Source organism: Melanotaenia boesemani, chromosome 24 (assembly GCF_017639745.1).
Source record: "Melanotaenia boesemani isolate fMelBoe1 chromosome 24, fMelBoe1.pri, whole genome shotgun sequence".
Taxonomy (NCBI): domain Eukaryota; kingdom Metazoa; phylum Chordata; class Actinopteri; order Atheriniformes; family Melanotaeniidae; genus Melanotaenia; species Melanotaenia boesemani.
Window position 1 is genome coordinate 21,348,305 of NC_055705.1, and position 257,710 is coordinate 21,606,014.

At 39.3% G+C, this 257,710-nt stretch overlaps 12 protein-coding genes and 1 long non-coding RNA gene across 24 annotated transcripts; 6 read left to right on the forward strand and 7 right to left on the reverse strand.

Moving 5' to 3' along the window:
• Positions 1 to 30,702: 30,702 nt before the first annotated feature.
• Positions 30,703 to 36,939, forward strand: mmadhca (metabolism of cobalamin associated Da). Of its 2 annotated transcripts, none has more exons than XM_041978512.1 (8): positions 30,703 to 30,744; positions 31,261 to 31,310; positions 33,807 to 33,948; positions 34,321 to 34,538; positions 34,618 to 34,723; positions 34,812 to 34,933; positions 36,136 to 36,222; positions 36,312 to 36,939. In XM_041978512.1, the coding sequence occupies exons 2-8, from the start codon at positions 31,299 to 31,301 to the stop codon at positions 36,537 to 36,539; spliced, it is 915 nt and encodes a 304-aa protein (XP_041834446.1). In that variant the 5' UTR covers positions 30,703 to 30,744; positions 31,261 to 31,298; the 3' UTR covers positions 36,540 to 36,939. The 2 variants fall into 2 exon arrangements, with proteins under 2 accessions (XP_041834446.1, XP_041834447.1); XM_041978513.1 differs by lacking the exon at positions 30,703 to 30,744 and adding an exon at positions 30,762 to 30,934.
• A 1,066-nt stretch (positions 36,940 to 38,005) lies between these two features.
• On the reverse strand, positions 38,006 to 50,562 carry lypd6 (LY6/PLAUR domain containing 6). 3 transcript variants are annotated; one of them, XM_041978524.1, is made up of 5 exons: positions 50,505 to 50,562; positions 42,331 to 42,492; positions 38,732 to 38,830; positions 38,467 to 38,597; positions 38,006 to 38,390 (listed from the first exon to the last, which is right to left on the reverse strand). In XM_041978524.1, exons 2-5 carry the CDS (start codon positions 42,446 to 42,448, stop codon positions 38,220 to 38,222), a joined length of 519 nt encoding a protein of 172 aa, XP_041834458.1. In that variant the 5' UTR covers positions 42,449 to 42,492; positions 50,505 to 50,562; the 3' UTR covers positions 38,006 to 38,219. The 3 variants fall into 3 exon arrangements, with proteins under 3 accessions (XP_041834458.1, XP_041834457.1, XP_041834459.1); XM_041978523.1 differs by having other exon boundaries at positions 38,006 to 38,393; XM_041978525.1 differs by lacking the exon at positions 38,732 to 38,830 and having other exon boundaries at positions 38,006 to 38,393.
• A 2,877-nt stretch (positions 50,563 to 53,439) lies between these two features.
• On the forward strand, positions 53,440 to 70,933 carry pspc1 (paraspeckle component 1). Its single transcript, XM_041978504.1, has 10 exons — positions 53,440 to 53,934; positions 54,426 to 54,575; positions 54,668 to 54,819; positions 57,142 to 57,237; positions 57,365 to 57,561; positions 57,655 to 57,739; positions 58,029 to 58,134; positions 65,660 to 65,717; positions 68,688 to 68,824; positions 69,291 to 70,933. The coding sequence occupies exons 1-10, from the start codon at positions 53,554 to 53,556 to the stop codon at positions 69,462 to 69,464; spliced, it is 1,536 nt and encodes a 511-aa protein (XP_041834438.1). The 5' UTR covers positions 53,440 to 53,553; the 3' UTR covers positions 69,465 to 70,933.
• A 12,836-nt stretch (positions 70,934 to 83,769) lies between these two features.
• On the forward strand, positions 83,770 to 106,467 carry LOC121635859 (rho GTPase-activating protein 20-like). The gene is made up of 16 exons (XM_041979222.1): positions 83,770 to 84,012; positions 88,070 to 88,155; positions 92,494 to 92,667; positions 92,779 to 92,928; positions 95,776 to 95,817; positions 95,908 to 95,992; positions 96,114 to 96,191; positions 98,504 to 98,570; positions 98,792 to 98,989; positions 99,061 to 99,233; positions 99,903 to 100,067; positions 101,829 to 101,941; positions 102,026 to 102,218; positions 103,801 to 103,915; positions 104,758 to 105,614; positions 105,685 to 106,467. The coding sequence occupies exons 1-16, from the start codon at positions 83,941 to 83,943 to the stop codon at positions 106,369 to 106,371; spliced, it is 3,255 nt and encodes a 1,084-aa protein (XP_041835156.1). The 5' UTR covers positions 83,770 to 83,940; the 3' UTR covers positions 106,372 to 106,467.
• On the reverse strand, positions 97,550 to 108,934 carry LOC121635861. Its single transcript, XR_006009550.1, has 3 exons — positions 108,821 to 108,934; positions 97,727 to 97,736; positions 97,550 to 97,562 (listed from the first exon to the last, which is right to left on the reverse strand). It is a non-coding gene; the product is annotated as an uncharacterized LOC121635861 (long non-coding RNA).
• Positions 108,935 to 108,992: 58 nt separating this feature from the next.
• On the reverse strand, positions 108,993 to 118,751 carry LOC121635860 (adrenodoxin-like). The gene is made up of 4 exons (XM_041979223.1): positions 118,239 to 118,751; positions 114,850 to 114,974; positions 114,623 to 114,752; positions 108,993 to 109,670 (listed from the first exon to the last, which is right to left on the reverse strand). Exons 1-4 carry the CDS (start codon positions 118,370 to 118,372, stop codon positions 109,562 to 109,564), a joined length of 498 nt encoding a protein of 165 aa, XP_041835157.1. The 5' UTR covers positions 118,373 to 118,751; the 3' UTR covers positions 108,993 to 109,561.
• Positions 118,752 to 119,761: 1,010 nt separating this feature from the next.
• On the forward strand, positions 119,762 to 124,700 carry LOC121635514 (RNA-binding protein 12B-like). The gene is made up of 7 exons (XM_041978718.1): positions 119,762 to 120,155; positions 120,236 to 120,273; positions 122,090 to 122,278; positions 122,511 to 123,433; positions 123,533 to 123,670; positions 124,187 to 124,298; positions 124,556 to 124,700. Exons 2-7 carry the CDS (start codon positions 120,237 to 120,239, stop codon positions 124,627 to 124,629), a joined length of 1,473 nt encoding a protein of 490 aa, XP_041834652.1. The 5' UTR covers positions 119,762 to 120,155; position 120,236; the 3' UTR covers positions 124,630 to 124,700.
• Positions 124,701 to 125,677: 977 nt separating this feature from the next.
• On the reverse strand, positions 125,678 to 181,425 carry nbeal1 (neurobeachin-like 1). 5 transcript variants are annotated; one of them, XM_041979219.1, is made up of 55 exons: positions 180,949 to 181,054; positions 180,539 to 180,866; positions 172,901 to 172,992; positions 168,594 to 168,755; positions 168,398 to 168,479; positions 168,183 to 168,310; positions 166,251 to 166,333; positions 164,466 to 164,551; positions 163,287 to 163,653; positions 163,079 to 163,185; positions 160,374 to 160,460; positions 158,144 to 158,227; positions 157,042 to 157,140; positions 156,357 to 156,928; positions 156,138 to 156,270; positions 155,102 to 155,221; positions 154,697 to 155,006; positions 154,517 to 154,602; positions 154,344 to 154,433; positions 153,280 to 153,457; positions 153,021 to 153,154; positions 151,718 to 151,877; positions 151,517 to 151,619; positions 151,272 to 151,431; positions 148,754 to 148,912; positions 148,438 to 148,597; positions 146,913 to 147,001; positions 146,021 to 146,614; positions 143,917 to 144,092; positions 141,780 to 142,068; positions 141,395 to 141,703; positions 141,156 to 141,305; positions 140,915 to 141,072; positions 139,267 to 139,391; positions 138,329 to 138,455; positions 138,084 to 138,232; positions 137,874 to 138,007; positions 137,693 to 137,794; positions 135,638 to 135,733; positions 135,417 to 135,541; positions 135,201 to 135,341; positions 134,994 to 135,124; positions 134,795 to 134,904; positions 132,551 to 132,668; positions 132,362 to 132,459; positions 132,142 to 132,258; positions 131,961 to 132,050; positions 131,191 to 131,300; positions 130,924 to 131,096; positions 130,739 to 130,833; positions 130,505 to 130,621; positions 129,483 to 129,644; positions 128,714 to 128,862; positions 128,492 to 128,627; positions 125,678 to 127,607 (listed from the first exon to the last, which is right to left on the reverse strand). In XM_041979219.1, the coding sequence occupies exons 2-55, from the start codon at positions 180,587 to 180,589 to the stop codon at positions 127,485 to 127,487; spliced, it is 8,286 nt and encodes a 2,761-aa protein (XP_041835153.1). In that variant the 5' UTR covers positions 180,590 to 180,866; positions 180,949 to 181,054; the 3' UTR covers positions 125,678 to 127,484. The 5 variants fall into 5 exon arrangements, with proteins under 5 accessions (XP_041835153.1, XP_041835152.1, XP_041835151.1 ...); XM_041979218.1 differs by lacking the exon at positions 180,949 to 181,054 and adding an exon at positions 181,349 to 181,425 and having other exon boundaries at positions 125,678 to 128,627; XM_041979217.1 differs by having other exon boundaries at positions 125,678 to 128,627.
• A 3,399-nt stretch (positions 181,426 to 184,824) lies between these two features.
• stradb (STE20 related adaptor beta) lies at positions 184,825 to 195,913 on the reverse strand. 4 transcript variants are annotated; one of them, XM_041978559.1, is made up of 13 exons: positions 195,699 to 195,913; positions 195,201 to 195,305; positions 194,987 to 195,054; positions 193,052 to 193,132; positions 189,688 to 189,790; positions 189,473 to 189,594; positions 189,291 to 189,399; positions 188,783 to 188,906; positions 188,520 to 188,691; positions 188,332 to 188,436; positions 187,998 to 188,254; positions 187,867 to 187,909; positions 184,825 to 185,138 (listed from the first exon to the last, which is right to left on the reverse strand). In XM_041978559.1, the coding sequence occupies exons 3-13, from the start codon at positions 194,996 to 194,998 to the stop codon at positions 184,968 to 184,970; spliced, it is 1,299 nt and encodes a 432-aa protein (XP_041834493.1). In that variant the 5' UTR covers positions 194,999 to 195,054; positions 195,201 to 195,305; positions 195,699 to 195,913; the 3' UTR covers positions 184,825 to 184,967. The 4 variants fall into 4 exon arrangements, with proteins under 4 accessions (XP_041834493.1, XP_041834495.1, XP_041834494.1 ...); XM_041978561.1 differs by lacking the exon at positions 193,052 to 193,132; XM_041978560.1 differs by having other exon boundaries at positions 194,987 to 195,305.
• A 40-nt stretch (positions 195,914 to 195,953) lies between these two features.
• Positions 195,954 to 214,743, forward strand: trak2 (trafficking protein, kinesin binding 2). 2 transcript variants are annotated; one of them, XM_041978556.1, is made up of 17 exons: positions 195,954 to 196,061; positions 200,559 to 200,749; positions 202,600 to 202,791; positions 205,856 to 205,915; positions 206,550 to 206,626; positions 206,729 to 206,845; positions 207,698 to 207,913; positions 208,005 to 208,083; positions 208,159 to 208,289; positions 208,375 to 208,449; positions 208,952 to 209,089; positions 209,158 to 209,237; positions 209,325 to 209,465; positions 209,550 to 209,848; positions 211,206 to 211,706; positions 211,798 to 211,897; positions 212,384 to 214,743. In XM_041978556.1, exons 2-17 carry the CDS (start codon positions 200,695 to 200,697, stop codon positions 213,183 to 213,185), a joined length of 3,063 nt encoding a protein of 1,020 aa, XP_041834490.1. In that variant the 5' UTR covers positions 195,954 to 196,061; positions 200,559 to 200,694; the 3' UTR covers positions 213,186 to 214,743. The 2 variants fall into 2 exon arrangements, with proteins under 2 accessions (XP_041834490.1, XP_041834491.1); XM_041978557.1 differs by lacking the exon at positions 205,856 to 205,915 and having other exon boundaries at positions 195,955 to 196,061.
• A 4-nt stretch (positions 214,744 to 214,747) lies between these two features.
• Positions 214,748 to 224,055, reverse strand: trim25l (tripartite motif containing 25, like). Its single transcript, XM_041978558.1, has 16 exons — positions 223,141 to 224,055; positions 222,161 to 222,256; positions 221,825 to 222,058; positions 221,596 to 221,755; positions 221,481 to 221,513; positions 221,336 to 221,374; positions 221,210 to 221,254; positions 221,050 to 221,097; positions 220,886 to 220,933; positions 220,730 to 220,792; positions 218,475 to 218,654; positions 218,267 to 218,371; positions 217,416 to 217,451; positions 215,979 to 216,047; positions 215,744 to 215,809; positions 214,748 to 215,666 (listed from the first exon to the last, which is right to left on the reverse strand). Exons 1-16 carry the CDS (start codon positions 223,765 to 223,767, stop codon positions 215,092 to 215,094), a joined length of 2,424 nt encoding a protein of 807 aa, XP_041834492.1. The 5' UTR covers positions 223,768 to 224,055; the 3' UTR covers positions 214,748 to 215,091.
• A 2,190-nt stretch (positions 224,056 to 226,245) lies between these two features.
• Positions 226,246 to 227,653, forward strand: nudt15 (nudix (nucleoside diphosphate linked moiety X)-type motif 15). Its single transcript, XM_041979036.1, has 3 exons — positions 226,246 to 226,697; positions 227,040 to 227,236; positions 227,339 to 227,653. The coding sequence occupies exons 1-3, from the start codon at positions 226,552 to 226,554 to the stop codon at positions 227,446 to 227,448; spliced, it is 453 nt and encodes a 150-aa protein (XP_041834970.1). The 5' UTR covers positions 226,246 to 226,551; the 3' UTR covers positions 227,449 to 227,653.
• A 1,498-nt stretch (positions 227,654 to 229,151) lies between these two features.
• On the reverse strand, positions 229,152 to 237,766 carry cpo (carboxypeptidase O). Its single transcript, XM_041979088.1, has 9 exons — positions 237,702 to 237,766; positions 236,024 to 236,063; positions 235,827 to 235,928; positions 235,638 to 235,742; positions 233,897 to 234,013; positions 233,534 to 233,624; positions 232,815 to 233,017; positions 229,573 to 229,657; positions 229,152 to 229,497 (listed from the first exon to the last, which is right to left on the reverse strand). Exons 1-9 carry the CDS (start codon positions 237,764 to 237,766, stop codon positions 229,232 to 229,234), a joined length of 1,074 nt encoding a protein of 357 aa, XP_041835022.1. The 3' UTR covers positions 229,152 to 229,231.
• Between the last annotated feature and the right edge of the window lie 19,944 nt (positions 237,767 to 257,710).

Sequence of the window (257,710 nt, forward strand, 5' to 3'; positions counted from 1 at the left end):
CCTCGCTTGTCGCATAAGTGCATCAGCTTGGAAATGAATTCATGTTATTTTCCCGTTACCTGAAGGCACAGAACTGCTGATGGCAGGGCTTTCTATATTAGTGGAGCCTTTCTATCCCATCAGTACCATGTCACAGCCAATCCAGCTGCTTCTTCTGATAGCTTTCTTTCACCCTTTTTCTCCGCATCTGGGTTTGTTTTTGAAAGGCCATCGGCTCTCGACAATGTCTCATTGGTCCCACATGTCCTTGACCCTCATCTTCGGATGTCAGTGTGTGTGCGTTGGCTTATTTGTGTGTGAATAAGCGATGGGGGGGTGACATTGTGTGTTGAGAAATGAAGGGCAGAAGTTGTTTTCTTACCGTTGCAGAGGAGCTGAAGAAAGCCGCTGAATTCTGGTTGGCTCAGAGTGACTCTATGCAGCATGTAGCGCCGCTGCATTTACGCCAACAATCGTTCAAGGTTCCTCAGATAATTACACAGATTCCACACATGCCTGCACATCCAGACGGTAGACTTAATTTGCTCTCTGAAGCAGAGCTTCTTGATGCTTCCTCCATAAAGGGATTACCTCAGGAGGAAAGAAATAGAATGACTGATTTCTAAGTTGTTGTATTTTAGCTTTGGAGGAATTCATTGATTTCCACGTATTTTAATCAGAATAATTTGACTTGTTGCTAAAAAAGAAAACTATTGTTGCCATTTTTATTTAATTTCTCTTTTTATTGTATAGCACTTTGGTCAGCCACATTGTTGTTTTTAAAGTACTTTATAAATAAAGATGGTATTTTCATCTGCATACTAATGTGTGTTAAGCTAGAAGCAGCAGATAGTTAGCATGACTTGGCTAACATACAAACAGGAAAATGGCATGTTTGAAATAAAATATGCAAGGTCTAAGGTTATTGGTTATTATCCACACTGGTAGTAATGTGTACTTATTTACTTATTAGTTTGAGATTAGTGGGTGTAGAGGATGTGAAGAATTGTCCATCATGTTCCACATTCTTCTCTGGACAGTCGGCTCCAGCTTTGCCAACACAGAGCCAGGCTTCTTGATCAGTTTCTTTAGGTCTCTGGTGCTGATGCTGCTGCCCCAGCAGATGGCTATGAAGCAAATTCACATATTCCACAACAGACTTAGAGAATCACAAGGGCGTTGGTTTGATTTTGACATTTGTAGGGACATAAAAGTGGCCCATTGTTACTGCTGGTCAACGGACAAAAACACCCAAGAGCAGATGCTGCAACAACAGAGGTCAAGTAAAGACAAGGTTTATTAAACGATAAGTGCTGTGATGGTGACAGAGAGATGATCCAGGTGAAGGAGAATCCTGAACCAGGTGGGTGTCCGAGCAGAGAGGGAGGTAGCTTGCTGTGGGTAGAGATCCTGAGCCTGCAGAGAGCAGGCCGGTAGGCAGTGAGGTTATATCTGTGCCGAGTAATCCCGGAAATATTTTGAGACAATGGCGTGTGAAGCCTCGCTGGCAGAACGTATCTCATGACCGTTCCACGAAGTGGATCACAACTCGGCGCCCAGTTCGTAACATAATGAGCAGTGAGATGCAATGGAGGTCCTCTGCATTTTAAGCTTTCTCATCATCTATTGGAACTTTGATTAGTAGATAATTATTTAAATCTCTACTCTGAGATCATAGAAGTATATAGATGTCGTAACATACTAACAACATGCTAACTAGATTTGATTTATTTAGCAAATTACTGATACCACTGCATTAGCTTGGCCTCTTCTTTATCCACTAGGTGTCTTCATAAAGCAAATAAACCCTCGAGAAGCTTTGCCTTTCATAGAAACCGTCAATGCTTCTTATGATTATTCACAGTGTTCCTCATGGAATATTAGTGGGGTTTTTGCACCGATAATGGATGTTTTGCAATATTTTAGTGAGCAGATAAGAAATCTGAACAAGCATAAGTTTATCATGCAAAATATTCTATTCAGGAACAAGAAATCTACAACTTAAATTCAACATAATGAAACCTTGAAGGAAAATATGCCCATTAAAAGACATATTCAATGTCTAAAGAATCATTTTGAGACCTTCTAGAAGTTTGGAGAACTGTTGCTAAAGCTAAACGTTTAAAAAAAAATAGAAATCACTGAAGACTTTTGCATAGTAATGTACTTTTACTCCATTTTTTTTATTAAATAATTATTCCTATTGGCTGCTGTATTACACCACTGTCTTTGTATCGAACTGCAGCATTATTTCAGAGACAAGTAAAAGATGACTAAGCCAACTGGCTCCTGGCCTGAATTCAGCTTACATACACCTTACTATTACATTCATCCCAGGGTTTTCATCCTCTTAGCAGATTACAAGGCTTTTATCGCAGAAAACATCTTTTAGAGTGGACCTGAATGTCAAGGTGTTTGAGCCTCTGCCTTGCGTGTCCTTCACCCTCCTTCAGCACACGGTGCTGCAGCCCAGCTCCGCCTCCAGGCTTTCTAATGTGCTGTCAAAGCCTATTCATCTCCGTCATCAGGGCCCTGCTGCAGCGCCCAGAGAGCACAGAAAAGATGGAGGGCTTCGTGGTTCTGTTACTGACTCTGTGTGGGGTACGCCACAGCTTCATCCTTTAAATATGGTTTTGCTTTGCAGATTGGTTTTACAATCTGTGTGTGGTCTTTCTGGTTTTACTCCATCACTGATGGAGGGCAGGAAAATCTTAGAAGGTTTTAACAAAAGAAGCTTGTGAGTCTGTTTTTAATGTAATAAAAAATCTATCTATTCTTAAAGAAAATCTTTTTTATGCTTGTGATGTGGTGGCTTTTGTTATTGTCTCATTTAAAATAAACAAGTATTTTCAGGGTCTTGTGTTTTTACTCCAATATTCTTTAAAAAAATTGAATTGAAGAAAAAGAATAGAACAAATAGAAAACAATTAAATATTAAATAAATTAATAATAATATATAAATGATAATTACTATAAAATAAACATATAAATGTGAGTGTATGAATCAGTTTGATAAAAAAAATAAATTAAATGAAAGAAAGGGTTTGTCACAAATGTGCTTTAATTTATTTTTTAATTTAATTTAATTTAATTGATTTTAATTTAATTTAATTTAATTTAATTTAATTTAATTTAATTTTATTTTATTTATTATTTATTATTTTTTTGTGGGATTTGGGTGGGATTAATGAAGCATTCAGTTTATTTAAGCTCAGGTCTATTGGGAGAGTGAGGAAAACAGAAGGAAAAAAAATTCTGATTTATTTATTTATTTTAAGAGTCAAAGGATCAATAAAATTATTTCTAGGTTATTTTTATTAGCAGCAGGTAGCGAAATTATTAAATTAAATATTAAGCTTTGAACTTAAGGTCTTATAAATTGTTAGAATGCCCTCTAAATAAACAAAGGGTAGTTTTACCATTTTTCTAGTTTTACCGGTCTGAGCGTTCACACGGCTCCAAACAGACGGGACTATTTCTAGAAGCGGGCCAGGGTTGTTTAAAGCAGAACAAACAGCACCAGCCTGTGATTTGAATCAGAGTTCAGTTGTGCATTCACACCTCCCCAAACTGACCTGAATATTCCGAACAAACTGGAGTCACAGGGGTTGGTGTGACCCCACCCTTAGAGGAGTTACAGCTCCACTCGATGTCACAAATGGTTTCCAAATCTCCGAACTGAGCGTCGGACTTCATTCTACTGCAGACAAACCACTGACTGCTCAGAGATACTTCACCCAACCCCAGTATGAAGAAAGGAGAAACAAAACAACAGATTATTTCCATTTTCAAACCCAAAATGTTTCTGTTGTGATTCAGTTTATCGTCTGTCATCATCATTTTACCAGATGCAGCAGATTAAGGTAAAAAACGAAGGTGTATGCTAAAGAAAGCTCTGTAAGTTAAAGAATTAAATATTTATTCTAAACATGTATATGTGATAATGCTCCTGTGTTAGTTAGTTCATGCTTGCTAGTGGCTAAAAACAGGGAAAATAAAAAAGAACTGTATGCTGTGGCTGTAAGTTCTTAGTGAGAGCGGGGTTTTTTTTACCTCCCCCATCCTCCAAGGATTGGAGGAAACGTTGTTCTCCCATACAGGCTTATCTAACCTCGAGGTTACTGTGGCTCACTGGCCTCACCATTGTGTTTATTTACTTACTGCTTAAGTGGTTTGATCATCTTGGAGACAGAAGACATTGGAGGTCCTTTCAATAAATGGTTACAACTCAAATTAAACACATTCATCCATCTTTCTAGCTTGAAATGAGACATTTTTTACAACCATCTTGTCTACAGCAGCTATAAGATCACCTTTCACCCTCTTTTTGCTTCTTGAGCTTCATCCTCATGACATATTCTCCAGTTTGGGCTCAGATATGAGTTTTTCCAGAGGATTCATACCTGACATGTTTGGAAGGATATGTGGAAAGATTAAAGTAGGTGAGCCTATTGATTGGCAGAAAGACGCAGTAAGGTGGACATTGATTAGGCAAACAGCCAATTTTTGACCTCTAAGTGCACTGGATAAATCAATAACTTTAATCCAGTGGGAGATGTAAACAATGAGGAGGCTACTCCCAAAATGTCCTCTTCAGTCTTTTTCTGAATTAAGTCTTTCTGTACCTAATCAGTCTGTTCTTTCATTTTATCATTTATAAACACAAATTCTTATTACTTTATTTATTTATTGGAAATGGAAACAAGCCTTTTAAAATAACTCTAAGGTCTGTTTTCACACATAGAACATCAGTAAACCAACATTTTTATTTTGTATATGTTTCAGAGGCCTTAGACTCTCACATATCAATATATTTCTCATCATAGGACTAAAAAACATTTTTTATTATTGAAGTCAGGTTCATTAAGTGTGGCTTGTGGTCCAGATGGATTATTTTGACCTTATACGATGGCTGGTCAATCAATACAACAAAGGATGCAGTGCATCTCCTTTCATATTCATGAGTCTTATAGGTATGGAGCTGTATTAGTGCCTTGAAGAATTCCTATTTAAGAGCAGACTTGATCCTTTTCATGCTCAAACGTAACAATACACTTGTTCAAAATCTATTTACAAACATAAAAAATCCCTGTTTGTAGACAAATATGTTGTGTTTCAATTCAAAACTCTGCTTCTAGTGATGTGTCGTTCACCAACGAGTCCCTGTCGTCAACGAGAAGAGCCGACTCCAGTCTGGGAGAACTGAATCTTCAGAAGAGACGGGACTTTATTTGACGGGCACAACATGCAGCCAATTATGTGCAAGGAAAAACTAGGATACCATTACGTAAAAGGAAGGGGGAGAAATGCGTAGTGGTACAAACCAGGTACACAGAGATTCATAGAGATGGGGATTTAAATACAAGTGTGTCAGGAAAAAGTGGAGAAATAAATTCAGTATTTCATTTAAATGTTTGATTAAAATAAATAAATGCATAAATACATACATTTTTTACAAAAACTCTGAATAAGAAATTTCTTACCAACATACAAGCCATTTACAATTTCTAAATTAAGTAAATACAGATGCTTCAAGTGAAGCGCAGGAGCCGGTGTTTTGTCAAGAAACGCTACCGTGCTAAAACGTCCTAGCACAGGCTGCATCTGTTTATCTGTGCAGACCCATCATGAAAGAAAGACAAGCGTATTTTCATGCAGTTCATTTTTGTGCTGAGGAAACAGTTTAAAGATCATTAATTCACACAGGTATGGTTTAAAAAAATGTGTCAACAGTGTAAATGAATGTATGAAATTAATATAATTAAATGTATTGATTTATTATATTAAAACTCAAAATATTTTAAATAAGGACTCTTATAAAATACATAAAAATAAGTAATATAAATCCTCTTTTTAAAATGATATAAAATGAAAGTTATTAATAAGTTTATTTTACAACATGAGGATACAGCTGTTCTCTACTTTAGTATTGATATTATTAATATTTGGATGGAATCACCCTCCACTTGTCCACTCTTGTCCGCTGGGCGGATTGATCCAAATATCGATAGTATCGATACTGAAGCTAGTATCAGTGTTGTTCGATACCAGCATGATGAGCTGGATATTTTTGGGCTTTTAGAGCAAAAAGCTAAAGTAAGTTTTGCTTTTGTTTTGCTAATTTGCACTGTTAATTTATTTTTCTCTATTAATTGTGAGTGATAAATGGGGATAACAAAATTATTTTGTTTTTATACATTTCATTAGATTTCGTTATTTTATAGTTTGTGCAAAAAAAAAAAAAAATTAAATTTCTCATTTCTGCCATTTGGTTTGTCATTAAAAATGTTTTATTTGCCAAAAATCTTTGTACTGTGTTTGGTTATGATCATAACCATGATCAATAATTAAATCACCATAGCAAAAAGCATTAAATGATTGTGAAATTTCAAGCAAAAAGTATCAGTTTCGTGTCTATCAGTATTTACTTGGTATCAAGTCGATAACAAAATTTGCAGTATCACACAGCGCTAGTCCACAGTGCTTCCCAGCTGGTGGTGTGTGTGCTGGTGCTGGTTTACCTACATAATCACATGACAACACAACATAAAAACACAAGAGACAGGACAACTGTTGTATCAATACTGATACCACCTTTGGTATTGATAGTATTGATATTAAGATTGACACACTAGCTTTGGATGCTGCTGGAATGGTTGCGTTGAATTTCCCCATGACAAGCCACTCGAAAAATATACTTTAAGTAATACAAATCTACCCTTTGCTCCAGAAAGTTTGAAATAGTCATCTTTTGGATAGTTTTACAAATGATAATATTTATTTGCTTAGTAGCTCGCCATGTTTGGATTTTACCAAAAGTCTCTTAGTTCTCGCAGTACTAAGGCATCATTTTCTGATCCCCATGACTTACCTGACACCTCCTTTGTTGTGTCAGCAATAAAAATTTGTATTTTTTCCTTAACAAATCTGCTGTTACATTTATAAAAATATACCTGATGAAGTGCGGAGGTTGGATGAGAGCTGAAGTGTAAACTAAGTTGTAAAGGAAAAGTATTGCTTGCTAAACTCCTACATCCTCCGTGACGTGTTTCATGCAAAAATGTGGCAAAAACTGATGTGCAATAATTTTTGTGTCTAACATTTGGAGAAAATGTTACCTGTAAAGCATAAAAAAACAGCACATCACAGACCGGGATCACCTAACACACCATAATCATCTCCCCACCTGTCACACCAAACAGTTGCAGGGATTTTAAACACCAGCGTGAGTTGCTAACGATAACATGACCAGATCAGAGATACCGCACCAAATTAGGTCAGTGCTGGTCGGATCATCGCCCCTGTCTGACTGAAAGAGGGCAACACTTTCACCTTGTCTGGCAAATGTGGGGAAAACACATTCCTGCTCTGCTCGCTGACACAGAGCCAGAAGACACAATCTGGCAACACCTGAGTGGACTGGTCACGCTTCAGCACTCCACGCCTGCAGAAAACACCAAAACTAGTGAAGTGTGGCGGCATTCTGGTTTACAGAGTGAGTCATTAAATGGAGGAAATGACATGGGCCACTTTGAAATGTCATGGCTTCTTTAAAAATGATTCTGTAGAGCAGGGTTGGCCAACGTCGGTCCTAAAGAGCCACAATCCTGCAGGTTTTCCATGCATCCCTGCACCAACACACCTGACTCAAATTAAATGGATCCAACAGCCTATAAGGATCTGCACAATGGCTCATTAGTTTAAGTCAAGTGTTGTAACATCAGTCATCTGCCTCTCTGGTGAAGTGTTTCAAGCACATCCCACTGAGAGGAGACATCTTGGAAGACCCAGGATACACTGGAGGGAATATGTCTTTAAGCTGGCCTGGAAATGCATCTGGATCCAGAAGTCTGGGCTTCCCTGCTGCTATCCTCGGAATGGATAAGCAGAAAGGAATGGATTACTTTAAATACTAGTCGATGCAAATTTAATCAATACTAGATATGTAAAAGAGACATTAAACTTTCTTTGGTGATGAAATGTCAGCTTTGTCCTTATTGGTTGATTATTCTGCTTTTAATTCAGTTTTAAATAATAGCTTGTTCACATTTTTAATACTATTTTAATATATGATAAATGTTGCCCAATTCAGTCTTTCTTTTGCTTATATTCCTGTATAGTGCATGTTCGATAGTCAGATTTTCATCTAAATCTTTTAAAATGTTTAACATTCATATTCGAAATTTATTCAGTTATCCACAATATATAGCAAAATAATAAAATCCTTGAATAAGGAAAAACAGAATTCTAATTATTGCTAACAATCCTACAGTGCAGCACAATTTAAAAAAAAGTATTAAAAGAAAATACAAGACAATCTCTCTGTACAGCCCTAAGGGAAGTAATAAAACCGTAATTTATGCACATTCTTTTAGATTTTTTTTTAACCTGAAATGGCACAGATGACTCAAAAACAGTTTGGTTCCAGCAGCTTTTGCCCTTTAAGAGATATTTCTTTCAAAGGTGCATTTCCCTCTGGTGCAGTATCATGTTGGTGTGTGTAATCCAACCATGAAATCAGCCCAAGGCTGCTTGATGTGTGAGGAAGTCACTGGAACACCTCCACATGTCTGCTAATATCACCTCCCTTCCTGTTTAACCACAGTGTCCTTTTTCTGGAGGGTCATTCATCCCTTTAATTGTTCTAACACTACCTGTTTGGTATGAGTGCACATGTGAGCAGAAAGACCTTACAGACCTTTCTATGATGAAAATGACTATCAAAGCTGGTTTAGTGTTAGAAACAGTCTTCTCTAAACCACATGTGCATTGTCTTCATTGCATAAATTGTCTCAGATTGTGATTTCGGCTGCATTAATGATTTTCATGTTGGAAGCCAATCATCAGAATCAGTGACAAACCTGAAAAGACACCTACATGAAGACATCAATACAGACAGGACTTCCTGCTATCAGCTTGTTTAGCTCATTGCTTGAATCTGCATTACAACTGCCTCTCTTCTCCTGGGTTGTACTCCAGCTGCTTTTAAACATGCTGCTGTGAGACCTCTTCTTAAAAATACTACTGTGGATCCTAACGTTCTCTCAAACTTTAGGCCAATTTCTAAGCTGCCTTTTCTTTCGAAGATTTTAGAGAAGGTGTTTCATCTTCAGTTACAATATTATCTAGAACTACATGACCTCCATGGGAAGTGTCAGCTGGTTTTAAGTCATGTCACAGCCATAGATTGTATAGAAAAGATGGACAGAGCCTCCATGACATTACCCGTAGATTTCTGAAGAGCTGAATTGAAACTCATTGGGCAGTTACCACCATCACCATCTTGGTAGCGTCACACATGTCGTCATTCCCGGAAAATCCAAAAATGGTAAAGGGGTGGAGTTGAGAGGGGGACTGTGAAGGTGGGGGTGGATGATTGACATCCATCAAAATCCAGGCTGCCTGTAGCTAAGAGCTAACCGAGCTAACCTGGAGCTAACGTTAGCTAACCAGCTAACGAAGGTAGGTGGGCTTAAGCTAAGGCGTGCTGTTAGCTGGCTACAAACCACAGTTGTGCTGCGCTGTCTCTTCTTGCTGTGGATATTGGGTACCTGTCAATCAAAAGGACACGCCCCTAATTATGCCAAATTTCAAGATTAAATAACATCCAAACGGATGAGTTAGAAAAAAATTCACCCCCCTCACAGTTGTCATGAAGGTAAACTTGACCTATTAATCCTAAAATGGATTTTTGTGCCAGGCTTTAAACATGTTTATTTCTGCTGTGAAGCTGGTCTTTTTAACATGGGAGTCTATGGGGATTGACTGTTTTGGAGTCAGCCCCTAGTGGATGAGGGGTGAACTGCACTTTTTTGCACTTCCGCATAGACTTCACATTTTAGCGGCCGAGGTTGCCGCTTGGTCACAGCACTGAACTTCTCAGGGTTTGCAATAATTACCTTTTAACTGTTGATTCTGGAGCCTCTGCTGTTTTAATTCTTCTTGATTTCGCTGCTGCTTTCGATACGGTGGATCATGATATTTTATTACAACGTTTGCAACAGTTGTAATGGCAACGGTGTGAATGGCACAGTACTCAAATAGTTCAAGTCCTATTTAAGAAATAGGAGTTTTTTCTGTACATCTTGGGCAGTTCTCTCCCTCAGAGGCCTCACTTAAAAACGGTTTTACCTCAAGGCTCCTCCTTAGGCCCATTTTATTTTCACTTTATTTAATTCCTCTGGGATCCATTTTTAGAAAACATAATGTGTCATTTTAGTGATATGCAGACAACATCCAGATTTATTTGCCTTTAAAATCTGCTTGAGATTAATGCATAAGAACCAAAAGAATTGTTTGTGGGACATTAAGACATGAATGGAGATGAATTTCCTCTGCATAAATGAAAATAAAATAGAGGTCATTACTATTGACTGACCTGCATGCAGGATGCAGCACTGCTGTTGGCTCTCTGGACTCATTTAACTGCCTTTTTTTAAAAAATCTTGGGGTTGTTTTTTATTTTAACCTTACATTTCACAGGCAGGTCAGTGCAGTAGTCTAGTTTTTATCATCTGAGACTTATTAGTAAAGCCAAGCCTGCTCCGGATGCCCTAGAAAGATTCATTTACGTTTTATCCTTTCTATACTGGACTACTGCAACTCCCTTTATTTTTGGATTGACCAGTCTGTTTATTTTACCTTTGCAGCACTTTGGGTACGTCTTGGTATGTGAAAGTGTTATATAAATAAAGCTTGATTTAATTTGATGTGTATGCACCAGCTGAAGCTTTCAAGGTTCTGTAAAACCTCCAGCTCGTTGTTCTTTCAGCAGTTTTGTGAAAACTGTTCTGTTACATTTGTGTTTCATTCAAGCAGCCATTCTGCACACTGAGAAAAGCTAATGCAACACCTTTAGGCACCCATTGTAAAAACACATCTGCTCTGTCAGAGCTGCAGGATATTCGCCTTTTACCACCCTCCAAGATCTGACAAGCACTATTATCTTCTGTTGTTTCGAATAGATACTGAAAGCACAGTTTGGCTAAATGTTATGAGCCATGGCATCACAGAGCTCCACAGTGCTCAGTCATCACAATGTTGTCTCATGCCATTCAGCTGGTTTCTTGCAGTGCCAGAGTGGAGAAGATGGGGGCGGTTAATGTGGCTGACACAACGGTGGGCAGTTTTCTCTTTCCAGACAGGTTCATCTATATCCAGCCTTCTTTTATAAATCATAATTTAGGAGGGGAGATTCCAGGCTTTTTTAGATTCAGTTATATTTCTTCACTCCCACGAAATGCTTTTATGCAAATACATGTTAATTACACTGGTCCTCTCCTTTGTATATTTTCCAATGTCCCCACCTTCCATTTACTTCATTCTGCACATCCCCTTAAAGCTTGGATAATTACAATAACACATGGAAATGCGCTCTATTAGTAAAATATGATAGAATACAGTTTGCATAGGCAGTATATTAAGTCTTAAAACTATGAGACCTATTTTGAACTATTTTTGCCCTCCTTGTTTTCATGTAGACTCTGAACCCTTTTAATCCCAGTCAGCATGTAAACATGATGTTTCCAGGATAGCCTCAATTGTCAGATTATGAGGCTTAAATGATGTAAAATGAATCTATCAATAGATATAGCAGCATAAAAGAATTTATTACTACCAGAACTTTGTAGAAATAACACGCAGATCAACAGTGACCAAACCTTTTCTCATCTGCACATCATTTTCTCAAGTCTTGGCTTTCAGGAGAAAAAATATTGGCATTGAAACAAACACACAACAGAAACTATTTCCATGTTTCCACTTTTTCCTCATTTCCAGTTATTTCTGCTACTATTTACCTGCTATCCTCACTAAACCAACTCCAGCTCAGCTGCTTTTTGGCGCCATCGTGCATCAGAAACGTCTTCTTGGCTTTATTCCAGCCATAGAGGAGCATTATTTTTCTTCTTTTCACACACACATAGGTGGAAACGAGGCTTTTAGTTGTTTAGCCTCTTTTCCACCAATGGGTGTGGGTCAGGTCGGGATGGTTAGAGTGTGGATATGATTTGTAAACTGTAATCTCATTGCGTTTCCACAGCCAGCAGTGGTTTTTCGAGAATTTGTGACACTTGGTGTCAAAGAGTTAATACTGGATCTCACTTGGGGACAAAAGAATGGGGATAGTAAGGAAAAAAGAAAAAGAGAGTGAAAAGAATTAAAAGACAGATTCAAAAGATAGAGAGCAACCGTATAAGCAAAATCTGAAAAGAGAAACAAGACAACTAGCTGCTAAAAAAACCTTACAGGAAACATCTTACAGCCTCTGTAAGAAGACAAAGCAGAGAATCATCAGGAGCACCTGTAAGTATCAATGTGAGCATAAAATAAGATTATTATTGTAAATTCAAAGTAAAAAGATAAAGTTAATAGTATGTGAAGAGCATGACAATAGTTTCATAAGTACCTGTTATATTTTAGAATAATGTTTAGTATAATAACATTTTATTATGGCTGTTTCCATATGATGTTATAACATTCCTTGGGTTGTGATGAACTGATATTCATAATATTTTTTTAAATACCAGTTTTTGCTCATGTGCTTCTCAAAACATTGCAGATTCAGTTTCAGAACACTTTATTTATCCCCAAGGGGCAATTCAGTTTGCAGACGTGAGTCACAGTAAAGAAGAGGGCAAATCCACACATTCCACATTACACATGGATCAGTCAGTATTCAGGATAGAACATCAACAGTCATAAAGTGCAGCAGTTTCACCATCAGTAACACAGTGCACCAGTAGAAATAAATAAATAAAAATAGATTAAAAACTTAAAAACAACACATGTAACACCTCATTTTAAGCTCTGTCACTGGCATTTCAAAGCCTGATGACAAGAGGAATAAAAGAATTAGCTGATCTGTTCTCCTTCTGGGAGTGAAATAGCGCCTCCCAGAGGGCATCAAGGCAAACCTCTCTTTGAGGACATGATCCAAGTGACCAGTAAATCTTTGCTTTCTGGAGCACTTGCCTGCTCCACAGAGAGTGTAAATCTGGGATCTGCGCACCCATGACCCTGGCACAAGTGTTAACAATGGCGGACAAACTGTGTTTGTTCTTCACTGATAACATATAAAACCAACATGTAAAAGACTTAATAAAAGAATGATAAAAGACACATAAAAAGAATTGAGATACACTAGAAGAAATCAGTTTCTGCAGCAGGTAGAAACACTGTTGGCATTAGTGTTTTATTGAATTTGAGATTGGAATCAAATATTGTGCCCAAGTATCTGTAGGTGTCCACAATTTTGATCTTTTCTCTGTTAATGATACTAACATCCTGCTTTGAAGGTTAGTTTCTTGAAGTCAATTATCTTTTCTTTTGTTTTTGTCACATTGAGATCCAGATAATTGTCTCCACACCATGTGAAAAAATCAGACAGAGCTCTGCCATGCCCTGGCATGGATGCTCATACATTTTGTCCAAGATAAAAATCTTGGCATTATCCACTCCTTGTCCTGCCTGGTATGCAAACTGCAATGGATCAAACTTGCCATCAATTAGGCCAGGGATAATTTCTTTGAAGATTTTCTCAAAGTTTTTTATTACAAGGGATGTGAGAGCTATGGCCTTTCTTCAGTTCTTTTGGCCGTTTAGATTTAGGCAAGAGAAAAATGTTGGGGGTCTTCCACAATTTTGGAATAAATCCTCTGTTCGGGCACAAATGAAACAGTTTTGTGAAGACCCCACTGAGCCGTTCAGCACAGTGGTGCAGTGTTGTCCCAAAGATTACATCAGGGCCTGCAGCTTTATGGACATTTAACTTCCTAAGCTGTTTGGTGACACTTTCCTGAGTAATTACAAGATAATTTTTCTTTTTATGTTCAAGAACTTTTTGAGGTTTGAACAATATTCATATTGGTCTGTCCTTTCAAAAAGTCATTGTCATTTATACCATTAACACTGATAGACTGTTTGGGCTTACAATGGTTAAGCAATGCCATGGATTTAATGCCCTTCATGTCTGCTTTAAAATCACCCTTAGAAAACTAATTTTCAGGCTTCTTTTAATAATTTAATTTTGCTTTCTTTATTTCATTCTTCACTCTTCCCTTTCCCTTTTAGACAGTCTTTCAATCTGAAAGATTACCAGAGAAGAAAATTCTTTTCTTTTAGTTAATGGCAGTTTTAAGTTCTAAATAAGATTTGTTGTTAGGGTACATGATCACATTTTTTAGAGTGAATTTCAGAGTCTGTAGAAATAGAAAGAGACTCAGTTCATCCATGCTGGCACACGCATTGAAGAAACAGTCCCAGTCGGTGCACGCCAAAGAGGTCTGAAGTCAGGCTACACAGAATAATATATAAGATAATTCTGAATTATTGAAAATATCTGAAAAAAATGTTTAAAAAAGACAAAAATTACTTGAAGAAAGATAGTAATGTTATAAGTTTGTCATTAAGTTTATTTTTTTTTTTCAAGTTTTGTAAAATAACTATCTTCTTCTTCTTCTTTAGCTAATCCAGCAGTGTCACAGTTATACTCTATGAAACTGAGGATAATCACTTCATTAGTATTCAAGCTGTTTTCTGCACCTATGGTCATAAAATACACATTCAGTTAAACATAAGCTTATACTAAGCACATCCTTTAAATATGCACTAAATCATGTTGTCTGAATCCCTTTTCTGGGCATCAGAGATGAGAGAAGCAAGATATTTTCACACAAATTCAGAGAATTTTCCCTGTCGACACAGCACATAATGCTGCTGTAATCCAAACAGACAGCGCTGAGAGACAGTGGCAAGGTTTTACGTGCCTTCAGAAATGTCACCCTAACTCGCCTCCAGTCTCTGAAAAATGGCTCGCATGAACACATACTTCCATGGATGTTGTGTAAATGTAAAAGAGAAAAGACATTTTGGTTACACAAACTTCTTTTTTAGGTTTAGCATAAACAATTTCATAGGTTGAATTAAATGTCAGTGGGTAGGACAGAGTCAGTTTTTAAATGTTAGGCTGAAGCCTGGTTAAAAGGTGAAAGATCAGGGAGGATACACAATAATGAATTCCAGTGCTGTAGCTAAAAAAAAACACAAAAATAGTTTTATAAATAATGCTTCTTTTTTCCACTTGGTCGACCTTCAAAAATTCATCTGGTTGCAATATTAAACACCATCAATACTTTGCTCATTACTAAATGAAAAAATGAAGTCATTGCATTTATATTTTTATTCTTATTTTGATTAAAGTGTTCAAAAAGCTGACAAGCTCTGTGTATATGGGATTCCAGCCATTATTCCTATTTTTTAAATATGTGAATGTATATTTTTCCCTCTGTTATAAAATGCAGCTTATTGTTATAATTTATAAAACTGACCTCTACATCAGTCAACATGGACTACAGCATATGGGCACATTTTTGAGGATTGTCTTTGTCCTCAACCTTTTCCAAAAAAAAGACAAAAATGTAAAGATATAACTTTGTTCTTGTCTGCTGATGTAAGAATAATGTTAGCATACCTAGCTTAACACTGTTTTTCTGCAATAACATGCGTTAACTTAGCTCTAATGTGAAGATAATGTAAAGATAATGTTAGCATGCCTAGCTTAACACCGTCTTACCAGTTGAAATAACATTTATTAGTTTAGCTCTAATGTAAAGATATTACAGCTAATCTAAAGTTAATGTTAGCATGCCTAGCTTAACACCGTCTTACCAGTTGTAATAACATTTATTAGTTTAGCTCTAATGTAAAGATATTACAGCTAATCTAAAGTTAATGTTAGCATGGCTAGCTTAACACTATTTTACCATTTGTAATATGTGTTGGCTTGGTAAGAGTTTAAACTTAAACAAGAGTTAAAGCTAACACTAAGATCTACCAGCTTCTCTAACATGTCATTATTGATGTGGGAACGTTAATATGGTGTGTATTTAAACCAACCAAAACAGTGAAAATAACTGATAAATTTTAGATTTCTTGCTACTATGCTAACTAGCCATCCTACAAAACGAGAAAACATTCATCAACTGGTGTAAATGTTTTACCATATGAAACTTTAGCTTACATTTTTAAAAATATCAAAAACAAAAGTTCTTTTTACCCTAAACCCACAAAATATGAAAGGACATGGTTAATTGTTTTCTTATATTCTGTAGCTTTTATCAGAGATTTATATGTTGCAGTTCTTTTCTGTGCCTGCCCACAGCCATTGGAAATAGAAAATTAACTGAAAATCTTGAATTTATTCACATTTACTTATTTGCCAGATGATACCATATTAAATGAGCACTTGTTTTTAAGTATATCCACTTCAGGCTGTTTAAACTAAATGGTGGCACTAATGTTAGCTGAATTAGGTAGTTCAGCTAACAGCATGTATCAGGTCAGCTCACCAAACATTCAGCTATCATGAATATTCTACAATATTTAGGGCCCATTTTTCTCTTGCCTTGTGCTTAAAAAATATGGCTAACATTTCTCTGAATTTTGAAAGATAAATCTTTGTAAAGTTTTAAGAAAACCACCAAAAGAAACTGTTAAAAATTTTAGGAGCACATGAAGATATGAATTTTGCTCCTGCAAATTGCATTGTGTGAAACCTTAATTAGATTTTATTTCATCTGAATCTGAATCCATTTGAAGAAGGATAAACTTTCATGAGTTTTTATTCTTGTCAAATTTATAAAGATTGGAAAATTAGCCACTTTCTAGTTATGCATTTCTTGTCTAAAAGCTTATTGAGCTTCATTCTCAGTTGGATAGAGTTTTCAGAAGAGAGCTGGAGGAAAGGGGAAGAGACATATTGCTCAATTTAAAAAAAAAAACATGCTGCATCTCAGCATTTTAATCTCTTTATAGTATGCCCAGAAATAGATATGTATTATTCATAGCTGCTTTCCCAGGAGAAATTTATTGGGAATATTTTTTTTTTAAAAAACAGAGCTATTAGAGCATATTGTGAGCCTGGAAGAGCAAACAGGTTTGCACCCATTATATGTGAAGATATATGAAAAGGTATAACATTCAGGTTGCAACATGCATAGTAGTGTTACTGTATGCTAGCTATGTAGTAGTTATTGCCATGATTATTGCTCCTGTGAATTTAAGTTTTTGCTGAGTAATGTATCTGTTTTTCCCCCTGGGACATTGCTGATACTATATATATATATATATATATATATATATATAGTAGTATTAGAACATACTACTGTATGGCGCTCTAGCTCACACCTATCTTCTATACAGAATTTAATGCATGCATTGTAACTGAACACACACTCACAGGAACATCAACTGCTACCTCATTACTGACTACAACCCTGAGGCTCACAACTGGGAAAAATCCTAATTGCAGAGTTCAGCAGCACTGACAAGCGCTCAGAGCGTTTTGGAAAAGACATCAACAAATGAGCATCAGGTGCAAGCACCTACAGCGACAGCCTGTCGTTTCTGACCCTCCCTGTCACTGTTGCTGCCTAGTTTGGCTCATTGCAAGTCAGTATAACTTCTGAAATACAGAGGGATAAATAAAATTAGTGGAGACCTCAAAGAAAGTGTTATGGCATTGTTTCCTTTGGGTGTCCAAATGTCTGAACACCACCTCCCAATTTTTCAACAGACTGGACATTTTTTTTATGAATGAATGATTTATTGTCATTGCACAACAATTACATCAGCAATCATTGGCAGGCTCTCCTAAATATGCTAAAAAGAATATAAACCACAATAAAAATAGTCAAACACAAAAAGCAAGAATACTACAAATAAGTTATACAGTAAAAAATATAATAAGCAATAAGAAAATGCTATTATTTAAAGATGGCGTTGCTGCTGACAGCATTTAGAAGTTTTATGGCATGCGGTATGAAGCTGTCCCTGAGCCTGGCGGTACGGACTTGATTGCTGAATGCCATGGAGATTCCCAGTTGTAAGCGGGTGGCGGTGGTGGTGGCGATGAAAAGTTTTTTCCACCACCGACCTGATCCATAGTAATTTATCTCTATTGTATGATATTATTGTATGATAGGGTTCACTATAGCAGGTTGCATAACTAAGAAAAAAATAAAATAAAAGACTAGATAGAGACTAAATAATCTTATTATTATTATTATTATTATTATTATTATTATTATTATTATTATTATTATTATTATCATTTTATTTATTTTGGTTATTTTTAATTTTGGTCAAGTTTATGGGTATAGATGTAATCTAAAGATTACTCAAACCTGAAATGATAATACAGTTAAATGTATTTTTAAAAGAAAATGGTGGAGCTAGAATTCTACACATGGGGAAGGGGCCAGAGTGTGGACAAGACTATGAAATTTGCTATATGCTAATGGAGGAAATGATTGTGTTCCTTTCACTATCATACTTATATCCACTGCTGTGGTAACTGTGGTCACATTAGAGAGACATGAGAAATAAAACATCTTTAGAATAATGATCTGGATCAGCAAGTGGAAATATCTGGAACAAGTTAAAAAAGGTCCATAGAATGGTAAGTTAGTTGTTTAGGGGTGTAGTATCAAATGATCTAGTAGTGGGGGATCAGTGGCTTCTCCCCCTAGCAGTTCTGGTTAGTGGTGGTAGACTGGATCCTTGTATCTGACCACAATGACTTGTGTGGCTAGCTCCACCTTTGGCTTTTGGAGTTTTCTGGCTGCTGAAATTGGGGTGGGGGTTGTCTAAGCCTGATATGTGTTCTTCTTCTTCTTCTTCATAAAAAAAAGTCAGAAATATCTCCCTTATATCTTCCCTTCTTACATCTATCCCTTCTTATATCTTCCTCTACAAAATCTATCTGGTTACAGTATATTTTTCCCCACATTTTCATGCTGTAATCTTACTTTAAAATAAACTAGCAGCCTTGCTAACCTCCTGTTTAAATTTAGCTAGATCATGAAGCGCTAGCTTAGTCAGTGCTAAGTAATGTTGAAGTACTAGGAGCATCTTTACAGTTTATTTTAGGTCAAATGTGAACATCCTGGTTAACTTTAATTATTTGTTGTGTAGTCCCTGAAGACACTTGCTGAAAACTAAATATGGCATTGTTTTTTCCACCTAATAAACAAGTGCCACCCTAGCCACCCCTCTAGCCCCGCCCCAGCTAAAGATAGCCACATGACCAAACCAAAAATCATTTCCACTCTTTGTTTGCCTCTGTGTTACTCTCTCCTAATAAAATGCATCGCCCTTCATATGTGCACCTGGTGCTGATTCACTAAAACTGATTCCAAATTGCTCAGCTTTAGCTGTTGTGCTAAATTTTTCAGTTATTTCCCAAATGGAAGCCTGGGAAAGGGTTTTTTCAAACACTAATAACGTAGCAGTGTGAATGTTTATTCTGTATTTGTATAGTTGTGTATATTTCAGGTCAGGTTCACACGTTTGGAGCAGTGCTGACTGTAAAAATGCTCACAAAGTGAAGTCAATCAAGGAAGACATCACAAGCAGGAAAATTGACGTTGGTTTTAACATCTATAATCTTAATCCCATCACAGGAATTGGTTAATTGGGGGTAGAACCAGATAAACTCCAGTTGTTTAATAGATCCACTCCTGTGAAGCTGTAGATGAGGTTTTAACAGTGATAGCACAGAAGAGCTACTACAATGACAACAGATGCACATTATGTACAGCAGTATGAATGTCATTGATGGGAAAGCCACACAGCCCTCTGAGTCTACTGGAATATAGCAGAGAGCTGGAGACCTGCAGAGATAAGCTAATTAGAACGATAATTGTCATGCTGCTTGTGAAGGTTAAATGTATTTGAATGTTAATGGATATATTCCATCATGAAGTTGGTGAAATCAAATTACCCAAATGTAGCCTCAAAGCAGTTTTCTGTAACTGGAAAGATATTAGTTTACTAAGTTACACTGAATTTTACACTAAATTTGACTATTCTGGTTCTAGTAACTAATCAACATGCTTGTCTACCTAACAACAAATTTAGGTTTATTTATTTATTTTACCCTCATCTCTTCTCAGAGATATTTGCTAAGTGTAGCATCAAGGGGTAAAACACTGGCCAGCTTGGTGGATTTTATATGATTTAATGATAGTTGCCCTGTATATTTAGATAGATACTCGTTCTTAGGTAGGTCTGTGCTCTTGATATGAAGCATCAGGCGATGATTGATTGGATTAGGATTAAACGAGAAACTGTAAAAAGGCTAGCCTGATTCTGCAAATAATACTACCCAGCACAATATGTCTGCAAACATTATTCTTTTATAGTGGCTTTTATACAAGTTAAACAAAAATCTTAGCTTTTTAACAATGCATTCAGGTGTGGAACTGGTTCTGGTTAAAGCTTTGCATACTTACTTGTGTACCACGCTTGTTACTGGAGGACTCCATAAGGTGGCACATTAGAGAACTCAGACTGGACAGAGCTGCCAAATTTGTAGGGTGTAAATAAGACTATAAACACAGTAACAATAGAGGACATTAGTATTTAGTGCCTTTTGATATCATGGTGGACAAAACCCCTTAAAACAAGCACCCTTTGTCTTATCTTCAAAACTTTCCGTTATCTTCACTACTGTCAATCCTGTGACCTTACTTGGGTGGCGGTAATTCACCAAAATGGTGTGCCAACCACCAACAAAAGCAAACCTGAGTGGGATGAAAGAATTTTTAAAAATCTGATGGTCTTCTAGCTGGGAGGTTTGAGTATTAATTAATGACACAACTGCCATTGTGTCATTAATAATGATTATAATAGCAGCCACTAAGCCAGAAACTAGTTTCCTTATCATGAATCAATGTGTTTGTTTATCAAGTGATAAAATCAAAGCTGCAAATAGTTCAGAAATTCTTGAATGGACTTTTTATTTTCTCTCTGAAATCATGGCAAAGAAAGGGCAAAGAAGAGGAATTTTCTCCAACACCGAAATTGTAGGAGAAGTAGAAAGAACCAGAAAATATGGCTTGGGAGACCATAACGGCTGCAGTTACCTCTGTTGGATCACAGGAAAGAACTGTCTCAGAAATAAAAAAGAAATGGTTTGACATCAAAGTCAAAGTCTGCTCCTGCGGGGTCCTCGGGTTGGCTACGGGGTCGTGGAAATTCAGTAACAAACCATATGAAGCACAGAAATTAATCCTGAAATGCTGTAACACTCACCAATCAGCCAGCCATCCTCAACAGCTCCTGCTTGGAGGCGAGCTGTTGTGCATAATAAATGAGGCGTGCATTCCTCCTGGCCAACGGGAAACAACATTTAACAGAGACATATGTGGATTACTTTTAGAGGAATAAACATTCCCAGACCCCCTCCTGTCCATATATATACACAGAGCAAGCAAAAACTATTATTGCCAGATAAATTATTAAATATTATACAGAAAATGTATTTACCGCTGTATATTTCAGGATGCAATGTAGGTATGAATCGGTGATCTGTGTCGAACAGAGAACGGGTGTTAAAATAATCAGACACAGCAGTGAAACAGCAAACCTTCATGGAACAAAGATGGACTTTTATCTCGTCAGAAAGCCCAGCTTTTCCACACAGTGTTGGAAAGAAGGTGTCATACAGTTTGTTTGGTCCCACGACTGCTTCCTCGTGTCCTGGATCTCTAGAAGACCACATTTTGTGGACTGCATTACAAAACATTTCAAATTAGTCTTGTAAATATTAACAGAGAAAAAACACAACTAATTTTTTTTCCATAAAGAACACATGCAGACACGACCAGGACCAGGACCAGAACCAGGAGCAGGTCATGACACAAACATGCAAATTACAAACCGGTCTGAGCCCAGGACCAATTGGTCAGAACCAGCAGCCTTATATTTCTGTTTCTATGGCACAACTACTCGGCAGGGGCCTGAAGACTGGGCTGAGCTGGAACCGAACTGACATCTAAGGACTGGACTGTGTGTCTTCCAAAGCAAGACCAAGTTCATCATTTTCCAGACTACTTCTTGGAACTGTTTCAGATGACTAATGTTAAATTTAGTTTTTAGGCAGACACCCTGCAGTGTTTGTAACGTTGCTGTTTTACCTGAAAACTCCTCAGTGGTGTCCGTTCCAGTATAGTCTGCCTCTATTCTTCCTCCTTTCCTGCTTCTCTTTGTTGCATTTATCGAAAGGACTTCATCTCCCTCTTTATCCTCCACATATCTCTATCATTTTTGTTGAGACAATTCAATATTTTCCTTAACATTTTCTGTTGTGATGTCTTGAGCTTTCTGATTGTCCTTGAATAATATACTGCAGTCTTCAGGGAGTATGATTGCTGACAGCTACAACAACAAAATATACAAATTTCTGCCTTGTATTGCATAGACTGTTACACAAAATTGGTATTTAATATATAAACATCAAGAGTAAACTATAATATATATATATATATATATATGCAGATACTTATCAGTAATATAAAACAATATTAGACTGAATAGTGTATGGCCTCTAAATGGTGAGGCATGAACTTTTTTAACAAGATTCATAGCTTCTTCCTCAGTCTTAATCAATCTTCACCCACTTGAACCACCAAAGAATAGTTCTTCATCTTTATGTAATCAGTCAAATATTAATACAAAAACAGCCCTATCAATTACATTTTTTCCCGGTGGATTTTAAAAGTAAATACTAACCGTGAATCTGGAATTTTGAAGAGTATTTTCTTAGGCTTAGACTGGGAAATTGCAGTGTTAACAGCAGAACTCTAAAATAAGAAAGAGAATGAAAATAAAAATGGAACTATCCAGCATGATGCAAAAATGCTACATGTTCCATGTCTTTTAGTTTGAAAGAAGGCGCTGGATGCTAATAACTCCATGTTACAATACGTGTTTAGCCACTTGCAAAAAAAACTGAAAACTGTAGTGTTAGTATACTCTCATACATTTCATCAGCATTTTTAAGGCAAGGATAAAGTCATACAAAAGATTAACTTGAGCAGTGTACAATAAATATACAAAATAATAGACAAAAACTTACCGCTAATAGTTTCACAGTCAGCTGTGTGCTTACAAGCTCTGATGTATGCTGAATCAATGGGTCAATTTCAGCGCATGTGCAGTTTTGCCATGTTCGGTGGTACATGTGCATTAATCAATGGTATGCCATTCCAATGAGTATGTCAAACCACCAGGACACTGGCAGTGGCGTGAAATCCTTGTTTAATTTCAGCTACTTGGTGAGTTCTGTATGGGAAATGAATGGATGCTAAGCAGATAATTCTGCTTAGTGTTGACTGCAAAAGTCTCCAATCTCCTGTTGAAATGTTCTGGAAGCCAAGAATCCCAGGGTAGACAGGAGCTGGATGTGCACTGGGATGGCTGTGCTGCATCTTGTCTCTTGCTCAAACATGGGTTGCAGACTGCAATATAAATTCAACACAATGTTTTTGGGAAGTGGTACCTGCTGAGAAGCCACTGTGCTCTCGCTAAACATCAGCACGCTCTTTGAAAACACACTCGCTGCAGAGCGCATGGTTCTCCAAATGCTCCAATAATGCAAGATAAGCCATGACACATAGGTTTTCTTGTCCTGTCACAGCTGTCTCTTATAACCTGTTGCACCAGTTATTCAAACTATATACTACATCACTAATTAAGAACTTTTATTTGGTAACGTCAGGTTTGAGATTGTTGAACACTGTTACTCTCAATGTGTTTCATTTCTAGTTTCACTGTTCTACCACTAGGTTTTGTGCCTACACATGGTAAGAATTGTGCTTAAATTTATACATTTTCCTATGCACAAGTACAAGTTGATAAATCCCATAATTTGCGTGAGAATTTTCGTAGGCACACATTACTCTGGTCACACATTACGCACACTTGGTGTGTACCATAGACTGTATATAGAAGATGGACGGAGCCTCTGTGACGTTTCTGAAGAGCTGAATTGAAGCTCATTGGGTGAATCCCACCATCGCCATTTTGGCAGCGTCACACATGTTGTCATTCCCGGAAAATCCAAAAATGGGCTAGATAGCAGGTGTTGGGGATTCAGATGCCTGTGCCATGGGCATGAACTTTTAAAGAAGTCTGCACTGTAGCACAAACACAAAGCAGGTTTTAAAGCCTCGCATGTCAACACAAGGTTTCCAATCCACATCAAACAGGAACGGCTAAAGAGTCATGTGGTGATGGTGGTGATAGCGTTTGAGCAAAGACTCCACACATGCCCAGTAGATGGGCCATCGAGCCTTAATGGCTTTTCATATTGTCATTGCTTTGAGATTGAGTACAGTTGATAGTATGCTGACACAGGCTTGTGGTTCACAATGTGTGAGATAGGAGTGTGATTTTTGACAGAGGATGAAAGGACAATAGAAAACTGCTGATATCAGTTAAGATCCGGCCTTGCCTGACAGCGCAGCAATAAAAAAAGACCTCATCTGAGTCATAGCTTTGTCTGCAGATCTCAAGGATTTGCTGCACTTTGGAATCCCTCTCATAAAGACAGACATTGGTGTCCAGGGAAAAGAGTTTCACAGAAACAATTAGATAGTGAGCTAATACTTTAGCAAACTTTGTTCAAGCTTGTATGACAGATTTTCCTACTGACTACAGACGGACATGAAAGATTTATTTAATCTGAAATTATGTTATTTAGTTCTTAAGTTGACTGTGATTGTTGCCCTGCTGTATGGTGGGACATGACACTAGATATCAACACAGTCGGTACCTCTTTATAAGTGATTCTGAGATGCAAGTTGATTCATCAGGAAAGTGAGTGAAGAAAATTAAGTCATTGTATAATTTTTTTTTCTGAACTGCAACACTCCAGTATCAGGTTGACCTGCAGTAGATGATCACAAACAAGTCCATGATGAGTCAATAAGCCCATTTATATGCACAGCAAAAACCTGATCGCTGTCTGTTTCTGAATAAATCAGACAATTAAAGTGATCATGTAAAGCGCATAATCTGATTATTCTTTATCAGATAACAGCAGTACACCTAAGTTTTCCCAATACGCCAATGTCTTTGTTCATGTAGATCCATATATCTGATTTATTTTGTTTAAAAAAAACTGCATCTTCCATCTTTTTAACGCCTTCCATTAAAATGGGAATTCGGTGTATAAACGAAGTACAGCATTCACATGTAGCCTATTTTGCAGACTTAAAGCTCCCAAATTAGCAGCTAATGCTAAGACCATGCAGCCTTGTTGCTCAAAGATCGGATATTTTGATAATTAACAGGAAGCAACATCACTGCCTATGTACCTACATACTCCAAAAGAAATCCAGTAATGGACTGAAAAATGCAGACAATTGCATTTCGGAAGCGTTTCGTACACAGGCATCAGATCATATTATTGCAATAATGAGATTAATCCCAGGTATCTGATTTTTATGGTCATGTAAGCAGGCTTAATGACATTTACCTGGTTATGAAAATTCACAGAAACAAACCTTGTTGCAAAGGTTTGAAAAACAACTTTGCAAATTGTACATTTCTAGAGGCAAAAACTGGGAGAGGTGCCAGAATGTCTGAGAGATCCTACTTTTTCCAACTCTTTAGTTTGGATCCCAATCTTAGTGACTGAGAGATCAGGGTTTACCATATCACACCATCTGGTCCTAAGCTGGACACTTGGTGGAAAAAGGACTTAAGTCTCCTTGGCTGGCATATTGCTGAGGATGGGTGGGAAGCGGGAATCAAAGGAGAAATTTGATAATGATGAAGCATGGTTACAGCACAGTATGTAGCAAGGTCATCTGCTGATGATTTCCAATCACCCTGCTGGGCACTCAGGCTGCTAGAGATGGCAAGGGAGTCATCAGGAACATCACCGAAGGCATTAAGATGGCTGTGGATCAAAAGGGACCGGGTTGCCTGGCTGGGCTACCTGACTGATGGTGTATGATATTGAAAGACCCAATCAGTGTTGTTGGGTCTAGGTTGCACCATTAAGTTTGTGTTAATGTCTTTGTCACAGTACCGAGACGGCCCTTTTAAAGATTGTCAGTGACCTTAGACGTAATTTGGACTCTCAGAAACTTAATGTCCTGGTGCTACTTGATCTTAGTGCTGCTTTTGATACAGTGGACCACCAGATTTTATTAGACAGACTGAGAAGTCTGGTGGGCCTCTCAGGTACTGTTCTTAACTGGTTTTACTCCTATCTGGCTGATCGAAAGTTCTTGGTGAGTATGGATACATGCTCTTCAGGAATCTATGACATAAAATGTGGGGTTCCCCAAGGCTCAATTTTAGGCCCAATACTTTTTAATCTTTACATGTTGCCACTTGGGGACGTCATCAGGAGACACGGCATTGACTTTCACAGCTATGCTGATGATACACAGCTTTACATCGCCGTGTCTCCTGATGACCTAGAGCCAGTTAACACCCTTTTAAACTGTATTCTAGACATAAAGTCATGGATGGCAGTGAATTTCTTGCAGCTCAACCAGGACAAGACTGAGGTTTTAGTCATCGGTCCTGAAGACAAGAGAGAGATAATTTCCTGCAGACTGAAAAACTTCAAACCCTCTCAGTGTGTGAGAAATCTGGGTGTCCTTTTCGACTCTGAGCTGAATTTTATTTCACACATCAGAAATGTCACAAAGACAGGCTTTTATCATCTTAAAAACATCGCCAGAGTTCGCCCATTTCTCTCTCTTGCCAGCACGGAGGTGCTAATGCATGCTTTTATTTCCAGCAGGCTAGATTATTGTAATGCCCTGCTCTCTGGTCTTCCCAAAAAGTCTATTTCTAGTTTACAGTTACTGCAAAACTCGGCAGCACGAGTTCTGACGAGGACCGGGGGGCGGGAACACATTACACCGGTTTTAAAATCGCTGCATTGGCTCCCCGTGCGCTTCAGGATTGATTTTAAGGTTCTCTTACTTGTTTATAAATGTCGTAATGGTCTTGGGCCTTCTTATTTATCTGACTTGTTTTCAAATTATGAGCCCTCGCGGACCCTGAGGTCCTCTGGTACCGGCCTTTTAACTATTCCCAAAGTTAGATCTAAAACACACGGTGAGGCCTCGTTTCATCATTTTGGTCCTCAACTGTGGAACAGCCTGCCAGAGAGCCTCAGGGCTGCAGAGACTGTTGATGTTTTTAAGAAGAGGCTCAAGACCTTCCTTTTTAGTTTAGCCTTTTGATTTGACTTTATTCATTTTCTGTTATTTATCTCACCTTATCTTATCTTATCTGTCTCATTTATCTATTTTATTTTATAATATTTTATTATAGCTTCTTAACTCTTTCCCTATTTTATCGTTGTTTTAACTGTTTTAACATTTTTAACATTTTTAACTCCAGTGTTTCTTTATGGGGATCCTAAACTCTGGGAGTCAAGCCTGCTTGGTCTGCCCTCTGCAAACATGGCTTGACTGGCTCCTGGTGTAAATGGGTCCCCAAAAATGCCGTTTCCTCACAGCAGCGCCAAGCCAAAGACAGATATTAAGAGTTTGTGTGTGTGTGTGTGTGTGTGTGTGTGTGTGTGGATGGTTGAAGGGGGGGGGGCGGGGGGGGTGGGAGGAGTTTAATCTGTCACATAACTGGGTGTGTAAAGGGCTTATTGTTTTTGTTCTGTGATTTTCTTTTTTTTCATTTTAATATGCATTCATTTCTACTATGTAAAGCACTTTGTGTTGCCTTTGCATGAAAAGCGCTTTATAAATAAAATTTGATTTGATTTGATTTGATTTAAAATTGTACATTGGGGCCTTGTGGACACTAAAACAATCAATGGGTTAAAGGCGAAAGCTACAACTTTAACTACTCCCCACCAGTAGGTGTTGCACTCAAACTTGTTCGCTCTCGTTCCAACTTTAGATTGTACTAGTTGCCAGGTAAGCCAAAAATCAGTATGGATGAGCTAAAGCCAACCGTATTTACTAAGCAGCAGCTTGAAATGAAAACAACTGCAAGAAGAAAAAACTCACCACAAACGAACCTGGACAAACATGCTGCAACATGCCTCTGCCAGTTTACAGTAAGGCTGACCATTAATGAGCATTACAAATGTTACAGTAAGGCTGACCATTAATTAGCATTAGCATTAGCAAAACGTATTACTTACCTGTCGACAAGGTAAGTCCACGTGACTTTTAAGCCTCTTTTCTTCCTTCAACAGGCACCAACACTCAAATGCGTGACTGATGTTCACCCTCATCCTGCTTTGTTTTTGGTCCACTTTAATTGAGAAATGTAACGGGTAGATACCTGGCAACTCTGGAGCGCTGCCTCACGTGACATCAGCCTACTAATGCTATTGGTTTAGAATCCTTTAGTGTAGACGTTGACATTGCAACCAAATGTAAATATTTATTTATTTTGGACCCGTCAAAATTTATAAAACAATTATATATATATATATCCTATAATATATTTTTTCATTCAAATCAATAATTTTATTCAGAAACCCCACTAGACATTATTTTGATGTATTATTTTTGAAAATTTTATTTTTTTTATTAAAAAGTTGTAGCTATCACCTTTAATATGAGATAGCTGCAACTTGAATAACAATGGAGCTTAATGTAATCTCAACACCAAAGTCAATAAACAGTCAACAGTCCTGATCGGCCTTTCCTTCATCAGTCCTCACCTCAAAATTAGAACATTGTGGAGAGCCTGAGGTGAAGAATGCATCAGCTAGCCTCTTACAGAGTGTGTATGTGTGTTTGTGTGCATCCCACAGGGGCTCCCATCCAGGATGGACGTTTTTATAAATGATCAGTGGGGAGGAACACTGACAGCAGAGTTCTGCACAGTTCCTTGTGCCTCATCACCACACACACTGACACACACTTGCAGCATTGTTGCAGCTGCCCACAGTGTGTGATGCTTAATGGTCTCAGGGAAAACTCCCTCTGCATATCCTGTCAACTCAGAGAAAGTGTCAATCAGCTTGTCCAAGTCAGCTAAAAGGGATGTGTCTACGTTAGCAAATACTAGCTGTCCTTGTCCTTCGGTTCCCCTGACAGGAAAGAACAGTGTTTTTGTCAGAACAATTCTTTCCTTCTAGTTTATAAACTTTATCGATCAAGAGGGGAATATAGCCACCTGGGAAGAGCTGAGTCTTTCACTATAGATATCATTTGCAGATAAGGCCAAGGTGAAGTTTAAAGCAGAACAATTTAACTTTATGACCTGGTTCTGACTTGTTTTGATGGAACACTGATATTCATTATGTACATACCTAAAGCCATTGTTGTCCTGCAGCATCCCAAGGCTGAAAAACCTTTACATGTTAACATATTGGTTGTTTTGAACATGTACCATTACTGAGTCATGAAAGAAACACAAGATGACATTATTAGAGGAAGGGAGCAAAAGAAAGAGACAGATCAAGAGCTAAGAGTCCACATTGGACTGACTTTTACTGGCTGAAGAGAGTTCAGAGAAGAAACAGGATGCAAGACAAATGCTGAATTAGCCGTCATTAGGGGGCAGCTAACTGGGAAAAATCAGCCAAAATTCTGTAGTGTGACTTCAAAAGACTTAACATACATTTAAGACACTTTTGGTTTTTTTTGTATTGCTCTTAAAGGATTGGATGTTAATAGATAAACATAATCATCACAGAAATCCTTAAAAATCAACAGTGCATTGAGAAAATATCATTATTATGAGCACTGCAGTGCAGTAAAGATAATGTGGTTTTAAACAAGCATAACTACATCATAGCTTGCTCATTACCAGATCACAAGACAAAGCTGGACAAGTCTAACTTTGCTCTATTAAACATTGGTTTGCTGCCATCTTGTGGTGAGTTTTGGAAAAGCAATGGTTTGAATGGATTTTTTATTAGTTAAGCATGTAGTCTGAAAGAGATTCAGAGGGACAATTAAAAAATTTTTAAAGCTCTTCATAACTAGTATCACATGTCATTTAGTGTCAAGAAGGAGTTCAGTTCAGTTTTTATTTAATTCATTCTTGAGACAAAACACAAAAAGAAACAAAATATGATTTATATACAAGAATGACAAGGGAGCAGAAAGAAAAATCTTATATCAAGTGTTCCTTTTTTACATAACAGTTCATACAAATATACAAAAATTAGCTAAAAAAAAAATGCAAAGAAAAAACTAACGAAAAAAAAACTCAAACGTATGTAAAATAAATGTAAAATAAAATGAAGCCATTATATCATCTCACATCTACCTGCCAAGGCACCCTTCATTTTAATCCATCACAACAAAGCAGAAAACCATTAGAATGTATTTATTTAACAGGTGATTTTATCTTTGTACAAAAATATTATTTAATTTAGCTTCTATAGCATCTTTCCCTCTGGGAGTTTACTATTATTAAAGTATATTTATTTAATTTCATCTTTGTCCAGATTGTTCCATGAACAACTTATTTTTACAGAGATACATCATTCTGTTATCTCAGTTCTAAAAACTGGTTCATCTTTTTCCTTTTAAGTTATATTTAATCTCTTCTTTTTTCTAAAGTTTTCTGAATATGCGATGGCAATGTTTTCGTATGTGCTTTGTACATAATTAGTCACAACTGAATTAATAATGAATTTATGGATCTCTGTGATTCCTTCTGCAAACGATTCTTAAAGCTCTTTTTTGTAAAATAAAGAGTTGTCTAAGTATTATAAATACTTTCCCTGATTTCAACACAATAAGTCCGATTTGGCTAAAACACTACGTTGTATTACACAAGTAATGTTTTTATTATTATTATTATTATTATTATTAAAGAAATCTTCGCTTTTGTGAAAGATAGTGATTGTTTAACATATTTTTCTATTCTTTTGTGATTCATATTTGATTTCCAACAATTTTACGCAAACTAAGCTGGACTGATTTGTCCCTCGTCACTTCCCGTAGTTGTTGTGTGAAAGGACGTGTAAGTTGACTGGTTTTATGTAAATCCTTTTATCAAATTTATGTCTGCACTGTCCTGAAAATATACACACGTTTGTGGCGCATGTTGTCTGCTTTCCTGAATTAAGTTAACATAAAAATTGCGACAATTTATCGCTGTTTGAAAAGGGAAAGGTTAAACCAAATCATCTGACAGCTAACCTCAGCTAATGGTAGTAGCTGCTAATGCTAGCTGTTTTGTTAGCAACCTAGCTACTTGTTTAGTTTATTCATTTTTTTTAACGTGTCACATTTTGAGTCTGTTGTATTAGTTAGAAGTGTCTACAATAAACATGTCTGAGAAAGCGGGGGTATTTTCTCTCTTTTCTGCTTTTTGAAAAATACACGAAATTATTACATCATGTCCGCTTCTGTAACTAGTTTGCGCTGGTTAACATGCTGGAGCTAGTCTGTAGCGCGTAGGCTAATTTCAAAAGCTGCCTGAGATATTTGGTTTTCCAGTATTTATTTATTTATTTACTGTTTATTTAATCAACAGATTACAAGTTTGAAGGAAGGCGAAGGAGACGAACTACAATGACCAGCAGCGTAAGTGAAACATATTTCCCCCCCGAACTAAGGTTAGCTATCAGGAGTGGCGTGTATGTGAAATGGACAGAAAGAAGTGGGAACATAATGTGAAATGTAAAATAAAACTAACGCAATGGCTTCCGCATCGCTAAAACTTTATACCTATTTAAAAAGAGTCCATAAACGACAAATGTTGAAAGTGAAAAGATATATTGTTAAGAATAAACACATCTAAACATGTAGTAGAGCCATGGCAGCAACTCCTTCCCATGATGTTTACCTGTCTTACTTTACAGCTTCCTGTAATGTTGGGAAACTGTGGACTTTGTTTATTTTATTTATGGAAATGAACGTTTTTTTCCTTGTCTATTTCTTCTTTCTTTTTTATTAATTTTTTTTTTTTTAAGGAATTGGTTCGTATGAACACAGTGATTTAAAAAAACGACTAATGTGGATTTGTTTTAGTTGGATCACAATGAACTGGCTTGAACTGATTATGTCTGTGAAGTGCCTTGAGATAACATTGTTGTGAATTGGGGTTACATAAATAAAGCAAAATTTAACTGAATATATTGTTAATCTCATAGAGCACCAAATGCTTTTATTTAATTTATTTATTTATTTTCATCTTTAAGCCAGGGGCCACATAGTGATTAAAAAACATTTTTTAAATCCCCCTCGCAGCCTTTATTCAACCAGACATATAAAACCCAGTAGTCTATTACATGCTGATGGGCCCCGAAAACTAAATGTTTTCCCGAGCTTGGTGTGCACGTAATGAGAGTTAAATTGTAAAAATCACAAGAGTGACTCCGTATGATGAAACAAGCCCAAGAAGAGCTTTGTAGACCAAGGTGAGCTAGTGTGCTTCTCTGCCTACATGTAAGGATGGTCAGCCAGTCTTGTTATGCTGCAGTTAGCTGTAAACCTGAAGGGATGGTGATAAACTTAGTTTAAAGATGTTAAAAATTTAGAAATCAGCGGCTTTGGAAACGCTTCTGGGTCGCTACGGTGCTTGTATTGATACTTCAGGTGTGTTTACCTTTTTCCAGCTTGATGCAGGGTATCAATTAAATTCTGTTGAGCTTTATTTCTATCGTGCAAATTCACAACAAAGTCATGTCAGTTACTTTACAGACACGATCAATTCATTGTGATCTAATTAAAACCAATTCTTGCTTAAAAAACCCCCCAAAAAACAACTTGTGCTTGTCTTAAGAGTTGGTGGCCTGCAAAAGCATTTCATAAGGTTGGTTTAAAAAATATTTAAAGCCTTGATTTTTACATGGCGAAAATTAAAAGTACCAACATGTTAGGTCCGACTATGTCTTCATCACGGTTAGTGTTATTTAGTCAGTGTCACAAATGAGCCAGAAAACACCAATCTACAAGGTTTAAAGACAAGGAAATGACAACATTCTTAATAATGTCAAGGGAGAAAATAAAAGAAAATGAAGGAAAAATAAATAAATTAAAGAAATACTAAGAAAATGATAATACTAAAGGGGAGAAAAAACACTAATACATCTATACTCAACTTTCATATGGTAAATGTACGTCACAGTCACATATTCACACACTGATTGCAGAAGCTGCCATGCGAGGCGCTCAACCACGACCCGTCAGGAGCAATTAGGGGTTTGGTGTCTTGCTCAGGGACACCTCGACGCTAGCTCTCTGGGCCGGGATCGAACTGGCACTCTACCCAGTGATCCATGCCGCCCCCACAATATACCATCCCAAACATGAAAAAATCTTCAAAATTACACAAAAAGAAGAATATCCTTCATCATTGAGTTCGGGACACTTTGCCTTCAGTTGTATGAACCACGTTGCCCACTGCAGCCATTTTCTTATACCATCAAGTCGTCCTCCGTCCTTCTCAGTGACGTCCAGCACAATAAGTTGTAAAGTACTTGGGAGCAACATGTGATACTGCAATCACTGAAATGTCTCATCTGATGTTTCAGTCAGATTAAAATCCTGAAAGATTTCATTTTTCCAATGATGCAATTTCCACATTTAAAGGTTCCACGAGGTTAATGCAGGCGACAGTTTTAACGCTGCTGTCCGAAGCAGAAAGGAAAACTCTGCTTCACATGGAAGAAGCCTGCTAATTAGCTGATGTTCCAGTGGTTTTTATTTAGCCTTTTTTTGTTTTTGCATCACAGAACTTTTCTAAAATTCACCTCCATTTCCAACTTTTTGGAAATGCGTTGACATCAAATTCATAATCAGCTATATTTTTATTTTTAATTAATCTTCACAACGATTCATATTTTGTCTTTGTGAAAGTTAAATGAAGTCACATTTTATATGGTGTCAAGGGTTTCATATCTTTATACCATATTATTTATTACACAGTGGCCTTTAGCCTCTTTGATTTCCAGTACATGAGTTATATGAACAAGTTATATTTTCTGAAGCCATAGATGTTAATTTAATACCAGTCAAGCAGGTCTGATTCATTTCCATGTCAGAGGTTTCTATTAACAGATGGTCTCGTTCTTCTAGGTGCTGTGTGGTCGAAGCAGGTTGGTCCTGTCTCAGGCCGCCGGCCGCCATGCTTTGGTTTCTCTCCGGGTCGGCCGAACCAGAACCTTCTCTGCTGCGAGCTCAGACGAGCCTTACATCGCTGTCTCGCCCACAGACTCAGGTTAGTCGTCATCAAATGAAGGTTGTTTTCATGTAGGTCTGATGGGAGTTCATCATTCACGTTTTAGCTTCTTGTTTGTTTGTTTTTGCTTGTTTATGGAGTAATTGGAGTTTCTGCAGAGGACAGCAATGCAGGAAAAACAGTTTGTCTTCATAAATCCGTGCTGATCAGAATTTGACTCGTCTAGTTAATAAAAGCTGTCACATCCAAGTTAAAGCTAAAAAATTTTACATTTTTCTGTAGATTTAAGCAGACTAAACACAACTCTCAATTTTTTTAACAGTAACATTGGTCTCCTTCCTTCTCCTAACTCCGCTGGAGTGGGTATTAAAATAGCAGAATATTCCACCGTGTTCCATCTCCTCCCTCCAGGCCCAAGGACAGTATGGCCGGATGAGAGCATGGGTCCATTCGGACCTCAGGACCAGCGCTTCCAGTTACCGGGTAATGTTGGCTTTGACTGCCACCTGGAAGGCACGGAGAACCAGAAAAGGGCTCCAGTCCACATGGTGGTTCCTGATGTACTCACTACTCCAAACAGCTCAGAGAGACACCAGTTCATACTGGCCCAGTTCGTTAATGAGTTCCACGTACGTTTTCCAGCAGTCTCTAATCAGACTATTACACACATGGCACTTAAGTCATGGTAAAATGTGTTTTGTCTAACAGGGAAAGTTGGGTCCAATATCCACCAGAGTCCACAAAGCTGAGCAGTACTTTAGTCAGACAGACACAGACTGCTCCATAAGTTCCTGCCCTGAGCTTTTAAAGAAAGGTAACAGAAAATTACCCAGCATTTTCCTGACATGAAGTCAAAGAAAAAATAATCAAAAGTTTCCTTTTAACAAAAATTTGTTTATCAGAATTGGAGCTGATGTTCCCTTCAGCGCCCACTGCCTCCATCACAGTCGTCACGGTAACACAGAGGAGCAACCGGTGGGAGGACGAAACTCCAGAGCAGGACAAGGACCTGCTGCATCATAAGGTGAGTCCACTGATTTATAATTCATGGTTAAGGCGAGACATGACGAGACAAAATCCTGATTTTTCTTCACATTTTTTCTTTTAGACTAGTGGAAAAAAGATGCACACTGATCCCCACCTTAGCAGCACTTTCCAGTCTCTGTGTTTTAAAGTTTTAATTTAAGGATTTTTTTTACATCTCATTCATAACCTGATTTATAGAAAAATTTAACCCCCTCCCTCAAGAAAAGAAAAAAAAAAAAAACAGATGGCAATTGAGTTTTTCTCATATTATGTGTCAAAGTTTTCCACTTCTACTGCATTTACACACACAAAAAAATCCAGTTATGCTGCTGCCTGTGTTTTTAAAGTTTTTACAGAATTGTTTTTTTTAATGTCTCATTCATAACCTGATTTAAAGAACATTTCATTCTGAAAATATGGTATTTTCAGGTTGTTGGTGGCATTTTCTGGTTTGTGGTTAGTGGAGATTTACAAAATCACCTCTGTGGTTTGTCAATAAAATGCAACAAGAACATTGAACCCAGCTTAATGCTGTGTTCAGTAGGGCTGCAACGATTAGTTGATGTTGTTGACAATAAAATAGTTGACAATGAATTTACCCGTCGACTATTGTCGGCAAAAAAACAAAAGAAAAACTACAGAGTGAGACATCTTCTTCTTTTCCTATCTCTGCTGAGAGTTGCACATGCGCACTAAAGTCCGCCAGGGGAAAAATATGGCGACCAACCAGGGAGCAAAACGGCAGCAGAGGATGTAAAAGTCTAGGATAACTTCACGTTAAACTTATAAAATAAATTAAAAACATGTGAGATTTGTAAAGCGGACCTTGTGTACCACAGAAGTACATCTGCAATGCTTGAACATTTAAAGAGGAGGCATGTCGGACTTATATAACAACCTCATTCAAGATTTCAAACCTGAAAGTGAAATAAGATCCATTTATTAATTATGAGATACATAATCTGATTGGTCGACTAGTCGTTTTAATAGTTGATGACTAATCGACCATCAGAATAGTCATTAGTTGCAGCCCTAGTGTTCAGTATGCAAATTAGTCCACTTCTGGCTATATAATACCTCATTTGCAAATTTAAACAAAATAGAAATGAGTCGTAAAGACGCCCTACAGAACTTTTGCAGCTTTTCTCAAAGTTTATCAAAGTTGAAGCATCTTCTGACTCAGTTTCTTACTCGCTGCAGTTTGTGAGCGGTGCAAAGGAGATGTGTTTCGCTCTGTGGACGGCGGGGTACTGGGCCGACTTCATCGACCCAACAACAGGAACAGCTGTGAGTTGTTGGATGATATTTCATGTGCAAATTACCTGCTATCACAGTATACAGACGGTTCATAAATGTCTTCACTTTTCCTCCAACAGTTCTTTGCATCTCCGTCAAGTCAAACCGTGCTGCAGACAGAGGAGGAGCTGACACATCTGGCACATCTGGGTTTTCACATCGAGGTGTCAGGCTCCTGCACCGTCATTCGCCACATCCTTAGAGGAACGCCTTTATTTGTAGGGACCGTTTTCACCAATGCACCCACCAACAGTGCTGCTATCGCCAGACTACAAGGACTATCAAATGTATTTGATGAAGAGGAATAGGCTTTTTATATTTATATATATTATTCTATAAGAGGAAATCCGAACACAGTGGCTCTAATTGTGGTTTGAAGATGCTTGATATATGGTTGGTTGGCTTGTATCAGCCGAGTGTGAAGACTGTCAGAGGAGTTGACACCCATTGACAAATGCACATCAAGTGTCAGGTTCCTGTTGCAATGAATCTGCAGAAATTGTTAATGTTATAGAGGTTTATATGTATTTATGAAAAGGAAACACTTAAAGGTTCTAACTCACAGGGAAAAAATGGGCAAAAAAACACAAGATTTTATCTGGAATGATATCAGGTCACTTTTCATAACCACATGTACAGTCTTGATTTTGTTTTTTCTTTTGAGTCTGTTGCACTGAATGTAAAGAAATAAACAGCATTTCCGATGAAGCGCCACAGTGCAAATAAAGTGATTTCTTATCAGGCTGTAGTGGCTTTGTGTTTCAGAGGAAATGATAGTGGCCTCTTGAAGTGCTCAGATTCATCATACTTGGTGATGCAGCCAACAAAAGCAAACCTCACTGTGTAGCAGTCATGCATCAGACAGGTGAACAGGTGGAGGCTCGGCAGACACACCTGCTGGGAGTCGGTGCTGAGGCTGATGGGAGAGGAGGAAATGTCATGGATTCTGACAGACTGTTGATTAGGAAGGTGTCGGTTTCTGCTCATTTGGAGAAACATTAGCATCTTGTCCTGTGTGGAAAAGATGACTGGCTGAATATGTACACACATTTTAACACAAGTCAGACAACTAAAACAGCAGTAGAAAGAAAAACATAGCTTTTGATTAAGGTTTTAAGGTTTTAAATCTTTTTTAGGCCATAAAAAAACAAATATTAAACAAGACACTGACTGGTTTCTTTCTTAGTTTACCATCTATAACATATGTATTGAACATATGTATCCATTGATTTATCAGCTTTATGTTCTTTAAATCATTCTATATATTTTTTTCTGTAGGGAGGTACTCATGAGTAAGAAATAGGTTTAAATTTGTTTCTAAAGCTACAAAAATTAAATATAAACTACACTGGTTTAAAGAGAATATTTTAAGCTGTGTAGGTATGTTTTTTGTGTTTTTAATTCAGCATAAGAAGTAGTAGTTCTAACCAGAAATGAATCTTGAGGATAAGAAACAACTGTGATCAAGATCCACAAAAGTTATGTAAAATCTCATTTAAAAACGAGGTGGAAACTGCAAATCTCACGGATATCCATTAGGTTTAACAACACACTACAGAACTTTACAACCTATTTAACGTTGTGAAAATGTTCTCCCAAATAATCTGGAACTCTGGGTTTTTTTGTGATGTTTTCATCATTAGCATCATCATCAGTAGTTTTTTTTAAAAATAAATCTATATTATTACATAACATGATTTTTAACAGATTCACTTTCATTCACATTGATTATTTAGGAGAAATGAACAAAAACGGCATATTCAGAATAATTTTGAATAATTCTCAACACGTGGGATTTCACAAACGGTTTAATGTACAAAAGCTGTGTAAAAATACACACTTGTGTTTAAATGTTAAAGATTTGTTATAAATAAATTCATTAAGGGAAAAAAAGTAATTTAATATCAAATCTGATTATTATTTCTACCACGTGCAAAAACACAAACCGTGTTAAAAACTACTGTACATCGTGTGCTTTCCTATGAAACCTATCCAGCTGTGCAGCTGCTGATCATGATGATGATGAAGAGAAGCATCGCTGCAGGGCGAAGCCTCCTGCTCGAGCTGACCAGAGGAGAGGTGGAGGAGAAAATGGCGCTGCTGTTATTTCTGGGCACCAGCACGTTGCAGATGTTCCCCTCGCAGCAGGACGTGCACACCTGGTGGGATGAGAGGGAAAACGTTGGGAAGGAAATGATCTGCAGGGATGTGATGTTAGATGAATTCTCCTCACACCTGGTAACCGTTATCAGTGAGCTCCATGCAGCCGGTGAAGCGACAGTTCTCCAGGGTGGCGCAGCGCTTGCTCACGGACACGCTGTCTCCATGCTTATCCATCATGTGGAGTGTGTAGCAGTATCTGGTATCTAGAAGAAGTTGTAATATCGTTTCTGAATATCAACAAAGAAATTCTCTCTGTAAAGCAAAGTTTACAATCTACTCAGCATAGCAATAATTTTTATTTCCTGTCAGCTGTGTTAACCATCTGTTGTAGTTGTACCTTTTGGACAGTACACATCTGGGGCCCAGCGGTTGCACTCGTAGTTATCTGCAGCGTCTTGACACGTGAAGCATTTAAAGCCACCGGGGTGAGGAGTGGCTGTGGAGATTGTTATGCACAAATTTAAAAAAAAATATATGTGAGTGTACCTTTTACAAGGTTAACTTGAAGCAAAAAACTCTCATTTATGGATCAAGGCTTGTTGTGCCTCTGACAGGCTAAAGTCAACTGGACTTTTATTCCATAGTTCTTGAAGATGCTTCACCTCTCATCTGAAAGGGTTCTTAGGTTTTAATCCAGTGTTAAGGTCACATGACTCACCAGAGTAATCTGCTGGTCGTTCAAGCTGTTGTTGCCTGTTAATTGTTTTACTTAAAGACTAATGTGTGAATGGTTGTGAAACCTCCTGGAGGAGAGTTAAAGCTTCAGACCACCTGCCTCCTCCTTTATTGGCACCTCTCTAAAACCATCTGTCTTCTCGTCCTAAATGTGGACCTTACCCCAAAAGAGAGTCCATTTTCGTTGAGATGCAAATGACAGCCGAATCTTGATCTATAGAGCTTCTCTCAGCATTTATGTATGTATTAAGTAATTGTTTCTACTAAATAAAGGTCTGAACTGCATGCATTCAAGTTAAATTTTATTCAGACTATCACAATTGTCATGATCTGGATGACTGAGTATCTACACCAGCACAGGATGAGGGGAAGTGGGTGTGTTTTGTTAGTGGGTGTTTATAAGTAGTAAATAGACAAGTTTAAAGATTATTAAATATGAAATAGACACTGACTGGTTTATGGATAATATATTAATCTGTGTAGTGTCACCAGAAAGAGGCTGTATAGGTCTGTCCTTTGTGGTTGTAATTGAGTAGAAGAAGTAGTTTTTCTAACCAGAAACAAGCTTTTAGGTTAAAAAAACAACCTTGATCAACAGTCACAAATGTAAAGTAAAACCTAAATAACAAAAAGGTGAAACTCTTATCTACTAGGTTTAAAGTAAATAAACCAGGAAGTGTATTTCTTCCAGCTGTATAAGCTTCATAGCTACTGTTTGTAATTCAGTAGAAGAAGTTATCGTATTATGAAAGACATGTAGGCATGTGGAAGATTTTAGTACTTTGGCACCCCCTAATGAAGGCCAGAAATATACATAATAAATGTCAGTGTGCCACCAAAACAAGTCAGAAACACAGATTTCTGAGACTATAAAGTTATGTAGTGTTGCTTTGAAGTCAATAAACTTGCTTCCAGAAGGTGAAGACATAAGCTACATAAATGCTGGGTGTAATTCAGTAATGGAAGTAGTTTTTTTAACTTAAAAGAAACTTTAAAGATGAATACTTCTCCGCAAAAGGACTTTCCAAAGCTCTTCTTTGGATGTTTCTGCCTTTTGTTCCATTCTCTGTCCAGATGATCCCACACTGCTTCAACTATGTTGAGGTTCTATTGTTTCTATTTCTTACGGACATCACTTTTAGATCCTGTTTATCTGCTGCAGATAGTTTTTCAGGTCTGATAGTTCTTCTTTAGTCCTCCAGTTGTCTACTTTCCTCCAGTCTTTAAGGAGACACTGCACACTATGCTGAGATGTGCCACGTTTTCAGCTAATAGCCATTCGGGAATCCCCTTGTTATTGCAAATATACTTTTTATGTCCAACAAACTGTGTTATCTTTGGTATTTTTCATAGATGCAAGTAAGAAAATGTGAACAAAAGATGTCTTTGCATCGGTACAGTGGTTTGCAAACTTTTTCTACGGTTTTGGGGGGCCTTTGGAAAAATAAACATTCCCAGGCCCCCCAATCCCAATCCCAGAAATTAAGAACTTAATTCCCAATCCCATGCCCCCCCACTATGCTAGTAACAATTATGTGCTAAGTTGTCGACACAACACTGGTTCATCTTTTGAGTTATAAGCCTTTTACAATAATTGAATAATTCATAGGTCATATTTAAAAGGCTTTAAAAACAATGAATAAATTCCTCTTAAAAGGGACAAGAACCGTACTGAGAAAGAGTGAAATCACTTTCAGAAAATTTGGAAAATGGTCGCTCCAGACCACATTAAAATATTACAAGAAAGTACGGCTGCTTGGAAGTTATAAAGAAAAGACAAGTGGTTTCAGATGTTTGCACAGTGATGTATATGTGTAAACGTAGCTGCAAATGTATAATATTTACTATAAAATTATTCACATTGAAAAAAATCTAAAAATATTGTTTGTTTAAATGACCTGTTAAAAATAATCATAAAACATTGTACTGATATTGAGCTAAAGAAACTGAAAACCTTCATCAGTCTCTCCTCAGGTCCAGCTCTCAGCTGGATGCTTGCATGTGATTTCTGCCGCATTCCTGCCACTCATATTGACCTGGAGGCCCCAGCGGGTACAAAATGTTAACTGTGCTCACAAGCATGTTGCTTTGAAACCGCTGGTGTATTAATAATGTGGATTTACTCACACATTTGCCAACCTTTTTAATACATTTGTTTCTGTTTCATACATCTGTTTATGAGACTTCTTTTGAGGTAAAGATTAATCACTTGTGATCCAACGTCCAAAAAATGGGATGCCACCCATGTTTTGTTTGTTTTTCATCCATTTTACAAAATCTTTTTTTTAAACCAAAATATTAGTCCTTTTTGTGTTAATTAAATGTGTTTTAAATTAATTGTATGATCTTTTTGTACTTTTTCTGTTTGTATTTTAGAATTAAATTAACTCACTTTCGAAGAGAGGAATTAACCTGTTTTTTAACCATAAATTCATATCAGCAACCAACTTTGTTGTATGTCCAAGGCAGAAAATATACTTGCCTCCCATTTACATAAGCACCTGACTATATTGTCAGCATAATTGTTCACATACTAGCTTGTGTACTACATTTGTTTCCAGAGGATTCCACTAAGAGGCGAAGAAAAATGAAAGCCTCCAAAAAAAAAAAAAAACCCCTCTTCTTATTGGTGGAAAAGTGCACCATATCAACCAATCAAAAAACAATAGAATTTTAATTTTGGTTGCTGAGGAAAATGGTAACCTGTAACTGCCTGAGGACATGACAGAAGATGAAATGCAAGATAAGCTTGGTGACCATAATGATGCAAATTACACATAATTAAAAGCAACTATAAATCTGGCTTAAGTCCTGCATCTTTTCTTGACAATGTCACTATGTTGGTAGTTCACTTTGATAGGTGGGTGGTTATAATGATCCCAATCTGAGTTTTGCATGCTAACAACTACAAGTAGGACCAAAGCACAGACTATCAGACCATAATTGACTAAATGACTATAGTTATGTTTTTAATAAGGCCTAAAACCAGCTAATAAGACCCTTAATGCACAACAAAAAATTGCAGTAGGGTAAAAATGTATACCATCACACTTTTTCTTTTGTTTTTGGAACAAAGAAAGTCGCCCCCTGCTGGGGATTAGAAAGAAAGCAGATTTAAGAAAAATGTCAGCTGAGGTTGATGAAAAGTTCATTACATTCTGTTAAAATCTTTGAACGGGCTAAAGGTTTGGCCAAGAAAAGAAACTCAAATAAAACTTAATGGATTACCAAAGTTGGTAAATTATGAAATGATGCTCTTACTAGAGGGATGCAGCAGCACGATATCCTTCATGGTGAAATCCCGTGACTGAATGGTTTTCAACTGGTCACAGATGGTTGTCAGGAAAAGGATCCAGGCCACTGTTGGCCAGGCCTCCATCACTGGCCCCAAGTATCTTCATCCACCTGTAGGCCTGCCAAACACAGAGTAAGGTTTAAATATTAGCAAAACACTAAAGTGTTTCACATTTTCATCCACTTCATACACCAGAAGAAGCTATTTCATTTGCCCAAACCAATGAAAAATGCTCATATATCTTTCTCCTTTGTGAGGAATTTAATAAAATGTGAAAAGAAAGTGTAATTAAGCCACAGCTACAGTGAACCACACATCAGGAGGTGTTGTCAAGTTAATAATAGCAGGAACAGGCATATATAAGTGATCAAATGTGTGTGTGCTCATGCTGTGCACCCAGTTCATTAACTAAATGTCAAAGGAGCCCTATGAGTCAGCTCCGAGCTGTATCTCTTAACATCTGTTGCTGATATTTTATTACATAACACAAGAAGCTTCATGATTTGATAGAGTAAAATTCAGTTATGGAGTGTCTGTTATTTTTATGCTCTAACTTCTTACATGTTCTTGTGTAATCGGGATTTATATAATTGACTTTTAGACATATAAAGCAGTGATGTGGAGTATGTGTGAATGCATAAAACAAAGGGCCACAACAAGAAATATATTTGGAAAATGAGGAAATAGTACATGCAGGTACATTTACAATTTGGAAAATGCAAAAGTTTGATAGAACATGATCAAAAATTACTCTGGCTGCTTTATACAGTAAAGTTAAAGAGATTAATTTATTTTCTGAACTTTCCCTACTGTTTCTGAGTTATAGAGACCATTTGTTCATACAGTATGGTACAGTATGAAGTGATTTGGTGTGATGGGGTTCAGTACACTACAATCCAATACTATATGAAACACTATGGTATGAAATGGTATGCTACGATACAGTATGTGCAATGCAATGTGGTACGGTATGGTCTGGTACAGTATAATACAGAACGATGCAGTACAATCCAATACTATATGATACGGTATGGTACGAGGCAATTCGATATGGTGCAGTACAGTACAAAAAAGTACTATCTAATATTATATGATGTGATATGGTACGGTATGCTGTGATGCTGTATATTACAACACAATACAATTTGGTGAGGTGTATAGCGATACAGTATGATACAGTACGATACAGTACGATACAGTGCGATACAGTACGATACAGTACGATACAATCCTCTATGAAAAAGTTTTGTACGATACAATTTGATATGGTACAGTACGATGCAGTGCAGTATGGTATTATACAATGTAGCGATTTATCTGGATTTTGTGCTTTTGTGTTTTTTAAATGATGACATCCCAGAATGAAAACAAGCCAAAATGAAACGGGAGTAACAAGGCAATTTTTTCAAATGTAAGGAGTAGAAAGTACAGATAATTCAGTGAAAATGTAAGGAGTAGAAAGTACAGATAATTCAGTGAAAATGTAAGGAGTAGAAGTAAAAAGTCAGCTGAAAAAAAATGACTCCAGTAAAGATGCCCAAAATTTCTACTTAAGGTAACCAAGTATTTGTACTTTGTTACTTGACACCTAATAACTACCTTTGATTTTGCCAAAAATGTTACAAATTCATGCCTTTATCGTGTGTTTTTGTTGATCTTCCAAGTGCTAGCTCTATTAAACTTTGTTCACATGGTTCATGCCCAATAGTGCTAGTATATTAATAATATGAGGTAACTTTTAAGTTTACAAAGACGTTAAGCATGAAAATTTCACTCTTTATCTGACTTCTAGGTGTAGAATTGGGCCATCAACCCAGGGGTACCATAACAAAGTCATTATATTTTTAACATTAAATCAGGTTGTTTCCTATTAGTTCATCTTTGCTTTTCCTGAGTTATTTCTGTGAAGTCAGCTGAGAAATCCCATGAAGAAGTCAGGAATGAAAGTTAGATTTTCCAACGGTAATCATCAATAGGTAATCATGCTATAAGGCAAATGTTATGTTTCTGTGATAATGCTGGGAGACATTTTAAGACTAAGACACTATTATGTCGATTATGTAAAAAGAAAAAAAGTACTCTTCTTATTTTTTTCCTTTTAAAATTAAACATTTCCTGTGGAGTTTGGTATAGGTTAAGCCATAATTATTCCATAACAATCCTCCAACTTCCTTCCTTTACTTGAAATAGTTATATTTTTGTGTATTTATTTACCAGGAGGACATCTAAAGTCATTTGCCTGGGCTTTTGCTTACAGTCGAGGCAGAGGTCTCTAACAAATGCCCTTTCTTAGATCTACTGAGATGTCAATCAATGAATTAAACACCAGATGACCTGGTTTTTCCCCTTTATTGAGATTAGCAGATCCGTGTAAGATCAGGTCTGGGTTCAGCCCCAGGCTCTGTGCCAGGCAGTGCGGTTGTAAATGACTGTTTTCTTTGCATTAAACATGCCCCAGTAAAACTAATCCATGTCTTTTCTGCAGACTGAGTAGCCATGCGGTACTACGCTACAACAAGAGCACGCACATACTATTATTCATTTTAATACTTTCTGCAGACAATCCAGAAATGTTTCCCCAATTACAATGACCACAAAAAAACACTTAGTAGTACATATTTACAGACAGCCATTTAAATATTTTGCTTTTCAAACAAAATTGCAATTCTTTCTTTACTTTTTTCCAGGTCTAAATAGAGGTCTCTTAGCAACATAATAGTGATAGTGATATTTTTATGAAATAATGCTGTTGTCATGGATCATTGTGGATTTACTCTATAAAGTCTCAGAATAAACACTACATTTAGTGGCTGGATTGTAAACCTACTGGACAGGAAATAAATGCCTGGAAAACTTCTGTAGATCACCTAAAAGGTAAACTATCCATCACATTTTACCCCACAGAGCTACACACTACCGTTCCTGAGACACCGATGATGATAGAAGTGGTAGACCTCTGGAGATCTGCTGGAGTTTTAAGAGCTGATGATGAAGTTAAACACTACCGTTCCGGAGAAATTGACAGCAATCCGGGGTTAATAGTGCATATTTACTGAAAAACAATAACATTAGAAGCTTAAAATCTGCCATATTATTACTTACATATTTTGGTTTTTCAACATGAATGGATAAATGTTTTTCATGTCACCCAAATAATGAACTTTTTTTTTAATCGCTTTGCAGGAAATGCATGCAAATGCAAATTTTAGCACAGAGGAAACTTATCTGCATGCACACTTGTAACAAACAGTATTAATTTACTGTTCTCTTATGCAAACGTTCAGTTCAGTTCTGGAAACCAGGATTAATTAGACCATTATTTGAAAGGCTTCAGGGGTCTCACAGTCCAAGTGCTTCCCTTCATTCATCAACCCCTCCAAACTGCGATGCTACTGTGGTGCTCGTAATGATACAGTGAACTGCTGAAAGGAAAACTTGATTAGGTCTCCAGCTTTGAGCTGTCTGATGGCTGCCCGGCCTTGCTGGGAGTGAGGACAGGACAGAGGGCCAGGGATTAAGTACAATAGCTTCCTGTTAGAAGTAAAGCAAGAGGTTTTATATCATCCAGGGTTCAATCAGCTCTGACCTGCTACTTCAAGTTCCAGCTAAAAGACCTCGCGGAGCTAAAAGAATCTGGAGTGAGTCTCCCCTGACGACGGAGGATGAGGGAAAGCTGGTGAGTGGGGTTTAACTGTGCCACCAGAATTTACCATAGTGGACTGCTTATTCGAGGGAATTCTCTGTAGCTAAAATGCACAGATGGTCCTTAAACACCTCACATGCAGCCAGCTGGTCATTGTGAAAATCAAAAGATGATTAGTGCATGTCCAAGTGGCTTAAAAATTTGCACCACGAGTCCAAAGCAGTGATTGAATGAACAACTGTTGAGCGAGGCAAAGAGCATGCACACATGTACTCGGATTACTCAGATGAACATATGTGGAACTTATTGTTGCTGAGTTCAGGGCCATAAATCAGCCATCAACGGTGCAGAGGATAAGTTGTGTTCACCAAACACATCGCATTTCATACATACATACAAATATTTAGTGCTCAAAAGAAACTGCAGGAGATAAATGTGTTTGTAACTTAGAAGAAATTATTTAGAGAAGAATGCCATGTGATAGTGGGATTACCAATGAGGTGGAAGGACAGGGTTTAAATAACCCGGAGGCCCCAAACATGCTAATATATTACTTTAAACTAGGACACGTCATTTACTGTACAGTATGGCAGCTCTGTTGGGCCACGTTATTTACAGTGCATCTGTACAAATTCCACTCCCAGAAAAGTTCAACTAAAACAAAAGCTTAAATTAATATTATTTGTTTATTTATTTATTTATCTATTTTATTCCATTTTTTTCTTTTTTGTATTTATTTTGTTTTATATAATTGTAAATAAATTAAGGCATTAAGGGGCTAAGCACAAAGAAATGATTTACACTGTTTTCACTGACAAACTTTATTTAAAATGTGAATAAATCTATAATAATTGTGTTCAGTCATGTAGAAAAAAACAGATATCAGTCCCTCCGAAGTTCGTACTGATCACATCACAGAAGTTTTTGCATCTTTCTCTAATAAGTTCTTTCTCATCTTAGAGACGTAAAACCAGACGTCAATTTTTTCCTGACAGCAGCTGAAACCATAGACTGTATAAAAGATGGATGGAGCCTCCATGACGTCACCCTGAGGTTACTGAAGAGCTGAATTGAATCTCATTGGGCGGTTCCCACTGTTGCCATCTTGGCAGCGTCACATGTATCATTAGTCCCGGAAAATCCAAAAATGGGCAAATAGGTGGAGCTGAGAGGGGGACTGTGAAGGTGGGGGTGGATGATTGACACCCATTAAACTCTGAGCTGCCTGTAGCTAAGAGCTAACCGAGCTAATGGTAGCTAACCAGGAGGTAGGCAGGTGTGATGGCTGCATTTACAGCCACACGAGTGGTAACCTGCAGTGGACAGTACTACACACACACACACATATATTGTTTTCATATTGGATTTAATTTACAGACCCCTATATGATTTGTTTGACATTAGTTTAATAATTTACATCACATATATTCTAAAATTGGTGCACGTTTTGGTTTATGTGATGTTATAATTTGTTTTCTTTTGAGTTGTTTCAGTGGCTCCAGTCCCTTGGCTTGGGAACTAGAAGGCCACAGGGTGGAGCCAACTAATTGGACCAGACTACACACCAGCATCAACGGGGGGAGACTGGGTTTTCCTTTGTTAGCTTAGTTAGGTTTTTGTGTGTTACCCCTTTGTGTCTTTTTGTTTGGGCTGATCAGCCACTATTTTAGTTTAGCCTGGTGTCTCAGTTGTTGGGTCAGTTTGTTTCATTTGTTTGTTTGAGATATTTTGTAGTTATTTAGGTAGAGTTTTGTTATGTTGACCTATTTTATGGGCTGGATTATTCATTGATTTAATAATTGTTTTGGATTACTTTTTTGGGTTCCAATAAAAAAAAACAACTTTTTTTGAACTTTAAATCTGTACCTGACTTATTTTCACTGCTCAGTCCATCACAGCGGGCTAAAGCTAAGGAGTGCTGTTAGCCGGCTAAAAAAAGTGTAAATGAGATTTGCAGGTGTTTCCATTGAATGGTGTTTAGCGTATTAGCTGTTATTCTCATAAAATCTCATCCTACGAGACTCCACTTTGAGGAGGAAGATTTCTAATTCTTTGTAAAACTCTGCATTTTGATGTTTTTTGCGATCAAAGATGGTAGTTTTATATATATATATATATATATATATATATTTAATTATTTGTAGACTTCTGTCTCCTCCTGCATCTGCTCATACCATCTTTAATTAAAATGAACTGGTCATGTGACCCCCTACGTCACGCCCAGGCATGTGTAAATGCGAAAAAAGTGTTTCCATTACACTTTGATGATATACTTCTATATTGACATGTCTGAAAAAGCATCACGAGAGCGTAAAAGCTTTGTAGCCATATTTAAGATATTATTCGAAATGTAGGTGTTTCTATTACCAGTTTTTTATTGCCATATTTAGTTTTTGCACAATTCTTGGGGTAATGGAAATGCAGCTTGTGTTGAGTCCCCACAGTTTTTCAAGCTACTCCAGAGCCCATGTGGCTGTTTAGATCATGGTCACATGTTGGTTTCATGTTGGAAACAGGGGTTTCCATTTTCAACCTTAACATTTTTTCCTCTCTAAATCATTAAATAACATTTTGCACTGTAGATGTTGGATTTTCTTTTTTTTTGTAATATTACTTTGAGATTTATTTATTTCAAATTAAACAGGAATTCTTTGACTGAGTTTGGCACAATGTGGTGACTTGGAAAGACCTTTGGTGGATGCTCCTTTTATACCCAGTCATGACACCCTAACCTGTCATCAGTTATTTTGCTAATTGTAGAATTTTACAGAAAGCTATTACGTTTATTCTGTTTTTAAAAATTAAAATAAAAAATAATTAGATACAAAAACTAACATACAAATAAATATATTTAAATAATAAATACTTAAATAGTTAAGGAACAAACAAACAAATAAATAAGTTTGCATTTATTTTCCGAATATCTAACTTATAATTTCCATTTAAAGATTAACTTTTTCCCTAATAATTTTTTTTTCATTTACATTCATAAAGACACTGAAGTTGATCAGTAAGTATGCTGAAAATCATTTCTTTGTAGCTACCTGTGTCTGTTAAACAAAGCTTCACATTTCTACCCAAACGAAAGATTTATATTTCTGTTCTCCTCTAAAAAACTTGTTAACTTTTCAGGAAATTGAGTCTGTAGTTTATTTGACCAAAGTTAAAATGCATTTAAACTGCACTGGAAACATTGTTGTATAAACATAAGAACTGACTGCTTGGAAATCATTCAGAATAAGACACAGTAATACATAAAAATACATCATTTACTGTATTTTGCATTCAGGCTACAGTTAAGGTGATCTGATCCAGACACATGTACCCTCACTTCACCGCTCTAACTTGACCAAACCCACCAACCTGCTCGAGCACTGACGCTCACATAGAATAAAAATTTAAAAGCGAACAAACACATTCCTCAGATGACGGCTAACTGCTGCACTCTGGTCGCGTGAGTCAGAAATAAACTAACTAGAACTAAATTAAAACTTAGACCACCAGGATCTCCTTTGAAGTGGTGCAGCTCAGCTCTGCAGACCAGAAACATATGGCTGGGGCTTAAGTCGGGTCATACTGCTGCTTTTGTCCTTCCTCTCTGTACCCGGGTCAGGGGTACATGACTGCATCTAAAACATTCTCATGCCTCTTGTATACAGTACAAATACAACATTTGCTACCCAGTCATCTCCATTTGGGCATTGTTTCATGACTGTTAAGAGTCTTTTTTTACAAGGTCTTTGCTGAGCTGTGTATCTCGTAAAATGTTTCACTCCTTAACAATGTTTCTTCATGTCTGAAAAGGTCAAAGTAAACTATATCCTGCAGTGAAGTTGACTCAACTACATGTTAGACTATTTAGAGGCTGAGCCCTGAAACAATGTTCTGCATGCTGGGAAATCCGTACTAGCCCTAATTCCTAATTTAATTTATTAAGTTAACTGAACTATGAGACTTAATTTATTTAAGTAATTCAGGTCAATGTTATAGAAGAATTATTGCTTTCAGAGTGTGGTCTTGAAAATTCCCTTTTAATTTATTACATGTTCAAAATTCATTTATGAAGAAATATGAGCTAATAAGACACCACTAAATTCTTGTGTGTGTGTGTGTGTGCGTATGTGTTTTACAGGGTAACTGTTTGTGTTTCAATGTAAAACCTGAATCTGACATTAAATTGCCAGAATAAAATTTCGTGCAAAAATCTCTTCAAAGTGTATTTACAGTACTTACTAGACAAAATAAATTACTAAATACTTACACGTCGTAGATGAGTAATTGAGTATTTATACTACGTTTATGTAATTAATGTCATCGCAGGAGTCGAGATAGTCTTGTTTCATTGAATTTTTTTCTCCATATTTCTACTAAAACTATCGCAGTTACGGTTTAATTGCACTGAAACTTGACATTTGACGTAAAACTGGACGCAAAACATACTTAAGCTTTAATATATAAAAAACAGCGAGCCTGCAACACATTGATGATCAAACTTACCTGATTTAATTCCCCTGTGAAGCCGCTGAAGACTCAACTCGAGGCAAAAGAAAAGCAGAAGCGCTGCTGCGCGAGGCTGGAGGGAGGAAGGGGCTGTGACGTCACTGACACGTCACTAAAAGCCTCATTAGTCACAATAATTGTTAAATCTTTATTTATACATCCTTAAAATTTGATAAATATTTATTACAAACACACATGTTTAATAATATTTATAATAATAATAATATTGATTATGATGGTTATTATGATAAATTATTATTATTATTATTATTAGTTGTTGTTGTTGTTGTTGTGATAGTAGTTGTAGTAGTAGTTTCATGCACTATTATTATATTATTATCATTACCATTATTTCATTTTCCTTATTATTAGTGGTATTATCAGTAGTGTCATGATTAGCATTATTTTATATTAGTAATTATTAATATCATTATAACTATTATTGTGAGTTAGAATGCGACTGAAGTTAGTCATATGATAAAAGTGCATCCTCTATTATTATATCATAATATGTATGTCACAAAAACTGAGCCCAGATTGCAGAACCAGTGCATTAAAACTAAGGCTTCGCTCACAGCTTCTACAGGGATTCAGAGGTAAGTTAGCAGTAGCAGGGGGCTGCTAATCTAAATTCACTTGACTAACAAATCATCAGTAAATTTCAGCACTTCTATAAAACCTGAAATTTTGTCTATATTTAGTATTCAGGTGTGTGGTAACACAAGAGCATGGAGGAAAGATGTTAAATGTTAAAGTAAGACTGAACAAGTATGGCCTGTTTGGGAAGGTTGCAGAGGAAAACCTCTTCTCTCTAAAGAGAACATGGCAGCACAGCTTAGTCTAACAAAGTTTAATCTAAATAACCTTCAAGCCTTCTTGAAGTTTGTTCTTTGGTCAAATGAAACTAAATGTGAGATGTTTGATTGTTATGCACAGCAGCATGTTTGGAGGAAACCAAACTTCATACCAACTGTCAAGCATGATGGTGGAAGGATGATGATTTGGGCCTGGACACCTTCCAGTCCTTGAACAGACCATAAACTTGAGTCAAATGTGAGTCCACCTGTCTGACAGCTAAAACTTGGCTGAAACTGGGTCATAAAACAGGACAATGATCCCAAACGCATCAGCAGATTTACAACAAGAATCTCTGAAAAATAAACAAATCAAGGTGTTGACATGATCCAGGTAAGGTTCAGACCTTAATCTTATTGAAATGCTGTGGTGTGACATTCAGAAAGCTGAAACATTTTTTTTTCTTTTTATTTCTCATTTTTAGATCATGGTCAAACAACTGTCTCTATTTAAAAAAATAAATGAATACAAAGCATTCATAGTATCTTTCATGGCATGTTTAAAAAGACACATTAGACTGCTTTAAATTCACATTCCTCTAGTGAAAGACATGGTGTGCTGGTGCAGGCTTTTTTAGACATGAAGCCATCATGTTCAGATACCATCAGATAAAAGACAGGAGTGCACGTCTGAAAGGGGCTATACATGAACTCATCAGTGACAGACAGCGGCCCTCTGACCCGCCTGGATATGTGATCTGGAAGGAAAGGCAAGGAAGAAGACAGCAGCTCTTCAGACCCTTGTCAGACAGAGGAATTTCAGCAGCATACACACAGATGTGCTCTGATATCTGGACAGATGGCCAATCTAGGATGGAAAAAGTTTTCAGCAGCACCTAATATACATGCACTTCACAAATGACAGGAGGTTGCAGTGATGAACGCTTGAAATATTCCATCCTGTTGTTCAAACTAACGGTAAACAACTACTGATTCACATTGTAGGCTCTATGCACAGTGAGAAAGAAGCCACGTAAGGTGGAGAGATTTTAAACATACTATTTTGTGGAGACATACCTTTCAGTGGAAATGTGGGATTTGCATGTCAGGTAACAATGGGATGAACTGGTAGCTTGTCCAGAGTGTTCCTCATTGTCAGTTCAGATACACTCCAGGCCACAAGACCCTTTAGTGGAACAAAGCTGTAGATCATGGATGGATTGATTAGGAGATGAATCAGAGATAAGCATATGGAACTGTCTAAAGATAAAGTTGGTGATCATTCACTGGTATCATCTCTGGGAAACAGTAATGATGTCATAAAAGGCCAGTAGAGGGCAGTAATACGCCATTGCTACCTCAATCTGCCACGAATCTCACAAGATCTGAGGTAGTTGCACAGTTGCAATGAAAACACCCCCAGCAACAGCATTTTCAAGTTTATCTAAAAAATATTTTATAAAATAAAACAATTACACTATCTTTAAATTACTTGAGTAATTTAGAGGATAATGGTCAAGGGCACCAAAGACCTAATTAAATCGGTGGTAATTAAAAACATTATAGAAAGAGGAAGGGTTCAGTTGTGCAGAATTCTAATAGAAAAAAGGTGGATAAAAGTTTATTGATTTTCGCAGCAGAAATGCTTGCATCATAAACTGTAAAGTGGATTGTGATCCATTTGAACAAACAAGAGCAAACATTGTACATGATTCAAATGATGGGGACACAGTGATTTTTCTTTGGGTAAAAGCTGATATTGGGCTGAAAATGGCTGAAAGAGGAAGAAACTTTACAGTACACCATCATATTTATTGTCACATTTAGTATAACAGAGGTAAAGGACAGTATTAAGAATATAGTAAAAGAAAAAATGTCAAAACGAAAGACGGAAGAGAAAAGAGAATGATCGTTTTAGAAGTGAAGCTGGAAGACAAAGAATATTTCATTAACACACTCAAAATATGTGTTGTTAACTTTTATTTCGTTATCTGACCATATTTGATCGGATTAAAATAATAATATTTTCTTCTTTCCTTTGCTATGTGTCTTTATAGACTGTCTTTACCAATTAGCAGCACTAGTAGCAGCACACTGTTTACAAACCACCGATTTACAACAGCTGAAGAAGAAGCGGCAGATGCGCGCGCAGCCATCGCCATCTTTTAAGTTTTTAGGTGTTCGGGAGTGAAAGTGGTGCACAAGCTTTTTCAAACAAGGCCAGCTTATTAAAATTGCGTTACAGAAAGCAAATGGCTAATCGAAATATACAACAGGCGAGGATGATGGGCAGTAACTCTCCGCAACCTGTGAAACGTGGGACAGATTCCCCGGCTGCGGAGCAGACACCGGCGAACAAAGACAGCCCAGGCCCGCCGCCTCAGCCTTCCCCCGCAGCCGAACAAGCTGAAGAAGCCGCAGAGGGAAGCGGAGAAGGCTCCTCAGAAATGACTCTCGACATTGCGAGTTTTCGAAAGCCCGGTGAGAAGACGTTTACCCAGCGCTCGCGCCTCTTCGTCGGAAGTCTGCCGCAGGGTGTCTCCGAAGAAGAGTTCAAAAACATGTTTGCTAAATATGGGAATATTAGCGAAGTGTTCATCAACAGAGACCGGGGTTTTGGCTTCGTTCGCTTGGTATGTAAATTGTTTTAATAAAGTATTTAATTTTTTTATGCGTATACACACCTGGTTTAAATACGAATTCCCTAGCATGCATTTTGAGTTTTGACTGAAACGTGTATGCTAACTGTTGTTAGCTAAGTGCAGTATTAGCATAACTTGCTGGAATGTTTGACAGTTAAACAAGTATTGTTTACTCCTGTAATAATAATGAACAAATTAGACATGTTTAGATGTAGTCTTAACACACATTAGTAGTGCTATACATAATTATTATTGATGAAATGACAGATTTGTATGTTTTGAATTAAAAAGGCTACTTAACTTCCGCACATACAGTATTATCTGCGGGCTGAGGTGTCAAATAGAAACTATTCTAGCATGTCATTGATTTTGTATCATGTAGAAACGAAAGAAGCGTTTGATATTTTGGTTTAATTATGTTCTTTTTAAGAGGTTTTTGCCTACAATGCCCTGATGTGTGTTGTTCTCCTCATGTGTTTCAGGAAACCCGGACGCTGGCAGAGATTGCTAAAGCTGAATTAGATGGGACTGTTATTAACAATCGGCCTATCAAGATCCGCTTTGCTACTCATGGTGCTGCTCTGACAGTTCGCAATCTGCTGCCAGCAGTTACAAACGAACTGCTTGAACAGGTAGAGTTGAGAATTCTCAAATTAATTAACGTCTCCTCATCAGGTTTCGAATCACTCCAGGTGATGATTTCACTTCCCCAACCTTTCCTCAGGCGTTTTCTCAGTTTGGGCCCGTGGAGCGGGCAATTGTTGTGACAGATGACCGTGGCCGGCCCACTGGAAGAGGGATTGTGGAGTTTGCAAACAAAGTAGCTGCTCGTAAAGCCCTGGAGCGCTGCACCGAGGGGGCGATGCTGCTGACCAGGTAAGACCTGTGGTTTGAGTTTGTTCAGTGGCTAGTTAACACTTTTGGTGATAAGTTTACCGGAATCAGTTTCTGTAACAGATTCAATACTTTATATTGTCTATTTTTATGTTGACAATAAAAGATTTTAAAGGGTTATGAATCCCAAAATTCAACTTATTATTATAGTGTTATTATTATTAGGTGTACCTGTTTAATTTACTTGTTCACAAAAAAATCTAATCAGCCAATCACATGGCAGCAACTCAGCACATTTAGTCATGAGACATGGTGAAGACGAGTTCATGAAGTTCAAAATGAGCATCAGAATGAGGAAGAAAGGGGATTTAAGTGATTTTATTTACTGGGATTTTCATACACAACCATCTCTAGGGTTTACGGAGAATGCTCTGAAAGAGAGAAAACTTCCAGGTAGCAGCAGTTGTCTGGACCAGAATGTCTTGTTGATGTCAGAGGAGAATGGGCAGATTGGTTGGAGATGATAGAAATACAACAGGAAGTCAAACAAGCACTGGTTCCAACCAAGGTCTGCAGAACATCATCTCTGAACATACAGCACGTCCAACCTTGAAGCAGATGGGTTACAGCAGCAGAAGACACACCAGGTGCCTGTCAGCTAAGAACAGGAAACTGAGGCTACAATTCACACACACTCACCAAAACTGGACACACGATTTCCTCAGGGATTAATAAAGTATTCTGATTCTGATTCAATTGAAGATGGAAAAACATTGTAGGAACATCATGAAAACTTGGATTCATCCTGTCTCGTATTAACCCTTCAGGCTGCTGCTGGTGTAATGGTGTGGGAAATATTTTCTTGGCCCACTTTGGTCCCCTTAGTACCAACGTGGTCTGGTTTAACCAGCACAGCCTACCTGAGTATTGTTGCTGACCATGTCCATCCCTTTATGACCACAGTGGAGCATCTTCTGATGCTACTTCCAGCAGGATAATGCACCATGTCACAAAGCTCAGATCATCTCCACCTGCTTTCTAGAACATGACGATGAGTTCACTGGACTCCAACGGCCTCCACAGCCACCAGATCTCAGTCCAGTAGAGCAGCTTTGGGATGTGGTGGAACGGGAGATTCTCATCATGGATGTGCAGCAACTGTGTGATGCTGTCATATCAACATGGAGAAAACCTCTGAAGAAGGTTTTCATCACGTTGTTGAATCTATGACACCAAGAATTAAGGCAGTTCTGGAGGAAAACGTGGGTCCAACCTGGTACTTGAAGTGGACCTGATAAAGTGGCTGATGAGTCGGTATTTAGACAAACTGATTTCGGCAGGTCTCTTTTGAAATATTATCGTTTGGGGTAACATTTAGCTGTAGTTTGAGCACATTTTTAGTTAGTGCTGTATTAAAGTAGTGTTGATAAAATGTAGTTTTCCAAAATATAAAGTTATTTCAAATATTTCCTCCATATTTTCAAATTGCCATGATTTGTAATTTAAGGCCTAATTTTTAAGAATGTAGTTGCTTGCTTTGGGCTTGTTTTCTGTATATTAGGTTGTTTGTTTCTGTGAGTTTTGGACGAGTTCCATGCAGAACAGGAAGGTAATGGGCAAAAAAAATTACAGGGTGAAGTAATAAATGTTATAAGTTTGAAAGATTTTAAGGCTTTGGATGGGTGCAGCCATTCTACTGACATTGAGACAATAAATGGAAGCCATTTTTTGCTATTTTGGTCTGCCTGTTTGTAATATTATTTACTATTTACCTAGTATCCTCACAAAACCAACTTCAACTCGACTGGTTTTTGGCACCACAATATGTCAAAAACATCTTCTTGGCTTTATTCCAGCCATAGAGGAGCATTATTTTTCTTCTTTTCAGACACCCATAGAACTTTCTGCTCACTTTTTGATCTTTGGCTGCTCCTGATTGGACATTACCGTCAGTCTAAGCTCTCTGATTGGTGGAAAGTTTGACAGGAAGTGGCTTCATCATCATGTCCAGGTCTACATAGAGGCATCTTAGCAAAACAGTAGTGATAGTCATGTTTTTATGACAAAAATGTGATAAATGATGGTGTATAATGGGTCATTGTGGATTTACCAGGTAGTCTCTGACTAAACACTGCATTAAACTATAGATCATAATTTACCCCACAGAGCTACACGCTACCATTTCTGAGAAATCTTTGACAATATAAAGCACCATAGTTTTAATGGTTAATCCCACCATGATTTTCTGCATAAATGTAAATAGAATATCTTATCTGTAACTCATGAATACAGCATGAAGGGAAGAGTTTTTATGTGATCCCACCAGCTGATAACTAATGATGGCGGTGGTTATCCTTTCTCCAGTACACCTTGTCCAGCCATTGTGGAGCCTTTGGAGCACTTAGATGAGGAAGACGGTTTGCCCGAAAAACTGCTGCAGAAAACTCCAAAGTACTACAAGTGAGTGAAAGGGTGCTTTTTAATTCCTATTGTAATACAAAGGCTAAGACGTAGATGTTTGTTCTTGAAACGTTTGTTAACGTCTGGAACTGGAGTTTAAGATGACGCCTCTCATTTCCTCTTTCAGGGAGCGAGAGCAGCCGCCACGCTTCGCCCAGCCCGGGACGTTTGAGTTTGAGTTCTCGTCTCGCTGGAAAGCTCTGGATGAGATGGAGAAACAGCAACGAGAGCAGGTGGACAGAAACATTAGGGACGCCAAAGAGAAACTGGAGACTGAGCTGGAAGCTGCTAAACATGAACATCAGCTCATGTTAATGAGACAAGGTAGGCTTTCTTTGGAGTTCATTTCTGGTTTTGTTTGCTATGCTTTGCTAGCTGTTATTGTTGCTGCCATTCCTCCATCCCTCTTTTCTTCAGATCTAATGAGACGTCAGGAAGAGTTGAGGAGGTTGGAGGAGCTTCGCAACCAGGAGCTGCAAAGACGAAAGCAGATAGAGATGAGGTGAGCAATAAAAAGATTCTTGAGAATCCAATTGACATCAGTGTTGTTGAGCTAATTGTATTTTTAAATTGGTTGTAAACAACAAACTCTCTGAAGTAAAAATAGTTGAACAGGCTTGTTAGAAAATGATCATTTAGTGAGTCATTGTTTGTGTTGTTGGAGCTACATAAAGAATGTAATGACATTACTTTGCGTGTTTGGACTCTGCTTTGTAGTTTTCTTTTCAAGCTAATCTGACCTGGTGGTATTTGATTTGTGCAATTTCCCTGTTAATGTCTGGTGTCCATAGGCATGAGGAGGAGAGGAGAAGGAGGGAGGAGGAGATGATGAGACACAGAGAGCAAGATGGCTTGAGACGCCACTCAGACGGCTTCAAACCAAATTACCTGGAAAATGTGAGTACAGGGTTAGAACGTGTTCATCCGAACGCACTTTATCCAGTTAATATTGTAGCAAAAACAAACCAAGCCAAGCCAAATATTAAAACAAGAGGCTGAAAATAACCAATTCCATCAGCATCACATAAACATGTTTTTTCTTTGGTTTATGAATAGAAATTTGCACAAAACCATTTTGCAGAACTTGCTTTTCATGACTACATTTCACCAAGGTGTTGGAAATGTTCCTCAGAGGTTTCGTCTAGTCTTCTCTCTGGCTGCACAGTTAATACAATTTTATCCTTGATTACGAATTTGGCTCTCTGCAAATAAATAAACATGATCGATATTTAAAGCGTTATATATGCAGATGAAATACAAAGCAGATCAACGGTTGTTTGAGAGTAATTCTGTTTTTCTGTCATCAGTATAATCTGCTGCGTAACTTAATGTCTTGTAGAGCGTCATGACGGTTTCTCTAACGTCACCTTTTCTAACATGTTAACCTTCTAACGTGAAGTTCCGTCTGCTTATTAGCATGTCAGCTAACGTCAGTGAATAGTGTTAGCGTAAATGTTAGCCTATGATGTCATTCAGTTCAAAGCGAATCATGTTGGGAAGGTTATCTCCACTTCTTCTTTAACACGGTATATGAGATCTTTTAAGAAGGTTTAGATGACTCCACTCAGTAAAATCGTCTTTAATCACTTCACCGGGAAATTTTATAGGTTGGACTGTTTTCTGTCCTCTGTGTTTTTGTCTCAGCGTCATTCAGTCATTTCTGAAAAATCTGTAGATGTCATGTGATGTTTAAATGACTGTCACACAGGTAAGATGACAGGAATTATGACTGAAGGAATCTTCGATCAGGTGCCATGAAAAAATAAAGCACACCACTTTGCAGTATGTTATTACAGGTTTTTAAGTTGTGATTTTGATTTAAAAACAGTTACGTGTTCAGTCCTATATTGTCTGTGATCCCGCTATCAAGATATTTTAGAAAAATATCTAACTTTTTTGGGCATTATTACCCAGCTTTGGTTTGCAGCTGCCTGCAGGAAGGATGTGCTGCTTCTCAGATGGCTCGTAGCTGGTCCCTTCTTCATTAAAATCATTTCACTTCTGAGTAGGGCTACAACGATTAGTCGACGTCGACAATAAACATAGTCGACAACGAATTTAGCCGTCGACTATTGTCGGCAAAAACAAAACAAAAAACTACAGAGTGAGACATCGTCTTCTTATCCTATCTCTGCTGAGAGTTGCACATGCGCAAAGTGGGAAAAGAAAAACTACAGAGTGAGACATCGTCTTTTTTTGATATATATATATCTCTGCTGACAGTTGCTCATGCGCAATAAAGTCCGCCAGGGGAAAAATATGGCGGCAGACTGAGAGCAAAACGGCGGCAGAGGACGTCAAAAGTTTGGGATAACTTCACGTTAAACTTATAAAATAAATTAAATACATGTGAGATTTGTAAAGCGGACCTTGCGTACCACGGATGTACGTCTGCAATGCTCGAACACTTAAAGAGGAGGAACGTCGGACTTACAGAACAACCTCATGCAAGATTTCAAAGCTGAAAGTGAAAAAAGATCAATTCTTAATAATCATGAGATACATAATCTGATTGGTCGACTAGTCGTTTTAATAGTCGATGACTAATCGGCCATCAGAATAGTCATTAGTTGCAGCCCTATTTCTGAGTAAAAAAAGCACAGTTAATGCTGTGCTTTGGTGACGTGCTTTAGACATTTAATAGTACCTCAGAAACTGGGCTAAACTGTCGTTTAAAATGCGTATAGTTGACCGAGTCCAGTGCTGCCTACAAGATTCTCACTTTAAGTCAGCATGTATTTAATTTTAGCAGTTACTAACATGTTGCTCCCTGGCAGCAACCTACAAGTTGAAGCTTGAAAAGAATATTGATTAGTTAATGAATAATTTCAGCAGCAGAGCCGGTCAGAGATGAAGGCCTTTGGCTCCAGCCTCCTCCATGACTGTGGGAAAATATCACATATATGTTTGTTGTTTCCACAGAATAAATATGCACATATATTGATATTTTTGGATTTGCGGCCTAGTTGGACCACTTTTCTGCCTTTTTTGTAGTTTTTAAAGGTGTTTGTTTACATGAGTCCAATCTAATATTTAATCAAACTAAACAGAAAGCCGCTGAGCTTGATATTTCCTTTTTTTATTATTTAATATTTCCGTCTTGCAGTTATTGGGTTAAATGTTTTGCATGTGTTTGTAGAAGAATGATCAGTCTGCAAACATCAGTATCGACTTTTACAAGACTTTGTGTTTAAAATGGTTCAGTAGCCTGTAAAGACTGAAGTTTTATAATGTGCAGTTATGGGCTGATGAAAATCTACCCTTGTTTCGGATTTGGAGAGGCTGCATCCAGAAAGCTGTGCATATATCTGACAAACCATTAACGATTTGTACAAGCCCCAAGAAGCTGTTACACAGTGTGTCTGAAGGCCTAAACACAGGAAAATTGCACCAAAATCAACACATATGCTCCTCCCTAAATTTGCCACAACTCAAAAAGTACCCATCCAAGCAAACAAAAATTTCACTTCCCCCCCCCCCCAAACACCAGTTTTACTTAGTTTTACCACCAGCATGCTCAATGTACTAATATGAGCTGCTGGGATATTATAACATGTTAAAACACCGGTATTGTGTTTAATTGATTTACTGTCCAAACTTAAATCAGCACTGATGTCGACTAAAGTTTGTTTGAAACTTAACAAAAGGCTTGAATGATTTTAACTGAAGGAAAATTTCTGCTTAGCCATCAGATGCAAATCTATCCTATGATTTTATTTTTCCCCAGATAACTTACACCTTTAGTTACCCAGACGAGCCTAAAAATAGTTAGTTACAATAAAACCTTAAAGTAAGAACGCACTAGAACCAGATCACGCCACTTGTAGAAAAGTGACATTTTGCTTTAATTTACTGTACAGCTTCATTTCCATTAACACTACAGAATGCTTATTAGCTTCATGTGAACTGTTGTGATGACAGCACATGATGTAGGAATGCTTTAAGCCATTAGATGCACTCTCTCGCCCAGTGTGGGACTCAAGCTGCACGCTGGGCTCATCTCACTATCTCGGGACAGACTAAAACATGATAATAAAAAATATTACCACAGGTTAGGTTAGGTGTGGCTTTTGGGGGATGTTTGATAGTATTTCAGGATTGGGGTGCTGTGGTGGGGGCGGGGCTTTCTGGGGCGCACCCCCAACAGATTGAGCCTGCCTCCAATGGCCTCGGCTGGCTAAGATGATGAATATGTGTTGTTGTTGTTTGTTTTTCGTCTTATTTCCATCCATCCAGCTGGACCCTAACCCAGCATGGTGGGCGGCAGGTACAGGTCACCAGTCCATCGCCGTCTTCTTGTTGTTCTTCTTATTATTATCAACATAATTTTTATTATCACTATCATTACCACTGTGTTTCCATCACCATTGTTCCAGTTTAATGCCCAGTAAAAATAAAGACATAATGAATATAAATATAAATGGTTGTGCTGTAACGTACATACTACAAACACTGTTAACAATATAGACAATATTTACAGCCTGTATACATTTCAGTATCTTAATTAACAATATCTAAGTCATAATAATTTATCTTTTTTCTATTTTTAATTATTTTTGCTTGTATGTAATTTATTAAATGCATCATTTTCTTAGACTTTCAATCATATGCTTACCTGCTCCCCTTTCTGTTTTGCTTTTATTCCACTCTTGCATATGTTAGTGTAAGTGTTACATCTCCTCACCGTGTATTTATTTGTGTTGTTTTGCACACCATATCACAATAAAAAAAAATGTAATTAGACGTACAGTCGCTTTTAACTGTGCAGGTTGTGTTTCTCTCCGTCAGTCATGGTGACTAAATTAAGCTTTCAGGAAGATTAACATTATAGTTAAAGTAAAATGTAAAAACCTTCTGTAAGTGGTGGTGACTTATGTGAGAAGACACTGATTATTTGAAATACATTAAATTAATTTCTGTTCATTTGTTTTTAGTGAGTAAATTTTGTGTTTAAGTTTGGTTCTGTATCTAATTTTTTTTCTCCATATTTTCCTGTTTGGAGATGTTAGAAATGCTGTTGGCTGTTCTTATCCAGAGTAGCAGAGAGTGAGTTGGATGCAGAGAAAGCTCAGATTTTATATTTAAATGGACGGAGGTTCTATGTTTGGTGTGTCTATGTAAAACTTGGGGTTTTCCTTTCACAGGACTGGTTTAACATGCTTTCACTTCCAGATGATCTTTGGTCTTGAAATACAGCAATTGTAGAGATGTTCTACATAAATGTCTACAGCATGTGGTGTAAAACGTATTCTGTTTTATACCTTTTATATTAGACCTCTGTTATGATCATATCTAAAAGCTCCTCATTTCTTTAATACTTTTTCATAAAGAAGCTCAACTTTTAAATAGAGCTGATCCTAGTCTATCAGAACAAATCTGGGATCCTCAATCTTGGTCTTCGCCGGCCGGAGTCCTTTAGGTTTGAGACTCAAATTAATGGTTAATTAGCAGACTTTTGCTGAACTTAATATCAAGAAAGCTCTGGGTCTGAGTCTGAATCAGGTGTGCTGTAGCAGGGAAACTTATAAAACCTGCAGGACTCTGGCCTCCAAGGACCAGGATTGAGGATCTCTGGAATAAAATGGCTCCCTGGATGTAAATAACAACTATGCTTCCATCTAGTGTTGCACCTCCATCATCGTTTAGTTGCTTGTTGGATTAAATGCTATTTTCTTCCTTCTGAGATTAGACTTTAAACACATTTCTACTTTTTAAGGAGGTAAATAAAAACTGAATATAAAGCTTGTGAGAAAGTTTCACCCTTAAAGCTCCAGAGTTTTTCAAAGAAAATGGTCAATTTTGATATCAGGAATTCAAAAGAATGTAGCTTATAAGTGGTTAGAGATCAGTTCATACTGTAAATGAAAAATAAGTTGAATATGAAACTGTGTTTATGAGAAGAGTTGATTTATTCTAATTTAGATTAGATTAAATCTAAATCTATTTTTTATTACACCCAGCCTTTGTCATTTCTATTTAAAGCACTTTTCTGACCACCATGCCAGTCCCATCCTTTCTTTTAGTGCGTTGCCACTGTTTCCATCCCTGCTGCTTCTACCAGGTCCACGAACTTTGACATTCCCAGAGTTTGCCTCTTTTGAACTTGGGTAAAATATCAGAATAGTCACATCTGACATGCTGTTCTGGGTACATTATTCTTGTGGACAGACTCACTGCCATACAAGCCGTCACCATCCTTCAGAATCAGAGACGACAAACATGTCTGCCTTTTGAGATTTTATGGAGTCATTCAGAGTAATATAGAAGTGGCATAGCTAATAATCACTTTGTTTTGATTTTAACCTTAATATGAGAGCTTAAGAGTGTCATCAATGAATCAGATATACAGGGCAAGACATTGAATTATTGGGGAGAAATGTAGGTGTATTAATCTGATTTCTCTTAATCAGATTATGCTGTGTACATGATCGCTGGAATGATCTGATAACTCCTGAAATCGGTTAATGATCAGATTTTTCCTGTGCATGTAAACGGGTTCAGTGAGCTGATGAGGTAAAACAAATGTGAAAATGTCTCCTGAAAAGCCATTAACTCAACGCTGTGTTCCTGGCAGCTAATTGTTTTGCTTGAAGTTTAAAGATGCATTCACACCACAATAGTTCGGGGGACTCTGTTCGATTGGGCGCAGAGTTCAGAAAATATCACATTTTTGTTTTGTTTTAGAAATGCACAATATAATCAGTATCAGTTATCAGTCAAATGATTTGTAAAATATTGGCATATCGGCCAAAAAATCTGTTATTGTGAATCCCTATTTGGTTTGCTTCACTTTCACACTTTACTCAAGCGGACTGAACTGCGTAGACGGCGTCGTGCAGTTACAACAGCTGGTCACTAGGGGGCGATATTCCCTGAAACGACCACTGACTAAGAAGAAAGAAGAATATAATCTGGCTCATTGATTGGACAGTACCAAAAACGGCTCATTGACCACAAGTAAACAATACAGCAAAAGTAAATTTCTGTAGTTTGGTTCCTGTTTTTTTACTTTGATGTTAAAGCCTTGTATGAATCTGTCCAGTATGAGCAACAGGAGAGGCAGCAAGGTAACCAGCATGTTGCTTTAGGTCTTACATCACTTCCTGTCTTTGTTTCACTGGAGGATCCATTTGCTTTCATACGGGAAGCTCGGATGTGCCATACTGCTTACTTGGTTTTGATCTGATACAGAGTAGATAAAGGGCTAGTATCGCCAATACCAATATTAATACATTTTAATGAGATTGTCAAAATTAACACGTTAATGCAAAGATATTAACCTGTGAAATTAATGCGTTTGTTAACACATAAATAAAAATGAGAATTTTTATTATTGTGTATCCAGTTATTTATGGTGCTATTTTAAAAACCCAAATTTAGCTTATCTTGGCAACAGAAGCTGATTTTGGGTATGTAGGTGCATTGTGGATCTGGTTCATAGTGGTGAACCAAATCCACCAAAAACCACTTTATCCTCCTTATTTATGACGTTTCTGACAGTTTTCAAGCCTTACATTTAGAGGATGCTGCAGGATGACCCATTTGATATATCTCAGAATTAACCAGTCGTGGTGTGTGTGCTGCTGGCGTTGCCTGTTTGCTTCCTTGTTTACCTACACCGCTGAGTCATATGATGGTTCAACATCAAAACACAAGAGGGGGGAGGAGGAGCAACGTGATGAAGAGGAACTTTAAACAGACACAGACAGCAGGTTGCTTCTTTGATGAAATGCAGCTGCACATTCTTCATAGATGCTAGTATACATATTAATATTATAATATATTATTTATACGGCATCGGACCACGCCAGTCTTTACTTAGAAGTAAACTCATAAGCAGAGCAGAGTAGTTTTTATGGTCCGTACCAAGATGTAAATGACCGTCCACACCACAACGAATTACCCATGGAAGTGACCAGGGTTCGTTTAAAGTGAACTAAACCGTGCCAATGTGAATGTACACTAAGACTAAGTATCAACATTTTAAATATTAATTTATTTTTACTATTATTGTACAGCACTTTGAGCAACCCTGCTGTTGTAAATGAGCTTTATAAATAAACTTGAACTCCACATGACACTGCTGGATTAACTGTAGCTGAAAAAAAGGATTTGACTTCGTACAAGTCTGAAGGTTTTGTAATTTGTTTTAAACTCATTATTCACAGTAATATTAGCTATAAATGTTTGACCAATGAATTATTGTTTTAAGAGGCAGCAAAAATCTTAAAGCTAAAAATGAAGTTGGTCCTTTCTATTACTCACGAGGAAATATCTGTACTGTGTAATCTACTGTATACCCTATTGTTGTTGGTTTTGCTTATAAAACTAACTCTTCAAAACGAGTTGTTGAAGCAGCCTTTCAGCTGATGGATTGTATTTCAGCAGATCTGTTCTGAAGGATTTTCTCCACTTCTTTCAGAGAGAGCAGGAAATGAGAGTGGGTGAGCTGGGCCCTCGTGGAGCCGTTAATATGGGAGGTATGGGCATGATTGTATAGGTGAAATATTTTCTTCTATCAGCTTTGTCTTGCCTCCCTGGTGCCTCATCCACATTTTAAAAACAAGTAGCTTCATTGTTTACAATTTCTTAAAGTAAAATGAAATCACTTGGGATGCAAGGCAAAGGAGAAGAAAGCAATATGACTACATGCAGTTTACTGTACAGTACTAACTACATATACTATGTTCTGGTTCAGGTTTGTTTGTTTGTGGTGAGGATTTATAGTTTGAGAATCATTTGATCCCTGAGCTCTCATCCTCAGCTGTGTGCAGTTCCCACATGATCAATAAAGCTATGCTAAAGATGTTAGAGGTATTTATAATCCAGGTCTTTTGCTTCTAGGTTTACTATCTGTTTTGACAAAATTTTAGCAGGTAATTTGTAAACTGGAGCATTTGTTCACTTTTGAATGAGTTAAAAAGATGAACGATGTAATTGTCAATCTGCGAAGTGCAGGATGAGGGGCCGGGGACAATCTGATGTTATAAATCACACTTTGTTAAAGCTACCAGTGACTGATTCCACATCTTTAACCCAGGATTGCACATCACCTTAACACCTCTCTCTCTAACTGTGGTAAATTTATAGAAAGTGTTTAATTTATTTTCAACGTCTTTCATTTTAAGTCCCTTCATCTAAATCTGCTGGGTGTTTACTGGGTTCTAAATCTCCTACTAGCTTAAGTTAGTGATACAAATGTTTAAGAAAAGAAATGGTCAAATAATTATTGGCAACCTGTAGCAGTGTTTGGAACATGAGCTTGGATGAATGTTTTTATGCCAAATGTATGCTCCTGTTTTGCTTGTTTGAAGGCAGTTTTGGTTTGAAAACTACTGCACCAGGTTTTGGTCTGGAAAATGGATGATAGAGTTCACCAAAATTCCTGGTCCAGAACAAAAATCCTTTAATGCTAGCAGTCTGTAATGAGGTTATTTTTACCAGCCATTGTCATATTTGGGATGGGTTTACTCAGCCCAGTCCAACAGACAACAATCAAAAACTAGGCTGTGAGGTTTTATTGATGCTTCCTTCCACCACTGGACCTTTTTTATTTTTTATTTTTGTCTGTATCATTCAGTTTAATCTTCATTAAGTGGAAAAATGAGTTTTGCATCACACTATTATTTGGCCGAGCAATTATTGTTCTTTATTTTAACGGCCAAATGTGTTTGGTCTGCCTAAATTTGCCCCTCATATATTCAGATCACCCTCATTGATACAGACAAGTTATGACAATTATGCTTGAATCTTATTTATCTTCTGCTCAGTGGAGTGAATGAGTTCTTGAAAGTATAGTTCGGTTCATTTGTATTTTCTTATTTGTACCTCAGCTAAATTCTTTAGACGTGTGGGATTGATTAAACTTTTTATTGTTGACGTCCCTCTCCCTCGTGGTTCAGTACAACTTCTACTTGTCATCCCCATCGTTAAAGCGATGTGCAATCCAGCTGGCCGTTGTGTGGATGTGGACGTTGTTACATGGCTTTTTACGTTAACACCTCATTTTCTGTGAAAACTGATCTGTTTTTGGTTTTTTTATATTTAAAATGAATGATCATTCGTTGGGTGTGTGGTATAGTGTGACCATAAATCCTTGTCACATGACTCCTGAACATTTTCAGGGATGCATGGATGTTTTATTTAGTTGTTAAATGATTCAATTATTATTACAAGTTCACACACGTTTAATTTTTAATACTGACCTGGTATAAACTTTGTTTTGCTAAAGTTTTTAAGTCTTTCAGCATCAAAGTGCAACTAAACTTTTGAATTATTGACATTATTTATGTGCCGTTATTCTTTTTAAGCACATTTATAAACTATCACAAAAGGGAAGAAAATTTGTGTTTGGTTGGTTATTTCTCCCCTTTAATAATGTTCTTAGGTGTTGTTTTATAAATAGTTAAAAAACACTTATTAGTTACCTTTACAGCCAGGTAGAACTTTGAGAAATCATGTTTCTGTGGAATGAGCAACCACATGAATGTATGGGTCGTGCCCAAATATGTTATTAAATGAGAGACATAATCAGATAAACACAAATTACTTTTTGTAAAGGTTTTGGACAGATTGTTGAGCCCCGTTTCCACCACAGGGACTGGCTTATGGGGTGGTGTCCTGGGGAAGGTTTCAGAATATCGTACCTGTCCTACGTCTTAATCTCACTGATCCAACCCAAATGGAGCTTGTGTAAACTGCAATCCATTGATTGGTGGAAAGACTCATGTGACTCGGCAGCATGAACAAAGTGAGAACACCACCATGTTTAAGTATTTGGTGGACTTTTAGTTGTTTAAAGCCACATGCCAAAAAGAAAGAAGACAAACTGCTGGATGTCCACCATTCTTCTCCATAGTTTCTGTCGCGTTCTTCTTTATAATCCAAGGAAGGCGTAACGCCACCAAGATGCCATGCTACCATGTAACCTTATGTTATCCGGCTTATGTACCTCTCCCAGGTAAAAGTATGGTTGGTCGTGGAAACGCAACAGAGATGGAGTTTATGAACAAAACCATCCCATCCTGAACCGAACCCCTGGGTGGAAACGGGACTGCACATTGTGTCAGAAAATTACTCTCCACCTCAACAATTAACTTTTGCGGTGCTGGAATTTTGGTCATTTAGTTGTTAAAACACCTCAGTCCAAACTGAAACATCTCACTGGTATTGCTTTGACCACAAGGATGATATTCCAGTTATTAAGTAAGGCGTCTCAATAGTCATTGGATGGAATTTCTTGACTTTTGTACATATTTATCTCCGCCATTGTCGCTCAGTCAAGTTGTTTAGAGTCCCAGTCTGGTGCATCCCTGATTATTTTAGATTTTATACTAAAAGCCAACGATAGGATACCTGTAGCCTTTAGCTGCCCTTGAGTCAATGATCAGTGAGTTAATTACTCTTAAGTTATTGCATTTTCAACCAATGCTCCATTGTTTTGCGTGTAGATGGCTATAACCAGGCCTCTGCAGGGCCCGGTGGTAACCAGGGTCAAATGATGGGCATGAGTGGAAGGGGAGGAGCCATTGGCCCAGAGGGAACGGCAAAAATTGGGACGCCATTGATGTCAGAGAATGGAGCCATGGTAATGTATATCGAAAAGCGAACTTTAAAAAAAAATTAACTTGTCTTTTAAAGAATTGACTGACCAGCCTTTGCCTGAAACTTGGTTTAGCTTTTAAAGGGTTTCTAATGGAATTAAATAAGTTTGTATGTAAACATCGGTCTAGCCTTAAAACTACATTCAAGAAATGTCAAATTATGAATCAACTTGCTAAAATTTTAGCTAACTCATATTTCTCTCCCTCTCTTCTTCCTTCGTGGTTTACTTCTTTTCGGTTTACTCTTGGATGGTGACAACTTGGACCGAACTAAACTCTTGACTGAACTTTTAAAATCCTTTCTTAAAAATCCTGTGATGCATCTTCCATCACTGTTTTTGGATGAACAACATTCATGGCCGACCTTCAAACACTTCTCACATGCCTACAAACTGATTGTGACTTCGTCATTTCCACTCTTTCTTCAACGCTAATCTCACGGTAACTCAGCGAAACGAAAGGCTCCCGCCGGGTGGATCAATAGGGAGTCGACCAGAAGTCGAATCCCCAAAACAACATCAGCAGCCGTTAGGCCCCCAGGTTGGACAAAGTCAAGGATTTAGCAGGGCCAGTCCAGTTGCTGGCATGTTTGATGGACCAAATAGCAAACGCCGTAGGTACTAACTTGTCCCGGTTCTCATTAAATCTTTGTTACTGCCCCAACGTGATACTCACTATCCCTGTGACTTTGATATGGATGGAGAAAAAAAAAGGTTTTTGTCATAAAGAGGCATTTATTGATGATAAAATGGCACGACAGTGCTTTGTATTCAACATCTAAAATGTTTTTACATATTTTTTGCAGAATGTCTCAATGGTCTGAATAAAATGGTTGGTTTTGTTTTTTCTAAATATGAGTGTGCAAAGAATTTTCTTCCTGGGAAGGCCTTTTGTTGTTTGATTTCCTTGTTGCTATGGATACTGTTTCTTTGACACAATTTATTAAGATGCTATGACAGTTATTCAGTTTGAAAATGAAGATAGCATTACTATCGCTTTTTTCTTGGTTGGGGTGTCTGTGTACCATGAATGTAATAATCGATGCCATTACCATAGATCAGGGATCTCCAGCTCTGGTTCTTGTGAGCTGCTTTCCTGTAGGTTTTAGATCATTCATCTTCAATCCAGGTCTTGGAGGGCTTGTGTCCTGTAGGTTTTAGACGTTTCACTGCTGCAACACACCTGTTTCAGACTCCAACCAGTCTGCATATTTGTCATTGATTTGAGTCAGGTGTGTTACAGCACACCTTCTAAAACCTGCAGGACACTGGTCCTCCAGGATCAGGATTGAGAATCTTTGTTTTAGACGTTTACCTGTTGCAACACACCCAAGTCTCATCAGTGGGTCATGAAAAGGCTTGTGCTGAATTTTTTATTTGAATAAGGTGTGTTGTTGTAGGTAGGAAAGCATCTAAAACCTGCAGGACAGTAGCTCAAAAGAATCGGAATTGGAGATTCCTGTCACAGAAAATTCACAAATTTGCCACTGAAGTATTAGATACAGAACTATATCAGCATTTTAAAGAAGAAAAACTGATTCTTACAACCTGAGCGCCTCAGCAAGCTAATGCTAACCTTTGCATACAGCAACATCAACTGTTTGCAAACAGTAACCCTTGTTTGGAAGTTTTAAACACTTTGACATGTTAGCGTAGCATAAATGACTAAGACCCATTCTTTATCATTTATCTGTAGATAAAGATATCTGTTTTAACTTGCTTACAATATGCTGTTTCTTTGTGGGGTTTTTTCCTTCCTTTTCCTTGAAAACAATAGAGATGTTGCTGCATGTCACTTGCAGTTAAGGCGTCTTTGCTACACGCATCTAGGAAACACAAGTTTTAGAATTTTTTCCCAAGTTTCTGTATTTAGGTATTTGATCCCATGACATCCCTACATATTTATACAAAAAACCAAAATAATAAATTTTAGGATTTTTTTTTTTGTCCTCACTGTATTTGACTGTGATTTTTGCTTTACACGGTTTTTAAAATCTTTGCTAATTAGATGCTATATCTAGTGGAAAGCGAATGTTTATGTAGCTTTAGTGCATCTTGTTTTGACGGTCAAAAGAAATAAAATATTTGTAGGAACTTGTGTGTGTTTGTGATTTGAAATATATCAAATTTCTCTATAAATTTCAGCAGATTAACCAAATTACCTGCTGTTACATAACCTTCAATCTGATTGTTTGGAAGTTGATTACATGTGATGGTTCATACCTAGAATGGCTGTTTTTTCACTTTACAGAGCCCTACCTAGAAACAGAGTGATTAGTTTAACTCTCTAATGCCTAATATATTTAATACATACAGTTTGAGACCTATTTCTTCTCTCTATGGTAGAAACTTTGCTCAAAAACCATGTTGTCCTTTGCCCCCTGGTGGATACCCTTTATACTGCAATAATTCTGGCACATCACACAATAAAAACACGGTACATACAGGTACATCTCAAAACATTAAAATATCATGGAAAAGGTGAATATTGTTGTCACTTGTTTCAGAAAGTAAAACCCATATATAGATTAATGACTGAACTATTTCAGGCCTTAATTTCTTCAAATTGTGATGATTATGGTTTACAGATAACTCAAAATTCAGTTTCCCGCAAAATTAGAATATTACATAAGATCAATATAAAAAGGATATTTGAAACAGAAATGTCAGGCTTCTGAAAAGTTTGTTCGTTACTGTGCACTCAATACTTGGTTGGACCTCCTTTTGCTTGAATTACTGCCTCAGTGTGGCGTGGAAGCCCAAGTTGCTTTGATAGCAGCCTTCAGGTCATCTGCATTGTTGGGTTGCGTGTCTCATCTTCCTCTTCACAATAACCCATAGATTCTCTATGGGGTCCAGGTCAAGGGAGTTTGCTGGCCAATCAAGCACAGTAACACTAAGGTCATTGAACCAACGTTTGGTGGCAGTGTGGACAGCGTTTAGTCCTGCTGGAAAATGTAATCGCCATCTTCATAAAGCTTGTCAGCAGAAGGAAGCAGGAAGTCCTCTGAAATTTCTTGGTGCTGAGTGTGGACTTCAGAAAACGCAGTGGAACACCACCAGCAGATGACATGTTTGCCCAAATCATCAGACTGTGGAAACTTTACATTGGACTTAAAGCAACATTGATTCTGTGCTTCTGCACTCTTCCCCCAGACTCTGGGACCTTAAATTTCCAAATGAAATGCAAAATTTACTTTCATCTGAGCAACAGTCCAGTTCTTGTTTTTCTCTACAGCCCTGGGAAGTCGCCTCTGGCGTCTCTGGTTCAGGGGTGGCCTGACACGAGGAACGGGACATTTCTAGCCCATGTCTACGATCCCTCTGCATGTAGTGGCTCTTCATGCGCTGACTCTGTCCACTCCTCGTAAAGCTCCCCAAAATTCTTGAATGGATTTTGTCTGACAATCTTCTCAAGGCTGTGGTCATCTCTTTTGCTGTCGCACCTTTTCCTACCAAACTTTTTCCCTCCACTTCCTGTGAATATGCATGGATGCAGCACTGTGAAAGACCAGCATCTTTAGCTATGAACTTTTGTGGCTTACCCTCCTCGTAGAGTATGTCAATAACTCTTCTGGACATCTGTCAAATCAGGGGTTTTTCCCATGATTGTGAGACCATTTAAAGGATCAGGAAACCTCTGAGGTGTTTATGATAATTAACTGATTAGAGTGCGACACCATGACTTTCCAATTTTGAACTTTTTCACAATATTCTTATTTTTTGAGACATTGAATTTTGGATTTTCATCTGTAAACAATAATCATCACAGTTTCAAGAAATAAAGGCTTGAAATATCTCTGTCATGAATCTGTATAATACATGGGTTAAACTTTATAAAATGAGTAACTAAATGTTGATCTTTTTTCATGGTATTCTAATTATTTTAAATGTGCTTGTATATGCAAATTATTTTTTATGTTTATCACTTTGTTAAAGGGCCAAATAAATACTAAGGATTTTTTTTAAAAATGTAGTTTTCTGCTCATTGTTTCTGTGGTCAGTGTTAAACAGTACAATTTGAAACTATTCAGATTTATTGACATTTGAAATGTCACTAAATTTTATGCAGATCAGTTGACTGTATTTGTCTCTAACTGTAAATTCACTTTCTGTACAAATATCAGATTCCAGTCTGAGTTGCAGCTCAGATGCCATCCAGTGTCTTCATATCTCCCATATGAGGTTTTCACTTTAATACTTTTAGTATAAAACAGTCACTAAATATGAATACTGTTCCATTTGTTTTGTAAATTTCTTTTCATAATGAGACAGCATATTTTTATGTACACGTATCAATATGGGTTTGTGACGTGTGTGTGTGTGTGTGTGTGCTTGTGTGTATAAACTATGATTCGATAATTATCTGTGCTTCACTCTGGTTGATCATTCAAGCTCTTGAACTGTTGTTGTCTTCGCTGGATCTGGAAAGTATGATATCCTAACCATGTGTCATGATGAGAAAAAATAGCTTAACAACAGGTAAATACATTTTTCTTCTCTGAAAGTATTTCTCACTATTCTGTCTTTCTGTGTGTATATGAACATGTTACTAAGGTGCACTTTGGTCTGGAATTACAGGGATCTGCATTATTTTTATTTTATCTGCATAAAAATATTGAAGGAATGAATTAATAATAGAAACATAAGATGTTGAAACTGATATATGGTTATTTTAAATCTCATGGCAGCAACACGTCTGTAAAAGGTAGTTCAGGGTGATGTTTAGCATTGTGTAGGAACAACTGTCTGTAAACGTCTGAGAAGTGAGGAGACCAGAGGCCTGCATAACGAAGCGTGATTAACAAACCCCCGGATATCTCTCTGTTACATGGGTTGACCCAGACATCAAGGCAGGGCTCCAGACTGCGATCAAATGGTCGCATTTTGCCACTAAAAAAAGAAAAGAAATATATATATATATATATATATATATATATATATATATATATATATATATATATATATATATATATATATATATTTTTTATACATTATATATTTGTGTGTGTGTGTAAATATATTAGTGTAAATATGTTTGTGTGTACAGAGCGAGAAAGAGATACCTTTTTGTTTTTTGTTTTTTTTACTTCCCCAAATCCTGAATATAAGAAGTTGTGCAATCACGTCCACCTCAGAAATGCATTCTGCACATTATTCCACGACTGCACTCTCTGTGTAACACTGAGTAGATTTTCAGTATTAAGCAGATCAAAAGGGGAGCAACTGCAGGTCAGACGTGGGGGAAATAGAAAAGGGTGGAGGCTGGTTTGTACGCAAAGATTAGTTGGAATAAAGAATTCTGAATAACTCCAAGGATGTAGTTATGATTTAAGCATAAAGAGACTTTAAATATTTTCACTGCCACACAATCGTTATGTTGTATCCAGGTAGTTTTTGCACAGCCTAGAGGTTTCTTTGAGGTAATCGTCTTACTACATGACCAATTAAACAAAATTACTGAAGGTAATACATCGCTCTTGGTTTGGGATTATGATTGGAGCCATTTTCAGTCTGGTGTAGATGGTCTTTGACCTACTTAATGCGCGGCTTTTTAAGAAACTGCAATGCAAACCTGCTACCTGAAGCGTTAGCAAACAGTCGATGCAGGCAGTGGAGTTTGAAGTGTGTCATTAGGTTCAGCTATCGGTTGAAAAACGGCCAGCCTTTGTTCCCACTGGACATAATCACACAGAGTTCTGCATCTCACGCAGCTTTTTTTACATGTTATGAGTGTTTTAGAAGTAGTTTTCATCTAAAACTTGCATTGTTGGGAACAATTCTGAATTTCTTTTTTTTGTATTTGACACATTCCAAGCTTCCAGACCATCTTTTCCCAGCTGTTGAACATACTGTATATCATATTTAAAACTCTTAAGTGGTGTGGTGATGTGATAACAGAATTAGGAGGCTGCTCAGGGTGTTTCTGCATCCACTTTCCTTTCCAGCTACTCTGACCTGGGGCGCTTCTGAAATGTGTTACGTTGTGGATTTGTTCTTCCTTTTTGTCGTGATTGTTTTCTCGTCATGTTGGTTTGCAGTCAGTGTACATCATACCAACACCTGCAGGGATCAATACAGCTAACTGTGTGAACTTTAAGGCTGATGGTTCTGATGTTTTAGAAAATTTAAACTGATTTTCAGTTCCATCCCAACATAATAAAAATGGTCTTCCAGCCTTAGAAAGTGACTTCTTTTCCTTCATTTCTGTGCAGGAGCAGTATTATGTTTACCCTGAACCTTTTAAATTTGTTTAATAACTTTAAATTGTAATGTTAAACTTCATGTTCTGCAGTGACTTATATGTACTTTTAAAGGTTCTGTTTGCATGTATAAGCAGAGAAATATATCCGGGGAGAAACTTGAAATTTCTTATGCAGGTGAAACAAAAGAAAAAAAAAGAAAATCAAAACCTAATTCTTTTCAGTAATTCAACTTAAAAAGGTACACTAACATATTATATAGACCCATTAAATGCAAAGTGAGATATTTCAAGCATTTATTTGTTATAATTGTGATGGTTATGGCTTACAGCTTATGAAAACCCAAAAATCTAAATCTCAGAAAATCAGAATAGTGTGAAAAGATTTAGTGTTGTAGCCTCTAAGTGCTGCTCTCTGATCAGATAATTAATTCAAAACACCTGCAGAGGCCTCCTGAGCATTTAAATGGTCTCAGTCTATTTCAGTAGAGTCATGGTTGGAGGTTGTTGGAGGCTCTCAAAGTGCTGCATCAAAGCACATCAATAAAAAGTGGAGTGGAAGAAAACTGTGGAACAACCAGCAGGGATAAAGCAGCCTGGAGAGGATCGTCAGGAAAAGGTTCAGAAATGTGGGGGAGCGTCACAAGGAGTGGACTGAGGCTGGAGTTAGTGCTTCCAGAGCCACCACACACAGACGGATCCTGGACCTGGACTTCACTTTGTATTCCTCTAGTCCAACCGCTCCTGAACACAACACGTCAGAAGCATCTTACCTGGACTAAAGAAAAACCGGTCTGCTGAAGAGTGGTCCAAAGAGCTCTTTTCTGATGAGCAAATTCTGCATCTCATGTGGAAATCCCGGTCCCAGAGTCTGGAGGAAGAACGGAGAGGCAACAATCCAAGACCCTCAAACTGCAGCGTGAAGTTTCCACAGTCTGTGGTGATGTGGGAGCCAGGTCATCTGGTGTTGGTCCACTGGCTCTACCAGGAGGTTTTAGAGCACTTCATGCTTCCTTCAGCAGAAAAGCTTTCATGGAGATACAGACTTTATTTTCCAGCAGGACTTGCCACCAGAACCAGAACCTGGTTCAATGACCGGGATTACTGGCTGACTGGCCAGCAAACTTGCAGACCTGAACCCCGTAGAAAATCTACAGATCATTACCAAGAAAAAGAGGAGACATGAGACCGAGCAATGCAGAAGAGCTGAAAGCCGCTATTGAAGCATCCAGGTCTTCATTCCACCCCAGCAGGACCACAGACTGATAACATCCAGGCCAGAAGGGGCTCAAACCAAGTTCATATGCAGGACTAGACTCTTCAGATGGTCACTGTCTCTGGAGTCAATTTTTTTTTTTTATTTCATGTGATATTTAATTTTCTGAGATTATTTTTATGTTTTCATAAACTGTAAACCATAATCAAACTAATAATGAATAAATGCTGGAAACATCTCATGTTGTTATATATAATTTTCCCCTTTTGAGTTGAATTACTGAAATAAATTGTGTGCAATATTCACTTTTTTTTAGTTTTTCTCACACACACACACACACACACACACACACACACACACACACACACCATATATATATATATATATATATATATATATAATATAATTTCTGTCATAAAACCATCAGATGTGACTACCGAAGTTAAACAGCCAACATGGTCGAAGAAATTGTTATAAAACTGATGATCATTTTCACATTTACCAAATTCATCCCGCAGGCCAAGTTGGTCCTTTTGGTGGACCGGTTTTGGTCCCCAGCCCTTATGTCTGACACCCCTTGTTTAACAGTTCCATCTATTGGTGTCCAATTTTTTTAATGTGTTATGTTACATGTGTTTAAGAGGTTGATGAAACCTGGGTAGATTTAAGATAAATGTTGTTTAGACTCTTACAGGAAGACTGAATTTCTTCAAGAGATGCTTTGAGTTGATGTTTGGTTTCAGATGGAGAAATTCTGGAAGCGATGGTTGTTTTTAATGCAGTAATGTCACATGAGAAATTTTTTTTTTTTTTTCAATGCCACCTGAAAAGTATGTGAACAGACACAGTGAGTTATGCCTGTTTGTGATTTAATGCGTTTGATTTTGGGGTTTTAGGTTTTGTCATCTTGTGTGTTGCAGGTCCTGTTTGTGCACCGTGTTGATTAATGCAGCCAAGGAACAGGTAAACCCTCAAACACTTACACACACATCTGTTAACTGTAATGGCTATTCCCCCCAACATATAGGCAAGGCAAGTTTACTTGTATAGCACATGTCATGTACAAGACAATTCAAAGAGCTTTACATAAAACATTAAAAGCATTATAGCGGGGTGCAGGAAGGAGTAACAAGTGCATAAAAAATCTAGCCAGATCCATGAGCTGCATGAGAACAGTCAGATTTCCCAAAGACAGTAGTGGTTCACATGATCTATAAATAAATCTGAATGAATAACAACACACCAGTAGGGGCTCTCTGAGGCTGTATTAGGTAATAGTTGTAATTATGAGAGTCATAATAAATCTTCTGCGGTATGTGAGAAGCTTCATAAATTAAGATAAAGTAAAAATGTGTTAGAACTTTGCAGCTCTACACATGTGGTCGCTTATTTACAGAACCTGTCATGAAATTTACTGAAAAAATGTGCCCAAACTGTTGACTGGTGCTGTACGTAAGAAGTGTTTTGAACTGACTGGAAATGAAGGATCTTCACATCTTTTCTGTTTACTGGTGATAAAGATCTTGTTTGAAGGTGGACTTCTGCTTACAACATTTTTCTTTAAATGACTGAATTTGCAGGTAGGTTTTCATTATTTGTTGCTTCTATATTAAATAAAAATTATTTATAAAACCACAATGCTGTTGTGCCTCTAATTTTTCCATTTGTTAAAAAAAAAGACGTTGGAATTCTGTGTAAAATGTACAAAAAAAAAAAAAAAAAGAATCTAAAGATTGACAAACTGTTTAACTTACAACAGAGGATAGAAATCTATCAGATGTTGAAACTAAACATTTTACCATGTGATGGAAAATATGACCCGATAGTGAATCTGATGCAGCAACACATCTGGAAAAAGTAGTTCCAGGGTGATGTTCAGCACGGTGTAAAAAGTAGTTCCGGGGTGATGTTCAGCATGTTGTAAAAAGTAGTTCCGGGGTGATGTTCAGCATGTTGTAAAAAGTAGTTCCGGGGTGATGTTCAGCATGTTGTAAAAAGTAGTTCCGGGGTGATGTTCAGCATGGTGTAAAAAGTAGTTCTAGGGTGATGTTCAGCATGGTGTAAAAAGTAGTTCTAGGGTGATGTTCAGCATGGTGTAAAAAGTAGTTCTAGGGTGATGTTCAGCATGGTGTAAAAAGTAGTTCCAGGGTGATGTTCAGCATAGTGTAAAAAGTAGTTCCAGGGTGATGTTCAGCACGGTGTAAAAAGTAGTTCTAGGGTGATGTTCAGCATGGTGTAAAAAGTAGTTCCAGGGTGATGTTCAGCACGGTGTAAAAAGTAGTTCCAGGGTGATGTTCAGCATGGTGTAAAAAGTAGTTCCGGGGTGATGTTCAGCATGGTGTAAAAAGTAGTTCCAGGGTGATGTTCAGCACGGTGTAAAAAGTAGTTCTAGGGTGATGTTCAGCATGGTGTAAAAAGTAGATCCAGGGTGATGTTCAGCATAGTGTAAAAAGTAGTTCCAGGGTGATGTTCAGCACGGTGTAAAAAGTAGTTCTAGGGTGATGTTCAGCATGGTGTAAAAAGTAGATCCAGGGTGATGTTCAGCATGGTGTAAAAAGTAGTTCCGGGGTGATGTTCAGCACGGTGTAAAAAGTAGTTCCAGGGTGATGTTCAGCATGGTGTAAAAAGTAGTTCCGGGGTGATGTTCAGCATGGTGTAGCATCCCCTCTTCTTCTAACAACTATCTGGAAACATCTGGGAAGTGAGGAGACCAGTTCCTCTTTAGTCTGCAGGACACGCCGTCCGTGCTTTCCACAAACTAGTTCACATTTCCATCCAGGTTTCCACTTTGTCTCAGAACATTTTATATGAGCTTTGGTCCAGAGAAGATGGTGCTGTTTCTGGATCCTGTTCACATCTGGCTTCTTATTCTTTGCATGATGGAGCTTTAACCTGCATTTGTGGATTCCAGGGTGAACTGTGTTCACAGACAGTGGTTTCTGGAAGTCTTCCTGAGTCCATGCAGTGGTTTTCAGTAGAGAATCATGTCTGCTTTTAATGCAGAAGATCACCAGCATCCAGTTTTGACTTTCAGCCTTGTCCCATGCACACAGAGATTCCTTCAGATTCTCAAGTTTTTTAAAAAGTTTGCACTGTTGGAATACTGAAAATTTTCATGTTGACAAAAATGACTGAATTGCTGAAATACTGAATTTTTTCAGATTGTTTAACTTAGCTTAACTTCTGAGAGGCTTTGCCTCTCTAAGGTGCTCTTTATTCCCAACCATGGTGCCAAATAACCCAACTAGTTGTTCCAGCTGGTTCTTAAGGTATTTTTTAGTACAACTTACTTGTCCTGCCTACCAAGGTTATTGAAACATGTTACAGACCCTTAAAATCAAGATAATTTTCATGAAATAAAATGTTAAACTTTCAATTTGATGTTTGTGAATAAAATGTTGATTTCTGAGCTTTTCAAACCTTTGCATTCTCATTTCTTTACATTTGGTACAGCATCCCAATTTTATTAGAATTATAGTTATAAAGTTATTAATAATTCTTTTAAAAGCATTGCCTTAGATTTTTTTATCTCATATCTTAAATAAAATCTTTATGTAAACAGTAATTTTGCATTAAATTCAGTTATCTCTTCAAAATTGCTTAAATGTATGGGTATGTATTTTGTATATATGAGGACTTAAAATTGTGTGGTTGGATGTAAGTTTAAATTTTCTTAAACTTGTTTAAAGTTGTCTTTTCAACAGCTGATAATGGATTGGTCTCTCAGAGGGGACTACCCATCTGATTTTAATTCAACAAATAGGCTGGATTTAATATGTGAAACAGAACTTTAGAGAACCTCCTTGAAGAATTTAGATCAAAGTGATGTTTAAAAGGAGGAAAAAGTGTGTTTGAGGCAGGAATGTTGGGACCCAGCAAAGGGGAGCGTTTCTTTTCTTTGCTATGCCCAAGGCTGTTCATTACTAACAAGAGGGACGGTAATCATTGAAGTGATCCACTTTTAACAGGGCTGATTGTAGCCGATTTGGGGAATGAACACTTTGTCTCTTTATTCTTCACTTCGTGGCCTCGTTCTTCTTTAGCCCACTTTGTGGCCCACTTCTGTTGATGAAGGACAATCGATTTTAAGGCTAGCTGATTTTCCTTCTGAATTTGCACAACTTCCCTTCATTAAATATCCCCCGAAGAACTTGAGAAAGTGACAAATATTTCAAATTTTCATTCACTTTTCTTACAGCTTTGTAATATTGAAGTGAATTAAGAAGCAGGAAATATGGGTTCAGTTTCTTACCCAAGGACAGTTTGAGCTGTGAACTGGGTATCCATACTTCACCACTCCAACCTCCAAGCTACCTCTCAGAGACTTGAATCGTGTCCTACATTACAACCTTGTGGCCTAGTTTGATGTCAGTACTATTCACGACTGTTTCCCAGAAACTGAAGAATTTAATAATGTTTCAGACTGATGGAAAGCCTGGAGCCACTGCACTGACAGCAAATATCAGACTCGCACTATTAACCTATAATCTGATAACCTGGCTATTAGATTTACAAAACTCATTTTAGCATGGAACGTGTTCCCAGGTTATTTTGAGTTTGGTTCATTTTGCATCGATGTTACTCCTGTATATCTAATCTTTGTAAAACATCCCCATTGTTTCCTCATATAAACTCAACATGCAACAAACATTTTACGTCATTTACTGAACAAAAACTGAAGAAAACCTGTAAAAACTGACCTTTTATCGTGCACCTGTAGGAATTAAGAGTTAATAGCAGCCAGTTGATAATTATTAAGTACATTTTATCCATTGAAGATGATCAAATATGGGCACCTTTATAAAAGCAGAACTTTAATCACTTTTCTGGTTTGGATCATTCAGGTGTGCTGACACAATGCCAAGGAGGAAAGACATCAGCAAGATCTTAAAGCAACTGTTGCTCCCTAATAAGTCTTCTCCAAATTATTTGGAGTTCATCATTCTACAGGACAGATTATTAAGTGGAAAAGATTCAAAACGGCTTCCATTTTTCCTAGAAGCAGATGTTATAGCAAGTTCAGTCTAAGATCAGACGTGAAATTATCAAACAAATTGAAGAAAAGAACATTTCAACTCTCCAGGACTCAGCATGTTAAATTTTAAAGGCTTGCTTAGGTTGACATACAGAAAAGAAAACATCTGTTCTTTCTCAGCTTCTGAATCACTATTAGACTCCTGGAGCGGTGTTCACTCATTCTGGTATAAAATAAATAAATAATAAAAAAAACTTATATCACTACTTTGTCTTGAATAATCAATAAATCTGTCAGCGCCAATGCAACTGAAGAAACGCGACTATACACGTACTGAACATGAAATTAAATTAAAAAGAACATGGTATTCATTAAAACTAATTAATAACTTATTAAACCCCCTCCCCAATTTCACGAACACCCGACCTCCACTGTCTCTAGTTGGCTAACAGTTAAACTGGGATCAGCTGAGCCTCGTCCATACAGGCCTATTTAAAGAGAGAGAAAGAGAAAGTTAATCTAAAGAGATGGACGGAGGAAGATATAGATGATGGAGACAGGGTTCCTTTTTGGTTACCATGGCTTGGCCTTTTATTAATGACCCTGCAGAGGTCGCATGTTTAATTCAAAGCTCATTAAGGCCACCAGCCCCACAGGTTTTCAGGGTAAGGACCCCCAGTAGCAGTGGTCTCTGTTGTTGTCTTGGTATCTACAGTACAACATATTTACAGCTCAACACGTTTTGAACAAATAAAGATACCTCCCACTCTGAAATATGTTCTGGTTCTTTATTTCCACCTGCTGCAGGTACGCTTTGCTGGTAAGATGCTGCTGTTGATGTAACAGTGCAGAATTAATGTAAAGCGCACACACATACGATGATCACAAAGATGATGCATATTGATTATTGGGTTATTGATAAATTGAGCAGGACCAGTATATACAGAGACAATTCAGCTGCTTTATGTAAACAGATTTGTGCCTCCTCTGACTGCGTGATCAAATACAAACTGGTTCATAACGCGTGGCTGTTTGTTTCCTCAGCATGTCGTCAGTATGAACTTTACAGAAATATTTGTTATAGACCATGACTCTCCACTGTCCGTGTACTGTCTTGTACAGTGCAGAGAAAAGTCAGCAGGAGAGGCAGGCAGTACCTCACCTGAAGGGGGCGTAGTTTCATGCTGTTGGATGAAAAGTGAAATAAGAGGCGCTTTTCGGTTCTTACAATGTAAATCTGACTCCAGAGGAGTGGGTGCCTCACCAGCCATGAACCCGTCACTGATCATCAGCATTCTTTGTTCAGCTGCAGAGAAAATGAAGCTCTCGGCTTGCTCTCTTTTTCTGCCAGCTCCTCTTTTCCACCATCCACCCGTCAGGGCTTCCTACGTTCCTCCCACATAGCCAGGCTATGTAAGCCTCGCTTGAATTAGCCTCAAGTAGATGCAGCTGAATTGTGTTAGTGGAACGACTTGAACCTTAATTCAGAGATGGTGTTGGTTCAAGCGAGGCTTTCCCGATACAGCCTGGCTTTCTTTAGCTACGTTCGTGGAACACCCCCCTGGGGAGCTACTATCCTGCAACTGTTAGATGCATCCCTTCTCCAGCATACCTGAATCAAATGGCTGAATTCCATCACCCGCATGTCATTCAGCTAGTAAGGAGCCATTCATTTGATTCAGGTGTGTTGGAGAAGGATAGTTGCTGGACAGCAGCTCTAACGACTCGGGCACCCCCTGAATGAACTGAAGCAACATTATAAAATAGAGTGGGCCCGAACTCATGCAACTAGGTGAGAAGCTGATAAAGCACTAAATGTGTTTGTTCATATATATATATATATATATATATATATATATATATATATATATATATATATGTGTGTGTGTGTGTGTGTGTGTGTGTGTATTCGCAGGTCCAAAACGTTAATACTGAAGCGTACCCCCCCCTTTCATTTTTTCTTCAGTTTCAGCCAAGGATTAAACCATGAGAGGAACCAGAAAGGCGCATTTATGCTTCACACTGTTTGTTGAGCTCTGAGACATAAACTAAATGGGTAATTTTTGGTTAAAGCATTACACAAATATATGTTTGTGATATGTAACATGTTTATTGACATCGAGATGAAACATTTCGGCCATTTTAAGCAGTTTGGATTGTAGTGTTAAATAGTGTTATTTATTTATTTATTTTTAAATCTGACCTTCTCTTTAGAGTTTGTTTTAGGGTATATATAATTGTCTTCTGAATGAATGGAACCGTTTAGTTAAAAATAGAAAGACCTATTTTTCGCTGCGTGATGGCGCCGCCTCCGAACTGTGCGTAAAGGCGCATTAAGAAGTGGCACATCATTTGCTAATCCACACAGGAGGCACTTCTACAGCTCAGGCTTTCATTGATGGCGAGGAAAGACGGGGACTGAGCTGCAGCGTCAGCTGAGCCTTTCTTTCCTCCCCCTCCCCTTTTTTTTTTTTTTTTTTTTTATTTTATTTTATTTTTTTTTTTTTTATCATCCAAACTTTCCCTCCTCACAGACCTCTTTCCTTTCACGCGCTCTGCCCGCAGACCAGAAGTTTTCATTAACTTCTGGCAAGCTCGTGTTGAGATGTTTAGTGTCTTCTGGAGACGGCGGTTATTAGTGGGACCTTTTTCTTCCCTGCATCACCTGAGGACAGTTGGACAGTGAGACGTAGGAGTATTTTGGCTGAATGGACAACATGTCTCCTCAGCAGCAGCAGGACAGCCTCAGCCGAGGCGACGGGCAGCAGGAATACAAACGGGTATGTTTATAGTTGTCCTTTAATCTACTGATTTTCTTAGTTGTGTGAGAGCAGAAGTTGGCATAAAGTCTTTTTTGTCTGATTGAAACTCGAGCGAAAAACTTTGGGTCAGATTGGCTCTAAAACGCACGTGAATATGTTTTTTTTTTTTTTTTTTTTTTTTTAAAAAAGAGAGGGTGAGAGGGCGGTTCAGAGTTCAAGGATTTCATCCAGGTGACACCAGCCTCAATCAGCTCTGGGATTGTTCAAAACAAGGAGCATAAGCAACAGAAATATGATTGTAATACTGCGCCACGTCAAGCCAAAAAAAGGTGTTTTAAGGTGTTAATTAGGTGATGTGCACATTATTTTCTTCAATCTCCAGTGTAAACTAACAAATGATGAAATGTGGTCCGGTAAAGATAAAAAAAAGCAAAAAAAGACTTATTATTAAATACGTATCGTAAGCAGGTTTTAAAGAGGACTAATAACGTTTTCTGGGTATTTTGTTTAGTTGTAACTGACCTGACATGTAGCTAAACCACATAAAAAAGAGGACCCAAATATGATTTAGTTTTGAAACAGCCTATCAATGTTGAGGGCCTAGCAAACGTTGTTAAAATTTCTTTCTAGTAAATTAAATTAGTTGTTAAAACTGACTAAATGTATTTGCTCAGCACATAACTATCTGTATGCTTTGTGATGTAATAGTGTACCTATTTTATTTCATTCGTGACTTAAAATTTCAAACACATACCAGAAACCTCAGATTTAATCGTCTGTTCATTTAAAAAAATACAGTATATAAAGTAATTTTTGGTCACAACACAGGAGTAAAGGCACAGACATCAAAATCGGAGGGAACATTAGGATGATCTGTGTGAATCCACGTTTTCTAAAGAAAGAAAGAAGAAAAAAAAACATATTTCTGCCTGCTTACAGTTTAGCCAAGTGATTCTGCAAGCACAGAGCTTTTCCAACATCCAGAATTTATTTGTGCACATTCAAACATGGTGATCCAAGTCACAAAACATGTGCACAACAGACATCACTCATCCATCACCAACTTTGTTTGCATGATAAACACTGACAATCCTGTTATAGTCTAAGGAGTATGATCTACATGTTAACCCTCTGTTTAGCTGGTTTAATTAACCATGTAGCCTCTGTTTAGAAGCCATGATGACATACAGGTGAGCTCAGTTTTATACATTTTATATTACCAGGTCTTTTATTCCTGCTGGCGCAATTAAAACAGAATATTTTAAGGAAATGAATTAACTAGTTCTGTGTAGCCCCACATTCTCCATTCGCATGCATGTTCTTTTCATTATACTGACAATGAAAATGATAAGTTCATATCAAGATGAGACACTTTTTTTCGTTTGGTTGCTGTATTTATATATTTTTGTTTGTTTTAGAAAGAACATGTCTAAAAAACTGCTTTTTTTGCAATATGTTTAGTTATGAGCAGATCTAGAGTTGGTCTCTATAGATTTGTTTCCCAGGGGAAAACATACATCTCCATGAAAGATATTCTTAGTTTATTTTTAGCTCTGAAAGGTATCATTGTAATGTTGGAGCTGGAGAGTTAAGAATGTTTCACCACTCTGTGACTAGGTTAAATAAATGATATTACATTGTGAAATGTCAAAAATGCATGGAGGGAGACTCGTGTTTTCACAAGCTCTTTTTTCTCTTTATAAAACTGAAAGTTTCAGGCTTGCTCTGTAGACAAATCGGCAACAGTCTGACTTTAATGGCTTCTCAGTAAATACAGTTTGTGATGATTTGGCTTGGATTACAACACACACTTGGACTGTAAAGGAAGACTAAGGGCTAGGCTATGATTAGCATTAAACAAGGTTAAAAACATAATGTTTAACCTTTTATATCTAATTTAAATGAGTAAATTAATGATAAGCAACTCAATAGTCTAAGTCTACCACAATGCTAACAGTCCTGACCCTTTATTTTGGCACAGGAGCTCTTTGAGCTAAATGCTAACACCAGCACGCCGACATAATCATAGTAAAATACTAAAAAAATTATGTTAATTATTATTTAAACTGTTTTTTTATTTTAATTTTATATTTTAACATTAATTGACTAGAAATTAATGCTAAGTGAGAAGACGCCACAATGCAAGAGCTGCATGACTGCTGAACAGCAGAATGTATTGGTAGGCTACTAGCTTATCTTGCTAGTAGCCTACCAATGCACATGATCCCCAGAAATTTCCTATAACATTATCTTGAGATAATTTGGAGTTAAATGTTTAACTAGGATGGATTGCCATAACATTTGATGAGAAATGTCCCTCTCTGAATTAACTGTAGTGACCATGACCCGATAGATGGCTACGACCTGCAAGAAGAAGTTTTGACTTGTAGCATTGGTGAACAAATCTGTTAGCATGTTGACTTAATTTGTCACATTAAATTTCTTGTTCAGGACATCATTGACACAGCACATTGGGTTGTCTTATGTATGAAATTCTATAAATAAACTTGCTTTACAGGTCAACAAGCTAGCAAGATAAACTAGTAGCTTTATTTGGGCACAGGAGTCTTTTAAACCAAAAGCTAACATTAACACACTTGCATAATTATATTAAAATGTTGACAAAATAATGTTTATTATGATTTAAACTGTTTATGATTTTAGTAGTATTTTAATATTAGCAAATTAGAAACTAATGCAATGTGAAAAGACACCACAAGGTAACATCTACACAACCGAAGGATAACAGAATGATTCGGGAGGCTACTAGCTTAACTTGCTAATAGCTTACCAATTCACATGATCCCCAGACCTTTCCTATGGCCTATAGCATTATCTTGAGATAATGCTATTGGCTTTAGGAAAGGTCTTTGGAGCACTTTCTTGCCCTAAAAACGTCTACAAAGAGTAAGAAAAGGCACGAGTCATCCTTGCTCGAATTTACCTGACACAGAAATCTGTTCAGGGGGCTCAAAATAGGTTTTAAACTGCAGTTTTAGCTCAAGTTGCTTTTGGATGGAAACTCTTCTGTTGTAGTATGGTTTTATGAGTTTATTTATTTATTGCACCATGGAAAATCCAGAGAGCCAAAGATTCCTCTGTATTAAGGATACAATAGAGTCATGTCTATATAGTCTAAAATAGAAACTAATAAAAAATAAAATCCTGTAAAATATGGACGAGATCACTCTACTTAACCAGCTGTCCAATACATGCACTAAACCCAGTAACATTTGGTGTTAGCCAGCAAGTAGGTTAATCTGACATACAATGAAAAAAACGTTATGTAATGGTTGTTTGTTACCCTGCTTTGCTCTCGCAAATCCTTCCACAATTAGATTAAATAAAACTGATCCTTGTGGGGAAACCAGGAAAGTAGGATCCCGCAAAGAGAAATAAAGAAACAATCCAGTATCTTTATGACTTCAGGCTGCAGCTGGTGGACTTCAGCACAAAGACAGATAAAGATTAATTTGGTATTAAAAAAGCATTTTTAACCCCTTAAAGTAGATGTGTATTGCTAAAAAAAAAGTATACAGAGAAAATATTTCATGTAAAAAGAAAAGTGGCACTATTATTTTAAAAACTGATGCATCAAAGGGGTTTGAGACTTTTCACATCATGCTTTAATACTTTAATGCCGTACGTATCATATTTGATACATGTAGTTTCTGAGACCTTTTGCATCACTTTCTGGTAAAAACTTTGCTCAAATCCCTGTTGTACGCAATTGTAACTTATCTTCTGCCGCCTGGTGGACACAATAATAAGATTATGGACTACGATAATTTTGACATCACACAATAAATGGTAAATATACAAATATAATTTTTGTTCTTTTTTTAACATTTTGTTAAGGGGCCAAATATAGACTTCATATTTAAAAAAAAAAAAAAAAAGACTTTTCTCCCCATTTTTTCTTGGGTCGGGCTTTAAAGTGTTAAATGGTATATAATTTCCATCTCTCAAGATGAGTAAATGCATTAATATGGACCACAAAATATGTAAACTTGGATGAAACCAATGAATTTATCATGTTGCATTGAACCTTTTTTTTCCCTTCTTCTTCTCTTAGCGAATGAAGTTTCAGAGTTACAGGCGTCAGTCTGCGCCGTCGTTGGTCATCACCAAGGCTCTCACAAGGTCCAAGACTTTATCCAGGTACTGTCCAGAGAACAGGGTCAACTTCACGTATCAAGTTAAGTGTATTTTGTTTAGACAGGAAGAAAGAAGAAACATTATTGCTTAAGACTTGTGGTATTGCCACACAATACAGTTCATGATGAGCAGAGTGTTGATGCCATCATGTTGCTTCATGGCTTCTTGCATTTTTGTTAGTAGGACAAATCAGTAGCTTACAACCCTTCAGACCTAAAGAGACTTCATCCAAATCTTCTGCACTGTGTCCACACAGGTTAGGTCATTGACAAACCCCTGAAGCCACACTCTCTCACACGTGCACAGACTAACACTGTGGCACAACCCTGAGTGAGGTGTTGGATTCACTCTAACAGATAATCCTCCTGTTGCCAGACTTATCAGAGGATCAGGCCCCTATTAATAGTCTCTGTCTTGAACATATGGACAGGGAAAGCGAAGAATAAGTAACCTTGTTAAACAGCTCCTCTAGAGGGAGGGGCAACAAGCAGGAGGGTTGTTTGGTGCAGCTTCACATCACATGAAGAAACTTGCTAGCTTCTCTTTAGGATCAATTTCTTTTTAGCCAAATTCCCACCATGAATACATTTGTTTAAATTCAAAGCCACTCTCATTACTCTGCACTGATTACACTATACCAGCAAGATAGTTAGCCTAGCTTATCGTAGCATAAAGCGGCCCACAGGGCCTCACTGATTAACACACTGTATCTTGTGTACTTAATCTTTCTAAAAACCAAAGAATTGAAGGTTTATGGGGCGGTGTGTGCAGGACTATTTCTTTGGCAGGGCAAAACAAACTCACTGGAGCCTTGTGAGTGGAATGTGGTAATTGGTGATCTTTCAAGATGCTGACATGGATCTTTTTTATGAAAGGGGGATACGGCAGCACCAGTTACATGCAGCATTTTGCAGACAAAAACCTTATTAAATGTGTTCTTCTAGTCAGTTCATGGAACCCTGTAAAACTACTCGCTGACTACCAATACTCTTAACTTTGCTTTGTTTTCAACTTCTTAGGGCAAGTACATCCTGTGATATGGTGGCTTGTAGAAGCAATAAGTGCAAGTATTAATTTCTGTCTTTATTATCTTGAAGGAATTTTGATCCACTCGTCTTTCCAGTGTTGGTTCAGTTCATTGAGCACTAGTTTCTGCAGCGCTCTGAACAGCACTTCAGTCAAGTTAAGGTCTGGACTTGGACTGGACCTCCTTTGCTTTCACTTCCAGCCTGTCTGTTTCCTGCAGTCATATGAAGAAGCGACTGGAGAAACTGAAAAGGCTACAGGTCCAGATGGTGTCAGTATTTGACTGGACCATGTCAAGGCCTTATTATTTTCTTTGTCAGTCATATTGTTGTAGATCTGCTGCCATGTTTGGGATCATCGGGCGGTTTGAAAGGAATGGTAAATGGTCTGTACTTTATATAGCACTTTTCTGTACCTGGAATGATACCCAAAGCGCTTTACATTATACATCACATTCACACACTGATGGTGGAAGCTGCCATGAAAGGCAGCTCAACCACAACCCATCAGGAGCAATTTGGGGTTCGGTGTTTTGCTCAGGGACACCTTGACATGAGCTCGACAGACAGAGGATCAAACCGGCAACCCTCAGGTTATAAGATGACCACTCTACCCACTGAGCCACACCGACCAGCTGGCCCTAGTTTGCAGGTAAATGCCCAAAAAATGCCCATAAAAGGTCAAAACTTACAGGCAGACAAGGAAAAATAATCATGACAAAAGGATGAATGAAAATAAATAATAATAAAGATTTGCAATGAAACCTGATTTTCCTTATAATATAAAAACGGCTCTGTGGACAAACAGGTAATGAATTTCTCCAGAACCTGGACAGCAGGTAAACCCCAGCAGTGGCTAAAGGGGACAGTGGGACACCGCAGAATAGACTTTTATTACATAGCCTACTGTGCCTTCTGCAGTTTGTAAAGCACATTTCCACCTGCTGTGGCATCACGTTAAGATGCGGTTCATGACTTGTTCTTGGTTTAATTAAATGGATGAAAAATAGTTTCATTTTCCTTTGAGGGAAATGAAAATGTTGGGACGCAGTCTTAGCTATTAATCCTAAAATAGTTTTTTTTTGCAGTTTCTCCACCAGCTGAACTTGGGCTGGACTTGTTGGGAAGTTCACCTCTTGGAAGACTGGCAGTCATGTTGAATGTTTTCTACTTGTAAATAATTTTTCTCTGAACACAGTGATGGACTGAATAGTTTGGAAATTAGCTTATATTCTTCCCAAATTGATGAGAAGCAACAGCTGCTTCTCCAAGATCATTTCAGATGTTTCTTTCCTCCTCAGCTTTGTGTTAACTCACATCTGAATAATCCAGAGCAGCAAACGGACTAAACTTCTGCTTTTATAGAGGAGCTCACACTGATGAGTTAATTAAATGTATTTAATTAGCACCACCTGGCTGATACTCACTCTCTTAATTCCTATAGAAACTGGAAGGGTCGACTTAGTTTTTGACACTAGTTGTACATTTTTGTTGGTGAGAAATATCTATCTCTGGATCTAAGACCTGGTAAGAACTAATGCCCACTTCCTACGCCAAGTCCATAGGATTGAAGGAGAGTGTATTTATACACACATGTTCACATTTGAACACACTTAGTCAAACTGCAATAATTTGGCATCTATTTTGTGTTTAAAGGAAAACATTGTGAGACAAAGACCTGAAGTGAATAATCTAATAACAGAGACATTAACTAGTTATTAGGTTAACATCTCTGTTATTTGCAGTTTTTGCTGAAAGGAAACTGTTGGTTTTCTGTCTGTGAGGACTGGACCTAACTGAAAGTGCTGCAAGATTAAATTAAATTAAGCCCCCTAAACATAGAAGTCTGAACATAACTCCTAATGTTTACACTCAGATAACCTATAGCAAAATCTCCAAACCTGAAAGAAAGTCTCAGACCAATGAGTTAGCTGCTGCTCAGTATTACCAGTCGGTCACGCTGCTTCTAAAACCAGCTACAGTATCCCTGAAGGGATCAGAGCTACTTTCAAGCAGTACAAGTGGTTGCACGGGTCTTATCAAAGTGCATTGATTTTGTATGACCTTACAGGTATTTGGAAGCTAACTGATGTATGGAGTCAGGGTAGGGACAAAAGTTTTGTAACATATATCTCCATATTTGTAGGTGTAAACAATTAGTTCAAGCACAAACCAAATATACAAGTGTAAATTAATTTTTTAAGGCTGCAAATGCAAGTAAATTTAGCAAGTCTTAAAAGTGCAGCAGGTAACTAAATCAAAGGTCAAAGACAGAAAAATATAATAAACAATTTCTATTGTAATCACTTTACTAAAATAACTTATGTGTTTAGTCTCTTAGAATGAGCCATTAGTTTCTGCTTACATACATGGCAGCTGCCCTGTTTGTGCCACCATTTTTACTACGGTGTCTCTGAATGGACAAACAACTCTGTGAGAACCCTCTGAGCTTTTAGGGTGCAGTACAATTTGTTTGAAATCATCACTGCACCTGAGGATGAAAACACAGGCTAAACCTGGGAAGGGTGCCAGAAGATCCGATCCGACCCATCCTATTTTCTGGGACCATCCCAATGGGGGTCCGACCCTAAAGGGGGGAGCTTGACACACTGCAATCTGTTGATCACTTCCTGTGCGACTCAGCAATAAGAACAAAGCGGGAACAGTTCATAATTCAAGGAAGGTGTCGCACAGCTATGATGTCACATTATTGCGTAGCTGACGCATTTATCACTCTCCGACCTTTACCCCGACTATCCAGTAAGGGTCCCTGATAGGCTGATCAGGGTTTACTGAACTAAACCGTCCCGCTCCAAGCCGCTCCACCCTTGGTGGAGTATAACCCGACTTACCCTTACATTTGCACTGGCCTTGGTTAGAGAGTTGTAGTGTAACCTAAAGTTTGGTGCGGACGCAGAAGTTTACCCCGCTGTTCTCTGATTGGTTAGAAACTAGAGAAATCTGAGTAGGTGTGTAAAATGTGGGACAAATGTTTTGTGCTTGTGAAACTGACTTGTCTTTCAGAATTAATCTGTACTTTTGTCCCAGTTAAAAACCCAATCTGAGCTCCATATTGATGGCATTTGCTCCGTTACGTAACTCAGATCAGTGATTCCCAACCTTCAGAACATAAAACAATCACTCACCAGTTTTACAAACTGGAATTAAAGTGTTCCTTCTGGATTACCCTTAAACTAGTTCTTTGTTACGTTTTACTTGTCTGAACGGGAAGAAAACAGATTGAGATAAAGCAGAGGGGTTTGTGGGAAATGTGGTCTGAGATGGAGTTAATTTGTTCAGTTTGTTCTTATTCCAGAGAGAACTTCCTGGTTCCTGTGTCTCCGGAGACCTGTTCGCTGGTCCAGTCCTTCCTGACGGGCTCCGACAGGTCGTTTCTTCTTCATGGGCATGCTCAGTTGAAGACGGGGATGCAGACGCAGGACAGGCACCTCTTCCTGTTCAGTGACATCCTGGTGATCGCCAAAGCCAAGTAGGCAGAGATGTCTGTGTGTGTGTGTGTGTGTTTTGTTTTTATTCTGTTAATTAGGCTAATCCCTGCATCCACGGCTAAAACCTTTTTTCTTTTTGGTTTTTGTTCCAGGTCAGCAAACCACTTCAAGCCGAAGGCCCAGGTGTGTGTGTGTGAGATGTGGACGGCAGGCTGCATGGATGAGGTGTGTGAAGGAAGCACGAATCCCGAGCGGAGTTTTGTCATGGGCTGGCCCACCTGGAACTGTGTCGCTATGTTTAGGTAACACACACTCACACTGGTTGGTAATCCTTATGCTTATTGTGTAAACGCAGATTAAACGTTTGGATGAATATAAACACACACACTTTGTTTTTCCTGCACAATGTTTACCAGCCGGGACTCAGTCGCATCATATGTGTTACAGGAATTAGGAAGCCAAACCTGACTTTTGTACAAACTTTATACCTCTTTACGCTGCTTTACGTCACAGCCTGCAGTGGTGTTTATGTTTCCGCAGAAATATGCTGGTAATGCTGTAAACTGGACCTTAAATGTCAAAGAAACAGAAAACAGACACCATGAAGCAGAAATTCCAAGCCTTCAGGTGAAAAACAGCAGGCTTGGATTTCTAAAGTGGATCCGGTTGTGGGAAGTGGTTCCATATCAGCCAAACATCTGAGCTTTTAGCTTTTCTTTCACACAATAAAAGCATCCTGTGTCATTTAAAGGAAAATCATTGCCTTTTTTTTCTTTTAATACGATGTCATAATTTCCTGAACTTCTGCTGAGTTATCTATGACGTGCTGTAGAAAAGCTGAGTTTTTAAACCACGTCCTTACAGCTCCTTCTCGGTCGGATCGTTGAACAGCTTTGCATGAACATGCAGATATAAATTACCCTCAATATCTTCTTACTTACCATCTTAAATGGTTCTTAAAAATTTTTTTTTTTTTCCTGAAACTCTCCATCAGATTCACAAACATGTTTGTAGGCAGAGAAATTGTGTTTTTCCTCTTAGATTGATTAATGTTCTTTTCATTGAAAGGATGGGCCAGCTGGTTTTAATTTGTATGTAAACTCCCTAAAAAACAAAAAAGATTGAGACAGAGACAATGGGGGGAAAAAATGTCTGAATTTTTCAAGTGAAAGCTTGGTAATAAATAATCACATAGTGAGATTTAAATCCATATAAAAGCATTTTTATATAGAAATGGGTCATTAATTCCTCCTGAACATGGACAGCAACAACATTCTGGTCCTACGAACGCATCAGGACCAACATCCTTGTGGTGCAGTGGCTAACAGGGGAACTGGTACACTGTAGAATACATTTTTATCTCTTTATAAACTTATCTATCTACAGTTTGTGAAGTAAATGACCTCCTGATGTGTCCAAATTCATCCAGCATCCTTATAAGATGTGGTGAGGACCAGTGGGTGGTGGATCTGATTACATAAAACCTCTGGAGGTTGGTCAGTGGTGTTATTAACCAGGAGGTCAGGGCAGAATCTCCTAATAAAACTAATCACTATGACGAGTAATTATTGTTAATATTTTAAAAATATCTAAAACAATAATTTTATTATTGGATTTGAATTAACTGGATAACAGAAAACACTGATTTTATTCAAACCTGTTCAAATCATTGTTAAACGTTTTTCAAAAGAATTTAAAGACATATTAAATATTTTCTTCACATTTTTTTGCTCAAACCTTTTATTCAACTTCTTTCAATCAATTTGAGTCTAAATTAAATTTACCAAAATATAATTATTCAAATGATTTTAACCTTTAAATGCATAACTGATGACACAATATCACAGACATGAAGTTATTTTCCATAGAATACAATTTGGGAAAGCAGGCTTTTTTTTTTTTTTTTTTTTTAGGATCTGTAATGTTTTTATCAATGTTTAGGATTTTTTTAGGACTCTTTTGCAATGTTAGATTTAAAATCTACTACCCTCTACAAAAATGTACAATGCATTAAATCAATGTTACAATCCCAGCTCCCCCAACATGTAGTATAGTGTGTGTGATATATATATATATATATATATATATATATATATATACAGATATACAGATTTGAGCAAAGAAGTGGTAAAATATTAATCTGTAATGTTTTATAGCAGCTTTAAAGCGATTCATGAAGGTTAAGAACAAATTTGTTCATAAGAACTGTTGAGGAATGAGGCCCAGCGATCCCTCAGGCTCATTATTGTTTGACTTTTATTCTCTTGCCATCTCTTTATTATTCTCAGACATTTCCATTCCCTGTGTTTGCAGTACAACCACATAGAGACGATGTAATGATCCATATTTTAGGCTAAGTTTGTGCTAACACAGTAGCTAGCTAGCTGTTAAAATCATGCGTCACACATCAACCTACTAAACCCCAAGCTTCACCGTTTTTACAGATAAACCCTGCTTTTTTGGCTGATGTTTATCCAACGTTTACAACCTTATTATTGAGCTAGGTTCCACTGTGGTGTTGCATTAAATGACTATTGGAATCTTCACATTTTCACCTGTTTTCTAAGTTTAGATTTAAAACATTAAAACATTTATTCGTCCTAACTGCTGATGGAAATTTTTGTTGATGACAAAGCAAGAGCAAAATAGCTGCAACTTCTGAGGTGCAGCGAATGCACCGTGATGTGCAGCTCTGGGTGGAGATGAAGAAGGGGAAGGTTTTTATTCCCACTCTGAGCTCAGAATGTTATATAACTTTCAAACACAGCAGGCAAAAAATGGAGCCACTGAGCCTTAAACAATTATTTGTAGATGTTTAATTAGTCTTGTGTTAATTTTGTTCAAGTATAACTTAAATGAGAAAATAGTAGCTAATAGTAGTTTCCTGATTTCAAATATCCAACCAGATGAAGCAGCCATATTTTATGGACACTGTCCTGCTAAATATGTCTTGAAGAGTTTAAAACTTTTGCCAATCTTGTTCTCCGGGTTTGGAATATTACTGAGTCTCAGGTTTGTTGGCAGAAAGTAAAGGCTACTTCTGAGCATTTGCAGTACCTCGCTGATAAGTTTGCGTCACTTACTCATTGACCAGAAACAACTACAAGTTGTGTATAATGGTCTTTTTTCCCCCATGTGCTTCCTCTCAGTTCAGCAGAACAGAAAGAGAGATGGCTCTCCCTCCTCAAGAGGTAAACAGCCTCCATGTGTCCACATAAACTATATTTACTGTGTGCATTACAAGCTGACACATAGTGCTTCATCTTTGTTTCCATCTTCAGTCGAATAAAAGAAGAAAAAGAGAAGGAAGAGCCTAAAACAATCCCACTGAGAGTGTACGGGAAGGGAATCAATACTTTTGCTGTGGTGAGTTTACTTTGATGTTTGCAGAGCGTGAAGCAGCAATGTGTAATCTACAACTCTGGTGATGATAGCTGATTCATTTCAAACTCTTCTGTGTTTGTTTGCTGACCTCACCTCTGTTTAGACCAAGACGCTCCCAGTCAGCAACTCGGATTCAGCCAATGAGGTGATCCGACTGGCCCTGCAGCAGTTTGGCATCATAGTGAGTAACTCTCGACATTTATGGTGAAATTCTGAAGTATAGTTGTAGCTGTTTAGCTTGGTTAATACTTGTAGAAGATATTTTAAAATGAGAATCTTTATGGTGCAACTGTTAGATTTACAGAATGGTGATGCCTGCCCGAATGTTTAAAAGTAAAAAATTAAACTGGTACTTTAAGATTTTGTGTTTGAAAATAATCAAATTAAAATATTTTATTAATACCCTGACAGGAAATTATAATGTATTTTTTTACATTTATGAATAAAAATAAGTATCTTTCTATTTTGCAGCTACTTGAAGAAGCCTCTGACTGAACAGTTTTTTTTCCTCACTGTGTTGTACAGAGGATGTACAGAATTGTCCCTCATGTCCAGCAGCTTTTGCAGCATTCTTCTCTTCATAATCAGATCAGAACCAGAACTTCTGAATCTGGAAAGATAACATGGACAAATACTTACTGCTAACAGCGCGATGTCCCACTTGCAGATTTATTTCTTTTCCGTTACATATCCAAGTTGAACAAGTTGCAGGTCCTACTTTTAGCTTTCTGCTAACTTTGTTGTCTCAATCTGCTCATACAGTCTTAAAGACAAACTACATAACTTTCCAACCTTAAAACTTTGCTTTCCAAACTCGTTTGATGGCACAGTAACATCTATCATGTACATTTCACAACCATTTCTTCATGGACACTGTGTGATGTGGCAGCTGAGTTTCTGTCTATGCGCCGCATCACATGCTAGCAAGCAGTTAGCAACACATTGGCCATTTTGAAGACGCACCATTGCTGATTCAGCAAAGAAACACAAGAAGACATCATTGGAGAAAGAGAGAAAAGGACAGAGCAGGAGATAAGAGTGACATAAGACTGACTTTTACTGGCTGGAGAGAGCTCACAGTACAGGTAGGATGCAAAATAGATGCCAAATTAGCCATGGACAGGAGGTGCGTCACCGAGAAAATCTGCAAAAGTTCCATAGTGCGTCCTTAAAGCAGCATTTAAACACACAAGAGTCCAGGATAATTTCCTGCAGCCATGCTTAGTGAAACAAATACTTCTTTGTTTTCATTCTGTGTCCTTGTTAGCGCTTTGAGCTAGCCCATTTAGTTAGCTAGCGACTTTGCATTTTTCTATCTGAATGTTTAAAAAAATAGTTTGAATTTCCTCTGCTTTCCTCTCTGCTCTGCTTTGCATTCTCTTTTCAACTCGTGAGATTTAATGTGTTATTTCTCTGTAAATTTCCCATCAGAACGGTTGGAAGAAATGGTTTGAATTTCCTCTTCTTTTCTTTCTGCCTTGTTCTCGTCCTGCATCTTCTTACCTCTACAGCTTGTGTGGGATTTGTTGTGTAATTTTACTTACAAATTTGGCTTTGTTGATCTGAAGTATAAACAACTTTTCCATTGCCATGGATACTCATCAAAACAGATTGTGAAAAGAGTCCAGTGTGCAAGAAAAAACTGTTTGAGCTGCACAGCCACTGTACCAGCGTGGGAAAAAAATCTCTTATAGCTGGATTGTCTCAGAAAAAGACAAATAAATAGCTTTTGAATAAAAACTTTTGAACAGTCAGCGGCAGGATCTAAAGCTAAACACAAGTTGTTTTTTTCATATTATCTACTCGATGTTTTTAAGGCAGGTTTAAAGAAAGAACTCAGATTGGATTTTACCTTGATGCATTCTGCAATCCTAGGCTATTTCAGAGAAAACAGTAATAAAATGAAGTCACATTGAGTAACAGATACCAAAATTGCCCACTTTATGTATAAATCGTACATGTGGAGAAGAAATTTTGGGTATGAAAGCAGTTTGGAGCAAATAATTCTAAAGATTTGAGGTGTGAAATCGGTGCACACTAACGTCAGCATTCTGTGGGAAAAGAAATTTCACCACGAGGCCACAAATTTCCATTTGTAATTTCATAAATACCATCTACCATAGTTCTGCATGTCCCATCTTCCTCATGTTTTGTGGGATGTTGCCACATATGTCATGTACTTCCAAACGGTTCATATCTGTGAGATTTTAGTCTAGTTTTATTTGTTTATGTTGAGATTTGGTGCAGCTCAAGCAAAGGGCACATAAGTGAAACAGTCCTAGCAGTTTCTCCACCAGCAGCCCAAGCACACAAAAACCCTGTGGTCTTAAATCATTCTGGCTGCACATGAACAAGCAACAAACATGTGAAAACAGGGAGAGAATGCAATTCTTTGTCACGTCTCATCATCCTGAAAGTTCGCTGCCTGCTGTGATTTTCACTGAGGGCTCTCACCATGAGGGGTTTCTGACTCTGAACCTCTGTCCTGATCAGGGAAATGTCAAAGACTTCCAGCTGTGGGTCATCTCCAAGAGGGACAACACGCCCTATCCTCTCATTGGTGAGCCTGACTATTTGTTCACATCTCTGGTATAGAATTCAGTTAGTCATCCATCGTCTTGGATATAAACCTTTAAGCTTTGACGCTGGGGTGAGATGTTTTTTTTTAGCCACACTGGTGCCATTGATTTGCAGGAAAGAGTGTGACCTAGCTGCAGGGAGATGATGTTTTCCAGCAGCTTCTCTCTCTGAAGGAGCAGCGCTGTCTCTTGTCTGTTCCAGGTCATGAGTTTCCCTTCAGCATCCAGATGAGTCATGCGAGGAACTCACCGCTTCAGGGAGGCGGAGGCAGGGATGCCGCTGCTACGCCCGCGGACAGACAGAAGGCCATGCAGGTGGAGCAGCTGCAGGTGTACAAGCAGTGTCAGTTTATCCTGAGGCCTCGGCCTGTTGAGCCGCCGCAGCAGCATGTACCTGCAGGTGAAACGTCACTTTCTATCTCCTACTAGTGAGAAAAAGAAACTTCTTCTAAGATGCTGATGTCTCTCTAGATTTCTCTCAGAAGCCGTTCAAACGAAGGCGATCGCTCATCACCTGGGCCTTCTGGCGAGGCTCATCATCTCACCTGAACGAGCTATCGCTCGCCGGAGGTCCTCGAGGCTGCTTGTTCAGTCAGCCGCTCAGCTCCATATGTGTGGAGGACACTCTGCCTAAACCAGTCATGGTGTGTGGACACACTCGTTTTCACATATGATCTGATTAGTTCAAATCATCAATAGGAGGAAAATGCTGATTCAACACAGGGACTTTCATTTAGATCAAAAGCAACTAAAATAAAATCCAAGTCCCAAACAAGCTGGGATGTAAAATGTAAATAAAAACAATGATTTCCAAACTTGGTTAACTCGTATAGTATTCCGAGTGGAAGTCTTCCCAATTTTACATTGAGAAACATTTTTCTGAAACTATTCCAGTTTTTTAGAGCCAGTTTGTCTCAGATTAGTGAACCACTGTCCATCTTTTCATCTGAGAGACTCTGCCTCTCTGAAATGCTCCTTTTATACCCAGTCATGTTACTGACCTGTTGCCAGTGAACCTGATTAGTTGTCAGATGCTCCTGCAGGTGTTTCTGATTTGTACCAGTTACTTTTCCAGCCTTTTGGAGCTCCTGTTCCAACTTTTTACAGATAGCTGCTGCCATCAGATTCACAATGAAATGGTAAAATGTCTGTTTCAACATCTGATAATGTTCTAAAATATAATTAGATGAGATATGGAAATTTTGTTTATTTCTTTTGTTCTAATTTTGGAGAATCAATGTATTGTTATAGAGACGGTGAGACAGAAATCCACAGGAGCTCCGTCCCTGACTGCCTCTACTCTGCCATTCCAGGACATGTTGCTGTTTCTGTACCATGAGGGCTCATGGACGCGGGGGATCTTCCGGCGGCCGGCGGGGGCTCGGGCTGTCAGAGAGCTGAGAGAATCTCTGGACACCGGAGAGTTTCAGCTTCCTCTCACACGAGACCACGTCTTCATCATAGCCGGAGTCTTTAAGGTGCAATATAAGTCCTGATCAGTGGGAAAAATGTGCTTTTTCCCCCTTTTTTATTATTTAATAGTAGAAAACTGTAGTTTAGCTTGACTTATATATAATAACCTGTTGTTACTTTATTGACCCACATCTGTAAGCACAACATTAATGAGCTTCTTCCCGACTCAGCCTCTGTGTGACATGCTCTGCAGCTAAGTTAGCAGGACAAGCTGTTCACAGCAGAAGAGCCCAGATAGGCTTGTTAATGTAATCTGGATTATAATCTCTTATTATCTGCAGGGATAACAGCATCTGTGCACGAGTGCTTTAACTATGTCATGTCTTCGCACCGCAGCACCACAGACGTCTCATTTGTAGTGATTCTTTCCTTCCATGAAGGTGGTTTCACAGCCAGAACTGTGCAGAACTCACAGATGTAGCCTAAATGACTTTGACCCTTCAAGGTCAAGTCTGAGGTCACAGCCGATATCTGAAGGTGTTCTTTGGTATCAGCAACCAAGATGATAGCAGCACTTTAAGTCCTAAGCGCTGGGTGGGCGGGGGGGAGTGTCCTTGGATATGACTTGTTCTTTGCGTGCCCCACAGAGCCTAATTGGACCAAAATCGGAGAGATTTTTACTTGTAGGTTGTTTGGGTGCAGAGTCCTGCTCAAAGAGCTGACTGTTCCATTGTTTTCTGTAGCTTAGAGATGATCTGTCACATATCGCTTTGACACCACCGACAGATGTGCAGTTAATCTTCGTGTTTGTCCAAACTTCGGGTTTACTAAGCGTCTAATTTTTATGTCTTCTGGATACAGAATTGTAATTGGTCATTTGCTTTGTGTATAATTTGAATCTACAAAATCTCTAAATATTAGTGTGAAACTGAATGAATAATGGATTTGTTGGTTCACAATGTTCTTTTTTTGTTTCTTTTACAATGAAAAAGACTTGTTTCCCCAAATCCCCACACCATCTGGTTTACATGGAACAATCAGCATGTATAAAACTAAAGTTATTTCTGGTTTATTATCGACAATAACTCTTTATTGACCTTTTTATACATAACTTTCAATTCCAACTTTTATTTTTGTGGGTATTTGATGTGTATTTTCCAAAATAAAAGTATGTAAAAATGACCAATTAGAAACACAAGCGTCAAAAATTGAACAGTCATGGTTGCATTCTGTATATCTGTTATTTAGTTAGGAAAGTCTTTCCCTGAGTAGATAATCTTTCTTTTTATTATATATACATCAGACATCACTTATGTCCACCCCTTTAGGGGGTCACGCTTGTGTCAGTTTCTAGTTTTTACCTTTTTACAAGCTTTAAATAAGATTCTGATCAGGAATATATTGTTATTAATTTATATCTTTATATCTCCTAAATACAAAACTACTTTTTGGGAATTTTATATCTAAATATAATAATATGGTAGCTAAATTGACCTTGAGTGATTACGTTAGTTTGCGTTGCCTGGTTTTCCCTGCAGGTGTGATTCTTTAGTTGTGATGAACTAGCAGCTTAAAGGCTGAATAAGTAGGATTTTTTTCTGTAAAAATAATTTAAAACGTTTTCATTTTGTCGCTCTCCATGTTTTTCTCTTTTGACTGCAGTTCTGATTTGAAACACTAGGTGTCATTGTTACTTATTTCGCCTTTAAATTCGTAAATGTTGAAGGTCTGGAGTCTCAGATGCGGCTCCAGGATTTAATTTGACTCTCGTCTGTCTGACTTATAATCCCTTTTCCTCATGTTTCCCTCTCTGAATGTGTCTCCAGGATTTCTTGCGCAGCATTCCTGGCAGCTTGTTGGGCTGCGAGCTGCATGAAGAATGGATGGATGTGCTGGAGGAGGAGGAGGAGGAAGAAGAACAGGCGCAAGACATACGGAGGTAACAAGCATGTTTTATGGTGTTTCAGGAGTTTTCCACCAGGTTATTATTTCTTTAGAATTATTCCTTTGCTCCATCTTGCAGGATGATTTGCCGACTGGCCAAAGAGAATGCCCTGCTGCTGCGCTACCTGCTAGCCATGCTGCATGGTATCCAGGGTAACGCTCATGAGAACCAGATGACAAGTTTTAATTTATCGGTGTGCATCGCTCCGAGCTTGCTTTGGCCTCCAGGAGCGCCTTGTAGCCCCGAGGTGGAAGGAGAAGGAACTAAAAAGGTGAAAAGGGTGGAAAAATATCCGCTATTCATCGAGGAGATCTCTCTTTAGTGAAGCGTTATTAATTTTTATTCATTTCTGTGTGTAAAATTTAGATTCAACAGCTTATAATACGCTGTGGAATTCGACCCAGATTTCAGACTAAATTGCCCGCTGCTGCTACAATGACCTTGACATCTGGGATTATTACCCTGAAGAAGCAGGATTAAATCTGAATAAACGTCATAACAGGGAACTAAAAGAGTATTTAGTTGGTTTTGTTTGTAGAACATAAAAACCAGCTTTTCTGGTTGGATTGTCAGATTTATAGAGGCTGAAAGGTTTAACTTTAGAGCAAAGCAAATTCCTGAGAAATGTTTCATAAAATATTAATCTTCTTAACGCCAAGTAGCTGCTCAGACATGACGAACTTACCGCAGGTTTCTTCTAAGAGTCATAGTGCCATTGAGTCTTTAACTCTCAGCTGTGATGACTTTGTTTTTATTAGAGAAAATCCATAATATCATTCCCCCTAATCATGTCTCAGCAGCAGCAGCTTTAGAGATGTCTGTAGAAGCTGATTTATGTTTGGACTGTTCTTCCTGTGCAGCTCTCTGAGTTAACCAGAACAGCAGCTTCATCTAAACCTTCAACCCCACCCCAATCAGACTGTTCAAGGAAGTTTTTCCCTTAATAAATACATCTGTATGAGATTTGATCAACATCTCGATTGTGAGGACCTCATTGTCTCAGATAAAAGACTCTTGACTGGACTTGTTAGATCTCAGAGCTGCATTGACACCATTGATCACAACATTCTGTTACAGAGGCTCTAACATGTTGGGAATGAAGGCACCACATCAAACTGGTTTAAATCTTGTTTTATCGGATAGATTCCAGTTCGTTCGTGTAAATCAGGGGTGCCCGAGTCCAGTTCTCGAGAGCTACTATCCAGCAACTTTTAGGTGCATCCTTTCTCCAACACACTTGAATCAAGTGGCTGAATTCCTTCATCTATTCGTCATGCAGCTCTGGCATGTTGGAAAAAGGATGCAACAGGCTTAGACTTGGGTACCTCTGATGTAAATTATGAGTCTTCCTGAGTTCCATTAGTTCCTCAGGGTTCTGTACTTGGACCAGTACTTTTCACTTTAAACAAGCTTCCCTTAGGTAATACCATTAGACAGCATGGTATAAACTTTCATTGCTATGCAGATGACACATTTACTTATCTGTGAAGCCTGATGAGACCAGTCAGTTTGTTAGATTGCAAAGATGTTTAAAGACAACGACCTGGATGACTGAATTTTCTCCTAAATTCAGAGAGACTGAGGTTATTGCCTTTGGAACTGAACAACTCAGAATAAAATTGTCTATGTAATTGATCTGAATAGCATTTGGCTTCTAGTACCACAGTGAGGAACCTTGATGTTATTTTAGACAATGATTTGTCTTTTGACTTCCATTAAAACAGGTTTTCAGGACCATCTTCTTTGAGCTGCATATAATCCCCAAATAAGGAACACCCTGTCAGTGATGCAGAAAAACTGTCAGACTGGATGATATCAGTTCTTTCATGAAGGTCTCTTCTATTCCCCTGCAGGTCTGTGAGCTGGTCAAGTTCATGATTGAACACTGTCAGCAGATTCTTGGAGAGGATCCGTCCTCCCTGTTCGGGGGGCCGCCACAGAGACTCAACAGTGAGGAGATGGGCTCAGGTACAGGAAGTTAGTTAAAGGTGTCATCACCTGGTCTTTTCATGCATCCACTGTCCTCTAAGTGTCTTTATTTTTTTTTTATTTTTTTTGAAAACTTAAAAAAAATCAAAAATAGATTCTGACCCTTTGCTAATACCACAACTTTGTCTCGTGAGAGTTCATGCAAGCGTTTGACTAACGTTAATGAGGTGTGCGCTGATTGGACGCAGGGAGGCCAGAGTTGGAAAGGGGGCTGGCCCAGTGCCTGCACAGTGCGTCCGACTCCAAAACATCAACAGCTTAGTGGTGGCGAGCGAACCTGACCCAGCAGCAGCTTACAGAATTTAGCCATTTATGTTTGAACCTGACTCCGAGCCTGAGAGTGAAGATACCGAGATGGTGGAAGAAGTATGTTTACAACAAAATGTTTGTGGCAGAGCACTTTACCCCACTTATAAAGAAAACACAGGGCTCATTTGTACATTGCAGGGAGTTAAACTTTTAGGCTCGTCCCTTAGCATTAGCATTAACTGTGTCAGCAGTAACGCATGACTTTAGGCGTGGAGAGGGGCTGGCTTACTCAAATAGCCTCCTGTGATGACGAAATCACAGGAGCAAATTAAAATCACGCATTTGCGAGAGTTTACCCTTGTTGGCTGTTCTGCTGTGAACAAAGGGCCCAGATGGAAAAACTCGCCCGTCTTCAAAAGAAAGGCTTTCAGGGACGTTAACACTTCGACCCAACACCGATACATGTTACACTTGAAAAAGTGTAATTTCTGGGTGATGGCTTTTAAGTATTCACAAGGAAATACCTAAAAATAAAGATTGTACCATATTTTATTTTTTGGATTTTCCATCAGAGTCCTGGGTGTACCCTCTGACAGATTCATCCTATGACAGTCTGGAGAATGAGTTGGACAACAGCAGCGGGGGGTCCCCCAGTCTCTGCAACAGAAGAGCCCTCAGACCCAAACAGGGCAGTCTGGACTCCATCTTGACATTTAGCGACTATGACCAAGACATAGATCCAGATGTGCGCTCTACAGGGCTACCGAGGAGACGGGTGCTGGAGATCTCCAGTCCCAGACAAGAAGAACCAGCAGTGGACATGCTGTCCACCCTTGACTCCCTGTCCCTGGAAGGTCGGCACACATTGCGGCGGCGCTCAGAGCCAGCGATAGCGTATGCTGCCAAGCTCTGCCCATACATTTCAGGCAGCACTGATGGTCTTACTGGTGAGGATGAAGATGCTGAAGAGGAGTTTTCCAAAAGGCCGAGCAGCCACACACACCTTCACACACATTCCCGAGGTCAGTCTGGGTTAACAGGGATGAGGTCAGCAGCTCTGGAGGCCAGCTCCTCTAGCCTGTCGTCTAACCCCACCTCCCCTGCACCTACCCACTCCTCCCTGGACTCTCTGGATTCGCTGCAATCCATCGGCGGCGAGCAAACTAAGACCACCCGGCGGGCGACCAAAACGCATCTGCCCACCACTTCTGTCTCCTCTACACCCTTCGCCACCAGCTCTGCTCCTACCCCCGGCGAACATCTGAACCGAGGGATTTGTCCTAAAGACAACCCATCCAAGGAGCAGCTGAACTGGGTGGCGTTAAAAGGCTGCATGGGCCTCCATCCCAACTCATGGCTGAAGAAAGACCGGAGGCTGTCGCTGACTCAGCAAGAGAGCTTGGAGAAGGAGGATGACGACAAAGCGGGGGTGAGTTCATATGAAAAGTTACTGATATGATTGTTCTGAATATCCTACTGATGTGTGTTTCTGTAAACAGGGAGGAACCACCGATAAGTCGCTTGCAGCAGCAAAGCCAACATCCAGCAGCCAAACTAAACCAAGAACATCCCGCAGAGGCTCGAAGGATGCAGGAGAAAGAGGAAGGGGAAAGCAGGTGAAACAGGACCCCCCCAGCCCTGCTTCATTCCAGTTTCCCAAATCTACCTGGTTCACCGGGTCTGAGTCCCCGCTGACAGTCCAGATCAGCGACATCCACGCTGACGCTGGGAAGAGGCGTGCAGGAACCGAGCCCAAGCAGACGTCAGCGGCTTTGTTTTACAAGCACAGCGGGCCATCTCTGTCCCTGTTCAGACGACACAAGACTCACACCGTGGAGGACAGTAACAGCCGGCTCTATCAGCGCCGAGGCTCCGAACCGGGACAGCAGGTTGTGGATCGAGCCGCCTCCTTCACCAGAGCGAGGCTGCCCAGCGACCCGGGACTGAAGGTGTCTGAGGTGGATTCACAGAGAGGGGTGTCGGAGACCCGATTCTGCCTCTCCCCCGGTGCCACCAAAGCAGTGAGGGACTACTTTTCCTCTCACCCGCGCAGCAATCCCCAGAGCAGCCAGCAGGTGGCGCTCGCTCTGGTAGAGAGTCGCAGGGAGTGGCTGAAGCGATGCAGTGACCCCGCGGCAGAGCCAGATTTTGAGCAACTTCTGTTTGCAGAGGAATCTTACGTCTGATTGTCACGGTAACCCAGAGCAACACGTAGCACTTAAATACAAATCAGTATGAGTCACAGGTCATTTTTATTAGTAAATACAGCTCCAGAAAAAAAAGACCACTAAAAAATTATCAGTTCCTCAGGTTTTATCTTTTATAGGTCAGAGTATTTGTGAGCTGAACAGCTTGTAGACTGACAATATTTCTCTATTTCACACTGGCGCTTTAACCTTGGTCGTTTCCACGGAGAGTACGGTCCGTTTGGAGTCTTATTAACAGTCATTTGCACTCTGGTGCGGACCAAAGTAAACCCTGGTGTGGTTTACTTGCAGTGTGAAAGCAAACGGACCATCCAGTGAACTAAAGAGAGGAAGTGACGTAGAACACAGTGCATCATGTTGGATAACTCGCCGCTTCTCGATTCTGGTGAAAACTGTAGAAGGTTTGAACCCCAGAGTAAAAACAGAAAACAGACGGCAGAAATATGGTGTTGCTGCACTGTTTACTTCGGGTAAACCAGCTGTTTTTGGTCCCGGCCAATCAGTGAGCTGGATTTTCTAATTTCTTCTTGTTCAGTGGTCGTTTTGGGAATATCGCCCCCTGGTGAGCAGCTGTTGTAACTGTTGATGTTCAGGCAGTTCGTTCCAGTTCAGTAAAATTTTCAGAATTCTCCTCCCACTATCCTGGTTTGAATGCGCCATAAATTTCCAAATCAAACTATTGTTTGCTTTGGAAACAGGAACAGGAAACGACTTTCTATTTAAAGAACAAAATGATGCAGTTTTTGCATCATAAGTTAAATTCTGTTCCAGAGATGTCATGATTATAGATGTTCTTGGTTGGATTGTCAAAGAAATAAGTTGTGTTAATTTCCTAACTCTATAAATGTTTACAACTACATAAACACTCCTTATAGTTTTATTTATATCTTTTGATGGCAACATAAAACATAGAAACATTAAAAGGCTACAGGACCTCTACCTGGACTCTGGAAACTACATAATTAAAATGGTTTAATATTTCTTTTCACAGTATTTAGAAAGCCAGGAAACACATCCAGCTAGCTTTGACTTCCAGCTGTGCTTTAGCAGAATAGCTGCTGTTTGACACATAAATAAGAAACAAGGCCACATCTGTCCATTGCACACTGACAACTAAAAGGCATCGTGTTTGCACCGAGTCAGTTATGTTTAAACGTCCAAAAAAATAAAAAAAAAAGATCTTGATTCATACTTAAAGGACACAATAATATTTAATGTCAATTTTACGTTTGAGAAATATTGAGAAAATAAATTGCTGTGGTCTCTTTTTTCCTGGAGCTGTAATTATATTCATCTGTAAAGTTTCAGTTTGTCTGTTTAAATACATTTTTCCTGAGTAGGTAACACAAGCTCAATCATTAGTTTGCTAACTGGGAGCAAACAGGGTTTATTTTAAAGCTTGAATATAAGGTTCAGTTTTTTGCCTAGTGCTGCCTTTAAGGGAATGTGGTTGTTTTTGCTCAGATGTCCTCAAGGCTGGATTTACACTCAACTTAAAGTGTGTTTTGGTATTTAATTAGCATCTCATCTGGATCCTTTGGCTTTGAATCAGCAGTATCACGTGTTTCCAAAAAAAAAAAAAACACAACAAACCTGCCAATCATCAAAGTACCTGGTGTTGCCTTCTTTTCTAAACAAGTAGTTCTCTCATTGGGTTGCCTGATAGCTAACTGGAACTCTGCTTCCCCTGGTTTCTTTGGACAGCCTGAACGCAGCACGGGCAACATGTGGGCACTCCATTTAAAATGTTCATACATGCAGCTGCAATTTATTCATGACTGAAACAATGTAAATGCAGCCTGAGGGAAGATCGTTTTCACTTTATTTGTTTATGATTCTCAGTGTTAGCATGTTTTCCAGCTGTGATCGTTGTTTCGTTGCCAACGATGTAGTTTTAAAATCTGCCTGTAATGATTTGAACTAATTGCATGCTTTATCTTTATGCAGCTAAAATATGAAGCTAGAATAGGGACACGTGTTTTCAAACTAGCAAGCACAGGTATGGATTAAGTCTGCAAATCAGAAAACACAAGAAAATTGTATGTGTCAGAAAGTACAATTATACGACTCAAAAGTAAGAGTCGGATAAGTTAATTGAGCCAGAAATCAAGTAAATTTTACAAGTCTTAAAATACGAGTGTACCGCTACGAACGTCTGACCAAAGCTAGCATGACTCATCAGATAAGCAGATTTATGAAAACTAAAATGTTCCTTTCTTGAGATGAAAATCACGTCCATCAGCTAATTCTGCTAACGTTTCTTAAAAGTTATATTTACTGATAAACCGGCTTACCTTCAGGGAGCTATGATGGTTGCGCTGGCCGTGTCAGATCTCTGATTGGTTTGGGATTAGAGACATTTGAAGGTGTGTAAAATATTTTGTGTGAAACTGACTCGTATTTTGAGACTTGCTGAATTAATCTGTACTTGTAGACTTATGTCCCTGTCCTTGCTCCGTACTGAAACGGGTCGAAGACCTGTTGCTTCCTGATGTACTCGTCATGTTGCGCTTTGAAATCTGCATTTAAAAATAAAATAAGAGTTAAACACAAATTTGTATTTTTTTTTGTGGGGGGGGGGGGAAATACATTTGGCGCCATTAGAAAGGTACATTTTTATTTCTAATGTTTTTACTTTATACACAGGTGTGCTGTACAATCACATGATCAAATGGTTACATTGAGGACATGATCAGAATCAATAAGCTGACTAACAAAAGGGACATTGGGATTATAAAATCTAAGAACTTGAGATGTTTTAGCTGCTTTCTTTCCCAAAAATTTAGACAGCAGATGTGACTACTTGCATGAAAATGACATGTAGTCACATGACATTCAGAAAGGAAGCAATACATTGTCTTCTGAATTAACATCAGATCAATAGTGACAATAATATATTTTAAATAGTCATTAAGAGTGAAAAACCAGATTATGAGCTTATTAGTTTCTTAGCTAGACAGTAGTTCAACTCAAATACTTTGAATCTATATGATGGTTACAAGGCTCTGAAAACGGCTGCTTATAGTTCACTCTAATCTTTTTTATAATGGTAATAAAAAGTAAAAAGACAGTTCTGCGGAAGCCCACAGCAGCACCGAGAGTTTTCCACCTACCACCATGCAAACATGATGCACACAGACGTCTACATTTCTGAGCCGAGTCCTCCCGGTTAAGACGAACCGTCTTTGCTTTGCCGGATGTCGGCTACGCTCTCTGGAACCCTGGCCACCATGCCGTCCAGAGACTTGGTCAGACAGATCTGGCAACCCAGACGAGATCTGTGCAATTAAAAAAAAATAATAAAACAAAGATTACTTCTCAGATCCAAGTATGGCAACAACAGAGGTCTCTGCAGAGCATGTGTGGCGTTATTCCAAGTTAACTGGAAGTTGTTGCTAGCTTCCAGGCTAACAACAAACCTAGTGGCTTATGTTCAACCTGAGCTGTATTATACATAAGATTTGCATCATAAAAGGCAAAATGAGTTTCTCTAAGCAATCACAGTACATGTACATACTCCTGAAATTACAACAGATCAGAGAGAAAATGTGAATTAAAGCATCTCTATCAGGAATTTAGCTGCCTTGGAGTATGACATAAGCAGAGGCTGCTGCAAAGCAGGATGCAAATACAACATGTAAATAAGAAAGATTAGGACAACGTCGACAATAGTCGACAACGAATTTAGCCGTCGACTATTGTCTGCAAAAAAAAAAAAAAAAACTGCCGAGTGAGACATCGTCTTCTAATCCTATCTCTGCTGAGAGTTGCACAATGCACATGCGCAAAGAGGGGGGGGGAAATACAGAGTGAGACATCGTCTTCTTTTTTAATCTCTGCTGAGAGTTGCACATGCGCAATAAAGTCTGCCAGGGGAAAAATATGGTGGCAGAGTAGGAAAGAAAACGGCGGCGGAGAACGTTAAAAGTCTGGGATAACTTAACATAAAACTTACAAAATAAATTAAATACGTATGAGATTTGTAAAGCGGACCTTGTGTACCACGGAAGTACGTCTGCATTGCAGACGTACTTCTGCAATGCTCGAACATTTAGAGGAGAGGAGAAGGCACGTCGGATTTACATAATAACCTTAAATTTCAAAGCTGAAAGTGAAATAAGATCCATTTATAATCATCATGAGATACAAAATCCGATTGGTCGACTAGTCGTTTTAATAGTCGGTGACTAATCGACCATCAGAATAGTCATTAGTTGCAGCTCTAGTCTGAGTGTGAGGGAACGAGACCAAGTCTGAGCGCAGGGTTTTAAAAAGGAAGAATATATTTGAAAGCATGAGGGGACTTTGAGTGTGAGATCAGAGTTTTGAGAGAGAGTAAGATGATATTTGAGAGTGAAAACCAGAAATCTTGCTCTCAAAGCAAACAATTTCGCTCTTGATTAAAGATAGAAAAATACTCCCATTACAGTGAAGATGAGCATTTCCAGCAAAAAATGAGAATTATTCACCATTTAGTTTTATGGTTTGCTTGGTAAATTGGCGCCACCTTGTGGCGATAACACATTACTACCAGCAGCTGCTCAAAACAAAATGAATAAAATATTTTATTTCTTATATAAATAACTTTTAAAATTTGGAAAATCCCTTTGGTAAAGCTGACATAATGTGTTCCTGTCCAAAACAAAATATTCACCACCTGGATTTAACTAGGTCAACAGATACGAGCCGGCTCCTATCCGATAATTACTGCATGGATGTTTCAGCTGCAGCAAGTTATTTATCCCCAACTGAAGCACTTAGTAGCTTCTCATCTATTAAACAACAATGTGGAAAGACATCCTGTGGTTGTGGAAAAGTAACATTCCTGCATGAACAATGCGAAGGGAACTCAAGGGATTGGGACTGAACAGCTGTGTAGCCTCAGCCATCTTTATACATTTTTCTCAACTATTTTAAAAAAATGTGATTATTTTGGTTGTGTTAAGACTTAAATCTTGTTTTTAATCCGGTGTCTTTTTCTCAGACGTCCTCTGATGACCTTGGTGGCTAAAAATGTCCGTGCACAGAAACAGCCACAAAATAATCAAACTATATTTTTTCTGCTTGTTTTTATGAATCACACAAACTGCTTCAGACCTGCCCAACATTCAATCATTTTTAGAATTTTAAGCCTTTAAATACCTGTTTGAATACCTGTTCTGCCCTTAATACAAAGAAAGAATGAATCAAATATCAAATAAATGCTGACTATGAGTGAATCATTTAAAACTATAATTACGGTGAGATTATGAAATGTGGTTTTAATAGAAGTCAATGGGACATTGTTTTGGTCCCCAGAGGGAGTATCTAATACGACATAAAAATACGAATACAATTAAATCTTTTTTTTTTATAATCATGATGTATCCAGACTCTACTCACCATCGAAGACGCCCCATCCCCCTGATGATTTTAATCTAGAACAGAACCCTGGCCCTCGAGGGGGGCATTCTTGCATGTGTCCCTGCTCTAACACACATGATTCAAATCAAATGGATCCAATAGCCAATCTCATTAATTTGAATCAGGTGTGTTGGAGTAGGGACACATGGAAAGCTTGCAGGACGAGGGCCAACGTTCCCCAGCACTCATCTAAAAAATAATGTTTTATATGTTTTGTTAATGAATAGCAAATCAGTCAAATAATTAAACTGCCATTTAAAGGATTAAAAGTCTTAAAAAGATATAATCTTTGGTTGAGCTGAGCTCACCTGACCAGAGGGGACAGAAAATAAAGGAGAACAGTGAAGACAAACGGAAGTAGAAAGCAGAATCACATTTCACTCGTATGTATGAGAGGAATTCTAATTAGTGTGAGAACCAATTTCCAATTTCCAACCAATGGAAAAGGAACTCACGTAGTAGAAAAAACAGGAGCGCATTCTCAAAACAAACTGAAGAAGAAGTTGAAGAACATGGTGACAGATGTTTTACGAAGACTTGTGCTGTATTAATAACAGCTCAGCTGTCTGGAAGTGATCACTGAAGCAGCTGGCATCTTCAATACTTTACTGGCCTCAGCAGAGACTATTAAGGGTTAACGCAACATCAGCCGGACAACTAGCCACCTAGCATAACTCGCCCAAATGAAGACCTGGGGGGTATTCCACGAAGCTGGATTAAGGGAAAGCCTTTTTAAGACAGAGTTCCGTTCCATCAATGCCCGCTGAGTAACCATGGTAACTTATACACCAGAACTAGCCTGCTCAGGGGCAGGCTAACGTTCAAGCTTAGCTTAGCTGTGTCTCAAAGGACTAAGGAAGTTCCACCTGGCAGAATGCTGCGCTCCCGCCACTCATTCTGGTATTAAAGTAAAAAAAAAAAAAAAAAACACACTTATCATATCACTACTTTGTCTTGAATAATCAATAAATCTGTCAGCGCCAATGCAACTAAAGAAACGCGACTATACACGTACCGAACATGAAATTAAATTAAAAAGAACATGGTATTCATTAAAACTAATTAATAACTTATTAAACCCCCTCCCCAATTTCAAGAACACCCGACCTCCACTGTCTCTGGTTGGCTAACAGTAAAACTGGGATCAGCTGAGCCTCGTCCATACAGGCCTATTTAAAGAGAAAGTTAATCTAAAGAGATGGATGGAGAAAGATATAGATGATGGAGACAGGGTTCCTTTTTGGTTACCATGGCTTGGCCTTTTATTAATGACCCTGCAGAGGTCACATGTTTAATTCAAAGCTCATTAAGGCCACCAGCCCCACGGGTTTTCAGGGTAAGGACCCTCAGTAGCAGTGGTCTCTGTTGTTGTCTTGGTATCTACAGTACAACATATTTACAGCTCAACACGTTTTGAACAAATAAAGATACCTCCCACTCTGAAATATGTTCTTGTAGTTAATTTCCACCTGCTGCAGGTACGCTTTGCTGGTAAGATGCTGCTGTTGATGCAACAGTGCAGAACTAATGTAGGTCGCACACACACACACACACACACAATAATATATTCACAAAATATGATGATGCATATTGATTATTGGGTTATTAATAAACTGAGCAGGACCAGTACATCTTATATGCAGTACTCGGCCTCAAGGGGGCGTAGTTTCATGCTGTTGGATGAAAAGTGAAATAAGAGGCTCTTTTCAGTTCTTACAATGTAAATTTGACTCCAGAGGAGTCAGTGCCTCACCAGCCATGAACCCCACCGCACGTCACTGATCATCAGCATTCTTTGTTCAGCTGCTGAGCAACACAATCACTATCCCAGTTCCATAAGCTCCCTTTTCTCCTACTTTTCCAAATTAAAAAAAAGCTGGATGCTTCAACACTGACAAATAAAAACAGCAACACAGAGTTGAGGACGGAGCTGCATGAGATAACGGAGTAATGAAGCCTTGTTTACACTTCCCTTAAAACGCATCACACACAGACAGCCAGCAGATGGCGCTCTTTCTGAATGCATTAATGTTCCGATGCAGCGAGTCTCACTGCAGTCGTATCAGTGTTTTATGAGGCTTTGGTTTCACCATCCCTACCTTCGATAACATATTCCAGACAGCTGAGCAGATAATACAGCACAAGTCTTTGTAAAACATTTGTCACCATGTTCTCCAACTTCTTCCTCTTCAGTTTGTTTTGGAAATGCGCTCCTGTTTTTTTCTGCTACTTGACTTCCATTTCAAGTAAAATTCCCTCTCACACACAACAGAATTCCTCTCATACATACTAGGAAACGTGATTTCAGAAATTTCACCATAGTGTGTGAATGATTTCAGAATATACGAGAGGTTTTAGTATAACGTGTGTGTGAGAGGGTACTGAATATAGTCTCCAAAGGCGCCTCATAAAGACTCCCATCATCATTGATTATCCTAACGATGTCACAGCAGAAGCTGGAGGTGGTCCAAGGAAATACTAGAGGCCTTTTTTTTTTAATTGGGACGGGCAGTGTATGTATAGCTCATGTAAGTCTTTATGTATGTATAAATAAATGTCAGACCTCTAAAATACCAACTTGTGTCATGTGACAGGATTACAGCTTCTGCTCAGTTCTTTAAACGTAGCTCAGCTTATCCTGCCTGACATGATGCCGTCTGCTTAACTCACTGGACTAACCAAGCAGCTCTTCAGCTTTAAGGGTGAAGAAACACTTCCTAGAAAGTAGAAGACTGGAGTTAATCCTGTCGTTTATCACACTAACTGGTGCTGATGGATGTAAATCTGACAAAACCTGTTAGATGTTAAACTGTGTGTGATTTCTTACGTGTCAGTCAGGCCATAAGCTAGGTCCAACATGTCCATCTCCTCATCTGTGATGGGTCCCAGTTTCTTGTACACCTCCTCATCAAAGATCAGATGGCACGTGGAGCACGCCAGCGTTCCCTCGCATGCTCCTGCATGACACACACACATTTTATTACCTCCATCTGCACAATGAAACATCCTCATCTGACACATGTGCAAACCTGACGCGTGCAGATGTTTCCGTACCAAAGCCGTCGAAGTCCAGGTCTTCGTTAATGACCACGTCTAGCAGGGAGTCTCCAGGAGAGCCTTTAACTGTGATTTTCTCCCCATCTCGGTTGATGAAGTTGACTGTCACCTTGTTGTCTGACCTGAAACACACACACACATTCCTGGTTGATACGAGCCAGAAACATTCAACACAACTCCTGATTTTAACAGACTTCACTGCCCTCTTGTGGCTCAGTCTGGTAATTACAATCAGATCAGTCGACTTGTTAAAAGCGTTCACCAAAAAACAGAAATAAAACTAAAAAAAGTTTAAGTCTGTCAACACAGAAAGCCAAAGCTAAAAAAAATAATATTTCTTTATAGTTTGATGTGCTTTTGTAGATTTAATTAGTTTAATTATAAACCTTTGAACTGGACTGTAAAAATCTGAGATAAAAATGCAATTTTTTATAAAACTATTTATTCATAATGTTTATAAATACAAATTGATTGTTTAATCGAACTCATTCAGTAATTTTTTTGCACTTTTTGTTGCAATTACAATAAAGTTCTACTCTATTCTATTCCAGTGAAGTGGCTTCATCATGATTTCCAGGTGTAAATAGAGGTCTCTAAAGCCTGGTACACACAATGACTTTTGGGCTGTTTTTGTCCCGATTTTGCCTCTTCCCGACCTCGGATGGCAAACGCCCGATCATGAGATTTCTCTGTCCAAGTATCATTTGGTCTGAGGTGTGTTACGAGCCAATTTGTCCCGATAATCATAGCCGACAATCAGGAATATTGAACATGTTCAATATTTCAGAGCTGATTTCTGAGCAGTCCGGTCCCTGTAAGACTGAAGTATTCAATATTATGAAGTATATTTTGCGCATAACAATGTGATTAATAACAACATTTCATTTGATTAATCACAATTAAAATTTGTAATTGTTGCCCAGCAGTTATATTTAGTTATATATATATATATATATATATATAAATCAATGCTACAATGCCTGTTTGAATTACATTACGACCTTATTTGCCAAAAGATTAATAAAATTACAGTTTCATACACTTCATCTAAGTTTTTAAGTGCAGTTCCCTTCAAGTTTAGTCACACAAGAGGTGCATTTGAGCAATGTGCAGTTAATATGCAATAGACTAAACTAACTTCACGCAATTTCTGAGCAGCCGGTGGTGCTGAATTGATGGGTCATTTGCAATTTTCTGTGCTAAGCATGTAAAATAACCAAAGGTAGATATTCTGACAAACCGACAGAACACCTGCTGCTGCTCCTAATTATTGCTAACACATCTTTCCTTTATATTCCTTGGAAAAATATGTTGGATATGTGTTGGATTAAATTATGGTTTGACATAAATAAAAGAGAGTGGAGATCATTTTGTTTGGTTACTTGAATTAATGGATGTTGAATGGATTTAACAGTATAAAGCAGCCATGAGGTGAGGCAAAAAAAAAAAGCACAGAAAATCCTGATAATCACTTAATAAGCTAATCAAAGTACACTGAATCGTTATCGAATCATGATGGACCCAAGATGGAAATATATATCTAGTATTCTAGTTTCACCATATGTGGTGAGTAAAACAACAAAGACACAAGAAACAACAGGAAACAGGTTAGAAAACACAAGTAGACACAAGTAAAAGTAAAAAAATTATAAACTGAAATCAACTATAAGAAAGTAATGTAGTAGTAGGACACAACAGTATAATGTTAAAGGTAATCTAAAATATATATTGAATGGTACTAGAGTATATTATTATTATCATATATGTTGATACAGTACAGTATTGGATGAGCAGTATTACGTCTTTGTCATGTTACCAGATTAGACCCTCTAGCGGGCTGGTTGTGGCCCCGGCTCCATATGTTTCACACCCTGACTGAGAAACAAATATTATTTCCCAAACATCACCAACCCTGGAAAACACCAACAATTTATTCTTACTTTCTTTAACTTTAGAAAAATATTATTAAGATGGAAAAGTGACGCTGAGCTGCATTTTGAGTCAAAGCCTGGAATATCTGAACGGATTATCATTACAGAACACGAATGAATGAACCTTTATCGTCATATTCCTCCTGTTACAAGCTACAGCATATTTTTAACCTCATTATGGAGGAGCTGCAAAATCTGGATTCCCTATAACTTTAAGTTGACTATGAAAAACACCTTGTTCTGTTAACCAGAGTAAAAGCTGATTTAATCACGAAGGGAACAGAGAGTTTGTTTTTTAAACATCTAGTTATACATGAACAAATGGTGTAAATTATTCCTTCGACTGCTTCATATTAATGCTTTTGTTAGTGAAAAGCTCTTTTGAAAACCCAGTACACCCTGTTGGTTATTTTTACCAGCACATGATTAAAAGGGTGAGTCTCAGAGGTCTCAGTCTTACACAAAGCTGTGTTGCTGTTGCTTAACCTGAATGTACACAAAGAAAACAATCACACAGCTGTCAATAAATTAATATGTTGATTAATCTGATTCCCTTTCTGTACCCAGCACCATCTAAAAACCTGCAATATTGCCAGCCTGAAACATTAAACTCAGTGAACTTAGTGGAAATCTCAGGATCAGAGGGGACCCTGCATAATCCCCTTTAAAGAAAAAGCACTATTAATTATCAGCTCCGCTCCCTGCCCTTTTCTGCCTCATGTAACTCTACAAAACTAACAGCAAAGACTTGGTAAGAGCATTTATGATGAACGCAGTCACAAAGGAAATGTCAGAGTAAAATATCCACGTCTGACATAGACACACAGAGACGGTGTCAATCAGTTTAAGGCCAGTTTGAAAAACCAAAACCTTCAACCTGAGCAGCATGTCAGCAGCTGTTATGCAACTCAAAGGGTGTTTGGCCCTGGTTAGTCCAGCTGGGGCCAAAACCTTGTACCTGGACAGGAAGATGGATCACTTAAACCTTGTAGGACATGATATGTTAGCTGTTATAATGATATAAGAAGCTACAAAAAAAAATAAAAAATATTAAAAAAAACAGAATCAAATAAATATAATTTAGAACATGTAACATGTATCTCTATAACCATTTTCATTGGAGGGGATATATTATGCTCTTACTTAATTTAAACTGTTTGATTTTCCAATTATTAGTCACCTTCAGGGTAAATATCTTTACAAATTTGAAGTCATTTCAAATCAATCCTCCACTTCTAGATATAAAACGTCCAAATGCAGATTAACTTAAATATATGGCAAGAAATACGCGACTGAAAAGCAAAGGAAGGAAGGAAGGAGAGATGAGGGACATTTCCATCTCTTCTGTTCTACCTGGCGTGTTGATAACAAAGGTCACATTAAGTTCCTCGTTCACATTATGGAGTTAGACTAGTTTGACTCTCGTTTTAATCATTTCCCCATAAAAACACCTACCTGAGGGTCTGTGTTCCGGTTGTAAAACTTCTGTGACCTGTCAGCCAGGCTCCAGAAGATACAGCCGCGGTCTTCCGCGAATACTCTCGTAAACTAACTAGACCCACTCGTCTTAACGCTGTTACCAAAGCCATTTCAAGTACGGACCAGTTTTTGAAAAAAAAATGAGATGAGAATCTAAAACGAGCTGCTAGACTGGCGGTCGTTTTCTTTGGATTCTCACAGCTCTCCTGCGTCCCTCAACCGAATGACACCCCGAAGTTAGTTTGACTTAGCAAGCCGAGCAGGCTAGCAAGGCTAGCTTGTTTTAGCTGCTAGAAGTCACTCTGTCACTGTCGCCTTCATTGCGTAACGTCCAACAAACGGCAGTTTCTTGTTGCTTTGGATTCCAAATCAATTAGCTGATTGAGTAGTGGAGCAGTACGCTGTAGTTAGCAGCACAAAAGTAAGCGTGTACTAGCAACAGCATCACACTACTCAGATTATGTGGACAATCGTAGAGTTCCTTTTAATGAAAATAAAGCAGGAGTCATGACTTCCGCTTATAATGTCAAAATATGTTTTGATAACCTATATGTCAAATTATTATAGGGATTATAATTATAAATGTGTTAAACTTTTAACACATTTTAAATAATATATATAAAGTCAATGTCAAAATTAATATTATTTTTATTTGAATAAAGTGAGTTTGTTTCAATTTATTTTGAAAGCAGAATTGCTAAACTTCCTGTAGCATATTAGCTCATTTTTGCTAACTCGACGCCACTCAGTGCCTGTCCACGTGCGTGCGTAAATGTACCAGTCAGTGACTGAACGAGTTCGAACACTCCATTTAAATTAGCGCGTCAGCCGCCGGGGCGGAGTTTGAGAATTTTTTAGCTTCAAGTCAATATTTTGTATCTGTTTGTATGTTGTCAATGTTATTCTAAAAATTAATAAATTAATTTTAAAAACTGCCATATCTTTTTTCTTTTCTTTTCTTTTCTTTTCTTTTCTTTTCTTTTCTTTTGGCAACGCGACAGCCTCGCTGCGTTGGAGTAAAAACGGGAATGTTGTGGAAGTGTTGCTCAATGATAGTCACAATTTACATTTTGGACCCTCACGTCAGAGTCACACTCAACCTTGAACTATTTGACGGTTTAAAATGAGGACACAGCTTGTTTAGAGACACGAATTAATTCATGCTAGCTTTGTTTTGAATGTGTGTTAAACTAAACCTGGTTACAGTACATGAATCCTTAGCTAAATGACTTTTCCCTCAGTATATGTCTCTGTGTATAAGACTGAATATTCACTAGGTGGAGCCAGTCACATAAACTCATTCATCAAACTTAGACTAACTCTTGTCATATTGAACTACTGAGCTAAACTGGGTGTTTAAAACTATGTCAGTGAGAAGATTTTATTCTTTTAAAAAGAATAAATGTCAAGATTTTTACATCTTTAAGACTAAGAGATTGGCAGAACAACCTTTAGTGGCCTCCAGTCATGTTCACATCTGTTGTTATCTCTACTCTCTGAGCACATTCACAAATATTGATTAACATTTAAATTAAACCAAGTGCCATTCACCTTCTCCATATTTCTGAACCCTAGAAAAAAGGACGTATAAAGGGTGCAATGGAAAACAGGAAAGCTCTCCATTTGTTCTGATTATTTTATGTCAGAGGTCAACAGTTCATAGTCAACACTTTATTTGTTGTAGTTACTCTACACATTGTGTTCAAACCTTTATCAGGTAAGACCTGAAGGCAAAGTTCATTAAATATCTGTAATCTTTATGCTGTTTGAAGTGTGGATTAACCAATAGTCTCACTCAAGATAATTACACTGAGGTTTATGACCGTGGCAGGGAGATATTAAACGGCAGCCTTTTCTTTCTGAGCCGCTGATCATTCACCATTGCAGCCTCAGGTAAGCAACATGCAAACTCAGTAATAATATACGCTAAAACATCATCAACAAGGTGGTTGATGTGTATTTTATGTTTGCAGGATGTTCAAATACGTGCTGTTGTTCCTGACACTGTCAGGTAAGATCTCACTGCCTACATCTATAACTGCAATTCTTCTCATTTCATGCATTAAATGCAATAATAGATGTGGACAGCTCATTTCAGTGCGAGTATTTGCATTGTTATCATGCTTAATGAATGATTATGTGCTTGTAATGTGATTCACCACTCAAAGATAATATCAGTAATCATTGCTCATGTATTCATTATTTAAGTTCAGACTATGACGGCTTTAACTACTAATTATTTAGAGATAATGAAATAACTGACAAATACAAGACAGCTTTTGCTCGTATTCACGATATATCGCGGGCGATGCAGTTTTTAATGCACCAGCCGAGTCCCAGGAGCAGCGTTTTCCAAATACATAAAAAAAAGAAAAAAAAAACATAGGATCTGTAACAGAATAAAGCAATCTAAATTGTTTTAAACTAATCAGGCACTATATCCCAGACCAAGCCATCTTATACATGCATGCTATTATATTTCCACATATATCATACTGCATGACAGCATGGCGCCAGGCCCCTCCTTCAGCCACAATAAAACTTATGGACAAAAAGCCAATCTGCTACCACCCCTGCAAAATTCCTGAGAAGTATAAATTACTGAGCTATGCAAGTTTTAGTGACTTGTACTTTCTCACATTAACATTCAAATGTACCACTATTTTAGCAGCAGAGCCACTTAGTTCATTTGTTCAGCGACAGAACAGCAGTGGAGTCACCAGAGGTTCCACCAGCCAGAACTGGAAGCTTCGTTTGGTCCTTTTCAAAGCTGTGAACCATATCTGAGTGGAAAACCTTCACCTCTGGGCTTAAGTCTTAGCTAAAAGCAAACGGAAATTGTACCCATTTATAAATAGCACTATGTGTGTGTGTGTGAATGATTTATACATTTTGTGTTGTGTGTATAAGTAAGTGTTAAATATGTTTTATAATGTATCATATTTTAATATAATGTACAAAGGGTTAGCTAACCCCATATATATTTATATATATTTATATTTATATATGGTATGCAAAGCAACTCACTATTAATCTATATGTTATACTTACAATTCAACATCAAATTCAAAAGTAATGTATTAGCCACTTTTTTTATATATATAAAAAATGCTGCTATATATAGCCAAAAGTTTAGTAAGAAAAAAAAAAACCAAACAAAACAAAACAAAACAAACAAAAAAAAACCAATACTCTACTTTTGGATTAATATTGAATTGAATGTGCAACAATGCGATTAATCACGATTAAAAATTGTAATCATGATTAAATATATTATTCATGATTTACAGTTATGTCATTAGATCGTAATCACATATATTTGTGTGTATACATGTATAAACTTGTGACTTGTACTGTGTACATATCCATGTCCTAATTCACATTTCCTGTGGGGTTTGTTGCCATGGCAGCAAAACTGTTGAATGCGTGAACGTGGCAAAATGACCTTCGACCATTATTGATTTATTACAGTTGGAGAAACAGTGTGGACTCAATATGAATCTGAGCTTGTTAATAATTGATATAAAATGTTGACTGGCAGGACGGGTGTCCCCGATGGTTCAGAGCACGACAACAAACCCAACAACAGCAGCAACGGCACAGAAACCACATTTTAAAACATATCTTAAGAAACACATTTTTCATAAAATACACAACAAAAGCACTTTTAAAAGATTATATTTCACAAAAAAGACAAAAAAAACAATTAGCTGTTTCATAAAATCATGTAAATTTAGCTTTGTTACCATTGTGTTTAGCACCATGTCACATTTCTGAAGGATGCAACTGTAACTCACCTGCATTTGCATGACTGCAACCCACCACAGGCCTCCAAGCCCTTCCAATCTCAGATCTTCGTCGGAAGTCGCCTTCAACATACCATCTTCCAGATGGCTTTAGAGAGAACAACATTCCTGACAACTTCAGAGAAGATGCTGAGTTCTCCAGGAGACTCCTGGGTGACCTCAACACCAACCTAGTGAAGGATTACATCAATGAGATCGACAGGAGAGTGGGTAAGTGGACTCTATGTTTAATGGCTCAAGAGATGGTTAAATCCATCTAAAACTACAGGATGGACTGCTCTGAGGTTTGGAAAAGACCTTTTCATCCTCAATCCACTACAGTGGAATCCTTTGTTTTCTTCAAACTTGTGGCTTCTAAGTCGTATCTGGCCTTTTATAAACGCATGAGGGTATCCAGATGCTTTAATGAACCTTTTTAATCAAAATGTCTTTTGTCTTCCAGTTCCTGTTGATGTTCCAGCCCAGAGAAATGGTGGTGGTTGGGTTCGTGCGGAGGATCACTCTGCTTCTCATCTCCCGGATGGTTTTAGTCAGGGAACCGAACCAAGAATGTCCATCATGGATGGTTTTAGTCAGGGAACCGAACCAAGAATGTCCATCCTGGATGGATTCAGACAGGGAACTGAACCGTTAAACCCTATCCCAGATGACTTTAAACAGGGCACTGAACCCAGTCTTAGAGTCCCGGATGACTTTAGACAGGGCACTGAACCTAGTCTCAGAGTCCCGGTTGACTTTAGACAGGGCACTGAACCCAGTCTTAGAGTCCCGGATGGCTTTAAACAGGGCACTGAACCCAGTCTTAGAGTCCCGGATGGCTTTAAACAGGGCACTGAACCTAGTCTTAGAGTCCCAGATGGTTTCAGACAGGGAACTGAACCGTTAAACCCTATCCCAGATGGCTTTAAACAGGGCACTGAACCCAGTCTTAGAGTCCCAGATGGCTTTAAACAGGGCACTGAACCCAGTCTTAGAGTCCCTGATGACTTTAGACAGGGCACTGAACCCAGTCTTAGAGTCCCGGATGGCTTTAAACAGGGCACTGAACCCAGCTTTAGAATACCTGACACTTTCAGACAGGGGACTGAACCCAGTCTTAGAATCCCAGATGACTTTAGACAGGGAACTGAACCCAGCTTTAGAATACCTGACACTTTCAGACAGGGGACTGAACCCAGTCTTGGAATCCCAAATGGCTTTGTACAGGGAACTGAACCCAGCCTTACAGTCCCATTAGGTTTTAGACAGAAACCTGAACCCTCTGCTGCCAGAATCCCTCCACAGTTCGTGGTCTGTAAAGGAGAAACCATCAATGGAAAGTGCTTTGAGTTTAACCCCACACCGCTATCCTTCCGTGAGGCTCAGGTAAGACCATCAGCACCACATGAGATCACTATTGATTCATTCTGTAGACTGAATTTCATCATTTGGAATTTAATTTTGTTTTCTTTTATTATCCCACAGACCTCGTGTAGAAGTCTTGCCCCAAAAGCTGAGCTTGCATCTGTAACCAGTGGAGATCTGCATTCCCGGCTGGTTTTCCTGGTCACCCAAGGAGGCAAGAAGACTCCTGCACTGACCTGGTTGGGAGCCATGGTAAAGGTAAGTTCTTTTCATGATCAACTACTTATAACCTAAAGGAGAAGGAGGTCTTTCTGGAAAAATAAAAGACTGAAGAATCATGTAAAACCTCCCATCAGGATTTAAAAAAAGTGAATACAGGACAATATATGAGAAAAATGTTTAAGGAAATGATCTACTGTGACTATTTTTAATGGAGGGTTTACTGACTATAATGAACGTGTACTGGCCCTGTACTGTGGCACCAAAAGGAGGCCAATGAGAGTTTCATCTGATATGTTATCAGCAGGACAGACAGTGTTATTCTTGCCTTGGTGAAACATTGATCTCTGAACTTTCACTTGAAAATGTTGCCTAGTTTCTCTCACTAAGAGGCCAGAGGATAAATGATGTTTGGGATTTTAGAGCTAGCACATTGAGCTGTTTGTTACAAATCTGCAGTTAACACGTCCTCCACCACCGTCCATGTTTATGTACATCATCTGTGGGCTCTTTAAACTCTCATGTGACACATTATATGTATGCTGCACATCTCAGAACCAGCAGGCCTCGTGGGTCGATGGATCAGAGTGGAGTTACAGCGACTGGATGCCAGGTCACCCCAACATTCACACTGACAAACCCGCCTGTGTGGAGATGTTCAGGATAGGTATGAAGTCAAACAACTCATTTCTTTGTATTTTCTGAAAGTACGTCTTCCCCAGCACAGATACACAGGTTTATGTTTAACTTTATTTACTGCTTGAATCTCATCAGCCTTACGTAAGTGTGCTTCTTAAAAGGCGTATCATATATTAATAAGTTTATCAGTCATGGAAATGAGATAAGATAAAAGATGAACCTGCAGGTCATCTCTTTTACAACATGTCTTGAATAAATCCGTCCCTCCTATGTTTTTTTTTCTAGATGAGAGCTGGTGGACCGTTGCCGACTGCGAACTGAAGCGAGCGTCAATCTGCTCGTACCCCATCGCTGCATGAGAGCCAGAAAACACGACATGAACGTGGCCTTCCAACCACGCTGTTTTCCTAAGTTTAGGCTGCTTGCCTCATCATCTGCTTTAATAAATATCAGCATACCATAGTGTTGGTCTTCTTCCTCCTAAATGTGATCCATGATTTATTCATATGTGACCTTAACCTTTGATATTGTTGAGAACCCGGAGAGAATCACACCATCATCACCACCCTGCAACAAAAAACACTAAAACCTGCTGAGGGCTAAAATGAGATGTTCTAAAAATTTAATTATAAAATAATTATAAAAATTATAATTCAAATCTGGTCAAATATAAAAATATGGAAATATATTTATAAATAAATAAAAAATGGAACAAATATTTTAAAGTGTATTTCAAATATTCGATATATCAAAAATATATTTAAGATACTGAAAATGCTTAAAAAACTAAATAAAAATGTATTCCAAAATTTTAAAAATTACTTTAAAAATATATTAAAAATGTAAAAGATTTAAAATTATGCTTAAAACTCGATTCTAAAACATTTTTAAAATGTATTTAAAATATTCAATATTATATTTGAAATATTTTTAAAACTTTTAAAAAAACCATTTCAACTATACTTAGAATTACACATAAAATAAAAATTTAGTCCTCAAATATGTTTAAAACACATTTTAAATCGCCACTTTTTTCCCCGTCGATGCATTTTAATGAGATTGTTATACTTTCTTTTTTAGGTGCTTCAATTCTTTCAGACGTTTTCTCCAACTTCGACTTAATGGTGAGAAAACTGAGGTTCTTGTCTGCAGCCCAGTAGATCTATACCTAAGAAAAGTGAGACTACCGGTCCTCTCGCCTCATTTGTAAAACCCTCAGGGAAACTTGACTCTGGATGCTCATTTTAAATCACCGTTTTGCTCATTTTTAACATGTAAAAACTTGTTTAAATTCAGGTTTTAACGTGGAGCTGTTGTCAAGCACAATCTTGAAAGGTGCTGTATAAATACAACTTTACATACATAATAACACAACTTCATAAAAAACAACAGATGAAGGACAAATTCTCTAATTTAGACAAGACTTTAATGATCATTTTCCACTTGTGTATACAAAGCAGTTTGTACAGTTTAGGGGGCTAAAGATAAAACAATTAGTTACAATTTAGTACCTGGAAAGTGCAAAAAGTACATTTCAAAGACGCTGAAATAAAAATCATGCTGTACATTATATACTGTATTCATAAATAATCACAGATATACACACATCCATTTTGGTGACAGTCACAGAAAATGCAGCTAAGACACAAAATAGTACTTTTAGAGTTTCTTTGTTCCCACTGATGGTGGAGGTTTGACGTGGAATGCTGCTTTCGCTTGATTTCGGGGACGATGAGGTTCGGTAACAAGAGAAATCTACATCTATGCTAACACCACGCGGGATTCAAGGCACTCCGTTTGTTGCAGTCGTGGAGCAACTCAAACAGTGGTCGTTTGTCCTAACGACAAAGATGGATGAATGGAAGAAAAATAAAACTTTTTATGCACCTTTTGATGAAATTATTTCATAAAGGACACAGACTGGTCCCTCCCTCCACTCTGCTGTGACTTCTAAATAAAATCTAAACACCACTTCACCACCATCAGAGGAAAAACCAGTAAAACTAGCAGCAAACTGCTGTAGTTCACACAACTCCTGACATCCATATATATGTTTGGCAACACAAATTGTCCTTAAAAACACACATAAATCTCCTTAGCAACCTTAAAAAAAGGTGTGAACCATTCTTGATGCCCCATAAAAAGAAGAGAACTCATGAAATCAATCACAACATGGAGAAAGAAGGACATTTAAATAAAGAAGGATGATTTTGGGCAAAGATGAGTGCTGGAGACATCAGAAGGGGACATAGGAAGTTAGATTATACTAAATGTCTCCATCAGGCTGCAGGAAGACGTCTGAGAGGTCGATGTGGGGCAGAGAGGAAGCTGTATTGCTGTTAACACTGATCAAAGAGCCCTTGAGGATTTTTTCTTTCTCCTTCTTTTACCGGTGTGTAATCTAATATGTCGTATTAGTCTTCAAGAGACAATATGTGATTAAAACAAACAAAAAAAATGCTACGTTTAATCATAAATAAACAGATTCAAGTAACTCAAAAACATTCAGTGAAGCATGAAGATATTTAACCTCAAAGGTGCTTTCTTTCTTTCTGCTGTGATAAATCTTTAAGAATGTAGTGTTTTCATAATAGTTTAGTGACTTCTTTGAATTTTTTTTTACAAAACAAAATACAGATATTAAAACACGAAGGACAAGTCAGCCATGTGTAAAAACTTACAAAACTTCTCCATCACTGCCGGATCGGTTAAATTAAATGAGTAGACGCCACGTTGTCCAGGACAAGCATTCATTCATTCATTCAATAAAAAACACACACAAAGAAAAAAAAAGAAAGTAAGATATAAAACGCATAAAAAGGCAGCGAGTTTGGTCTTGTGAGTGGCGCTGTCTTACTGCATAAGGCTGCTGGGAGAAATCTGCATCCGGGTCAAACCAAGAGGGGACAAAAAAAACCAAAAGGCCACTTGAAGCTATGTTTTCAGACGCATGGCGATTCGCTTCACCCACACAGAGGAAGGGCTGTTCTGTTTAAATCAGACTGACTGATGCGGAAGTGATGAAGGATGAGGAGGGAAGCAGCGGTGTGTTTTACCTGAGGCGCCAGCGCTAATCCAAAGCAGGAAAACACACATGCAGATTTCCAGCCTCCACCTGATAAAACTAAAGGGAAGTAATGGAGGAATTAAAGGGAGTCAAACAAAAAGAGGAAAACTGTGGAAGCATGAAAGGAATGTGGGAACGCTTCAGGGCTCAGGGACTGGGAAGGGGTCGGCTGTTGTCGTGCTGGGGGTTGTACACCGTCTCGCCCGAGGAGATCTGAGTCAGTCTCTTGCTGGAGCCCCACAGCTTCCGAGTGATCTGGCTGGAACGCATCTGGGAAAATTTGGAGGGAGAGGAGGAGGAAGGAGGGGGGGAGGATGGGGAAAGAAAAGTGTGAAGTCAAAGAAAACAAAAGAAGGAGGAGGGATATGATTCATGAGTGATTGCTAAGTTAATCAGAGCTTGACTGACTTGTCAAAGCTGAAAAAAAAATAAAGCTTGATTCACTTTAGAGTCAATTTGAGCAGAAAAGATGAAAAGCAATAAAGTGCAAAAGGTTCAGATCTAAATACTCAGACAGCGACTGCCTCAAACATCGATTCTAACACTATTTACATTATTTAAACGTCTTGGCACAAGATTATTAGTAGTCTGTTAATATGGCTTGAGTCTGCAGAAACGCTAATTCGTGTTAGGTTTGTTTCACAGCATACCGTCAGGGTCTGAAGAGCAAGCACAGATCGTAATAACACTTAAGGTTTACAGCATCAGATGAAGTCTGTTTCAGGTCAACTCAAGTAAACCATAACAGATGTCAAATATTTCAAATAAAAGGATGAGGTAAATCACAGTTGTGGCTCGAACGGCTGCTGCCTCTGCTCAGCTGTGTGTTTGCAGCGACTGGCTGTGGATGACAACCATCCCTGAGACGGAGAGGTGACTGCGGGCTGAAAAGGTTTCCGAAGACGCTGAGACGAGCTTCGAGCATGGAAGATACGAGCAGGACGTTTCATGTGTGAGTGAATGTGTAAAGGGAGTGAAGGGGGCTATGGATGCTAGGGTTTCTGAGAGCTGGAAGTGGGGCTGAACACCAGCTGATCACGCTGGTGGATCAGGCGGGTTGGAGATCGAGCCCGGAGGGGGGCCAGCAGGGGGGAAGCCATGAGTGGGGACCCCTCAAGGCTCTGAGCGATGTAGTTCCGCAGCGAGTTCTTTACCTCCGCCGGCTTGCCCACGCCCACGATGATCAGCTTGCCGTCCTCCAGGCCCACCAGCACGTGGCTCTGCTCTTTGGTGACGGAGACACAGCGCACCGGCACCCGCATGGCCATGGGCTCAGCACACAGAGACAGACTGGACGGGGGAGACAAAGTCAGCTTTGATGTCTGCAGGTTTCTGGGAATGCAGACAGGAAAATGGGAAAACAGTGGAAGTTTTACCTGTAAAGATCACGGATGGACAGATACCCCTGCTCACTGCCGATGATCACATACTCGCCCGAAACGCACATATCCGTCACCTGCTCCTTCAGAGGCTCACTGCAGAGGTGTTTTCCATTTACAGAGTAAAGATGGAGGGTGTTTTTATCCTGCAAAGAAAGATAAAAAACATTAAAACATCTGTTTCACCTTGAACGGCTCATGTATGAGTTTTGGTCTTCACCAACTTAATCTTTAAACCAGCGATTCTCCACCTTTTTTAACCTGGGGCCCACCGCCATGCCCCTCTCAGCACGCTGTGTTTAAAGAAGTAAAGATGAATGCTACACTTGTCAGCGCATGTACCAAATCTGAAACTGTTGTGCAATCCGAGTCCATTGTTTACATTTTTGCTGCGTCCCGCCTCCTCTGGTGCAGATTGTGATGTCTTGTCTCACTTCAGTGACGTAAAAATCAGATGAAACGTGATATGACTGTTCAGACTGAGGTCTCCTTGAAAAACATCAGATATGTATCTGATTTATGACCACATAAGAAAGTGGACTGGGTCTATATCATATGGAATCAGATATGGGTCACATATGGACAAAAGTCAGATTTACCTGCAGAGCCAGTTAAAAACCCTGCAGTCAATCCTCAAAATCGACCAATGGATTGCCAACGCCTCGTTTCTTCCACTGCCCCCCGGATGTTATCTGTACGCTCCGGTTGAGAAATGCTACTTTAAAGCATCCAGTGGGAATGAATAATGATTAAACTGTGTGTTTACTTTAAGCGTTGCTTTGCCCTCCAGACACGTATGAACCAGCAGGTGTCCCTCCCAGGACACGGCCAGGTGGAGGATGGACAGCGGCAGGGAGCTGTCACAAGGTGGTCGCAGACAGCGCATGTACTGACCTCGACGCACCGTGTGGATGATCACCGTCCCGTCCTGAAACACAGGGATAAAACACACCGCTGTCAGCTGGATTCATTCATAAAGTTAAGAAGCTTAATCTGGAACTTTGTTTGGATCCAACAACAGATTTATTTAATCTCTAATCCCCTCTTTACATGCTTCACTTAAAGAAAAAGTAGAGCAAACTTTCGGTAAACATTCATGTTCAGTCTGGACTGAATTTAAATCCCAAAAATGACAACTTCTGAAAACCTCTTCGCCACCATGAAACCTTCCTGCTTTAAGACTATAATTTTTATATTGCAAGTTTTCTGAAATTTTATGTTTAAATATGTAAATTAGATATAAAACAAAAAAAAAAAATCTGAATACTGGATTAAGTCAGGTTTCAACGTCTTGGTGCTTTGAATTGCCATATTGGATTTTGGATCATTTCACACACAAATACGGTCAACAACCAGGAAAAGCTTTATTTTTGTCATGCTTTTTCTTTGGCTGAAATATTCAGGGTGTGTATGAGAAATGAGAAAAGTTTTTGTTTTATTTATAAACATCAGATCCAATCAAATTCATGGAAACAACAAAAGCAGAACATCTATAACACATCAAAACTGACAAGATGGAGAAATTTATTTTGTATTCGGGTTTGGATGAGGTCATATTGCTGAAACGATACCAATCATAACAGGATGCAGATAAACGCTGTGACTCTGTGTAAAAATGTAAACTTTAGGGGAATTTTAAAGTGATCAGGATGTTCAAACTGACAAAGTGTTGCGAAATAAACACATAAAATGTGTATTTTTGACACTTTCTTTCCAGAGGTCTGAGAAAAGAGATATTGAGGAAGAAAAAAAAACTAAAAACTCCAAAAATTGAGATTAAACTCTTACTCGTGAACCAGATACAGCCATATCCAGCTCTGTGCTGATACCGACGCTGACCACCTCATCTGTGTGTCCATACAACACCTGGATCGGTTTGGGGTAGAGACCTACAGGAGCTCCACCCTGCAACACAAAACACATGACAGGGCGGCTTCCTCATTTGACATCTGCAAGTTACCAGTGCATGAGACGATGATGAATGCCGACATGTTTATCAGGTCCATCCCTAGTTGTCCTCACCTGCTGCAGAACCTGCCACACCATGCAGGTGGTGTCTCTGGACCCAGAGATCAGGTGAATGCTGCAGTGGTCTGTAGCCAAGCAGGTTACAATGTCTGAGGAGGAGGAAAAAAATCCGATTACAGGAGAAATCTGGATGTAGAGCTTTTGGAAGTGGCACAAATCAAGTTGCAGATTTTCTTTACCCATGTGTCGGATGTGCTGTCCCACCGTCTTTCCTTTGACCAGTGAAGTGACGCGAAGGCTGTTGTCCCAGTGTCCGCCACTGAAAAGCAGCTTTCCATCATGGGACACGACAAACAACCCTGCTGCTACCTCCACACCGGGAGCAAAGGGTCCCGAAAGGAAACGCTGGGTTCTACAGAAAGACGGCAGAAAGGTTTGCATGAATTTTACGGTAAACAGACGGTGCCACGATGTATTTTAACAAATATGCAGAATGATGTTCTCACTTGGTGTTGGACACGGTGGGGTCCTTGATGAAGGTGAAGTAGTTGGAAATGTTCTTGTTGTAAGGTAGCCACCCATGAGTCCCAACCAGACAGTTCTGACTCATTGTAACCTGGAAACAATGAAAACACAGAAAGCCTTCGCTGTCTGAACAACCTGGTATATCACTGGGGTCAAAAGAAATATTAGCAATATACAGATCAGGGGCCTTATTTATAAAACTGTGTGTAGCAAAGCAAACTACAGGTGGTGTCTGTGGGGCAAAAAGGAAATGCAGCGCACTTCAACTTTCAAATTTATCAAAGTGTGCGCAGATCTAAGCGGGAGGGAGCACCTTCCTACGCCCACATGGTGGCTATAAAAGGTCAGGCCTATAATAAATATTCATCACATAATTTCCATGATGACTCGGGAGGGAAAAAGAGGGAAGAAGCGAGAGTACTCGGGGTGTGAGGCTGAAATCCTGATGGACCACGATGACAAACGTAAAAATGTTTACTTGGTGGGCATAACTTATGTAAGAAAGGCAGAATGGTGGCAGCAGGTGGCAGATGCTGTCAACTCAGAGTCAGAAGGGAAGAAACTAGACTGTTTTACAAGCCCTGCTCAACCTCTAATTGGTTAGTAATGTGTTGAATTGAGAGCAAAGCTGTGTTCTTCTCATAGCTTTGGCAGATGAACTTAACATGACAATAGCTGACATTAGCACACACATCTAGTAATTAAAAGGGCCCACCAGAATACTTTAAGCCCTGGACCTGTTAGGACTCACCATTGTGTCGGGGCTCCCCTGAGTGATGAAGGAATGTGACTGATTCTTTGGCACCACAGCTTTGACCAGCGGGACGTTATCACTGATGCCCTTTAACAACAAGCACAAGCAGTAAATTCATTATCCTCATTTTGGTCGACTTATTTAGTTTCTGGTTTATTTAGGGGCAGAGAGATCAAACCTCAACAAAGAAGGACTTGAGATCACCGAGGTGTTCGAACATGTTGAGAGGACAAGAATCCAGCTGAGCCTTTCTCTTCTCCACTTCCTCCTGGGACAGACGTACTGGGTGGGGCTCCTGAATGCAGAAGCAAATGCAAAGTCAAAATGAGGATCATCAAAGATACAGAACTTCATAATATAATCAGAGACTTTAGTGTTTGTTTTCAGAGTGTCTGCACCTTCAGTAACTGGCAGGGAGTCTGACCAAAGTTGCTGATCATGCCCTCGACAGCTTTTCGCTCCTTTTCGTCAGTGATGGCATCCAAGTCCACGGCCCCTAAACAACACCAATCTTCAGTGTCTTGAACTATGCGCCTGACATAAATAACACAAACATCCCAGCATGTTGGTTTTTAGGTATGTTTTACCCTCGTATGTGCAGTAGTAGAACACGTTGAGCGCTTCCACTGCTGCAGGGCCCCTCTGTTTGTAACCGAAGATGAGATCGATCCACTCATGAAGGTGAGCTGAGACGTACTCCGACTCCTGTTACATGAAACAAAGATTTAAAAAATGAATGTGGAGCTACTTAACTTATTAAAGAAGAAAGAGAAAAGTTTTCTTTGCATTTTTTCCCCTTTGGACAATAATATGAATCAATGTTTTCTGACAAAAGGTTGAGATGAAAGTTAATGATATTCTAACAGTAATGGGATAACAAACACCACCAGGTGTGTGTGCGCCACGTTACAGCTGCGCCTCTGCAGCTATTTGTGACCGTTTAAGTCATTGGTTTGGTTCACATTTGGAGGGTTTACAGCGCGTGTCAGAAGCGTCACAGAAGCGGATTGTTGTGGCTCTATTCTATTCTATTTTTTTCTATTCTATAGTCACTGAGCAGACGCTTTTCTTTCTGAAGGTGGATAGGCAGTAGCATTAAGGGTCTTATCCAACTGAGCTATCCAGCCACTGCTGCTCTCCGCTCAATATTCACCCCAAGTCTAGTTTTGATGGAGAACGTGTCAAACTCAGCAGTTCAGATAGGGGCAGACAGGAAATCAGACATGGGATCAGTGTAAAAGCTTCCAGTAATTTTCAAAATAAAAGCCCAAGCGCAGATTTGTACTGCTGAACCATGTAAACATTACTTTACTAATTGGTCAGGGGGTCTCAAGTGTTTTTCTTTCATTTCATTGTGGACGATGAGACATTTATCCTGGATGTGGAGAATCACAAGATTCTCCACTGTGATTTCATGATCTTGCTGATCCAGCTAGGTGGACTGCACTCGTGGGCCCTCCACACCTGACACAAAACCCAGTGTGGATTGACCCGCCACGGAGGTTGAAATGAAACCATGCACATGCACCCGGTGGAAACTGGGGGTTACTTTTGGCATTACATACCTGAACCCAGGGTTAGAGATGGCTGAGACAGGTTTATTTCCACAAATTTTCAGTAAAAATCCTTAAAGTGACTAAATAATTTACACTAGCAACTGTCAGAGCTGGCTGTTAAAGGGTTAAAGCAAAAATCTCTGTTTACTTGTCCTTAAAGTTTAGATTTCCTTTTGTATTTGGGGCTTTTGGGAGTGATCTCCATTGAGTTTCATCCTGGTAAAGTGGCAGAACTTAACGCATAGAGGTTTATGATCGTGCTGGTGCGATCAGATCAGGTCACCTGCAGCGCTGCTGTGAAACACTTTTTGTTTGACGTTGATAAGCCATGAAAACCAGAGATAGGATCGTTAGATTTGACTGTATTACAGCGGAATGTGATGGGATGGTTCAACGCTGCATTTCCTACGATATATTAGTCATTTTTGGGAACTTTACAAAACAAAAAAAGTGGTAGAACCAGTGGATGCTACTGTACGTAATAAATATTTTAAGATGGTCTGCTTTATATGGATATAATGTTCTTTATTTAGGTTTATGTGTAAAAGATCTGGGATGAAACAAATCCAGAAATCCAACCTTTTGTTTCCCACTTCATCTGAACATAGATGAGAAAACCAGCCTGCTCATTTCTAACAGATGGATACACAGATTTCCCTGCTGTTTATTTTGGGCTAAAATTCACAATTTCCTTTCTATACATTTCATATTGCTTACTGTAATATTACTTTTTAACTTTTCTTTTGTAAACCGAGTATCCACCTTGTTGTAGAGCCAGAATGAGAAATTTAATTCACATTTTCTTCCGTTCATTACGTTCATATTACCTGAACAATCTCTACTTTTTCTATATTTTTGTCATGCAGACGTGCAGTGATGAGGACAACAGACCCTGGAAAATGGAAATACTTATAGTGTAGTTACATCTACATGTTGCATTTGCAGTATTCTGGATTCTGCAGCAGGTCTCTGTACAAATTTGTAAATAGTTTTGAATAGTTGCAGTTTAAAAGATAAAAACACTTATGGTTTAGTAGGAAATACTTATGTTTACTTTTTCAAATTTAATAACAGCTTGTTGAGCAAGTTTGTGGTTTTATTGTAATAATTAGGTTTTTTGGGGGCCTAATATGTCAATAAAATTGGTTAAAGTGAAAAATAATTAAAAAAAAAAGAGATCAGATTATAAAGGTGAGACGTGTGACAAATAAATCAAAATGATTTGAAAACAGTCAAAACCAGGTTCAGACCTCTGAGGGGTTAATGGGGTCTCACCAGAGCTTTGCGGTGTTTGTAGATGAAGTCCTCGGGGGATTTGGCCCACTTGGGCAGAACAACATCATTCACCCTTTCCTTAGAAATCTGCAGGCGACCCAGATCAAAACCTGAAGACGTCAAGAGCAAAGAACAAGAAAATTTATTCTGAGAGACTTTCACAGAAAGACAAGGCCTCTAGTCTTCGAAGGAACCTCACCATTCTGGTTTTCAAGAAATTCTGGGAAGTAGAAAAACTCGGGAATGAGCTCCTTGACGTCGTTGGGGTTGTCCATGAGGGTCTGCCACGTTGCTGGGATGGAGTGGAACTGGCGGTCAGCGCAGTCAAACCTGAGTTAAGGCAGGAGAGCTCGGTTAAAACTCGATCATTTCAGAGGTGAGCTGTGAAGAAGCAGACCTTCCTTACCGCCCACTCTGCAGCTGGATGTGGAGGGAGGTGAAGGGCTCGGCTCTGATCATGTAGTGCATCACTCCGGCGGCGTTGGAGTAGTGAGTGCCGTAATGAAACCTGTCAATGGTTCCTGTCGGGTCTTCAAAACTTTCATACCTGATAGATGCATAAACAACTTTTAATTTTATTTACTGGTTTGTAGAACAGTAACTCAGCAGAGGAATGACGTACTTCTCTCTCACTGCCTTGGCATTACGCTCGGTTTGCACTGCAACCGGCTTTGACAGGTCCCTGAAAACCCGAGGATCACAGAGGTCCAGCTCCTCTGATATATAGTCAGCTAGAATCCACGGGAACTGGACACAAACACAACAAACCAGCTCAAATGTTAATGTTCAGTCAGAAAATGTGGTCTGGACTGGTATCTGAAACGATCTCAGGGATGAACGCACCACTGGGTACTGAGCGAGGTCGTTGTATGTTCTGCCTGCAATTGTGTTGAGCTGCATCAAGTAGTTGAAGTTGGAAATCTCCCGGTTCACCCATTTCTGTAAAAATGACCAGTAAAATCTCATGTTTTACAATTAGACACTTTAAAAGGCAGAAAAAAAGAGGAAAAATGACTAACTAATATTAAAAATATTCCTTTTTTGGTCTTTGGGTCACTCCAACTCAAAAAACAACCCTGGCAATTATTTTGCCAGTGAGAGGAGAATAATCTATCCTCCTCATCTTCATCCACAACTTTGCATTGTGCTGCATTTGCTGAACCTCAGGAGTGGAAGGAAATCCGACTATTTCTTTCCTTCTCCATTCCACTGATTTATGTTATTCTGTCCACAGCTAAGCATCTCCGTGTCTGCTGGTCCTGATCTTAAGCAGCAATCTGTGGACCAGATCAGACCTGATTACATTAGCTTGTCACACTATGGTTAATTTCGGCTGTCGCCGTGACAACCAGACACAACAGTGGTGAGGTGACTAGGCTTTTAATCAGCTGTTAAGAGGAATCCAACAAGAAATAAAACACAACTGTTCAAACTTTTTCACAGTTTTACCTGTGATAATTAGCTCCAGCTCTATACTCAACAGAGGCAAATGAATCAGAGCTAAAGCTTCGGACCAAATATCATAACTTTCAACTAACTCCTTCACTTCTATTTACTACTCTGCCTGCGTGTTAGCTTCGTATAAATCTTTAAGAGTACTTCGTCATGATGATGTGAGAAAACTGTGACTCCACGAACAAATATCAAATGCACAGAGTGACTCTTTTCATCGCTCAGACGTTCCGCCACGTCTGAATGAAGGACGAGGACTATTAACAGATCGATGACCAAGGTCTCGTCAGTCTGTTAAAACCTGAAATGCATCTCATGTGAGAAGGAATACTGAAGTAGAACCACACAAAACAAGATTAACTTCAACTAAAAAACACTGAAAAACACAGAAGAACGATACAAATATCTTTATGTTAGTTAGCTCTCAGGCCATTTACTGCTGGCTCTTTATAAAAGGCTTCTTGCTATTTTTGAGGACTTTCAGTCTCAAAAATGGCTGAATCTTGTACGTAGGGCTGAGCAATATGAACCAAATTTTATATCTCGATATTTTTTACCTGAATCACAATATACGATATACATCTTAATATCTCTCTCTCTCTATAAATATAGATTTATATTTGTCAAGTAACCAAAGAGACTGTTCTAATTTACAGCCTTCAGTGCTAAATACACTTTTATTAAGGATCAGCAGCACATGTGTGATTAAACAGTTGACTGAAATTAAAGTACTTGTATATTAAATTAAATGCTCCTAAAACAAAATAAATTAAAAATACTTTTCAATGAAAATAACAAAAGTACAGCTGTGAAAACGCAAAAGAAAAGATGGTTTTATCTCAAAACAAGCTATCTCAATATAAACAATATTCCCCCAATCTACACTGCGTCTGATAAAGTCTCGATAAAGCCCTACTTTTACGACCAAAGCACGTCAGAGTTTCATCAAGAATTCAGGAGACTGAAAGTACATGAAAAATTTGGCAGAATGTCTTCCTGAAATTACAAATTCAGTGATATCCTGGTATCCTTCCCGGTAACGCATCCTCCCAAGCATTGTTTTCATATCACTCTCCTACAGAAGAATGATACGATGGATGTTGTGCATCGTTTGTAATGCGGAGCAATCATTAACAAGCTACACACACACGGCAATTTCTAAATTCTGAAACATGTCAGGAATGTGGATTTGGAGATAAGAAAACAATGACTTGTTAAAGGCAATGACTGATTTCTATTTTCCAAATGAATTAATAAACAAAATCATTTTTTAAAAGATGAGCAATTAAAGAAAAAAGGTTTAAAGACAATTTTTTCTTTTTGATAAAAATGAAAAAATTAAATGATAAGGACTGTGAGTTTCCTTTTTTAAAAAAAATTAATTAAAGAAAAAAAAAAAAGAAAAGGACAGTGGCTGTAACTGTTAAGGACACTTTCTGAGCTGACCTGTGTGAGGCCAGAGGCTCGGAGGAGCTCCTGTGGTGAGCGGGTTCCATAGAGGCTGAGAGATCGCAGCATCAGCATGCGGCTGTAGACCTTGTTCCTCACCTGTTAAGAAAAACACAGATCTGTTAACATTTATCATATTATAGAGCCTTGCAGTCACGTTTAAGTACTGGTTTATCACCTCTTTTTTGAAGTTGAGAAAGTAATTGGTCTGATCGATGAGGAAAATCTCCAGAGCTGAGCGACGCAGGTTATATCGTCTGAGGTGGACCTCTCGAATCTGCGACAGGGGCCATTTAAAGTCGTGGCCGACTCCTTTGGGGGGAAAACATTTAGTTATTTGAGTGTAACATGGTAATATTGTGTGTTTTCCCCGTCTTCTTCTCCTCACCCTCCTCTTTCTCCTGGCTGCTGTCGTAGAAGTAGATGTGTTGAGTGGTAAGCTCCAGACGGCCGGGGACCACGTCCACCACTGTCACCAGCTCACAGTCCTCCAACAGGACCAGTTTTTCCTTCTGACCTGCCTCCTCTGCTTCAGCCCTGCAGGACAGTGAACAACCAGGATGCTGTTAGGAGAAAGAAGCAACAATCCATCAAGTTTATTATGTAAACATGTGGCTGTTTTGCTTTACTGACTGGTTGTTGGCAGCAGCCGGGTCATCCTCCGGCAGCTCTAAGATGTCGTCTTCCAGGTCACTGACTTTGACTTGCTTCACAGCCTCCAGCAGCAGAGACTCAGGGTTCACGCGCTGCTGATGGACGCCTGAGCAAACGCAGAAAGACAAGTAGGGATTAAAACTGAGAGCGTGCACTTCAGAGATGTAAATATTACATGACAGTACTGGAGAAGATAGTCTTGGCATGCTTGTCAAAGGCTGACGAGCTATAAAAACACACCTAGAAAGAGCAGCACTCCAGTGTTTTCACTTCCCAACCAGAAGCTTTTCACAGAATTAGCCATGCTAGTGGTCAGTAGTTAAGCTTTATCTCAGTGTGGAAGTGATTGATATATATATATATATATATTTAGACAACACTAAGGTTATTTTTCCAATTTAACTCCAGAGTAGGGGGATTGATGCTCAGAATAAACATAATTGGATTTAAAACTACTGAAGTCTGGTCCCTGCACACAGAAATCTAAGATGTTGTAGTAACTTTTGGTCCACTCTAGAGGGAGCCATTTGCATTTCTATTCTAAAAAAACATTGCATTTTATGTGTGATGAAGCATGTGCTGAGCATCATGAGATGAACTCATGTGAAACAGATTAATAAATAAATACACAATTTATAACAAGTTTCTAAGGCCCTCACTCCAACACTGTTGAAGATGCAACGCAAAAGTTCAACTTACAGAGAATTATGAAGGTGAGTCCTTTTTAATCTCTTTATCAAGACTCGGTAGATAAATTATATGCACATTATATTTAAGCTCTAAATACCTATACTTGGGGAAGCTCCTTTCTAGATTTCTGTATTTCTTGAAAAGAAAGGACAGTCAGGAGGAAACTCATATCAGGACATTTTAGAAGAGGATCCAGCATGAGACTTGCAGGGCTCCTGGTTTCCTACCTAGGTTGTCTCTCAGTGCACTGGCCTCTCTGTGCATATCGAAGATGTAATTGCGGACCAGCTTCAGCCTCATCCGGGAGAAGTTCTCAGCACTGGACACCCTCCAGTGCATCTCATCCTGTTTTCTGTTGGAAATGGTGAAAAATTACACTTCTACCACTGATGGAACGCGTCATATCTACGTTTAATACTTACAGTGGTGTGAAAAGGTTTGAGCAACGCTGGTAAAAATTCTGTTCCAGTTCATATTTCAGCAAGTGGAAGATTAAAAGACATTCAAAAGGCATAAAGATGAGACTTTTCCCCAACATTTTAAGCAACATCAGTGTATTTATTTTTGTACATTTTTAGAGGGAAAAAAGAAGCATTGGTACAACCAGGATATTTGAGCTCTTAGATAACTTTGACTGAGGTTTTAAACAAGAATTAGCCTGTGAGGGTTACAATCATTGTTAGGAAAGGCCAGATGATGCAAACTTCAAAGCTTTATAAATACTCTGACTCCTCTAACCTTGCTCCAACAATCAGCAGCCATGAGTTCCTCTAAGCCAGGGATCATCAACTCCAGTCCTCGAGGGATAGCTTCCTGCAGGTTTTAGATGCTTCCTGCAACACACCTGATTCTCCAACAGCTTGTTGTCAAGTTCTGCACAAGCCTGTTAATACACCACTGGTTTGAGTCAGGCATGTTTCAGCAGAGAAACATCTAAAATCTGCAGGATGGTAGCCTTCAAGGACCGGACTTGGACTTTAGCATACTGAAAAGAAAGATGTGAGGCCCAAAAATTAGATGAAGGCCACAAGAAGATAGCAAAGCATTTTCAGGTAGCCATTTCCACACGCGGAGCATTTCACGGGTAGAGAAAAGAATGGATTCAATGAAATTTCAGCATATTATGGACACAAACATGACACAAACATCTGGATAGAAGCTGAATATGAAAAGAGGACAATGATCCTAAACACCTGAAAATCCACAATGGAATACCTCAAGCAGCAGAAGCAGAGGGTTTTTACCATGGCCCTAACATTTCCTGACCTCAGCGTCATTGGAAATGTGTGGATAGATAGATCTCTATGCATCTCACAGACCTGGAAGACTTTTCCAAGGAAGAATGGAGAAAAATCCCTCCAAGAAAAATAGACTGGTTGAGTACAAAAGGTGTCTAGAACAGGGGTGGCCAACGTCGGTTTTTGAGAGCAAAAATCCTGCAGGTTTTCCAAATTTCCCTGCTCCAGCACACCTGACTTAAATTAAATGGATCCAACAGCCTATAAGGATCTGCACAATGCCTCATTAGTTTAAGTCAGGTGTGTTGGAGCAGGGAAATTTGGAAAACCTGCAGGATTGTGGCTGTCGAGGACCGATGTTGGCCACCCCTGGTCTACAAGCTGTGATACTTGCCAAAGGGGGTTCCCAAACTTTTCCTTTGGGCCTTTTTCCTTTTTATTATATTGAAAATACAAAGATGAAAATAAATATTATATATATTTTGCTTAAAATCTAAAGGGAATGTGTCATCTTTAACTTTGTGCCTTTTAGAGGTAATTTCATCTTCTATTTCCTGTTAACAGGAACAGAAATTTTAACTAGAGGTGCCCAAACCTTTGCATTCTACTGTACATTTAACACATGAATGTAAGTAACCTGTCAGCCCACGGTCCTCTCTCACACACCAGCCCCCGCCTCGCTGCCTTCCACTGCCTGAGGGTGGCGCTATTCTGGCTGTGCTGCTGCTTCAACATGCTGTTGTAGCGTAGGTTCTCCTGGCGACCACGGCGTGAGAAAGGCTCCACAAATTGTTCCTGAAAGACAACAAGAGATGATGTGGTGAGTTTCTAAAACAAAGACTTGAAGTTATTATCAAATCACTGATTGATGAACTGACCTGAAAGCAGATCTTGCTCTCACCCCTCTCTCTTTCTCGTTTATGTAAGCTAACCATGAAGGCCTCGTAGCACTCTTTCCAGTACAGAGCCATGGTCTCATGACCCTGACTGAACGTCTCAATTTCATACTGCTTCATATAAGGAATAATCTGAAGACAAAGAAAATTAGAGACATTCTTAATTTTTTACAACACAACTTCTAATAATAACAAAACCAGCTGAAACGTTGGTGTCGTACATATTTGTCGAGGTATACGCGCCACTCAGGTGAATTACAGTACAGCTTGAAGTCCTCAAAGAAGGATGGACTTCCATTGGTGTCGGGGAGCAAAGGCAGGTGCAGCTCCATGTAGAGGAGGCGGTGGACTTTGGAAAGCAGCGTTCGCAGCAGTGGAACCAGGAAGGAGTACATCTCCTCGGTCTGCTCCTGAATGGAGCGCCGCAGGATTCCCTCCACCTTTCCCAACAGGTAGCAGGCTTCGTCCTGGCTCGACACCTCCTTGGTCTGCAGGATACCGTTGAGCTTGGCGGTGGCCATAGAGCACACCTGAGACAGTGGTAAATCATTGCTATGTGCACATGGGTTTGCTTTTCATAAAAATACACAGAAACAAAAAGTTTACCTCAGGGTCTTCCTGGGCCATGAAGCCTAGAAGCAGTCTTAGTCCAACTTGGGAGAGGTGGAACCACTGAGTGCCAGAAGAGTACCACACCATGAGGCAATCCATCAGCGTCATGGTCTCCTCCAACACCTTCTCTGTCCACAGCGCTGGATTGACCAAACCCTCAGCCTGTAGGAAGTCTTGGACAATATGGAGCAACCGAACTGCGTTCTCCGTGTGCTGCGGCAACGTAGCGGTGGATGCTTCACGGTTATCACTCACCGCCCACTCCAACATGCGCTCCATTAAACTAAACAAATGACACATACAGAGAACATTAGCAAATCTCTGGACATCTACCTTTGTTCTCCCCAGAGCTGAACAAATTGTTGAATATTTGGACTCCAAGGTGCACCATCAGCATTGACATATTTGATAGCCTCTAGCCAGTTAGTAGTAGTTCGAAGAATGAACTACTAACTGCACTCCCCCCACTTTGAAGGCATCACATTCAGCAGCTTCACATCTGGCTTAAAGGTTTCTGCAGCTCCATCAACAGCCATACATTGACAACTTCACACCCTTTTACAACAGTGCTCTTTAAATCAGATGGCATTCATCCAAATCAAACAGGATCACAACTCTTTTCCATGAATACTGAACTCACTCTCCTCTCCTGCAAATTATTCTTGAATTGACACCACAGCCAGAACATATCCCCAGTCCCACCCGTCTTTTCTCTCCATCATATACCAGTACTTCTCACCAACAGGCATAATACATACCATCAGTCACATATCCCTGTCATTCGATATCTTTCTCCCATACACATAGCCCCTATAAATTCTAAATCAGTTCATTCAAAAACAAACAAAAAAAACTCGCCGACAACTTTTAACATGGAGCTTTTGCGTGTCCATTCTTCTTTTAAACAAATCTTTTATAATCATTTATCTCATTTTAGATAATAAAATGGACTCTTTTTAACTTCTTTTCTCCAACTGATCAATTTTAGGCCCAATACTTTTTAATCTGTACATGTTGCCTCTTGGGGATGTCATCAGGAGACATGGCATTGATTTCCACAGCTATGCTGATGATGCACAGCTTTACATCGCCGTGTCCTCTGATGACCTGGAGCCAGTTAATATCCTTTTAAACTGTATCTTAGACATATTTTAGACATGGATGGCAAAGAACTTCTTACAGCTTAACCAGGACAAAACTGGAGTTTTAATTATTGGTCCTGAAGACAAGAGAGAGATCATTTTACCAAAATGACATAATTTCAATACTTTTAAGTGTGTGATAAATCTGGGTGTCCTTATTGACTCTGAGCTGGATTTTACTCCACACTTGAGAAATGTCACAAAGACAGGATTTTATCATCTTAACAACATCGCCAGAGTCCTCCCATTTCTCTCTTGTCAGCTGGAGATGCCGATGCTTTTATTTCTAGTAGAGTAACTTACTGTAATGCCTCTCTCTGGTATTCCAAAAAGTGTGTTTAAAACCTACAACTGCTCAGTTTTATGCATGTGCATGGATGTCTGTGTGACTGCGAGTGAGAGAGATAATAATGAATGTGTTTTTTAAATTGTTATGTTGCTTACTTTGGTGTGTGAAGACTTGTTTTACCTTAATATGCATAAATTGCTTTTACCATGTAAAGCACTTTGTGTTGCCTCTTGCAGAAAAATCACTTTATAAATAAAATAAATAAATAATAAAATAAAATAATAAATAATAAAAAATCTTGGTTTTTGTGGAACAACTATGTTTATAACAGCCAACCACAACACAGCATTTCTGCATATTTAAAGGAAAATCTACAAAAATCAAAGAAAAATTGTAACCTCTGCCTTGGAGGAGGTAATACGGAGGAAAAAAAAAGGCAAATAGAAACAGACTGTAATAACATAAATAATTAACCACTGAATAAATTAATGACAATAAATTGATAAAAATATATAATAAATGATAGAAAAATTAATAAATATATAAATAAAAGTAATAAAAATAAACAAATTGGTTAAATCAATAAAAATAAATCAATAGACTGGAAGTGATTTTTCACAAACTTGCAATACTTAGCGTCAAGGGGTTAAATAATAATAAAAAAAAAAAAATAGATATCCAGCCTGGACAGGACGCTGACCTGAGCTTGATTTGGTCGACAGGAAGCAGCAGCTCGTTGGCAGTTCCAAGTTTAGTAAGAGCTGAGAAGACCTGACCACGTTCCAGCCACGCCGAATCATCGGATCCCTCGACGCCTCGCCACATCACACCCAGGACGATCTCCAGCAGCATGTTGCACAGCTCCTCTTCCGCCCTCTAGGGGGCAACAACAGACATAAGAGAGTCGTTAGACTAATAAGCACACATTTGTGGTTTTTATGTTCTAGTTTGACAATCTGAGTTTTGGCGTTAATTCTTAAAAACAGGTTTTTTTTTTCTCTTTTATTTTACAAAACAAAAAATTCAGTGGAGTTTTCTATTATACACATATACATACAAAAGCATTAGTGTTAAAGCACATATGTAAACATACTGTACCAAAGAGTTATGAGACATAAAGGTATTGAAAATTTAAGCAAAAACTTGAAAGATGAAATAAGGAAACATATCTGCTCCACCTATCCCAGAGTTTTTCTAATTTGCTGTCTTGTAATCTAAAAAAGAAGGTGAGTTTTCCAATTATAAAAACACTGTTGTAAAAAAATATGTTTGGGGTAAAATGCTGCTGCTGTCTTCCAGCGTCTCAATATGCAAAAGATTTAAAGAGTCACTGCGTAATATTTACATTGCAACATCCGTTTATAGTAAATAAAAAACAGGAATTTCACCAAGCTGTCCTAAATGTAAAACTCAAATTGGTACGAGGCGCCATTATCTGTGGGAACGCAACATCACTCAGACTTTCTAGAAGGCAGCACGTGCAAACATAAGTGAAGCAACAGGTAAACAAGTTTCAGTACATCCAATAATACGTTTGCTGGGAAAGGTTCCTGACACAAGATGAAGAAGTTATTCAAACTCTTAATGTTGGCAAGGAAAACTACTGCGGCAAAGTGGGTTTAATTCCATGTGGAAATCAATGATTTTTGAAGTTTTCTCTTTAAAAAAGCTCATTTTATTTTGATGGAAGGACGTTTTTCTGCAGAAATGGGTGAAACCACTAGAAGCTCTGGGACTAAAATGACTGAATACGTGGTTGGTTCCATGTGAGAATGAACCGTCTTCATTTGGATTCTGTGTGTTATCTTGCAATACAAAAAAAGAAAGAAGTGGAGACTTAAAAAGAAACAATTAAATAAATTTTATTGTTCCTAATTTAACCAAGTCAAAAAGAAGTTTTTCCTTTCCATGTAACTTTACTAATTCTACATAAATTTACATTAAAAAGTTGATATTTTGGACAAGCCAAGAACAGGTGGAAACAATCTGCTTTTTGGACGGGTGTCGATATCTAACAATCCTCCTGCAGCCAAATGTCCACCGTGAATTCAAGCACATCTTCCTCTGAAATTTGCAAAAGTCTGACCAGGTTTCTTTTCACATTTACGTGTGATATATGTCATACTAATTGATTTAATTTCCTGTTTTCCCTTATAAAATCTTTAACTTAGTTTAAGCCCAGGATCTGCATTGCATGTACTAATCAATATTTTAAGTTATATATTTAAGGAACTGAAGAACACTTAAAAACATATAAATAAATAAATCATTGTTTGTAGTTTGAGTCCAATTTGTTTGGAAAAAACCTGAAAGTCATGGAAGCACCATCCCAGAAACGTAGTCATTTGAATACTGGAATTAGATTTCCTCTATTGATGTCCGTCACTACATTTTTTATTTACATATAAATCACTTTCTGCTTTCTAATTTGTCTAATTTGTCTTGAATCATAGTTCTTAAACTAAATTATTGCTGTCTGAAATATTTGTTCTAAAATTCCTGGATCAGACGCTGTAAATGGCAGCATCCTGCAGAGGGAAGAGGTAGGCAGCTTCTTCTCCACCTCCGATCTCCAGTGAGCTATAAAAATTACAAATAGAGCTCAGATAAAAGGAAGCTGTGAGGCTCCCTACGGTGGGGATGACATTTTATCCGCTGTGTCGGAACGTCGTGCTGTTTGATCACATAAAAGCAAACGCAGAATACAGACCAACTAAAAGGCTGACTTGGTTGTGGTCAATTAACTTTAGTTATTGGTGTTTTCATGTTTTTTTTAGCCTGAGCCTTCATATCTCCACTCTTACCTCAGTATTGTTGATGGACTCCCCCAATGAGATGTTATCACTAAACAGGAAGCTGTCTTCAGTCAGAGATGAAGTTGCATCTCGATCACCAGAGCACCCAGGGAAAGGCTTTGAGGTCTCCAGTGGTGAAGGTGTACTGGGCATGCTTCCAGGGGTCTGGCTGCCGCTCTCCCCGCCCTCGTATGCCTGCAGGTGTGACAGATCTAGCATCAAGCCCCCAGACTTTCCCAACACCCAGGGTTTGGCGTTAGGCTGAGGCTCAGTGGAGGCGGAGGAAGACGGCGTGTCCAGCAGAGAGATGACATCGCCGTTTTCCAGGCTGTCGACAGAGCGGGTGTCGCCGATGCTGAGCCGGTCGTCGTCCAGCCGGTCCAGGCGCCCGTGGCTGCCTGCCCGTGCCCTCCTGTCCAGCGGGAGCTCCAGGCGGTTGGCGCTCCGGTTCAGGTCCAGGCTGCAAGCGCTGACGGTGTCAGAGCTGCGAAGAGGCAGAGAGCCTTCACCTCGTAGATACAGACGCATCAGGGTGTCCTGCCAACACTGTTGCTTTGAGATCTGGATAGCAGCATCCTGATTGGACTGAAGCAGCTGGTACACCTGAAGACAAGAAAAAAATCCCCTTTACTGGTAACTGAAGACAAAGATGTGAAAGAAGTTAGTCTTAGTACCAACGTTCAAAAACATGGTTAGCCTTTTTTAAAACACATATGTTTGTGTGTATGTTTATGGGTGAGAAGAGGCAGGAGCGTCATAAACGAAAGAACAGGACTTTAACAAGGAGGGAAATAGAAAGTAGAAAATCTATTAATTGTCTGGGGGACATGGAGTCATTCCCTGTGTCAGCTGCTATTTAATATAGATAATCAGTATAGTGACTGGTAGTCCGCTTCCTCACCCTCTTGCAGACAATGAGGCGTACGCTGGCTCCGGCCCGGTGGGTCAGCTGGACCAGAGCCATCAGGTCCTTATAGTTCACAACTTGATCTGCAAAGTTAAGAAACACAAGGAGGTCTTTACATTTCTGTGTCTAGCAGAGAAATACTGATTATTATGCTGGGTTTTCTAATGACAGACATGGGAGCCATTCTGCCCACTGCATTAAACCTGGAGCTACACAAATCTGGATTTTCCAGACATTTTTTGAGTCTGTTTACAAACAGATTCAGCCCCCAACACCAGTCTGTTGCAATGACCATATGGTTAAAAAAGATTAATGAGTACTGGCATAGAAAGATTAAAGGAGTGGTACAATAGTTTGGGAGTCTAGTGGTTACAGAGGTGGGCTGTGGACCTGGTTCAAGGCCCCAGGCTGGTGACTGAGGGCAAGCAAGGTCCTTAACCCTAAACTGCTCATCGGTAACTGGCCTGGCAGCCCACTGCTTCCAGTGTAACTACGATGGGTTAAATACAGAGAAGTAATTTCCCACCTGTGATTATTAAAGTATAATACAAAAAAATCCAATAATTCAGGAAGTAATTATGTAATAACAGCAGCCTTAAACAGATAGAACATAAACACATGTAGAAGCTGAACCCATTTAATCCCACTCAGACATTTGTTTGTTCAAGGCAGCATCAGCTGTCAGATTATGAGGCTAAAATGATGCTAAATGAATTTATCACTCCATATAGCAGCATAAAGGAATTTATTACTGACATTGTAGAAATAACACACAGATCAACAGTGACCAAGCCTTTTCTCATCTCATCATTCTCTCAAGTCTTGGCTTTAAGGAGGAAAAAAATTGTTATTGAAACAAACACACAACAGAAACTATTTCCATGTTTCCACTTTTCCTCATTTCCAGTTATTCCTGCTACTATTTACCTGCTATCCTCACTAAATCAACTCCAGCTCAGCTGCTTTGTGGCGCCACCGTGCATCAGAAACGTCTTCTTGGCTTTATTCCAGCCATAGAGGAGCATTATTTTTCTTCTTTTCACACACACATAGAACTTTCTGCTCACTGGTTGATCTTTGGCTGCTCCTGATTGGACGTTACCGTCAATCTAAGCTCTCTGATTGGTGGAAAGTCTGACAGGAAGTGGCTTCATCATCATTTCTTTGTCAAACTAGAGGTCTCTTTGGAACATAGAAATTTTTTTTATAAATCTAATGTGATAAACAAAGGTGTTATCATGGATCACTCATTGTGAATTTACCATTCAGTCTCAGAATAAACACTACATTTTGTGGCTGGATTTTAAACCTCCTAGATGGGACATAAATACCTGAAAAACGTCTGTTGACCACCTGTCCATCACAATGTACCCCACAGAGTTTTACACAACCATTTCTGAGATGTGGTTGACAATAGGAGAGTTTTTTTCTGACAAAACATATCTTTTTCAAAACATCTGGTTATAAAAAGAATAATGGTAAAAACTTCATGACGAAAGTAAAAAACAAAACAATTTACCTGTGTGGAGGATTTGATTGAGGAGGCAGCGGATAAGGGTGGGAGTGATCTGAAGCTCTGAGAAAAGCAGCGACAGACCGGCGTAACCAGCCTCCCTGAGGCGCAGCCGCTGTTTGTTCTTCTCATAAACCCGATCGCAGCGTAACATGCGTTCAAACAGCTGCAGAGAGGTGAAGAAAAATCATGTATTAATCCACCTATACTACCCACACATATCCATTTGTTTTAGCTTGAATGTAAATGAGTATTTCTCAGAAATTACATCATTAATGGCCACTTTAATCAGAGGAATATGAGCCAGTCGGCTGCGACCAACCTTGAAGACGAGCTCTCTGAGTCGATCTGAGTATTTGTTATTGAGAAGAAGAGTGTAGCAGGAGTCGGCAGCTGCAGGCTCGAAGAGGAGCAAGAAGAGCTGGTCTTTGGCCGGACTGCTCTGAAGCAGGCTGAGTAACAACTCCAGGAGACCACACAGCTGCAACACACACACAAATTAATACAACTACAGTATAACAACAATAACAGCCGGTAATTACGTCTTCAAGGCCGATCATTTTCATACTTCTTTTTTTTCCCTTTGCTGTGTACTGAATGACAGCACGATAAGCTTTTATTCCCTCTGCCATGGAAATCAGAATTAAAAGCATCGTGAGATAATTCATTATGGGGGCAACATTTCAAAAACTCAGTTTTCTGAGATGACGAGATAAATGTGCCAGCGGTGTTGCAGATGACCAACAATGAAGGATGATGATGATGGTGTGATTATGGTGACCATATGTTCATAGAAGGAATGTAAACTTCCACTGCAGTGCGAACAGATTTGACAGGAAGTCAAGGTAAAAAGAAAAACTGAAACAGAACTGAGAGGTGGTTCTGGGAAGTCTTCATCTTATGAGTGTTGGGATGGTAGAGACATTGCTTAGGTGGAGAAAAATGTTGAAAAGTAATGCAGAAAGGAGGAGAGAAGATGGCAAAGCTGCTGCCAGGTGGGAAATGAGCCAACAAGTTCAGGCTGCAGTATGGCCATTTGGGAAACTGAAGATCCTCTTTCTACGGTGGCAGGAGTTGTTGGGAAAAAACAGTTTTACAACAAGCGGGTCTTTGGCAAAAAAAATCTAATAACTTGACCTACTCCAAATATCTTATATGCTGACCTGACATTCTTTCTTTCATTTTGTTTTTAATCTGCTGGCTGACTCCCTGCAGTCCTGATAGGAATTCATGCATTGTCCCTGGTGAAAGGCGTTCTCCTCTGGTCTAATTGGAGTTTTGGGGCCAGCAGCACAAAGCAGTTTTACTTTTATTTTATTTGACGTGACACATACAGCTTAATTTGTCCACAGCTGGAAGACTCGGTTAAAAGTGTTGCTTTGCTTTAAAGGTGAACTTAGTTGAGAAAAATTAAGGAATTAAGTTCATAGTAAGTTTGTCCATGAATTTATGTATTTACTTGCACCCAACTTAGCATAACAATTATTATCCTAACTGGTGTCATCTATTCTATCTGTGATGTGCTTTTATGGCAAACTAGACTTTGATGGAATTGTGTCTCTTTCTGTGAATGACTTTCTCTTCTAGCTGTAGAGGCGTTTGATGCCTGACAGACCATTTCCTGCTCAGACAGATAAAGACAACGGACACTCAGTGAATAATGGGATAAATAGTAGACATGAAGTCAGTCTCTGATAGACAAGAAGAAAGATCTTGCAGTATAAAATTACAGAGCAGCTATAAACCATGAAGTGGCTGAAAGATAAGGAGGCAGAAATCAGACCTGATAGTTAACAGTCAGCAAAATAAATCTGAATGACCATCAAATCTATAGTACAAACATCCATTATTTTTGTCATTAAGTGTATCTAATACTCTGCAGTTTTCTTCCTTAAGCTGGTTGCTAAGATCTTTTGTTTAAGTATGAAGGTAAAAAGTAAAAATTCTTTGCCTTTGACTCGTCCTAATTTTGTTTTTTAATGATTTTCTCTCACTGCTGTTTCTATGTCGTCTATCGTTTGCCCAGCAGGGCTCCATATCACCACCAACTTCCTGAATCAATATGATTCACAACAGCCTGATTTAATTCAGTTTCAATGAAATCCATTTCAATTTGATGGTGATTCATTTACAGATATTTATGAAACAAAACTTAAATATTAAAGACATTCTCAGATAATTTTTTATAAAACACTGAGCCCGTTTACATGACCATCAAAATCCGATACCTGCGAGTAATCGGATTACTGTAATAATCTGGTCTGTAGTGTCTATATGCACTTGTGCAAAAGAATATTAAAAAGATTGTTGGATTAATTTCCAAGTACATACGTGACCTCACTTCTTGTTATTTTCTAAACAGTGTCGGTTGAACTGTCTTAGTGTTTGCTGCTTATGTGAGTAATAAGCTGCTAAATTGCTCGCAGGTGTATGTAATCCAATGCTGAATGAAAAAATCTGAATTTGGACTTATATCGGAGAGAAAAGCTGATTTTGGGCATATAGCTGCCTTGTCGTAGCTGTGAACATAATCCACCAAAAACCATTGATCCTCCTTATTCATGAAGTTTCCTCAACAGCTTCCAGTTTTAAAGGGTTAATCAGGACTTGTTGACATTTTTTTACATTTATTGTCATTTCAATTATGTTTTAAAAGTTTATTCCCACTTAAGTCTGGTTCAATGACTGGATTGTCTGCTTTGGATTGCTGGTGCTGACATAGACCATCGTTTCTTGTTCTGATAACTGACTGTTGGTATGTGATGTGGATGAGCTACAAATGAATTTCTCCTTCGAGAGGAATAAAGTTGTTCTGAAGCCTTGAATAATCTCTGAATCACCTGCTCTTCATCCCCGATGGCAGCCGTGTATCCCAGAATGCTGAGCATCTCCTCCTGGGACATGCCCTTGCTGATGTAGTACTTGATGAGGCCACACAGAGATGCCCGGATGGTACGAAGGTCGTCTTCGCTCAAGTCATTCTCTTTGCTACCGTTTTTCCTAAAGAACAGAGCAGATGATGCTGGTGACAAAAGTTTGGGTGAAAAGCAGAGAAGTTTTTAAACACTGGGAAGTGAAGTCTCACCCGTAATAGAGGCGCATGGTGTCCAACAAGAACTGAACTCCATATTTCTTCCTGAACTGCTTCCTGTTGTCTTTGATGATGGTGGACATGTACTGGATGTGACCTTGTTTATAAGTAAAAAACAATTCAGTGCAGCTGTCTCAATCAGGGCCACACACTCCCAACAGGACAATAAATAACTAACAGAGATATGGCTCTAACCTATGCGTAGAGGGAAGTCTCCTTTGTTCCAGATGTTGAAATTGAACAGCAGATGTGTGTGAAGCTGCTGCAGCAAAGACTGGTTCTTCTCAAAAGTCACCTGCTCTATTAACAGCTGCATCGCAACCAGCACGCTGACGTCCACGTGACCTGCTGGAAGCTGAACACAACCGAATAACATAGTTTAAATATATAAATGTTCACTGACTGGCACATTTGCAAACTGAGGACACAGGGAGGGGACAGAGTACAGTAGACTGCTCAGAGGATAAGAAAATGAGCCATTTAAGACACAAAGAAACCCATAGAAACTGAAGGGCTTCTTATCATTGATGTACAGTATGAAGCAGTGTAACACCCATAACTCCAGCTCTATAAACAAATAAGGAAATGCCGGAATACGCAAATAAATTTGTGCTTTACTGCGATATTTACCAGTTACAGGGTGTGGTTGCTTTGCTTAGAGCAACTTTTACCACATCTGAGACATTTTAATTTTAGCTGGGTCTCTGTGGAGGCTTTATTTTCTCCCATGGTGCAAATGTTTTCTATGAACCATTTCCAACCCTGAACTAAGCAAACAAATACAAAAGGCACTTTTACCAGACAAAAGATAGAAGAGGGGAGAGCTGAGAATTAAGGAGAAAGACAAACACAGACACAATGGACAGAAAACCAACAGATGGGGGGGAAAGTATCTGCGACCATCCGTATTCTGACGCCCTGTCATTCCCATTTGAAGGGATTTTCATATAATTCCAGCACAACAAGCCCTTCAAATGCAGATTAATCCAAATTTTAAAAAGGCCAAAAATAAGACAGCTTTAGTGTTATTAATGCCTTGACTGAATCACAGTCCATTGTGAAAAAAAATTAAACTCTTCCTGCACTTATGGTAAATGGTCTGTATTTATATAGCGCTTTACTGTACCTGGGATGATACCCAAAGCACTTTACATCATACATCACATTCACACACATTCACACTGATGGCGGAAGCTGCCATGCAAGGTGCTCAACCACGACCTAGAATTTGTATTATTGCCTAAAACTGTATTTTATATCATTTACTAGTCACAACCTGCAGAACATCATGTAGTTTTTTTTCCTAGTGCCCTAAAGTGCTGATATTCTGTATCTATTAATATCAAATTCATATAAATTTCAGTTTTCTTAACAGAGGAAAGTGATTAAAACAAGACAACAGGCAAATAAAAGTTTTGCAGAACTACAGAAATTAAAAAACTTCCACAGTCCTCATAATTTTAACACAGTAATATAACTTGTGCAAAGTAAAGGAGACCTTCTGCAGCAGAACTCCCAGTGTTCCCACACCATGTGAGTGGAGCAGATTCTCCTGGTTGATCAGGTGTCTCTGCAGGAAATGCTTCAGCACTAGAAGGAAAGTTGCCACCAGATTCTTCTCCAGACGTGCTTCTGAAGGAGGAAAATGAGTTTATTCTCACATCCTGCTTGACAATAAGGACAAAAAGTAACATTCTCTCTCTTTCTCTTTATATATCATCGTGATTTTGTGTGTGCCATGAGTGAATGGAGCAGACCTGAAGCCCTGTTAGATGGAAGAATGACCCAGTCTCCATCAGCTGGTGTCACAACATCAGGGGTGATGAAGTCTGATCCAGCTGCAGGATCACTGGTCTGCTGGTCAGGGGTTACCAAGGCCAACTGCTCCAGTATTGGGAATAGCACTGGGAGGCCACCAACGCAGTTGATCATATCCTGAAACACACACATTCAGTAGAGTTAAGGCCTGGTACACACAACAATTTTTTTAATCTTATGAGATTTTTTGATCTGGTCGAAACCTACAAATGTGAAGATAAAACAAATGTTGATCTTGCTGTTGACTAAACTTTACAAAAGAGAAAGACAACCCTGGGTTCATCCTATTTTACAAACTACAGCACGGTTAATATCATTTGACGGAGGACATCAAGGCTGATCCAGATAAATTCAGGAACTACGTTCGGAAAAAATTCACCCACGCGACTGCTTTTTATTTACAGCTCTATAATCTCTGCGTTAAGTAAAGTATGGGAACGTCAGACACAGCTAAAATGATCTGCTCCTCCATAGTCAAAGTGCTTCCATGCTGCACTGTCCTGCCTGCTCTCAGCTCATTGGTCAGTCAATGAAACCCTCGCTGATTGCTTGTAGTGTCATGCGACAGCGACAAACTTTGTGTTGCGTCTAAAGCCCCGTATGCAGGTCTACATGAACAAAAGCATTATTTCACATGCACGAATATTGTTGGCTGGAGGAGGGCAGCGATTTTCACCTCATCCGCAAGTTCCATTAGAAATGACGTTGCCTCCCGTGTGTCGAGCCCACGATACAGTAAAAAGACTAAAATGCACAATAACACAGACTAAAAAGGGAAATAACATTAAAAGAAATGAAGCCACAACTTACACTACAAGTAATTAAAACTATAATAAATATAATTAGAAGGCAAAAAAATGCTGCAACAAAAGTTAAAGAATAAAAATGTGTTTTAAGATGTGATTTTAAAGTCTCCAGAGTGGGGGCTACACTGATGTGAGTGGGGAGCTCAATCCACAAAGAGAGAGATAGAAAATTAAAAAAAGCCAGATCTTGGTCTCACCTTGATATCCCAGTTGATAACTTTTCTCCCTGTCAGGCGTCCATGCAGCATGTTTGGGGACAGATCCAGGCAGATTGGGTTTCTACATGCCTGTTAAAGAAAGGCCGAGGTTTATTTGACCTTAAACAAGTTTTTTAAATGAAAACTGTATTGGTGACTATACTGATAATCACCTTGGGAGAGTAGTGCAGCAGCAGTTTGGCTGAAAGATCACCAAGTTCTGATTCCTGGGCTTTAAAAGGAGAGATGCAGTTTGGACCTATGAAAGAAAATAAGAGTGACAGTTGAATACTAAACCTATTTCAGTCCACCTCACTTTATTTTGCAGGTCTCCATTCTGTCACTCTGCGTACCAGCACTACAGATGGCTTTTATGTGGTTTTGCTGCAGGGGTTCATGAAACACCATGACGCTTCCAAGCTGGCCCTGCAGGGACGTTGGGCTTCCCCATTCACTGTCCTGGGTCCCAGCTGAAATCAGCTTAGTCACAGACTCTGGCTTTCCCCCCAGTAGCCCTCCCCAGGTCTGCGGCGAGAGGATACCCCCCAGGGAGGAGCGGGTACTGGGCGTGGTGGCGGAGGAGAAGGGAGGGTCTGGGATTTGGGAGGGAGGAGGAGTGGTGGTGCGGTGGCCTGCTGAGCCGATGCAGCAGGAAGTGAACGGCTGCGGGGGGAGGGCAGAAGAACAAAATAGGGAGGTAAACAAAAAATTATTTTGAACAAAAGAAGCAGTAAAAGGAAGCTGGACTGTGTTATTACTTCTGTCATGGTGGGGTATTTGAGGGGGGCGGACAATTTCTGCTGACCATCCACATAAATGTAGACCTGACTCTGTCCAAACGGCCTCTTTCCAGGTACATGCACCACACCAACGCTGTGCTGTAGACACAAATTCAGCCACAATGTTAATGGAACAGTGACATTTAGTTAATCTCTTAGGGTCTCTTTTGAGGTTTACATACCCCGAAAGAATTGATCATTTCTCGGTACAACTATGTGTAAATTATCTTAATATAAAAATAATGCTAACACAGATGCCACTAACTGTAATTGAAGATGGAGCATAAAAAATGTTTGCTTTTTTGATATTACATGATAAAATACCTTTGAAAAGACAAAACAAAAACAAACAAAAAAAACTTAAGGAAACCACGAATCAACTTGTGGACATTATCTGCTGAAGTGAAACAGCAAAGTAACTGTGGTTTGTTAGAGCAATAGCTTACGCATACATATACATGGAAATATATACTTGGGAGTAAATCGTATCATGAGGGATAAAGCCCCTCAATCCAAAAGAATAATGCTGACGGCACCATGTTTACAACCATCTCACCAATTATCAACACAGACACACAGAATGACTGACACATGCTTTTGTCCAATAAAATCCATTTAACTGGGGAGAAAATAGTGATTTTCAACAGCAAACAGCTCTAAAAGAACACTGGGAAATTGAGTTTTTTAGTAAATGTGGTTTTAACCCAGTGGACGTTGTGGAGGCCAGACAGCAAAGTTAGGACAGAATTCATGATGTTTTTCAAATGTGAAGCTGAATTTGGGCTTCTTTTGCTTCTGGCTCAATAAATCTTGGTTACAGTTTTGTACTTTCAATAGAGAAGTGGTTTGTCTGTGCACATGGGGGGTGCACAGATGGATCCATAATTTGTGTTTACATCATTTAGTGTAATTGTTTCCTTATTGTTTTGTTTTTTGTCTTAACTGCGTTTGGTGGTCATAGAAATAGGATGTTAACCCCACTGTCCCCGTTGGGGGCTTTGAGTCACAGACTCACCCAGAGGGAGTCACAGAAGCAGTAATCAGGCAACATGACGGTGACGTACTCCTTCTTTGTGCACACAGCCACCACCAGGACACCTGCTGAGCTGATAAAGGCCTCAAACCCCGTCCCTCCAGGGGTAAAAAAGCTGCATGAAACAAAATGTAGAGTAAAGAACACATCTATCCCTCTGTTTGGCACATTTGTAATGAAGCTGAAATCTTTATCTTTTACCTGTAGAGTTGTTTCCTTTTGTCTTTGCTGATCGGTCCCAGCTGGTCCTGGTCCAGAGACAACCAGGCAAGAAAGCTGAAGGCAGACCCTGGCCAGCGCTGCACCACTGGGACCACAATGCCGGCCATGCTGGGTGACAGATCAAAGTACTGCATGGCACACTCTAATCCCTGCTTCCGAACCATAATTAGGAGCGCTCTCAGGGCTGGACCTACATAAGGATGTGCATGGTTGGACTCCGTAGGCCTGAGGAGACGCAGAAGTCCCAGCAGTTCCTTGCTGCTCAACGACTGAGAGCCCAGCGATCCCACTAATCCAAACAGGCTTTCAGCACAAGCTCTGTTTAGCCGTTCGTGACGCTCCAGAGCAGCTAAAGCGCGCATGACCATGGTAGCATTGACACAGGTGGCCCGGGTCTGACGGTTGAGGCAGCAGAGGCGGCGGAGCCAATCCGCCGTGAAGAGCTGCAGTTCAGGTGAGTCCAGCTCTGGAAGCCACTGGACCAAGAGCAGCAACGGTTCCACGTTACTGATGCCCAGCAGGCCTACTGAGGTGTGCTCACCCTCCACTGCCTGGAAAATGACAACGAGAAGGAGAGTAAGGACAGGTAAAACCTACAAGACCCTGAACAGAATCCAAGCTAAAGATGAAAACAAGATGAACAGGAAATAATCTGATCTCTCACCATGTTCATCAGCTCTTTGAGAAGGTGCCGGGACGGCTGGCCGAGTGTGATCATCACTTCGTATAAATGATTGTAACCAATCCTCTCTTTAAAAACCTCCTACAGGTGTTAAAAATTAAGGAATGCATCATTAAACATTGTCTAAAAAAAAACAAATTAATTTAATTTATTCTACTTTAATAATCCCAGCTGGGAAATTCTTTCTCTGCATTTAACCCATCCTAGTTGCTAAGAGCAGTGGGATGCCAGATGGTTGTTCACATTATGATTTAAATACAACCTCCATTACAGCAATGAAGTGACAGTTGGGTTATTTCCTTTATTTAGATTATTTGTTAGTATTCGTTTCCCCTTGTGTGTTTATATAACTGATCAGCCAGTATTTAAATCCCCTTTGTTTTCTTGTTTGTTAAGTCAGTTTTGGATTCTCTGAGCAGTTAGTTTGAAGCTACGACTTGAGTCTAGTTTTGTCCGGTTGACCTCTTTCAATGGCTCTGAATTTTATGTCTATTAACTCTTTTTTGGGGGGTAAATCAAACCCATTTTTTCTGAAACTACCACTGTGTCCTCATGCTTAACCAGCTCAGTCCCTCACAAACTGTAACATTTAAAATGCTAACTAAGGCCTGGAGAGTCTGAGATGTACCTTTTGGGTTTTAACAGTTCCTCTGGGCATTGTACAGTCTGAGCTTGGGACGAACTTGGTAGGACATCCCAGAACATTCCCAGCGCTCAGACCTGCAAGCTGCCAAACCATCTGCTTATACAGAGGTGCTCATTTTACTGATAATTTTATCAAGTGTATTTGATCAGCAACACATGGCCGCTACTTGCCCTCTTAACTAAGGATGTTCATTATTTTCACAGACTGATTTCTGCATCTTGGTTTAGTTTTCGTTCCATGTTTTTGTTAAACTGAGTTTATATTTACTTGACAAGGACCAGAATATCACTTTACTTTATCTCGTCCTGAAACAAAGACCTTTAAGTTAAAAACTTTCTTCACATCAATATAAGATACTTGTGTTGTACTAGTAAATGAAAAATTGATTAATAAAATTGATAAAACATGGTTTTGTTTTCTTGTAATCGAAGCGATCACCTTTGCAGCTGGTGACTTGTGCATCACTGTTGTCAGGGCTTTGATGGTTGCCACAGCAAGGGAGTCGAGTCGCCCCTGAATCACCTGGGAAAAATAAACAAAAAACACTTGTTAGTCATTTACTATCCATTATTATCTGTTTTAATAGCTGGTAATGTCAAATATCTTATTACAGATGAGTTATGTAAGGAAAAAAAGCATGCAGACAACTGAAGCCCCAAGTTTTGTAAAGTTATCAAATTATTTTAAGGCCATAAATTAATAAAAAAAAAAAATCACATGAAAGCCAATAAAAGGCAGACTCAAGTAGATGCATTTTAGTTTAATTCAGTTAAAGATATGAGTAAAATCATTGTTGAAAGTTAAAACCCTGTTTGTCACTGCAGCAGGGGCTGCCATCAAATGTTATACTGCAGACAAGCGTGTCTTTCTGCTCCAGGTCAAAAATAAAAATAAATGTAACAGTAGAGATGTGACTGGAGCAGGAAGTTCACCAACATCCACACACACACAACCAACAGTAACATACACACTCAGCATGCAACCCAAATAACACAAGACAAACCAAGATACAAACATCTCCGTCCAGCTCTGCCCTGATCATGCCCGACATGTTATCTACCAGACTGTTCATGTGATGGACTGGCTGGAAAGGGACTGCGGTCAAAATGAAAAATCACGGTAAACATCACGCAGTCCAGATCACCTCAAACCACCAAAACATTGGAAAAGCACACACAAGGCCATTGTGATAGCAATCCAGCTGAACCCATAGCGTACTGCAGAAAATCAGGACGATGTGATGGGGGAAGGGGGGCAGGAGGCAACAGTATTAAAGAAATGGAACTGACAAAAAAAAAAGCCACTCCAAAGTGAGACATCAGAGTTTAATGCTACTAACCCTCTGAGCCTTCATTATGTTTGTTTTTTTCCTTCTTCGTCTTCTTTTTATCTCAATTATATCTGCACGAAACCTCTAAATGAACCAAATGAATTTTTTAATGTAAGTTTAAAAGTTCACAGAATTTTTAATGGTGACTTTTGGAAATGAAAAACATGTTTTCCCTTAAGCCTGACAGGCGAGCTGCAGCGTCTGCTGTCGTATCAGGTTACAGCTACTACAACAACAAAGGTAATGAGCTTTGATAGGGATACAATTTTTATCTTCATATTTGTCAAATGTAACAAGTACAGGCACAAATCATCTACAGATAAGTACAGATTAATTCTAAAAGCTGAACAGAACAAAGTCAGAATGTACAAGTCAGAAATAATCAGTAAATATTACAAGTCAAAAAATATAGGTCTTAAAGTACAAGTAAATTTTACAAATCTTAAGCTACAAGCCAGTTTCAAGACAAAACATTTGTCTTACATTTTACACACCTACTTGAGAACAAATCAGATTTTTCTGATCTCTAACCAATCACAGGCAGCTGAACCAGCTGTCAGTGCCTCCTAAAGGTGAGTCGGTTTATTGATTAAAAAACAAAACACAAAGAGGTATTTTTTTCCATTTCAAGAAAGATATCTTGCAGTTTCCATAAACCGACTTAGCTTTGGTTGTGACAGTCGCCTTGGTCAGACGGCTGTGGCGGAACATTTCCATACCATGCAAAGTTTGCTTGTGGATACACATCTCAGCACCGGCTTTAGCCAGAAAATCTTGGAACAAATATTTTGTAATTGTAAAACTGACTAGTATTTTGAAACATGTAGAATTAATCCGTACTCGTAGATTTGATTTGTACCTGTACTTGTTGTTACACTTAGAAAACTAGAGACAAGATACAAAACTGGAGATAAAAACACTCCTTATCCTAGCTCCATAGAAAGCACATCAGTGTGTGTCTCCTCATGCAGGTTTCTCCACTTGTATTTACGTCATTCAGATCAATGGAGGGATTATACCTAATAAAGGGGGCTTTATAAGTTGGAAAGAATGAAAACTGGTAAAAGGAGCGTATTTTTTTATATTTATTTTATTGTTTTGCTTATTGTATTCTCACAAAGGTTTGACAGCTCTGACTGATAACTCTCACTACATCTTAAGAGAATGAGTGAGCAGATGATTTTTTTCTCTTATTAAAACATAATCTAATGAGTGAAATGTATCTGAGGGTCTGGCTGTGGAGTGGCCGTGTGGGGAAGACTTGGCAGCAGCAGATGAGGGTAAGTGCAGGGCAGGTAGGTGGATGATATGGGTGGGTTGGGACTTTCTCGGCGGTACCTGAGTGTCCCCCTCTCCTGTCTGTAACCTGTTGTTGGTTATATCTTTCTGGTCCTTGTCTGGCGCGGTGCACCTAGCATTAACCAGCTGACACACACAACAGGCAACATGTCAATACAGCGTGTGGAGGGGCCGGCATAGAAGAGGATACGGTGACAGGAGAGAGACAGAGGGGGGTGGACGGAGAGGAGGATAGATGCTGTGAGTCAGGGAAGAAGGTGAGAGGTTAGAGGCCGTAACCCTCCGGGGGGTCAATGCGTGGAGGCGTATTGGTGATCCAGGCTTGCTGTGAGGAGGAAAACATGCAAGGTGGGCAAAATGCTCCCTGTCAGGGTAAAACATTAACAGGACAAACTTTACCAGATAGAACAGAATCATCAAAACTACATGTTGACAAAGACTCAAGATAGGATCTCTGTAAAGATACCAATACTTTCAGAAATAAAAGTTCAAACCCCATTTCCAGAAAAGTTGGGAAATTTTCTAAAAATCCAGTTATCATCATTAGTTTGTTTGATCTTTTCTTTTAACAGATACAAGGCCAAATAAAAGACTTGGTGTCTTCACTGGATCTGTAAGGAATGGAGGTTCATCACCATCCATGCCCTGGAAAAATCACTGATTTTGAAGATGTACTGAGTTTCATGAGGAGGTGAATCAGACCAACCAAGATGTGCTGAGTAGCTAAAATCTTATTCAGCTAGAACAGGTGCAGATTTCTCAGAGAACCTCCAACAATAAGCATCCTCAGTCCCACCTTGTGTCTCGTAATTTAATAAAGGTCCTGCTGCATCAAAGTAGGGCTGCCAAGATTAGGCTATTAGTCATGATTACGTAGACTATCAAAATAGTTGGTGACTAATTTAATAATCAAATATTATTAAGAGTTTGGGAGCATTTTACAAAAATTCAAAAGAAGCATGTGCAATGCAAAATCTGCAAGGTTGAACTTGCCATCCACGGCTGGTGATTTACTAGCATCTTAAAAGGAAGCACGTTGTGGCTTATATTTCTCATGAAGTGGGACAGTCGTCTTTGTAAGCTAACATAAACGTCAACAGTGAGTTACTTACGTAGCTGTGATGTGCTACAAGCTGCAAAGTTCATTAAAAGTTGTTGAATGAGCTATCATCTTAATTGTCTTTATGTTTAGATAGCACATAAAACTTAGATAACACTTCAAGCTGGAAGCTAATGATGGTTGTATAAGAGCAGCTCCATGCTGGTGCAATAAGCTACAATTCACATATGATCCGATTAGCCGACTTGGTGAAAATTTTCGGTGACCAGCTCATTATCACAGTAATCGTTTGTGGCAGCCCCACATTAAAGCAGGACTTCAATCATAAAATCTTAAAATTGATGCACAGATGTAAACAACATTCAGTCTTGGCTCATAAACAAATGCAACAGCAGGTGTGTCTGGTCATTTAGTTCTCTTCTTCTGCGGAAGAGGACTAAATGGATTACAGGGTGAATGAGTGGACATGAAATCAGGATGGACATCTGCCACCATCCCATCGCAAACCTCCCCTCAATATGCACAGATACAGTGAACTGATTAGCATAGAGGCAAGGATTGTTAGGTTTCACTGTCTCCGCTTGAGCCTTTTAATATCTTCAGGGTTCCCCAACTGAGAGACTTTAAGAGCAGATGTGCCTAACTGTGTAAAAAGGGCCATTTTGGAATTCCTGATGTTGTGATTTTAACTATTAATGCAAACTCAGCACATCTTTGCAATTTTGTCCAATCACAGCAACTGTAATGCAACTTTGACAAATCTCAGCCGTCCTCCATGTTACCTCAACTCTGGCGTTTCTGATTTGAACGTACAGAAATGTGTCGTATCTGCCAGCTAAAGTTATCGTGAAGCACCACTGGTGACAGTTCCCCAGCACTGGAGGAGCTGTTAAACGCCACACATACAGAAGCACAGCTCCTCAAAGCAGCTGGCCCAGGTTAGAAACCCAGACTGGGGCATGTTGCTGCATGTCCCAAAACATTAAAGACCACATCAACTTTTACAAAAGCTGCTGCAAAATCCTTAAGGGACTGATCCGGGAACGGCCATTTTGAAAACCTCTCCTGAGCTGTCTGTACTAAAACTCTCTGATTTACTACTTCTCCACATTAGGGAGACAATGTTCACATATTGTACTATTATCTATTTATAGACACAGCTGCATCATTCGAAAGAGATGTTTATGTTTATCCTAAAACTTTTTTTGTATGTGTTCATTTAAAGTGGACCAAACAGTGCCAGTGTGAATGTATTGTATGACTCCAAAAGTCTTCAAACAGAGTCTAATCATTTTATTATGGGTGAGAGTCTAAAAATAGGCAGATAACTCAAAGGGTTAAAGAGCTTTATATGAAAAAATGAGATGTAATGTCAATATAACTAAATATATATGAATATAGCTTAAAAGTACGTCATTACACACGTACACACTGGCAGCATGAAGATTTTCTACGTTTCTGGAAACATGGTTTGTATATTTCACTGACAAAACCTTTTTAATTTTTTGTAAAATAAAAAAATTGAATGCAGAGCTTTTACTTGCAAATGATTTTTTTTTAGTTATAAACAGAAATTAGTCAGGTAAACCACATGATCAAGTACATTCCTGAGAAGGTAGCTGGGTTTATGTTAGTTTTGCTCATTTTTATCAAACGTTAGATCATAAATGAGCTGGTTCTTTACCTTGCTGTTCTGCAGCAGTCGTGTCAGATGCTCAAAACAGTTACTGTTGAGAAAGATGGCTTGTAGAACTGGCCTGTCTGAACACAGGAACATGTCCCTGATAGTGTCTGAAAGGTATACAAGCAAAGAGAGTAGAGGGAAGTGGTTATGCTCCTCAAAAGTCCCAGAACTTTTGTTTAAGAGCTCTACTGTGAGTTAAAACTCCTACCTAGCATGTGCACTTGTAGCGCCACAAATCGGCTTTCCCAGTGTCGGCCCAGTGTCGGAACCCGGCCTTTGGCTTGTTGCTGCTGCTGTTGTCGAGCAGCAACTACAGCCGCTGGGTCAGAGTTGAGCAGCTTGAAATAGTTTTCCAGCACCGAGGCGATTTCCACCTGTCGCTGGTCGGAGCTGGAGGCCAGGAGACGTTGCACCACCTCCCTCAGGCAGCCCAAAGTCAGCAGGGCTTTCCGGTCGGGGGCCTCGCTGTCCCAGTCCTCCGCCTCATCTGAAGAGCAGCTACCCATGGAGCAGTCGGCCAGCACCCGCATCAACACCTCCATGGTGGCTGGAGAGATAGCAAGCAGAGCATTCCTCTGCCAGGGATGGAGAGATAGAAGTAAAAAGGAGGCATTAGAAAAATAAAGTTAGCCGATAGTGAGGGTTTTATAGCTGGGATAAAGTTCTTTTCCTTCCGTGGCATCTAAATATTATCTTAGTGCAGCTTCTCTGGACACAGAAACCAGTGTTTTTCTTACTGGAGCTAACGAAGCTTGTCTACCTGCTGTTAAAGAGGCTGGATATTTACTTGAATATTTTATGGAGTAACAGATGGCAGAACTGTATGGAGATGGACAGTAGCTAGCAGTTCTATAAATGAAACAGCTTCTAATGTACACAGATTTTTCCCACTAATCTAGCTAGTATTCTGGTCTTTCTGTCGGCCATCAGGTTCAGAATAATGAAGCTGTGTTTAAGTGATTTGTCATTTTTCACATGCATTTACGTTTTTGATCTCATTAAGGTCCTTTGTGGATCCACATTTCCTAGCTTGGCTGCTCTCATATGTTAGATTATTGCCAACCTGTCAGTTTTTACAGTGTAAAAAAAAGGCTGTGAAATATTATTGTAGGCTAATATACTGTCATATCTTTTCAAAGACCTAGTTCTACATGTTGAGATTTAATCTAGACAAACACGGGAATAAAGGGGAATTAGTTTAACTTGGCTTTAAAAGCATTAATAACAAAAAGCAAGCAGCTTTGGAAATTGAGATGTTAGATTCCACAGATCTGCTCCAGCCTAATTTTAATTTTATGGGTGGCTGTGGAGCCATCTTGAACACATCCATTTGTTGATGGATCATGTTTGCAGTGCTCTCTGACCTCCAAGCCAAGCAGATGCTCACCTGATCCCCAGCTACTATGGCTCCGAACAGGTGTAGCAGGCAGCATTTCAGACTCTCCTTCAGGTGCTCGCTCTCCTGGAAGCACTCTAGAAAGATGGCACATGAGCAAGCCAGTTGGATCTGGATACGTGGTGCAAATATGCAAAGACATTACCACAGAACAGAACTACAACTTGTGGAAATCTGTAGTAGCTCCAAAGTTGTTGTCTCTAAACTCTGGCAACAAAAATTGAAGCAACACACATGCAGGATGTTCAATTAGTTTCTATTTAAATAATAATAATAAAAAGAGATGACATAAAACTTTGATTTTAACTCAATGATTTTTTTTGGCCAAAACTACATCTTAATTTTTTAAACTCATGAAGGGAAGGTCATTAAAATCTGCAACCCAGATAAGTCAGGACTCAGGCATGTGGCAGTCCAGCCAGCGACCTCCAGGTCATGGTGGTCCCAGTCAGCCATTAACTCATCTGTCAACACATCCAACTTGGGACAAGAAAGCTGACTATTTGGCTCCATAATGTCTACTTCCTTTGTTCTGAATGACATTCTGCTATCAGTATATATAATAGCAAAGGAACAATAAATGCTTTATGTAAAAATGTGTTAAATCTAAGGAAAAAAGGGGTCTCTATACTCTATACAGCTCTTGTTTGTAATCAAGAATGAAACAGATATACACATGCAGCCAATCTGGAGTGTTATCGTTAGGGCCAAACCACAGCAGCCACGCAGTTAACACAAGACAGAAGGTAGTATTTGTTCAAAATGGCCGCCAGCATTGCTAAAGTGGCTTGACAGGCACCATTCACTATCTGCTCATCTTAACGCCTGGCAAACAGACCGGCGACACAAAGAGTGAATTCAGAAAGACCACAAGAGGAAAGAGGAGGGATTGGTGGTAGTGGATGGTGGGGGAGTGACAGGATGGGAGCTTTTAGAAAAAAAGGATGGTGGAGAAGAAGAGGAGAGAGGAGCTTATGTTCTGTATTTGTTACAGGAGGTAGTTGAGCTAAGGATTGCTTCCTCGTTCACGTATGAAGAGCAGGAGGCTGAGACATAAACACCAAAAAGCCACATTAAAACCACTGACAGGCAAAGAGAATAACAGATCATCTCGTTACAATACAACCCCAATCTGTTTTTTTTTGTCAGTTGTTGCTCAAGTCCAACAACTTTTCAAAAGACAGACTAAAGGGTCATTTATGCTCAACACAGAAGATGGAAACGCAGGTAGACACAAAGTTTTCATCCATCTTCTGCATCGATTACGCATGTAATTTGGTCGGTTTTCAGGACGCTTAGCAATCCATCGCTTGATGCAGAAGACAAAGCAATACCACCAGAAATCATGAGGGCAGTGCTCAGGATAACAGCTGACATGAGACCAGCAAAAGAAACAAACCAGAGAAGAAGAATCATGAAGGCAGCAAAAAGGCAGAAGAAGAATGAAGACGAGGACAGCAACTGTAGAAATTGTGTGAGCTTTTGAAGAAATGATATGCAAGTGTTTAGGGCGTGTTGGACGCTTAGAAACAACTTTTTACGGGTGCATCACTGCTGCTAAACGGTGTCTGAAACTGACCTCAGGTCCCGGCAGCGAACTCTGAACTGAAGGAAGGAATTAACAACCACAGCAACACAAAAGATGCATGGAAGTATGAAGATGGTGACGTATGACAACGTTTGAAATGGACGTTGGTAATTATGTACGCAAGGGAGCATAAATGAGCCTTAACCGTAACTGGGCTTTTGAAAATAAAAGTTAGGATGAATACTTACGGTAAAAGAAAGGAACAAACTCAACCGTGAGCGGAGCTGCCTTGTACTTCTGCCTGCTCCTCTCTACTGTTCCCAGCTGCTCTCTGGAAAGCAAACACAGAGGCATGAGGTAAGGGACACTTGTTTCTTTGTGAAATGGTTCCTTTCATTCTGAGCTAGCAGACATCCAGCCCAAACACAGCCAAAACTGGCCTGCGGGATGACTTCGGTAAACATTAAAATTACACAGAAGTTATTAACTTAATTTTTTTAAATTAAAATAATTGTATTTTCTAAATACATGAAGTTGTTCTTTTTTTAATGTTTAAATGTAAAAAATTTCCAAGGCAGGAGGACAGCTTGTTCCATCTTGTCAATCTTTCCGACTTATAGATAATAGATGTGACTTCACTTTGTATGACGAGGTGAGTCAGTTCAGGCGGTCAAGATTACTACACACATGTGGAAATGTACATGGATGTACATTTAAAATAACTTCTAAATCTAAAAAAGTTACTCTGATCATCATGTGGAATACTGGATTTTTCTCTTCCAGATATCTGAGAATAAATCTTTTGTCATTTTGTAATGCATGTGTAAATGAGTCAATATGTAAAAGTGGAAAAAAAAGATCATTAAAAACAAAATAATAAATAAATAAAACAATAATAAAAGTACATGTGAATAAATAATGTAAATGATAAAATGAGGCACAATATTGTTGATGTCAGCCTTTTTTCAAGAAATTTCAGGTTGTTTATGATATTTTTTAAAAGGAATGGGTCATTAAATATAAACATCTTGATAATATTCTTGTACTTTGAACTGAAATAAAGGAGAAAATATTAAGTTTTTATGTATAGGTTAATATGCTGTTATTACACTGTCCAGCCTATTCAAATCAAAGTGACCTCTGAACTAAAATAAGTTTGACATTCCTGCTTTAATTCACAACTATGCCTGGTTCTTTACCATTTCTATACTATTTCATAGCTTTACTTGAAAGACAATATTTTAACTTGTTTCCTTAGTCTAAATAAGAACAATAAAAATTAAAAACCCACTTATAAGGTCACAACTTGTGCATCCAATGCACAAAAATGCACAAGTTAAATTTTTGTCCATGTACTGAGGTTTCATGAGGTCAGTAAGCAGGTGGAGCCACAGTAGTGGAGCACTTCATGTCTATCCTGGTAGCCTGGATTTTTCCTGCAGAATGTATGTGATAAAAGATTTGAGGATCAGGGTTGGGGACCACTGGCCTAGATGAAGTCTATAACAGGCAAATGGTTAATAAAATAAAGTCCATCAATATGGATGCCACTCATCCCCTAAAAAATATAAAAAAATAAAAAGGAGTTCAGGCTTCTTCCTTCTGCCTAATTACTGCTGCTGTGTTTGGGATCATCATCCTGTTGGATGAGCTTCCAAAGGACATTGTTCTAGAAGTCTCGTGTTAGTTCAGATCCAACGTTGCAAACCTAACCTGTGCTGCCATGTTCATTTCAGAGAGAAGAAGCTTTCTCGTGAACAAGCTGGAATATCCATTTCTAGGAAGATTGGCAGCTGTTTTGAATGAGTCCAAACTGTTTGGAAAAGCCTGTATGACCCTTCTCAGATTGATGGGCAGCAACAGTTTCTTCTCTTAAACTTTGTACAAAACTTCTGCGCTTTTGATTAGCAGCACCTGGCTGCCACTCACCATTGTACCTTCTATTAAGAATCAGAAAACTTAATAATTAACTCCTGGAGGGAAGTAAACGGTCTTGGCAGCAACACATTCGAGGTTGACCCAGTTGGGATTAACTCTGTTTACTCACTGCTTCAGCATTATAGCTCAGTTTTTCTTCAAATTATGTCTTTTACATTAAAAATTATAATTAAAACAAGGTATAATTTCTTGAGATGAGACTGCACTTTACTTGTTATTACAAAGAAATGCTCTGTTGTTACCCGCATGTCCGATGCCTCCAGTTGTGGTACGGGTCATAGAGGCTCTCACAGAATGCCAGCGCATGACGGACAAACTCTTCAGCCTGACTCTGGTCTACCATCTCCTTCTCCTTGGTCTTGCTCTTCAGCTGCAATATCACACAAAGACCAAAATTATTTAGGATAATTTAAAATAATTACCTTGATGACCAGAGAAAAAAATAATAGGGTCAAACCTGCTGAATGTAGAGTGTTGTCATGGTGATGATGTGATTGATGTATGAGCAAGTGCCAATCTCCTCAACATTGGACAGGTTCCTTTAGAAAACAACCATCAACACATAAACACAGACAACTGTTGACTTACTTGGAAAAACACAGTACTGTTCTTCTGTACAGCTGCTTCATAATGAAGCTGTTTACTACCCTGACCTGCAGATAATGATAAGGAACTTGAGGAGCAGAAGTGCCAGGTTTTGCTGCTCCGGCTCCAGGCCATCAGAGGCTTTCTGCACACACTGCAGCAGCTGATGGCGCAAAACCTGCAGGATGTTGTCTGGAAGGAGTGTCAACACTGGTGGGATCTCCTCTGGCCTGAAGACATGGGAACCATTAAGCAGAAAGGAGAGCTCCATTAGATACATGTAGGCTGCCAGAGTCTATCTCTGAAAGAGCAAAGCACCATCTGCAGTCACTCAGTCACACGCATGCCTGCTGCAATCAGGCATTCATTCCCAGGGAAAATTGCACATGAGAGTGTACAGACAGTGGCGACGGGGCATCAGGACAGATGTGGCTGCTGCAGAAGCAGATAGAGAAAGAATCAGGAGGAAAAAGTGACAGAATGATGTAAAACTGCACCACCCTTTCTCTTGGTCCTTCACTTGTTACAAAATGTGACAAACTTCAGTCTGATGCTCATGTGATCACAGCCTAAATGTCATTTGCATGCTCTAAAAATACTGCAAGCAGGATTTTAGATTAGCTCTGGGAATTTTTCACCCCAACCTAAATCCTGCGTGCATGACATAAAATTGAGCATCACCTGCGACAAAATCATTTGTTGTGTTTGAGATATTTGTGGCTGTGCTGCATCTGTGCTGTGACTGACGCATAAAATGAGAAGAGGCTGTTCTTAATTTCTTCACAATGAACAAGCTAATTTCACAGACAGACAGATTTCACTATCCTTACTAATCCAAGTGAGGTACGTGATTCATTCTGGTGTTGGCCCAGGTCTTTGAATCGCTCTGATCTACGGTTGACTGTGTTACTCCCCTGATCTGATGATCACCAGCTGTGGGTAGTGACCGAAAGATGATGATCATGGATATAAGCAGCCAAAATGAACTTTCTTCACAGGGTGCCCCTTAGAGATAGAAGTTTGGTCATCCAGGAGGAGCTCAGAGTAGAATAAAGAGGAGCCAGACGAAGTGACTTTGGTATCTAGTTACAGGGTTTCCCCACACATAGACCAATGTGTATAATTTCAAATGCTTCTAGTAGCTTTATAACTGTCTCAGCAGGTGACTGAAGAAGATAAGCATACAGGTATAAATTTAATATGGCAACTCAGAAAGTGTATCTATGAACGCCACCTGCTGCACACACTTAACATACACCCCGATGACCGACTCCACTGACCACCATGACACCGCACACTCCATTCCCTCACTGACGACCTGAGAGAACCACAAATTGCTACCTGGTCTGTAGGAAACACTGGGTTAGGATGCTCCTGGTGAGGTGTTCCAGACATGTTACACCAGGAAGAAGCCTCAGGACACACTGGAGGGACTATGTCTCTCAGCTGGCCTGGAAAATGCCTCAGGATAACTCGGAAGAGCTGCAATAAATGGCCGGGAAGAGGAAAGCCTCTGCTTCTCTGCTTATACACAACACGACTTCGGACAAGCGTGGAATACATATGCTTTTGTTCCTTTCTTTTCTATTACAATAATTTAAAAAAGTTATTCTACACCTTTTTTAGGTGATCAGTGATCTGAACCTGCTAATCAGGGCGTCTCCACTAACAGATGACACTGCCTGACCAATTTAAGACTTTCGTAGGCCAAATCTACTTTGTCTACTTCGTCGTGTTTTTTTTTTATTGGTCATTTTATGTTAATTATATCTAGACACTAAGTCTGAAAATCAAAGCTTTTGGAATGAAGTCAATTTCCTGCATTTTTTCACTTCAGTTTAATGCTTTTTTAGAGTCACTGGGCCACTTAAAGCCAGCATACATGCATTCATTACTATCTAAAGTCTGACATTGTCATAAAAAGCTTTCTGCTGGGAAACAAGGTGAAAACAAAGGGGGAAAAAAAAGACATCAATTAAAGACAGGCTTTGGCAGATTTTTACAGAACAGCCTGCAGTGGGAAAACACGTGTAAGCCACAGATCAGAAAAGAAAGGAAGCACAAAAGTTCTTACTGTAGTGATTTTCACATAAGAAGCAAACAAACGTCAATTTATTTGTCTTGTTTTGAATAACAATAAAATGTCGAAGAGGCACTAAACCGACATCACATCCCAAAGAACTCCAGCAGCCTTATCCTGGACTACTATGCCAACTTCAGCTGAGAGTCTCTTCCGGATCAACGACTTCTGACTGGCACAAACTTGAAAAAGGGATTATCACCAGATGTACGATTTTGATCATACTCTTTGCACTCGCCATGAACATGCTGGTGAAGTCTTCAGAAATCCAGTGCAGGGGGGCCCCTCACCAAGTCTGGAGTCCGACAGCCACCCATTCGAGCCTTCATGGACGACCTGACAGTGACAACCACATCTGTTCCGGGCTGCAGGTGGATCCTAAGTGGACACGAAGAGTTGATCTCCTGGGCTCGTATGAGGTTCAAACCAGGTAAATTGAGGTCTCTTGTGCTTAAGAAAGGGAAGGTGACAGGCAAGTTCTGCTTCTCACTCTGCACCACCAAGATACCATCACTCACAGAAGAACCGGTGAAGAGCCTGGGAAAGATGTTCAACTGCAGCCTGAGAGACGCAGCCTCCACACAAGCAACCAACCAAGAGCTGGAGACCTGGCTAGTTGTGTTGGACAAGTCTGGCCTCCCTGGCAAGAACAAAGCCTGGATTTACCAGCATGGTATCCTTCCTCGGATCCTTTGGCCCCTTGGTCAACGAAGTTCCCATTTCAACAGTGAACGGCTTTGAGATGAGGGTCAGCAGGTTTCTCTGCAGGTGGTTGGGGTTGCCACGAAGCCTGAGCAGTATCGCCCTGTACAGGCAGACCAACAAGCTGAAGCTCCCTATCAGCAGCCTGAGCAAGGAGTTCATGGTCACTCAGTCAAGGGAGCTGCTTCAATATCGGGAGTCCAGCGACCCAAAGGTCACCCAGGCTGGGATTGAGGCGGTTAGGACAGGATGTAAGTGGAGATCTTCCGAGGCTGTGGGTGTTGCAGAGTCGAGGCTACGGCAGAGAGTGCTGGTGGGAAGTGACACAGGGAAGAGCTGGTTTGGGTAGCGGTAGAACACCTCGCTATGGTAGGGCACAGGGGAAAGAGAGGAGGTTGCTGATCCTTGAGGAGGAGCGAGCTGGAGCAGAGAAGAAGCGGGTCAGCCAGATGGTGGGAATGAGGCAGCAGGGAGCCTGGACGAGATGGGAGCAAGCTGTGGAGCGCAAGGTCACATGGACCGAGCTGTGGAAAGCTGAACCCCATCGCATAAAATTCTTGATCCAGGCGGCCTACGACGAGCTGCCTAGCCCATCTAATCTCTTTACCTGGGGGAGGGTGGAGACACCAGCTTGCACCCGCTGCCAGAAAAGAGGAACCCTGGAGAACATCCTCAGCTGCTGTCCGAGAGCCCTGGGTGAAGGGCGCTACCACTGGAGACATGACCAAGTCCTGAAGGCCGTTGCAGATGCTCTCTGCAGTGGAATCAGCCACATCAAGAGCCTTCGCCCAGTTAGGAACACCATCACTTCTGTCAGAGCTGGGGAGAAGCCTGCAGTGGCTTCCCGAAATACCTCCCCCAGCCTGTTGGTGACGGCATGTGATTGGGAGCTTAAAGTTGACCTGGGGAAGCAGCTGAAGTTCCCAGAAATGGTCACCAAAACAACATCAAGGCCAGACATTGTCCTCACCTCAGCAGCAACCAAGCAGGTAATTCTCCTGGAGCTCACTGTGCCATGGGAGGACCGGGTGGAGGAGGCCCATGAGAGAAAGAGGACAAAGTACTTGGAGCTAGTGGAGGAGTGCTGGAACAATGGTTGGCGGGCACTATGCCAACCCATCGAAGTGGGATGCCGAGGATTTGTGGGCCATTCCCTCTGCAGGGCCTACAAGATGCTGGGCATCACCCAATGATGGGCTGGGAGCCAGTCAGCAAAGGGCTGTTAAGTTGGCCACTGATGCAGCAGAAGTGGCGTCAAGGTGGTTGTGGATCAAGGGAGGAGAGGCGTGGCAAGTAGGGTAGCGGTACCTGGACACAAGCTGAGGCTTGATCAGCCCTGGCTGGGGCTGGAGGAGGGGGTCTGATTGTTGAAAAGACCACGAAACCCCCTGTGATCCCAGGTTATATCACTGATGATGTGTCCAGGGGCACCATAAAGTGTATCTAACAGCTGGCTGGACAGAGTTGACCATAACAAGCAGGAGTCAGCAAGAAGAAATGAAAACACATGGATGCAAAGTCCTTTTTAAATAAACATAACAGGTAGATTAAAAATATATAAATTAATACGTGACACAATTTGCCAGCAGTTACCTTGAAGGAAGCTTTTCAAAGTCCACGTCAAGGCATTGCTCGTAGGAGTTGATGAAAGTCTCCAGCCAAATCTTCAGGTAGTCTGGATCCCTCTGAGAAACAAAAAAAAAAATAAAAAAAAAGAAAGAGTGCAAATAGCATGAGAGATGGAAGCGGTAGAGTCACACAGAAAGAAGGCTAAAGAGAGGAGGACAAACAGTTAACTTTGTTGACAGAGACTGTCAAGCTGAAGCTACACATCTCAGAGCTGAAAAGGCCTTTCTGCAGTTTGATTTGATTAATTATTCTCTGCAGCTTTACTGCTGAGCAGCCAGAGTGTGGCTGATGGAGTCATTCTGGCAGCAGCAGATCACAAACGTTTCGTCTTTCTGTTAAAGGTGACAGTCAATCTTTCAAACACTCAAATTCTTAAAACACCAGACATGTTAGATGCACACCCTGCAGCAACTATTTACAAACAGGACTCTGTGCTTTGGTAAAACATAAAAAGATATAATGATTTATGAAGATATTAACCTTTCAGATGTGTGTGCATTTGTATCTTATCTCCTTAGGGAGTGGAGGCTAAAGCATGCACCTGTTAAGAGTGGAAAACAGGCCTCGCTGCATTTTGGCTGAGTTTTTAGCAACTGGCTCATCAGCATTTCCTAAATTCCTGAAGCAATGTCTAAGGGAAGGATGGGATGGCAAACTCAGCTGTAGAAGAAGACCGGCCAAGCTAAACACAAAAAAAACAACTATGCACGTTCATAGACCGAAAGAAGTCGTAGACTGAACAATAATCATTAAAGCAACGCTTGCAGCACAAAGATGGTCCATGGTAGCTTCTTTCTTGTTATGGTTTATCCCTGGAAACACTCCCTAAAGACTTGCAGAGCAATATAAGGCCAGAGAGAATTATTAAAGTTTGCAGGTCGGAGTTTAAAAGGATTATAAAGCAGGGTTTTCACAGGGCAGCGCTGCCATCTGGCAAACAAGTGGGAAAAGAGCTGAAAGGCTGAAGGATCCGTCTGCGTGTCAGAGAGGAAATCAGCCAAAACAAAGCAGGAAGTCAGTGAAAATCTGCACAATTCCAAGTGAAGTCATCTGACCAATCCTGCAACGACGGCCTCTGTATGTGTGTGAGGAGGGACCGAAAAAGAGGGGTAAGAGAAAAAAGGCTACGTGTGGATAATATGTGCTTGAACTGCATAAATCACTGACAATAGTTGGAGAAAAACATTTATAATTGGCCCTACTTTACCCAAAGCAATAAATATTCTATTGTCTGGATGTGAATGCTACTCCCAGATCATTTAAAGATGGTGATTTAAGTCAGCAGCTTTCCTCTCAAGTGACTGAGTTTGCTAGATCCAGTGTCTGAATGACTGTGGTGTCTCTCAAATAATGTCCTCTTTTAGACAGCAGCTTGGGAGCACAGATGCCCATTGAGGGTTTGGTGTGGAGGGCAGGGACACACCCTGCTCTATACAGCTCTGTTTAACCTTGGCTGTCATCACCAGCTGGGAAAACACACACACACACACACACATTATATAAAATCCAGCTCGTGGCAAGGCTGGGTTGTGCATGTGGCGGTGTCTATGTCTTTAAAACACACAAGTGTAGCATACGTTTACATACTTTCTCACCACCTCCATCAGCTGTTCATTAAAACTATCCGTTCAACCTTGCATCAGGGGAAATGCAGAAGCCCCAACTTCTGCTTCACTCTTTTCCAAGTTAACCACACCCACATTAAATGGCCGACCAATCACAGAATACTTCTCGGCGCCCCACGAGAAGAAAAATTGTGCTCGGCTGATGGGTCGAGAACAAGCTGCAAGCTGTTCCCCTTCACGTCCATGAGAGCAAAATGACGTCATTTTATTCTTGTGGCCTCAAGAACAAGAAAAAAGTTCTCTCTGCTCTTGGAGTATATAACAGCCTTTAGTGTACATGCATATTTGTATGTTCTCCCTGTGTCCGCGTGAGTTCTCTCCAGGTATTCCGGCTTCCTCCCACCGTCAAAAGACATGCATATTAGGTTAATTGTTCTCGCTAAATTTTCCATAGGATTGAGTGTGAGTGGTTGCTTTTTTCTCTGAGGGCTCCAGCCACTGCGCTCCAACCATGAATTGGAATAACTGGATATAGAAAATGGATGGATTATATATATATATTAATACATACACATACATGTACATATATACATATATTTTTAAATATATCAGTTTATATTTTTAAGTAAATAAAAATATATTCTTAAAGAAAACAAATCAGACACAATTGTGTGTCTGTTTGTGTACAAACAATTCCTCTGAGACGCTCTTGTGGCTTTATTGTGGTATTATTACCTAAATCTCAATAGACTCTTTGCCAAGCCACTCCATCACATTCCTAAATATCTGTTTGAGCTGACCTCTGCAAAAACAAGGCTGCCAGGACAGATCAATGCTCTCCATTCTTCAAACTGATATCCCTACTGACCCACAGATCTGTGGGATGTTAAGCAGAAGAAGTGGGTGAAGTGATGATTGAGGATCAGGATCCATTATCCATTATCCATCTCATTGATTTTAATCGAGCAACGTCATGTTGTGTGAAATATGACTCAGTCTCAAGAGAAATAACATTCATGGATTGTAGCATCTCTTCTATCGAACATCAGTGTACAGAAAACAGCACACCATGTTTGTCTGTGCAAAGTAAGGATGATTGTAATGTTTTATAAGACAAAGCAATAAAAAAATCAGATTTATCTACATAAAAGAAAGATAAAAGTTGCTTTTTCTGAGTAAATTTAATTCTTTGACCACTTGTTACCTTTCACCTATATCTAAGATAAGGAGCGCTGTAGAAACGGCTGCTCCGTCAGTCTGCCTGTTCCTGTTGTGTTATATGTTGTTTTGTCTAGTCTTGGATGGGTTGTACTGAAAACATGAATTTCCCTGCAAGGGATTAATAAAGTATTTCTGATTGATTGATCCATTTCCAGCTGCTGGACAGTCAGTGCAGCTTCAATCTTTCCGACAGGCGTGGTTGCCCGGCTAGCCAGGCGGCTGGTGGCTCCCTGAGTGGGTCTGGGTGTTCTGGTTTGGTTTAGTGGAAGCAGCATGGCTTCACTGAAACCACAATGTTTACAGGTCTCCTCCCAGTAGGTTAAAGAGACGGCCGTGGTCGTTCTGTATCTGCTCCATCTCAGCCTGTCTGTCGGTGACAACTCCTCTGGCCATGATGTCACCTCAAGAGGTGTATTTATAGAGGCTGGTGGGAGGGGTTAAAGCCACACGAGGCATGTCTGATACTGTATGACATCAGTGTTATTTTAGAGATATTCATAGCATAGAGTCAAACATGAAGGAAGATTTAAATCTGGCCTCAGGGAACAAACTTTAGTAACTCAATGCAAGACTGTGACAGCAAAGATTAGACAGCGACAAGAAAGCAAGCAGCTGGAAAAAGACACGAATAATCAACCTCAGCAACGTTCTCCTACCCCCAACATTTCCAGTTTGTTTCGTCTCAACTGTTTTCCAACCATTTCTGATCCTCCACTCCTATCAAAACAGCCCAACTCTCATTATCATGTTTACTGCTGTTTTCTTCACAACAGTGACAAAGCAGCTCACAGGGCAGGGTGGGTCAACATCAGAGGGGACAGCAGTTTTGCTAATCCTAATTGGAAATCCGTGGTTTGGATATTAAATGTAAACTTCCCTAAAGAGTGAAAGGATGCCTCTGGCTGTTGAGGCATGTTCCTGTGGTTTGGGATTTAAGACGGCTTTTCTGCTGTGGGCAACTGGCATTATTTAAAAGTCTGCTGAGGCCTGAACTTAGTCGGACAGGTTCTTCTTTGATAATAACCTGCTGCAGCATTGCACCGCTGTCTCTCAGGACAACGCTGGTTTGAACCAATGACAGGATCGCTGGTTACGTAACAGTCTTAGTTGTAGTCTGAGGCTCCTCGGCTCTTTACAACTCAGAGAACTAAGCTCCTGTAAAAGTGACATTAGAGCTGCTAAAGTTCACCCAGTATCAAGCATGTCTGCTTGTTGTGTATTGTTTAATATCCTAATTGAATCCATGTCAAAATGTTAATTATCAGATTCATTCATTTTTTTTTAGAATTTTAAATACATATGAGATAACTACACTAGCCCATTAACAATAAATGCGTTAAAGCAGCGGTGTCAAACATACGGCCCAGGAGCCAAAACCATCCACAGGTGGTTCAGTCTGGCCTGCGGGGTGATTTTTTTTTTATGTGAAAATGACATAAAAGACATTAACTCCAATATATTCATTCATAAAAAAAATTAAGAGTATATTTATTAAATTTAGGTTTATTTTTTATGTTTAAATGTAAAACATTTCCAAGGCAGGAGGATAACTTGTTCTATCTTTTCTATCTTTCTGACTTAATAGATGCGACTTCAGTTTGTATTATTGGGTGAGTAAATTCAGGTGGTCAGGATTACCACACACATGTGGAAATGTACAGGTATGTACATTTAAAATAACGTCTAGATCTTGAAAAGTTACTCTGATCATCATGTCAAATACTGGACTTTCAGTTCCAGATATCTGTGATTAAATGCTTTGTGATTTTTTTGACCCACTATTTTGGTTGTTTAAAGTAAAAAGATAATTATTAGATCATAAAGGTAAAGTTGTACTTTAAAAATAAACAAATATGGAGATTATGAACATTATTGTGTTGTATAGGAACACAAAATTGAAAGTATTTTGAAGAGTTAATAAAATGTGGAAGAATAAATAAATAAAAATATCTTTTAAAAGGGTCATTTAGTTCATTTTCAGTGTCACTTAGAGGTAGTGGATTTAGGAAAACGCTAGTTGTGCTTTTTCTCCTTTATGTATTTTTATCCCTCATATAAGAAAAGAAAAAGTTTTATTCCTAAAAAACTAAATATAAAACTAAGATATGTACACACATGGCTACTAATGAAAGTCAGTAATAGGTCCTACATACTTCAACACTGATCCCACAGCTGTTCAACCCACAACTTCTGACCTCATCACTGAAACGTTACCACAGCAACAGCTGCCACTGCTGGAGGAAACACAGACAGAACTGTAATTCATGAGTCATGTGCCTCTTCCTCTTTCAGCACCAGGAAGTGGGTGAGAATCAGGTGAATGACATCAGGTGACAGCTGCTGTCTACCTGACCTAACAGGATTTACTGGTTTGGCCAAAGCCAACTGGTATTGTAAAAGTTTCTACTATGAATTACACTCAGACTGACTCCTCCTCAGAGAGCACTGTGAAGCTGTTAACCTCTGACACTAACTGCAGCAATGTCTTCTTTACTGTTGTCAATCATTTACCGGACAGGGGGCATGAGGGAGGAACGGGATCAGGGTCAGCACAAGATTAAAATACCTTTAAACTCATAAATCAAAATCAAATACAGAACTGTACTAAAGTCTTGAGTCACCCTTCAGTTCTTCAGATTTTGCTTGAAGGAACCCTGTTTCAGAAATTAAGAAATATCAGTCGTTACCACTGATATGAGAGACTGCCATGTATAAAAACAACACAAAATCATTGGACCAGGGGGATTTGGGAAAAATAAAACACAAATAAAAAAAAAATCATTATGCTCTAGATAAATCCAGAGTAACTTTTCCATCTTTTCATTTGCCTTTGACGCAGCACGAGACACTGGTCTTATTTGTTTTATTGTTTTGCTTTAGTTTCTTTTTATTTGTCTTTTAGTTGAATTTTACTGTTAATTGTTTTCATGTCTTATATTTTTTATTTATCTCTGATGTACAGCACCTTTTTTCAGCTGTTACAGTGCTTTATAAGTAAAGCCGTTATGGTGTGTTACAATAAAATAATTGCAGTTTAAGTCGATATTGTTAAATCTTTTCTGAATTAAACACCAAGAAGGAAGCATCTTGAACTGCACCTGGAGTCTGTCTATAAGCCTGGGATCCGTTGCTGCAGGTCACAATCTTTCCTGTCCAGCAAATGTCCAACAAAGGCTGCTAAAGCCTTTATTATTTCAAAATAAAAAAATATTTAGCATATTTTCCCATTTAACTGTTGATATTTTATACATGAATGAAATGTGTAAAATATTAAATAAAATTATTTCTCTAGAAAAAATTAGGTCACTAATAAAAGATAAAATTCAGTTTGTTTTTTTTTGGGAAATATATAAATGTGAAATGACTGGTGACCTGTTCAGGTGTACCTGCCCCTCACCTGCTAAATGCTGGGTTAGGCTCCAGCTTCCCCACGACCGTTAATGGATGAAGCTGTACAGATAATGATGGATGGATGGATGGATATATAAATTAAATGAGGAGTGGCGAAAGACTTCAGCACAACACTGCACAAACTGCAGTTTTGCTAAATATCTTGTAAATATCATTCCGGATGCGTCTTCCGCAGTAAAATCAGAAAATATTTGAGCTGGACTGAAAGTAGAACAGGCTACAACAACTGGGAATGGTTGGAAACAATTAACCCTTTAGTGAAACTGGGGCGGGGGGTCTGGTCTCAGAGCTCAGACTAGAGGCCAAGCCTCTCACAAACATTCCTCATCTGATTTAGGTCATGTGACTGAAGGTTCTCCTTAGAGACAACATATCCTGGCAACCCACATATATGGCAGCCATACCTAACATTTCAGATTCTCAACGTGTGACGGGGCCACGCGGATATGGAATGCAGGTCTAGCTTTGTTTTGTTGTCTCATGCAAAGATAAAGATTGTCCGTTGATGCTTCCTTGCTGAAAAACGCTTCATCAATGCAAATATATTACCCTGCTACAACAAACACTCCTAGAAACTGCTGCTTTTTCACAACTGACTGTGACATGGCAATACACCCACACACACACACACTGCTGGTCTAAGATGCTTTTCTATGTGTCAGCACTCGTGCGCTTTACTTCTCAGGGTGAGGATTATTGAATGCCACATCCTAAATGTGAGAATAACAGCTCTGCTTTAATGGGAGGAGGGTTGTGTATTGTGTGGATATGTGTGTGTGTTCCTGTGAGGGATTACTGTTGGAAGAAAGTGAGCGGCTGCAGAAGGGCTCACGTGAGGAGCGGCTCAGGCAGGCCGTTTTGATTGGACGTGGGTATGTGCGCATGCTTTATCGCAGAGCGAATTAAATCTAGCCAACAGCTGACTCAAGGGGTGCCTTCTCCACTCGAGTGTCATTCATTCATCTCTACAGGAAAATAATCACATTTTATAACCATTCAATAAACATTTCATCATGTTTTATTGACTATATATTAAATATCAAACAAAACTGGTCAGCATAAATGTACGCAACATTTTCATTTTTTCTGCGTGGATTAATTATTCATTTACAAACTGCAAATTCATTAGTCTGCTTTTTACTGCAGTGCTTTGGAAGCTGTTTTATGTGCTACTAAAGTGGTTTTTGTGTCCGGAAAAGTGTAATAAAGTGCATAAAAATACTGTAAATTTCACCACAGAGCTTTAACGCTTATTTACTTTGGTTTGAATGTGGATGTCAACTTGTGCTTCCAGTTCAAGAAACTAAGTTCAAGAAAGTAGACTTCCAAACAACAAATACCATGAGGGAATCAGGACAATAGATCCATGTGAACAAGAGTGTGTGCCAACAACAATACAACTTACCTTGGTGCAGTAGAGCATCCAGACTTCGTACAGTCTCTCGTTGGATGCCATGGTGCCAGTGAATGGCACACTCAGGCTGTGGTGTCCGCCTGGGTCACTTTCCTGGCTGCTTCATGGTTTCCAGTCATGGGCTTAACGTCTGTTTATGGGCGGATGGCTTCAACATCATCACTCCTTCACATGAGAAAACACGGTCCACAATACCTTTCCAGGAATTACTCCATGACAGAAATGAGCTGTGCAAATCCCCGGTGAAGACTTGGTAGCCGTTAAGGCCTGTACTTTCAATTTCCAGCTCTTTTTGGAGGTAATTCCAGCGGCGTTCACGCTGTGAAGGGTAAATAAGTAAATAAATTAGGTATCACGAGGGCGGGTGGGGAAGCCATACACTGCTTGCAGCAACTTCATACTTCCAGCAATGTTCCTCTGTGTACTTTGAGCTGCCTTGCTGGCTCTAAGCGCAGACGGACTGAGGCGGTTGTGGCAAAACACACACCATTAATAATGCCCACTGTTAGCACCGCATACAAGCAGCTTTGTTTATTCAATGACAGTCGCGCGACGTCTACGGTTGCTCTCGCCCACCGCTGCCGTATGAGTTGACCTTACCTGAATAAGCTAGCTAAAAAGCTATCTGTCAAAAAAGGCTATTTCTATTTTTTTTTAAGCCCCCCTCCTCCTTCTCCTTTTCATGTGACAGAATCGCCTTGCCCCCAGCCTGCCCGGCTACAGGAGACGTATGAAACATAATTTAGATATAAAAACAGCGAGAGCTCCGTTAAAACCGTCGACTACTTAGACACCACTTACCTGTCCACCAAAAACACCTACTGTCACTGACGCTGTCTCCACACAGTCGTTTCTGTAGCAAGCTCGCGACAGCGGCCACGCGCAGAAAGTGGAAACTTCCGGTTGTCGATATATGGATTTATTTCAAAATAATCTTTGTTGTTGCTTTTATTTGGTCCACGACTAACCATTCCGAGTCAAATTTAAATATACGACTGTGGTTAAATAGAATCAATAATTTGTTCCTACGCTATTGGTTTAAATAAAATAAAATAAAATAAAATAAAACAAAATAAAATAAATATCCAGAATTGTAATATTTAGAAGGCACTTTGAAATAAATATGAATTTTCTTTTGGTATTATTATTATTATTATTATTATTATTATTATTATTATTATTATTATGGATTAACAGTAACAAAAACACTATTTGCCCAAGTAAATCTTTTTTTTACCCTAAATAAACGTAGGCTATATTACGAATGTCTTCTTTTACATTACACAGGGAAAAACATATTATTAAAGCAAATTAACTAACAACAAAACAAACAAAAAATACATTAAAAACTTTCGGTTCAATTCTTACTTAAAAAAATCTCTATATTTTGAATTTATATTTAATTTTTTTCTGGTGTTCTGTAAAAGTGTTATTCGACCCATATTCTGACACCATAGGGTAAGGTACTCCATCTAATATAATTCAGAATTAATAAAATGGCAAATGCTTATATGTTGGGCTACGTTGCTTCAATCACACTGCTTGTTACACTGATGTATTGGTTTTTAAACTATTTTAATGTTCCTTTGTACAATGTCCTTGGGTGTTTTGAAAGGCGCTTTTAAATAAAATGTATTATTATTATTATTATTATTATTATGTGAGAACGGCAATATTAATTAATTTATGTTGAAACTGGCCTTAGAATAAATATCTTTATTGTCATTATACAAGCATAACTAAATAATAAATATAAATATAAATATAAATATAAATACCACGTTATGTTTTAAATATCGATCCTCTGAGAGCACGTGCAAGGACAACCTTTTAATTTGGTCAACCGGAAACAAACAGCGATGCAGCAACTGGAATAATATTTGTTGTATTAAACGAGAAACGAAACATGTTGAGGCTTAAACGACCGTTTCATTTCAGCATACACTTTGTTGCTCTTGAGTCTGTGATTTAAGTGAAAATTTCATCCTTTAGTCGGCCCAAAATTTGCTTTCAATATTGATAACAATGTTCAGTGTATTTGCGACACTTGCCTCACCTTTACGTTGTCGATGTGGAGCTATGCGGTTGCTAAGGGCAGGACTGGGGTTTTGAGCTTGTGTCGCCACCTTGCGAAGCAAAGCAACGCCGCTTATCGGTGGTCTGGGTAGATACGCATACTTTCATATATTTTTATTTTAATTTAATTCTAAGATTTCTAAAACTTTATTTTTGACTCAAATGCATTTTTATAATTTAATTTTACATACTTTATTAATCCCCGAGTGAAATTTAAATTTTGATTTATGGAAATTTCAATTTAAGATGTTGTCCACCCTGTAGACTATTCAGAACGGAAGGTGTGTTGCTGTTACACCCAGGATGCAATGGTTGCAGCAGATAAGTCTCAGGTACTACAAGTTCTTACACAGGGTGGTTACACAAAAACAAACAGATTTTATTTAATTATATCATAATAAACAAGTCTGATGTGAATAAATTAATTTTACTCATAGAAAAAACGTCTTGTCTCATAACAATTTTAATGTTTATTTTAAAATCCTTAAAGTTAGGAGAAAAATTTGCTGATGTGGGGCATTCACTCTTTAATTTAAGGATGTTCTTTTTTCTTAATGTCCCAGTTAAATTCAGTTAGATATAAATTCAAGTACAGTGGTGGAGGACTGATGATCTGGGCTTGATCTGCAGCCACAGCCTGAACACTATGCAGTCATTGAGTGGAGCACAAACTCTGCATTTTGGCTTAGTATTTGCTGAATAAATAATGGGATGATGTAATATGTTGTTCATCTAAGGTTGCATTTACCTGTTTTTATTACCTGATATTGACCAGATCATTTTTTTTTATTAGCTGCTGATACTTAAACCTTAAAATCACACAAGGCTGCACTTTCTTTTTCACGCAACACCATTTTTCAGATTGCAAATCTAAACATTATATGACCTAATTTTTTATTTGATCTATTAATTTATTTAGTCTACTGTATTATCATTAGAATAACTAACGTCCAAGTGGCGATAACAGCTGATTCTCTGCAAGGATAGATCCAAATGCCCAGCTTGGACTTTCTCCTTGCTTTCAACATGCCAAAATTCCTCCAGATTGCTTGAATAGTTATGATAATTTGCACTACAGAAGGAGAAATACACAAATCCCTTCCAGTTTTTCTTTAAGGGATGTTGATTTTAAAGATTTGGGTAATTTTTTTTAACTGTACATCTTTGCTCCACAAAGTATGAATCTTTCAAGGATACTGCTTCGGTACAAAATCATAATTACCTGCTGTCATTGGTTATTTGAAATGACATCTTATTATATATTATATATACATAACATATATAATCAGTCCAGCATCTATGAGGGAAGTGTTATGCAGTTGATGCAGAACGTGGCTTAATAATTAATTTGCTGGAGGAAATCGTTTTTCTAAATGCAGCTTGAGAGCTTCATTCCCAAAGCACCAGCACCAAGCTCATGAAAAAGAAGAGTCAAGGCAAGCAGGAAGATTTGGAAAACAAGACAATAAATAGGTGTCACATCATTTATAATATATGTATTATAAGGCTTTTATCGCTACCATGTTTGATATGTACTGTAAGTCACAGTTCTCACACAGCACATTTAATCACAGTTACAGAGATCACCATCATCTAAAAACACGAAGGCCTTGTTGGATACGTGGTCACACAGTATGATCAGAGAGGGGAAGACCGATGGCTTCTAACAGCTACACTAGAATAATACTAGAAACTGCACATCCGATTGCTTCTGAGCTCAGCTTTCCCCTTGTGCATGATGACAAGTTTTAAAATGACTATACAAGAACACTGGGTGTAAATATGTCCAAATACACGCTTTATGTTGGAAAAAAGAAATGCAACCAGATGTCCTTTTATGTACCTCAGTATACACTATTCACAGTCTGAAGACATAATAACACTTTAAAGGGAAAATCCACCCTCATACACATCAACATGTCCTCAAAAATCATCATTTCTGACATTAAAGCTTTTAAAAGGTGGATTTTTCCTTCAGCTCCTAGTTGCCTTGAACATCAGAGGAAAGTTATTTTATTTTTATTTTTTTCTTTGTCCTTTGGCTCACTGAAAGTCATTGTAGATCCTTCCTATGGGATCAGAGCAGCTTCTTTGATCCAGCACTTTCACAGTCGCCTTGTCTCCCCGACTCAATGCACCAGACAAACAAATAATAATAAAAAATAAACTTAAAAAAGTGTTTTTTTTTGTTTGTTTGTTTGTTTTAAGGCTCAGAGATTTGGATTAAAATTGCTAATAAAAATAATAATAATAATAATGGTAAAAAAAAACAAAAAAACAAAAGCACAGTTGAGTTTGGCCTCATTGCTTTTCTTTGATTGTCTCATGTTTAGAGGTGGAGGAGTTACGAGAAGTCCCACGTAGTCTCCGCCCCCTCGGCGGTGTCGGTGGTGGCTGATGATGGAGTGTGGCAGGAAGGGGTGGGGGGGCTGGATACTGGGGGGTCCTCTGGGCTTGTGAGGGGCACTGCTGGGTACATTAGGCTGAGGAAGGAGTCTCTGGTGTGCCTCTTCACCTGTAACAAAACACAATCTGGTTTATACTTTGACCCATAAATGCCTGAAATTATTTACAATTATATAAAAACAAAATAAATACAGGGAAAAAGAAGCAAAAAGGAAAAAGATGAATAAAATAAAACACAGTTAAATATTAAATGAATCAATAAAAATGAATAAATAAAGATCAATACAAAAGAGTGAATAAAGGTAAATAGATAAATAAAATGAATGATTTAGATAAAAAGATTTGGAATAAAGAAAAAGCTAGAAGTGGTTCGTTTAGGTATTCCATGAAGCAGGATGAAGGGAAAACCTCGCTTATTTCGATATGTCTGCATTCTGCTCTGTCTTAAATGTGTTAATTTAGTTACCATGGTAACTAGTGCTGGTGAAAAGTCTGCTCTGGATCAGGATGACCGTCCAGCTTATTTTAGTGTCATTACAAAGAATGTCCGACAGGTCGGAACGGGACTCCCCAAAGATCGTTCCTCCAGATAAATTCCACCATCACGCTGCTCACATCTGCTAAAATCAAATAACAGCATTTTCATTGTTTCTACAATAAATAATGATCTTAAAATTGCAAAAGTAAAAATTATATGCAATGAGCTGCAGCATACAGTATATTACATTGCTAGTATATTATATTGTCTTTAGTCTCCTTCATTTCATCCACTTTTTGTTCATCCATTTGTTTGGGCTTGTTAAGACATTCTGGGTGCTGCACTAAGCAACACTATGCAAGTCTGTCCAGCCGTCAGCCAGAAAAGTGTGGCGTATCCTCTCTGGGTTGGGAGAGGATTCTACCCCACGGGGTGGAGTTCAAGTATCTCTGGGAATTATTCAGGAATGACGGAAGGATGGAGCGGGGGATCTACAGGCGGATCAGTGCAGCGTCTGCAGTGATGTGGACTCTATCGGTCTGTCAGGGTGAAGAAGGAGCAGTTGGTAGTGACTGAAAGAAGGAGATTATGAATAAAAGTGGCTGAGATGAGCTTACTCCTCAGGGTGGCTGGACTCACCCAACCAGGAGGATATCAGAGTAGAGCTGCTGCTGCTTCAAGACGAACCAAATGAGGTGGCTCGGGTATCTGGTAAGAATACTTCCTGGATGCGTCCTTGGTGAGGAAAGCCTGAGGAAGACCCAGGTCGCGCTGGAGGGACTGTTTCTCGGCTGGCTTGGGATCACCTCGGGATACCCCCGGACGAGGTTGAAGAAGTGACCAGAGAGAAGGAAGTCTGGGCTTCCCTGCTTAGACTGCTGCCCCGTCACCCAACCCCAGATAAGCAGAGGAGAATGGATCTGTGGAGTTCTGTCTCAAAATTTTGGAAAAGTTTGGAATTTTATGCATTATAGTTTTCCATCGCGGTTGTTCCTCATTATAAAGTTCAGTTAGATGGGACACAGCCCATTCCTTGGAAATCATCTAGCAGCTGGTCTGCATCCTTCCAGTTCTGTGACATCAGTCTTGTAGCTTCATACATCCAGTTATTAATATTTGTCTGTGAACTTTGGACAAATCTTCTTCAACATTACAGTTCAGAAGCCATAATGCCGGATCGCAATGAAGGCTACAGCCCAAAGATTATTCGGAATTTTCCCCAAAATATGTTTTTTTTATGTATATGAGAAAAGGTTTTTAGTTTCAGAGTTGCAGATCGCAGCACATTTTTGTGTAGGTGGATTCTTGTTGCAGGCAGTTGATTTTCTTCTAGCACCTTTTCTTACCTGCATGGGGTTTTCCAACTAGGTCAGTGGAGCTTAAGAACAAACAATAGGAGGTTTTAGCTTCTGATCGCCACACTTCCCTGCATTAAGTGATCTCCGTTCCCAGTTAAAATCAGTTTTTTGCTCAGTTTAAAATTTTGTTTGGGATTTCCTGCCTCTGATGCTCTTTTGTTTTGCTTAAACAAAGAGCTCTTGTTACTCTAATTAATGGCCTCCTGCTCCGTCCTCTGTTTGAGTCCTCCTTCAGTCAAGGATTGAGCCGAAAACAACTCATAGTTCAAATTTACCAAAACAGCTCCACAAGGTGTTTTATTTGGTTCATATTTCCCCCTCAGACCCATTCCTGTCATGACAACTATACTGTAACCTCAGAAACTTTACAAGCTCATTTACAGTAATTACATGGCAGAAAAAGACCACACACTCTCTTGGAATATGGATTCTCACCTATTATAGTCTGTGAATATTACCTGGAAGCTCAAATGACCTTAATAAAGGCGTCAATGAAAAGTTAAGGTTGGCTTTCATTGGAAATCACCATTAAGAAAGTTTGTACACAGCCTGCATTGAGAGGACTCGTGGAAGATAAGGCACAGCTAGTAATTACAGCAACTGTGGTTAATGTCTTTTATAAATTTTCACATTTACCAAATTCGTCCCGCGGGTCAGACTGGACCCTCTGGTGGGCCGGTTTTGGTCCCCAGGCTGTATGTTTACCATCCTTGCTCTATGAATGAAATTAATGACTGTGGATCTGTTGAGTTTTAACTCCACAGGAGTTTCTGTGACCTTTTCCAGCCTGATGAGCATCAGAAATCCTCTGTGTTTGGCTGTGATAAAACAAGTCTTTTTCTATTGTTTTCTTTTATGAAATCTAATGATCTTTTGCATCACAAAGGCACAACCAAAAGCTCACAAACTTTCCAGAAAAACACACAAATCTTTGATGAGTGCTTTTTGCAAACAACAGGCTTCTTGAGCTTAACTTAATGCTTTGAAAAACTGAAACCCACCTGCTTGAAGAAGGCGTGGCTCAACAGTTCAGACGCTGACGGTCTGTGGAAAACAAAAACAGAACCGTTTCCAGCATGAAAGTCTGTTTATGTGTGCGTCATCATGTCAAACACAGCTGCTGTATCCTGACCTGCACTCGGGATGCTGCTGCAGACACAGCTGGACCAGGTTGTGCAGAGTGGCCGAGTGGTTCTTGGGTCCGGGGCTCTGAGGTCGCTCTGTGGGTGGAGCGGTGGCGCTGTGCGTCAGGCTCCCAGTGGCTACGCTCTCCCCAATGCCAGAGTCCACGCCGGATCGCGACACCTTCAGCCCCCCCAGCTCCCCCAACGGGAAGGGAGCCACGTCCAGCAGGCAGCAGTGGGAGCCGCGCAGCTTCTGAAGAAGCATCTAAACAGGAAGAATCAAGAAACTGAGGCACACCGGACACCTCCAGAAACCTAAGAGCACACTCTCCTGGTCATTACCTGGGTGGGTGGCATGTCCTGGAAAGGCACCCTGCCGCTGACCAGCTCACAGGCTACGATACCTAAACTGTAGATGTCCGACTTCACTCCGTATCCGTGCAGGTCCTAATGAGGACGAAACCACCTTGAGATGAAGAGACAAGTCTGTCTCTTATGGAGAGGTTTGTCTTAAACCGTTAATTCCTGACCTGTCGCAGCAGTTCCGGGCTGAGCCACGGCAGCAGAGCCGGGCTGTGATGCGGCATGTCAAACACCGCCCTCATTCTCTTCCCATCCCGCATCATACTGTAAACACTGTGGAGTCCTGAAAGGTAGACATGCCCTTCTCCTGACAGCAGGATATGACTGGCCTTCACTCCCCTGACAGGAGAAGAAAAAGAACGACTTTAAGACACAAACTTTTAATTTTTTTTTTTTTTTAAAGCAAGTATTTCTCCTGTCTCTCACCGACCTGTGGACGTAGCCCATCCGATGCAGGTATTCCAATGCTTTTAGCACACCGTACAGCAGATACGATATCAGGGATTCACTCATTCCATCTGGGAAGTATGTTCTCAGTAAGGTGTCTGCAGAGCCTACAGGAAAATTAAGAGAGGCTGGAGAATGAATTAACAGCTAATTATATCCTAAAATCTGAATTTCTAGAGTTTTCTTTGGCAAAATTTGCAATCTGGTGGAATTTCGTAAAAATATCAAATATCACTACTTTTCTACCAAATTAAATGCTGACATTAAAGAGTGAATAGCTTTAAACTATATGACTGTAAGATAAAAAAAAAGGTAGTTTTAATGGAAGCCAAGGGAGCAATTATGGTCATGAAGATTCTCAGAGGGAGTATCTGACACTACATAAAAAATATGACACCTAATTTCTGCTTTTCTGGTACTATATAAAGTATTGAGGGATGGCTGAAGACTTTAGAACAGATAAAAGTGTTGAAGGTGTAGTTGTGGCTAACCATAGGCCATGAGAGGTGTCAGGACCCACAGCTGGCAGCAGGAGCTGAAGACGAGGCGAGAGGTCAGCAGGTTTGAGTGACGAAAGAGTCGGGACAGCAGAACCTCGTTCTGGTGTTGAAGACACAAAAAAATAAAGATAAAACTGTATGAATGAATAAATAATGTTTATGGTGCAGCTCACCATGAGCTGCAGCAGCTCCTCCTCTGTGCACTCGTCCAGGTTGGTTTGTTTGACGGCCACCAGCTGACCGGTTGGAATGTAGCGCGCCATGTTCACCTGGCTCAGATTGTTGAAGCCCCTCCCTGAGACACAAGTCATGGAAAGATTTGGGTCATACATGATGTGTTGATTCAGTTTTTTAGGCCTCAATGTCTATGCTGTCGTTATGGTCTCACCCAGCTCAGACAGTAGCTGGTAGTGGGCCGGCTCAGCTGAAAGGCCTGTGAGGTCATCGCCACCAGCTGGTCCTTGCAGAGTGTATTCAGAACCGTCACAACTCTGCAGCATCGCAAACACAGAAATAAGTATAAACATGATTCAGTCAGACCTTAAACAGCTGTGTGAATGCATTCTGCTGAAAGAAAATCACTTGCAATGTTAAAGGTCCCATATTATACACTTTATTCCCAATCTGAGACCATTCATTAATATCTAAATGAAATATTTCCGCCATGGTATGGACAAATCGACCCTCAGTTTGAGTGCAGCGGCTTCTCTTCACCTCCCTCTTTTTAGCAGCTTCAGAAATGTGCCGTTTATGGTGGGCGGAACCCTGGTGGAGCAGCTCAGCTGTTGGCTCCGCCCATCGCATCGCCCGTCATGAGGTGATTGACAGGTTAATATATTTTCAAGCTATCAGACTAATAAGGCCGAAACGATAAAATAACTGCCAGCTCTTACCTCTCCAGCTGTGTCACGGACAGTTGGTATTGAACCTGGCTTCAGCTTCAAACGGTTGGCGAAGCCTGCTTTCCATGCCCCCATGTTGTGGAAACAGTCCTCTTTGAAATGCTGGCCACAGACATGCAAAACCTTTGGAAGTTTTCCGGGTACATTTCCTCCAAAAATAAAATTAATCCACTCAGTCCTCGTGGGTTCAGTGGATGGAAGTAAAAAAACGTTTTCGTGTTCATTTATGCAGCCACAAACAGAACAGTGCTTCTGTCGCTTAGCCATGTCCGCTAACGAGGGTTGCCGAAGAGGGAAAAACACTGGGCGCTAGGTGATTTTTAGAGGGCGGGCTTTGAGAGCCGGTAGACGGGTCCATCGCTCTGTGGGGAGTGGTTATTGTCCCTTATGACGTCATAACGTACACGCTTTCAAACAAGCTCATTTCAGCGCTTACTTCCCTAGAGGTGGAGCAGGGGGGAGAGAGAGCGCCTGAAAGAGTTTCACACTTACGGGTCTCCTACACATGCGGGGGGACCAGTATGACTGTTCCAAAACCATTAAAAAGTGAATTTTGCATAATATGGGACCTTTAAAGAAGTGGAACTCTTGCTCAAAATTCCTGATGCTAAAGACTTAACAGAAGTATAGTAGTTCTAGAGTTCATTTGAAGTTCCAATTGGTGCTGATATGTTCAAAATGTCAAAGATTTAGAGGCACTGGCACTAAAGCAAGCACAAAAATGTGATAAGGTGAAACGTCGAGGGCGAACAACCAAGTGTGTGCTCGGGTAGCTACCATCATACAAACCCAAGCGCCTTCAGTCTGGTATGATGTAGCTGTCATTAAAATTCACCAAAACAAATTACCCAAACACTCTTTCAGACCAAATATTCCAAATAAATAATTGTATGCTTGCCTTTTCTTAGCCTTAGTTGAAGACTTTGCTCAAATAATTGCATCTCCAAGCATTTATAACAGAAAGAAATGCTAAAGGTTACAGCTCATATGCACCCAAATCTCTACCTACAAGTCAATGCCCATCCAATTTTTTTAACCTTTAAGGTTAAATATTGTAGTTGTGAATATCAATTGTTAATCCCATTCGGTTTGTGTTATATTAGAGTTATCTTAGCAACATAGTAGTGACAGTGATCTTTTTTAAGATGAAAATCATTGATCACTCATTGTGGATTTACCGTATAATCTCTGGAAAAATGCCACATTCTGGTGCGGGATTGTAAATCTCCTGGACAGGACATAAATGCCTGGGAAACTTCCTTAGAATAAGCTAGCCATCACAATGACTACCGTTCCTGAGAAATGATTGACAAAATAAGCTATTGTGCTTGAAGGTGAAAGAGATACGGAGGAGTTTTGTTATATACCGTGGGAAGTTGGGTGACCTTTGATGACCCCTGTAAACTTGTATTTATATTAGTACAATGAAAGCGGTGCAAACAAAACAATTAACCATTAATTTAGCATTTTTGTTCATTTGAAGAATGAGAAGGGAACTTCACTCAGGTACCTTTCTAAGCCAAGCTCACTCTAGTCTTTATTCTCTAACACAGCAGTATATATTTAGGCTTCCTGCTCCTAATATGCTGAAATGACTTCGCAAAACAGTAGTAGTATACAGTCCAGTCATCTTTACTGGATCATTATTGCCCTCTTTCCAAAAAAAATAAAAAAATGCACACTAGGATTTTCATTTTAATTACAAGTATATTTTTGTAGCAGCCCATGAGCGTTTGGGTGTACAGACACAAAGGAGTGTGGAGAGATGAAAGCAGCCAGTTGCTGGACTGCTCTCCTGCTCTGCCAGCAGGTGGCGCTGTGACACACAGCAGCTCTCAGGGAGGGAGGGAGGGAGGGAGGGAGAACGCTTTGAAGCGTCTGTGATGCAGACAGATTTTAGGACGGCTGAGACGCTTATAGAATGTGATTCAGCGATTTGAAGAGTAGACATTCTTTGTGCTTCAGCATGTTGTCTGCATCACTGCGGAGATGTGACCTGAGCGGTATTATTAAGTAGCACATGATTAATATTATATAGCATATAGAGCAGGGGTGTCAAACATATGGCCCAGGGGCCAAAACCGGCTTGTCTGAGGGCCCAGACATTAACATTTAAATCTAAAACATTTCCAAGGCAGGGGGGGTAACGTGTTCTATCTTTTATATCTTCCTGACTTAATGGATGACATCAGTTTGTATTATGAGATGAGTCAACCGAGGTGGTCAGGATTACCAAGTACATGTGGAAATCTACACATATGCACATCAAATATAACTTCTAGATCTTAAAAAAGTCTGTTTTTATAATGTGAAATACTGGATTTTTCAGTTTTGTATGCTGTAATGCATGTGACAATGGGTAAATATATATATATATATATATATATATATATATATATATATATATATATATATATATATATATAAATAAAGAGAGAGAGAGAGAAGATCTCCAATAAAATAAATCAAAATAAATAGAGCAAAATATGTAAATACATTAATCTTGATAAAATACTTGTATTTCTTTGTGCTAAAATTAAGGTAAAATTCTGAAGTTTTCATTATTTATTGGTTATAATGCTGTTACTTTAGTAGTCTGGCCAAGTGGAGATCAAAATTGTGCTGAATGTGGCTCCCGAACAAAAATTGAGTTTGACACCCCTGATTTAAAAGAATATAATGAGTTTAATTAAAAAAATAATAATAAATTGGGGGGGGCTTTAAACATTTTAATAGCAGCAGATAAATTGTCACTCACAACTCGCTCTAGACAGATGGTAAATGGACAGTGATGACGTGATGGAGGAGTGTGAGGACTGTCTCCATGCTGACAGTGTCTTGGCTACTGACCAGGAACTGGTGGCTGGTGTCCTCATAGCGCTCTTCTATGTCCATGGGCTGGACCTGAGCGTGGGATATGCAGGAACAGTCCTGGTGAAGGGGGGGGAGGAGCACAGGTGAGACATGCCCTGACAAGACAGGAAGGGGTGGAGAGGAAACATGGACCTTGGGAAGTGGAGGGTGTCTTGTGGAGGGCTGGAAGGGTTGGAGGTGAAGCAGAGGAGCAAGCATGGGGGGTGTGTGAGGGCACTCACCGGGTGTAGAGGAAAGAGAATTAGAGCGATGAAAGGCAACAGAGAAGCAGCTAATGGCTGATATGGAATTAGATGAGCTGTTAAGACGTCAAGGGTTACATATATACAAAATGAAATAAAAAAAAAGAAAAGAGATCTATAAAATGTTTCACACTGACCACTCATGCACAGTTGTGTCAAAAGGAAAGCACACTTTATTTCAATTCTGGTCCTTACAAGGTCTGAATATAAGGTAAATACAACCAACAACACATGAAATATTACACATATTAACTGAAGTCCAAGGAGGAAAGACATCCAAAGCAATCATACACAAGCAACTGCTGCTGCCCATCAATCAGGAAAGGGTTTTAAGGTCATTTTCAAACTATTTGGTATCATTCTACAGAGAGAAAAAAAATATTCAAGACAGCTGCCAATCTCCCCAGGAGTGGACATCCCAGCAAATTCAGCCCAAGGTTGGACCATGCAATGGTCAGAGAAACTGTAAAAAACCCAAGAGCTACATCTCAGACTCTCCAGGCCTCAGTTAGCATGTTAAATGTTAAAGGCTGTAATAGTACAATCAGAAAAAGGCAGAAGATGTTTGGCTTATTTGGAAGAGTTTCAGGAGAAATCCTCTTCTCTCTAAAAACAACATGGCAACACTGCTTAGGTTTGCAAAGCTGCATCGGAACAAAAAAAAACCATAAAAAAACCAAACACATATCAGCAAAAACACCTCACCAACTGTCAAGCACTGTGGTGGAGGGCTGATGATTTGAGCTTGTTTTGCAGCCACAGGACCAGGACACCTTGATGTCATTGAGAGGACTTAACTCCCCTGGATACCAAAGTATTCTAGAGACAAATCTGAGGCCATCTGTCTAACTACTAAAACTTGGGTGGTGCAAAAGGACAATGATCCCAAACAAAGCAGCAAAACTACCACAAAGTGATTGAAAAACAATTAATTGTGCCTGCAGTTTTTACATAAGTGTTGTAAGGCCATTTCCAAACAGTTTAAGAAAACTTCCAATCTTTCAAGGATTGGACATCTCAACAAGTTTAGTTCAAGGTCAGACCATGCAATGCTTAGAGAAACTGCAAAAAAACTCAAAAAGGTACATCACAGACTCTCCAAGCCTCAGTTAACATGTTAAATGTTACAGTTTAACACAATACAAGGAAAAGACCTGTATCCTATAATCTACAACAGAATGACCTAAGAAGAGAAAAATCAAGTTACTGCAATGACCTAAGTTAAAGTTAATGACAAACTGTTGAATCATGGTGTAAACTTAATTTGTTGCTTTACTTTTTTAAAATAAATAATGACACGACTTAATGTTTTGTTGACCTGGGGTTGTATTCACCTTATTTTGAGACACAATAAGGACAAAGTTTGAACAGATATGCAAATAAATAAATAAATAAAAAGTTTAAAAAAAATGGAAGAGGGTGTGTTTTCACTGTTGCACGTCCGGAACTCACAAAAATGAAAAATATCGCCTGTATAAACAATTTAATAGACTGCTTTAAAGTCAACTAATCGGACATATACATTTAGGCATCCTTATCCATGTAGGACTATTTGAATTTATCACATTCCACCACCAGCAGGAGCCGAATCGTGACTATACCTCCACTAAGTCACAGTTTAGCAATGTAAAAGCATGAAAAAATAATCCACACAGCAGGATATTCTTACCAAGAAAGACATGGAGTCCTTTTGGCGGCGTTAAAATCACAGACTTTTGCATTCATCCGCTCACAGGGCTGCAGGAAACCAACCGCGATGGAGAAGGGAGAGAGCAGGATGAGGTGCAGCGGTGATATATGAGACACTGAGAATCTCCCACTCGACAAGTAAGCAGCCAGCATCCATCCAGCCTCAGCCATGCATCCATCTGTCTGTAGCTTACCTGGCTGATTACAGCTCAGAAAGGAAAGGAAATTCACCCGCGGAGGTCCCCCCCGTTCAGGCGCGTCGGCGGCGGTGACATCAGGGTGAAAAATGTAGGTTATTCCTGGAAAACAGATAACCAGAAGTAAGGTAGATTTAATGCACTGGTTTTATGTTTTATGGTTTTAAGTATGAATAATCGGAATAATTCATTTGAAGCACAACAGCTAAATTTATCTCCACATCAAGTTTAGTTTAACTACGGCCATTTTTGTTAAGGTACAGGGCTAATATTTAAAGAGACGGTTAATTACGACCTATAATAAACAACTGTTTGGTCTTGGTTTGACACGGTCCTTTGACGAAGGCTATTAAAATACACGGTATACAGCCAGGCCGCTAGTTTTAAATATAAATATATTTGACAAACTAATAACTAAACTATCGTTAGCTAAAATAAAAACAAATTTTAAAAAGCAATATAAAGTTTCCAACACACAAAAAGAAGCATATTTACCTTCTTCTTTCGACAGCGCTGCGATATAAACAAGTCAATAACACAACGGGAAAGTTATCACCACAGACAGCCGACCGTGCAAACTGCTTATTCTGTTATTCCTTCGCGAAATTAGAAGAAAGGTAACCGACATTAACGAACCGTTAATTATTTCAACTGGACGTCTCCTGAGAGGACTTTTAATTTGACACAGATAAACTGGCGCCGAGTGATGGCGTCATAGTGCCTATCGTCGTTTCTTGATGACGTCTGTAAACTCCCTCCCTACGCTTCCCTTCCATTGTTTGGGCTTTGGTGAGAGGACTGACAGACGCTGCGAATACCATTGGAATGTCCTATGCTGTGGAATGATATTTACATAGGGTAAGCTTTGTATTATTTGAGCTTTTTGTATCTATTTTATTAAAAGTTCTATTAGGCAATAATCTCGCACGAAGGATGCTGTCAATTGGAGCACGCGAGGGAATGGTTAGCCAACCAACCAACGCCGTGCTGAACAACAGTGAAGCTGTCATCCGACCTCACGAGAGCAAAACGTTAAACCGTTAGCTAACGTGTCATTTGTATAAATTTAATACACAAAATTTGAGACAAACTAAATTTTGTTAAAAGATTAACAGCAAGCTTTGTGGTTTCTTTTCTGTATAATTTAGCTATCCAAATACAGATTTCTGAAAAGTTAAGCTAACGTAATATCTTTATTTAAAACCAGCCTTGTAACAAAACAATAGTCTTGGATATTTTAAATACATTCTAGCTTATTGCATACACAACTGAGGGTAACGTAAACCATCTGTGCAGGCCCACTGTTCTTATAGAAAGCCTATATATTAAGTAAAATCAGGTTTTAGTTATAGCAACAAATTTGTTTTTTTTTAAGTCTTGTGGTTTGCTGATCATTTAAGTCCATAAACCTTCCAATAATAGCATCAACTAATTTATTCCCCCAAAACACTCAAAGTTTACTCATTGTTAGAAAGCTGCAGTTATGCAAAGTGTCATATTGCATCCAAATTGTTGCCTTATTTGTGTACAGTAGGCATGCAGAATTGTATAAGAGCACTTGTTGTGGATTTACCATAATAACCTCACAATAACCGATTTTTTTTACAAAAGCATTCTGCTAAATGTATTTTTAAGTTTTCCTCTTAATCGCAGTCTTTCAATCTTTCAATTTATGTATTTTCCTACCCTGATGCATTTTGAGAAGGCCAAAATGCAAAGTTCAATATAAATAAAACTTCTTCTTCTTCTTCTTCTTCTTATTCTTATTATTATTATTATTATTAAATAAAATTAAAAATACTTTATTTATCCCAGAGGGAAATTGTTCAGGAAATATAGAACCTCTAAATAAACATTGGATTTTGTGGCTGGCATGTAAATCTCCTGAACGGGATATAAATGCCTTGAAAATGTTCGTAGATCACTTAAAGGCTAAGCTATCCATCACACACTACCGGTCCTGAGAAATTACTCATAAGCTATAGCACTTAGGGGCACTGTTAGTCTAGTGGGGTTATAAGGGTTAAGGTCATAGATAGATAGATAGATAGATAGATAGATACTTTATTGATCCCGAGGGAGATTCAAGAATTCATGTAGTGTGGTCTGTATTTTTACTGATCAGCAAAGAATCTTGAATATAGAAGTTTTGTTCCAACAGTAGAAGAGTGTGGTCTCATTGGCTCATGCTGCATGTGGCAGGGCAGGATGTGGAAGAAGTCTGCCGATTTCAGTCAGGTTATGCAGTTATAGCCTCTGACGTAGTCAGTGTCACGTGCTGCTTCCCATGCCGGCGTGCAGAAGAATCAGCTCTATTGTTGTGTTGAAGAAGCAAGGCACATGACTGAAAAAGAGATGTCATCCCAAGCTGATTAAATTAGAGTTTCAGATAATTGTTTTAACCTCAGTTTGTACTTGACTATACTGTTGAGTTGCTAACTTTTGCTACTGCTGTGATGGTTGTAGGTCACTTTCTTTTTGAGCATCAGCTGAATGTAGATTAAACATGGTGAGAGGGGAAGTCTTTGAAAAGCTGATGTAAGCAGACATTTCCTGTGGAGCAGCTGTGACAGACTGGAGCTGAGGGCTGCTCTCTTGTTGTGGATTTGACATCTTTGTAATTTTACCAACTATTAAGTGGTGGTTTCTGGAGAGAGATCAGGTTTTCTTTTGAGTGGTTAGTAAAACATAAACCACATATTCCCACTGAATGACCTTGGTTTTATTTAACATTGTTAAAAGGGCAAAGTGCTCCTCTGGGCCTGTGTCTCTACTCATGAGACGACTCGCAGGCATTTGGAGGATTTTTTTAAGATAATCTCAGGTATTTTAAACCAGGGAATAGAAGAAGTATGCCAACCTGATATACTGATGCTGAATCTTTTTGCTCAACTCATGCTAATGGTTAGTACATGAAACTATGGAATGATAAGAGTGCCACAAAAAAAGGAGCAAATGAGGAAATATATAGACAAATATATCAAACAAATATTTTTATATTTTTCATTTATTTTAACATAATTTCATTATTTCTATTAATTTATTTTTCCCCAGTTTCCTTTTTCTTTTCCCCTATTTATTTCCTTATTCTTTTCCATATTTATTTCCTTATACTTTTCTAGAGATCGACCGATATGGATTTCTTTTGGCCGATACCGATACACATCAGCCTTGGCCGTTGGCCGATATGTGCTGCCAATGTTTTTTTTTTTAGCTGATATTTGAAGCCGATACTGTGTTCGTTCCCTAAATTTACATCATAAAATGAAAATAATAGCAATGTTATGTGTTTTTTTTGTTTTACTTTCAAGTTAAAACTTTAGTGATGAAAATATCTCTGGGCTAAATCGTTAATTTATATACATTAGATGCATTTAACACAAGATTGGCCAAGACGGTCATTTTGACCACTTTGAAATATTCAGTAACTTTGTGAAATAAAATCATAAAACCTTGCTGGTCCCTGATCAGCTGATGAGCTTTCATCATTTGTGATTGATAGCTTGGACACGAGGAAATAAATATAATAATATAAATATATATAAAAAAAAAAAAAAAAAAATAGAAGTATTTTTATTTGCTTTAAATATGTGTCAATATATTTCATAATTTATTTCTTTATTCTTTTCCAGATTTATTCTTTTTTTGTGGGACTCCAATCATTTCATATGAAACTGCCCCTCATTCAGTCAATCCTGGTGTCATCTCAGTATATCTTAAACGGTGAGCAGCATGTGTAGACTGTAGGCTTTGCATGCATAACGTCTCTCTTAATCTCCTTTATAAGGCGAATGTTTCAGCTTCACTGTTATATAAGCAGATGGATGTTGCCCAAGGACTCTGCCAGTGGCATGCTTCCTACTACTCATAAACTCACACAGATATGCACATGTGATCACTGGGGTCAGAGAGGATTCTTTTCTATTCCAAGTGTTTTCTAGAAAGATTAGTCAGTTACTCAGTTACCAGTGCTAACACTCCACCGGTGCTACTCAGCTTGTGAGAAGTTTCTAATATCTTCTGCGGCTCTATAGGGAGCTCACATCTGCATGAATAACCCTGATGATGTAATCTGGGTTATCTCAGTTTCAGCTGTGTGACAAATTGTTGGGGTTTATCGACCATTTAAAATCCGTCCCTCGTAAAACTTTATTTCTGTCTGAGGATTTCTGTCATTTCTTTAAGTAGTTTTCAGGAATACTTCTCCAGGCTCCTTGAAGGACTTACCTAAGCTCTTCTTTGGATGTTTCTGCCTTTTGTTCCGTTCTCTGTCCAGATGATCCCACACTGACTGAGTCATTTTGAGGTCCTGAGAGGATTCCTCCCTCCATAAGACCTGTTGCTGTTGATTTTCAGTTTAGTTCTTGTTTCATGTGACATACCTCAGCCTTTGCTCCTGGTGTCCCTTCCTTCAAAAGGGTTTCTTGACAGCCATGTTTCCATGGAAACCATTTTTTGACGACGCTTCAGCCAACAGTAGATGGAGCAACTAAAGGTCCAGATGCATGTCTCAGGTCCTGGTTCAGGTCTTTGCAGGATTTGTTCTTGTTTCTTTCAGATCCTGTTCATCAGCTGTAGATTTAGATGTAGTTTTTTTCTGTTTTATTTAAGAGCTGACACTTCTTCTTTTGTCCTCCACTTGTCCAGTTTCCTCTGATGTTTTAAGGACACACTGCACACCAGTTTTTAGCTGACGGCTATTTAAGAATCACCTTTTTGATGTAAAAACATTAAGAATTGAGGGGTGAATCAAGGCTTCTCTACATTAATGTGCTTGTAATTGCTGTAAAATTAAAAGTTGTATATCACTTACATTGGCACCAAAAATAGAGCCACTGAATCAAATCTTTCTTTCACTTCCCTAGTTTTCTTTGAGAGCTCATCCCTTTAAGACTACATATCCCGCCTCAGTCCTCCAGCCACCCCTTTAAGGCCTGAAAGAATTCCCACAGAGATTGGGAAACAGGATGTGGGACGGACCTGCCTCGCTCCTTGGACCTCCCTAAAACAGCAAGGAAGGGAGAAGGCATGAGTTGCATCAGCTGGCCAGTTAGCTGCTTGTTATAGTGGCACTGTTTCCTCTAGTAAATTGTCATTGACTGGTCTTTTAACTTAGTTAAAGTCGATGTTAGATAATTAGACATGAAAGATCCAGACAATGTGGGAAAGAGACATGCTGGAACACTGGGGAGGCAAATGATCTGCTGCCTGGAGTCAGAGGTGCTCCAGTTACGAGATTAACTGCACATGTTTACTGCCTCTAATCTGGATTATAAACTGAATTGCAGCCTCCATGGAGGTTTCGTGTCCTCATCCCTGGGAGTACTGTCTCTCTAACTGTTCTTTCCTCTACAGGTAAAGGCGTGTGTGTGCACCACCTGTCAACACCAGAACAGGATGTGATGTCTCGGCAATAGCAGCTTCCTTACTCTGTCCATCTTTGTGTTTTTGCGAGTGGGGGGCCCTTCCCCCCCCACTCCAAGGACCAGACATGTTTGAAATGAAACCTCGGACAGTGGAGAAGAAGGAGTCGAGCACAGAGACAGGTGAGGCATTTGTTGGTGGCAGTATTTTGTCAGTAAAATAACAACAAAGCTGCTGCATGCTAACTGTTAGCTTTTAAAAATGCTTTTATGTCGCTGTCACGCCTCCCCTAGCTACAGTATGCTGTGTCTTTAGGCCTGATGCTATAGTTAGCCCCATCCGCCCCAGTAAACCACATATTCACTCAAGTGGAAGGACATTGGCTTTTACAGTGACTCACGCTCACACTGATGTCTCATCAGTCCATGTCTGCACTCCTCTCTCCCTAAAGCTGCTGGATTTCACCTACATGCAAAGGATTTATTGCTCATTTACAGTAGATTTAAACATGCTAAAATCTTTATAGTTTCCTGTAAGCTGTATGGATAGGGAGCCATTTTTATATATTTATAAATGTTATATTTAGAATGTTTGAAGATTTAGACCAAAAATATACTTGCTTTTAATTACATGTATTTTATCATATTTGTTTGTTTCAAGTATCATTTGTGCACTTCCTCAGAAATTAATGCTAGCTGTTATTTATAGGATTTACCAGTATGGGAAATGTAGGGACCAGTTTGACCAGTATATCCACAGTGGTGAAAATGACGTTTCTGCAGTGATCTCAAATTAACCAAACATTATTATATGTTGTTATATAATTTCCATGTTTATCGCTTTGTTTTTACTCCACAAATTAAGCAACTCTGTCTGGTCTGGTTCTCTAACGCGCCCTTTAGTGGAATCCTGTGGTATCAAACGTAGTCTACAAAGAACTATGTGAACAATGACGCTACGTTCACACTGTAGTCAAAAGTGGACCGAATCTGACCCTTTTGCCTAAATGTGACCCATATAAGATCTTTTAATGACAGTTTGAAAAACTCAAATCCTATTTTTCCAAATCTAACCCAGACCACTTTCATACATGGTGTTGAGTCAGATCCATATCTGATGTTTTTCAGAGCAGCCTCAGTCTGAACGGTCGTGTAACATTTCATATATCATAATTTTGTAGGCACAGATTACATGTAGAAATTGATCCAGACATGCTAATTTGTGCTGGATCCATATTTACCTCCATAAAAAAACATGCTGTGTGTGACGTCACATCTTCTGTGCATGCAGGTCACTTCAGGGCTGTAGACGGTTCACACTGGAGTCTGACGCAGTCACATTTAAATTACTATGTGAACAAGGTGAACAAAAGGGATCCCAGCAAATATTCAAATTGAGCTTTAAGACCTGCAGTGTCGATGTCGCCTTATGCTGGTTACATACATAAAGTTCAGGTTAAAAAAAGAATATAGTTGCTTTTATTTATCCATATGTGTCATGATTGCTATCTTGCTGTCCGTGTACATCCTTAGAAATGATTGATAGTTATTATTAGGGATGTTTCGGGTTACAGGGTCTGCTGTTGTTAAAATTAGCATATAGTTGTAAAGAAAAGCTTGCAGACCAAGTCTGCAGTTGCCTACATCTTTATGTGTTACTGCTGGTGGTCATGGCATGTCTGCTTTGGGAGCTTTACATACCGTCTACTGTATGATGCTTTTGCTTCTACCGTCACCTTCAGATCAACCAAATACTAACCTTCCATATTGCTGCCATCTTAACTGTTTGCATCTCATAATTCTGGTAGTTCTTTGGTGTGTTTCTCACTCCAACAATAATAAACATAGAATACAAGAAAATATATAAGTTACACCAGGGGTGTCAACTCATTTTAGTTCAGGGACCACATACGGCACAATTTGATCTAGTTTTCTTAAAGTTTTGTTCTAGGAACCCAAAAAGAATATCATTAACTGAATAATTTGACTCAAACTATGGGATGAAATGAGCCCTGAATCTGTCTAACTTCCAGATGAAGGGCTGGGCAGCAGCGGGAAGCAGTACGGCTCCGGCTCGCTGGGCTCCGGTTCGGCCGGGTCCGGGTCCATGTACCTCTCAGACAGTCAGGACTGGGTTGTTTCCCCGAGCTGCTCTCCAGACGAAGGTCCTGGCCAGCTCAACGCCATCTCCCCCATGCTGGCCGAAGAAACCCTCCGCTACATGAGTAAGTGCATATTTTTTTCTGCCTCTCTGCCTACTTTCTTCTGATTGGTTAAGCCTGTGCTGACATCAGCCAGCAGATGGTGCGTCTGTAAGTGCATTTGGCACGTGAAGGACTCGGTTTATTCAACTCACATCCAGTTCAATAAAAACCTCAGGGATTTACTGTGGGTAATGTTTAATACAGGGTTCATCTTCAATTCATTTTTGTTTGTTTTTGTGTGATGCACTGATACTGTGTGTGTGTGTGTAAGTATGTGTGTGAGAGGGAGATAAAGAAAGGAATTTAGTGATCCTGCCAGAGTTAAGTGCAGCTGAGTTCAAAGCCAGGGCCAGAGTCACGAGACGAGCAGTTATGTGGGTGAGCGCGGGAGGGGGTGCAGGGTGGACAGACAGAAGATGAAGGCAGGACAGTAGAGAGAAGACACGGACCATGCCGGTTCTAAACATCCACAATGAGGAGGCGTATGAAAACTTTGCGGTGGAAGGTGAGCGATGGCATGCTGCAGACAAACTGATAGACGTTGTTGATGTTCAGAAGAAGCAGCTTTAGTCATTGCAAGGTCAGGCAGAGCATGTTGGGGGTGGAGGGAGTTTATTTTTCTTGACAGACGGGAAGTAGGTGAAGCTATGCAGGAACAGTGTTAACCATCAGAGAGCAAACTTCCTGTTTTTAATCTGCGCAACAGTTTGCAGAGCTGCTTTGATCTAATGTGGATTTGCCTTTCTTACTTTTTGCTTTCCCTAAAACAATAAAATCATCTAAAAGTACTGCACACAAAAAATAAAACCTATGTATATGTTGCTCATGTGAGGAAAGTACTGTAAAACAGTCTCAGTGTCGTTTTACTGCTTGCTCTACTTGTGCAGTGTAAAAGCAAACAGCCTATTAATAGCCAGTGTCTTGGCATGTTAATCAGCAAATGAAGAGACGTGTGAGAACACTTAGGAAAGTGAAGTTCTGGCTTATTGTACATTACGCTGACGTTTTTAATAGTATAAATATTTTAAATTATTTAAGCATTATTTAAGCTGTAGTGGATCTGTGTGCTGGACGGTTAATGTCAGATTGAAGTGTGGAAAATATCAGATTGTGGCTGCAGAAGGACGAAGGAGACGCTGGAGGATCTAATTCATCACATTCAATGTGATCACAACACAAGAACTATGATAGCACTTCTCATGTCTTACCTGACGCTTAACTTTTTTAACTTTCCTGTAAACCTTTAACCAATATGGAGGTATATTTCATTCACTAGTAAAAACTGATTAGTCAGTCAATAAGATAATTTTTACTCTCCAAAATTCAGTTTTTTTAAATGAATGAGAGTTTTTATTAAAGAAAAGTAAGAAAAAGGGGGAAAAATCTGTTTGTTTTTTCCTGAACTAACAATAAAATTTCCTCATAAATAAAGAAAAAAAATCTGTTCTGTTTTTCTGAATTTCAGATAATTTCCACCTCCTAAAAATAGAAATGTGTTAGTTTCTTTTTAAATTATTGATATTTTTTTTAACTAAAAAAAAGAAGAATAATTTATGTTTGAAATAACCAGATAATTTTACTAAAAATAAAGAGTAAAATAAATCCATTAGTTTTTTTCTGAATTATCTAGATCATTTTTACTAAAAAGAATAGAAAATCAATTTAGCTTTTTTAAATTTACAAGAAAAAAAATTTTGTTCTGTTTTTGTGAAGTAAGATATTTTTTACCCAAACATAAAAAAGTCTCTTTTTTTTTAATTAACAAGATGATATTTACTTAAAAGACAAAAAACTTGTTATTCTGAGTCAAAAGGATCATTTTCACGTGAAACTGAATATGGACTTTTTTTTACATTTGTAATTATTACATAGCTTTTTATATTTAGTTATTTATTTGTTCAAGTAACTGCAACAACCTTCCAGCAGACAGTTATTTCCTGCAGTCCTTTTTTTTTCTTGTCCTCTTTTTCTGCCACAGTTAAATGCTCCACCTCCTGCTGATGGTGTCAGATGCTGGTGTCAAAGGTCCACCATGTTGCACAAGCAACCTTTTGAACATTGTTATTGTGTGTGGTCCACGAATCGGGATCAAAACAGCTGGACTACTTTTGTAAGATGTTGGACTTGCAGTTATCTAATTTACTGTGGTCAGAGTTCAGCCAACTTTCTTCTAAGTTACTTTATAAACCAGCGTCGCTGTGAGCAGACTGTGTGACTGCATGTGGAGTAAAAATGGTCAAACCAAACCATGGATATGCTTGACCTACACAAAGACGCCGCTCTCCACAGAGGTACAGTGAAGAGATATTTGTGTGTGTGGGTGTGTAAGCAGGAACCTGAGATTGTTTGCATTGTGTATGCACTTCAGCCGTCTTCCTGCTTGTGATGAAGATAGCCGTGCAGGGTGAGGTTTATTTTTACCCATCGGGTGTTGGAGGAGACAGCAGCGTCCGAATCCAGAGGTCACTGTGGGCGTCAGGTTACTGGAAGAGTGCTGTCATCCGTTTCAGGAGCTGCCGCATTCTGCTTTTAATCCCTGCTTAAATGTTTGTTTTATTTCTGTACTATTGTTGAAGAAAAGGTAAAAGAGTTACGAACATGTTTTTTTCTTTTGCTATGACTGCTCCAATTATGGTTTTCTTTACTTTTCCCTCAATCAAAGCCAAATAAAAGTGTTCAGAATGAATATCTTTTAGGCCAGAGTGATGACTGTAGTCCCTCGGTTTAAAGGGCTCTCAGTCCTAACAGATGGCTCAGTGATTGGAGTTGCCGCTTCTCTTTAAACAGGTGGAAGGAGAGGCGGTGCAGCGCCGGTGACTCCGACTCAGGTGCTAAAAGCAGAACAGACTAATGAGTAGAGTCTCAGAGTGTCCAGAAACTAATGTTTTGACTTAAAGCTGAAGTATCAAAGCTTCAGCTTAATTCTCTGCTTTTCTTATCAACATCTGTGGCAGCTGGCTAGGCTTTTCTTTCCCCTTCTTTTTCTGTTATCATCCTTTTCCTTTCTGTCCGGTTGGTCTTTAAACAATCTCATTGCTTCTACTCCTTCTGAACTTTCCCTTCTTTTCTCCTTTTCTCTCTCTAGCATATCTTGCTTTGGAGCCTTCTTCTTATTCCCACCCTGGCTCTCAGAGCCTCTCCAAAGGTATCTTTTCTCTCCCTTACCTGCCTACCACCTTCTCATTTAGCAGCATTGTAGGAGAGGGGCTTCGGTTTTCTCCAGAACCTGGGACTGCTTGCCCCTCTCTGCATTTTGCATGTAGATGGCAGCAGACAAGAGATGTGCATAAGAAAGATCTGCTGTCTGCTACTGTTAACAGCTCGTAGTACAGTAGCCCTGGTTAGTGTGGGGTGGTGTCTATTAATGTAAAACCAGAGTTGCTTTGACATTCAGACCACCAGCAACCAAACTGTTATGTTGTTGATCTCACAAATGACCTGCTGTTGCATTAAAAGCCTTTGTAACAATTTATCCACACAAGTCCATAATTGGCTGCTGAACATCAGACAGTTAATGATATAAAAAGATCATATGACTGCAGTAAGTAAGTAGATTGGGATCAAATAGCTGCTAATGTTGCTTGTGGTCAGAATGTTGTATTGGGTAGTAAAGTGCTGTAAACCCAGCATGCTATTCTGAACTGTCCACTAGTTTTAGTTTTATTTGCATTTGGGGTTTTGTGTGGAGTTGTTGGGTGTAAATTTTGCATGCACGTGTCACAGTTGGTTTAGTAGATTACATGCATGCTGCCCAAAAATGACATTTTCCTTCTGCTCAGTCCTCAGTGCCGATCGTGTGGAGCAGATGACTAAGACCTACAATGACATCGAAGTGGTCACACACCTTTTGGCTGAGGTAAGAATCCACTTATTTAAAGAAATTGGCTTTGTACTGAAACAAAAAAGCAGGAGATAATTCTCTGTTTGACTTTGGGTGTTCTGTTCTGCTATTGGACAGCGAGACAGAGACTTGGAGCTGGCAGCTCGGATTGGTCAGTCACTTCTGCAGAGAAACCACCTCCTGCAGGAACGCAATGAGGCCTTGGAGGAACAACTAGCACAAGCTGTGGATCAGGTAGTTCATTAATAAATGATAAACATATAAATCTTTCAATGTTTTCCATAAAAAGTAAAGAAAAAGTTAGAATTTGCTTCAAGGATCCTTAAAATTAAAATCTAGGTTTGCTAAGTAGGATTTTTTGGTTGCATTTTACACCATAGAAGTGTATTGTCACAAAAATACGGAGTGACACAGCTACGGTTTCATGTATAACAAACCTGAGGAACCAATCCTGTTAACTTGCTCGGTGAAAACAAGATCTTTTTTAACATTAGCAAACACATCATTAGCTGTTTGCTAATATAGTCAAGTTGTTGTAGCCAAATAAATGGAAGTAGAGCTAATTAACATTTTCATTGGTTGAATTTATTAACCCTTAAAAGCTGACCCAAATTAACAAAATTTATAGAAAAAAATAACAAATATATACTTACAATTTATTACTGTTTAATGTCAAATTATTGTAGTGCAAAAGGCATCCACCAGGGGGCAGAAGACAACTAACAGAGTGTGTACAACATGGTTTTATAGCAAAGCTTTTAAAGGGCTGAATGAGACAATTGTTTCAGGTGACATTTCTATATTATAGGGCATTAATACAGTATTTTTATGGAGAAAAAAAATCTGTATAAAACATATTTAAAGGTGAGCTACCCCTTTAACACCTTAACAACTTGTTTTGCTAAAGCTCAAAGTACAACTCCAGTAAATTCAGTCACATGTAATAAAGATGTTACATCGTTTTCCTTTGTTTAAACCTGTTTCTCAGAGTTTTCAGTGTTGAACTTTGAAGATAATTAAAAAAAAAAAGCCATAAAGTAGTAAGTAGTTGGTAAACACTTCATCCAAACTTACTCTTCTGGTCAGGTTCACCAGCTGCAGCATGAGCTCAGTAAGAAGGACGAGTTGCTGCGGATGGTGGCCAGCGCCTCGGAGGAGAACGAGACCGACTCCAGCGTGTCCACCCCCATGCGGCAACCTCAGCAGCTGGGAGGAACCGCTGCTGCTGCACTAAACCAGCTGGAGTCTCTGCAGAACAAGCTGCAGGAGCTGGAAGAGGAAAACGTGATGCTGAGGTCTGAGGTACGTCGCTTTCAGGGTCAGAAATAAAATAGACTAATGTGCTTTGATGAATTTGGTGTGTGTTGTAAACTTTAGTGTTTTTGCTCTCCAGGCGTGCCAGCTGAAGAGAGACACTATGACGTATGAGGAGAAGGAGCAGCAGCTTGTCAGCGATTGTGTCAAGGAGCTCCGTAAGTCAAACACACCAACACAATGATCATTTACAGGGTTTCAACAGCTTTAACTCACTTTACTCATTGTCTCAGGCGAGTCCAACAGCCAGATGGTGTCCCTGACAGATGAGCTGTCTCAGAAGAACGAGGAGCTGCTCAGACACCAGGAGGAAATCGCTCAGCTGCTCTCCCAGATTGTAGAGCTGCAACGCAGAGTGAAGGATGTAAGCAGGCCTGAGTTCTGTTACGTCCACATACGATGACAAACACATTTTCTTCTATGATAAATCTCATGTTGTTTTTCTGCAGCTGGCTCTGGAGAAAGAGGAGCTGAGGATCCATCTGCAGGCATCTAAAGAGGCTCAGCGACAGCTCACCACAGAGGTATCGCTGCTAGAGCTACTGCTAGTATTCATACAGATTTATTTTATTCATTCATCAGCGAATGAAACACAATCAATACAAGGAGTTCCAGATATACAAGAGACGTATAATTTCATACAAAAGTGCTAAAAAAGTGGATTTAAAAGTTATTAAAATGACTGTTGTTTTTCTACTGTGCTTAAAATGAGTTTAAAATGACTCCACAGTCTGTGTGACATCATCATACCAATGCAAAAGTCAATCAGCTGATAATGATGACCAGTTGACCTGCAGTGACGAATCAGAGCTTCCCATCCTTTTTTATAAATGTTATTACTCCATGATAGACAGCATCCGACATGTGTAGGGCTCTGTTCCTAAAGAAAAGGCCTAATTTTAGTTTCAACTTCTTTATAAGGTGTTCAATGTGGAACTTTAAGCAAAGTTTTCATAATTAAGAAGTCTAGTTATTTAGGAGAATGGAGTAAAAGACCATAACTCCGTTCATCTGTGTGTGTTGCAGCTGAACGAGCTGGCGGAGAGGAACGATGAGTGTGTAGAGATGCTCCACGAATACCAGGAAGAGATCAAAGAACTTCGCAGCAAAAACACTCCTTCCACAGGGCTGCGACGGCATCACTCCTATGGCCTCTACCCTATGGTGAGACGATCCGCCTCAGACTTGACGTGTGGTGCAGCAGCACATTTTAATTATATGTGTGTTTTCAGGATTCTTTGGCGGCAGAGATTGAGGGCAGTATGAGGAGAGAGCTGAGCGTGGAGGAGGAAACTGCCTATCAGGACCAAAGGTTAGAGACTTGAGTGAACCAGTGAAAGGATGCTGTTTGTCTTCTTCTGGATGAAGTCACTTTTTAATTTTCTGAATCTCTCTTCAGAATTTCCCAGAAGCGAGTCTTCCAAACGGTTCGCTCGGTCAACGCCTCTGTAGTTCGAGCCTCTTCGGCCACACCACCTATCCCTGGCTCTGGTCAGAGCTCTCTGGTGATGACAGCCCAACCCTTCCAATCTACTCAGGGGTAAAAGAACTGCTGCTTTATTGTCTGGTATTTAGCTCACGAGTTTGGAGCCTTTCAGATAACATGGTGCATCTGTGTTTGCAGGGACGAGGTGCGAATGGGCCAGCCCGGCTCTCCAGGAGGAAATGACCTCAACAAAGCACTCCACCGCCTGTCGTTGCGGCGACAGAACTTTCTGTCCGAGCGACAGTTCTTCCAGGCTGAGCGTGAGAAGAAGCTACATGCCCTGGCAGGGGCGGAGGCAGACAGGGAGGGCAGCGGCTGCAGCTCGCCGATGGGCAGCGTGTTCTCCTCCTTCTCCAACCTGTCGGATATCTCAATCAGCTCCAGCGTTTTTAAGACCTTCCTGCCTGAGAAGCTTCAGATTGTCAAACCTATGGAAGGTAACATTTAGCAGGGTAGCCATGTTTTCTTTAGCTACAGCTTTACAGCTGGTCACCTCCCAGTACCCTTCCAGTCCCGTTTAACACAGAACAGGTGTTGGAATCTGGCTGATTTACATTTTAGCTTTCTCTTGTCCAGGAAAATATTCAGGCTACAGACTCAGTAAAAGCATCTTTTATACACTTGCATGCTAAACAGTGAAACAAATTACCTGAAAATATGAACAGGACTAATCTTTGGGTCTGAAACATGTAAGACTTTATAAACATCTATACATAGTTGGTCAATTAATAGTTCAAAATAAAAAAAAATTATATTTAACAAATAAATAATAAATTTACCAAAAACACAATCTTGTTTTACAAGTTTTCCCATTTTATAACTATTATGTAAATAACACCTCTAAGCTATTATGTGACAATAATAAAGCCAGCAAGTAAGATAGCTAAAAACTAATGTTGGCTTTAAATAATTCACTTCTTATGTTTTTGATTTAAAGTTGGGTCTTGCTGATTTTGACTAACTGATTCTGACCTAAGGAAACAAATGCACTTGCCAAATACAAATGCTTTTATCTTTCAAGCCTTTCATACATTTTTTTAATACTGATAAACATTAGGGACAGTCAATTAATTTGGAAGAATGGCTGGAAATTTAAACTCTGTAAAGGATATAATTTCACAATATTTCTTTCGTCAGAGGCTGAGAACTAGCCTAAGTGCTGCAAGCTAGTTTTAAGCTAGGTTTAGCTTGACTTGTCATTTTATGGGAAAATGTTTTAGCTACAAAAGTTTTGCTAATAAGTAAATTAGTTTAATTATTTTTAAATGTAAATATTTAAAATGTTTTTTTTTCTCCCCATGCTTACAGAATTCAAGTAAATTTCAAATAGCAGTTATGATAAGCCTAGCTTAAGTGGCTAAATGTTTTTGCTCACTTAAGCTAGGCTATGCAGTCATTTGGGCAAACAACTGGTCTGTTATAATATGTAGTGTAATATAATCTCTGTTATCGAAATTTTAATACATTTTAGACATTTTAACCATATCTTATATTTTCCTTTTTACTGTTTTTTTATCAGTAAGTTACTTTTTAGCAAGCTAATGCTTGTTATGTTGTTTTAGTTTACTGGTTACTGGCATGTCATTTGATGTTTTCTTGTTTAATGATTACAGTTTTTAATTAAATCTCCAAGAAAATAAACATATCTCCTAATCCCGAGGCTATAGCAGTTTATAAATTAAAAAAAATAATTGGCTGCTTGATTTAATTTGTTATATAAACCAACTTCTTTACATTTTCAGTCATTATAAATTTAGTAATATATTATAATAAATATAAATATTGTCTTCATAGGCTCACTGACGCTCCACCACTGGCAGCAGCTTGCCAAACCCCACCTGGCAACTATCTTGGACCCACACCCTGGGGTTGTTACCAAGGGTTTTCGGCCTCTAGCTCAAGATGCTGTGTACCACCTCTCTGACATGGAGGAGGATGAGGAGAGCGAAGAGCATGAAGATATTGCTGTCCTTGAGAAAGGAGCTGCAGAGCAGGGGAAAGAAGATGTTGATGAGGAAGAGGAGGATAGAGGGATTACCTTCAAGGTACACTGTTCATCTACACCTGAAGAAAAGAAGGACAGAAAAACCTCTGTGGCAGTTCTCCCAACCCCTGTTGTCTCCTCGACCCTGCCGGCATCACCTGTTGTGCTGTCTGCCTCCTCTTCGGTCCAACCAGACCTCGGTCATGTCACTGGGAAATCCAGTTCATTTCAGCCCATTCCAGGAGTTTCCGCAGCAACGGTTCAATCACAAAGTCCAATTTCCACTCCAACATCAACAGCATCTTCATGCGGTACTAAATCACTTCAAATAATTACTTTAAATATGCAAGTCGCGCATACTACCTTGTTTTTGTGAGTTTCTCATTATATGTTTGTTTTTAGTTCAAAATCCTGGAAAGTGTCAGAGCTCCACCTTCTCTACCTACACCATCACAACCTGTCGCATCCTGCATCCTAGCGACATCACACAGGTCACCCCAAGGTCAGTCCCACCCACTACTTCCTGTTGCTAGGAGCAGATCCTGTTAGTCGGGGATCAAAAGGGACATCTTAACCCTTAGAGGTCTGAGCCTACTTTAGCCATTTTTAATACTTTTGATTTATTTACCACATTTCTCATACCCATGCTTTATCTTTTTTTTCCCCAGTGCAACCTCACCTATATCATATAATAATTAGATTTTCCCTTTAACCAACTTTATTAACAAAAACACAAAATCATAAATTCATCGTAAATTTTACAATTACAATAAAAGCCACAAACTTGCCTAATTAACAGTTTGGAGGCAGAACAAGTAATGTAGGTTGCAAATATTACTTTAATAATTAAAATTGAAAAAATAGTGAAAATATAGACAAAACATTTCTTATAAAAACATGTGAACAGATAGATTGTTGTTTAAAAATTAATCAAATATGACATGACTTTCTGTTTTTTTTTAACCTTTTCTCTGCTTTGTCTTTTCAGTTCCCAGTCGTCTCTTTTGGTCAATACGCCCAGCTCCATGAGAACAGGTCCAAGTACCCCTGTTACACCCTGCAGACTGAGTCTCGGTGACTCCTTCCCCCCTCGCCGTCCCCCAACACGTCCCAGCGGCTTGGCCAAGCTGGTCATGGAGAGGGGCATTTCTGCACAAGTTTCCACGGACACCCCACCTTCATCACCGAGACCTGCCTCCCTGTCCCGGCCGCCCCTGATGTGCCTCCTGCCAGGCACTCCGCCTAACTCCCCCTCTCATTCGCCTGCTCCTTCCCCTGTGCCTATGGAGCCCCGCCAACACCCAGCTGACAATTTCCTGGCTTCGAGACCTGCAGAGCTTTTTCTCCAAGATGTTTATGGGTTGAACCTGGGCCGAGCCCCTCATCCTGACCTACCGAGCCCCTCCAAAGAAACAACAGCCCTCATCTTGTGCCCTAAATCTGGCCAAGCCAAGCCCAACCCGGTCAGCGTTGGTCTGGTAGAGAGGCTCCGGAGGCTAGGATTCGCCAAGGTGCTGCACGGCTCAGAGTCCGATGCTTCAGCACCCCGCCATGATTCGGCCACTTTTGTGTCGGCAGGTGGAGGAAGCCTGTTGGACGGCCTTAGGCGCAACCAGAGCCTTCCAGCCATGATTGGTGCCCAAGCGGGGCATATGTCAGCAGGTAATCCCAGACCTCCACCTCATCCCACCTCTCTGGCTATTCCCCCACCACCATGGGGAAATCTTAAAGAGCGACGGCGGCATCTCGCCTCAATCTCACATCCTCCGAGAAGTTCAGAGAAGCACTGACAGGAGGAGCTGGGTGCCACAGGCGATGACATGACCCTCTTTATTTTGACCTTCATCCCATAGATAATGAGGGCATCGGTGGAAAGAACAATCCCTCAGTTTTATGACATCATTTTAAAGCACAATTTAACTTGACTGTTTTTAGTGATGCTAATCAGTGTGTGTCTGCCATGATGCTAGGCCTTAGTGGGTTATTCTGTTCAGTGAGGCCCTGGATGCTCAGATACAGATAGAGGGGGAAGAAAGAAAAGCATAGAGGTGAATGAGGGTTTGTGCAAGTGATAAAATGAGTAAGAAAAGACTTTTAAAGAAAGTGAAAGCACGTTTATTTTAGAAGATAAATGAAGGTTAAATGAAAGATTGAGTGTCCAGGATCTTAATGTTCCAAGGGCTTGTTGTGTAGAACGCTGTAAAAACTTTAGTCTAATTGAACTGTAACATGCTAGCCTACTACACAGCTGTAAGAGCAAACTGCCAGGCTAATCTTATAGTCAGAACATGCTTTTGAACATGCCAGTATTTTAATATTTATATATAAAAACTTAACAGTTGTCCATTGTTGCATGGATGTCTGGTAGCCGTCCATGTGCCGTGGCCAAGCGTCTGCATGAACAATAACCTTGCCTCCAGGTCCCAGCATGCATCTGTCAGCAGACAGGTGGGACCAGACTTCAGGCAAGGTCTGAACCAAATCGGACGCCAAAAGAAAAAAAAATTAGAAGGATGATGGGTCTGTTTCCCTTCAGGTTCTTGCTTTTTAATGGTATGAGGCCTTAAGCTGAGGCAGGGACCGATCTGAAGTTCTCAGCTTCTTCTTTTTTTTTTTGTTTTCAGCCATCTTGCTTGTCTCAGGCCTGCGATGCATTCAGGTTTAGTAAAATAAGGAGAAAAACCACCGATTTATCATTTTACTCGTGTTTCAAAGGGTTTAAAAAGGTGCCATGAAATGAGACCAAATATCTGCAGTTCACACATCAACCAGCAGGTGGAGCCATTTAGGCATCTACATGCTACTTGTATAGTTTTAGGAAATTAAACATAAGAAAACTTGTTTTATTAGTTTTTTTTGTTGTTAGCTTGACCAGTGAGAACCCTCAGCCTTAGTACTCCTGCTCCTAAATGCATCATCTAAACCCTCCAACTGAGTATCTGCACTTTGAATTTAGTGTTTTAAACTTTAAAGTATATTAATCCTAACATTGACAAACTTTTGCATAATGCGTGCCTATTGTAAAAATGTCTGCTAACCTTTTTGTCATGTTTTAAGTTATGCATCTTGCTTTCCATATGAAGGGAATTCATGTTAAGCTAAAGTGACCGAACATTTTATAAAAGAAAAACTTTCGGCTGAATGCCTCATATTTAGAGGATTAGAGGGAAACAGCAAGCGCATTGTGTAAAGGTTTTACATTTGTCATATCTTGTCTTTTCTGTGAGTGTCTGTCTAAAATCTAAAATGTACAGTGATTTTTGTTCATGCCTCCCCTCTGTGATCAGGATTCTCTCATTATTACTAATTTTGAGTTGCCTCTTTTTCTAAATAAAGTATTGCAAACAAAATGAATGTTTTGCTGGTTTATTGCAATTTGGACGCAACAGTTGTGCAGAAAGTCTTGGACCAAATGTTGAAGGAAAAAAAGCAAAAAAGGTTTCATTAAGTGCATTTAAGACTCTTTAAAAAAAAAAAAAAAAGAAATTGGATGCAATTAAAGGCATCCTCTAGGTGGCCCAGACGTTGGTTCTTGATTATCCCAAAAGAAAAGGGACACTTTACCCCTGCAAAATGGAGGAAGGGCCACATGGAAGAATTGAGAATTTTCAGTCCTGACATTTCCAAGTGTGTTTGATTAGCATGAAAGTCACAATCAATTGTTTTCATGGCTTGTTCGCATCATTGTCCGCACCCTCACAAGGGACAGATCTTGATGCTATCCGCGCTTGAAGTGAACTGACCGAGGGCGAAGTCTAGACCCACCCCGACTCCACTCCCGACCCCGAAGGCGGCGTAAAGCGGCTGGGTGAAGTTAGCACGGAAGGTGTGAAGGTGCGTCATGTTGTCCGCCACGCTGTAGAACGCCAGCGTTCCCACGGACAGGTCCAGGTAGACGCCCAGACGTGGGGAGTAGGTGACAGGGATGTCCTTTTTTTCATTGTCGTGCATGGCCAAGCAGCAGGTGTCGGACAGCTCCAGGGTCCAGGACTGGGCGTTGTACCCGAGCCCTGACTTGGCGTCTGAGCCTTTCCTGTTCAGCGCCCCGTAGACTACGCCCAAGGAGGAGCCCCGGCCTCGCCACTCCACCTCCCAGTAGCAGCGCTGGGCGTACAGCGGGCTCTGACACATCACCTGGGTCCACCCGTCGAAACGCTGGGGGGTGTCGGGGTAAGGCTGTGCCGCCCCCTGCAGGGTAGCTTTAGTGTCACCCTCAGAGAGAACCAGTCGCCTGTGGGCTGTGTTGGGGTCAAGGGTCAGGCTCACAGAATCTAAGAGAAATTCAAAAGTCAATTTTATCTTAACGTTTAAAAAGAATGGAAAATATTCATTAAAAGCTGAAACTCACACTGCAGGAACTCATCTCTGGTCCTCGGTTCTGGTGCCTGGATGCTGTCGATGTTTATTTCTCTCACTGGAAAATCATACAACATGTCAACGTATGAGCATGTGTGTGTGTTAATGGGACATGTAGCTGTGGTGCAAAGCTCTTTTAGTGGTCAACATGTGACTAGAAAAGTGCTATATAAGTACAGTTCATTACTTCTCTCAATATGGATATAAATTGATCTACATTGACTCACATGCAGGAAAAACAGGAGCATGATTCATGCTTTCCGGTGTGGGCGTGTCCAAGAACAGACCTGGGTTAACTAAACAATGAGAATTTATAATTAGACAAATTACAGTGATGGTGCTGTTTGTTCGAGCTCTTTTCTACAACATACATAAAGAGTTCTCCCCACCTCCTGCTCCCTGTTAAGGGGACTTCATTTAACAAAAACCATATTTTTGAAACCCCCTCCAATGTTGCTTCATGGCCACAAAGAGACTAGTTTAGGTGTATCTAAAGTTTTTTTTTTTTTTTTCTTTTTTTATCTTTTGGAAATTTTGTCCACATGGACTGGGAGAACGAAATCCCTACAAACCAGGTCCCAAAATGAAAAATGCCTAATTTATTCTCCCTTTACGTTTAGGGAGATGTACATCTGTTTTAAACAATGTCACTGCCCATGTACTCCAATGCATCCTTTACCTTTGCATATTGTTAGCCAATAGATCCACTAGAGGGCAGTTCTGACGTCAGTTTCAATAGCAATCCAGCAAACATGGCAACGGTGGGGGAGATCATAACAATGTAGATTCTCAGAAAGAAACAAGCGGTGCAGTAGAAGGCAGTCTGTGTGGCCGTTACACACATTGCTTCTTCTCCATGTTTTTGTTGCTAATGTGAGGTTTTCTGCACTACACTGCCCCCACAGTTTCCGCTGGTACTTCTCCATTTCCTATGTCTGGGTACACATCCGCAAGCGCTCTGAAAATGGACTGAAATACGCACATAAAGGATGGAGAAGAAGGACAAAATGCTCAGTCTGTATGGATATCCATATCTTACAGAGTCGGGATCCTCAATCCAGGTCATCAAGGGCTGGTGTCCTGCAGGTTTTAGAGGTTTACCTGCTGCAACACACCTGACTCAAATCAATTAGCAGACCAAGTCAGGTGTATTACAGAAGGTAAACTTCTAAAACCTGTAGGACTCCAGCCCTCGAGGACCAAGATTGAGGATCCCTGGTGTAGAGCATTAATGAGGCTTAAATCTGAAAATTCCACTATTTCGTTTCCATGTTTAAAACCCATACACACCTTTCCTGAACCGATGGCGCCATAGCCCCACCTCACCCTTAATCCCCACGCGTAAACCCTGCCAGCTATAATATTTACATTGTTTTATTCGTGCTGCAGAAGCTACTGAACATGTTGTCTTTTACATCAAAATCTGTAAAGAAATAAAATAATAAAATCCACAAGTGTATTTCTGTGGCAGTGTCAGCGCCACTTGCAGGCCTGGCAAATACACTACTATTTCAAACTGACAATGAGAACATAAATTACTAAGAAGTCTTTTTTCCTTTAATTTGGAAACCCAAACTAAAGCAAGTGTCTAATGAAAAATCTTGTTTTTTAAGTGTCATTCTGTTCTTCCCAATACAGCTGAGACAGAAGAGCATCCATCTTACCCTCTGTTGGTGTTTCAGACACAGCAGCCATCCCCCCTAGTGAATGTACAAAAAAAAAAGATAATTTGTTTAAAGTACAACCACAGAAAAAGTGCCCTGATCTCACCAGCTTTATTTAATTTGTTCATATTCTCTAATTTTGTATTTTCAGGGATGCAACACATTAATGAGAGAAAAAAGTTTGGGACTAGTTGAACTAAGTTCCAGGGCCGGACTGGGACACAAAAGACAGGCCCGGAGTCAAGGCCTGACTTTGTGACAAGCCATCCATCCCAACTGATATACTGCATGCGTGTCCTCACCTGTTCAAGTGTACGTACACACACGTACTAACTAAGTAATCACCAAAGTTCTTTATTTGAGACCAACATTCAAATAAAACTACAAACCCCTAGTCCAGTGTTTTTCTCTTCTCTACCCTCTTCAAAAGGTTCAGTGCATCATTTTGTAAGCTAGATGCCAGTTTACTGCAGCACCACAAGAAGTGGTCAACAGCAACCTTCACCTGATGTGGTTCATAACATTTGAAAATGAAAAAGTCAACTCAGCTTAGATAAGACACTGTCCAAGTTTAAGAGGGGTTCCCAAACTTTATCATGCAGCAACCCACCTGTGGGCCAGTCCAGACCTGCTTAGTTCTACTAATAAGATGAAAAATCAATAAACTTTCAGACAGTTTATGTTACTGTTGTCAATTTCTTTCTATTTGATCTGACTTTTTCTGGTAGATTATTCTCCATCCTCTCTGTGTGCCCAGTAAGGAAAGCACCCAGTCGACTTGTCATCCAAACTGACAACATAATAGTTGGTTTCTGTCGTTTCAGAGGAGAGTATGTGAGAAAAGACCTTACACGGATTTCCTCCTGCAGGTTGTGCGTTATTAGCCGGGGAGGCCTGGCTGGTGCCGCGACGATGGGAGCGGAACAGGCTGCTGATAGAGGCCATACGACTGAAAGCTGTTCACAAGAGGAGAAAAGATTCAGAAAAGAGACATGCGGAAAAGAGATTTTCTTATTCTGCCACTTGGTAGCAGCAAATGGCAACAGTCTGAGAACTTACGTCCAGTTGATGCAGACGTAGCAGCAGGAGCAGGAGTTGGGGTGGCTGGGGCTGGGGCTGGGGTTACAGGTGGAGTCGTGGCTGCATTAGAGGCAGGTTGACTTTGACTGGACCTGCTCCACAGGGACGGAGATTCTCTACGGCTCGGAGTGGGGCTGGGTCTGGAGTTGGTCTCCCTTGCTGCTTTGAAGAAATGCAAGATGTGAAATCAGGACTAAAAATGCATTAATGCATTGGTTTAGATATAAAACATTGAGGCCAGATTGACATATACATGGTGACTCTTGCATTGCCAAACTGTGTGGAAAGTTGAGAACATTTTATGTGGTAGCAGAAGCAACATCAAATGACTAATCATGTGTCTAATCTTATGAAAGCAGAGTGCAGCTATGTAAAAAACAACAACAACAAAAATAAATAAATAAATAAAATAAAGTAAATAAATAAATAAACAAAACAAAAAGAACTTCAAATATTAACTTGACTCATTATAATTTATATTGTTTACTTCATGCAATGTTAACATTTCTGTCTTTTTCTTGAGATAATGTTTAATTTTAAAACCACAATCAAATAAATGGGACTTTGTTAGAGTTCAGAAAAGGGATCACCAGGATCACGTGAAATATAGCTTCGTTGATATTCAGATGACAGGATAAGTGACTCCTGATCTCCAGAAAATAGCATCAAAATAAATTTCTGTACATCACATGACTGACTGTTGCTGCAGTTCTGCGCATCTGGCCTTCACATGCAGAGTTTTAAAGCATATCTGTGCAAAACACTAAGCTATTCTGTTATCAAACCTCAGGGTGTTAAGCAGTTTCTTCTTGAATGGGAACTCTAAAATCGCTCAAGTAATTGTAAATTCTCTGAAATGTATTAAACAACTTTGTAGTGATCCTTCTACTCCCACAGGGTCAGTATTGAGAACACAGAGCTAGCAGGGCTAGCAGAGCTAGCAGAGCTAGCAGGGCTAGCGGCTAGCAGGGCTAGCAGAGCTAATGCTTGTGTTTTAGTAATGAGACAGATCTGTCTGCCTTGCTAACAAAATATACAAACATATGCTAACATGAACAGCTAGAAATTTTGCTTTGTACACTGCATAGAACCAAAACGTAAGCAAAGTATATGCTACATGCTAAATGTAAGTCCTAGCTAGAAAATCCCTGTACTCTCTATTTATCATTAATGAAAACCTTTCCAAATTTCCTAGATTTCTTTGTTTTTTTAAACAAAGACTTCCTTTAAAAGTTTTACTTTTCTGTCTAAACTGGGTTAAAGCCACAGGACTTATTGTTGAACTTTCTCTTCATAATAAGTAAACTAGCTTTGTGTGCACATTAGCCTATTAGCAAGCTAAGCTAACGTGTGTCAGTGAAGTGTCCCTTTAAAGGCAGATAAACAGTATGGTTTAGGACATTTTTAATTCTGCTCATAGCATCCTGGTCAAAATATTTATTTTATTCTGTTTGTTTATTTAATTAAGACAGTACAGGTTAATGAACGCATGTTATAAATATGAAAGATAGCAAAGAATGTGAGTTTCTATTTGTAGTCTTATAGCTGGTTAGATTACAATAAAAACAAGACTATACAAGATGTATTTATATATGCGCATAAAGAGAAATTCTACTGCTTTTATTTGGAAACTTTAACCACATTAGATCAGACCCTTTTAAAAAACTATAATGTTTGAACTCTTCAAATATGACTAGAATTATTCTTCACATCATATCAATTAATTAAATCTAATTTTCTGATTTGTGAAACATTTATACCATTTCTGAAAATACAAAAGTATGCGGATTTTGTGGATTTTTGGTTTCTATACTACATTAGCCAAGCTCCTGTTTAAAAACTACAAAACATAAACTCCTCAAATAAGGACATAAACATTATACAGAGAATGTAGATCCATTTTTTTAAACCTTTAGTACATTTGTGAAAATGCAAATAGGGCTCAGTTTCTAGCTTCTTTAGTCTGGTCTTATGTGGTTTAAATGCCCCCCTCCCCCCACAAAAAGAAAAAAAAGCATTATTTCATGTTCACAGATAGAATAAAGGTTTCACAATTCAAAAAGTGTGTTTTAATTAATCTACATGCTATGTTGAATATTTCTGTCTAGATTTGAAGAGGCTAAGTCTTGTAGTTTTGTTGAGCAAGACCTGGTTTAAAGTAATGAAGTTCCCCAATAAACAGGGGAATCGCCCGTTATGAAAAAACAAAACTACATCATGAAATCTTGGCTTACCGGCCTCTCTGTCTTCCCTTCTCCGTCTGTTTCCTGGTCTGAGTGAGCTTGTGTTTCCTCTGTCTGTAACAAGGAAGATGCACTAGTTTAAAACCTGGCATTTATCCCTGCAGGCAGCAGACGCAATTCCTTGTAACTGGAAATGTCAAATCTCACCTCGTGGTGAGTCTCTGCCCCTCACATCATGACTTCTGAGACCTATACCTAAACAACAACAACAAAAACAAACAAAAAACATCAAATTGCTTACCAAAATTCAGATTATATTGTTATGGGAAATAAATCCCACATGCAGTCTGAATTTAAGAAAAAAAAGGTACCTTGTCTATCTGTACTCCGCACACCGACTGAGATACTGGGTGTAGAAGCTGTGGAAGATAAAGGACATCATGCATGTGTGACACATTTTCTGTAGCAGATGAAAATAAGTATTTATCTTATGTACAGTAAAACAAAGGCAAACAGAAGTACTGATCAGACCTGGCAAACGGCTGTTTGGGTTGCGGGAACCCAGACCAGAAAACACTAGAAATAAAGAGAAATATTTTATTCATGATCATTGAAAGTATCGTTCTCAATACATTTGTAGTTCAGCAGAAAACTTACATTTAAAAATGCCTCCTTTCTGTCCTCCGCTCCGGTTGGCTAGAGAAGATGAGAAGTGACTATTAACTGAAAGTCTTAAACATAACAATGAGTTTAGTTATGATAATGGGAAAAAAGAGAAATAAAACCCATATTAGGAACTTACAGGCTCCCAAAGTGAACAGTATGGTGTCATTAACTGGAGAAGAATACAAGAAAATAAACAAAAAGATCACTTTATGACGGGAAAATATGAAGAAGAAAGGACTCTTGTGGGAGACCTTGTTTGGTGATTTTGCTGAGCTCCTGGTTGCAGAGATCCTCCACACGGTCCCTGAGAGCCACGATGGTGTCATGAACAGGCTCAAAAGATGCATCGGGGTTGACATGTACAGCCGGCAGGTCTCCGGTCTCCAGAGGAGCGCACATGGACTCGCATGTCTGAGAGGTATATATGGTGGTTAACGTCAGCAACCACATCCACCTGTTTTCTTCTTCATCCAAACTTACCTGCAGGTAGTAGATGTGGTCTTCACAGCTAGCCAGTTCCTTCATCTCAGTGTCCCTCCTCTTTCGCTCCTTGATCTCAGCCTCCAGGTTATCTGCAACCTCCTGGGCCTGGCCCATCTTCTCCAGGCTGGCCTGATCCAGCACCTCCTCCAGCAGCTCCTGCAGACGCTCCACCGAGCGCACCAGCTCCCCCAGAACATTTTCCCCATCGTTATGCACCCTGTCTGAAGAATGCTGCGCAAAAAATGGACCAAAAGAAGATCTGGTCTCATTCTGTGCTTGTAAGAAATGTTGTTTTTCATCTTGGATTTGGCAGAATTGCTGCTGATGACCAACCTTCACTGTCTCCATCATCTTCTTCAGGTCTTTTAGCTCCTGCTCTCGGTCTTTCAGCCTCTGTTGATTCTCTGTCTGAATTTCTGACAGCACTTTCTGCAGAAGGACAGGAAACAAAAGGTGAGCAGGAGGAAGCAGCTGCACACAGTGAAGGCAACATGACAGGGAGGAGCTGTATGAATGAACAGGAATGTAGTTAGGAATGTCTTCAGCCTGGATTCAGGCACACAAAAGGAGCACGGACGCCACCTTTAACAGAAAATTAGATAAGACAATGGATGCATATGCTGCACTGAAGGGTTTTGCTTCTACATTATACATCAAGTGGGTCAAACTCATTTTAGTTCAGGGGCCAGGTACACAATAGATCTCAACTGGGTCAGAACAAACAATAACACCATATTTACCTGTAAATATTAAAACTTCACCTTTTCCCCTTCATTTTAGTGCAAAGAAGTACATGATCAAAAGTTTTACAATTATGGAAATATCATTTTTTAAAGCAATTTTTAAAAATTTCTTGAGAAAACTAGTGCAGTATTTACATAAACTGCATGTATATATATATATATATATATATATATATATATATATATATATATATATATAAACAATAGAACATTTAATTCTGAAGCTGAAAGATCCAGTATTTCATATTATGATCAAACTAACTTTTTAATATGTAGAATTTATTTTACATACATGTACATTTCCATGTGTTTAATCCTGACCACCTGTATTAACTCACCTCATAATACAAAAAAATGCTATTTAACATGGACAAATTTAGGAATTACAGCTATTTTTATGATGATAATAGCAGTTAATGTCTCATTTGTTTGGAATAAGTGGTATAAAAATGGATGGATGATCTCATTTTCACATTTACCAAATCATCATCCTAAGGGCCAGACTGGACACTTTGATTGGCCGATTTTGATCCCAGAGTGTATGCTTAACATCATCCATCGTTTTCCTACCTGTCTCTCCAGCCTCTCCACCTTGGTGGACACACACTCGTGCTCTTTATGGTGGCTACTGGTGCACAACCAGCAGACAAACATCTTGCACTGGCGACAGAAGAACTCCTGCAGGTACTTGTGCTGGGTGCAGATCTTCTCAGCCAGATTCCCCGTCGGTGGGATGAGCTCATGCTGCTTCAGGGACTTCTTGGTCTGGTGTGGCTTTAAATGGCCTTCACAGTAGGAGCTCATACACACTAGACAGCTCTTAACAGCTGCTCGCTGCTCACCTTTGCACATATCACACAGCACAGCAGATGAGGCCAACTTGGCCTTGGATCTAGATGAGGAACTGACCCCGCGGGCGCTCCGTATTGATTCCCGCACCTCAGATTTGAGGGCCCCTTTGCGGAGCTGCTCCACAGCTTCAGCCAGCATGGTGTTTCTGGACAGGGAGGGCTTGGGGCAGAAGGTCTGGCGGCACTGGGGACAGCTGTAGATCCCTTTGGGGTCATCCTTGCTCCAGAAGTCCTTGATGCAGGCCATGCAGTAGCTGTGTCCACACGGGATGGTGACTGGATCATTCGGTAGATCTAGACACACGGGGCAGTTGAACTGCTCCTCTGTCCACAGCTTTGCACTCATGGTGTTAAAAACAACAGAAAGAAGATGAGATTTCAAGAGAAGTTAAGCTGTAGAGTGGACTGGAACAATCCAAAGATGAGGAAAGGTGGTGTGCAGTCTGGATTCACAGGAGGAAATGATGCATCTCAGGTGAGACAGGCAGAAAGAAGATGGGTGGGGCCAGAGCCACCAGGCAGGTCTAGCAGGGAAAACAGGTGTTGGTGGGAAAAACTGCTGAATGTCATGAGCAGACCAGTTTTTTTTTTTCTTTTCATCAATACTTTACTGAGGAAGACAAGTAAACAAACCAGCACAGCAACAAAACATACATTACAAGTTCAAGTCAACCTTTTAAAATCATGCTTAATCATTACTTCATTAGGTTACTGCTAAAACATGAAATTTAAATTATTTTCTTTTGATGTAGCCTGAAGGGTTACTTTTACTGTCAGCCTTTAGGTTAAAGTTTAGCAAAAAACAAACAAACAAACAAACAAACAAACAAACAAAAAAAAAAACAACAACAAAAAAGAAGAAGAAATAAACAAAACAAAACAACTGTATCCTCCCTCCAGGCCAGCAGGGGGCATCAAAGTTCAAACACAGCAGCATGTTCCAGCCGTCTAAATGTAGCATTTAATCTAAAGTTTTCCACTAAAGCATAAAGCAGGGATGTCCTCAGTCACCCTCCTCCAGCTCACCTGATCCAAATTAAATTGATCGGCTCGCGTTCGGCCCAGGCCTGTTGATGATTCCTTATCTGAGTCAGGTGTGTTGAAGCAGGAAGCATAATGAAACCTGCAGTTTAGCAGCCTTCCAGAACCATGTTTCCTCCAAAATTTCATATTTATACCATATTTGGAGCAATAAAGTGTCTTGTGGAGGTCTTTAAATGCACCATGGGAGTCTCTGTGTGCCTACAAAGCTTTCAGTTCTGAGCCAAATCAAACACAGACTGACTCTAGATCCAGAATTTGGACTAGATAATTTTAAAATTTGGATTAAATTAGGTAACAATAATGACTTAATGTTTTTTTTTAACTAAATGAGAGCTGTCACTATAGTACATGTTTAAGTCAGTTCTCACTGCACAAGTAGAAACAAGGGAACAGATCCTAATTAATAATCCTTGTTTCTGGATATTTAAATCAGACAAGAGCTGTAAGGGTGGCTGAAGCTGGGTTTATGTTAACTTGTAAAGCTAAATTCCATGCTAAGAAATCCAAGTTTTCCAACGCCAAATCCTTTTACATACACTATCCATAGCTGTTGGAGGACTGGGTCCTTTGAAGTGTGATTTTTGAGCTAAATTTTTATTAGCAGATCTTATTCTTTTGGAAAATTATTACTTTCACATAACTTTTCCCCTCATGGTTCAACTTCATGGAACAAAGGGGTGATAACCATCATTAAAAGTCAGTATTAAAACAAAACTGGTATGAAAGACACATTGTCTTTGTAACTGACTTGTTGGACGATCAAGAAAATATTTTGGACTATTATCAGTTTTATGCTAAATTTAATTTTTATTGTACCCAAGTAGAATTTACTGAGGTTTACAAAGTTACTACCGTACCCCTGCTTAATCTGATACAAGAATTCCAACAAATCTATTACAGAAATATTTTTGCAGAGACATTCCAGTCCATGAGTAGACACTTGCTCTGGTCTTCATCCCCCAGGACAGAGGAAGTAGAGCGAGGGTGGAAAACGTCATAAAGATGACGCCAGGGCCAACATGGTATACAACATCTGGTGTGGATGACATCAAGTCCAGCTTCCAACACTTTTTTTTTACCAGAGTCCACTGAGGGAATTATACTGGAGATGACAAACCTGGAGGGGAAGCGTGTGTTTGGGGACACCTGGAGAGAAATTGACCTGGTAGACCTCCAAACCTACATAGGTCTGTTGAATTTAGCAGGAGTATATCGCTCAAACAATGAGGCTACAAAAAGTCTGTGGGATGCAGAGTCTGGCAGGCCCACGCGCGCGCACACACAAACACACACACGACTTCATGTTGAGTTTGGTCTTTGGTTTTCTATTACTTTTTACATTACATCTTTATTTTGTAATACATTTTCAGTGCCTATTTGTATTTTCACTGCAGTTATTTTATGTGTAATTATATAAATTAATGTTAAACACTCCACTGAGACACTGTTCACAGCTAAAGAATGTTGAATAAAAATTTGGTGGTAAAAATGTCTTTTGTGCCCATTTAAGAGCAGTTAAAACAGACCGGAAACACTAAAGTAAGGGGCGGATGAAAGCGACAGGAAGGTTAAAAAAATAAAAATAAATAAAAAAAATTATACCCCCCCCCCCCCCCACCTCACACACACACACACACACACACATATAAAAACACTATCCAAAACTAGTCACTAGATGGCAGCATTGCATCCCTGTTTTGGAAGGACATTTACTGACAAGTATAATCATTGTTCATTTAATCGAAACCATGCTTATTAAATCGAAATTCTGACATGAAATCATGAAGTCATGTTACGTATCTCAAATGGCCATTTAGCATTTGTCGGACCAAAAGGAGCATTTCAACCCACTTTATTCAAAATATGGGACTAAATAGAAGAAATGTTACTATTAAGAGTGACAAATATTTTATTTTTTTGTATGCTTACCTTTAATTTTGAGGTGAAAAACAATAACTCAGTGGATTTTCCGTGTTTAAAGCGAACACGGAACTACATAGAATTGAATCATATTGTCATGGTGCGTCTTCATCGTGTTGCAAGGCATGTTGAGAAATGTTAAGCTAATTTTGTTGACTGCGTTCAGATGGATAAACAGGTTAAACGTCCAGGGGTCGGAGTTGGGGTCCTGGTAACTGATTCTGTCCACCCTGGCTGTGTTCTTCTGGGGAAACGGAGGAGCGCAATGGGCAGAGGAACTTACCAGCTCCCCGGTGGTCACCTGGAGTTCGGGTAGGTAGGTAGCTAGTTAGCTAGCTAGCCAATTCACCAAGTTGATACTGACTTACGGTCTAAGTTATCCATTTATTAATGTATTTATAAACGCCGAATATCCCCCGAACTGTTCAGGAAACACAAAAATATATTCTGGATTTATATTTCTGCAATTTCATACTAAAAAGTTGTGCTCAAGTAATAATTATCTGTTTTTTTAAGTGGAATTCGGAGGGTGGTAATGATGCGGTAAACAGTCAATCAAAGATAAAGTTAATGTACTACTAGCTAGAGTACGGCCTGCTCTGAGATATTAGGATGAAAAAGACTTGGATGACCCTGATTTCATGTCATTGAAAGGGAAACTTGGGAGGAATGTGCCCATAGAGAAGTAGTGGAGGAAGCTGGAGTGCATTTGGTGAACGTCCGCTTTGCTTCAGTGGTGAACTCCATCAAACTGGAGGAGCAGTACCACTATGTCACTATAATCATGCAAGGAGAACTGGACAGGAGGCAGCCTGGAGAGCCAGAGAACCTGGAGCCAGACAAGAACGAAGGTACAAACAATGAAAACTGCTTTTTTTATTTATTTATTTTTTTTTTTTTGTCATAAAGCATCTTTAGTCCATCAGATATAATATTGACCTCCTCTTTTTCAGGCTGGACGTGGACACGCTGGGATGAGTTCCCTCCAGAGCAGCAGCTTTTCCTGCCGCTCGCTGGTCTGAGACAACAAGGCTTCCAGCCTTTTAGGAGCACAGAAACCTGAATCTCCTTTGTGACATTTGCCTGTTTATCACAAACTGCTATTAGAATAACAACAAATAAAACTTGATTTTGTTAAAAGTTTCTTATTTGTAATGGGTAGTATTGACGATGATGAAGATGTAAGAGTTTCCAGCCATGAAATGAATGCTGCAGTTATGAGTTTTGAGCACGATGAGGCATGTAGTGTGGATAAGACGTTTGCAGAACTTGCAAGCAGAAAACTTTTTCCTTTGCTTGTCTTGTGTTTTGCTCAATTCTAGATGTGATATTGGCTGAAAACTGTCAATCTTAATAAATGAGGAGGATAAGGTGGTTTTTGGTGGATTCAGTTCACCGTTGTGTTAAGGCACCTACATCTCAGCTTGTTTGCTGAGATTATACCAAATTTGGATTTTTAATATGACATGAATATCAACAAAAAGTTGAATGGATTAATTCCACATATCAATCTCTTTGTATTGGTATCGGTATTAGTATGGACAACACTACTATATTTATTTGTTATCAGATCAATACCAAATCTTGCAGTATCACACACCTCTGTTTAAAAAGGATGACAATATAGAGTGTAAAATTTAAGTTAGTTTAATGATAAACACTATTTGTCACTGTTTAGTGATCATTTGGAGCCTAAATTAAAATAAAACTTTGATATACTGCACAGCCTAACGTAAAGGAGATTTTAGATTTATATAACAGAAACAATTCTGCACTTATGTGTTTTATTGATGTTTCAACAGCTTTTGATCATGAAAAGTTTATAACATATAACAGAGAGGTTCCTAAATCTATAGTTTAATTTCATTCTTTTGTACTCTCACCAGTTAATGCACATAAGATGAGGAAACTGTTCTCTCCTTGTATAATAAGACGGGGAAAGTTTATGTCTCCTGTTCTTTTTCATTTGTATATGGATGACTTATCAAAGCGGGTAGATGGTTGTGGGATTGGTTGTATCGCTGGTGGGACCATGATCAAACACCTGATGTATGCAGATTTAGTTATTTTTTTTGTTTCCATCCATCCATCTTTTTCTTGCTGCTTATCTGGGGTCGGGTCGCAGGGGCAGCTGCCTAAGCAGGGAAGCCCAGACTTCCCTCTCCCCGGCCACATTTGCCAGCATGTCTGGGGGGATCCTGAAGTGTTCCCAGGCCAGCCCGGAGATACTGTGGTCACTACCCACAGCTGGGGACCATAGTTGAGGGTAGGAATGTAGATCAACAGGTAAACTGAGAGCTTTGCCTTTTGGCCCAGCTCCTTCTTCACCACGACAGACTGATGCAGAGTCCACATCACTGCAGACGCAGCACCGATCCACCTGTCCATCTCCAGCTTCATCCTTCCCCCACTCCCGAACAAGACCCAGAGATACTTAAATTCCTCTTGGGTAGGACCTCATTCAGTCTCCCTCAGGTTTTCCTCTTGTATGTTAAATTACTGGCAATTGTAAATCTGTGTTTCTTTGAATTTCTTTCCATGTTTTAATAGACTTATGTGTGTCTTTAATAAAGTGTAATGAATCATTGAAAAATACAGTTTTTTTCCCTGATGTATAAAATACTTTTAATTCAATAAACTACAGGCAGGAATGTGATATTTATGCAAATCTAGAAACATAGACACTTAAGCTGTAACCGTTCAAATTAAAAATACATTGTTGTTTATTCCATGGATGCTTTTGCATTCACTCTAAAACCAGATAATCCTTTTTCCTGAATTTGACTTAAATCTAAACACCAGCGGCGTTTAGATCAGGATGAATGAAAGCAAAACATCTTTTCTCCTCACATCAGGTTGGCTCCGGTGATGCCCGCTGCTAACAGCATGGTCCAAAGGGTCATGACCGTGGTTGCTACGGCGGCGTTAAAGGCCTTATCGTGGGCGTAGGTGATGATGTGGAGAGCACCGCTGTAGGCCTCCTCGCAGGTTGGCTGGATCTGATCCTCAGGGAGGAGGAAGCCATGTGTCCCATTATCTCTCAGCTCAAAGGTGTAGGTTAAAGGGATCCCCTGCATCCGAGCCCAGTCTCTGGATGAACCAGAGTTGGGGTCTGGAGAAAGATTTATTTTAAGATGTTTGCACTGAAACAAGAAGATGAGGTCATATCATATCAGCAAATACGTACATAATACATCTGGTGAGGCTCCAACGGTGTAGTGTTTCCCATGGACCTTGTAAATGGCATCAGCTGCTTTCAGTCCCACCTCCATCTGAGACACCAGAACATAGCTTTAGTCAGGTAATCAATGAAATGTGCAAGAAACCTAAAGACTTCTTTTGTGCTCTAATAAGAGAAGCATAATGGTTATAAAACAGATGGCAGAGTAAAATTTGGTTGGGCTTCATCAGTATTCATGGCTCCATCCTACGACTGACATATGGTTAAATGAGCAGAAAATTCAGCTCACTTGAGAAACATGAGAATGTGTGCTCATAATGTATGATGCCATATTTTAGATATCGCACAAACACTGTGGTGGGGGTGTGAGAATAGAGTGAGGAAACACTGCAGTCCAGTTTTAGTCACAGTGTGGTGCTACAAACATCATCTTGAGGACTGAAACAATTTCTTACACACAACCATCTCTAGGGTTTACAGAGAATGGTCTGAAGAAGAGAAAATATCCAGTTAGCAGCAGTTGTCTGGACCAGGATGTCTTGTCAGATGTCAGAGGAGAATGGGCAGACTGGTTGGAGATGATAGAAAAGCAGCAAGAAGTCCAATAAGCACTGGTTCCAACCAAAGTCTGCAGAACATCATCTCTGAACAAACAACACCTCCAATCTTGAAGCAGATGGACTACAGCAGCAGAAGACACACCAGGTGCCTCCTGTCAGCCAAGAACAGGAAACTTAGGCTATAATTCACACACACTCACCAACACTGGACAATAGAAGATGGAGAAACATTGCTGGTCTGATGAGTCTCCATTTCAGCTCCACATTCAGCTGCTAGGCTCAGAATTTGGTGGAAACATCATGAAAACATGGATCCATCCTGCCTTGGATCAACGCTTCAGGCTGCTGCTGGTGTAATGGTGGGAGGATATTCTCTTGTCACATTTTGGGCCCCTTAGTACCAACGTGGCCTGGTTTAACCAGCACAGCCTACCTGAGTATTGTTGCTGACCATGTCCATCCCTTTATGACCACAGTGGAGCATCTTCTGATGCTACTTCCAGCAGGATAATGCACCATGTCACAAAGCTCAGATCATCTCCACCTGCTTTCTAGAACATGACGATGAGTTCACTGGACTCCAACGGCCTCCACAGCCACCAGATCTCAGTCCAGTAGAGCAGCTTTGGGATGTGGTGGAATGGGAGATTCTCATCATGGATGCACTCTTATTTTCTCACCACAGAAATAATTGACCTGATTGACCTTAGCTTTATCCAAATATCACCGGTTTTCTATCAGTCACACCCCAGTATCATTTACTGTATATTCCACAAAAATAGTTGTGCCTCTGTGTTGCTATAAGTCCATCTAAACACAGGCTGGATAGAAGTGGGAACTGGAAAGTTCCATGTAGGAAAACCTTCCATCACATTTAGATTAATAATAACATGTAGTTTATTTTAAGGTTTTTGTAGACAATAGGCTAATATTAAGACTCTGTTATATGTATGATGTTTTATTGTGTCTACACATTTTTTAAATTTTTTCCCTTTTGTTTAACTTACACACTGAAGTAATATCTGTGTAGATAAGTAATATGGAGCCACAAAACAAAAAGAAGAGATTTCCTTCAACAATTATTTGACATAGAAAACGGTACCTGTGGAGTGAAAGGGTCTATAAACTTTTTTCTTGTTGTATGACATGTAAATCAGTGAAGTGTTCCCATAAATAATTATGGAGTCATTTGGTTGAAGTATCCCTGAAGATTGTGCTGGTCCTACTGAAAATAGTTCCATTAAATCATAGATATGTAACTCAGTCCTACAAGGGCCGCAGTCCTGCAGATTTTTCATAGCTCCCTGCTCCAACACACATGACTTATATTAAATGGCTCCAACAACCTATCAAGTTCTGCACAATGACTCATCAATTTAAGTCAGGTGTGTTGGAGCAGGGAAACATGGAAAACCTGCAGGACTTCGGCTCTTGTAGGACCGAGCTGAATAACCCTGCAGTATATCATAGATATTTATCCTAGAAGATGACTAAATGTTTAACTTTTTAAGGGCTTTAAAACAGCAGCTCCTACACTAAAAAGCCATATAACCGCTAATATATATCCTGTATATATCCCACCTAAAGCTTAATTTAAACATTTTATTTGTATTTTTTTTTAAATTTAGCTATTGTATATTGGGGTCTGTACTTTATTTGTTTACCTATTCATTTACTTATTTAATTATGGATACTTGCATATTTATTCACTTTATTATTTACTTACTTATTTACTTTTTAAAACTTTAACTAGGAAACGGTTCATGTGGACTGAAAGCAACTGTTCATAAACAAAGAGGTGATATCACAGCAACTCTGGCCCATGTGCTGTATATATCCCACCAAAAGCTAAACTTTTAACATTTATTTGTATTTTTCTTAAATTTAACTGCTGTATATTGGGGTTTGAGCATTTTGTTTATGTATTTATTCATTAACATATTCACTTGCTTATTTATTTATTAATAAACTTGCCCATTTATTTACTTTTTTGTTTATTTAATGGCTTATTAGTTGACTTTTTTAGTGACAAATTTACCCAATTACCAAACCAATCAATGTTTTTCAGCTCCAAACATTTTTTTCAGCAAAATAATGATCTCTGTTTTTATCCTGGTTACAAACTTTTACACAACTGCACATCAACATTAATAATGATAAGAACATAAATCATGTTACACATCAGTTACTATATCAGATGTTCTGACCCAATAAAGATCAATACTTTCGTCAAAAATCTGTCAGGCCCAACTGTTGTTGCAACAATTTTAGAGCTTCTAAACTAATCCTGCTCCAGGTTTGTTCAATATTGCTCTGTAACTGAAAGCCATACAAACATCATCCTACTTTACAGAGCAATTCTCTCTGGAGATTACCTGCATCAGCGTCTCCTCAAACAACAGACGGGCCTTCATTCTGTGCTATCAGTGTTTTGCAGCTTCCTCCAGTTCTGCCTCACCAGCTGAAGGCCGACTGCTCTTGAATGTCAAGTGTGTTGCTGACATCTGTCACGCTAAGATATATGTGGTTCACACACGCTGTGTAAATTCCTTGTGCATTTAACTCATTCAGCTACTGTACTGTAAATATCTAAAATAAATCGGCATAAATTCAGCTTCTAATGAAATGTGCCGAGAATTATGTAGGACCATGTAAAGCATGCAACACTGTGTTTGCATATGTAAATACCAGCTCTTTGTAGTTGGAGGCGGTGAAATTGGGGTGTCCGTAGGGAACCAGGAGCAGCTGGCCGTAGGAGTGGATGGTGAGGAAACACAGGAAGTCGTCCTTTCTGCTTCCTACGAAGTAAGTTACAGCTTGGGCCTCAGGCTCAGATATGGGCCTTGTCCCACAGTAGATGTTTGAGCTGCAGTTAGATGAAACTCCAATAGCTGCAAATGTGGCAAAAAACCCAGAAGAATTAGTCTTGTAGATATGGAAGCCCATTCTCTCCTCTTGTATATCATTAATACAAAGTTTCTCATATAATTAAAATTTTTAATTATGAGGTAAAAAGTCATTATTATGGAATTAATAGTTATTTTTAGATTAAAAAAATTATCTTTTTATCTTGTAATTATGACTTTTTATTTCATGACAATGACTTTTTATCTTGTATTTATGCTGAAAATGTGAGCAAAAAGCCCAGAGGAATTAGACACGTTTCTATGGAAGCACATTCTCACCACTTGTAAATGAGAAATATTAACAAAATATCTCAAACTTATGAGATATGAAGTCATAATAATAAGATTTAAAGTTTTCATTATGAGAAAATTGAATATAACATAAATGATTTTTATGTTATAATAATACCTTTGGTGGTAATGGGCTTCTATGTGTAAAGATGAGCAAATTCAGGTTATGTAGGAAATTAAAGTAAGAAAAGAAAATACAACAACACTTACTGCCCCAGTTGGCATCAAAGTTGCGGTTGAGATCAGTGCCGTAACAGTCGCCTGAAGGTCCCGGTGACCTGTTCTTCCTCCACAGTCGAGTCTGAGCAGGTCAGAGTGCTGAGTGAGTTGTAGCTAAATTAAGGAATTTATTAAATGGCCACTTGGCATTTCCGTAAACATGAATCCTTACCCACTCATCTCACATGACATGATTTCATACTTTAAGCATTTGGAGCAGCAAATATAATTTTCTGAAATGATTGAACTGCAGCTAATTTCCCCTAAATAATCAAGAATCCTGCCGTATCCCGTCCACCTGCGCTTTAAGAGCTTTATAGGTAAAATAAATATCTATCAAAGAAAAGCACTGACTGTGCTGTCCTTCCAGGAGAAGATGTAGCCATCGATGTTGAGCACTGGCGTGACGTAGAAATCCACATTCTTCATCATCTTTTCCATTTTCGGATCAGATCTGTATGTTTGCAGAATCTGGTTTAAAAGAACCAAGAACAACATTGTTGGAAGATCAACATCAGAAGATATGTTGGATATAGATGTTTACCAAATGCTACCTAAATACAGGAGAACTTTTTTTTTATGCTTTCCTTTTTTTCATGGGTGCCAAATATATGGCCTGGGGGCCAAAACTGGGGTCAGCAAGCGAGTCCAGTCTGGCATGGCAGGGGATTTTGGGAAAAGTGACAATGACAAAAAAGATTTGGTAACATTCAAAATAATGTTTTAATTTTATTTAATTTCTCTGTGAACGTTGACCTGAACAAAATGTATTTGCAAATAAACTTAAACGTGAACTCGTTCAGATTATTACGGCTCCCTGCCAACATTTCTCCCACGCAGGGTTTGAATTACGGGGGAGCTAAGGGGAGCTCGGCTCCCCTAAAGACATTCAGCTGATTCTTTGTGGGGGAGTCCTAAAAATAGTTCACTTTCAGGTTGCATTTCATTTTTCAAAAATGTTCCTGATGTGTCTTGAAAAGAAGAGCATTAACTTGTAAGCTTTGTGTTTTATTTATTTATTTAATTTAAATAATTAAATCCTCTAAATGTGATCCGTTCTGTTTCCTTCAGCACAGTGGACAGCAGCGTTGTTTGTAGTGTGCTGTGAGCATCCATACAAAAAACACTATATGCTGTCTTTTGTGGTTGTCAAAAGAACTTTCCGTCCCTGTTTCTGATTAAACAAGCTGCATACGGTAGCAGCAGAGTTTTTTTTTTTTTTTTGTAGTAATCATATTCACCATTCACCATTTTCACCGCTCTACATGCACTAATATAAATGCGCGTGCACATGATGTGCAAAGATTGTATATCAGGGGTGTCAAACTCCGGTACTCGAGGGCTGGTATCCTGTAGGGTTTCATTGTTTCCCCGATCTAACACACCTAAATAAAATCAAATGGATCCAACAGCTTCTTGTCAACTTCTTCACAATAACCCGTTAATTTCAGTCAGGTGTGTTAGATCATGGAAACAATGAAAACCTGCAGGATACTGGCCCTCGAGGACCGGAGTTTGACACCCCTGCTGTATATAAATGATGGATGGAGCCTCCGTGACGTCAGCCGTAGATTTCTGAGCTGAAGTGAAGCTCATTGGGTGGTTCCCACCATTGCCATCTTGGCAGCGTCGGACGTGTTGTCGTTCGCGGAAAATCCAAAAATGGGCAAGGAGGCGGAGCTGAGAGGGGGACTGTTAAGGTGGGGGTGGATGATTGACACCCATCAAACTCCGAGCTGCCCGAGCAGACTTAGGCAGCTGCCCCCCGCGACCCGGATGGATGGATGGATGGATGGATGGATGGAATTTAAAGTCTAGTGTAATTGATTTCACTGCAAAACACAACACTAACTTCTTTTCTTTTACATGTCCAATTTTTCATTCTCACTTGTGAACCAGTTCCATGTTGAAATGGTGAACTCTGAACACGAACGATTAATTTTAATCTGCAAAAACTGAACTTTAAACTAGTTCATGAGAAGCATGAACTTGCACAACACTGCTGGTCCAACCCACCCGAGATCAAATTATGCTATATTTACCCTCTGAACTAAAATGAGTTTGACACACCTGCTTTTATTGGCTGCAGGCTTACCTGTCTTACGAAGTACTGACAGAAGGCTGGAGCGATCCATTCCCTGGCATGAATACCACAGTCCATCCAGATCGCTTTCTTTTTGTACTCAGTATTTAAACCAATCTGGAAAACAAGTCCAAACAGACTCAAATATAAACAGACGCCAGTAGCCTTCATTTATACCCTTTGTTTTGAAATGTGGATCACCTTCAGCAAGCTAATGGTCCTCTTTTCATAAGTCTGTCCATAGTCCACGATGGTGACCAGATCAGGGTAATCCTTCACCATCTGAGCCATCCATGTACTGATCTGTATGGTGGAGCATTGTCATACTGTATATTAGCATGTGTGTTTGTGTGCATTAATCTATCAAAGCAGTGACTGAAACGATCAGCTTCTCTCACCTCCTCCATGGGATGGTACTTGTAGTAGTCATAGTCCACTCTGTTGAACACAAAACACAACACACTAAAATAGCAGGACTATTTTTGTCACCAAAATCCAAAAAACATAAGCAGGTACTTTATACTTCAAGTAAAAACTATATAAAAACATAAATTTATTTGAGTTCTTACATAAATCTGTGATGCACTTGAATTTAGTTGGAAATCTTCACTTAAAAATGACTGTAAATCATTCAAGTGAGAATATTAATATATATATATATATATATATATATATATATATATATATATATATATTATATTAATAATGAAGTGGTCCATAGTGTTCCAAATACTGCATATTTTTGTTAATAATCAGTGCAAATTATGTTAAATAGGATTTATTAATCAACAAAAATTACACACACACACACACACACACACACACACACACACACACACACACACACACACACACACACACACACACATATATATATATACAGGTTCTCAATAAGGTTGAGCTCAGGGGATATAAACTGAATGAATTTAGCAGAGGCCACCTTAAATAGTCCTACTATCTCCCTCCCTATTATTCCAGCCCAAAACATCAGTCCATCACCACCTTGCTGATGTGGATGCAGTGTTGGACTGCAGTGACCATCCACCACCCATCTAGACCTCCATCCATCCGGAACAATTAAACTGGTTGAAAATGAGGCCATATCCACACAGAGACAAAATTTAGTTTTTTAAGAAAAGTTTCTGGTACAGATGAAAGTTTTCTCTACACAATTCCAGGAAGAACGCCATAGTATCAACAGTGGGCCTGTAAGTGACGCTGCAACTCTGCCACAAAAATACACCACAAACAGAGAGGAAGACATGGAGCATGCTCAGATGCAAACCACCAGTAATAAAGAAGCAGAAGAACAAGAAGAGGGAGGTCTGCGCTTCTGCTTTCACAGAGGCACGGTCCTGCTTCTGGCTTCATTGTCAAGACTCAGAACCTTGGTGCTTTCAGGCAAACCGGCCTGCATTCACCCCAGTTTAACCAGAACCAAAGTGGGAGGACTTTACTTCACAGATGCAAACATCAACATCTTTCAGATTTGGTCCAGAAAGTTCCATTATAACCTATGGTTTTCCAAATTCATCAATATATTCGATTCCAGGCTTTCCCTGACTACATGTCAAAGTGTTGTTTGGCAAGATACTTAAACCCACATTGCCTACTGGTGTGCCTAAAGAGGTGTGTGTGTGAATGTGATATGTAGTGTAAAGCACTTCAAGCTGACTGGAAAAGTGCTATATAAGTACAAGTACCATTTACCATGAATTATGAATTATTCTAGTTATGATCAGAAGCACATATGTTGATGCCACAGATTGCTTGTATGTGTAACGGTCATTTTGTGTGTCTATGTTCATTCAGCAGAAAAGCACAATAATGTGACTCATCCCACCATTAAATATGACTCAGGAGGGCTATAAATCTTTATAAAACAAACATAATTCAATCAAAATACTTGCAATTAATTTTACATGCAAAGAGCATCGAAAGTTATGACAAATTAACTTTTGAAAATGGGTCAAACTGACCCAAAGACAACAGAAGGATTATTAATCACCTTGTTCTTTAAATTTAGGCTCAAAGAAATTTAATGTTAAAGAAACAACTTATCGGGATCAAACTCACCTCTCTACTGTTGCTGCTGCTGCTGAGAGCAGCAACACAAAGTTTATACCCATGAAGTTCAGCATCGTTGCTTCGGAAAATCTTCTAACCGTCAGCTTCACCGGCCTCAGTATACACACACTCAAGTCCTACACCATTTACTGAGCTACATAGACCTGACAGGACGCGTGTTGGTACATTCTGAGTTAATGTTTCATCTGCTGATTAGGTTACACCTTTTAGACTAAAACATACTTGCAGCTTGTTTTCTATTTAATACTCGTTATCAGTTTTTCTTCCTTTAATGTACTAAATCAACTCAGAAGGCTGATTAATTGGTATAAACAGCCATAAAAATCAGTTTCAAATGCTGTGTAAGTGTCTTTTGTAACAGTGTTATCTGTCTTATCTTCACTAACTTTCCAATATGACCTTTAGAGTTTCAGCAGCAGTTTATTGTATTGTAACGTCAGCTTTCTGTACAGTCAACAGCCGAGGGAAACTTCTCTTTCTGCTTTCTAGAAATTCCCTTTAGCAAACTTTAACTCAGGGTTGCACATGAAGATTTATTTGAATTTGAGTGTAACGTTATTAATAAAAAGTAACTGATTTCATGCTTATTTGTTTTTAGTGTTTGTGTTTTATCATGTTTTTCTATTATTACACTCCAGCCTCATGCATTTTATACAGTATTTACTGTGACTAAAGACGTAACCTGTTATTGTTTGCGCCTTGTTGTTAGTGTGTATTGGTGATGGGAAGTTTGGCTCTTTTAAAAGATTTGGCTCTTTTGACTTGAGTCTTTTGGAAGATTCGGCTCCTCTGGTTCCCAAATGCTTTTCATTTAGTTTCAGTCAGAGCTTCTATTTTCCTGACACACTTATAGTTTAAATCTGGCTTCCAGCTCTCTCTCTCTCTGTCAGGTATACAACTATAATGGAAAACTTCCAGAAACCACTGTCTGTGAACACATTTCATCCTGAAATCCACAAATGCAGGTTAAAGCTCCATCATGCAAAGAAGAAGCCAGATGTGAACAGGATCCAGACCCACCGTCATCTTCTCTGGACCAAAGATTTCAGCAAAACAAAGCTGAACCACCTCCTGCATCTATCACAACAGCAAGGCTTCACAGGAGAAGGGTGCTGAACTGACCCGCCTGCAGTCCAGACCTTTCACTAATACAAAACATCTGGAGCATCATGGAAGCAGAAATCCAGCAACCAAGGTCCAGGACTGTAGAGCAGCTAGAATCCTGCTTCAGACCAGAATGGAACAACATTCCTCTCCTAAAACTTCAGCAACTGGTCTCCTCACTTCCCAGATGTTTCCAGATAGTTGTTAGAAGAAGAGATGCTACACCATGCTGAACACCACCCTGAATCTACTTTTTACACCGTGCTGAACATCACCCTGGAACTACTTTTTACACCACGCTGAACATCACCCTGGAACTACTTTTTACACCATGCTGAACATCACCCTGGATCTACTTTTTACACCATGCTGAACATCACCCTGGATCTACTTTTTACACCACGCTGAACATCACCCTGGAACTACTTTTTACACCATGTTGAACATCACCCTGGAACTACTTTTTATACCATGCTGAACATCACCCTGGATCTACTTTTTACACCATGTTGAACATCACCCTGGAACTACTTTTTACACCGTGCTAAACATCACCCTGGAACTACTTTTTACACCATGCTGAACATCACCCTGGATCTACTTTTTACACCACGCTGAACATCACCCTGGAACTACTTTTTACACCATGTTGAACATCACCCTGGAACTACTTTTTATACCATGCTGAACATCACCCTGGATCTACTTTTTACACCATGTTGAACATCACCCTGGAACTACTTTTTACACCGTGCTAAACATCACCCTGGAACTACTTTTTACACCACGCTGAACATCACCCTGGAACTACTTTTTACACCATGCTGAACATCACCCTGGAACTACTTTTTACACCGTGCTGAACATCACCCTGGAACTACTTTTTACACCATGCTGAACATCACCCTGGATCTACTTTTTACCCCATGCTGAACATCACCCTGGATCTACTTTTTACACCATGTTGAACATCACCCTGGAACTACTTTTTACACCACGCTGAACATCACCCTGGAACTACTTTTTACACCACGCTGAACATCACCCTGGAACTACTTTTTACACCACGCTGAACATCACCCTGGAACTACTTTTTGCACCGTGCTGAACATCACCCTGGAACTACTTTTTCCACCGTGCTGAACATCACCCTGGAACTACTTTTTCCACCATGCTGAACATCACCCTGGAACTACTTTTTACACCATGCTGAACATCACTCTGGAACTACTTTTTACACCATGCTGAACATCACCCTGGAACTACTTTTTACACCATGCTGAACATCACTCTGGAACTACTTTTTACACCATGCTGAACATCACCCTGGAACTACTTTTTACACCATGCTGAACATCACTCTGGAACTACTTTTTACACCATGCTGAACATCACCCTGGAACTACTTTTTACACCATGCTGAACATCACCCTGGAACAACTTTTTCCAGATGTGTTGCTGCATCAGATTCACTATCAGCTTATATTTTCCATCACATGGTAAAATGTCAGTTTCATCATGCTGTTTTTCTTCTACTGGGAAAAAAATGGGTTTGTAAATCATTATGTTGTTTTTATTTACGATGTTTTGTAGTGATGGTTTAAAAGTAAGAAGATTAAACGTGTCTGTGTAGATTATCAGTTGCTGAGGTCATGGAAACAATAATAAGGTTAGACTAGTGAGAAGGAACAAAAGTCCACCTGTTTATGAGCCATAAATGTAGATGATGCACAGGCTGAAGGGATGTCTTCAGAAAATCAGTGATGGGATTTGATTTGAGTCGAAAACTTCTGCCTCATTGGCTGCCTTGTTTGGTCGACCACATCTTTGACATCACAACCCTCTCGAACAGGAAGCTTACAGATGTGCAATCAAGAGAATTCAGTAAAACATATTAGCATATTTATATCTTCTGGAACAAGCAGCAGGTAGCAATCAGTGAGCACCTTGTGTAATCTCAGCCTATCGCTCAGTTTCAGCTGCTCTGATACAAAATGTTCTTTGGCATTTAAAAAGCATTTGAATCGAGCTCTTTTATGGGACCGCAGGCGTAAACATTTCATTCATGTCTGAAAAGAAGCTGGTAAACAATTGTTGAGCCCAGGTGGAGTGTGTGATATTATACTCAATCTAACTGAGGTTTTCCATTCTTAAAATAATGTGCCTGGAGAGCAGTGCAGAGTTATTGCTCAATTACTCCAGTTTTGCATCTCACAGAGATCATTTGTTTTGATATTTTTCTTCTTTTTTTCTTTACTTTAAACCAAGACTGCACTGTTATTATGAACAATCTGTATCTTCTTTCTACTCTAGGGAAGTCTTATTTCATCCTTAGACTCCAGATGTAGGATCTAACCAGCAGAGGTCAGAGCAATGCTTAGTGTGGAGCAAACAGTGAAGGACAATTAGAGACACATAATGGACATTTAAAAAGGACGATTACAACAGGATCCATCACTGTAGAAAGTTTTACATAGTTATATATTTAAGCAGTGTTTTATTAGAGCTTAATAGAGTTTTAATAAGTAATACTTCCTCACTTTCAAATAGTGAGGTGAATATATGAAATATTTATTCCTGTGTGGCAAAAGTTTTGGCTCTTAAAAGTTCTGAAAACTAAATTTCTTTTTTTTTTCTTTTTTTTTTTCAGCTCATCATTAATTCTTTGCACATCATCTGCTGCAGGAAGAACATACTTCATTAAAAAAAGTGAACCACAGTGTTCTGGCTGAGTGTAGAATGCTTTGCACTAATCTGAAGGTCTTTCATGTTTATCTGGACATTTGCAGCTTTTTTTATTTGTTTTCCATCCATTCTTTGGACCTGTTTATGTATATATATATATATATATATATATATATATGTATATATATGTATATACAGACAGACAGACAGACAGATAAATAGATAGATAGATAGATAGATAGATAGATAGATAGATAGATAGATAGATAGATAGATAGATAGGTAGATAGATAGATAGATAGATAGATAGATAGATAGATAGATAGATAGATAGATAGATAGATAGATAGATAGGTAGGTAGGTAGATAGATAGATAGATAGATAGATAGATAGATAGATAGATAGATAGATAGATAGATAGATAGATAGATAGATAGATAGATAAATAGATAGATAGATGTAAAGGTGTTTTAGTCCACTTCATCTCAAAGCATCTAAAAATACCAAAATAACACAGTCTGACAGACATGGAATTTTTTTCTTTTCTTTTACAAAAATAAATAATTAGTAGCTAAAAACTTGGCATATCTCACCTTGTTGTGCAGCATAATGTTGAGGAAACTGGACAAGTGGAGGGCAGAAGAAAAAGGGTCTGGATGAAAAAATGATCTACAGCAGATGAACAGTGGTGGTAAAAAATATGGAAAACAATCCAGCAACAAGCTGGTGCGGGTCTCCATGGAGGGCTGGCTGTCAAAAAGCCATTTTTAACCATTTCATGCATCATTGCCACCAATTTCAGAGCTGTTTTCCAGTAAATGCATGGGTGGCGATGGTATATTTGGAAATGAAATACTTAATGAGTCATACACTGCCACTAATTGAGAAATAAATAAATGTAAAATTTAATGCTTCAGTGGATCAGTAAAATAACAGCATGATAACATAAATAATGAAAACTCCACATTTTCCCTTTGTTTTGGTGCAAAATAGTCAAAGTACATTATCAAAATATTTATATCTAATATTTAGAAAACATTATAAACAATGTGAAATTTCTTGAGGAAAATGTATGTGACCACCTCAAGTGACTCACCTCATCATACAAACTGCAGTCACATCTATTAAATCAGATAGATATAAAAAATAGAACAAGTTATCCCCATGTCTTGGACATGTTGTAAATGTTTAACATTATATATATATATATATATATATATATATATATAAAATAACCTCATGTGAAAAATGAGAAATGACTGATAAAAAAGACTAAATTTAATATATTCTATGACATTTTCACATTTATTAAATTCATCCAGTGGGCCAGATTGAACCCTCTGGTGGGCTGTTTTTGGCCACTAGGCTGTATGTTTTATTATTTATTTATTTTTTTTATATAATAATCCTATGTTTAATTAAAAGATCACAATTTCATCACACAATATCATCTTGAGCATAAGTGCACGAAGCTTATTCAGTGCTAAGTTGAGCCAAAGAGCTGGAGAAATCTTTCTAACTCACTCCAATGAGTAGAAGAGTTAAGCTAAGTGTGGAAATCAATCAATCAATCAATCAAATTTTATTTATAAAGCGCTTTTCATGCAAAGGCAACACAAAGTGCTTTACATAGTATAAATGAATGCATATTAAAATGAAAAAAGAAAATCACAGAACAAAAACAATAAGCCATTTACACACCCAGTTATGTGACAGATTAAACACCTCCCACCCACCCCCCCTCACCCATCCACACACACACACACACACACAAACTCCTAATATCTGTCTCTGGCTTGGCGCTGCTGTGAGGAAACGGCATTTTTGGGGACCCATTCACACCAGGAGCCAGTCAAGTCATGTTTGCAGAGGGCAGACCAAGCAGGCTTGACTCCCAGAGTTTAGGATCCCCATAAAGAAACACTGGAGTTAAAAATGTTAAAACAGTTAAAACAACGATAAAATAGGGAAACAGTTAAGAAGCTACATCAACAGTCTCTGCAGCCCTGAGGCTCTCTGGCAGGCTGTTCCACAGTTGAGGACCAAAATGATGAAACGAGGTTGATTGATTGATGATTAAAACAACGATAAAATAGGGAAACAGTTAAGAAGCTATAATAAAATATAATAAAATAAAATAGATAAATGAGACAGATAAGATAAGATAAGGTGAGATAAATAACAGAAAATGAATAAAGTCAAATCAAAAGGCTAAACTAAAAAGGAAGGTCTTGAGCCTCTTCTTAAAAACATCAACAGTCTCTGCAGCCCTGAGGCTCTCTGGCAGGCTGTTCCACAGCTGAGGACCAAAATGATGAAACGAGGCCTCACCGTGTGTTTTAGATCTAACTTTGGGAATAGTTAAAAGGCCGGTACCAGAGGACCTCAGGGTCCGCGAGGGCTCATAATTTGAAAACATGTCAGATAAATAAGAAGGCCCAAGACCATTACGACATTTATAAACAAGTAAGAGAACCTTAAAATCAATCCTGAAGCGCACGGGGAGCCAATGCAGCGATTTTAAAACCGGTGTAATGTGTTCCTGCCCCCCGGTCCTCGTCAGAACTCGTGCTGCCGAGTTTTGCAGTAACTGTAAACTAGAAATAGACTTTTTGGGAAGACCAGAGAGCAGGGCATTACAATAATCTAGCCTGCTGGAAATAAAAGCATGCATTAGCACCTCCGTGCTGGCAAGAGAGAGAAATGGGCGAACTCTGGCGATGTTTTTAAGATGATAAAAGCCTGTCTTTGTGACATTTCTGATGTGTGAAATAAAATTCAGCTCAGAGTCGAAAAGGACACCCAGATTTCTCACACACTGAGAGGGTTTGAAGTTTTTCAGTCTGCAGGAAATTATCTCTCTCTTGTCTTCAGGACCGATGACTAAAACCTCAGTTTTGTCCTGGTTGAGCTGCAAGAAATTCACTGCCATCCATGACTTTATGTCTAAAATACAGTTTAAAAGGGTATTAACTGGCTCTAGGTCATCAGGAGACACGGCGATGTAAAGCTGTGTATCATCTGCATAGCTGTGAAAATCAATGCCGTGTCTCCTGATGACGTCCCCAAGTGGCAACATGTAAAGATTAAAAAGTATTGGGCCTAAAATTGAGCCTTGGGGAACCCCACATTTTATGTCATAGATTCCTGAAGAGCATGTATCCATACTCACCAAGAACTTTCGATCAGCCAGATAGGAGTAAAACCAGTTAAGAACAGTACCTGAGAGGCCCACCAGACTTCTCAGTCTGTCTAATAAAATCTGGTGGTCCACTGTATCAAAAGCAACACTAAGATCAAGTAGCACCAGGACAGTAAGTTTCTGAGAGTCCAAATTACGTCTAAGGTCACTGACAATCTTTAAAAGGGCCGTCTCGGTACTGTGGTTTGTCCTAAAACCAGACTGATACTTTTCTAAAATATTGTGTTTGTTTAAAAACCCATGTAATTGAGTATAAACAACCTTTTCTATAATTTTACTTAAAAATGGTAGATTGGATACAGGTCTGTAGTTGTCAAGGATGTTGCAGTCTAAATTACTCTTCTTCAGAAGAGGCCGCACCACAGCTGTTTTACAGGCAGATGGGAAGACACCTGTCTGAAGAGAGCAATTTACAATATTTAAAAGCTCAGACTCGAAGAAACCATAAAATGTTTTTAAAAGAGATGTGGGAATGGGGTCTAAAAGGCAGGTTGTTGGGTTTAGCTGGGAGAAAACTCGACCAAGCATCTCTGCATCAACCAGGACAAAACTCTCCAGTGTTTCTTTGGCTAAAAACAATGCTTCAGATCTGTTAAAACTAAAATTTTGTTGTGATACAAGACTGGATCTAATAGCATTGATTTTACTTATGAAGTGACATGCAAAGTTCTCACATGCGTTGGCTGATGGCGGCATGGTGGACTTGTTACCCCCAGTATTTATTAAAAGGTCGATGGTTTTAAAAAGGAATTGGGGGTTGTTTTTGTTATCTGTAATTAGGTTTGAGAAGTAGTGTGTTCTTGCCTCTTTAACAGTTTTATTGTAATTTTTGAGTTGTTCACGTAAGATTTCATAATGTATTGTGAGTTTGGTTTTTCTCCATTTTCTTTCAGCTCTCCTGCAGCCTTTTTTCAATTTTCTAATTTCTTCATTTCTCCATGGAGTTTTTGATTGTGTTTTTAATGTTTTTGTTTTAAGTGGAGCTACTGAGTCAATGGCAGATGCCAGTCTTTTGTTAAAATTATCTACAGTAAAGTCACATGATGTAGATAAAATCTGAGCAGGAGTTCGATTTAAAATGTCAATAAAATTTGCAGCCACTTCAGAATTAATATACCGTTTCCTCACAGTTCTCACCGGGGCCTGCCGCTTGCTAAAACTGGTGATGTTAAAAAATACACAGTAGTGGTCTGACACAGCCAGGTCAACAACAGAGGACACACCAGTGGACAGGCCGTAGGTTATGACCAAGTCCAGGGTGTGTCCCCTGTTGTGTGTACACTGTGCAATGCTCCTTAAACAAGTGAGTCTTTAGCTTGCTCTTGAAAGTGGATAAGTAACTTTACAGATTGGACGGAGTTTGGTAAATCGTTCCACCACTGGGGAACAACAGAGGAGAAGAGTCTAGCTACTGATTTTGCGCCACCTTGTGGTGGGAGCACTAGGAGTCTTTCACTGGCAGAGCGTAACTGTGGAGAGGGAGTGTAGCTCTGGATTAAAGGTCCCATATTATGCAAAATTCACTTTTTAATGGTTTTGGAACAGTCATACTGGTCCCCCCGCATGTGTAGGAGACCCGTAAGTGTGAAACTCTTTCAGGCGCTCTCTCTCCCCCCTGCTCCACCTCTAGGGAAGTAAGCGCTGAAATGAGCTTGTTTGAAAGCGTGTACGTTATGACGTCATAAGGGACAATAACCACTCCCCACAGAGCGATGGACCCGCCTACCGGCTCCGACTCTGGCTCAAACTGGTAAGGGAGAACGACAGCGTCTCTACCAGTTGCCATAACGCTGCTGTTCACGAGAGCGGCATGAACGGGCATCATCCATGAACATAGTTACAAAAGAGGGGGAAAAAATTCAAGACAGGGACTAATGGAATGGCTGAAATTTTACTGGCTGGACGAGTAAAAGTCACACTAACCTTTCACTAACGTCCTGTTAGTCTTCTTGCTCGAACTTCTTCAGGAATGAGTTCCGGTGTTCCGGCGTTTGTTTATCCTTCACTACGCTGTAATCAGCGTCTAGTAACCGCTAAGGCCTAACCTGTCAATCACCTCATGACGGGCGATGCGATGGGCGGAGCCAACAGCTGAGCTGCTCCACCAGGGTTCCGCCCACCATAAACGGCACATTTCTGAAGCTGCTAAAAAGAGGGAGGTGAAGAGAAGCCGCTGCACTCAAACTGAGGGTCGATTTGTCCATACCATGGCGGAAATATTTCATTTAGATATTAATGAATGGTCTCAGATTGGGAATAAAGTGTATAATATGGGACCTTTAAGGAGTGGAGGTAGACTGGAGCAGTTTGGGTTATTGTTTTGTAAGCCAGAAGCAGAGCTTTGAATTTGATGCATGCTGCAACTGGAAGCCAGTGGAGAGCGATTAGCAGCGGAGTGACATGAGCTCTTTTGGGCTGGTTGAAGACCAGACGTGCTGCTGCGTTCTGGATCATCTGCAGAGGTTTAACTGAGCATGCAGGCAGGCCAGCCAGTAAAGAATTGCAGTAGTCAATGCGCAAAATGACCAGAGCCTGGACCAGGAGCTGGGTCATGTGTTCAGTCAGGTAGGGTCTGATCCTCCTGATGTTGTAGAGAGCAAATCGGCAAGACCGAGAAACCGAGGCAACATGGTCCTTAAAGGTCAGCTGGTTGTCTACCATGACACCAAGATTCCTGGTGGTAAGGAAGGATTGGCTGGACAGACAATAAGCTCGGTCTTGGACAGATTTAGTTGAAGGTGGTGATCCTTCATCCATGCGGAGATATCAGCAAGGCATGCTGATATTCGCATTGAGATGATGTGTCATCTGCATAGCAGTGGTAGGAGAAGCCATGAGAGCTATTGAACAACAATCAAATTTGCTGTACCCCTGGTTATCAACTCCTCTCTTAAGTCCAGTGTCTTTCCTTCTTCCTTCAAGCAAGCTCGGGTTCCCCCACTGCTGAAGAAACCCACACTCAACCCAGCCCAGGTTGGAAACTACCGGCCCGTCTCACTGCTTCCATTCATGTCTAAACTACTAGAGCGCGCCGTCTTCAGTCAGGTCTCACAGTTCCTCCAAGACAACAACCTGTTAGATCCATATCAGTCTGGCTATAGGCAGGGCCGCTCTACTGAAACTGCTCTCCTTGTCAGATCCACTGGTTGATCCTCAGTCCTTATACTGATGGACCTGTCTGCTGCCTTTGACACGGTCAACCATCATATACTGTTCTCCACACTCTCAGGAGCTTGGCATCTCAGGATCTGTCCTCATGTGGTTTATGTCCTACCTCACAGGAAGATCCTTCAAAATATCTTGGCGAGGGGGAGTGTCCAGATCACATGGGCTAACAACAGGGGTGCCTCAGGGCTCGGTGCTTGGCCATCTTCTCTTTTCACTATACACCTCCTCACTCTGTCATTTGCTCTCAAGGCTTCTCCTACCACTGCTATGCAGCTGACACTTAGCTTTTCCTTTCCTTCCCACCTGACGACACAACCGTCTTAATAAGAATATCAGCATGAATATATAAAAGCACTACCTCGAGCACTACTTGACAGGTCCAACTTTACTTCTGGGTCCAACTGGACTCACAGCAGTCTGACTACCACTTAATTATGACGTCCCCTCCTGTTTGATTTCTTGCTTGTGTTGTTCTTACTCTCAGATGTAAGTTGCTTTGGAGAAAAGCGTCTGCTAAATGACTGTAGAATAGAATAAATACTAAGAGATAGCTGGCAATCTTACCAAAGATCTGTAAAAGCTGCCAAAGGAAAGTATTTTTCTGACATCATTGCTTCTAACAGACATAACCCCCACGCTCTCTTTAATGTCATTTAAATTCTGTTCTTCGTGCACCACAAACAACCTTCCTGGAGAGCTCTTCTAAAATGTGAGGACTTGAAGAACTTTTTCATTGACAAGGTTGTGAGCAATAGGGCCCTTATTACTCCTCTCTCTTGTGATCCCTCTGTTTCCACTTCATGCTCTGCTGTTTCTGACCAGTTTGAGCCTATTACCCTGCGATAGTAAGGCGATAGTAAGACATATGAAGCCTGCTGGATCTCCCAATGATCCCATTCCACCTTGTTTCTTTAAAAAAGTGTTCCCCACTTTAGCTTCATATGTGCTCCATATAATTAATAGCAGCATAACAAATTGTAGTGTACTCGGAAGCTTTAAACATCCAGTGGTTACACCACTAATTAAGCAGCCCAGCCTGGACTCTTCCATCCTATCAAACTTTCGGCTGATCTCTAAGCTTCTTTTCATCTCTAACGTTTTGGAGAAAGTTGTATATTCCCAGTTGCAGTCTTTTCTGGAGAATAACAATGTCCTTTAATTGTTTCAGCCTGGTTTTAAAACACTGCACAGTACCGAGTGCACTTTTGAGGGTTTTGAATGTTGGTTTTATGGCCACAGATTTGAGTCACTGTGTGGTTTTGGTACTGTTGAACTTCACAGCAGCCTTTGACACAATGGACAATCAGATTCTTTTGTCTCGCCTGGAGAACTGGGTTGCCATCCGGGGCGGAGCTTTACAAGGACTGAGATCTTTTTTTAACCAAGCAGAGTTTTAGTGTCCATATTGGAGCTGCAGAGTCCTCTTCTGCTCCTCTCATATGTGGAGTCCCTCAGGGCACCATTCTTGGACCTTTTCTTTTTTCTTTTTACTTGCTCCTTCTCGATGTTCTCGTGCATTGTGACTGCGTGGATGATGATGTGGTATGTTGTTTCTTTAATTTTCTTTTTATCCTTATTTTAACTGTCTTATTGGCTGACCGTACGTTTTATACATTTTTACTTTTTACTGTCTTTATTGCTTTTATTTGGGTGTAAAGCACTTTGGTCAACGGTGCTGTTTTTAAAGTGCTATATGAATAAAGTGGAGTTGGAGTTTTAAAGAATAAATAAAAAATTAATTTTAATTTTAATGTAATTTATTATTTTATTGTGATTATGTGTTGATTATGTGTTGATGCCTTTTACTGTTCTAAATATCTGTAATGTCTTTGTTTTATGTAAAGCACTTCGAATTGTCCTGTACATGAAATGTGCTATACAAATAAACTGCCTTGCCTTGCTTTGCCTACCTACCTGACCCTAAAGGGTGGAGCTTGACTTCAATCCATTAAAGAATCATCACTTCTTGTGCAACTCGGTAACAAGAACAAACCAGGAACAGCTCCATGTTTACATATATGGTGGATTTTTGTTGTTTAACCCTTTAAATAATTCATTCTGCCTAAAAAAATGTTTTTGTGGATAAAGGACTTGTTGTAGACCAACTATTTTACTGGATTACTGAACCCTTGCTGATGTAACAGGACCATTTCTGTTGCAGTATCATCTGCTACTGGAGTACAGCATAGCTTTACAGGTAAAATGCATTGGCGATTGGTCTGAAATAAGTGTTTACTGAATCTACAGTTATGATTTTAGCCTGGAATGGCACACATCTTCCACATCTCATAAATCTAAGCTTTCCAGTGATGTATAACATGTGTACGTACTTGGAAGGGAGACTGAGTAAAACATGTTATTTGTCACGTCTCACCCAAGAGTAGTCTGGTACTGACAAATCTACAGCAACTGAGTGATGCTGTCATGTCAATAGGAAGCAAAACCTCTGAGGGATGTTTCCAACACCTTGTTGGATTTATCACACCAAGAATTAAGACAATTCTAAGTAAAAAGCAGATCCAACCTGGTACTAGCAATGTGGACCTGATAAGTGGTGCTGCTCATTTCAAGCTCTAGAACAGGGGTAGCCAACGTCGGTCCTCGAGGGCACCAATCCGGCAGGTTTTCCAGATTTCCGTGCTTCAACACACCTGACTTAAACTAACAAGTCATTGTGGAGATCCTTATAGGCTGTTGGATCCATTTAATTTGAGTCACAGAGAGGCTTCATAAGAGCTTAACAAATCTTTAGCTCAGCCACACAGTTTACTTTTTATCCCTTTGAGATTAATTAGTCAAGAAATGCAGCCTTCATTTTATTCTATCTCTCTCAGTTTATGTTTGACACTGAAATTAAAACTGCTGACATTACCTCTGCCTCAGTAAGCCAACTTTTTGTTCCTGCACCTCTGCTGACATGTGCATTGTGTCTATTTGTGAGCTACTCATAAGACACAGAGACAAGACCTGTCTGAGCTGCAACCATGTGTACGCAAACTCAATATGTGTGTGTGTATCCCACGTAGAGAAAACACATCACAGCCTCTTTCTTCACAATGATGGATGAAAGCTCTAATGGGTTTGGATGAGAGAGGCAAACTACTCTGTTGCTCTAGACACAAGCTTACATTTTAAACATTGTCCGTGTGTGCGAGTATAAAAACAGAAAAAATATCACCTTAACTTTACTGATAGAATCTGAAAGTTTATTAAAATCAATTAAGTTTTACTGCCATTGCATCTGAGACTCTGGATCAGCAAAGGTTTGCATCACTGGAAGCTTTCCAAAGGTTTTGTAGTCTAGTCAACTTCAGCTCTGGACGGTTTTATGTGCAGATAAACTGGCTGCAGAAAAACTGCATCAACATCTGGACAGATTGTGCAGCGGAAAAGACCAGCAAGATTTTGGTGCATATTCCTGAGGGGACTAGAGCTCTCATGAGTCAGTCAGAGCAAGGACATGTATGAATAATGTGTTAGTCATTCGTTTTGTGTTAGACTCATGGCTTCTTATTTTGCTCTTATTCTTTATATCAGTATTCCTTACTGTTAAAAGAGACAGTGGTTTACTTAATAAGATCACTGGATAAGATACAAGACAGAAAGGAAGCAGGGGGAAAGGAGTAGTGCAACTGTTGTCATAAAATATAGCTATATATAAAATATATATACTCCAAAGGAAATGTACTATTTCAGTCAAGTGGGGGGAGTCTGGATATCTTGTCCAGAGTAACCTGACAAGAAACACACCCTACGGGGATAGAATCAAAATGTTTGGGGTTGTGTGAAAATCAAAAAGCCAACTTACACACTCACTGGCCTCTTTATTATGAAGGCTTGCTCAAGCAGGCAATCACATTACAGAAACTCAGTACATTTAGTTATGTAGACAAGGTCAAGGCAACTTGTTGAAACAGAGCATCAGAATGAGGAAGAAAGGGGATTTAAGTAACTTTGAACGTGGCATGGTTTTTGGTCTGAGTATTTTCTGGGATTTTCACACACAACCATCTCTAGGGTTTACAGAGAATGGAGTGAAGAAGAGAAAATATCCAGTGAGCAGCAGTTGATTATTTGATGCTAGCTTCTTCCCAAACCCCCTGCAAATGAAGAACAGACAGACTCGATCAATGAGCCTTATCTAGTTAAAAAAAAAAAAAACAACTTTCTCACTACAAGGGCATTTATTTACTAAGCTACGATCATATTAAAACTATTTTGCAAAGCCAACATGTCCCTACTCTCAAGAACTCAATAAATGGAAATGAAAATTATAATAAACACAAGAGGATATGAGCTGATTTAGCAGCTGATCCAATAACTTTCAGAGAAAAAAAATCAATTAACAACCTGTTGGAAAGTTGAAAGTGCAGAGAGAAGTGTGATTGAAACCTCGGCAATGATCATGAATGCATGTTGAGTTTGTAGCTGGGCAACATCTGAGCTGATGACGTCAAGGCCAACGCAGAGCTGGTCCTGCAATGTTGGCAGGGATGCAGGTAAAATCGTCTCCTATTAACAAGCACTGCAATCCTTCCAGCTGCTGCAACCAGTGTGCTGCCATTGTGAGACATTATTTAAACTTGGCACAAAATGAAAAAAGTAAATCAGTCTCTGGTGGTTTTATGTTGTTGTTGTAACAATACGCCTTAAATGGGCTTTTAACAATATATATATAAGCTGAATTAAATCTTCCGGACTTGTCCTTTTTCTTCCATCTGCAGTTGAGATCAGCTATGAGGGCACATGGTTTCTAATGGGGGGCAGCACTCTCCATACACCTTCTACGCAAGCTAGTGAGCTTTACAAATTCATCACTAGACTACATAAAACTTTATCAGTAGAGGAAATTTGGAATTTTTTTACCCTTCAAAGCCCGACCCAAGTTAAAATGAGGTGAAAAGCCCAAGAAAAAAAAGAAAAAAGTACATTTACTGTATTTTTCTGTGTAATATGTAAAACTTATTGTGTACTATTATGTCCACCAGGGGGCAGAAGACAAGTGTCAGATTGTGTACAATGGGGTTTTGAGCAAAGTTTTTACCATTAAGTAATGCAAAAGGTCTCAGAAACTGCGTGTATCAGATATGATACATAAGGCATTAAAGGGTAAATGAGGTAATTGATGATGAAGAGATTCCCTGGGAAACAGTGTGGAAAATTCTCTTACACGTCCAAAAATCCTAACCATCAACTGATACACTATAAATATATTCATGTGATGTACTGCACTCCCAGACGGCATGAAGCTACGAAAGTTACCACATCTAACTGATCAGTGCCCACTTAATGCCCTGGTGTGGTAATATTCTGGAAGGAAATAGCCTTCACATTGAGTGATACAATCAGAACCCCAATCTTTCCAGCTTTGCTTTTGCTCAATGACGACTTCTTTTTAAATTTGTCCCTGCAACATAGATGCATTCTGTGGGCAGGTCTCACAGCAGCCAAGAAGCTGCTGGCCCTCAGGTGGCTTGGCAGCACTGCCAACTCATTCCTTTAAATTGTGTTGTGGTCATGGGGCCAGTCATGAGACACTGCAGGCGTGGGAAGCTGCCCATCAGTTAGTTAAAGAGATGGTGCAGCGTAGACGACATTAAAGAGAGATCCTGGGTGGGAGGTTCATAAGATACAGCGGTTTTACTATTGCTGCATCCTACACAAGTGAATTTGTATGTTTGTACTATGTGGGGAGGATGAAAAGAGTGTAAAACTATGCATACGAGCTGTACACATTTATATTTTCTACAACCATTTAATAAAGAATTGATTTAAAAAACAAGTTCTTGGTGGTTGTTATACTTTGGAAAGCCTGTTTATTTCCCTTTTAAATAAAGCCACATTTGTAAGGCGTTTGTGGGATGAGCAGCAGAGTTCAGTATGTGGGTTTCACTGGTAAAAAGATCACCAAATCTTATCTGCTTATATACGAAACAGTTTATACTGCTATTAACCTTTGTTTTGAGGTGATGACAATCAGGTGCCTGATCATCAGCACTTGTGAGCATGGACTCTGCCACAGCAATCAACTGGATCATACGGCCATAAGTGTGGAAGGGGTGTGATGGTGTAGAGCAGGGATCTCCAGCTCTGGTCCTCGTGAGCTACTGTCCTGCAGGTTTTGGATTCTACCCTGATGCAACACACCTGACTCAAATCACTGGGTTATTAACAGGCTTGTGCAGAGGTGTGTTGTAGTTGGAGACATCTAAATCCCCTGGAGACCCCTGGTGTAGAGGCAACAGCTTCCTCACTGGAAAACAACAAGGCTTGTCATCATGTCATCATCTTGAAAATAATGAGAATCTGCAACCAAGTGATCCCATATCGCCACAGTCTGGGACCGAACTCTACTGTCTAAGATGACAAAGCTGGTCCCCACAGAGGAGGTATATTAGAAACTGCCTCCAAAGAATGGATGACCTGCCTGCAGTCCTGACCTCAACCCTATTAAACACTTGTGGGGTCATTTTGGGCTGCTGCTGGTACCAGTGTTGATACCAGTGAGACTAACACAACCACATTGGCTGACTGGTGACAGATACTGGTTGAAAAACGGGATACCATCCCACATCAGTGTGGGACCAGCATGAGGAGGAGGTGCCAGGCTGTTGTGGCTGTGAATGATTCTTCTACATGATACTGAGACTCTGATATGTCTTGTTTCTTCAGACTTCAATCATCAAATCTAGTAAACAACACAAGAGTCAGAAGAAGAACCAGGTGTTCAACATTGACAGAAAAAAATTGTTTTTCATGGGAACCACCCACATACTCAACTCTGCTGCTCATCCCACAAAGTCATTTTCCTTACAAATGTTTTTTGTGCTGCGTTTATATATTTTGGTTATCTGGTGAGTCCAGACTGACTGAATGAGCTGTGTTGCTCATGACTTCTGAATCTAACAGCTTTTGCTTTCATACGCTTCCATTTGCTTCTGTGTCAAGTTAATTAAAAGAATGTCTTAAGGCAAAAAAGGATAGAAAAAAAATGAAAAAAAGAAATCGTCAAATAGACATTTTTTACATAAATAATCTCCAAACTCACACCTCTAATTCACCTTTTCTCACATGAAAAGATTTAATTGGTCATTTTCATCACTGCTGTCTCTACAATTGAGAAGATAATGATGAGAATAAGAGCAGCAATTACAGCAGTTAAAATGGTGCATTGTTGAAATATGACATTAAAAGCATTTAACCCTTTAATACAGTTTCCACCGCAGAAGAAATCTATTTAAAGGCTGTTTTCTAGTATTCATAGGATGCCACATTTGATTATAAACCACTTCATTGGGAACACTGCCACTTACTGTAAAACAGACAAATATATTATATAATTTAATTTAATACATACATTGTAATTACTAAGTTTGCCTCAGTAATAAAGAAAGAAAATGACACAGCTATATTTTTATATAATATTTATATCATATGACAAAATGTCTTTGTATAATTCTGTATAGAATAGATAAAAATACATGAACAAAAATGTAAAATACTATTAAAAATAAAGAAAAGCACTGCTGTACGTATCTGTATATGTTAAATATTGTCTGGGGAAAAAAAAGTGGCTGCTTTATAATAACTCATGCATAAATACTGGCTTGAGAGTGATGAGGCGTCAGAAGGAGAGACGCGTTTACAGACTCCTCAGTGTGAGAAGCAGACTGATGATGATCCATCCTGTATCTGTTACAGGTTTTCATCAACACAACTTTATCAAATCAAATCACATTTTATTTATTAAGCACTTTTCTTTTCTTACTGGAGCAGCTCATGTGTTTTACATGATAAAAATGTTTTCATGTAGACACACACACCTGTCTCTTAACTGAATAAAAATGTAAAAATAAACATCAAGCTTGACGTTGCTGTGAGGAAATAATATCTTGGGGATACCATGCAGATCCGACCCGGTACCATGCAACCTTAGGACTGCAGTGCAATGCACTGCAGATAAATAAATAAACACATAATTAAATAATTGAGTAAAATTGAATTAAATTTGACAAAACAAAAAAAAAAAGAACAATTCAATTAAAAGCTAAGCTAAAAAGTCTTCAGTCTGCAGCCCTGAGGTTCTTCAGTCGAGGACCGCAGTGATGGAGCGAGGACTCGCCTTAAGGTTTGGTTATCACTTTGGGAACAATTAAAATGCCAGAGGGCCTCAGGCTCATTATTTAAAGCAGGCCCAACAAATCAGAAGGATCAAGACCATGAAAACCTTTATAAAGCACTAAACTTTTACTCAGATTATCTGACTGAACAGTCTGATTGAAGTAGGCTGGGTTGGTTTGTGTTGATTACTATTGACTTGGCTGTCCTGAGACACTAAAGAATGGGTGAAATAACAATAATGAACACAAATTAATCACTTGGAGGTTTTGACCTTCCACAGCTTTAAACACAAAAAACTCGACTTCTGCTGAAGAGAAATACCAACAAAATGCCTCGACCCAAAGTGTAAAAAGGCCCCTTTTTCTAGACATACTGGTCTGGAAATCAATCTGGAGAAGAAGCCGAACTCCCAACACCACACGCCTAAGTAGAAGAGGAAGGATGAGACTTTGGCGTTGCTTTAATAGGTATTCTACAAAGTGTGGAAAAAACCCCACAAGCACATGTTTAACTGAGCTGGAAGATCAAACACAAAACTCCCACACATTACAGCAATATAAAAGCAATAAAAATACTAGTAAGACCACCACTAGGATGGATAGAAACATGATCACAAAACAAATCTTGCAGTTACAACCTCCTCTGCCTCCACACTCCCATAGCATCAGTATCATTTCTCAAGCTGTACCACATGAACTGAGCTAAACCCTGAGGCGCTCTCAGGCTGTTCCCAACAAACAAATCCATCACGCTGCACATCAGGAGTCCCTGAAGTTCTCACCTTTTTTCCTGCAGGTCAGCCAAGCTGGCAAATGGAAAATGAAATAGTTATTCTGCAGGCTACAGAAAATCTGCAAGACATTTCCTAGTTTTAAACAAACCATCTGCAGCAGGAGGAGGTAAACAATGCAGTTAAATTCCAAGAGATGTAGAAAACAGTCATGAAAAACTCGTGATGTGTACTGCTCTGCTGCCATGGCACCATCCTGCTCTTTAAACCACAGCTCAATTTAAGAAAAAGAGGTCGTCATTTTTCTCCAAATCTCTGTAAATTGTGGCTCCTTGTCCCACTGATGAGCTTCATCTGACATGCTGCAGGAACTGAAGGTTGTTGTGTGCTGAAGACGGGTCAACATGCATATGTAGAGCGCATGCAAACTCCCAGGGCCAAACTGGGACACAAAGTCAGTCATACACTCACTTAGGCCGACCCAACTCATACACTGCATGCATATCCTCACACTTGAGCAAGTGTACATACACACACACACATGTAATCACCAAAACTCATTATTCTAGAGCAGGGGTGTGCAACCTGCGGCTCTGGAGCCGTAAGTGGCTCTCTGGACATTCCACAATGGCTCTTAATACATGGCTAAAAATGCTACAGAGCTAACTAATGGTTAATGAAGAAGCAAACAGCCATCAGCACACACACCACCAGTGACAAATGCACAAAATACAGTTTAATCTCTTAATTTTGACAATGCTATTAAAAAGTATAGGTAACTATCTGTGATTGTAGTTTATTTACTTGGTATCGGATCAATACCAGATCTTGCAGTATGGCACACCGCCATTTAGAATATCTATGGATTAAAAAAACAAACAAACAAACAAACAAACAAACAAACAAACAAACAAACAAAAAACAAACAAACAAAAAAAAAAAAACAGCGCGACAGGTTTGCAGGTCTGATTTTCAGCTTTAATAAT

What these genes read in the sequence shown, in the direction of transcription:
- LOC121635514 (XM_041978718.1), top strand. Translation starts at nt 120,237, where the DNA reads ATGTTCAAATACGTGCTGTTGTTCCTGACACTGTCAG. An exon ending in TATCCTTCCGTGAGGCTCAG is followed by an intron (nt 123,434 to 123,532) that starts GTAAGACCATCA and finishes ATTATCCCACAG; the next exon opens with ACCTCGTGTAGAAGTCTTGC. An exon ending in GGTTGGGAGCCATGGTAAAG is followed by an intron (nt 123,671 to 124,186) that starts GTAAGTTCTTTT and finishes TGCACATCTCAG; the next exon opens with AACCAGCAGGCCTCGTGGGT.
- LOC121635859 (XM_041979222.1), top strand. Translation starts at nt 83,941, where the DNA reads ATGGACAACATGTCTCCTCAGCAGCAGCAGGACAGCCTCAGCCGAGGC. An exon ending in CAGTGAGGAGATGGGCTCAG is followed by an intron (nt 103,916 to 104,757) that starts GTACAGGAAGTT and finishes ATTTTCCATCAG; the next exon opens with AGTCCTGGGTGTACCCTCTG. An exon ending in AGGATGACGACAAAGCGGGG is followed by an intron (nt 105,615 to 105,684) that starts GTGAGTTCATAT and finishes TTCTGTAAACAG; the next exon opens with GGAGGAACCACCGATAAGTC.
- lypd6 (XM_041978523.1), bottom strand. Translation starts at nt 42,448, where the DNA reads ATGGAGGCCTGGCCAACAGTGGCCTGGATCCTTTTCCTGACAACCATC. An exon ending in CGTGCTGCTGCATCCCTCTA is followed by an intron (nt 38,831 to 42,330) that starts GTAAGAGCATCA and finishes CAATCTCCACAG; the next exon opens with CCACTCCTCACCCCGGTGGC. An exon ending in AGATGTGTACTGTCCAAAAG is followed by an intron (nt 38,598 to 38,731) that starts GTACAACTACAA and finishes AACTTCTTCTAG; the next exon opens with ATACCAGATACTGCTACACA.
- mmadhca (XM_041978512.1), top strand. An exon ending in TGTCTCGCCCACAGACTCAG is followed by an intron (nt 33,949 to 34,320) that starts GTTAGTCGTCAT and finishes TCCTCCCTCCAG; the next exon opens with GCCCAAGGACAGTATGGCCG. An exon ending in CCCTGAGCTTTTAAAGAAAG is followed by an intron (nt 34,724 to 34,811) that starts GTAACAGAAAAT and finishes TTTGTTTATCAG; the next exon opens with AATTGGAGCTGATGTTCCCT.
- pspc1 (XM_041978504.1), top strand. Translation starts at nt 53,554, where the DNA reads ATGGCTAATCGAAATATACAACAGGCGAGGATGATGGGCAGTAACTCT. An exon ending in GGGGCGATGCTGCTGACCAG is followed by an intron (nt 54,820 to 57,141) that starts GTAAGACCTGTG and finishes TCCTTTCTCCAG; the next exon opens with TACACCTTGTCCAGCCATTG. An exon ending in TGGAGCCGTTAATATGGGAG is followed by an intron (nt 65,718 to 68,687) that starts GTATGGGCATGA and finishes TTTTGCGTGTAG; the next exon opens with ATGGCTATAACCAGGCCTCT.
- stradb (XM_041978559.1), bottom strand. An exon ending in AGGAGCTGCTGCAGCTCATG is followed by an intron (nt 189,400 to 189,472) that starts GTGAGCTGCACC and finishes CTTCAACACCAG; the next exon opens with AACGAGGTTCTGCTGTCCCG. An exon ending in GACACCTCTCATGGCCTATG is followed by an intron (nt 188,907 to 189,290) that starts GTTAGCCACAAC and finishes ATTTTCCTGTAG; the next exon opens with GCTCTGCAGACACCTTACTG.
- cpo (XM_041979088.1), bottom strand. Translation starts at nt 237,766, where the DNA reads ATGCTGAACTTCATGGGTATAAACTTTGTGTTGCTGCTCTCAGCAGCA. An exon ending in GTCAGTACTTCGTAAGACAG is followed by an intron (nt 234,014 to 235,637) that starts GTAAGCCTGCAG and finishes CTTTTAAACCAG; the next exon opens with ATTCTGCAAACATACAGATC. An exon ending in TCTCCTGGAAGGACAGCACA is followed by an intron (nt 233,625 to 233,896) that starts GTCAGTGCTTTT and finishes TGACCTGCTCAG; the next exon opens with ACTCGACTGTGGAGGAAGAA.
- nbeal1 (XM_041979218.1), bottom strand. Translation starts at nt 180,589, where the DNA reads ATGGCATCCAACGAGAGACTGTACGAAGTCTGGATGCTCTACTGCACC. An exon ending in TGGAGGCATCGGACATGCGG is followed by an intron (nt 166,334 to 168,182) that starts GTAACAACAGAG and finishes TTTGCTTTCCAG; the next exon opens with AGAGCAGCTGGGAACAGTAG. An exon ending in TTCTCAACTTCAAAAAAGAG is followed by an intron (nt 137,795 to 137,873) that starts GTGATAAACCAG and finishes TTTTCTTAACAG; the next exon opens with GTGAGGAACAAGGTCTACAG.
- trim25l (XM_041978558.1), bottom strand. Translation starts at nt 223,767, where the DNA reads ATGAGTGCAAAGCTGTGGACAGAGGAGCAGTTCAACTGCCCCGTGTGT. An exon ending in GGGCAGAGACTCACCACGAG is followed by an intron (nt 220,793 to 220,885) that starts GTGAGATTTGAC and finishes TCCTTGTTACAG; the next exon opens with ACAGAGGAAACACAAGCTCA. An exon ending in GTCTGAAACACCAACAGAGG is followed by an intron (nt 216,048 to 217,415) that starts GTAAGATGGATG and finishes CTCATTGTTTAG; the next exon opens with TTAACCCAGGTCTGTTCTTG.
- LOC121635860 (XM_041979223.1), bottom strand. Translation starts at nt 118,372, where the DNA reads ATGGCTTTGGTAACAGCGTTAAGACGAGTGGGTCTAGTTAGTTTACGA. An exon ending in CCTGGACTTCGACGGCTTTG is followed by an intron (nt 114,753 to 114,849) that starts GTACGGAAACAT and finishes TGTGTCATGCAG; the next exon opens with GAGCATGCGAGGGAACGCTG. An exon ending in GCTTATGGCCTGACTGACAC is followed by an intron (nt 109,671 to 114,622) that starts GTAAGAAATCAC and finishes TTAATTGCACAG; the next exon opens with ATCTCGTCTGGGTTGCCAGA.
- trak2 (XM_041978556.1), top strand. Translation starts at nt 200,695, where the DNA reads ATGTTTGAAATGAAACCTCGGACAGTGGAGAAGAAGGAGTCGAGCACA. An exon ending in TAGCACAAGCTGTGGATCAG is followed by an intron (nt 206,846 to 207,697) that starts GTAGTTCATTAA and finishes TCTTCTGGTCAG; the next exon opens with GTTCACCAGCTGCAGCATGA. An exon ending in CCTATGGCCTCTACCCTATG is followed by an intron (nt 209,090 to 209,157) that starts GTGAGACGATCC and finishes GTGTGTTTTCAG; the next exon opens with GATTCTTTGGCGGCAGAGAT.
- nudt15 (XM_041979036.1), top strand. Translation starts at nt 226,552, where the DNA reads ATGGATAAACAGGTTAAACGTCCAGGGGTCGGAGTTGGGGTCCTGGTA. An exon ending in GGTGGTCACCTGGAGTTCGG is followed by an intron (nt 226,698 to 227,039) that starts GTAGGTAGGTAG and finishes TGTCATTGAAAG; the next exon opens with GGAAACTTGGGAGGAATGTG. An exon ending in GGAGCCAGACAAGAACGAAG is followed by an intron (nt 227,237 to 227,338) that starts GTACAAACAATG and finishes CCTCTTTTTCAG; the next exon opens with GCTGGACGTGGACACGCTGG.